The sequence below is a fragment of the Lytechinus variegatus genome, chromosome 13 (assembly GCF_018143015.1).
Source record: "Lytechinus variegatus isolate NC3 chromosome 13, Lvar_3.0, whole genome shotgun sequence".
NCBI lineage: Eukaryota > Metazoa > Echinodermata > Echinoidea > Temnopleuroida > Toxopneustidae > Lytechinus > Lytechinus variegatus.
The window spans coordinates 16,885,872-17,174,229 of record NC_054752.1 but is presented as its reverse complement, the minus strand read 5'-3'; the positions used below and the strand labels follow the sequence as shown (position 1 = coordinate 17,174,229).

The 288,358-nt window shown below is 36.9% G+C and overlaps 4 protein-coding genes and 3 pseudogenes across 6 annotated transcripts in view; 1 reads left to right on the top strand and 6 right to left on the bottom strand.

Annotated features, from left to right (window-relative positions):
• Positions 1-9,975, bottom strand: part of LOC121426751 (probable prolyl 4-hydroxylase 10) — a 10,881-nt gene extending 906 nt beyond the window's left edge. The window contains exons 1-5 of one of the 2 annotated variants that reach the window (XM_041623136.1): positions 9,317-9,975; positions 7,912-8,102; positions 6,386-6,574; positions 4,461-4,574; positions 499-637 (exon numbers count right to left, since the gene is read on the bottom strand). In XM_041623136.1, the coding sequence (XP_041479070.1) occupies positions 499-637; positions 4,461-4,574; positions 6,386-6,574; positions 7,912-8,102; positions 9,317-9,816 (1,133 nt within the window). In that variant the 5' untranslated portion in view covers positions 9,817-9,975. The remainder of the gene's footprint in view (positions 1-498; positions 638-4,460; positions 4,575-6,385; positions 6,575-7,911; positions 8,103-9,316) is intronic. The other variant, XM_041623137.1, reaches the window with a different exon arrangement.
• A 6,300-nt stretch (positions 9,976-16,275) lies between these two features.
• Positions 16,276-17,901, bottom strand: LOC121426798 (histamine H2 receptor-like). The gene has a single exon (XM_041623195.1). The coding sequence runs from the start codon at positions 17,472-17,474 to the stop codon at positions 16,392-16,394; it is 1,083 nt and encodes a 360-aa protein (XP_041479129.1). The 5' UTR covers positions 17,475-17,901; the 3' UTR covers positions 16,276-16,391.
• Positions 17,902-32,094: 14,193 nt separating this feature from the next.
• Positions 32,095-45,483, bottom strand: LOC121426270 (RISC-loading complex subunit tarbp2-like). The gene is made up of 6 exons (XM_041622506.1): positions 45,391-45,483; positions 41,395-41,669; positions 38,339-38,490; positions 36,692-36,804; positions 35,823-35,931; positions 32,095-34,254 (listed from the first exon to the last, which is right to left on the bottom strand). Exons 2-6 carry the CDS (start codon positions 41,640-41,642, stop codon positions 33,977-33,979), a joined length of 900 nt encoding a protein of 299 aa, XP_041478440.1. The 5' UTR covers positions 41,643-41,669; positions 45,391-45,483; the 3' UTR covers positions 32,095-33,976.
• Positions 45,484-49,399: 3,916 nt separating this feature from the next.
• LOC121426726 (beta-2 adrenergic receptor-like) lies at positions 49,400-53,387 on the bottom strand. Of its 2 annotated transcripts, XR_005971621.1 has the most exons (3): positions 53,232-53,387; positions 50,929-52,623; positions 49,400-49,624 (listed from the first exon to the last, which is right to left on the bottom strand). XR_005971621.1 is itself a non-coding variant. In XM_041623103.1 (2 exons), exon 2 carries the CDS (start codon positions 52,429-52,431, stop codon positions 51,226-51,228), a length of 1,206 nt encoding a protein of 401 aa, XP_041479037.1. In that variant the 5' UTR covers positions 52,432-52,623; positions 53,232-53,387; the 3' UTR covers positions 50,544-51,225. The 2 variants fall into 2 exon arrangements, 1 of the variants encoding a protein (XP_041479037.1); XM_041623103.1 differs by lacking the exon at positions 49,400-49,624 and having other exon boundaries at positions 50,544-52,623.
• Positions 53,388-60,123: 6,736 nt separating this feature from the next.
• On the bottom strand, positions 60,124-108,209 carry LOC121426307 (annotated as a pseudogene).
• Positions 108,210-119,392: 11,183 nt separating this feature from the next.
• On the bottom strand, positions 119,393-174,496 carry LOC121426115 (annotated as a pseudogene).
• Positions 174,497-185,435: 10,939 nt separating this feature from the next.
• LOC121426933 lies at positions 185,436-189,989 on the top strand (annotated as a pseudogene).
• Positions 189,990-288,358: the final 98,369 nt, after the last annotated feature.

The following is a 288,358-nucleotide window of genomic DNA, read 5'->3' as shown; positions in this document are numbered from 1 at the left end:
CAGATCTGACAACTTGTCGGACAGAACTGTTGATGAAACGCTCGCAAGATCACCGCCTTTTCAGACACAACTTATGTCTTTCTCTACTACCTGGCGAACATTGCAACATTCTTGATATCAAGAAATAGAATAAAATAAGAAAACAGCTTGCTATACATACAGGTACTTTAGCAAAAGCTGGGTCAATGGCCCAGGTGTAACAGGTGTGACAGCCCTGTTTGGAATCAAAGAAACACCCAAATACTTTCAGAGGTTATTCGTACTGCACATATTACCCTTGCCAGGTGCTCTTGACACTCCTTCATTGCCCCAGCTAAGCTAGTCTACTGATTGTGGTGCTAACAGCTTTTTGAGGAATCACTTCCTGCCAATACAATGTTGATCAATTTTTGACGAAGGAAATTACGTCATGGCTGGGATTCGAGTCAACGACCCTCTCTTTCATAGCCCAAAGACTAATCCACTAGGCCACAACGCTATGTTAATGGTTAAACTTACCATCTCTGAATAATGTATTTATGTCCTTTCATGACCTGGGCTGCCTCATGTACAGAGATGGGTTCACACTCTCCATTGCTGTTCATGTTATTCCAGACGATTGCCTGACCTCTCTTTGGCTTCACACTGATTCCCAACTCTGTGCCAGAAGCAATGAAAACAAGGAGAAAGATGTTGATTTTACAAGCAATGTCTTCTGAAAAGAACTGAGGTAATAACGTCTCTCGAAAAAATTCTGAGATTATCTACACATAAAGGAAACCAAAACGCAAGAAGAGAAGCAATCTTATTGGAAAGAGTAAAATGAGAGGAATAATCTAAAACAAGTTTCATGAAAATTGGTTGTGAAAAAAAGCAAGTTATGGACGTTAAAAAGGTCTTCTTGTAATAATAATAATATAGGGTATTTATATTGCGCACATTTCCACCTAGACCAAAAGCTTCGGTCTCTGTTATGTTGGTTTTTCAGCTGAACTCCGTTGGCTTCACTCACCAAATACAGAGACCGAAGTTCTAGCGCGATCTGTACAGGGGACTCAATGTCCATATGTTTATGTACTTAAGATCGGATAAAACGGGGAAGTAATTTGCGCGACAGCCGAGGTAAGTCACTGTTTTTGTTCCTTTTAACTTGATTTTTCTCCGTTCTTTTGGCAATGAATGCCAAGAGGGAATATCAATTTGCATTTTGGTCGCGTTTATTTTCGAAATTTTCATTTATTAAAGACAAAAATTGAAGAGCCCCGACGGGGGTGGCGATAGCGAGCCATCTGTGTACGAGGAGAATAAAAAAAAATGTTAAAAAACTCCTTGAAACAGAAGGCTGCCAGCTGTCTAATATCCACCTTGTTAGGTGCTCAAGGCGCTTCTATATTATCCGTCTAAGCTAGGCGTTCAGAGCGCACACAGCTTCTTAAGGAATTACTTCCTACCAGTACCCATTTACCTCACCTGGGTTGAGTGCAGCACATTGTGGATCAGTTTCTTGCTGAAGGAAATTACGCCATGGCTGGGATTCGAACCCACGACCCTCTGTTTCAAAGTTCGGAGACTAATGCACTGGGCCACAACTTTCTATGGGGATCCTCAAATTGGGAAACATGCTTCGAAATGGCTGATTTTTGGACAACTCTCCATTTGTTTTTCCCCATTATCTTTCAAATTGCATATTGCCTCTTTTAGGGGGTAATGATGTGAAATATGTAAAATAAAGGGGAAAATCTGAAAATTTGTGTAAAACATAAATGGGTTGTCCACAATATCAGCCATTTTGAAGCATGTTTGCCAATTTGAGGATCCCCATAGAAAGTACAACAAGACTTATTAAACGGCGATAACTTGGCTATTTCATAACCGACTTTGATGGAACTTGTTTGAAATGGTTCCTCTTGTTTTACTCTATCCAATAAGATTGCTTTTCTACTTGGGTTTTGCATTCCCCGAGCTTCCCCAGCTCTATCCCCGATGGCATTGGTCATCGGCACTTTCCTTGTTTTTTTCCTCAGTTTTCAAATTCCATATCATCATGAGTAAGCCCAAAATATTGGGGATCTTATTGTTTGTGTCACAGAGTTGTCCAATTTCCTCTAATCAGAATGATTATTTTTAAATTTACACTGTCTTTTCTCATGTCGTTTCAACATACATGATGGTCAGAAGGTCGCCATCTACTCCAACTTGAAAAGTATCTAATGGAAAAAGTTTGCATCCCAATATCTAAATACCATAAAAGGATTGATGGCAAACCAAATGGATTAAGCCCGTGTAATAATTATTAGTATATCTGAGAAGGAGATCAACTGCTTTTAGCTGGGGGTGTTTCATAAAGCTGTTTGTAAGTTAGCGACTTTAAGAACAACTGGTGATCCTTTGGTGAATGGCATACACCAAAACGTTCATTGACAATGGTTTAGTGCATAAGAAATGATCACTCAGTCGTTCTTAAAGTCGCTCTTAACTTACAAACAGCTTTATAAAACAGGCACCTGTTGAACTAACAAGTGGAATGCCTCTGGCCGTCTCACCTGCATCACGCAGTTCAATATAGCAGCAGTGCTGACTTTGAATACTACTCTAACTCGCACAAGATGTTCAGTGATACATGGTTACTCTTATGTCCACTTTTTATGAACTAGACCATTAAACTTACAGAGATATGATGGTTATTCAACAGATACACCCAATTCGGCCAAAGTTCATTGACCTTTGACCTTGGTCATGTGACCTGAAACGCGCACAGGATGTTCAGTGATACTTGATTACTCTAATGTCCAAGTTTAACGAACTAGACCAATAAACTTTCAAAGTTATGATGGTAATTCAACAGATACCCCGATTCGGCCAAAGTTCATTGGCCCTAAATGACCTTTGACCTTGATCATGTGACCTGAAACTCAAACAGGATGTTCAGTGATACTTGATTACTCTTATGTACGAGTTTCATGAATCAGATCCATAAACTTTCAAAGTTATGATGGTAATTCAACAGATACACCCAATTCGGCCAAAGTTCATTGACCTTTGACCTTGGTCATGTGACCTGAAACGCGCACAGGATGTTCAGTGATACTTGATTACTCTAATGTCCAAGTTTAACGAACTAGACCAATAAACTTTCAAAGTTATGATGGTAATTCAACAGATACCCCGATTCGGCCAAAATTCATTGACCCTAAATGACCTTTGACCTTAATCATGAGACCTGAAACTTGCACAAAATTTTCAGTGATGCTTGATTACTATTATGTCTAAGTTTCATGAATCAGATCCATAAACTTTCAAAGTTATGATGGGAATTCAACAGATATCCCCAATACGGCCAAAGTTCATTGACCCTAAATAACCTTTGACCTTGGTCATGTGACGTGAAACTCAGGCAGGATGTTCAGTGATACTTGATTAACCTTCTGTCCAAGTTTCATGAACTAGGTCCATATATTTTCTAAGTTATGATGACATTTCAAAAACTTAACCTCAGGTTAAGATTTCGATGTTGAATCCTCCAACATGGTCTAAGTTCATTGACCCTAAATGACCTTTGACCTTGGTCATGTGACATGAAACTCTAATAGGATGTTCAGTAATACTTGATTAACCTTATGGCCAAGTTTTATTAACTAGGTCCATGTACTTTCTATGTTATGATGTCATTTCAAAAACTTAACCTCAGGTTAAGATTTGATGCTGACGCCGCCGTCGGCGCATATAGTCTCACTTTGCTTCGCAGGTGAGACAAAAATTCTGTACACCAATTGTCCAATCCTAACATTAAACAAACAATATACAAAAAGGCTAAAGAGCAATGTGCATCGTGCCATTTCATAGCGAGTTTTGCACTGCCATGCAGAACAAATTCTAGAAAACAGTAAATGTATTGAAAATGTCCATCAAATGACAATGACAACAGGGAGGTCTTTGTAAAAAAAATGGTGAACCAGAACAGCAGTTTGTCCTAGGTTTCAGAGCTCAAAAGAATTACAAAGAGTCCTTTATCAACAGTCCTGGTGGGTGTTTCATAAAGCTGTTCGTAAGATTTAAGCACAACTGGTGATCCTTTTTTGTGCTATGTGATATCACTGTGTAATTGATTTATGACATAAGAACAGGTTCCAGTCGTTTGTAAAGTTCTGCGTAACTTTATGAACTGGCGGGTGTTTCATAAAGCTGTTCGCAAGAGCGACTTTAAGAACGACTGGTGAACCTTTCTTGTAGTACATGGTATATACATTGCCGATGGTTTAGCACATAAGATAGGATCCCCAGTCGTTCTTAAAGTCGCTCTTAACTAACGAACAGCTTTATGAAACGGTCCCCAGCTTTATGAAACACCCACCAGGACGAGAAGGTTGTTTTGATTCATCAATTTTTGACAATGACTTCTTGGTTGTTCTTTGTCACGAAAGGAATTTCTATGATCTTGAAAGCGTTCTGCGGCGTGATACGAAAAACTCCCTTTTACTTGCCAGGGAACTTTGTCTCTCCTCCTTCTTCCACATCTTGCAGATAAACCAGTATGGTGGCAAACCTGTCCCTCTTGTCCTGGTTACCAAGAGTACAGTCTGTATGGGTCTTGTATCCTGATCATCAATGATAAAGAAGAAATAGTATACAAATAGCGAATAGGCACCATTGCACGTATAAGAATATTGTGTTGTACAACGCCTTGGACTTTATCGAAAATACCGGGGAAAAGGGAGTTTTTTCTTGCAGTATCTATGAAAAGGGAGCAAAAAATTGAAAATGAAAAGCAAATCCCACAAGCGCACATGACCTCGGGCAGCATTGCACATGGTGCCAGCAAGCTATGTGCATATTTAACCTTCATTTACTGAGCGCAATGAATTGAATCGTATTGTGACGTCACCTCCTAAAGCCGTGCAACGGTACATTTTGGATGGTACGTCTTGTGTGCAACGGTAAGAATGTGTAACATTCAGCCTCCCATACGCTCGCGTACAACAAGCTAAGTAGGCGGTGTACAATATAATAAAACACATGGATCATGTTTTGTGAATACCAGGGTCCCGTAACACAAAGGTTAGCAAATTAATCGTACGCTTCATTTTTACAATTGATTGTACATTGTAGTCGATGGAATAAATTGTAGAAAAATGTTCTACGATCATCGCTAAGCTTTGTGTTACGGGCCCCAGATCTTTCTAAATCTTCTCTTTCAAAATACAAAGTAGACTGCCTTGCAACATTTTTTTTTCCTTCAAATAAATAGGTGCTTGGGCAGTATAGTCTCCCACATACACTACACAGCTTTTCATTGTATTTAATAAACCAACGTTGAATATTGCTCAAGCCCTCTCTAACTTTTAATCTAGAAAAGCACCCGGCACAGGTTATGACCATCATCAAAATTCTTAAAGGTATCTTGGTATTCTAAAAATTTTAACATGGATCGTGAAGTACAGCTAATTGCTTCTTGCACAAAATTTCTGCAATAATTATTACAAAAAGAAACTGGAGCAGTGATACTGTTTTTTTTTTATCCTGGACACTGTCTTTATTTAAGTGTTTTTCAAGAGGGTGTGACTAAAGAAACTATATAAAGGTAAGTATGCCAGTTGTGGAAATGAATTCAAAGCGAGTTTGTAAAGAATCCAATAAAATGAACATGCAAATATCTATTCATATGAATAAAGAATATGTTCCCAAGTGTTCTGGAAGAAATTGTGTAATTGCTGAGAAACGGGTGAAATAAGCATGATATTTCACCAAATTCTAGAGTATTTTCCCTCAGCAAATTATACGTTGTCCCATATATGATTATCTGTGTTAGCTGTCTTCGGTGAGATCATTTTTCAGATTAGATTTCATGATTTCATTGGCCCGTATTCTGAAGTTGGCTTTAACTTTACCATGGTCTAAATCTGTGCTAAAATTATGGGAAGCCAAGCTTTTCAAAATTTTGTTTACAGTGATTGCTTCTCAAGCTAAATGTCATACTTATCCTTCCCAGGCAAATAATAATGTTTTGGGAGTCAAATTAGCTGATACATTGTACCTCTACTGTTAGAGATTTGTGTAACAACTGGCTTTCCATAGTTAAACCACAACTTAAACCAGAGTTAAAATTAAACCTGACTCCAGAGTACGGGCCATAAAGTTCAGTTTAAACTGTACAAGACCTATACCTAGGATAATCTGGGCCCGTTTCATAAAGGACTTACAACTGTTGTAACTTTGCCATTATGGCAAACACCATGGTAACAGGGCTCAGCAGCCAATCAGAATCAGGGTTACCATGGTAGTTGCCATAATGGCAAAGTGACAAATGTTGCAACTCTTTATAAACGGGCCTCTGGTGACAATTAAATTGATTTTGCATACATTCTCATGAAATCAATGTTTACTGCAAGTTCGTTATTCTTAAACTCACCTATTCCTTCTGGATAGGAGGTCACTTGGAATTTCCCGCCATTAGACTGTTCGAGCCCTGTTGCTTGGAAGACCCTATCCTCAAAGACGGTGGAAAACTTGCTCTCTGTCGGGTAGAAGGATGTACTGCGGGACCATGTCAGGGATGAACCAAGCCTCTCGGAGAAACTGGAATTTATGCAGGCCGTTCCTGAAAATCGAAAATAATCCAACTTAAAAATTATTATAAAGATATACAGTTCTTCTACAGAACAAATTCAATGATGATACAATGTTTCCCTGTGATTCCAAAGGGACTTGGATATTATTACCCCAGATGAGCCTGACAGCCTTTTACAGTGCACAAGCACTTGAAGGAATTCCTGCCAGAGATACATTTACCTTACCTGGGTGCAGTGCAGCACAATGTGTATCAAATTCTTGCTGATAAAAATTATGCTATTGCTGGGGATTTGAACCCATGACTCTCTGTTTCAAAGTACGGAGACTAATCTACTAGCCCACACCACATAATAAACAGCTTGGTCTCTTTCATAAATGTTTACAAAATGAGTGTATGCCATTTAAAGTATCAAATTAACATAAATATCCTTATCTAGTAAATGGTATAAAATAGCGAATAGGCATGAGTGCGATGGTGTGAGATTTCGCATGAGGTGAATAGAGCATCTCCTTCTTTCACCAAATGCAAATTCTCGCACCATTGCACTATTAAGAATGTTCGCTTTTTGTGTTGTACAACGCCTCGGAATTTAGAAAAAATATGAAGAAAAAAAAGAGTGTTTCCCTGCAGTAATTTATGAAAAGGGAGCAAAAATTTGAAAGCAAAAGGCAAAATCCCACAAGCACACATGACCTTGGGCAGCATTGCGCTCTTAGTCAGCAGGCTTATTTATTTATTCATTTTATTTATAAGTCTTTTTTTAGTAGGGTGGCTCCATCAGTATTTGATATACTGTTGTCCTTGGAGGCCCTACAACAAAAATACAAACATTTAACAAACATGAGTATAAACAGTGTACAATGTAAGTTGAACAAATAAACTGTATTTAAAGAAAAGAACAACACAAGGGGCCAGTTTATAAATTAAGACTATTATAACGCCAAAATAGAAGACTAAATGAGGATTCCGATTAAGCATTTCTTAAAAAATTAGGTAGATTGTTCCAAATGAATGCACCAGCAAAAGAAAAACTTTGCCCATTTCTGTTCGAACTCTGGGCAAAATCAATCCTGTGCTTTGTGCACTACGAGTATGAATACTTATACTTATAAGTCTACGAGTACTTATATGCGTACTGCACCTTCATTTTACTGAGCGCAATGAATTAAATCATATTGTGACATCACCTCCAAAAGCCATGCAACAGTACATTTTGGATGGTACTTCTTGTGTGGGACGATACAAATGTTTGACATTCAGCCTCTAATTTGCTCGTGTACAACAAGCTAAGTAGGCGTTGTTCAATATAGGTTTAAAATGGTTAATAAGAAGAAGAAATCCTGTCAAATCTACCATCATATTACCTTCTGTGAAATCTTTATAAGACACAGTAACACCTTTCATCCCTGCATCCTGTATGTGTCGTCTTAGTGTGCTCAGGCTGTCAAAGCAAATGATAGGATTCTGAGAGCTGGTCTTGGTGAGGTAATGCTGGTGAACCCGCATCAAGCCGCTGCATTCTCGGTCTGTCAGAAAACCTTCAATCTTGTACACCCTGCAGGAGAGAGCATGACAGAAAGAATACCGAAATATATTTTATTATCATTTTGATGTCACTCATGCCCAGGAAGCAAGTGAACTGAATCACAGTGAAATGCAGGACTCCCCTCCTATGCAATATTATACAAATAATGCATGCATCCGAGTGCGTTAGTGGAAATGCAGAGCATGCAAGGTTTCTTTAGATAGGTGCCGTACTGTGCACGAACCGCTGGCGGCGAATGCCCAGTGTGCATCATCTGAAGAAATTGATCTTTCTCTGCATTTACTTTTAAGCATGACAGAGCAAGTGCATTATTTGTTTTATAAAATAGCAACACAGAAACAAATTCAGAAAAAGCTACAGTACAGTTGGATGTCATGTGACACGTTTTGGCCAATCGTGATGCTTGAAATAATACACCTATTTTATAAAACTTATTGTTGTTGCACAGGTGGACCTCTAACTACACTGGGGTTCCCTGTCCTGGTCCCTAATCTTACACAGACTAGTGAAGTGGGTTCTTTATCAGCAAAGAGGGTGACTGGTCTTTACAGGTGACATCTATTCTAATTCCTATACAATGGATATAGTGTGATTCCACTGTATTACATAGCCTGTGTTATTTTTTTTTCTGGTCACAAGTTGTAGTATCAACATTTGGAATCAGAACCAAAGTTGAGTTTTTGAAATGCTATATCTTCAATAGTATAAGGACCATTTTCACAAAACTGGGGCAAAGGCATTCATTCAATGAACAAGGTTATGATTATAGTTTTTTATAGGGTAATAGTGGATTACTGATCATTTGGCATAACTCATTACAAAAACATGATGTACTATTCCATAAACCTTTTGACAGCATCCAGACCATGGCATTGGACATACATGTAAATGCAATATAGCCTAGGCCTATATCTATGCCTCGGAAAAAATATCTAATTCTATTAAGTATTCTGGGAAATTATTAATTATTAGAAATGGTACAAAGAATATTTACGCATTTACACATTTATGGAGGATATCAGTAATTCAGTAGGCCTCCATATTCCCCCAAGGCCCAAACATAATTATTTTCGTCTAAACATTGGTGGTTACACTGGTTAGATCTAGGCCGATAAAGTTCTATATCATGTATACCGGTATGTAGATCTACTATGTAATTGAAATGTCATTTTCTCAAATTTTAGGTCTGTTCTTAAACTTACATTACAGCCAGCCAAACTTACTTCACTGGAGATGCTAGGTTGTTTTTGGTGAGTTCAACAGGAGTGACAATGTTTCCTTCCACCTTAATCTCCTGCATCCTAAGAGAATCCAGTATAGCTGGCTTGAAGCTTTCCGTCTCTGAGATCCTTTCCTTTGATTTTTTATCTTTCCTTGTTTGTGACTGTGTCTTTTCAACATCCTTTTTTGTTTTGTCTCTTGTTTTGTCATTTCTGCGCTTATTTCCATGGATAATTGGCTCCTTCTTTGTCGAGTTAGATGGGTTGGTGACGTTATTTGTTGATAAATCAAAAGATGGAGGGAAAACAATGAGCCCGAATACACCAAACAGGATGGGTAAAAACATTATGGCCGCTACCCGTACATACTTATTGTGCGCAATACTCTTGCGAGCCTTCGCCTGACCGGCCCCGCTGCGATTCCTCCCACCGCCCGCTGATGAGCCATCGGCCCTATTGGAAGTCGGTGTTCGCTTGTTAAGACGTTTTGTGGGCTTCGTCATGGCAAATATTTATGATTTACTCTGAGAAATAAGCAATATAGAATCTCCTACTTGATAATTACTGTTCCAGTTTAAAATTACATGCTTACACGACTTTTGTTGATGAGAAAACAAAGCTTTCAGACGACATCGTCCTCGCCCCTTTTCGCTAAGGTATCCGAAAATTATAATAACTGAATGAATGAGGAAAAATGTGGGAAATAGTTGGCCAAGCCTGCAGGAATTATTCAACATGGTGAAGTTTATTCCGAGTCAATTGTGATTCTGTATTCCAATATTTTTCACTTGTACTAGATAATAAATATCCACGATTTTGAACTCGATACATATTGTTTTATAAAGTAAAATATGGTTTATAAAGATGAGGGTAAGTGATGTATTAGACCTAATAGGGCATGGTTTTCATCCTTCATGGTTTATTATTATTTCTGTACTTTGTTTCTGTCTTTCAGTTGAAAGCGACTCACATTGACATTTTTAGAGGAAAATAAAACCCCCCAGAAATTTAAGGATATTCAGATATTATAGACAAAAGTTTTAATGTTTTCAGTCTAACATTATGAGATGAGGCGAGGCCAACTCAACAGATGACGAAGGACACCATTATTAAAAAATTTTGATTAAGCTTTCGTCTTTTAATTGAGACTTCGTCAATAGCGTCTGTAATTACAGACTATTGTGATAGTTTTAAGTATGACCGTATCCTATCTCGTTCTTTGAGGAAAGACTTTCCTAAAGAACGGGAGAGGATACGGTCGTGAATATATATTAATATATATATACAGTATATATATATATATATATATATATATATATATATATATATATATATATATATTATATAAAATATATATATATATATATATATATATATATATATATATATATATATATATATATATATATATATATATATATTACGTACGCGACGACCAGATGCTGGTGATTGTACGTCAACGGACAGATACAGATACAGATATATATATTCTTTTCTTACTATCTTAGGACATTATGTCGTATATTACTTGTAAATATTTTTATTATCATTATTTTATTTTTTAGGAGGCTGCACTCTACAAGCTCCGCTTTTTAGCAGCCTCCTCCATTTTCAACCTGATTTGTAATAATCTTGAATATAATTTTCTGTACAGGAATAATTGAAATATGTTTTGTTATTTATGTATGTCAACATGTACAGAAGAAACTGTAATTGTTGAAAATGGAAATAAACGAATGAAATGAAATGAAATGAAATTATTAGAGTAGGGTAATTTTCCGGTGGGAAACTCGTTGTCGAGCTAGTACACACCGTATTTTTTTAACCATCCATACGTTCTTTGATAATATTTTGATATGATATTTCTCATTTCTTGAAGTATATTGTATAATATTATATATTGATATTATACATGTTTTATGTGTATGTTATTATTTCTAATTACGTTCAATTACCACCGGAACGCAATCGGTTCAAGGGAATGAAATTATTATAAAAAGAAATCATTTGAGAATGCAAGCACAACGAAAGAGGAAGGTGGAGAAGGGGAAGAAGAAGAAGAAGAAGAAGAAGAAGAAGAAGAAAAAGAAGAAATGAGGAAACGAAGAAGGAGAAGAAGAAGAACAAAGGAGATGGAGGAGTAGGAAGAAGAAGATAAAGAAGAAAAAGAACAAAAAAAAACATAATAAAAAGTACAAGTTCGACATAGATTTACCTAATATACATTTTACTCAATGTTATTAGGTAATGGTCTTTTTTCTATTTCTTAATAATATTGGTTTTTTCATGTAGGCATGTCAATTCACCTTTACCGACACGACATATCCCTGGTCATTATGGCAAATTGAACGAGTGTATTTTCAGATTGCATTATTAAAATAATAGTATACGTCTAGTTTGGACTGACCGTATACCATTCCCATCATGGGAAATGGTCGAATTTCTGAGAAATGAAACTGACGTTATTATTGTCATTTAGGCCCAATATAAATACAATTAATTGTATACCTCGGCTGTCCATTTCCATTCACCCAGTTTTAAGATGCATTAATGCTGAGAAAGGGGAAATAAATTGAATAAATATAGAGGCTCTGACAAAGAAAGAAGTGCATCAAATATACTAGTACACCACACCATATTATTCTGACCATATTGTTTTCATAATCATGATAATGACAATACACGACCTCAAGAGCCTATTTAGACGCGAAATTGTCCTTTGTGCCATTGGTGTTCTCAATGAAATGAAAACATGCTACCTGGGCGGTTCTTCATAATACATCACGCGACGTTAGACACGCTGTAAAGATGATGTATCTACATGTATTATATTTTCATATACAGATCTGACATTCATATTACGAGCAGAAACTCATTTTCATTCAAACTCTTTTCTCTCAATGAATTTCCGTCATGATTATGTAGAAATATTATTTTGTATTATGAAGGGACTAGTCCGCATACATTCGTAATTCCGAAGCTTCCTTATTCCGAAGGTTCGGTTATTCCGAAGGTTCGTAATTCCGAAGGTACGTTAATCCGAAAACGAAATTAATTCATTTTGGTAACTGAAGAACGGTGCTGTTCTTGCAAGATAATATGATATTATGCAATGATAAACTAACGAACGATGATATATGTTTTTTTTGTGGCCAAAGCATGTATTGATTTAAGAATAGGCGCCCGGATCAAACATACGCTTAATTTCGATTTAATCTGAGCAAATGCTGTCCAAGCAAATGGTTTAAAGATGCAGCTAGGGGATTAAGTGTGTTGGTCGTTTTCGAGTAACCTCCAGAAAATAGGATTTGTATTGGAGGGGATGTCATTTTTAATAAGAGCTTCTCCTGAAAATTAATCTAAAATGTATACTTTAAATAAAGTATTTATTTTGAAAAAAAAAGGAATTCCCCATTTTAGAAAAATAGCATTTCCCTCTTATTTCTTTAGGGGTGACAAGTCCCCCCTGCTACCCCCTCCCCCGGCGGATCCAACTTTCGCCAATGGGGGGGGGGACGATTTTTTTTACCCATAATTTCCCAGATCGGCAGCTTTAAAGATGTTTTTTTTTGTTGGTTTCTTTGAAAGGGTATTCCTAATAGTCAATAATTATTATAAAATAAATTTAATATGTAATAATATCATAAGCCCTTGTTAAATAATGCAAGCGCGAGCTATAGTTTTCGTTGAAAATTGGGGGATGTCATTTTTAATAAGAGCTTCTGCTAGTAATAAAAATAAAAATAATGCATTTTAGTAAATAATACCAATGTTATTATTATTATAGGCCTACATGAAATTTCCAAAAGTTTGAGCTCGTCATTCGCTCGCAACATCTCACAATAATGCCCTTTTAACAGTAATTAAGTCCACAATTGACTAAAAAGCGAGTTTTACAACTTCAGATTTGATTTTTTCAAACCGCTTAATTGCTTGCCACGCTTTCTCGCAAAAAAATAAAACCTAGATATATATGTTATCAATCAGAAATCAATTAAAAAACTTCGCTCAACTTAATTACTACAAAAACACAACTTCTTTACACAGATCATATTGGTGAAAATATCTGTTTGCACCAAAATGCCCTTTTTGGCATGTAAGTGCACTTAAATCAATAAATGCTTGGGCCACAACACACACATATAAATCATCGTTCGTTAGTTTATCATTGCATAACATCCTGTTATCTTGCAAGAACAGCACCGTTCTTGTTCCAAAATAAATTAATTTCATTTTCGGAAATACGAACCTTATTTAATTTTCGGATTAACGAACCCGTTTTCGGATTAACGAACATCGAGGTATAGGCAATTTACGTGTTTCGGAATTACGAACCTTCGGAATAAAGAACCTTCGGAATTACGAAGTGTAATCGGACTAGTCAATCAATCTTTTTTTATGAGATAAGAATGCTCATCTGTAAAATTGTATCCGATTTATATTACTTTGTATTGTGTTTAAACATGTTGAATAGAAATGAAATAAAGATTTGAATTGAATTAAATTTCGATCAATCAATCAATCAATCACTCAATCATTCAATTAATCAATTTTATCAATTAACTAACCACAAATTCATCAATCAAGCAATATGCAAATAGATAAATAAATGAAGGAATAAATAAATAAATGAAAAGATAAAAGAATCAATCAATCAATCAATCATCAATCAATCGTTGAATCGGTCAAACAATCAATCAACCAATAATTAACAATCAAACAATCAAAATGATTTTCACTAATTCACTCACACACTAAAAAGCAGTGGCGGAATAAGCTAAAAAAAACGAGTGGCTAAGTTTAGCGGTTGAAACAAAGGTTAAGAAAAAGATGCGAGGGTGTAAAGCATGTAAGTGCACTTAATTAAATAAATGCTTTGGCCACAACACACACATATATCATCGTTCGTTAGTTTATCATTGCACAATATCCTGTTATCTTGCAAGAACAACACCGTTCTTGTTACCAAAATGTATTTATTTCATTTTCGGAAATACGAAACTTATTTAATTTTCGGATTAACGAACCCTTTTTCGTTTTCGGATTAACGAACATCGAGGTATAGGCAATTTACGTGTTTCGGAATTACGAAGTGTAACCGGACTAGTCAATCAATCTTTTTTTTATGAGATAAGAAAGCTCATCTGTAAAATTGTATCCGATTTGTATTACTTTGTATTGTGTTGAAACATGTTGAATAGAAATGAAATAAAGATTTGAATTGAATTAAATTTCAATCAATCAATCAATCAATTATTCAATTAACTAACCAACCACAAATTCATCAATCAAGCAATATACAAATAGATAAATAAATGAAGGGATAAATAAATAAATGAAAAGATAAAAGAATCAATCAATCAATCAATCAATCGTTGAATCGGTCAAACAATCAATCAACCAATAATTAACAATCAATCAATCAAAATAATTTTCACTAATTCACTCACACACTAAAAAGCAGTGGCGGAATAAGCTAAAAAAATGAGTGGCTAAGTTTAGCGGTTGGAACAAAGGTTAAGAAAAAGATGCGAGGGTGTGAAGCGACCGAACAAAACTTCAACCTTTTTTAAAAAGACCTATTTTTGTATAGATTTTGATATAATATAAAGAATAAAATGTTGTGTTTTCTTCCCTCTCTCCCTTTCCTTTTCTTTCCTTGGTCGTGAAACATTTTTTTTTTTGGGGGGGGGAGGGGAGAGGGAGGGTGCATGGCTCCAATTTAGGCCCCCACGCCAGTGACACTAAAACAAATAAAGTGCTTAATGCAAAATGCACCACCTTTAAGAGTGTGTGAACCAATCGAACATTATTATCAACCAATCATTCTATAAGACAATATCAAGTAATCAAATTGGATGATTTCTTAAATGTAATGTAATTGTACTTTAATGATTAAAAGATAATCAGCATACATTCGTTCTCAACAATCACAACCATTTGGGAAGATTTAATAAAATTTTGCTTTCAATAGCTTCCGTTTTCATCTTTGATTCTTTATACAAAAAACATAACTTTTGAGGATATTGAGCGCTCTTTCTATAAATATCTTAATTTATTCATTTTACAAGTTCTTTGAGAAAAAAAGATTTCTGGAATCATAATGTAACAGTTTATAATCTAAAGAGAATCAGCATAAATATGTACTAAACAATCACGACCATTGAAAATGGAGAAGATTCAATAAATCTTTGATTTCAATGGCTTCTGTTTTCATTTTCTGATTCTTTGTGACAAACATTACTTTTGAGGATATTGAGCGCTCGTTCTATAAATATAAGTTCCTTGATTTAAAAAAAAAAAGATTTCTGGAACCATAATATTACAAGTTATGATTCAGGGTTCGTGGAACCGGGGGCGATGGGGGCTTGAACCCCCATTATTTCAATAAACATATTAAAAGGGTGAACTTGACCATCAAATTGTGAAGAAAATTGACATAACGATCACTTCACTTGTGTAGGATTGAATTGTTACTTCTACATTATCCTTCAAAGGACTAGACCAAACTGAAAATGAAAGATAACACTGAAAACCCACTTCTATAATTTCACATACAAAAGTCATTTGTAACTAACACAGGATAGCCATGCGGATCGCATGTATATAATTCGACTTTTCTATCATTCATTTTTTTCCACCAATCATCAAATAACACATTCATAAGAGATAAGTAAGCCTACTATTGCACAAGAAAGAAAACATCCAATATAATTATTTCCTCAATTATCTAGATCTGCATTTTGCGGGGAATCAGGCAACTCAGAAAGGTATATACATGTATAACAGCATAGGACTCGTGCATTCGCCAGATCCCTCAATCCGTTGCCTATTCTGTGACCAAGAGGTTCGTGTTTTTGCAAAACTCAAGAGAACTACAAAATTGAATTCTTGGCCCAGGGCATCAAAGTTCATTACAGATGAAAAAAATATCGGAATGACAATTGGGGTGGGGTGAATAAACTCAGTTTAACGCAGTTGCCACTAATTATTCCTCGTCAATATTATGTTCTGATTTGCATGACATAGCAATTCGTGTCTCCAATATCACCTGCATTTAGGCCACCGAACTTCATTACTATGATTCTGAAGAGCTTGTCGAATTCGGAGCAATGAATTCAGTATCTCTTTGGGCTGGTCTCCTTATCAAAGGCTGAACACGCAAACCGGCCGAAGCTGTCGAATCCATCAACTGGTTTGACCTCACGGGACATCGCAAGATGCTTCTGAAGGCAACCTTGAAGTCTGGGTGGCGTGTTCCGTAAATGAACGGATTAACACAGGAATTGAACAGGAAGATCATCCCGAAGGCAGGAACCAATCTCTCGCCTCCTGGTATGACCAACTGGATGCTGTAGGGTGATATCAAGATGAGAAAGACAACGATGATGATGAAAAGGTTCTTTGTGACAGACATCTGCCTCTTGCTGAATGTGCTCTTCCTGGCCAGGCCGGCCAACTGCCCAGAGACAGTGACGATCCTGGTGGTGACCCGGGCCATGCGACGAGAATTAGTACGAACATGGCGCCAGATGCGGAAATAGCTAAAGAAGATGATAAAGAGTGGGACGGGGTAGAAGGTAATGGCAAGTATCAAGTTGTAATAGGGCGAGAAGGGATGCGTAGTGTTCCAGATGCACATGCTGTACCGCTCATTGAAGCCGAAGAAGCTGTCTGAAACGATGTACGGAACGATGGATGTCGTCACTGGTATCAACCAGAAAATCATAATGAGGCCAAAGAGAGTTTTGGGGGTCAGGATCTCATGGTACCGATGGTTCGGCAATGTAATCAGGCAAGCCCGGCTTAGCGCGATGCCACCAAGAGTGTACAGACTACAACCGGTGCTGACCATCAGGATCATACCTTCCCACATGCAGATCCAGTCTGGCAAAGGCCACTCGTCCTCACAAAGCAGTGCCAGGGCTGTCCAGGGAAGGTTCAGGCAGCTTATCAAGTCTGCGATGGCGAGGTTGACGACGAAGGTGTTGGTTTTGTTCCGTAGTTTCTTGCTGATGAACACCGCAAGTATGACCAAGGTGTTCCCGAAGGCACCAGAGATGGAGATCAAGCCGGTGACCGTGGCGTAGATGATTCTCTCTGAGTAGTTCTGGTACACTATGGGTTCATCTGCGTCAGTGCAGTTCGCCGTCTCACACATGACGATATCCTCTAGAATATAACTCTCGATCAGAAGATAGCAACTTTCAAATGAAGCCACGAAAATGATTAATCCTGATATCAGATTTCACTTTACTAAAACATTTGGCCCAAATTTTCGTAAAGATTCAAGGCAATTGTTTTCACTCAGCTTACTTTATGAATGTTCCACATTATTCGTCATGTTTTTTATTGCTTATTTAAGTTATTTTATGAATGAATGAACATTCATAATAATACTCAGTAAATTATTCTTGGAAACTCCTTAAAGATTAATTATTTGTTACATCTGTCGAAGTGCATTGGGGAAGCACCGCCTTTTGGGATGATCACATCCACAGACATGCTATATGATAAAACCACCATCAAAATATAGATAATCCAATATTTTGTGCCGCGGATGTGAGGTAAAGACGAGATGCTCTAAACTTTCAGAAGCTGTAGCCAAGCATTCAGTAGAGTAAGTAATTTAACTCCGTTCTATGAAAGAAAATTCAAGAGGTGCATGAAATATCGAATATCTCTGAGAAATATTGTCCGTATAAGAAGGTAATTATTATCTCATTAATTTCATTCTGAGTTGTAGCTCTTTCAAGATGATAGGGCAATATACGAGTGATGTGCCATGATGACAATCGTAATGAGAGTTTGTAATATTGTTGTTATGGTCGATTGGAGAGCTATATCAACACTGTGATATATTCCATACAGCCCATGACGTCATTCATGAAAATTGCATAATGGGTGTCAATCCTGGAAGATGTTATTCACAAAAGTATATCATGAAGTTAATGGTTCAGTTGTTTTTCTTGTTGTTTTCTTCCAGTTCACCTGTCATCATTGCTTTAAAGACGATCATGCATGTAGAGGGAAGCCTGTGGTAAAGATAGAAATAACACATAATTATGAAAGTATTGGACAAGAAGTTAAGAACAACTGTCTAAACCATAATGAAAAGCAGAATAGGAGAGAAATTGATTGTCTGTCTTATTCCGAAATGATGATTGAAGTTGCTCCAATCATCGCACATCTCATTTGTTTATCTTTCATATTCTTGTATTTACATGACATAATTATTTGTTCATCTCTTCGTCAAGTAAGCTGATGCCTTTCAAACATGGCAAATACTGCAGCCTACAGAATGAGGAAATTTCAGTTGAATCGCGGCATTGGCGGCAATAGCCAAACAAATTAGGGGGGGGGGGTCCACCTGGAAATTTGTGATGGACGGAGGTAAAAAAAATTGACAAGCAAAAAAAAAGTTATAAAAAAATTAGGGGGTCCGTCCTCCCATCTCAAATTTAGGGGGACCTGACCCCCCCCCTCCCATGTACCCCGCTTCCGCCGCCTATGAAACGCGGTGCCTGGTATCAATTACTTTGTTATCTCTTTGTCACAGTCAAACTATATATAGAGAAACCGACTCCTTACCGATAAAGACTAATACCTTATTTTCAATAACTTAGCATTCTGTCAGTTCGGAGTCGGTTGGATTGGATGAATTGGCATTAGACGAATTAAAAAAAAACCTTCAGCATAATAGGCCTACAATCATTTTATTTATTTTTATTCAAAGAAATATTCTTTCATTTTGGGTTATTTGATCCGCTTCCAAAATCTCATGTATGGGATTATGTTACAGTTTATTGGTTGCATTGATAAGGCCAATAAATTAATTATGAAAAAACAGATCTGCAATAGCGTATACACTCCTTTTCCCTTTCCCTAGCTCCTTTTCTAAACGTTTATTTTTATCAGATATTCCCAATTTGGGCTGATGGTTTATCATATTCATAGCAGCCATTAGGTACAATTTTAATTTGCATTTCCAAGCTCCTCTTAACCTGTTTTTTAGGCATTGGCTCAATGACTCCTTGAATTATTTAGTGATTCGTAAAAAAATATTGATCGCTTAAATCGATAATGGGCCTTGTGAAATAAATATATAAATTTATCTGGTGCGCGAGAATGGTTATTTATATAACCTCTAAGTATTGGTAATGTGTTGACTGAGTGGCATCGTGTATACTTATAAAAGCAAAACTCGCAAATGCGAATTGCAAAATTGAGCTATCACTTTCCGATTGAATTATGAAATTATATTTATATGAAGCCCAAAACCTAGGCAACGTCAGCACAAACTGAATCAAGCATGAATTTACAATTACTCGTAAGTGCTACATCTATCATTTACAAACCTCAGAATAGAAAATATGAATTGTCAATCGAAATGTTCATGACCAATACAAACAAAAAGCTCATACGTTGAGATGTTAACTGTCTGAAATATCACGAAAACTAATTTGCTGTTTTCGAGTACAATATTCTCAAAATTCATCTTCGTAAAAGGTAGTCATTAAATCCACAAAATGGGATCCGAAGCTGTGACAAGTAATTTGGGATGAATTGGCATTTTGAAATAGGCAAAATTTGTTGATTTCAGATGCGGAATTTATACAAATGGTAAATTGAAACTCGTTTAATTATAAATATCAATATCACTGATTGATAGCTAACACGAATAAATCCTCAATAGTGATCCACCAGCAAAGAAGATGAAATAAATTGAATTGGTGACAGATCGAGCAATGCAAAAGCGGGCTCTATTTATTTGCATTATGGCAAATGTGACCCCACTCCTAGAAAGAAGATATTCAACATCTTATTAATGTTAAATTAAAAATATATATACAATTTCCTCCACACATCTCGCTAATTTTGAAACTTTTCAGTGCGCTGGAATCAGTTACCCACTAACTGAGGAACTGTAAAAAATGGAAAGATCTACTGATAAATAAAGATGATTTATGTTGAAATTTGTGAATTGTGATATTAGCCTTTAATCACAGGCATAAAATGCCCATTCCTTCCAGGTAAAAAATAAATTTGAAAATACTCTATGACCTGTAGAAATACCGGTGTTATATTAACACCAGCTCGAAATTTATACAGTGCGTATCAAAAAGGTTTGCACTTCGAAATATGTCCTGTAATATATTTGTAATATCCTAAAGCTTTTTACACATTTGCATTTTGGTGTATGTCTCTTTCAACAAATGACGATATAATTATAAAAATCCTCCCTCCCGCTTCGGTGAGCACCACTTTCTTTGAAAAAGCTCGTGAAAATGATTTGTGCAGAACTTGAAAATCGTTACATGAAAAAGGGAGACGATAATGATGTAGAGATCATGAACTTGATGCAGGGGCGTCGATCCATATTTCAGATTTGGAGGGGGGGGGGCAAAATTATGAATCAACGTTCCAAAGGCGCTCGATCGCACAAAACGAACAAACTCACCCACAAACACCCTCACAGAAAGACAGACACACACACATAGTATCTCTCTCTCTCTCGCTATGTATATGACTCATGAGAAATAGACACATATATTCTCACCAACAAATTAATGCTAGCGTGAAGCGCGAGCTGATTTTTTTTTTAGTATAATGACATGAAAACAGGGAAAAGGTACATGTTTAGGACTGTTTGTTTTAACTCATGGGGATTCATATATCACTACACAGGTAATGCGAGTGCCGAGAGCGAGCTGAAATTTCTTTATATTCTGACCTGAAAGCTAAATATTCTAAGATTTTTGGTACCAATGATTAAGATGTGTACCTAAAAGAACAATAGATGCGAGACGAAGCGCGACCTGAAAATTTTGATATTTCGATCTGAAAAAAATGACAGTTTAATAGACAGTTTTAATAAAGAACAAGATATATATCCAACAAAAGATTATTGCACATATTGCAAATGATATGTTTCATTTTATGTCCTCATCCATTTGACACAAACAGCCTAAATGTTTTGTTTAACTAAGCCTAAAATGTTTAATCGGGGTTTAATCGCATAGAAACGTTGTTATACAAAGTTACAATGCGATTGTTTTATTCCATTGACCCAAAATGTCTCTCAGAAGTTAAAAATGAACAAAACAATTGCTTCGTTATTTTGTCTTACCCACTGAAATATAGCGCAAATCGTAATTTCTGCGCAAAACCGATTTTTGCAAGCTTTTAAAAGATTGGCAGTTCTCACGCAAGTGTAACATTTTGTCAAAAAAAATACTTGAATCATCTGGTAGATGAGTCGATATCCTAACTGTATTGTGTGAAAAAAATATCCCCATTTTGTATTTTATTCAATTAGGGATAGTTTTTTTTCAAAGTGTAAACTACAGCAGAGGAAACAACACAAGAGAGCGGTGTTGGCTCAGTCGGTAACGCGTCTGCCCGTCGAACCAAAGATCGTGGGTTCGAGTCCACCCGGGCGGATGACTGAAGCCAGTGCGTTGTGTGTAAACGTCTCTCCCATGTTTCATAGATGCAGGCTATGTTACAATGGAAAACACTCCGTCCCTCGGATAGGACGTTAAATGGAGGCCCCGTGTAGAGGAGAGTCGCCACCTTTGCACGTTAAGAACCCATTGCACTATTCGTATAAGAGTAGGGGGAAACCCCGGTGTAGTGGTCCACCTGCATTCCCCCCCCCCCAATCAGTTATATCGGGAGGAGAGACCTGCGGGTCACAGTGATTCAGTTCGCTTTTCGCCTCCCAGGCACAGGTGACACCAAACAAATAATAATAATAATAATAATAATAATAACAACACCATTTTGGCTTTATGCTAATACCACACAGGTACAACAATAAGCGTTAAACCAAATATCGACTAAATTCTTAACTGATGTTGTTTCAACAGTTTCCTGGTGTTTTCTGATATACACTGTTAAAAAAACCTGATTTTGCAGAGAAAAAGAAGATTTTGCAGAAAGCAACAACAGAATCATTCTTTAAATTCATAAAACAGGAATTTTTCTTCAATTTTACAGAACAGGTCTATTCAAAAAGGGAAAGGGCGTTTTCTTAAAGGAAATTTGTAAGGTTCCATACACCAAATACCAACTTCCTGTAAACTTACGTAATCTGGTAAGATTACAGGTGTTCTCGAGACTCTGCTGCAGGAACCTCTTTTATTTCAAGGATAATTTGTCTAATAGTGTAGATACCGGGCTGTTTTTTTTGCAGCGTACTCAAATGTATAAAGAAACTTTACTCGGACAGGACTAGAAAAATAAAATCTTTACTTTAGCAATATCGTATGAAGTTTCGAAAACGAGTATCTTTCATAGCGAATAAAACATCCCTTTCGGTACGAATATGATTTTAAAAATTGTCTTCATTGTCTCTATAAGATTTTTTTTCATGTTCGAATATAGATTAATCTCATAGTAGGCATATATGGGTGAATTTAATACGACAAAATACGACTTTAATTCTCTGAAACAATAAGAGATTGTTTCTTTAAACTGTAAGCCACACGTATGGGCCTAATCATTCTAATTATTAAAAGATGATTATTTGATCATATCAATCAAACAAATGTTAAACGATAGTTAGATACAGAATACATAATTTTATTCTTGGCAATTTTTTTGGGGGGGCCTTCATATTTTCGGTCTTTCGGTATTTCCTCTTTTCGTTCTGTCTTCCTTTTATACGGAAAGCTGAAAATACAACAAAATGTAGCATCCGGCATAATCAATTGAAAATTAATGAATTAACTGAAAATGAACCTTACGTAATGCTCGAATTTCCATGAATCATATCCTGTAGATAAAGATGATATCAACAGACAGTCTTGCTCTCTGTTCGATGCAGCGCAACATTGAGAGAATCCGAACTGGCGCCTTCAAGCTCGAAAGAAAGTTCAAACATTATATTCACAAGAAAGTTGTCGACGAAAAAGTAATAATAATAATCATAAAAGCTCAGTAACTAATGTTTTATCCATGCTTGCTTCCGTAATATAGAGCTCTCTGCAATTAATTGACATGTATCAATCGAGGCGGGTTCGGCAGCGATTGGTTTTGAAGCCAATACAAACGGTCTTTTCAATTAAACTGGATGCTCAGTCTGCAAAATAAAACGTTGGAAATGCACCGACCTACATAGATGAGATGAAAATTGAAGTTTAAAAGTTAAACCAACATTATTTCCATCAAAGCACGAGTTGTAAAACGTGCTCAAGGTGTTGCAAAGTATAACCATTTTGTGTTAACAAAGTGAATTTCTTTGAAGTTTGTAGGCTTGGAACAAAAAAAATATCAAAACGTTTGCTAGAAATATAGGCCTTCAAAACAGGACCCGGATTGAAGGGTTATCACAATACATCAAAAATATTGTCATGCATGCATGCTCCGACATTGGTGTTCAAAGTGTTGAACCCCAACATGCCGAAAGCACACCTTCTCAATGCGAATGGTGTTAAAAGAAAACACATCCTTTGGTAATCAACGTGTGAACACATCGCATTTTTAGGTTGACGTGTGAACATGTTATATCCGTATATGTCACCATGACAACAACCGCGCAAGTCTCATTTTAGCCAATCACGACGGAGACTCAGCAGAAATATCGGTACATTATTATCCCAGCATTTGACTAAACTGTGCTAAAGCGTAGGGGTGGCGGAGTATAGAATCATTCAAGTAGGCCAGGGTGATGGGCGGGGTAGATTTTGCCTCAGAGGCGGCGCGGTTCTAGACTATTTTTAGGGGGCTTTGGGGGGCTCGAAAATTTTTCGACGTTGGTTTATTCAGTACATCTGGGCTGCATATATGTACGTGGGAGACTACACTGATCTGACCAATTAGTAGCTTGTCACCCACCCCGTGCCCAATATGTTTCCAATATTATTGGAGGGAGCGTATCGACCGAGCAAACAAATAATCAAAATGCTAAAAAATGTTTTTCATAACCACTTCATCTACGTATAAGATCCGATTTGTGTAGATGCAGAGCATGTGATTTCAGGGGGGGGGGGGGGTACGTTATTGCGTTAATTTGTACTCTTTCCTGGCGTTTTATACGGGAGTGAGCCAAGTGAACAGGAGAAAAAAATCCTACTTTCAAGAGCGATATTTTCAAATGTTGGAGACCTTTGAACGTAATATAAGGTATAATAAAACATGGCAGGGAATGGAGTTTTAATGTCAACCCCCTTGAATGTGGTGACCGGGATACATATTTCGAAGTGAACCTTAACATTTGGAGCATCATGAACTTCTAAATAGACTCTGCAACATCAATTCCTGAATCGGATATCCATCATGAAGATGGGCTGTCGGAAAAGACAGTCGACCGCGGGTTCGTTGCCTGTTTATCCTGGGGAGGGAGGGGCGTTCGCCCCCATGAAAATATATGGGGGAAATCGTTTTGATTTGCTTTCCCAATATTGTTGACAACGAGAAAATGTTATTGGTTTCAATGCAAAAATAAATAGGATGTCTGAAAAAAAATCGGAAAGCACCATAAAACCTTTACGCGTACAAAATTGTCAAATTTTGGACTCATTGTAGCTAGTGCAAATATTCCCACATGCCAACAATTTTGGAGCCCCCCCCCCAACATCTCAAATATGCGTCGATATCTCTGACTGATACATTTTGATAACTTCAGCCTTGGACAGGGACAGTGTTGCTACCGAACCATTTTTTTGAAAAATATATTTGTATATATATATATTTCAACCTAGATCCAAACTTTCAGGGTTATGATAGCAATTCAACAAATACTCAAATCCTGGTCAAAGTTCATTGACCCTATATGACCTTGGGGATGTGACGAAAAAAAAACACACTCTAGTGAGGATTCAACAAATACCCCAAACTTGGTCAAAGTTAATTGATTTCGATGTTGATTTCCCCGACATGGTCTATGTCCACTGACCCCAAATATTACATTTGGTCATGTGACCTGAAACTCAGGAGGATGTTCAGTAATACTTGATTACCCTTATTTCCAAGTTCATGAACTAGGTCCGTATATTTTCTAATTTATTATGACATTTCAAAAGCTTAACCTTAGTTAAGATTTCATGTTGACGCCGCCGCCGTCGTCGCCCTCTGTAAAGCGGCGCCTATACTATGACTTGCTATATGTAGTCGATTTGACAGTCTCATAGGCTCAATACACCAACCTAGAAATGTTCTTTCCGATGAAGTTTTTTTCTTGATTCGTGTTCCTAAGGGGTCCTAGAACAAATTCAGCTTGGTTGCCAAAAGTTGCCGTTTGGGCAATTTTGCTAATTTGCATAAATCCAAAATGGCCGCCAGATGCCATCTTGAAAACCTAACTTTTGAACCCCTGTCCACAAAATGATGAGTAATGACTCGTTTTAGGGGTTTAGAGATGTGTAGAACTGATTTCTGTAATCATTTTTGCAATATAAGGTCATCTTCAGGTCAAATCCAAGATGGCCGCCATATGCAATCTTGAAAAATTGACTTTTGTTCCCCTTGCCCAAGAATGACGACTAATACCTCTACTTAGGGGTTTTGGGGTGTGTAGAATCCATTTCTGCTTTCTATTTTGCAATATAATGTCTTTAGGTCAAATCCAAGATGGCCGCCATATGACACCATCTTGAAATATCAATTTTTGAACCCTTTGCCCCAGAATCATGCATAATAACTCTATTCATGAGTCATTAGGTATGTTGATTCAATTCATGTAGTTATTTTGCACAAAGGATAATCTTCAGATAAAATCCAAGATAAAATCCTACCCGAGACTACCTCTGGATGTGGTCTCGGGTAGGTTCGCTAAAAGGTGGCCCGAGGTAGGTTTGGGATGTTTACATCTGATTTCTTTCCGACCCGAGGTAGGCCCCGGGCCGGCCCGAGGTAGGGAATCTCTCAGATGTAACAGGGGTCTAAGGCTTATACGTGTTAGAACTAATGTAAAGGGATTTCGGTAAGATACTCATTTCTTTTATTAATTCTCAAGTTTTTGTCCCAGAATCATGAATAATATCCCTCTTTTCGTGTGTTATTTGGTATGTTTATTCAATTTCTGTTCATAATTTTGCAATGTAGGATCATCTCCAGGTCAAAATAATCCAACATGACCACTAAACGCCATATTAAGAAAAAAAAAACTACTTCCGAGACTATTGAACCTTTAAGAAGTGCTGTCCCTAATAAGGTTGTTGTTATGTATTGGAGCTCATGTAAGGGGATTTCAGTGAGAATGATTCATTTCTTTTAATCACTCCGTTTTTAGTTTGAGGTCAAGTCATGTCTAAGATGGTCAGATGGTTGATAGATTTCGTCATTAACCGCTTACTTTAGAATTAAACCATTCAAAGTTTGGGCTATGATTTCGGGAGTTTTGATCCCTTTTTTTATTTCTGTGCAACCATACTTTTCCAGTGAAATGACTTTAAAGTATTATTTGAATTAAAAAGTGATTTCTCCGTATTTTTTTTTCAAAAAATTGATTTAATTATTAACTTCCTTTATAATTATTATTGGACTTTTCCTCCTGACAAGAGCCATTGACTTGGTCAGCAGGAGTGCACTCTTTAGCCTCCTGCAGAAGATAGGCTCCCAAGACTGTTCCAAGGTCAGGATTGTTCTCATTCGTGAAATGTTTTACGGAAACGATGTCGCCCCTGCCTCTCAAGAAGTGGGAGTACAAGACCTAGTCATACATAACATCTGCCTGTCTTTTGCATGTAAGGGGTTTGGACCATCCATCAGACTTTGAGACAGTCAGAAATCCTGATAGACTCAAGACACCGACTGTCCTCCAGATATGTATATCAACAGCACACACTCGTCTGGTTATGGTGGACTCCTCACCTACCTTGGACCGACTATATGTCTCTTGTCCCCTTTCACAGGACAAGCATATAAGCATCAGGATTGTAAAATCTGTCACAGTCATGGCCAAGCTCCTGCACGGAAGTAAGTCATGGAAAACGTACGCCGACCAAGAAAAGTGGCTAAACACCTTCCATGTCAGCTGCCTCGGACGTATCATGCACGTTAAATGGCAGGACAAAGTGAAAAATACAGAGGCCCTTCAGCGTACGTGCTGGCATCAAAAGCTTATTCTCGCTCCTTAGTCAAAGGCACCTCAGGTGGTTGGGGCATGTTTGCCCCATGAAACCTTGGCGAATCCCTTCTTGGATTCGCCAAGGTAAGGTAAGCTGTGTGATTGGTCTCACCCCATCGATAGATCACACCTCCGTTTTAAAGACACATGCAAATATGACATAAAACTTGCCGGCATAGACACTAACACTTATGAAGGTGTAGGTGATAGTCGCCATCCATTCTATGGAGAGCTACTAAGTACAGGGGTCAAGACGTCAGAAAATAATCGGAATGCTAAATTGGCAGACCAAAGGCCTAGGAGGAAGGCTAGGGCAGCATCTCTATATAAACGTGTCTCAGCGCCATCCTACATCTGTAAAAATTTGCTCTAGAGACTGCCACACTAGAGAGTAGTGCTCTATAGTCACTCTCGAAAATGTAAGGCCTAGCGCTACACCATCGTCTTTTAAGGCGAACTGATGCCTACCAATCATTGGACACATTGATTTAGAAAAATAATATTGATAAAACACTTTCAAATTGAAATAAGAACCTAAAAGCCTCTTCAGTACCAAGGTATGAATGGACCTTAAAAAAATACACTCGAAATGGATAGCCCAAACCTAAAGAGGATTCATTCTAAGTTGAGCAATTAATATTGAAATGAACTTGAGAATTAATAAAAGAAATGAGTATTCTTACTGAAATCCCTTTACATTAGTTCTAACACGTATAAGCCTCAGACAGTAATTTTTCAAGATGGCGGTTGGCGGCCATCTTGGATTTGATCTGAAGATTATCTTTTGTGCAAAATAACTACATGAATTGAATCAACATACGTAATGACTCATGAATAGAGTTATTATTCATGATTCTGGGGCAAAGGGTTCAACAATTGATATTTCAAGATGGCGTCATATGGCGGCCATCTTGGATTTGACCTGAAGATGACATTATATTGCAAAATAGAAAGCAGAAATGGATTCTGCACACCCCAAAACCCCTAAGTAGAGGTATTACTCGTCATTCTTGGGCAAGGGGAACACAAGTCAATTTTTCAAGATTGCATATGGCGGCCATCTTGGATTTGACCTAAAGATGACCTTACATTGCAAAAATGATTACAGAAATCAGTTCTACACATCTCTAAACCCCTAAAACGAGTCATTACTCATCATTTTGTGGACAGGGGTTCAAAAGTTAGGTTTTCAAGATGGCATCTGGCGGCCATTTTGGATTTATGCAAATTAGAAAAATTGCCCAAACGGCAACTTTTGGCAACCAAGCTGAATTTGTTCTAGGACCCCATAGGAACACGAATCAAGAAAAAAACTTCATCGGAAAGAACATTTCTAGGTTCGGAAAATGTCAAATCGACTAATGCAGGCGAGACAAAAAACGGTTATAACACAAGCGGCTTTCAATAATATAGACATAATAAATGGGGGGGGTGGAAAATATTTCATGAAACAAGCACCTCTTTGAGGGATGGGGAAATTTGACTAGAACATTCAATTTGGTCGCTGTTGATTGGCAAAATGAAATTCCAATGAGACACCCGAGATAAGACTCCATAACCATGGTCCTATCGGCCACATCATGCATTGCTCCCTCCTCTCACGCCATCTCTGTATATTCCCCTCAGTCTCTCCTGTGCTCACGTTATTCATCCTCTTTCCTCATTTCTTTTCTCTTTATATCACACCCGCATTTCCATCAGAGCAAGGAAAAAAATTACTTGAATGTTGTCGTTATTAATTTACAAGTGCATGTGTGAGTGTGGGAAGAGGGAAAGAGAGGGTGGCTTGGGGGGTCTATCAGCTAATTGCAGAAGTATTACGAAGAGTAAAACGATTGAGATGAAATTGTACATGGAGGGAATGAAGAATGATTAAAATTACAAGATAGGGCAAAGATGGATGAGAAAGAAAGAAGGTGCAAAGAACAAAAGGTACATGGAGACACACACAAAAAGTTTGGGGCAGGCAGAGAAACAAAGTGAGAGGTAAAAATTGAGGGGAAACGGTGACAGAAAAGGCAAGAAAAGGTGGAGAATTGTAGTACGTTTTGAATGAAACAAAATAAATAACTACATCATCTCAAAATGCAGTTCATAAATACCTGCTAGTTCCAAAGCAGTGGTGGTTTTTCAAAATTTTATTCATTTTTTTATTCACTTCCTTTGCCATTCTACAAGTACACATCATTTGGAGTTAAAAAAAAAACAAATAAAGGGAAAAGAAGAAATGCAAATATCTTATTTCATAAAAGAACAGGGGGACAAAATGTAAAAATATGCCAAATATTCCATGACACAATAGGGGATAAATTTACACAAACAATGAAACTCCATTTTCAGTCACATTCTGAGAGCTTAATTTGTGAATGGCCATCAAAAAAAAAAAAGAATATGAATGAAGCCTTAAATTTAATAATTATACTGCAGGGGCCTGTTGCATAAAACTTTTAACCTGAAAAACTCTGGTATTTTTTTACCTGAGTTTTTGCCATAATAATGTCAACGGCAGAAATCAGACTAGTCTTAGTTTAAAGTTTTTACTGGAGTTTTCTCAGGTAAAAAGTTTTATGCAACAGGCTGCAGGTCACCAATGAGTAGTAAGGCTAGTGTTTCAAACTGCATCTAAAACAAATAAGTGTATGATAACTTGACTTTTAAATTGTTCAATGTATTTCGTTGTATTAAGAGAATTACAGCCCATGCCAAATGGGGCAATATCTGATTATTCAAAACAATTATTGTAAATGATACTTGTCCAGTAATTTTCAATCAGCTGACATGTTAGCAAAAATAAAAAAAAATATATGATATTACTACTAGTATATCATATCGAGAGCATTACAACACAGTATGGTAGAACACAACAAATTATTTCACTTTTTTAATATATTTTTGTTAATATTGGATTGTAAAAAAATAAGTAAAATAGTATACATCCTGTAAAAACAAGGAAAAATTGAATTATTTCTAGCATGATCAATTATAGTGAAAAAAGTGTCCAAATTACATGTCAATTTTGAATGAGGTATGAATATGTTTTCAGTCTTTAACAACCTTGTTAAAGTAATATTGTATTCATTGTGTACAATTAGAATGAACTTTATAGAGCAACACAGAGAAAAAACTTGTTTAATTATAAAGGCTTCATGATTTTCATATTTCAAGGGTGCTAGTCATTTGCAATGCTCAGTAAAGTGGTTTAAACAGGACACAATATTCTGTTTAAAGCATTCTGAGCAGAATTTTAACATTTACATGTACAGGTAAAAAAAAAGATGAATACGAGAGTTAAAGTCTTTGGAACTCCCTCTCCATACACCACACAAATACTGACAAGAAACATGTACTGAAATTTCTAAACCAAATACATGCTACTGGGCGGAGACTGTTTCTGCATACAAACGTCTATGAAATTGTACAAAAAACAAACAAAATGGTTAGGTATGCTCTGCTTACTCCAAATTCTCCAAATAAGCTCCAAGTACTGCAAATATACATAAACAATGATGATAATGATGTGTTGCTTTCTTCACTCTCAAGTGTGTGTCCCTTTAAATTTCATTATTCTGATTCACTTGTAAGTATATGACAAGAGGTATTTCTGCTCCTAGAACAAACAAATGATAGACACTGATCTTTTTGTACTGAATATACAATTATTTACATGTCAAATACAAGCAACAGATGCATTGTGGGATTTCAAAAATTCTATGTCCATGACTCTGTTACATAGAGGGGTGCAATCAGGAAGTGTGATGTGTACTTTGTTCAAAACTCTGAACTAGGGACCAGCCTTACAAAGAGTTACAATCGATCCAATCAATCGTAAATATGGAAAGCCAGCACCGTCAACTTATAAAATATTTTCTAGAAATTATGTATACTCATACAATCGCTGATTTCTTGACAATCCAGTATGCTTCTCTCTGTTTTCACAGGACATTGAGCAAATTTTTGGAAGAATAAAAATGACATTTATGGAGTTCCACATACTTGAGACTGATCGAATCAATCATAACTCTTTGTAATAAGTGGCCCAGGAAACCACCAGAGTAGTTCTTTCATATTAAAAATTCATCACAAACCATTACGTTAAAGGGCATCAAAAAACTCTTTGTCCCCCCCCAAAAAAAAAACAGTAAACATACCCATCATCGTGTAAAACAGTTGCTTACAAAATATAATAGAGAACAAATTAACAGAGTTAAATGGTCTGGTTATGGAAACGCAGAATGGGTGTTGATTACCAGAAGGCATTAACGCAAAACATTCATTTTGAGTGATCAAGTTGTTTTGCTTTGCCAGTGATTGGAAGCTGAAATAACACATGGCTTCATGATCTTCAGTATTTGCACAAGTTGCTTAAAAATTTGATTTAAAAATATATCAAAACTTTGTTAAAAAGTGAGTTATATCCTCCAGTTAGTATACCCTCATACAATCAAATGTAAAAAAATAAAATAAAAAACAGAAAAGGAGAAAAATCTTCAAGATCACAAATCAATATTTTGTACTTTGATAAAAAGAAAGGGTACATTAAAAAAAGCAAGAATAGCCAATAAAAAACAGTCTAAAACATTATGATGTTGATTTTTTTTCTATTACATACCTCTTTGAATTTATGATCATTTTCTCTAGAGGTCTAAACAGCAAATATACCCCACCACGTAAGAAAATGTACATTACAAAGCACCCTTTTTTCAATAGAAATACTAATTAATCAGAAAAAAATTATTCCGTCATGAATTTTTGATTTGTCAGTGGAATTCATTTCCTCTCAATGAAGCAATATACATTTATATCAATTTCAATTTCTACAACATTATCAAACCAACATTCAAGGCCCCCAACCGTAAAAAACAAACCAAAATAGATTCAGGCAGACCACCTTTGGGACCTTCTGCCTGGCTAAAAAAGAAAAGACACCAGCTAACATTTTACATCATAATTTCCCGCATTTGACATCCTTATTTCTATACACAAAATGTACAAATAACAATATCTCTAAACAATTCTCCTGCCAGACCAAACTTCTCCAAGGATTTCAAAAAGATGCGTTCACACAACATTTGCTCCTACGACAATTGCTCTCGGCTTAATATAATCTAAGATGTAGGGTAAGGATCGCAATAGGGCTTTATGTAAGGTTCAGGAGAGGGTATAGTATTAAACCCAGGGTTGAAGTTGGTCATTCAATTATTGCGTGAATTCAGAGCGGAGCAATTGTCGCTGGACCAAATGTCATGGAACCGTGCAAAGCCTGCCTCATACTAAGCAATCTGCAGCACAAAGAGTTACAACCAAACTCAACTTGATTTCAGCCGATCAGAAGTGGGTATATTGAATTTGCGATTGATTTTTCATGCTACATTCAAATTCTGCAAATTTGCCTCAACAACATACTGTTGGACAAATCAAAATAGATTTATCCTAACTACAAATATTCATATCAATCATGAACAGATTCTTAACTCTGGTTTGATTCAAACTCTGTTCATAGTTGTGGTTTGAGTACTTTTTTTTGGACATGTTAGGCTTCACATAATCTTTGCACAGACTTAGACCTTGGCCTAAGTTTAACTGTACTTTAGAATACGGGCCACGAAGGTCAACAAAATATGTTTGCTGATGTTCTAAATAGTAATACAAAGAGAATAATAAATAAAACTAGGCATCATGTCATCATAATCATTCTTGAATGAAACAAGTCCTTACTAGTCCGAACCGAAGTGAAGTCTGTGGTGCAGTCATGGAATCGTCTAAGATTTGAAACTAATTTTGCTTTTCATCCTGGATCATGAGCATAATCTTGATAAAAAAATCATATGCAGTGATACAACTCAATCAGGACGTAGCCTACCCACTCGCTGTTGCATATTGTAACTTGGTAGTACTTCCCTCAAAGCAGATTGCATAGTTTGAGGCAGGCTTTGGAAAGCACATATCTGGTGGTCTATCAACAAAAAAAAAATTAAGAATACCATTTGGTAGACCCATTACAGTAAGAGAGAGAGAGAGAGATACTAATGCCATTTCATGGAACTCTAATAACTTACACTGTGGGTTACTGAACACTGCAAAATTTCCCATCACATTAAATTGAAATTCAATTGTTTGAAATATACACTTTTAGGGAAATCCCTAGTCTAATATATAATTAAAATAACAATATATCACTGAAATTGTCAATTACTTGTCAAAATACCAACATTTTCAAAAGCAGAATTAGCATTAATAGCTAATTTTTGTATTTGTAACCTATGTAAAGTTCCATGAAGTGACCTATGCAATGTAGACTCTTTAAATACACTATAGGTGGAACCAATTGGGTTAGGGAACAAAATAAATTGTTGCCTGACTGACTTTGAGGGCCTTAGGATGCATACATGTACGTCAATTCCCAGTTCAGACAGGAGGATTCTAACTTACTCATGCAAAGTACGTTTAGCATTTTGCATAGTGCGCAACGGAGATAATGCTCTCATGCCAGTTGTGCTGGAATCGAAAATCGCCGCACATGCGCATCCTTCCACCCTGACATTCGCCGGGCAACAAAATATCGATATAGCCTCTATCAGCGGGGTTCGGCTTTAATGCGCATCTGTCCATTTGATTCGGCACTCGCCTTGGCCGGCGCAGGCACTTTCGTCGCCATGACCTTCAAGTACTGCAGTGCATTGTGGGATGCCGTTTCCATGGCGTCGTTGCGGGAGAGGCCGTTGGCGAAGCAGACGGTGACGGGTGCGGTGTGGAGCCTGACGAAGCACTGGTAGTGGCCGGCCTTGGTCTGCTCCTCGATGGGGGACGTGCTCCACTTTGAAAGATTGCTCCTGGCCCAGGTCTTGGAGCATGCTAGAGTAGGAGGGATCTAAAGAGGGGTGGAAACATGGAGGTGTTTAATTTGAAAATGTTAACTCTTGTATATTTTGACGTTATAAAAGGAAGTACATTATGTCCAAATCTGACATTCAAAGCTTCCTTTGCCACTTACAATACAACGATTGAATGACCAAGAAAACAAACTGGGCGAGTAAAGAATCAATACAATTGAATAGGTACTATTCCTCATTTCCTATTATTCCTGACATGTAGCGATGTATAAATCAAACTTGAATTTTGATGTACATTTCACAAATTTCTTTCTTATTCCAAGCTGAATTCAGTAACAAAAAAAAATGATTCTGTTCTTAGATATGGCTGATTACCTCTTTTAACTCTTCATGCGTTATGTTCGCATTATTGCACATCTGTAGGTGTGTTTCGTTCGCATTTTTGCACAACCACACATTTCCCATAGACGTCCCCTGTCCCATTGTTTTTCGAACAATAATGCCCCAGAGCATGCCTAGCTACAATGTATAGCCTGGCGTTTGTGTATACTGTACATGTGTACCGATCGAACATGCGACATTAGTTTAGCGTTCGACGGATTATCGCAATTTACAAATTACAGAATCGTTGAGTTTTCCTTTAAAATTAGTACTTACATCGCGTTTATTCCCCCCCCCAAAAAAAAAAAAATCAATACATCCTGATCACAGCCAGGAAGTTCATTGAAAAGGGAGAGGAGAAAATCAATAAAAACCCTCCTCACAAACAATACCATGGCCAGGTTTATTGTTAGGAGTCTGTGACTCATGGCACGAATGTGCATGAGACCCTTTCAATGGAGTACTGTACCTTGACCAGGCAAAAATTTACTCTCCTTTAATTTCCACTATATATGGGCTATTTTTATCAGATTATCATGATTTTGGTATCAACACAAAGCTTATGTAATGAACAGTCCAAGTGGATAAATAAAAATCATGCCACTAACACAAGAACCAAAGTAAAAGGGGGGCTAAATTTTGTTGGAAGTATTAGGAGAAAGCATTTAGAAAATGTTATTTACTATACATTTTTCCATAATTTATCCAATAAATTCATATACGATAAGAAAGCCCAGGAAACACTCTACAAGTTTGCTACACAACATTTTCTTTCAAAATGATAAGATAAACAGTTATGGCACTCTAATTAACAGAGTGTATTATACTGCGTAGAGGGGATCACTGCTAAAATAATGCAACACACAGGGGGTTTACAGGTGAACGCATGAAGAGTTAACAGGAAATTAAAATTTTGCAATTTCCTTCAATTCATCAAATAGGGGAGAATACACATTAAGTAAAATGGATAGCAATTTATGTAATTCAGTGTATTAGTGATGAGCTTGATTTGCCGAATGGTGACACAACATTTGCTCCTGCGACAATTGCTCCAGGCTTAGTTTCATCGAAGATATAGAGTTAGGGTTGCAATATGGGCTTATGTTTTAGGGTAGGGTATAGTGTTAAGCCCAGGGTGGAATTTGTTCATTCGATTAGTGTGTGGAAATTAGAGGAGACCAACAGTCACAGCAGCAAACGTCATGGAACCATGCTGAATACTTGCCTGGGAAATTGAGAGCGTTCATTTTGAGGCTACGGATGAAGTTGCCTTCAGCTTGAGGTAGATTCTTGATGGCTAGTCGATGAGGCCCAGGCATCTTCGGGTGCTTTTGCTTAAAAATAGAAAAGAAAAAGATAAAAACACAGTTATTATCATGACAACATCCTGCTTAGGAATCAAGCTTTGATTGGTTTGTTTGTTTTGCGGAATGTTAACTAGCTCAACAAAGGCAATTTTGATCACCATGTATCACATATCACGTAGGAGATTTCATTTCGCTTGTGGGATTTTGTTTTTCGCTTTCCATATTTTTGCTCCCTTTTCATAAATTAGTGCAGGAAAAACTCTCTGTATTTTGATAAATTCGCTAAACTCCGAGGTGTTGTACAACACAAATAGCGAATATTCTTATTCGTGCAAAGGCGCGAGAATTCGCATTCGGTGAAAGAAAGAAACGCTCTATTCAACTCGGATAACGCCTCGTTGAATAGAGCATCTTTCTTTCACCACATGCAAAATCTTGCACCATCGCACTCATGCCTATTCGCTATTTGTATATTATAGTCTAAATAATGGTTGAACCAAAAAGAATAAGACCAAATTGACATAAAATCAAGTGGATACCGGTTGCAATGTCAGGCAAGGCACAATTGCCTTGTTTTGACATCACCGTGCATATCACATACATTTTGCTCAAATTTCTTAAAAGAAAATGTTCCTTTGTTATTTGCTTCATTCTACATAGTGAAAAACTAAGTATTCTGCTTCCAGATAGAACTTAATACACTGAAGTAGCTTCTTTTAATAAGTCTTGAGAGATATTGTTATCACTTCAACCATTTTAATGAAAAAAAGAGAAAATTCTGCAATACCTTAGGCTTTCTGTTGATGAGGCCAGGGTTGATGTCGGCGGGCAGCTTGTGAAGAACTTCAAGCATGGTGGTAGCAGCCGCTCGTTTTGCAAGGCGTTTACTCTGGTCAACACCTGTATGGAAAAAGATGGAGATTTGTGTAAGAACTGTGGCAAATTTTCATCAAAGAAGAATGTAGAGACAGACCCCGAGGAAGAACAATCAATGTGATATATTTCAAGAGGTAAAAACATTAGTCTTGAACTAGTCTTGGCCCGATTGGTTTATTTTCATTTTGTCCAATGCCAACTTGTCTATCATTTGGTCTACCATCAGTGTGTCCAATATCCAAATGGTCTAACTGCCATTTCGTCCACTCACCACTTTGTCTTATAACCAGTTGGTCCAATAGCCATTTAGTCCATATACCATTTGGTCAAAAATGGGCAAAATGAATATTATAATGAATAGATAAATAAAATGAATAAATAACTAAATAAATGAATAAATATGTAAAAATATTAGACAACTGGTTATGAGATGAAATGGTCATAGATGAACTGGTGATTAGACAAAGTAATTATTGGATGAAATGGCTGTTAGATGAAATGTTGATCGACGAAATGGCATTAGCAGAGCTGCCAACCTGAAAAGGAACATTTCAGTGTTTTAGAAGCTGAAAATCAGTATTTTGGTGAGGAAATCAGTATTTTAAAAAAACCATATGACCACACATACAACTGAAACTTTAGAAATCAGTATTTGACATGAAACTCAGTGTTTTCTCACTTTTCAGTACTAAATACTGAAAATCAGTACTACTTGGCAGCTCTGCATTAGACTTTAATAATGAAGGTAGACCACGTGGTGAGTAGACGAATTGGCAATTAACCGCTCGATTCACCACACAGTGTTACACTCTGAGCAATTACCAGATTGCCTCCTAGTCTCAACTTTACAAGACTCAGGGTATTTTCCATCCTTAGGCAAGCCTCCTACTCTTCTCCACTTACTTCTTCCACTTTTTACAGACAAACATGTATTAACCGGAGAATAGCCGTATCAAAGGAATGTCATATGCAAGAAATATATTTACTACACCGTGGTCAAGAATAGGACGATGTCTTTAATAAAAATAATAATAACAGCATATTTAACCAGGGTAGCCACTTCAGTTCTGAAAAATGTTCTCCCTGCGGGCTCTGCTATTATTATTACCGTGGCTTTAGCACGGCTACCTTGATCGGGCGCTCGAGTATTCGAGGAATTTCTTCCTACCGGTACCCATTCACCTCACCTGGGACGAGTGCAGCACAATGTGGATAAATTTTCTTGCCGAAGGAAATTACACCATGGCTGGTATTCGAACCCACGACCCTCTGTTTCAAAGTCCGGAGACTAATCAACTGGGCCACAACGTCTTCGTCTCTAACAGTTGGATTTTTGGGTATCACACACAAGCCAGCCAGTCAGCCAGCATTTTTTAATTTACATGTACATGCGACATTTGAAGCATGAACAATACCAGGAAGTTTGAGGTTTCTGGACATTACTAAAATCTAAATTGTCTTTTCAGTTCAATTTACGGCCAGTGTGACAGTGACTACTGTAAAATAATGCTGGCTGGGTCTGTACACGTGCAGAATGGAAAGAGTCATCATCACAAACCTTGCTCCTTGTACTTGTCGACAGAAACAGCAATGACAAAGCGTCTGTTGTGTGGTGGTCCGCTCTCCTCCAAGGCCTCATATTCTGGCTTCCTCCATCCCAGAAGTGTCACCAACTCCTGCAGCTCACCCACAGGGTTGTCTTTCAAAGACCTGGGGGTTACATACAGATATAGGATAGATATTTATGATTAAAAGATACGCAAGATAAAATTTATATGCAAGATGAAATTAAAATTTTATCTGAGAGATAAAATGTCATCTCAGAATACCAATTTCATTTTAAGAGATAAAATAAAATATTTTAAAGATAAAATGACCTCAGAATACAGCCCAGGACCTTTAAAGAAAGCTAAAATACATTAATATCTTGTATGTGCTTAATGATAAAAAGCATGTAACGGCCTGAAATAGCAAGATGTCATTGTCTGCAATTGGGTAAAAACCTGAGGTAAAGACATGCATCTCTCAATTAATTTGGCTGAATGTATGTACATGTAACTGTCAATGCAATGTGCTTTTAGTAAGTTTGGATAAATCATCAAACCCATTAATATCTAGGATGACGAAGAGCAATAATTTTGGAAAGTGTAGGAGTTTGCTCCTGCGGCTCTGGTTAGTTCAAGTGTTTATACCTGGCTGCCATTATCTCTTTGCCCAACACATACATATACATACTCCTGTGTGCAACATCAGTCTTACAACGCAAAAACTCCGGTGCTGATTTAACACCAGCCGGGAAATCTATATCTGTCCACACCAGAGAAATATTGAAATAACACCAATTTGAATCAAACCGATGCTGTTTTGATACTAATTGGTGTTGCATAAACACATCTGGTGTTAGACCAAAACCAAACTGGTGTTGTTTAACACTTCTCTGGTGTGGAGATATATAGATTCCGGGCTGGTGTTGAATCAACACCGGAGTTTTTGCAGTGTAGTACGTCACCTTGGGAGGGGTTTTGCACATATACTCTCCTTATTCAACTTGAAATAAGTTTTGATTTTTGTTGTAATTAAAAAGTGTATATATAAAAAAATATTGTGAAATAGTATTATTTTTATGTATGATGTCCTATATTCAACTATATAATCTGCATCCACGTTCTTGTATAAAGTGTATGCTTCTAATATCTATTTTCAAGATAGTTTATTCTTAAGATGTTATTTTAATAGCTTTCATATCGTTATACCAATGTCAAGTCTTTAAGGTGAATACATGTACTGACTGCACAGAAACGTTGTTAGCGCTAACAAAGGCTATTACAACCTGTTATGTGGCAGCGATTCCTTATGTTACAGCAATGCATTGCGGTACACATTGAAATAAATGTTTTGATTTCACAATCTGAAAGATGTGACTGGGCTTACTGTTAGGCTACCGATGGGCACTTTCACACGTGAATCTTGAATTATTATTGTAATGATGATTGCAATTCATCTTTAGAATTATCGGACCTTTTACATGTTAAATTCATAATGTAATTTGAGTGAAACTTAATTGGAATTCACCTCAAGAGTAGAATTTAAATTTGTGATTGTGATTAGCATTTGTGGTTTCACACGTGCTAAAAAATTTGACTGTAGCCTTATTTTTCACTGGAATCAGATATTTTTTTTTACCATGTGAAAGGGCGGTGTGTTTCTTTGCGGCTGGCACTTGCAATTTAGGATTGAATGATGGTTTCAATAAGAGAAGGCAGACAATAGACTTCCTGGTTTTCTCCCTCCGCTGGTTTTCAGAGCCCTATGAAGGCAATAGCATCCAAACTAAACACCTATTCATCTATTCATATTAACTTGCCGCCCTTTCAAACGGTAAAACAAAATCCTAATTTGAATGACTCCAGTGACAAATAAGGCTGATGAGGAATATTCAGCATGTGTGAAACCAAACTAGAACATGATTAGAATCAAGAACACTATTCACAGTCATGATAACAATAGAAATCATCAGTACAATGATGATCCAAGATTCACATGTGAAAAGGCCCTTTATAGTGTTTCTGAATAGACCTCCCTTCTATTCAGAGTACTCTGTGTACTTCTGAATAGACTTCCTGTCTATTCATAACTTTGATGCCTCTTTTGCTGTATGAAAGTATCACCTTGCATCATTCTTTTTTTACAAGCTAAGCTGAACAAGTTATAAGAGTTGAATGAAATGAATAGAAGTTATTGATTTTTTCCAAAATAAATGGCAACTAGATGAGTCATGAACATGATGTATGCCTGTAACAAGTGTACAAAGTTACATTACATGTATGTCTTGAACTTGTAGAAAGCTATTGTAAAATTTTTTCAAAAATTTAAATCCACAAGAACTTGTAGACCTACATTAAAAATAAGAAGTAGGAGCCATCCTAGTTCAACAGAATATTTCCAAAGGCAATTAAAATTACATTTATTTCTTGAATTACTTCTATTTAAACAGCCTCTGTGAAAGCTGCGTAAGGATACAATGTGATGCGCTTGACGCTAGTGCATATAATTAAACATCACCCTGATAAGCTGGTCTTAATAACGCAGAAAAGTTAAGTAAATATTGAAGGGTTGATGAATATCCATAATAGAATAAGAAAAATCATGAATTCTTAAAGTTTTTTTATTATTTATGTCACAGATGAGCAGTTCCTCCTTATGTCATGTGATAAATTCCTGAAAATGCCAATTCCTAAAAAAAAGAAGAAAAAAAAAGATGATTTTATTTGTGCGCGGGATATATCATCTAAGACATCTTTCCATACCCCATTCAAGAAAAAAAATAATTTTACGCATCATTATTGACATTCCATTAAAAAAATGAAATTTTATGGAACTCAACATTGTGTGATCAATGTTGGTAGCTGCTTGCATGTGATGCCCACAATTGTGAAGTGAAAGATCAATCATGTCTCTCCTTCTATATGACGGATTGTCATCAAACGTTCACCATTATCAAAATCAAAATCATCAGGGGGAACTTTCTCTTTAATTGATGATTCTTAAAATGTAGAAGGGTGCGCATTCCTTGAACCAGCCCCCCCCCCCCCCCCCCGGTCCATGCCTTCCTACCTTCCTTCATCTTCCACAGCAGGGACTTCAACATCAAGCTGCTGAAGAACGTCCTCCGCTGCCGACTGCTTGGCAACCTTCTTGCTCGACCCCTGCCCGTTACCAACGACATCCCCCGCAGTGCAGCGAATAGTGAATTTTGGCTGATGGGACGCCCCCTCCTGGCCGATGGTGTCGTAAACCGGTGTCACTCCCTTCTTGGCGCAGAGTTCTTGCAGGATACTCACTGGGGTTTTGCAATTAGCCATTGTGATCAGTCTGGATCATGCAATCACCTGAAATAAAATGAGATACATTACACAAACTTTTACAATACACATGTGATCAGAACAAATAATGGGCTACCATACTGACAATATTGGTGGAATCGCAATGAAAAAAGAGCACTTTAAATGGATAGAAAAAAGGGGGAAAAGGTATAATTTCACTACAAGAAACAGATCAATCACAATATAGAGGTTGGTATAGACTACAGACATTCAACACTGTGCAATTGATTTTCTTCAATATTAGGGTCTACACAGATCTACCGTAAGTAACGGTCTATTAACTGCACCTTTTCCTCAGCAGGATAGAAGCAAAAGTTGGGGGGCGGTTCATAGTCCGTTAACTTAAACCTTTTATTTGTTGATCTAACTTTTTATCTCTAAATTAACTCTTCTAGTAGTCATGCTAATTGTTTGGTTTAATCACCAATCAATAAACTAATTTAAAATAATTGAATGTAAACAATGTCTGGAAAACCATTTCCCACTGATAAATCGTATCAAATACATAAAAATGCATTTTGACCAATGTTTATCGAAATCTAACTTTCATTGCGAATTGCTAAACCAAGAACTTTCAGGAACCGTGCGAAAAATTTGGCAATGCTTATAAATAAATGCCATATTGGCTTTTGTCATGGAAAGCAGTATACAGTCATCATGGTCATATGGGCCATTCTGGGTAAGACTTGCACAAAGGGGTCGAAAATAAAAAGTACTCGCTAGGCCTGATTTTTCATGTGTTTTAGATGGGCTAACACATCTGGAAAACTGGTTCAGATAAGGAAAAGATAAGCTGGCATGTCAATTTCACAATATCACCTGATTTCTATAAATGTTGAGACGTTACTCTTCCCGAGTAAGTCGATCTTAGAAGAAACTCGGAGGTGATTGAAGCACTAGTTTGCGCTACCAAGCTAAGAAAGAAGCTTGTTAAAATGATTTCACATCATTCTTGTCATTAAGGCCATTAATCTGATTTCCGTTGTGCAAAATTGTTACCTTCATAGCTATTATCGTCACCATCATCATCTCATCGAACTTCTAAAAGTTTTTTGTTGTGGGGGGGGGGGGGCGTGGACGGAGTTATTTTAACATTTTAAAGGGTGGTTAAAACGTCCAATAAAATGTTTTTTTTTAAATATCTAAAACCTACCACATTTTGACATCCATAAAATGTTTACACAAAATGTCCCAAAAAACAACTTGGATAGTTTTAGAACATAAATAAAAAAACCATTTTGGGTCATGCGTCTTGAGCTCACCCCCCAAAAAAGGGTGGTGCTGTTACACACTTTGGCTTCGTTCTATAGGAATTAATAAGGCAATAGCCTGGAAAGTTTCATTGCTGTAGACTTTATAGAACTCGAGTTATAGCTCTCAAAAGTCAGGACACCAGAGGTGATGAGGGGTGGTGCCGAAAGTGGCGCCCCCGGAAGCGGCGCCGCCTGTACAAAGTCAATGGAAAACGCAATTTTTGGTGGAATTTTGGGGAAATCATCAATATTATATTGTCAAAACTTGGCCTAAACCTACAAACTTGGTATCAAATTAAAGCTAACGTACATGTACTCTACTTTACTGTCTAATGATTGAAAAGTAGGTTTGGCCATGTCATAGACCTGTGTGATAAGGTTGAAACATAAAAATCTGATAAATTTGCAATGTCTTAATTTTGACATTTCTTCCAGATTGACACATATTTGAATGACAGAATATTGTTAGCACTAAACTTGCATCAATAAAAAAAAAACACTTCCTACAATTCTGAGGGGATGAAAATACTGCTCAGTATTAAGGCAAATCATCCAAATTATTAACTGACAAAGGTCAATGACCTTCAAACATCCAGAAAATGTGTTACGAATTTTAGAAGGTTTAGCATTATTTTCTTAAAAGCACCAAGTTTGTACATCTTCACTGATGTCTCATTACACACATTCATTAATGCATATTTCACTATTAAAATACACACACTGACATTAAACAATAAGTGTCTGTGTGAAATGGTCAAATGGACATAACCTACCTAAAATGCTATCATACCAAAGGACTGCATACTATATTTTGGCTTTGAACTCATCAAAACCCGCCATGGCTTTAAACTATCAAACACAGACTATGTGGATATAATGTGTGCAATTGCACTTTAGAACTTCTTTCATGAAGCTGCAGTAGTCATAAATTTATGTATGTTGGTACATACAGCATCTGCAAACTTGTTTCAGTCTTTACTCCTGAACCCATGGATATTGTCTCTTGCATGTCATCATCACTTGGCAGATCATTGTAATAAGAGCCTCGGTAAGCAAATTATGTAACTTACATATCAATTGTTACTTTTCCTTTGAATTGTTTATGTACCTACATGTACCATCAATTCCTTTTAAAAGGTTAATAACTTGATTCTGATGTACAAGGCAAAGAAAACCCAACAAATGTTGGTATTGCAAGCATTATAACACCTGATATATAGAACACGATTCCTGAAACGCATGATTTTTTGGCTAAAGTCGGGGTCAATTTTCAGATCATTAATTGAACATGAACCCTACACAATTATATATTGTTAGAAAGGTCTGAATGTGTTGTCATAATATAGCATTATTTTTGTCATAGGGGAATACACAAAATTTTATGACAAAAACCATGAGATTAATAAAAATATAAGAATTTCCCTATTCAAGTCCATTTAAAACTGTTGCCTTACACCTAATGCTATTTTTGAGTGCAGATTTGGATTCCTTGCGCAATTTCCTTTCAGAAAATGTATACTTTTGCTATCATAGGGTGTATACTTTGTCAGATAAATGTTTTTAAAGTTGAAAGTGCGTCGTGAAAGCAAAAATCACCATGTAACGCAAAAGGGGGTGACCTCATGACGCATGACCGTTAGTTGGGAAGTCATCAGTTTGAGCCCCTTGTCATATCTGGATCCGCCGCATGGGACATTCAGGAACAAAGTAACGAAACCATATGAAATACGTTTTCAGGTAGTGAACCATTAAAATGTGTTTATTCAATACATTTGTTCCAGAATCCAGCATTTGATTAAACTCAGTTTAAATTAAACTATTAAAGCAACATTATAATTTTATTGTAAAATAGAATTCTGTCACATTCACAATAATTCAAACATTGGCCACACAAAAAACACCTTTTTTTCAATTTGCAGAATTTATGTACTGGGTATATTGAGGGGAATGAGGACAAAATAAATATTTCTTAACGGAAATGTAGGCCCTAAATGCTAATGAACGTTCATAACAAAATTTGAAATTAAACAAATGATTATGATAGCATTATCATGATTATACTTATAGCAGAACAGAACTTCAGAACATGAAGACAATAGTAATAGTAATACTTAATGAAACATCTTTGTATTATACAAGTAACTAATACATTGTGCAGTGTAAGACAGAGTACTACACCTCGCTTACATGCAGTGGTTTAACTTAATTTTATCTTTTTCAGGATAACTGATCCACCAACACCAACAGTAACGTAACTTACCAGCTTACACATTTTGCTACATGTGGGACCCAACGAAAGTGAGGCGAGGTAACGTGGATAGACCACACGGCAATTTAAATCGAAATCAATAATAGAAGCTGTATTATCAATCTACAATGCACGAAATAATAAATTTAGAATATGAAAATTTTAATGCTTCAAATTCAGAACATCACGTTATGGTACTAACGTCTGAGATAGCAAATAATTTTACCTGAATTTAGGAAGGCATGCACAAAGAAAAGAATGAAGTTAGCAGTCAATAAATGGAGCCGCCGATCGATGAATTACCTGTATACTGTAGCCTCGAAGATGAGAATCACCATAGAGATATGGAATCAACATACTGCTTTTAAAAAATATCGACTTGTATGAAAAATTGTTAGAAATTATGGTCAGATTATCTACGTCCTGGCAATCAATAAAGAAGAAGAAAGTGAGAATATATGAAGAGTTCACTTGCAAAAGGGGTTAGGTCCATTTTTCATCAAATTTTATTTTTTTGTCTCAATGTACAGATTTTTAGCAGCTCTATAAAATGATACCAAAAGTAAGATTCCCATTAAAAAGTGATCTAAAATGGCAAATAAAAATCACCTTTTTTCCAAAAGGGGTTAGGTCCACTTCAGTTTGGTTGCAAAGGGGTTAGGTCCACACAGATTTTTTTTAAAAGAATATTTTAAAAAAGTATGAAGACAGATTTATTTATTTATTCCCATTTTTATGTTCTCATGGTAGGGTATCATGAAAATTCGGTTTCGCATATTAATATTGCAATATGGGAGAATTAAAAAAATGATTTTCTTGGAGTGGACCTAACCCTTTTGCAAACAAACTCTTCTGAAGAGCTCATTTTGTCAAAGGGGGTTAGGTACATTGTTCATAAATTTTATTGTTTTCTTCTCAAAACCTGTAAATTTTTAGTCGCTCTGCTCTGATGAAAACAAAGAAAATTTGAAATTCACATTAAAACGTGAAAAAAAGTGGCAAAGAAAAATCACCTTTTTAATCAAAACAGATTGGATTCGTTTCAGTTTGCTTGTAAAAGGGATTAGGCCCACAATGATAATTTTAAAAGAACAAGATAGAAAAAAAAATGAAGACAGGTAAATTTCTTTTATACCCAATTTTATGTTCACATGATAGGGTAGTACATCAGGACAATTTAGTTTCTCTTAAAAATATTGCAATAAGTGAGAGTAAAAAACATGTTTTTTCTCGCAAAGCGGACCTAACCCCTTTTGCAACTAAACTCTTCATATTGACAAACATAATGTATAAATTAGTGAAAGATACCCCATCATCAATAATGGAGACGGTAAGTATCCTTATAATTTTTTCACTTCAATCACAGAATCAGCAGAGACAATTTTCACGGCGCAAGAGCGTCACGTGGGAAGTGACCCTGTCCATAGGCTGATTTTATTTAAGGCATTCCTAAGAAAAGGCACGCGTTCTGTCCCCATTCCCCTTATTATAAAATAATAGGCATTTATATAGCGCAATCTATCTAGAAATATTCTATTCCGAGGCGCGTTTTTTATTATTATTATTACCCCGGCTTTAGCTCGAGCTGCCTCTCAGCGCTCATGCATTCAAGGAATTAATCCTACCGGGTACCCATTCACCTCACCTGGGTCGAGTGCAGCACAGTGTGGATGAATTTCTTGCTGAAGGAAATTACGCCGTGGCTGGGATTCGAACCCACGACCCTCTGTTTCAAAGTCAGAAGACTTATCCACTGGGCCACAACGCTTTTTTAAAACCACTAGCGTACCTACGGGGGGGGTACGATTGAAGAGCTCTTAGATTGAAGACCCCTTTTTTTTTTTTGCTTGTCAATTTTTTTCGGGTACGATTTTTTTTTTGCCCCCCCCCCTGTGGAAAATCCCAGGTACGCCACTGTATAAAACCGTACATGGATCCATCTGTTTTCAATCAAAAATGAAATAAAGTTTTGTTTACTAGCTTGTTCTGACAATGGGCGATTAAACGACCGCGGAGTGGATGGGCATGTGAGCGAAATTTTAAAAGTATTATCCATTATAATATATACATGACTATATGTACTCCTTTGGGGGAGCCGGGGAGGGGGTAAGTTACTAAAGAGGATTTCAATTATTAATTATTCTATTCAGAAATACAAGGTGTCCTCCACTGACTTGACTTAGAAAAAAAAATCAGTTTATGACATTCAAATAATAGGCGTCATCAAGTCAAACGAGATATAAATGGCATTTTTATTACATGAATTAGAATTTTCGACATTAATATAGCAGAAATTTTGATGAAAACCATCTGAAAAAATAAAAAAAAAACATTATTTCATTCAGTTTATACATACAAGTTGGCTAATATGAGTATTATCTATATGCATTAACTCATAGCGATGTCAACATGGTCAAGCAAGCTATAATATTAATTTTTACATACAATCTTTAACATTTTCTCGATTAGCATGTTTTTAATCACGAAAGTGTATTTTATGAGCATAGAGAAAACAATGCGTTTAAAAACAAAATTAAGATGATTATAGTTATTTAACATGGATGTCATATAAAAAATGAATCTTAACACCCCTTCCCTAAATCAAACATAAACAACGAATGTAATGACTATGCGAAACCACTGTTATAGAGTCTTAAAATACTAAAAAATCATAGAAGTTCTTGGCCAAGGGAAATGGATTGCTAGGTAAGATAAGTGTCATAAATTATTATTATTATTTTTTTATGCTGCATGAGTGTGTTACTATGTTTGTGGTTTTGATAATTGTTGATATATATGTTACCCGGTGGCCCCTTTTATAAGCCTTGCTTCTCCGGGGTCACCTTACCATCATTGTAATTTCCCTTCATTGTTGTCAATTTGTTTGTATTGCTTTTATATTTGATGGTTAAACAATAAATTGAATTGAATCTTATTTTGCACCTTATTCACCGTCAAAATATAGCGTTCATCTTCTTACAAAAGGAGAACCGAGTGAATATAAATAGCAATTGATGAAAATGAAAGCAGGGCCAACTCCACAAGAACCATGGAAATACTTACATGTCAATCTTTATATCATCATACATGTCATAGAGGTCAAGTTCGCCCCAAGAATAGCTGACTTGAATGAAAATATTAATAAAATTCTGAAGCCAAAGGAAAGTTTTGACATTTTAAAGTTTCGCTGCATTGCCCCCAAAAGGTGATATACGAATAGGCAAACAAGGAGATGAGAGAGCAGAATGATGTCGAACACTCACTATTTATTTTGCATGTTATGCAACATGAGACGTCAATTATAAGTAAATTATTTTTTTTCTAAGAAACTAAAATATCATTTGATTCATTATGAAAGATGTAAAAGTATTGTAATTTTGTTATGATTTGATAGAGATCCAGTCTTCTATATCATAAAACAAACTTAATAAATCTATATTTCATACAATGAAATTCAAAATAATAGTGAGCGTGTGACATTCTCGGCTCTCTCATTTGTGTACAAATCAGGGTCCAGTCTTCTAACATTACCAATTCTATATAACAAAATGAATCAATCTATAATTCATATGTAATGCAGTTCAAGATAACAGTGAGCATGGTGAGTGTGTGACATTATCGGCTCCCTCATTTGCAAACCAGGATTACCAAATCAAGATAAAAAATAAATAAATCCATTTTTCTTTCATATATATCGGAATTCAAAATAATAGTGTGTGACATAATCGACTCCCTCATTTGCATACAAGCCAGGATGTGCATTGTTGAAATGATTTAAACAGCGCTGTTTACTATATGGGAATCGCACAGTAGTTGTTAAAAAAATCAAACAAGCGTTTTAAAATCTTAAACAACGTTTGAATTCAAATATTATTTTGATTGTCAATACTTTCAGAATGGCTCAATAAGATTTTAAATATTGTTTAAACTGTTTAAACAACTAATGTGCGATTCACATTATCAGCGTTTAAAAGCGTTTGTTTAAAATATTTCTAAGAGTGGTATACGAAAAAAGCACGAAAAGGGACAGAGGTCAAGAACCATGCACCTGGGCATGTACATGTCTTACAAAGATTTACGATTGATACGATCAACCTCAAGTATATGGACTTCCATCAATGACATGATTTTTATTCTGTAGGAAATTTGCACAATGTTCATTTGAAAACAGTGAATGTACGTATGAAAAAAACATCAAATCGAGAAAATATTTTGAACGAACATGTATGTTAGATGTTGACGTTGCTGGCTTCCAATAGTTGTGAGCGATTGGATCAATTGTAACTCTTTGTAAGACGGGGCCCAGTTAATAACCAAGGGCCATAAGGAATTAACAAGCAAAATACAAAATGGTAGGCGGGGTGGAGGTGGGGTGTCTAGTTCCACTCAGCTATCTCTGGAGCCACCCTGGCCTTCGTGCATGGCGACAATCCTCAAACAAAAGTCTTTCGAACGTAGGCCTAAGCAGGAAAAAGCGTAACGACAGAATCACATTTTACTTTTTTTCAAGAGATAAATAGGCCTAAGATTGGCACTATTAACCTATTGATATAGTTAAGTACAGCACTTCTCAAACGGTGGGCCGCGAAGCTCTCCCAAGTGGGCCGCGAAAAGCTGCAGAGGAAGAAAATAAAAATGGAGGGGGGGGGGGGCTATAGTATGTTTCACAGTCCTGGACCTGTCCAACAGCCCGAATGTGTTATGTTTGATTGGTCTACGTGGGTCAAACAAAGCTAAAGCATGCTTTATGCATATTGCAATAGGCATACACATTATGATGGTTTCGATCTAACTTTGATGTGAACCTCATCATGTATGCATATTGTGTAGAATTTAGTTAATTGTTGCCCATTTACCAGACCTATGCGAATGCAGTTATTTCTTGAACTGTTCGTTTCGAACGTGCTTTAGGGCTTTGTGTTCAAAATTCACGAAAACGTATTTTCATCAAAATAGACCTTTTTAAAACGATTTGAAAATTGCTAGGGAAGAAACAAATTGAAAAATCTCTGAATGTAACTGTAAGAAAATATGACCCTGAATACATTAAATTTGGATTCATCATGCCTGGCAGTGATGCAAAGCCATATTAAAGCAATGTGTGTCGAATGTTGAAGGTATTGAGCATTCTTGTTATTAAGTTGTTATGTTGTAATGGTTGTATATGTTTAGAGGGGCTCAAAGGCCGGGCTACTGAAATTCATACGCACTTATATGCTCATTATAATCATTGTCTATCTTTGAGTCGAGACAAGTAGTCATATCGCTTTCTTAAAATTTTGGTTGGTGGGCCTCGAAAAAAATCAGAGAGTCAAAGTGGTCCTCGAGTAAAAAAAGGTTGAGAAGCGCTGGTTTAGTAGACCAACCCAAAAGTAAATATACAGCAGTATTATGTAACTGCTTGATGTGCCAGGCTTAAAAACCTATAACAATTTTGTACATTTTTGCCAAATAAATAGATCTTCGACATGGATTAAAAAAGCTCCTTTTCCACAGTAAAAAATATAGCATGTTGTTTAAGCCTGTCACTCTAGCAAAAAGCTAATTGTTCAGTTTTTTTTGTAATTATTCAAACTTTTTAAAACAACTTGTTAAGAATTCAAACAGTTGTTTAAAAAGTTTAAACAATATAGTGGTTAGAGTGACGTGCTTAAAATTTTAGGCAACGTTTTTGCAGTGCCCACTGTCATTATAACAGTTTTTTGTTCTAGTTCACTAGAATCTCTCCCATAAACATTGACATACTTAAACAAAACATATTTACCTGAGAAAAGTCATATTCTCCAATCCCGTCAACCCTCAGAGGCCCGTTTGAAATAAAAGACTTGTTACGATTTGCGGTATACAACTTTGGCATTCTATTACCTATCATGATGATAAGAGGGTTGCAACAAATTAAAAATTAAGTTTTCCCTGGTAGTAACCATAACGGCAAGGTTGCAATAATTGAAGAATAAAAATGAAACGGGCCAATTGTCATGCTGCTTTAAAGTATAGTAGTCGGCACTCCAGTCGACACACTTGTTGAAATCGACAAATATGGTCAAGAAATGTTTTATTTTTAAACGTTATCGCTGTCTTTCCTTTTATTTTCAGTCATGTCAGGAGAGAATATAGTAGCAGGCATGGCAGGGGGAATGTTGTCCTTTCCCTTGCCATGCTTACCACTGCAGCATGCCAACATTGAAGCAATGGCAGTTCTAAACTTCGGATATCGTGTGGTATAGATTATAGGATTAGCACAAGAATTAACGAAAGCTAGTAGCACGGTGTACGAATATGCCTGGCTTTCGAGATGAGAATGGTCAATTATTCCTAAATTGAAAAGCAACACGAATATCTGTTCAGGAGCCCAGCAAACAAGAAATGTCATAAAGATTATCAAAAGCGATTTCATGTTTCTTTTCTTTGCCACGACCAACTTCTTAGATAGCCCAAAAGTTTCTGATTGGCTGGTCTTTTTCTCGAAACGCAGAAGTTCGCGGTTGAGTGTGCGCGAGGCAAGGACGTGCGTGATCACCATAATGGTAGACGGTGTTATGAATTCGATCATGAAAACGGTCACGCCATAAAACATCTTTCCCGCCAAGTCCCGACGGTGGTATCTAAAGACGCAATGGTGCGATACTTTATCGACATACTCCACAAAAAGTGGGTTGACATTGAGGAGAAAAGCCAGGATCCATACGGTCACTATCAACCCTCTTATTCGTTTGTTCGTCACCGATCGTCTGTGAAAGAAAGGGTGTGATATCGCCAAGTATCTTTCGATCGAAATCGCAGTCAACGTGAGTATCGAGGCGACGACAGATGTCCACATGAAGATGTGAGATGTGACAACCTTGCAGTAGAATTCGCCAAGAATCGTGTTAGGTACGGAGCTGGCGTAAGGGTGAGGTACAATCAGAATGGATGTCAAGAGGTCGGCAACTGCCAGAGCACGCACCAAGGCATCCGTTGTTGACTTCATTTTCGCTTTCCATCTGCTCGTCACTAATAAGACACATGTGTTTCCTACGACTCCCAGGATGGCAGCAATCACCTGGAAGAAGATAAAAGCTGAAATTGCAGGAGGGTCAAATACCCACCCGACACTGTCTCGGTGATTATCATCGTTGCTTGTTACTTCTCCAGTCGAAGTCCTGAAGGTCTTTGTCGGCAAATAAGTAACGTTAGCAGACCAGTCGGTGTAAACGTCGGTGAAAGTTTGCTCGGTACCGATGTTGGTGACTATGTCTGTGACGATATCCATTAGATTCGTTACCATGCATAGGCCTACTATGACAAACTCACTTGACTGTGTCAGGTAAGAGAGATAGTACTGCTTGTCTTCAAATGGCGAACGTACCAAACGTTTTAAGATGGTGATCGCTTCCCGGATCGCTTCTAAAGTTTGGTCTGGTCTGGGTGATCAGGACGATGTGTAATTTTAGCCATATCCTGATATTTTGAAGACCGTCTGTATTGAGAGAGGGAGAAAAGTCAGTTGAGGAGTATAATTAACATCATAGGCCTATCCACGCAGAGTAACCAAATACAGTTACCAAAATTGACAATCCTCTGCCGGGTGTTTGAGAGGTCAATTTTTGTAGCTTCCCTTAAAAAGACAAAATCAAAACGACTCAGTGATAGTGGCATTTAGTGGGTAACTTTCAAAATCCCATTGGTATAGGAGAAAAATCATAATCAATTTCCATCCCTAAATAAAATCAACTTAAGAATCAAATATTTAATTGTCGTGATAGGAAACACGCCCTATAATTATGTCTAATGTGAAGGTCACCCGAGTAGCGAATTGGATTAAAGATAGAACAATGATAAGATTATGATTTCTTGAAATCATAATTTCGCATTTTGTCAAGTCTTTTTTATGTATAATTTGTCAATCACAACAAACTCCATGGTCAGAAGTCTGTATTTCATTTGGATAGATCAATAAAACACTTAAGAAAAAAAGGCCCGATTGGCTGGGGAGGGTGTCCTACTGGATTTTCTGCCTGGGGTACTTAAGGTTTACTGCTTGACCGGGGAAATGCAACTGAAAGCCGATGGCACTCGAAAACTTACCTTTTAGCGACTAATCCGTATGTTCACAGTAATCATGAATGATTTTCAGTTCACTGTCACTATCGAATGCCACCGATGTCTTCACAAGCTAATCTAATACCGGTTCCATGACCCCACATCAAATGTAGTATTGGCGGATCCTCCACCTTGTCACCATTAAGGAAAAGATCGTTGCATGGAGCTAATAATTATATAATACAGAGAAATTCGAATCTTAAATGTTATACAAGTTCTAAATCCAGCCGACTATTAAATTAACTGACATGTCTGGGTGACCTTTTTTCCTACTGTTCTTGTGAAGCAGCAGGAACAAAGAAACCGAACGAGAATAGGACAATGATGAAGATCCAGAAAAAGGGATATGTGGGCTGGGTTATTATTGACCATTCTTTACTTATCTTTATGTGTTTACGGCGCCACTTAACGATGCGTGCATTCTGTTCAATCCTTTTTAAAAGAAAACTATGTGATACAAAGCAAATGCCTAATCTCCCTGTAATTCCAGCCCAGCTAACAGGTCTTTTGATGTGGTAGTGTCGCGAGTTCTTTTCTCCGTCGTGTAATAAGTAGGCCGATTCCTTAATGCGTGACCATGGGGGAGATCATTAAAGCTGAGCCTGATCAATTTGCAATGGAAGGAGTTGATGACACATTTTGAAAGTCGAAGGCCTACAAAATTAACCTAAGCGAGTGTTACGTCCTTGTATATGTTTAAATGTGAAGGCACCACCGTAGGTATCAAATGAGAGTGGATGGTTGCATGGTTACCCGCCCCGACTGCAAGTAAAATCCATTATCCTATAACGGACGGATAGAAATAGATTTCTTTACTTGTAAGTAAATATTTGACATTTGCTGTCAAAACATCCTTGACAAACTTAATCTGCTCATATTAGTATTGTTCAATTTAATTTACTCCATTTTTTAGGGAAACTCTCACTCACAAGCATTCCAGTGTTTTCCATATCCTTTCTAGAATTGTTTTATTTCCATGTTGAAATATATGACTATATATATATATATATATATATATATATATATATATATATATATAATACATATATATAAAATATATATAAATATATATATATAAAATATATATATATATATATATATATATAAATATATATATATATATATAATAATTATATATAATATATATATATATCATATAATATATATATATATATTATATATATATATATAATATATATATGCCTCCTTAAAAAGGACTGGTCAAATTAACCAATTTGTTGGTGAATGTGTGTCGGATCGACCAAATGGTCAAAATAAACAAATTTACTGGAAAACATCTTTCAGAACTTTGGTTAAACGATTTGGTTAGGCAGAAAACAAAGTCTTATTCACCAATAGGTAAGCTACTTTAACCAATACTTTTTGGAAGTGCATTGTATGATTTTTTTCTATCGAAAAGACAGAAATGATAGAAATAGAATGAATAAATGAATTAAGTCTCGAAGCTTCACCGCGATGTCTCTATCAGTTGCCGGGATTTTTTTTTTTCGTTCTGAGACATCCCCGGAAAATTGATAAACATGTGATTTTCCATTGAAAACAGAATCTTTATATTGAAATTGTAGGAAAACTCAGATCTTATTTGTGAGATAACTGAATATTTTGGTTTCTACATCTGAAAACTAGGAAGGAAGTAGGGTCAAATGAAGGGTGCAGCTGACAAAGTAATGTCTTCAAAACATTTTTTTTCCTCACTTAGGAAATTTCATTAAAAAATTCCCCTTCGACCACAAGTTGGCACAGTATATTCCGCATACAGGGGAACGTATTTTAGTTTATTATCTGTGTGATATACTTGTGTGTTTTGTAGAAATTTAGTTGAGCAAAGCCATATTAAAGTGATTTCTGATTGAGAAAATATATATTTAGGCTTTACAATTCAGTGAGCGAGCACTTATTTTTTTCAAATCTAAAGTTGTAAAACTCGCATTTTGTCCAACTGTGGCGCTGATTTCTGTCAAAAGGGCATCCTCGCGAGATGTTGAAGCGTGAATCGCGAGCTAAAACATTTAGACGTTTCATGTTTTTTTATAAGTCATGAAAGTTAAACATTCCAACTTTTTCCGAGCAGTTTTTATTCGGTCTTGGGAAAAGATTTATTTAAGTAAAGAATTAACGCGAGCGCAAATCGCAAGCTGAATTTGTTAATGACTAGAAAAGGAACCTGATAAGGACAGCATTTGTAGTGACTGAAGGATAGGATACATATCTCACTAATTGAATATTAAAAGCGCGAAGCGTGAGCTGATTTTTTTTATATTCGAACCTGAAAACTGGGTATTCTAAGCATTTTTGTTACCATGCAAGGACCGAATGAGTGCTTTACTAAACAATAATTGACGGAGGTCGAAGCGCAAGCCAAAAATCTTGTAATTTTTAAACCTAAAATGTTTTATGTTTTACTTCATTATGGTATTTGAAAAAGGGCAAATTTCATAAAAATAGCACTTTCCATTGTCAAAAAGGGCATTTTATTCTACGGGGAACGGGGGGGGGGTGAGAAGTGTCCCTTCCGGTTCCGCCGCCCCTGTCCACAAAGATTACATTGACCCAATGAGCAAATCAGTCATTAAATTTATTTAACGAGTAAAGGTAAATATTAATACAAAAAAGTCTGTGACATTGATATCGGACAAACTATATAAAATGGTACAACCCAAGCGTTTCTTTGTTCATTGAATATGTTTTAAATTTTGATATACTGCTTGAAATCTACTACTACTACTAGCAGTACTAGTAGTAGTTGTTGTAGTTGTAGTTGTTGTTGTTGTTGTAGTAGTAGTAGTAGTCGTAGTAGTAGTTGTAGTCGTAGTAGTATTGTAGTACTAGTAGTAGTAGTTGTAGTAGTAGTAGAAGTAGCAGTAGTAGTAGTAGTAGTAGTAGTAGTAGTAGTAGTAGTAGTAGTAGTAGTAGTAGTACTAGTTGTAGTAGTAGTACTAGTTGTAGTAGTAGTAGTAGTAGTAGTAGTAGAAGTAGTAGTAGGAGTAGTAGTATTAGTACAGTAGTAGAAATAATAATATAAATATCGTAGGTCATTCGTGAGGTGTGCAAGGGCTAATGAAATATCTTTTCTTAAATTTGCACGTTAGCTTCATACACGACGGCGGTCAAGACATGTACGGATACACATATAGAACAGACTGTGTGATTCCAATAAATGGTGATATAATTTATTTCAAATATACGTTCTAAACAGCGGAAGACGGTATTTTATTGCAAATAACTTATCCTGAACAAAATGTTTGTGAAACACATCATAATTATCTAGTCTCGCAAGGTTAATATATGGTAAGTATTTTGTTTACTGACTCTCTTCCTTTTTCCTTAGAACTGTGCATTTTTTATACGGTGATGAAGAAGTCATAGATTAAGAAAACTGTGAAACATAGTAATGTTATAATCCAAATGACGTTAAAATTAGCTGAGTTAGGTCATCTACCATGCAGGCTTATAAGCTGACAACATATTATGCTTTCATACACACGCACACACACACACAAGCACACACACCCACACGCACACACACACACCCTATCACACACCCTCACCCACACACACCACTCACACACCCATTCTCGCATTACACACAAGCACAAACACACGCACCCCCACACCTATACCCCTACACACAGTACATAACCATCCATGTTAGAAAGAACAACCAGTCCCACAGTGTATTTACAGTGTGAAATACAGCGTTGTCATACTGTAAATTTGAACATCTTAAAGGGATGCTCCGGGCTGAAGATGATACGATTTAAACAGATAGAGAAAAATCAGGCAAACAAAACACTGAAAATTTGATCAAAATCGGAGAACGAATAACAAAGTTATGACATTTTAAAGATTTCCATTTTCCGGTGAACAGTTCTAGGCATGTCTCCATGAACATTTTTTTGATAACTGATTAGTGCGTTTGATATTAATTGCTGCAACTTATTTAATTATAGAGGAGATACATGCATGAACAAAATGAAAACAATTATTATTTCATGTAATAACATAAGAAAAGTGATTATGTGTATATAACTATTGTCGCAAATAATGCTAAACTTTAAAATTCAAGAACTTCATTAATTTGTTATCCGATTCTGATGAAATTTTCAGCATTTTGCTTTTTGAATTTTACATTATTTATTGATATATGAATATATCCAGCATAGACCATCCCTTTAACTCTGTAAATTACATTTATACACAGTCCAATACAATAACAAACTGTGAAAATTCATACTGTAGAGGTGTTCACATTGTGGAATCGTGTTCACACGGTTTAATTTTAGCATTTTAACAGTGTGAATCGCATCTTCCGACATTCCACTGTGTGAACACTATATATTCAACGATGTTTTTTTCTATCAGGGAAACATGATGTACATCGTTTTTAAATACAAATTTAAAGATAAACACTATAAAAGCACATTGGCCCGTATTCTGAACTAGGGTTTAAATTAAACTCTGGTTGTGGTTTAACAAGTTGTGGTTAAACTATGGAGAGCAAATTGTAGCACAAATCTCTAACCGTACACATTAAATTTATCAACTCATGACGTACACACACATTGTTCACAATTGTCCGGTAATGATAACAATATTTTTCTTTATTATAAAATCAAAAGAAAAAAAAATAGAAAACATAAAAAATATGCAATATAAACATATTTTTTTTGCTCCCCATAATTTTAGCACATGCATAGTTAGACTGAGGTCTAAATTAAACCTGACTTCAGAATACGGGCCATTAAATCCAACCTCAAAATATACAATGAATCTTTCGATAAAGTAATGCCATCATAGTCATGACCACGCTATATCAAGTAAAAAAACACATAATAACCTTAATTTAAGATATTTTCTTATCCGTTCTCATTCCCAACTATAGCAGGAAGAATGTTCCGATATAAGTCTTTGGTAATGAATCGGCAAGAGATCAAACCCGCGAATTTTTTCTCCATGAAGCGGGTGACATATGACCACATACATTCCATTCCATGGAATATAAATGCATATCAAGCTCCACTAAGATCAATGTATTGGAAAAAATGATACCACTCATCAGAACTTTAAAAAGTACTGTAAATAGCACTGCATATTATCATTATATAATAACTATGAAAACGTTAATATTGTGTTCAGTCCTGTTACTTCACCAGAAAGCGAGGAGAGCATAATAGTGGAACAATACGAACAAGGGAAAGAACATGAAGAAGGTATATAGCGATGGAAAGTAAAGTATCCACTTTTTAACATACCCGTTACCTTTTTGTCCCAGAAATATGAAGAACATTAAGAAACAGCGCTGGAAACTTATATGCTAAAATGATGCAAATCATATGGGAACCAAATTATGATGAACGCCAGTCCCCTATATTGGCCTACACAAAAGCACACAGCTTCCAACCATTCCCAGTCAGACTGCATGTCACTAGTACGATATTGAGCAAAATAATGAGCAAGAATTATCAAAGTCCTCTCGTAAATGAATTCACCTCATTGTAAAACCTCGTGCATTGTGACACTTTCTTTCTTAACAGAATTTAACCCTTCATCTTCAAGTAATAATTAATCTTTTTGTACCATACGAATAAATAAGTGAATTTCAGGCCTGACCAGATGTATCAAAACGGACTTTCTTCCTCTTGTTTTCTTTTGCAAATTGTGAAAAACTTTTTATTTCGGGCTCAAATAGTATTTATATCACCAGAGGGCTAACACTGTAATTTATCACAATGCCACTCTTGATATATGGCACCTTTAAGATGGGTCAACAGTCAGCTTTTCCCACCAAGATGCTCGATGAGATTACTGACATTTTTATTAGCATAAAATCTGGAGTTCTGATTAGCTGGATAAGCAGATAAGGTTCACAAAACAACACTCGCGGGTAATTTGAAGAGAGTACAACATGTAGAGTGCGACCTTGGAGTGGGAAACCTGTAAACCTTTAGAATGTGCGTGTGGGTGTGTGGTCTCATTGACCAATCAGACTGCAGTTTTCTTGTTTCCAACCTGCTAAGTGTACTTGGCTAAACCATCTAAAATACCTCATCTTATAAAACCTATATAAGCTTATAGATCTTCAGCTTTATCAAATGAAATTATTTGGGCTCAAACAGAAATTAAGCGTAAAACAACAACTTTTGTAAAATGAAAATAGTTATTTTGTATCATGATACAGATGATAGGTTTCGCCTGCATTACTAAAATGTTTTTTTAATCTAGACACATGACCTGAAAGAAAAACTTTTATTCTTTATAAAAATAGCCCCAAAAGAAAATTTGGTTAATGTTTAGAGCAGCAATGGATAAAAAAGGTGTTTTGTCCGCACCAAATACATTAAAATGTACAAAAACCTTGTAGTTATGAATATCCCTCGGATAAAAGAAGCTTCTTTTTTGAGTGAGGACTAGCCGACTTACTACCCCCCCCCCCCCTCCCTGAGATTCATGTGCTCACGTCAATATACTCATAAAATCTTGGACAGCATTTTGTGGCGATGTCATGAAAACCATGAATGCAGAATGGGCCTGTGCCCTATATCCGCAAGATTATTCGATTGGAATGGTAAAATGTTATTTTTTTTAAGGTCCGCTGTTAGGATAGTCCAGATTGGACCTTGGTGTTTGGAAGTTCCCTTTCTCAAAGCTGACATAGAGGGCATAGGACCCCCAATCTCTAATCAGCGCAAATCCACTCATCTAATTCCCCCCTCCATGTCCTCACCAAGGAAGATGAGTGGATTGGCGCTGATTAGAAAGTGGGAGTCATGCATGTGCCCTCAATGTTAGCTTTGGGAAAGAGTTCCAAACACCAATCAAGGTCCAATCTGGACTACTGGTAGGAAGGTTCCCCGCACTATAGGCCTACTGTTTGGTAATGTCACTTATTCACAAAATATTTTGTTAAACATTTTATTATTCTTGAATAAGACCAGCCACAGAACCTTCTCGTTGTAAGGGCGATTCTTCCATACCCAAGGCGTCGTCAGGAGGTGGGGAATCGGGATCGGGCGCGGACATCCTGGACCTTCGGACACTCTTCCGATGTTCTTGCAGAATCTCTCGCTGTTCCTCAGTTATCTGCTTGCGCTTGAAGAACTTCACCTGGATGCGGAACATGGCGGAAAGGGAGGAGAAATGACACACACACTTATTATCTTTAACGATTTAGCAATAATGAAATCAACACAAAGATGCAGAGTAGTGAATAACACGACGACCACAATGTAGAAGAAAGGGAAAAGGGAGATGAAAGAAATAACAAAAGATTAAAAAAAAAGAGGAAAGAAAGAGGGAAAAGAGAAGAAGAGAATGTGTCTGCGAGAGAGTAATCAATCAATTTATCTGAACTAAGCATAAGCATGATGAATGCACGAGAATACGGAAACCTGATATGATAGCGAACAATTATTGATGCGCTAGTAAGTCAATGCACCATGTTTTGTAAATAACATGGATAACGATGTCATAATTGAAGGTAATGAATAGGTAATAGTTGAAGTCAAAAAATATATCCTACATAATGCTGAGATGATGATGTCGCAATGAAATTGATATCAACGGCGAAGATATGTTTCTGATTGTGGAACATGTTTTAGGATAATAGCGATAGATGTTTTGTACATGTGACGGCGAGATAGATCCTTAATTGGTTGCCCTCGTGCATGTGACCGGTCATTTATTTGACCTCGCGCATATATTCACCAATGGCCGAAAATAAACGGTCATAAGTAAAGTATGACCGGTCATTTTTTTAGATGAGGATAGATTATCAATTAACAATAATCCGCACCATTATCTTACTTTGCTCCGACGTTAGAATAATTACCCACACTTGTCATGCTTGTTACCTTCGAAACAGTTCAAATGCCACCGGTTATGCCGGTCAGTTATGCCTATGTGTTAATCAGAACTCAATCAAAGGTACATCGCGCATGTATTTCCTTATTAATCTCATAGATGATAATGTATCAAGTTATTATATTTCCCATTAGTTCTCTTTTACTGCTGCTAAAATCCTTCCTTTCTGTTCTTTGCTTCAATATAGTCATGGAGCAGGTCACATGAGGCAAGGACTAAGCTCGATTATGATTGAGAGAGTCGAAGAAATGAGTAATTCACATCTTGGTAGTTACTGTCTTTCGAGAACCAGACAAGTTCAAATGCGAGCATGGTCTCTAAAAGAAGCTGAATGAAACACCTGCAAATGTCAAAGAATGAAGCTTGTGTATATGATAACATGAGCGTCATTCGGCATGTCATGTATTGATTGCATGGAGAGGCGTAATTGTAATGTGCACTTCATGAATCTACAGTTGTGTAAAAGATAATCTTAAAGTTCAAAGAATGGAGAGTTCTTCTACTTTAATGATCAATAGACTGAGTAATATCAGCATACGAACATGAAAACAACAACAATAACAACAAAAATGATCTTTGAATTATCTACTTTAAAAAATAGTATTTAGCGTTCTATTTTAAATCTTGTTGTTGTTCAATAAAATATTACAAAAGCATTACTATACTGATGGATATGCCTTGATAATAAGTGAGATATAATCATGTTGCATAGTTGAGGCGCCCCCAACGGCAGTGTTGCAAAATGCTTTACTGGAATGAATGAAAAGCTGCCCATGTCCCACCATCCTCTAATAAGGCATGGTTCGGCATCTGATCTACTTAAAGAGCGAATTTCATAAAGATTCTACCTCCATAATTATAGAGAGGGTTTAAAATACGGGAAACGCGGACGGCGTCCTGGTATGTACGCCTGCCATTTCGGACGTCATCCAGCAGCTCCTGGTGCCCATGGTTAATTTCTCACGTTTGAAAAAGTTAATCTAAAAACAATTGAGAAACAATTTCGTAATAATATCACTGATCAGATATGTGAACTTTTTTTCTTCTCCAGAGGACTGACGGCTCAAGGTCAAATTCGAGTAACCTCCGAATGAAGATTAGGTCAGATCACGGAAATAAAAACAACCACGTCATCAAAGAGAACGAAGGTCTGATGAAGCAAGGAAACGCTTGCCAAAACAGGTTAGATTTCTTATGGCATACAAATAACATTGCCCACAGGCTCGGTCCCACTGCACTTACGGATGCAGAGAGGATGTAAAACGCAAAAGAATATTGCTATCCGTTGGAAAACGTTATGTATCTCGAGGAATTTTCTCTACATTGGTATGCTTTTAGTACACCCTTGAGCATTAAATTGCAGAAGATCGAGCTCATACCCAAATTTGGACTACAGTGTTTCAGCATTCTTGAAAGGTCCCACGAGAACCATGCATGCTATCTACCTTTTTGTTAATACGAAAAAACACATTCAAATATAAATGGACCATTTCAAGTTCGTGCTAAAACTCTGAATAAAAGTTCTAAATCTATTTTACTCCAAGCCAAAAGAACATGACCCAATTATGGCTTTTGAAACAACGCAATTCACACATTTTAAAGCTGTAGGGAAAATTAATGTAAGAAGGTAACAACTCCTGGTGGAAGGGTCTAGAGGTGTTAAGGTCTTGTGGTACTGACTCTCGCAATCCAATCCGATTGTCGTGGGTTCGGATCCCCGTCATGGGGTAAATTTCATGCAGCAAGGGAAACCAAGGTAAGGTTTATAGAGAAAGGTCATGATTCATTCATTGAAATGCTCAGTTGGTGTAAAAAGACCGCGGGGCTAATGAAGCCGGTGTTGGTCATTTTGGAAGCTCACAGAGACGTTATAAAAAAAGTGGTAGTAAGCGTTACATAAGAGAACTAGCCATATCATTGTGTAAGATGACAGATTTTGAAATATGCTTTATATAATTACTATAGATAAATTACCTTGTATAGAATTGCGATGACAATGATGAGGATGAGAAGACCACCTATAGAGGAAACGATGTAGATCCATATAGGTGTGGTCTGGATGAAAACCCTTTGTTTCTCATACTGTACCCTGATCTCTGTCTGGATCTAGAGAAAAAAAAATCAAACTTGTTATTATTATTTATTTGTTTGGCGTCACCTGTGCCTGGGAGGCGAAAAGCGAACTGAATCACTATGACCCGCAGGTCTCTCCCGATATAACTGATGGGGGGGGGGGGTGCAGGTGGACATAGCCTGCATCTATGAAACATGGGAGAGACGTTTACATACAACACACAACGCACTGGCTTCAGTCATCCGCCCGGGGTGGACTCGAACCCATGATTTTTTGGTTCGACGGGCAGACGCGTTACCGACTGAGCCAACACCGCTCTCACACTGAGCCAACACCGCTCTGTTGAATTATGTTAGCTTAAATAACCAAATGTTTTCGTTCATAATTATGTGATGTACTATTTCATGTAATTGTACCTGGCGATGAGGTTGATAATTTATCATTCAAATATTAAGTTAAAAACATTATCTTGAAGGTTAATTCATAATCACAACTAGTAAAATATCAATGACCTGTTAAGAATACAGACCAGGAACAAATCAGGAATAATACTAATAATAATAGCTGGATTAATAAAGCGCTTTTTGCTAAATGATACAAAGCGCTGCTATTATTACCAGGGTTTAGCTCGAGCTACCATCACCGGCACTCAGTGCATGCAAGGAATTACTATTGTCGGGTACCCATTCACCTCACCTAGGTCGAGTGCAGCACAGTGTAGACAAATTTATTGCTGAAGGAAAACACGCCATGGCTACGATTCGAACCCACGGCCCTCTGTTTAAAAGGTGGGAGTCAGAACCGCTAGACCACGACGCACCCATATGTTGTGTCATATTTCAAATCCAATGCAAACCTTGGTGAATTTTTATATAAACCTAGCCCCGAAATTCTGTGATGATTGTTGGGAGCATGCTCATGATACACAAAATTAAAACCAGTTCTTACCTCGAGGGGTGAAACAGTGGGGTGTGGGGAATAAGGTATACCAGGGTACACCGTACCATTGACCGTGACGGACGCTGTTGAAACAACCTCTATGTAATGTAGAAAATATTTCTGTAAAATAAAAATGGTATTGGGATTATAATTCATTGTTGAATTCACTGCAAATAATGCTGATAATAATGATGACAATGATGATAATGCTGATAATAATAATGATCAAAACCTCAGCAACAATAATAATGATAGTAATAATATGACTTATAAAGCTGATAATAATCATGATTATAATAATAATAATAGTAATAGTAATAATGTGGATTATAAAGCGCAAAATCTACTCTGGTGAGTGCTCATGGTGCAAAAACAATAATTTTTTTTAAGAAAACAAATTTCAGGAGACTCATAAAAGTCTCAAAAGAGACACACTTTCTTTAAGTCTTCAGGAACGATATTCCACAATGAATTATCCTATGGCCCCAGAGGTTCCAATGCATTCAATTCCAATATATTATAAAATACAGATTATACTTTATTTTGGTTTCCACCTACTATAGTTTTTGAAGTACTCAGCCATAAATGCATTATTGAAGCGATATATTATAATACTGACTCAGTGCCTGGCCTTTGACAACCCACAATTCTTAACTTCCCGAAACAAACAGAGCCTTGCTGGTGCGTTAACTTTATTACATTCTTGCTCAACTTCCGATCTATAGACAACTGTTGTTACAAAATAATCTAGAAGAAGTTGGCCTATGAAATCCGACAAGGAAGTAACTTACTGCGAACACTGTATCACGCAACAGCATCGACTCTACGCTGATAATGACGGCTGCGTCCGCCCCGACGCCAAGGGAAGACAGAGGGCACTGGATCACTAAGCATTCGGGAAGGGAATTGCAATCGGCCCATAACGTGTAGATGGTAGTATTGCTGACGTCGTCTTCATAGGTGGTGATGTTGTTCTGTTGGACAAACGATAACAAATGACAACACAACGGAGAGATGATAATAATGAGTAATGGGGGCACTATACGCAACATACAGCTGCTCATCAAGAATAAGTATAAGTCCATGATCAGGCGAAATTGGGCTTTGCAAGAAATTTGGGTTGCAACTCGGTTTTTGAATCAGAAGTTAAGTTGATGGTTAATTTGGAGGATTTACATTTGATTTGCAACAGAGCATGGTTTTCTTGCAATGCCCCTTAAGTTATGAAAGTGGTCAGCATGTAGAGATGATATTATACATTGATTTACAGTCTTATACCCAATATGTTTTAAAAAGGTACAACAATTGAAATATTGGAACATATCTGTCTAGTCTTCATCCATTCTAGCACATGTTCCTGACGTTCTTGAAAGATAAGGTGCTTTCGAATTGCCCCCATAAAACTACACGACGACGCCATCTAACGCTATCTACATGTAATTTCTGGTAATTCGTCGGATACTGAGTTAACACAGGAAAGTATTCTTTCAGACACTATCTAAAAAATATATTTTTGGATACCTAGACAAATTAAGAAATGTATTAAGCACTATGTACTAATAGAATGAACTTGATAGGTTGCAGGTGCCGTTTAATAATCTTGAGAATCTTACCTCCGTTGAAGCGCCACTGTTTATTTTCAAAGTAGAAGTACATGGCATGCCTGTTTCGGTGGAGGCCTCGGCCACAGTCATTAGGACAGTGCCGTCCTGGAGTCTGATCGGCCATAGTATCTCGATGATGGAGGGGCCGATGAAACTGGGGCCGTTGTTTTGCAACTGAAGATGGATTAAAATTGGCATGTTTAATTTGTTTGCTTGAAATAATTCAGCGTCAGTACAGTGTCGCCAGCAGCGTGTTAATAGGGGGAAATACCCTGTGAAATCTTTGTCCACACTGGCTATATTTAAACACTTTGATTCCAAAATGTGAACACCCTCACTGTAGACTGTGAAATTACCCTGATGCTATTAATTCTGAGCAATAGATAGCAAGGTGCTATGAAAAACAATGACCTACAACGGCACCACAAATAATCCAGTGAGTGAAAAGGGATAGAAGAATTCAACGTGACATTCGGGCACCACGAGTAGTCCAATGGGACTTACACAATGCTAATTGCGGGAGGCAAAGGCGCAATGAAGTAAATCAATTTAATATAAGGGCTGAATCTTATTTCTAAAGGGACGTAAAGGCACCACTCTTAACCCTAAAAAGACTGGGCTATTTTGGAGGCTAGAAAAACTGGGGGGGGGGGGCTATTGGGCCCCCCCCTAAGATCTCGGCTGTTGGTCGTCCGATTGCAACCAAATTTGGCACACACATCCTTTGTCATGTCCTCTAAAAGAAAACATAGTCAAAATACTGATATTCATTGTATTTTTTAATATATGCATAATTAATTATGCGAATATGCAAATTTTTATCAAAAAATTGAATTTTCATACTTAGGTACCTATTGCGGTCCATAAATTCCGTTTCAAGGTTTTCAGCTGTAAGAAGAGGTTGTTTATCATGGAATTGTGTTATTTCGTGCTTGAATTATTAGATATGCTTATGCAAATTAGTAATTACTAAATATGCAAATAAGTACTCTGCACGCGTTATGTAGAAAAATACAACATTTGGCATGTTTTATTGCATTACACTCTCTTGCAATGAGCCAAAGCAATCTTGGAAGATAAACAAGTGATGTGTTACATGTACACTAGCTGGTGAAAACAAAGCATAAGAGATATCACATAATTTATGCAAATTATATTCATAATTAATTATGTGAATATGCAAATTTTTATCAAAAAATTGAATTTGTCATATTTTGGTACTTATTGCGGTCCATAAATTCCTGTTTCAAGGTTTTCAGCTGTAAGAAGAGGTTGTTTATCATGGAATTGTGTTGTTTCATGCTTGAATTATTAGATATGCTTATGCAAATTAGTAATTACCAAATATAGTTGTGCAAGCGATTCTGGTATTTTGCACTACTTTTCTTATGTTTTTCTTTGATTTTAATTTCTTATGTATTTCTTTATTTTGCATTTCTTATGTATTTCTTTATTTTTTTATGCAATGTTTTTCATTATTTTCATATCCTAGAACTGCTACTTGAATTCACAAGTGACATGATATAGAAAGAAACAAATAAAAATGTAGTTAGAAAACAATGTGTATAACATTCATTCAAATACCATACACTCTACACACAAACGAATACAAATTTCAATTTCTTACGTGACATGTGATACGAAAATGTTACGTAACTCCGCAACCGCGGCATGGGGGTATACAAATTTGGTATCAAAAGTTGCGCAAAACTCAAGAGAAAAAAAGTCATGAAATGGCGGCGCGAACGCTTCATGCGCAAAAAGTTATCGCGACTTATGTACGGGGGGGGGGGGCCTAAAAGGCCCCCCCCAGTCTTTTTAGGGTTAATCTAATTCATCGTCAGGACTCTGCCAATATCTAAAGGGAACGTATTCTGTAGGGTACCAAATAAACCGATTCGATGTAGGGCCAAAACATCAGAAACCACAACCTTATACAATGCACACCATTTTTTAGCAGTGGAAGTTAGTATTAAAACATACTACTTACTCGAATCACGTGACTCATGGGAGGCCCAATGCTGTCCGTTTCATTGCTATCCTCGATAATAACCAGGGTGTCTGGAATTGAATTGCTGTCATACGCAAATAAATGACAGATTGACAACAACAAAACTGGTTGAAATTGTAGCAAAGATAGTTGAAGTATAGTTAGGTAGTTGTGATTTACTTAATTAGACACAATTTTCTTAACAAGTGTTTTCATAAACTTTTGAATTTGATAATTGGTAATTAAGCTTTTTAGCTTTAAAAAGTGGCCGGGATTGACACGCTCGGCCTAAGGAACTGCGGCAAAAAATTGTGTCACGTATGTTATAGCCATAATAAGCATGAAACCTGCTGTAAATAGATTTTCATAGCCGCTTCCCGCCGTTAATCCTCATCGTAATGTCCATTGTGAAATATAAAGATTAACGATGATTAGATGCTTAAAAAGAATACTGTTGGAAAGACCCATTTTAATCGTTTTTAATATCTCTTTAGACTTTGACAAAAAAGACGGTTCTCCCTTAGCGAGCAGAGAAGAAGTGCATCTATCAAACAGCGTTGAAAATGAAATGTGAGAACTAAGATTAAAAAAGATGGATACCTACCCAGTGAGCACCAGAGAGGATGATGCAAAGACTGGGATCGAAACACTTGCGAAGTTATCTTCATCTCTTCCTGGCTTTTCAGCATCAGTACTAGTAAAGAAATGAAATCGTTATCTTGCTTCAAATGTTATTATTCTTTTTTTTTAACAAGTAGGATTAATCGTGAAAGAAAGGAGTTTATCTTCATTATAACATGCAGACGCTTGGTCTGAACATGGTGATATGTATCTAATGCTCATATAACTTTATTTTGTCATACTTAAATTCCAGATCATCTTTCAGGAAGATGGAGAAAACTATCAATCGAATCAGGAAACATCCCACTCCGTACCCCCCCCCCCCCCCCACTGTGCACCGATGTGTTGGTTCAGTTAGTTGAGCGACAGTCTCACAACCGGAAGGTCGGAGGTTCAAACCCCGGCCGCGTCAGACCAATAGACGTTAAAAGAAGGGAGTTGCTGCTACCCTGTTTGGCGTTCAATGATTAAAGGGATAGAGCCTCGTCGATCTAACGCTGCACAGCGGCTGCCGGGCCCACAATCAATTGTGCAAAGTAAATTTTCATGTTATTTCTATTTCGAACAATAAAATATTAATTTTCATCATTTCATTTCTATTTTCATTTTTTTTCTTCTCTTACTTAACGAAAATTGTACATAATTAATTCAGCATCATGGCATCATGATATACTTGTTATCAGATGCATTAAATAAAGCTCAAAAGCATTATTTGTTGTTCCCTCTGTCTTTACAAAGTCATATGGTGAGCGTGCTTTTACTTATGCCTCTGCTGTCCTCTGGAATGCTTTACCGAATTCAATGAGATATCAAAGTGATTTATGTACATTCAGGAGATCCCTCAAAACATATCTTTTCAATGCATAAAAACTAACTTTGAACTAATGGTCCAATCTAAATATCTCGATTACTTTATTCTTATATACCTTTCACTATTTCTTCTTTAAGCGCATAGGACATGCTATGCTATGTGTGATGCGCTATACAAGAATTGAGCATTTATTATTATTATTATTAATATATATACCTGCGAGCCGTCAAATTCAAGACAGCAGGACCAGAGAAAGAACTATACGTAGCCGTCTGATACTGTAGTTTTACAGTTATCTGTTGGAAAATAAGATCAAACCATCGTTAAAACTATATATTTCCTGTCCGTATCAATAAATCATCTATGTCTCCTTAATAAGGCTACCATTCGTGCAAATATCGGCTGTCCTCTAATCAAATTATGTACCATAATCATTCTGATAATTATTCATTGCTTTATTTTTTTGTGAAATTCTTTAAAAATACGTATACTATTTTGACTTAAAGGTGAATTTTGAATCAGGCTTCTTAATAGAAATATGAATACTAAAGGTGAATTTTTGAATCAGGCTTCTTAATAGAAATATGAATATTAAAGGTTATCTCGGCCTCTATCTACATTATCAAAATAGATACGGGGATGGAAATTGTAAAGAAATGTATAAGAAGTTCAAGATGAAAAAATAAAAATAATATTGGGGTTGTTTACTATGGGATTTATTATTACTATAGCTCGTTAAACATTTAGTAATATTGATTATATCTCAGTGCGTACCGAGGACTTTTCACAAGGGGGGGGGGGCAAATTCGTCCGCCCAAAAATTTGACAAGCAAAAAAAGGGTCTTTAACCACAAATAAAGGATTTCGTACCAGAAAAAAAAAATTGACAAGCAAATAAAAAGTCTAAGGGTTCACAGGAGGGGGCCACTTGTGTGTCGTCAGGGATCATTTGTGACTCGTCAGGGGGCAGTCTGCCCCCCCCGTAGGTACGCTAGTGGTATATCTAGTCATTCCGATGTTTACTAAGATCATAAATAACATTTATATTGTTTTCATTTCATCTGAAAAATACGATCTCTATTCAATTAACCAAGACAGGGTCAGTGTAATTAAAATTTGATTAATTGATTGACATTTTTTTCTTAAAGATTTATATAAAACGCGACCTCGTCAAACATCTAATGGCTATATCTTACCTCGTCTCCGGCTCCTAAAGGATTGCCAATATTGCATGTTCTTTTGTTTGTAGTTGACGAACTTGAGCATGACACAATGGTACCCTATGGATAAGAAAGGACATAAGTAATGCTCTATCAGTTTACATTTGCGTATAGCTTCACTAAATACACTCTAAAAACAAATCAGTCAAACATGACTAGTTAATAGGGTCAGCTGGGTGCAACTGTTATTCTAGTCACATTTGACTATTTTCTGGTCATATTTTACTAGAAAAGAGTTATTTCTGACTGGAATATATGTCAGAAATGTGAATATCATAAATGGGTACCCGGTAGGAAGGAATTCCTTGAATGCTTGATGCGACCGATCAGGGTAGCCGTGTTAAAGCCGGGGTAATAGTATGCAGCGCTTAGAAACATTTTGTATTAAGCGCTATATAAGAAATTGCATATTATTATTATTTTTATATCAGTGATTGCCATAACAGTTGCTCCCAGCTGACTACTGGTCTAGTCAATTTGACTGATTTGTTTTAAGAGTGTAGGAAAGCATAATTTAGAGCTCGTTAACATGGTGGATTTGCGCTACCGTATGCGTGTAAATCTCCCATAGTCTTAATGATTATTACTACTGTTGTCCGTTTCACAAACCTTTTTGTTATAAAAAAATATGAATAACATATTCTGAAATTATTAAATTTGATTGGCTGCTTACTGTGTTCGATCGTTGGACACTGACGAAAAATAGGCCCGGGGTTTCAAAGATCTCGAGTACAGATAGGAAAGCGTCTTCCCCACTATTCATGACGTCGACCGTAACCAAGAAAGTTTCAGCCTTCCCAATCATCAGCTGCGTGGTCGAACTGGGCGTCGATGACGAAAAAGAAGAGATGATATAGGAGGGGTTTAGATAAAAAAGTTTATAGAAGTTAAAACAAAATAATATACCATTGACTTTAAAAAAATGAAATATAGTTAGATTCGTATAATTGCATTTTGGTTTTCAGCTGCTGCCTCTTTTGTGAAAATTCAACATAAGCCTGTATCATAAATAAAAATGAATATGATATGTAAATTAAAGGGAAATTATGTTGGGCAAGGCATTTAATGGAGTATAGGGAATCTTGATGAAGCATTAGCATTGTTATAAAACCTTATTTTAACTGATTGAGTACTGAAGTCAAGGGTCAAAACTCATTTTGCACATCTTGTTTGTAAGTTGTTTCTAACAGAGACGATTATGGCATAAATATAAGCAAGACGATTCAAAATAGACAACATTTCGAAGGAAGCCGATAAAAGGAGATTGGAGAAGGGACGAAAGATCAACAAGGATGTGGAGCAGAAGAGATAGACTTATAAGGAAAATAAGCCCCAAGACAAGAAGAATACAATGAAAGAGAACACTAAGCAGTAAAAGAGATGGTGATGAAGAAGGAGGATGAGGAGGAGGAGAAGGAGAAGAAGATTCGACAGTTCTTATATAGCGCATAATACATTATGAATAACGTCTCCATGCGCTTCAAAAGGACAAGAAGAAGAAAAAAAAGACGAAAAAGAAGAAAAAGCGAAGGAAGAAAAAAGAAAGAAGAAGTTGTTGTATAAATAATAATAATAATAAGAAGAAGAAGCAAATGAAGAAAAATAGAAAGAAGAAAAATAAGTTGTTGTTGTAAATGATAAATAATACAAAAAGTAATAGAACTGAGGTAGCAGCAGTGACATAATTGCCATTCCCCAATTAATGCAAAAACGAAAATAACAGCAACAAAACGGGAAATGACTACAAAAGAGAAAATATATCAAATTTTACTTAAATAAAAAACTTACACATTGGTGTTAAGACCGAGATCTGGATAACACGTTTCGCCCGCACAATCCCTGGCAAAGACAAGCTACATGTAGAAGTTTAAGATTAAGGGAAAATAGTTAGAATATCAAAGCTCTTGAAAATAACAATATTAATTCGATTTCATGTCTTTAATTGTTTTCATTATAACAAATTGCAAATCACATATCAATTATTTGGCCGACATCTTCACTCCGCTTATCAATAAAACATAAAGAATGATTTCTGAGATTGGCAATGGTTGGATACGCTAAATCAGTTTCCCCCGAAACTGAAACGAACTGATGGTGCATAAATGAGTTAAAATGTAATTGAATAAAGCACACACAAGAATATATTTATTGAAATGCAAATTTCATTAAAACTTGAAGGCGAAAAGAGAGAAAAGAAATCCCTTCATAGCATACCGCGAACATGGAACAAAAATATAATATTAGTAAAAAAGCTAAACCAGAACCATTGGGTCAAACAGGTACACCTTAATAATAGATGAATAAAAAAGGACATAACGAAATTCCCAAAACATATATTGTATTTCAGAAACGCCTTATTTTATTTGGTGGAGCAATGCACCTTACCGAGTTAATAGAGACTGTGGTGGCCCGGTTGGACATGATGGGTTGTACAGTAGAGCTTAATTGAGTTGCCTCAGCTAGCCCATGCGTAAGCTGAAGAGTTATTGGGGTCTGTTTGTCCCTAATTGCAGTCTGTCAAGAAATAAATAAATAATGACATAGCTTAAGAAGTTTGTAACGTTTTACTTTAGCTTTCATACAAGAAATGAACAGGATAAAAATACATCGATAGTAGTCGTATAATAAGACTTGGCAACTATGAGGGCACAATTATTGATACTCATTAATAGGTCGTAGTGACTCGAATAATTCAGGTTCCGTATGTCCCCAGATGTACAACCTGGATATTGCATAGAAGTAGAAGTATGGGGTACTACGATTATAACGTCGCGCAGTAATATACAAGGTCTTATTCTCTACATATATTTCCTAGTAATGATAACTTAACAATATCAAATCGGTCGTACTGTGATTTTTTTTCATACACACTAGCTGGCCACGCTAGAAACACAATGTTGATAACACTTATTTATCAAGAACGTCATTTCTGGCCCAGCAACAATTCAGTAGTAGTAGCAGCAGCAGCAGCAGCTGAAGTAGCCCAGTAGTATACAGTAGTATTTTTATAATTATCCTTATTCATATCATCACCATTATTAACCATCGTCATCACTATCCTCATCATTTAATTGCGATAAGCACATACACACACTCGTGCGCACACCCTCACCCACACACACATCCAAAGGAAAAAAAAAGAAATCACGACTGATGTAATGCCACACTCACACCGACCAAAACTGCCTCCGAACTGACCGATGGTGGCATGTTACTAGAAAAAGCGTAACAAGTTGAGTCGTTCTAGGGTCCATTGCAGAAAGATTTGCGTTTAAAACGCAAGTCAAACTTGTAAGTCCCAATGCGCGCTGTTGATTGGTTGCAAATCAAGTTGCGCTTGATTTTTAGAATTGCGATTGATTGCAACTCTTTCTGCAACGGGCCCCAGGAGTCGGTTCTCCGGTTTGGCTACAGTATATATAATTGGCTTACCCGGATGTATGCATCGTGCATTGCGCATGTCCGACCTTCCAGAGACGCACTTAAAGTCTGGCCATCAAGACTCGCCATGTTATTACTGATGAAGGCGGCTCGACGGTTGATCAGTTGCCTTGACGAGTCCAAGAGGATGTCGTATATGAAATCTGTTGAGGAAAGGATGACACTAAGTAAGTCTCGTAATCTATTGTTACCGTCATTATAGCTTGCTTGCTCGGAAAAGTTTCAGGCAATCACACTTCTGCTACAAGAATCATTGGGGCCCATTTAAAAAAAATCTGAGTATTTGTATCAATCCTGATATCTGCGGACATTTTACTGGATTGTGTTTAATGGTCAAGTCCACCTCAGAAAAATGTTGATTTGAATCAATAGAGAAAAATCAGGCAAGCACAATGCTGAAGATTTCATCAAAATCGAATGTAAAATAAGAAAGTTATGACATTTCAAAGTTTCGCTTCTTTTTAACAAAATGGTTATATGAACGAGCCAGTTTCATCCAAATGAGAGAGTCGATGATGTCAACTATGGCAACTTGCGTCTTATGGCTCTATATTAATGAGCAAAAATATATGTTTGGGCTTCAGAAATCATTCTTCAACAGAAGCGAATCTGAGATATTAACTAATCCTCGACCTTCTGGCGAAGTATAGATTCATAATAATCCAGCCAAAGGTAAGATGCAAACGTAATTTTTGTTGAATATACCATTATTTTCAGACTGTTGAAAGCACATCCAATATATCATTTTTCTCTCCTGCTCGTCCTGTGGATTCGCCACTGCGTCACTCATTCAAATGTTCTTTAATTATTTTCTTGATCGTATTGTTTTTTTCATGTTTTATGCTACTCACTCAAGTTATCAGGTAACCCTTGTCCACTATACTGAATGCAGATAACGACACGGAACCTTTGGAATAAAAAAGGGGTAGAATCTGTAGAGTCAGTTTGTCATATAAACTTATTGAAAAAAATGAAATTAAGAGATGATTAAGTATGGGCCATGCGGATGTGGGGTGAGCGCAATAATACCGTGGATCACTTTTGTATTGACGAGTGGAAAAGCTAGACATGTTCGAATCTGTATATAGTTTCACGTATTAGCTTAAGTGTTAACAAAAAAACCCACAAATTGTATCCAGTTAATGTAAATTAATTAATTGTTTAATAATGCCTCAAAATATCTGGTGCGCCCGACATCCAGACGTCGTGTATCGATATAAAAACTTTCTGTTCTTAATGCAGGTTAAGTTGATTGGCCCCGGGGGGGGGGGCACTTCCATAGACGAGTGGATACCATGCGCGACCATGGGGTCTCGAAAAGCACCTAAACAAGTATTTTCCATATTTTGAAAATGCACCCCCTTAACAAGTATTGGCGTGTGAAACCCCACCCTTAACAAGTGTTGGAAACAAAACGATACACATTGGCAACTATCCCCTGAAATAAACCCCTAAACAAGTATTATACTGCGATATTTTAATTGTTATCTATCACGGACGTCGGTTTTACCTTTACCTAAATCATTTGTACGGCCCCTCGTATCTCCCACACCTCGCGCAAATCGGACTCTAAACACGTAGTGCACGATTGTTGGGGCACAAAGTACATCCTAAAAACATATTAGATTCTAGTCTTTTTTATACCCTCGCAAATTTGACCCTAAACACGTAGCGTTCCTTGCGAAATAGACAACCTTTTTTTTCATTATTTTGGTGTTTTTGACTCCCTTATTACGTTACGTACGAAACGTGCCCTATCTTGAAAAAGACATCCCTTTTACGTGTTTTTTTCTTGGTCGCGCATGGCATCAACTCGTCAATGTAATTAATAATAATAATAATGGTGGCTACTTATATAGCGCACAGGTCCACCTTTCGGTGCTCATGACGCTTTAAACATGTTAAAAAGGCACTGCTATTATTATTACCCCGGCTAAGCTAGGCAACCGATTAAGGCGCACGCAGCTTTTTGAGGAATTACTTCCTGCCGGTACCCATTTACATCACCTGGGTCGAGCGCAGCACACAGTGGATGAATTTCTTGCTGAAGGAAATTACGCCATGGCTGGGATTTGAACCCACGACCCTCTGTTTCAAAGTCTGGAGACTAATCCACTGGGCCACAATGCTCCACGTTGCCCCCCCCCCGTGGTTGTCCATGACTTTAAATAACAAAATATGTGAAAGACAAAGACGAAAATTGGTGAACACAAAATGCAAAGAGTGATTGGAAAATTACAATTTGCGAATACTAATTGATATTCTTATCATTTTGACGTACCCTGCTACGGAGATGCCATTTGAAGTGGTCATGTTCTTGAAGTCCAGATTTATCGGGTTTTCCTCAACATATATATCTGCGCTTGTCGACACCACGGCTCTCGACCTGATTATGATAAAACAATTAAAAGTATCAAAATTATTCGAGTATAAAAAAAAATTAGAGAGGTATGAGCACCACATTCCTGTTTAGATTAGTGTAAAACACACAAAACCAATGGAAACAAAAACATATTTCTGACAATGTTATAACAGTGAGTCAATGGTTCCAGCTTTTAGGGAGGGTTTCATTTCAATTTGTTTGGTGATAAGTTCAAAACATTTCTGCTGAATTTGAATTAAATTGCCTAAGGGGAACCTTTCATTAACCAACGACACATTTTAATGCAAACTACTCATGTAATTTTAGATTATGATTGTAAAACGCTTACCGATATATTAAAGCAGTTTGAGACTCGTGAGCGCCAACGGCAAAATCTAGATAGAGTTGAAGGTGAAAAGAAAAAAAAATAGAAAAAAGAAACACGCACATTTTCAATTCAATTCATTTTATTTCCACAATTCAATAAAAATTACATCAAAATTGCACAAAGTGATTCAAAGAAGAATGAATAGTACAATACATAGACTTACATGGTACAAAAACAAATGGATAAACAAAGTACGGAACATTAACAGGATAATAAAAAGTGGAGAGACAAAATTTTCTGTCATGTTTTATTCTAAATGTTATATTAGATATTTAACATAAAATGAGTAATTGTATGACATGCTATGTCGACCCTACAGTGAGGAATGAAATAATAAATCAGCCCATATACTTACATAATAAATGCTTACTAAATTCAATGCGTCCACCATCTCATCCATACCCACGCCCCCTTAATTCGATACACACATGTAAACCTTGTCATGTACATTTAATCATTATTGTGGCATGTCTATGAAGTTTGCACTCCAAGGTAAATGGATGAAAGTTTACGAAATGATGAAGAGGATACAGATTCGAGCTCTGGTTACGACTTTCGGTGATATTAAAGATAAATTCCAGTTCTAGTAACGATCTCAAAATGACTTTTTACAGAATCTAATATAATGACCACCCAAGTGTCTGTTTGTTAGAATAAAAAATATGTGCCAAAGGATTCTGGAAGAAATCGTGTAATTGCTGAGAAATAAGCATAATAAGCGCGGATTCGGTCACTTCCGTCGGGTCTTTATTCCAGCAATAATAATACACTGTCCCACGTGCGCTTGTCTGTGTTGGTGATCTTCAGAGTGAACATTTGAGTTGATTTTTCAGCGTAGATTTCAAGATTTCACAAAGTTAAGTTTATGTAACCGTACCAGATCTAGATCTTCGACAATATTCTGACAATTAAGCCTGGTTTTACAGACTTTCTCATGAAATCAGTGTTTACTGCAGCTACTGGTATTTCTCTCTAATCGTTGATCCCAAATACGAAAGTGATCATATCTAATTGGCACATTTCTCTAAGAGCTCAAACACACAGTCATTCCATCAACTTAATATCATATTCAAAATTAAGCCACTGACCTGGATAATCATTCTGATCGATGTCATATCCGGCTGATATCACAAATCCAAAGTACTTCAGAGGTGTGCCTTGTTCTGGAGGATTCAAGATCTACAAAGTCGTTAAAATATTAAACCATTTTGACAAGAGAAATGCCTAGATCCAGGCACGTACGCAGGATTTTGAAAGGGGGGGGGGGGTTTTCGAGCTGATTTTTTTTTTAAATCTCCCGCCCAGTCTCTAAAAAGTGATGAGCGGGGGGGGGGGGGGAGGTGATGATTTTTTTTTCTTTTTTTTCAGCGCTGCAAATAAGACAATAACATTTAAGTGGGGATGGGTATGTAACAGTGCGGTCATGACCCGCGAGCGAGCAGAAATGTTCTCGTTTTTGCGTTGAAAACATAACCTTTTTGTCAATAGTTTGTTGGTATCATAGTCGATGCTACATGTCCTTCGGATAGTAGCACTCATGATATGGCCAACCGCGTAGCCAGGATTTCATTTTGGAGGGGGCGGTAAATGCACGCGAAGCGTGCCAACACTTACAGAGCGCGCGAAGCGCGCTCCCTAGGGGGTGGGTGCAGGGAGGGGGAGTTTCCCCCTCCCGCGCGAAGCTTTTAGTGTTTCATAAATTAAAGGAGCCGTTTCTCTTGTCTCTAGTACCTCCAATTCGGTTGACTATATTGCGATTTTGAACCTTGTTTTCAAAAGTGATTGTAAACGCACAAAAGAGGTATACAATGGAGGAAATTAAAGTGATAATAACTCCGCGCGAAGCGCGGAAGCTAAAGTGATTTATCAATTTTTCTTGCCATAAAAAGGTCCCAAGAAAAGGGTATTCTCAAAGATATATTGAGACTTTATTTGGAAAGATCAGATTTGATTACAAACAATTTAGCATCAGTGCATATTTTTACTCGCAAAACAGAGAAGATTGGTAGAGGAAGATATTCCTCCCCGCGATGAGCAATGAAACTCTGAAATTTCAAAGGGCGGACGTTTCATCAAATGTAGATATCTCTAATACCCAATCGTCTCTAATTCAATTGATTTTCTAAGATTATTGAACTTCATTACAAGGAAAATAGTGCGCATAAAGTTGAAACTTCTGTGATTTATTGAAATTATCTATCTATATAATAAAGGATGATTAATTTTTTTGACTTATCCTGAAGCGCTTCATTTTGAATATAAAGAAACTTAAGTGTCATTCAAAATTTCAAACTGAGGGCGCAAAACAGGACAGGAGATGAATGTATACAGGGAAATGACATGAAGTTTAATACAATTTGATAAAAAAAATATTGTATTTTTTTATTTAATACGACACGAATTCCATACCTTCCTCTTTTTAAATTAGGAACCTGTTTGCCCCCAAATTATGGATGTTTATAGTAATGAGCTGAAAAGCGGGAGAAGCTGACTTTATGGAGGTGACGGCAGAAACTGATATAAAGATTTTACCCGCTCGGAGCCGACCAGACCAGAAGTTGCGCGATCAATTGAAAAAAAAAAGATAACTTCATACATTTACTTCGGCCTAACCTTACTCAAATTCATGCCCTAATGTATACAATTTTAACTTTAACTGGCAAGAAGCACATAGCTGAGGTGGAAAAACAGGGTTAGAGAAAAGGTGGGGGAACAATGGAGAACTTCAATATTGTCATTTAACCGCGCGCAGCGCGGAAGCAAAATTCATATATGAATTTAAAGCAAGAAGAGTGAAGGAGTTTCTCTTTTGAGAAAAAAATAAAGAATAAATAGAAAAAACACAAAGCTACCTTTCTTCCCTTTTCCTTTTCTCCTCTCCTTTTTTCCCTTCTTTTTTTTTTCTTTTTGGGGACTTTTTTTTTGGGGGGCGACCGCCCCCCTGGCTACGCGCCTGGATATGGCCTTGATCAGAACACTAGAAACTTGAGAAATGTCATGAATAATTACGAGCGAGCGGAGCAAGCGAGCCGAAATGTTTGCGTTTTTCCGTCAAAACATACAATTCTTCTCAATAGCTTGTTGGTAATGATTACATATTAGTTGATGATACATGTCCTTCTGCTCGTAAGTCTCATGATATGGCCTTGATCAAGAGACTAGAAACTTAAGAAATTTCATAAACGATTACGAGCGAGCGGAGTGAGCGAGCCGAAATTTTCGCGTTTTCCCGTCAAAACATACATTTCTTGTCAATAGTTTGTTAGTAAATCAAGTATTAGTCGATGCTACATGTCCTTCTATTCGTAACACTCATAATACGGCCTTGAACAGGAGACTAGATACTTATGGAATTTCATAAATTATTACGAGCGAGCGGAGCGAGCTAACCGAAATTTTAGCGTTTTCCGTCATTTTGGTTTTCATATTGGTAAAACATATTTTGTAAGAAAACGTACGTCTTTGTCTTGGTTCACTTGTATTCATAAGTATACATCATGATAAGCATGTATGGCCTTGTTAATGGCGATACCGTGATCATGTCGGCGACATGCGGAAATAAAAGATATAATAAAATAATAATGGAGAGAGCGAAGCGAGCGGAAATTTTTCTGTGTTTTTCGTCGGAAACATGAGATTCTGTTCATTATTGCTGTCATATACATTATTGGGTAGGGGAACTGTCCGTAACCAGACCAAGGAGTTATCAGGCTCTTGCCCGATAACTCCTTGACCACACCGACCTGATCTGGGGAGACAAGCAAAAAAAAAAAAAAAAAAAAGGAAACGAAAAGGGGGTTGATCAATACTATACTTTCACTCCTAGCAGTCAGTATATCATCATTATCACGTTTACATCAATACCATTATCCGTTCTACTACTGTAGTAGGTTTCACGGTACACCATGTATCTTTCTTGGGCAAGTGGTGTACCGTGAATCCTACTACACTATTCTTCTTCGCTATGGAAACCTTCAGAAGTTATACCGTTCTACTATTCATATCATATGTGTCATGTTTACAATAATCCTTTTCATCACCACGATCATATTGCCAATACAATATATCGCCCTAACTTGCCTATTAACCTACTCCCCAAACCCAGATTCACGCATCAAAGTGACAATTTCAATTTCATTACAAGTTGCAGATCAAACCCATTTTTTTTCAAATTTGTAGAAACTATGTAGTCGAAATTTATTAGATCTAATATGTGTTTGCTATTAGGAGGTACTTGTGTGCGTGAAAGTGGGTGTGTGTGTGTTGGGGCGTAAAAGTTTCTGAACCCCATTTATTTAATAGTTTACCTGTTGTGGTGAGAGATTGAGGGGCAAGTTTATCCCAGTGCCATGGTAAATGAAAACTTTGCCAACATCACCACCTTCACAGAAGGGCGCCCCCACCGCCAAATCTGAAATGGATCAAAGTTGAGAGTTGCAGTTCATGATAACAAAGCATGTAAATATGTAACATCAAATTAATTCCAGAATTAGATATTATTACCACAGAGAGGGGATAGGGTGCATAGGACATATTATCTAATACATTAATAATGGAAATATAACTGAAATAATCACCAAGCTTTATATTTTCCTTCCCTGTAAAAGGAAATGTATATCCCCTCTGTTGCAAATAATTCATAAAATGATTAATAGTTGTAGTTAATATATTCCCATGTATAATTATTGTGAAGTCAATTCATAATACAAATCTTAATAACAATAACCATATGCAGTGGCGTACCGTGGGTCACGGCATTGGGGGGGGCACCAGCAAAAGTTTCGGGTCACTTAGGGAGCGCGCGAAGCGCGCTCAGTTGTCAGCTATACTGACCTAATAGAGATATTTTAAGGACATGCAGTGCCATCAAACGAATATGTATCTCACTGATTAAATAATGCGAGCGCGAAGCGCGAGCTGAAAATTTTTTATATTGAGGGCTAAAAATTGACATTATAAGCAAATTGTTTTGTAATCATGATACTTAACTGTCTCGTTAAACAAACAATGCGAGCGCGAAGCGCGAGCTAAAATTTTTGTATATACTGACCCTAAACAAGAAAATTTTAAGGATTATATTTTAGAATCCATTAAGAGTATAAATATCTCACCATAGTCATCTAATGCTAGTGCCATCCTTTGCTGATTTTGTTAGAATTACATCTAAACACAGTCATGAAGCACCTTTTGTAGTCATGTAATCATGATTATCATACGTATCTTACTAATCAAATACTGCAAGCGCGAAAGCGCGAGCTGAAAATTTAGGAAATATAGACCTGAAGAGGGGCATTCTAAGGGTTGTTTGTAGGAATTCTCTAAGACCCTATGTATTTGACTAACCAATGATGCGAGCGCGAAGCGCGAGGTGAAAGTTTTGTATATATTGTTTATTGTATATTAGTTACGATTCCATTAAGTCAGAGTATACATATCTCACCATAGTAATCTAATGCGAGTGCCAAGCGCTTGCTGATTTTGTTAGAATTACATCTAAACACATGGAGCACTTTTTGAAGTCATCGTAATCATGATTATCATACGCATCTCACTAATGAAATACTGCGAGCGCCAAGCGCGAGCTAAAATTTTTTGATATTCAGATCAGAAAAATTGACATTTTAAGGACTGATTTTAGGAGTTCATGAAGAACAGAAATCTCACCAATCCACTAATGCGAACGTTAGCACGGACAGGAAATGTTTTATATTAAGACCTTAAAATAGGGCAATAACTTTCAGTAGTCATGAAAAAGAAGAATATAATAACAATAATAACTCTAATTGCGAGGAAATATATTATTTTGTTGTATATTGATTTGAAAACGGGAGGCTTTAGTACAGCAGTTTTATATATCTCGTTAAAAAGTCTATGTGAGCACCAGGAACAATGAAGACACAATTAAGCAAATAAAGTTGTGAAAAATGCTTCTTATGTTATATAACACTATGATAAACAACAATTTCTTCTTTCCCCCACTACGTTTCTCTTCCCTTTCCCTTTTCCCTCTTTTTCTACTTTTCCCCGTTTTTTGGGGGGCCAGCCGATGGGGGGGGGGGGGGGCACGTGCCCTCATGCCCCCCGTAGTTACGCCACTGACCATATGCAACCATTCAATCCAAACATCGTTTGACAAATTTGCAAAATGCTTTACATATTGCATATTATATTTTAATAATTGTAATTTTAAAACTACTAATAAATGAGCTATATTCAATACAATTCAATTTCAATTAAGAAATGGTCTTTATTAATATTAATAATCAAACATATTAACAATCACACATGAAAAAACAGCATGAGCTGGAAAATTCATTTTTACAAGGTGGTGTTGGCACAATTAAATACATAGTAAAAACCATAATAAAATGCATTAAAAATGTTAATTAAAAGTTAATACAATTTAGATAAAGCATAAAAGGCAACGAACGAATGAATGAATGTAACATGATAATGTCAGACTTGAAGGAGAGGAGACTGACACTTACTTAAATGACAAAAATAATTGTAGGCCTATGGTAGAATGGGGACGACCGTTGTCATGGTTGTGCATTGCCTTTCCTAGTCGGCACACACCATCTTTTGCTGAGTATGTCAGCCTTAAAAGGCAATGGACCGTTTTTAGATAAGAAGCAGATAGACTATACACTGTTAAAAAAACAGTGATTTTACAGAAAAAATATTTTGCAGAGAGCAATAACTGAATCATTATTATGTAAAGTCATAAAACAGAATTTCTTCTGCAATTTAGCAGAAGAGGACTGTTTTAAAAGGGGAAAAATTGTGCTTTATTTGAGAAAATTTGTGAGATTCCATACACCAAATACCAATTTCCTGTAAGATTACGCAATCTGGTAAGATTACAGGAACTTCTTTTATTTTGAGGATACATTTTCTAACAGTGTATTTAAATGATTACGTAAGTATTTTAAGCAATCAATATACAAAAAAAAATAATGATAACATGAAATGAATGAATGTACAATATTAAAATATCTTACCATTAAAACCATCTCCATTGATATCACCCAAAGCTGCTAAGGAATAGCCGAAACGACATCCTGCACCGGTCCCAATGATTGTGTCAACATTATCGATAGAAAAACTTCCCTGAAAAAGTAACAGTAATTAGCATGATACGTGTGTTTTGCACAGAGAAGGGTGGTCATGTTTATCAACGATGGCCCGTCATAACTGATAATAGCGAGTTTTCGATTTGAACGTCGACTAGTGGACTGCGACGAAAGTGCGTTATAGTAGTCTGCTTTGTGTTTACGATATACAGAACTGCCGGAGTAAATCGCCACGTGGCTTCAATCAATGGGCAAGGATTTGATTGCTCGTTTACTTCATTTCGAACGAGAGTGATCCGAGTGAAATCCACGGTCGTCATCATAAGGGTGACGTGTCAGGAATGGCTTGCACATGCTCAGTGTCTTCCAATCATGTGCTCGACTGACTTTGTATACCATCAACACAAAGCAGACTATTATGCCGTACTTTTGCCACCGTCCACTAGTCGACGTGCAAATCGAAAACTCCCTAATATTGCTCATGTGTGATCTAAGAGCTGATAGAATAATTTAAAGTCATTGTGCCACCCTCACCTTGAACAGTGCCATCTCTAGACCAAGTCGTCTTCATCTACTCATTTCCATGACAATTTGGCGCATTTCAGGACACACACTACTATTTATCTCTCTATAGGCTCATATAAAAGCAGTTAAAATAAGTGCTAACAATAATTTCAATGGTCCCGTAATCTTTGACCAATAGAGGGCGCACTTGATATTTGTCTCAATCACGACACAGAAAACACAATTGGGCTAAAAGTGCACAAGCTGAGACAATGACAAATGAATGACACGCAGTGAGATTAAAGAAAATAACGTTTATGAATGTTACCTGTTGATCATTATAGTAAATGAAGATTTTGCCAACCTCCCACCCAGCGTCTATTGACCTCTCCTCATCTGTAAACATTGGTGCGCTGACTACCAGATCATCATACCTGCATGAACAAGTTATATATCAGAGAGTTGGAAGTCATGGAAACACGCAAGAAAATTTTCTTCTAATTCTATGCTGGAAATCAACTCTGGAAATGTGCGGTTACTAAGTAGCTCCGGGGGGGGGGGGCACTTACATTGACGAGTGGATACCATGCGCGACCAAAAAAAACACGTAAAAAGGATGTCCTTTTCACGATAGGGCACGTTACGTACGTAACGTGATAAGGGTGTCAAAAACACAAAAATAATGAAAAAAGGGTATCTATTTCGCTAGGAAAATTACGTGTTTAGGGTCGAATTTACGGGAATGATAAAACAAAATTAAAATGTTTTATAAAGGATGTCCTTTTTGCCCCAACACTTCGTGTTTAGAGTCCGATTTGCGCGAGGTGTAGAAGGTGGGGTCGTACTAAACCAAATAAGGTAAGGCCGACGACCGAAGGACACGTAACAATAAAACATTCCTGTACTTGTTTAGGGGTTCATTTCAGGGAATATTTGCCAAGAGTATCGTTTTGTTTCCAATACTTGTTAAGGGTAGGGTTTCACACGCAAATACTTGTTAAGGGGTGCATTTTCAGAATATGGAAATTACGTGTTTAGGGTGCTTTTCGAGACCCCATGGTCGCGCATGGTATCCACTCGTGAATGGAAGTGCCCCCCCCCCCCGGGAGTAGCTCTAATGCACACCTAATTTGATTAGCTTGTATTATTTTGTTATGCCGGTAAACACACAACAGTCTTTCTTCAAGGGGACTTCTTAAATACCTAAACCTCTCTCGCCTCTCATAGTAACAGGTGCCGCCTAGAGTACTTCATTTATTATTTTTTTGTGGGGGGGGGGGGTTGGGGTAAGACGACCGTTGGTCATGTCATATTATTTCCCCTTAAAATTACAAAGGTTCAGTCGATCGAGAACTCACCTTTTTCTTATTTTTTTCTTGCTTTCCTCTCTTTATTCTTAAATTACATGACAATAGAAATCGAACTACTGTCCACTTCCATCAAGTATAGTGCTGCCCCTGAATAACTTCTTTTCATTGTCCACAATTATATTAGGTTTTGTTTTTATTACGACTTCAAAAGTTGTTTGCTTTAGTACTCAGAACCTACCCATCATTATTAAGATCCGAAGCGGCCAAGGCATGCCCAAAGTACGTGGCTAAATCACTGGCGTAAAGTTGATCGTACTCCATCTGAGAATCGTCATACAAGAATACCTAATAGAGGTAGAAAGTACACACGTTTAAAAAGTGTAAAAAAAAAGCCGTGGCGATCCAACCGTCACGGGCCCGTCGCGCTCGAAGGAAAAAATGAACATTGTATAAAAGACAATAAAAAATGTGTTAAAAAATGTGTCCATGGCTTCAAGAGAGAAAGCTTTTCAACGCTATTTAACATTATATTTGGACATGATGCAACATTGGACATTTTTATAGCAAAATTCACAATATATTTATGAGATTGTTATGGAATAACTGTGCTTTAAAGTCTCATATAAGTATGATAAACGAGAGAAATTGTAATGTGTGTGGGAAATATTGCCTCTGTGTACATTTCAAGGCATTGGTTTGATCAATATACCTTTAGGTATAGGGTATGCCTATGTTTTGGGGCCCATTGCCCTCGGAGGAATAATTTGAACTTTTTTTAAAAAGACAATAAAAGGTATACTAAAAAATATTGTTCCCATGGCTTCAAGAAAGAGGGTTGTGATTATAACGACAACTTTATTCCTTGTCTGGAAACTGTCGATCGAGTGTCCCATCCACCTCCGTTGGCCCGCCCTCTTCTGGTTAACTAGGGACATCGACTAAAGTACTTGATAATCATTTGGGGGAACCACTTATTGCTCAAAAATTCAGGGCACTTACCATGTTTGCTGAACATTTTATAGACCCATTACTGTTGCGAGCTCTCAGAGCGACCCATAGAGCCATAACAATATACGCATGTTTATTAATTGGCCTTCGGGAGTTAACCCGACTTAAACAAGTAAGAGCTATTGTCAGTCTGAGTCCCGTGGCATAAAAATTTCTATTACGGTATTTTTGCCTTCCAAGTTTCCCCAGTGGGTCTGACCATAGCTCCTATTTTGATATGCGAATGATATTCACACAATGACGTCATACAAAATCATCAGGATACGAGCGATTTCATTCATCTCATAATAGATCCAAAAGCTCTTCAATATACTCTCTTGATACTCTTTTATGACTCGTTATTCTTTAAACTACTTTTAAAACTGGGCCCCGTCTTACAAAGAGTTACGATTGATCCAGTCAATCGTAACTTTATTGAAATCCACCAGGGTCATAGTTTTTTCTACAGGAAATTTGCACAATGTCTTTTGTAACCAAAAAGAAGCACAGTGAATTTTCAAGAGAACCATGAATGCATGAATATACATTTCTAGAAAATATTTTGAACAAAGATTTATTTTAGATGTTGACGTCGCCGCATACATTCGTAATTCCGAAGCTTCGTAATTCCGAAGGTTCGGTTATTCCGAAGGTTCGTATTTCCGAAGGTTCGTAATTCCGAAGGTTCGTCAATCCGAAAACGAAATAAGGTTCGTAATTCCGAAGGTTCGTTAATCCGAAAACGAAATAAGGTTCGTAATTCCGAAGGTTCGTTAATCCGAAAACAAAATAAGGTTCGTAATTCCGAAGGTTCGTTAATCCGAAAACGAAATAAAGTTCGTAATTCCGAAGGTTCGTTAATCCGAAAACGAAATAAGGTTCGTTAATCCGAAAACGAAATAAGGTTCGTTAATCCGAAAATTAAATAAGGTTCGTATTTCCGAAAATGAAAATAATTCATTTTGGTAACAAAAACGATTTTGTCATTACAAGATTACACGATATTATGCAATGATAGTAATAACGATCGATGATGTGTGTTCGGGCCAAAGCATGTATTTCATTAAGAATGGCGCCCTGATCAAGCATAGGCTAATTTCGATTTTATCTGAGCAATTGCTGCCTATAAGCAAATGGTTTAATGAAAGATGCAGGGGATCAAGTGTGTTGGAAGCGTGCGAGCAACCTCTAGATAATAGGATTTGTATTGGAGGGGATGTCATTTTTAATAACAGCTTCTTCTGGTAATAAAAATAATACTAATAATGATCCTTGTGAGATGTTGAAAGCGCGAATCGCAAGCTGAAACTAGTAGACATTTCATGTAACAAGACGTGAAGTGAGCATTCGGAGCATTTTTTGTAATCGTGAGAAAGATGTGTATCTTTCTAAAGAATTAATGCGAGGGCGAGTTGTAATTTGTTTATATACTGACCTGGGGCCCGTTGCATGAAACTTTTTACCTGAGAAAACTCAGGTTGTTTTTACAGGAGTTTTTGCCCTGTGCTAAAGTAATTGGCGGAAATCAGACTAACCTTAGTTTTTAGTTTTTACCAGAGTTTTCTCAGGTAAAAAGTTTTATGCAACAGGCTTCAGAAAGTAATCTTTTAAGGACTGCATTTAGTGACTCATGAATAGAATATATATCTCACGAACTATATAATGAGAGCGCGAACCGCAAGCTTAAAATTTGTGATATTCCAACCTGAAAACTGGACATTTCATACTTCTTTTTTGTAACCAGGAATAGAATGAGTTCCTCAATAAACAATACTTGATGCGAGCGAGAAACGTGAGCCAAATTTTTCCGATTTTCCAACCTGAAAACTGGACATTCTATAGCATTCTTGTAAAAAAAAATAATAGCTGGGAGAATAGTTTTCAGAACTGAAGTGGCTTCCCTGGGTAAATGATATCTATATCAATATCATCATTCTAGGCCCACATGAAATTTCCAAAAGTTTGAGCACGTGATTCGCTCGCAACATCTCACAAGGATGCCCTTTTCACAGTATTGACCAAAAAGGTGAATTTTACATCTTCAGATTTGACTTTTTCCCCCAAACCGCTTGCTCTCTACGCTCGCAGAAATGAAACGTAAATATATAACTTTAGCATGTTTAGTGATCACTTAAAAAATTGTGCTCAATTTAGTTACTACAAAAACACACAACCTCTTTACACAGATGATAATCTAATGGTGAAAATATCCGTTTGCACCAATTGCCCCTATTGGCCCCTTTTTTTTTACTTTGCCCCCCCCAAAAAAAAAAAAAAACGTTCCGCCGCCATTGGCTAAAACACGCATCGTCTTCATGGCTAACTGCAAAAAGTTCTTAAAATGTCCCCTTTAGATCAGATCAGAGCTTATATATTTAAAAATTCTGTTCGCGCTTCTTGCTAGCAGTTATTATCTAAATTTAGTTACATAGGCATCTCGCTTTGAAGATCACAAACATATTGCCCATATGAACAAAAATATAGTTCGCGCTCGCATTATTTAGAAAGGGTTTATCATGTTATTACATATTTACTTTATTTTATAAGGATAAAGCTAATTATTGACTGTTAGGACTACCCTTTCAAAGAAACAAACAAAAATCAACTTTAAACTGCCGATCAAGGAATATATGGCTAAAAAAAAAATCCCCCCCCCCTCTATTTGACCAAAGTTGGATCCGCCGGGAGGGAAGCAGGGGGCATCAAAAATGGAATAAAAAACAGGGGAATTAATATTTTCCAAAATGGGAAAGTTCCTTTTTCAAAAATAAATATGCCGTTTTTATCAAAATAAATATGCCGTTTTTCATGTTTTTTCGAAATTATCTTTTTAAAGTAAACAAGTTAAGTTAAGTTTTCAGGCTGGAATATTGAAAAATTTCAGCTTGCGCTTCGCACTCTCATTCGATTGGTGAAATATGCATCCTAAAGAGGTCACTAAATGCTTTCTTTAACAGGTTCCTTTTCTGGTCAGTATGTTTAAGCTCGCGTTTTGCGCTCGTGTTAATTCTTTAGTTAGATGCACATCTTTTTAATGACAGCAGAAATCTGCTCGGATTTTTTAAAACTAATTTTATTTTTTTATTGAAATAACCTAAAGTTTAGCTTGTGATTCACGCTCGCAACACCTCGCAATAATGCCATTTTAAGAATAACTGACTACAAAAAACGTTATACAACTTCACCTTTGAATTTGTTTTACAAAGCCGCTCGCTCATTATACTCTCTCCCGAAAAATAAAGCCTAAATATACATTTTGCCATAATAAGAAGTCACTTCAAAAAAGTTATTCTCTACTTAATCACTATCAAACAGACAATGACTTCAAGCAGATGATAATCTTAAGGTGAAAATATCACCACAGTCCCAATTTTGACGTATGAGTTTCATTTTTTGGCTTTACCCCCAACGAAAATTCGTTCGGCCGCCCTTGCCTTCCCATCCTCATATGATAATTGAACGGCAACAGTGTCCCCCGCCCCCCTCCCCTTGCCTCTGCCTCTGCTTTCCCGGTTTTCATTTTTCGGATTAACGAACCTTATTTTGTTTTCGGATTAACGAACCTTATTTTGTTTTCGGATTAACGAACCTTATTTCGTTTTCGGATTAACGAACCTTCGGAAAAACGAACCTTATTTTGTTTTCGGATTAACGAACCTTATTTCGTTTTCGGATTAACGAACCTTCGGAAAAACGAACCTTATTTCGTTTTCGGATCAACGAACCTTTTTTCGTTTTCGGATTAACGAACCTTCGGAACAACGAACCTTATTTCGTTTTCGGATTAACGAACCTTCGGAACAACGAACCTTATTTCGTTTTCGGATTATCGAACCTTCGGAATAACGAATCGTCGGAATTACGCCACAAATTTTCGGATTAACGAACCCTTTTTCGTTTTCGGATTAACGAACATCGAGGTATAGGCAATTTACGTGTTTCGGAATTACGAACCTTCGGAATAAAGAACCTTCGGAATTACGAAGCTTCGGAATTACGAAGTGTAACCGACGTCGCTGGCTTTCCATAGTTGCGATTGATCGGATCATCACAACTCTTTGTAAGACGGGGCCCTGTTCTACTTACCCGCGCGAATCCGTGCTTCCAACGTGGTGCGCCAACTGCAACCTCGAAAGCAGAGGAGGGACCGTCTCGGAAATTTCCAAACGCAAGAGCATGACCTGCGCAAAGAGGTTATACTATTACCATAGAGGTATTACATTCTAAATTTACTTATACAGGGAAATATTTACATGTACTAGTAATCCCATCGATACTGAAATTAAATGTAACAAAAAGCGGTACATGTTTCCAAATGAAATATGTTACACCTTTGAAAAATGCCCTGAAATCAGCAAATATTTCAGAATGAATTTAATATCATACATGCATAGAAAGTTCGTGATCTATTTACATTTACAGTATAAAGGTATTTTTCAACCCTGTATAGGAGGGTTACATTTCTCGAGTCCATTATTATTATTATCATTATTTTAATTTATGTTTTTATTGATAAATCATCAACATACAAAACATTATATTCTTTTTGTTTACAAACGCACACTGAGATACCAAGAATGCGAATAGCATTTCCATTTATCTATCTGATGGATAAAAGAACACGGTTATTTCATAGCTCATGGGGTATAAGTATATGTGGAGCGTTGTGGCCCAGTGGATCAGTCTCCGGACTTTGAAAGAAAGGGTCGTGGGTTCGAATCCCGGCCATGGCGTAATTTCCTTCAGCAAGAAATTCATCCACATTGTGCTGCACTCAATCCAGGTGAGGTGAATGAGTACTGGCAAGAATGTATTACTTAATGCGTGTGCGCTGCAATCTTAGTAATTACGGCTGCCAAGCAACAGCTGGGGTAATAGTATCCAAGTCCTTTGGAAGCGCATAGAGACATTATTCATAATTGTGATATGCGCTATACAAGAACCGTTTATTTTTATTATTATTATAAGTGCCGCGGCCGGGATTCGAACCCCGGACATTGTGTTTAATCAGGTCCTACACTACTGGGCCACGTCAATTTCACTACGCACGGGGCCCTCTGTGCGATGAGACTGCCCCTCCCCCCCCCTTTCCCGAGTTCAGCATCGATATATATCTTTAAGCTACAAAATTACAAATGTACCTGTGTAAGGAGTTGAGACCTAGACAATGTCTTACAAAGAGTAACGATTTATCAAATCAATCAAAACTATGGAAAGCCAGCAATTTTTTCAACATCTAAAATGCAAGTTTGTTTAATTTTCTTAAAGACAGTAGTATGCTTATATACATACATCCTTTCCTTGAAAATTCAGAGTGCTTCTCATTTTTTTTTACAAAGGATATTTTGTACTTTTCTTTTTTTAAGAATAAAAAAAAATATAACGATGATTCATTTTCATTTGATCGGATCAATCACAATTCTTTGTAAGACGGGACCTAGGTTTTAGCAAGGTTCAAAAACTCACCAAAGTAATATTCAAAATCAAGCTTAAAGGCACAAGCTCCCTGCGGATAGGAGTACTGAGGAGAACTGTCATCTATTGTTCCCGCTGTGTACCAAAATCGACCTAAAGGCAAATGATAGAATGGAATTTATTTTTTGATCAATATTGTCAAGTATGTACGCGATATATGACGGTTGTTACATGTATGTATAAATCTGTCTTCTAACAGTCACCATCCATTTCATTTTAATGAGAAAATATGTAGCAATATTGTGAATGTTACTATCATTGATGAAAACTAGTACAGATTCAGTGTAAATGTAATGACATCATCACTATGTTTTTATTCTAATGCACTCGTTTCTTCTTTATGGTTTATTACAACTACGGTATGTCCTATAACAATAATCGTTTAAAATGTAACATTGGATTGATGCATTTGACAAGGAAGAGAAATATTTTAAGAACGTCTATACCTACCCTTCCATAAACAGGCCCCCGGAGCACCGTAAACGATACGAGCCTATTTTGATATTAAAAAAAAGTCAGAATTATTCTAGAAATAGGCGTATTTATGAAATTTTGATGATTATAAAAATACAATATGATCCAACTCCTTGTATTGAGGCATTCTCATTTGTATGTTGCCTCTATATCTATGAACCTAATCCAATGGAATATTGACAAGCGGGTTTCATAAAGCTGTTCGTAAGTTACGAGCGGCTTTAAGAACGACTGGTGATTCTTTCTTGTGGCAAATGGTGTATTCATTAGCGATTGTTTTGCGCGCAAGAAAGGATCACCAGTCGCTCTTAACTTACGAACAGCTTTATGAAACGCACCCCCCCCCGATCTCGGGAGATGGGGAAGGGGGTAAGAAATAGAAGTTGTCTTGTGTACCAAACCAGTCACGTGACACAAGGGACATGATAGACATTTTTTTGTTCATTTGGTAAAAAATCGAGAAAAAGCAAAAACATGAAATAGTAAAATGTGTAGATTCACTAGGCGTTTTATGCCTTTATGTAGATGTGCTGTTTTGTTTCCTTGCTTATTGTGATATATTGAATGTATTGTAGATCTATTGTATTGCATATATATACAGTGCGTCGCAGAAAAAACAAAACGAACCCGAGATTAAGCGATGATTTTATCATAACTTAATCATAAATACAATAGACAAATGACCTACCAATGTAAAGCATATAATCTCCTCATTCATCTGATATTACTGAGATTATTCTCCAATACCGCATGAGTGAGCAAAAAGAAATTGAATAAAGGGTACCAAAACTCATTTGGCGGGGGTATACAAATTTCAAAAAGAAAATCACATGCCTAAAAAGTTCAATATCTGCTCTTTTATTCGATACCTTAATCACAAAAAATGGACAAAAAGTAAAAAAAATATGTTCCCTCGAAACAATGCTTGTATTTCCATAATTTCATTAAATAAACATGTTTTCACCGGTTTCCCACAGAAACTATCGCAAGGTTAACAAAATACTTGATGCATGGCTGATCGTCAACAAAATTGAGTGTCAAGTGAGTTTGAACGCCAGCCTGTAGCACCTCTTAATTTTATGAAATTATTGAAATTCAAGCCTCATTTCAAATAACCAGAGCTTTGTTATTTCTTAACCATTTTCCGTAATTGAGGTATCAAATTAAAGAGCAGATAATGAACTTTTTGAAAATGTGGTTTTCCTTTTTAAAACCAGATACAGCCCTCCAAATGACTTTTAGTATCCCCTCATCAAATTGTTTTAGCTCGCTCATACGTGCACTTTGATAAGAAATAATCTTAGTAGTTTCAGATGAAAGAGGAAATTCTAAGCTTTACCATGGTAGGTCTTTGTCTATTGTATTTGTGATTAAGCTATGATAAATCATCGATAAATTTCGGTTTCGTTTTTTTGTGGGACGCACCGTATAGGCTTATACTTACATCTCTTACTGCAGCGCTACCACCAAACTCACATCGGTATCTTTTCCGATATCCAACTACGTCATCCTCTAGAAAGAATATAAATAATGCTTCAAAATTGTGTTTTGTGAACCATTATCATTATTGTTCTAAGCTAAAATACGAGTGAACAAAGCGAGTGAGCAACATTTCAAATGCATTGTACTCGTAAAAACCAGATTTGATTAAAACAGAAGTATCAATATTATTGTTGTTTTTTCATAATCAATATCGTTTAAGACTTTGTTTTTACGAGTGGGCAAAGCGAGCAAGATTATAAATGCATTGTTCTAGATATGATTTAAAAGGATAATCAAGGAGGAATACTTACTTGCTGCGCATGGATTGTAATTCTCGACTGTGTCCAGCAGCCCCAAATTCGGTGACGTCAGACCCCCATTGATGACGAAACAACCACCTTCTAAGAATCGGTCAATCTTCTCGCTGTTGTCTAACGCTTGATACTGATACAGCGGTCTGCATACCTGGATTGTCATTAAGGCATGAATAAAATTTGATTGATACTAAGTAATTAGGTTAAGGATATAAATTGTGTCAGAAGTAGACACTTCTTGTTGCAATTATGTTTTAAAAAAACTCATTGGAAGTGAATGATGAATAAAACTAATCAGAAATGAAATTTTGTTTTAATCACCCTAACATCTGATCCTATAGAGTTTGATAACATGTTACCATTCAGCCATATAATGTCGATATAATTTTGATGGTTAAGAATGGGAAAATAGAAATATTCCTCGAATTGGTCAATATTGACCCAAAATAGTGTAATACACCTAAGATCATTAAAAAAAGAACTATCCAAAATTGATGTGATCATTATCTGGAAATGTACACTGTAATCCAAGGTAATATCATACCAATAATGTCACATACCACAACTGACCCGTCCGAGCCTCCACTTTGTACAACACTTCCTAACCATTGACCAGTAGCATTCGTTGACTGGAAGTTAGGATCCTCAGTAAGATATTCATTTCCTGAAGAAGGCAATGAAGAAATGGATGTTTGAACTTGTTTGCAGTGAAATGAATATGGGACATTAAAACATTTTCAGGAAACATCCGCCCGTATGTTGATGATAGCTCGGCTCGTGTAAATAGTGTATACCCTAGCTTTTCATAATGTACACGCTTAGGCCCATCGCTAGGGGGGGGGGGGGGGCGCACGAGAGGAGTGGTTTTATCAAGTTTGTTAAAGTGTGTCACTGATGCATCACCCCCCCCCCCATCTAAATGGGATTTCATTGAATTTTTATCGCTAGGTATATGGGGGAATGCACCTCGCACATGACGTCACAAATAAAAAAAATACATTCTTTCTTATTGTTAGATGGATTTCGTCAAATGCCAACCAATATTTTCTTTAAATTTTCTGTTTACATTTCACCTTACTTTTTTCGAATGAACTTCCCCTTTAATAGACTTAAATTGAAAGTGTGTAATGCAATATGACACCGATATCAACCTCTCAAACATGCAGACGAGATGGTATTTTTTCGCAGAAAGCAAACCTCTAGCCGTTTAGTATACTAAGCAATATTTGCAAAAGTTGAAAACGACACCCATAGCTCTAAGCTCAAACATTTCTTTCGATTTTCGTCACACCGTATTGTTCCGACTGCAGCTATAGAAAAAAGTCTTAGAAGGTTTTATCTTTTTTAATCAACCATTACTCCACTTCAATAGAGACGATTACTTCATTCTGAAGAACCGTGTCATTATTTTGAAGTACGTGTACTGTAAGTTTTGAAATAACATATTTGAATAAATGAAATGAATATTGATTGAGCATAATTAAAATTCTCCGACATTTCTCATTTTCGATTTTCATTTACAGACTAATAACAATGGCTAGCATGCCTACCCTTTTTTTTCATTATCTATAAACATAATGAAAAGACAAGGAATTAAGCATTTTACATATTTTGAAACACATCAAGAAACTACATGGTTCATAATGAAAATGCTTGTACAAACCAATAACATATTGTTCCACAATATCTTTCTTCATAATTATCATGTCATGATATAAATAGCCCATGAAAATATATCGACAATGGAACTGACACTGGAAATAATTTAAAATGATGATACTGATGGCGATGATGATTATATTAATAATGATACAACTACCAGGGGCGTCGATCCATTTTTCAGATGGGGGGGGGGGCAAAATCATGAATCAACGTTCCACACAAAACAAACAACCAAACACACACACACGCACACAGGCCTATACATACACACACACACATATATATGTCATGAGAAAGAAAACACATATCTCACAAACAAATTATTGCGAGCGCGAAGCGCGAGCTGAATTTTTTTAGTATACTGTCCTGAAAACATGAAAAAGGCACCTCTTTATAGGACTTTTTGTAGTAGAGGAGGATATATATCTCACTACACAGATACTGCGAGTGCAGAGAGCGAGCATAAATTTCTTTATATTCTGACCTGAAAGCTTGATATTCTAAGCATTTTTGTACCAATAAATAAGACAGGTATCTAAATGAACAATAGATGCGAGGGCGAAGCGCGAGCTGAAGTTTTCGATATTTCGATATGAAAAAAAGGAGTTTCAAATCAAATAAAAGATTATTGCAAATCGAAGTGGGAGTTCTTTTGAGGTTTAAACCTGCAAACGGGACATTCTATTCACCTATTTAATCATGGGTATGTATTTATTTAAGTATGGGTTTTTGCTCAAGAAATCATGCGAGCGTGAAGCGCGAGCTGAAAATGTTTACATTACAATTGGAAAAGCTGACATTTTGAGCACGATTTTAAATAAAGAACGAGTTGTGTATCTCAACCTCGCTTGCTGATTTCTTTGTAACATTACAATCTCATTTTATTTTTGCACTTATACGGAATTATTGGGGGGGGGGGGCAAAACGATATGTTTGCCCCCCCAATATTTTCATTGGTGGGGCTATCGCCCCCCTGCCCCCCCCCCCAGGATTGACGTCTCTGACAACTACTACTGCTAGTGATAATGATGATAATAATGAAAATACCAATGACAACAAAAACAATAATGATAATTATAATAATGATAATAATATAATATTAATAATGAAAATAGTAAAAATAATAATACATAATGATTTAAAAAAGATTATAAAAGACAAATTTCCGTTTGGAAAAAAAACAATGCTATTCTTCACTTGAATCAGCACGTTTTTGTTTCTGTATGTTACCACACATAGGATTGAGTCTAAAAGAGTTTCCTCGATTATTTTTTTTCTCTGGCTGGAATCTAAGTATACCTATAGGCCTAAGTAAGTGCATCAGCTCTTCAACAATGAAGTAAAATATTCTTTGCTTCATTTTTGGTTTTGTTTGATATGGCACATTTTCAATTAATGGGACTATCAATTCTAATTATAACCAATTAGCAATTCAGCATACTTCCTCATCGGCAATTAGCTCAGCTCCATTTCACTTTCAATGTATTTCATCCAAAAAGTGCGAAAGCATAATCAGATAAATGATACTGAAATGACTCTTAAAGGTATTGTTTAACTTTGGGAGCAGCCGATTTAAAAAAAATTCTCAAACCAAGATGAAACATGTGTACAACTGCACGAATTAGAACTAATAGACCCTAAAAACAACCATTATCGACAATGAAAAGCTAAAACTACAAGGCAAACCCCGATTATGTAAATATGAATATTATAGACGCCTAAATAGTGCACATAAGTGTATGGGATGAAATTAAGATGGTATTTCCGGTCACTTTATATTTCAATTTTTGAAGCACTAAATAATGATTTTCGAATGCAATTTTTTCTGGGCTTCATTTTTGTAACATCTCACAGACACAGGTGAGAAGTGTGACCTTCTCGCTCAGATTTTTTAAAAGTCAAACCAATGTTAACCAATCACTTTAACGATCAACGCAAACTCAATAGACCCGATACCTTTATATTTCTTCGGTGTGTAATTTGATCAAGATATCGCTTCAAGATAAATGCCAGATATCTTGTTTGTGAAATCTAAAATGATTTCGACTAAAATCTAGTAATTGGTGGGGGGGGGGGGTGAGCATGGCCTTTTAGCCAGGTGTTGGGTATTTTTCTTCGAAGCAATAACAGTGTATTGTCCCACCTGCGCTTGTCTTTGTCGGTGGTCTTCAGAATGATCATTTGCAGTTTAATATTTTCACAGCCTTATAGCATGGTTAGATTTTATGCAAATGAATAACTTGATCACTAATGATTTGGTGACTAGTAAAATTGGTCTTAGAGACTTTTTCATGAAGTATTTTTTAATAGCAGAATTACTTAGCTTTTTAAATCCAATGAACTCATCTCATGCAAATTTGAATATTATCTGAAACATATAAGGATTCAATCTTCTCGATTGGTAATAACTTCAAACCCAAGGGCATTTTTGAAACACTATTAACGTTTGGCGTCTACTCTAAATTCCTGGTATTTTGAAAAGGGCCTAAATGAATATTTGTTGCGATTACTGACAGGTTAAACTTTAGAATTAATATTTTTCGCTCAAAAAAATAACTTCAAATCTCAAATGACATGAGTGATTTGAATCTTTTAACGGAAATAATATGGCAGGTTACTAAAATCACACTCAGTCATACATTTTTTTTTCAAATCCATGAAACTGAAAGATCGGACCAAAATATGCCAACTGAAAAGTTAAACTTCAATATTAGACAAGTGGAGCGTCTCTGGCAGTCTCAGCTGAATTATGCGATTTAATACATGTATATATAGCAGCAGTGCTGATTTTGAAAAATACTATGGAATAATTCACACACAAAAAACACCATTCATATAATGATACAATACTACGTTTATTGACCCTAAATGACACTGGACATTGATACCTAAGATTTGTCAGTGATACGTGATTACCCCTATGTCCACATTTCATGAAATATATACCTAAACTTTGAAAGTTGTGAGAGCAATTTAACAATGACCTCCAACATGGCCAAAGTTCACTGACCTGAAATGACCTTTGACTTTGGACATGTGACCTGAAACTTGATTACTCTTAATATGTCCAAATCTTAGATTCGTACACTTTCAGAGTTATGATGGTTAATCAACAAATACCCCCTACATGGCCAAAGTTCATTGGCCTTAAATGACGTTTGGTCTTGGTCATGTTTATTTAAAACAGTGATTTGCACAACTAGGTGAGTCAGTCGATGATGTCCATCCCTTACCTTTTCTTTTACTTTTCTTTCGTTGTATCACTTGACAATGAGGAGAAAATTAGGATATTTCATATAATAAAATACAGAAGAAAAGGTGAGTGGATGACGTCATATTCTCCTCATTTGCATACCAGCCAGGATGTTCATAATAACTGGGGTATTTTCTCGAAACTAACCGAAACTTTAAAATGTCATAACTTTCTTATTTTACATCCGATTTTGATGATATTTTCAGTGTTATGCTTTTTGATTTTTTTTTCTATTCAAATCAATTTTTTGTTGGGGTGGACTTGTCTTTTTATTATTTTCATCAGCTAGGTCTATATACTTTCTAAGTTATGATGACATTTCAAAAACTTAACCTTAGGTTAAGATTTCAATGTTGATTCCCCCCCAACATGGCCTAAGTTCAATGATCCTAAATGACATATGACCTTGGTCATATAGCCTGAAACTCAAGCAGGATATTTAGTAATACTTGATTAACCTAATGTGTAAGTTTCATGAACTATAGGTCCATATACTTTCTAAGTTTTGCTGTCATTTCAAAAACTTAACCTTCGGTTAAATATTGTTGTGTGATGTGATATGAATTTTGATTATGTAAAAACTTGTATCTGTTCAAATTTTATGGACAATAAAGTACCTCAATTGAGAATAAATAAATACAAAAAACCTTCGATTAAGATTTGATGTTGACATCACCAACGTTGGAAAAGCGGCGCCCATAGTCTGACACGTGCACGATTTTGTGTCACGCATTGGCACGACTCAAGTCATGTCAGTGCGCAATCTAGTCGTGAACTGGCGTGAAGTGTGCGTAAACACGTCGTTACATGTCGTGACTGCGTGCCATGTCGGGACGAGAATTTTGAAATGTTCAAAATTTTTGTCACGAAAAAATTTAGCGACCGGGTCGTGAACTATGCGCAAACTGTTCATGAACTTTATGCCAGGCTGACACTTGCACGACTTTTGGTCACGATTTTGTCGTGGCAAGTCGTGCCATTTTGGGGCACGAATTGGGAGGCTCCCGCACTGTTTTACGACTTGTTCACGCATAGTTCACGTCAAGTTCACGACGAGTTTACTAATAGTTCACGAATGCGTGCCCGTCAGTGTCCACATTGACACGAACTGGCACGACGAGTTCACGCATACTTTGCGCATAGTTTACGCACTTCCCGCATTGGCACGACCAGTTTGCGCAATTCGGACGGTGTCGTGCTGAACTATTCGTGAACACGACGTGAGCGGTTCGTGAACCATTCGTGACAGTCGTGGCATGGCGCGCACTGGCACGCATCCTCCCGCATCGTCCCGACGAGTTCACGACGAGTTCATGAACAATTTGCGCATAGTTCACGACCCGGTGGCTAAATTTTTTCGTGACCAAAATTTTGAACATTCCAAAATTCTCGTCCCGACATGGCACGCAGTCACGACATGTCACGACGTGTTTACGCACACTTCACGCCAGTTCACGACTAGTTTGTGCACTGGCACGACTTGAGTCGTGCCAATGCGTGACACAAAATCGTGCAAGTGTCAGGCTGGCAATACTCTGCCAAGGAGGTGAGACAAAAAGGAGAGTGGAACCCTTGGAACAGTTGGGCTTGTGTTTTGTGAGAACACAAACTGATCTCATTTAGTTTGCATGTTTTCCATCATAAAAAGGAGTTTGCATATTGATGTTTGAATAAATCTTTCAATGATATTCACAAAGCAGCGACACCTTGGTTTATTGGTAATATGGCAAGCAGAAGTTTTATCAACGACTAATTTGAATAATGCCCCAAATCTGCCATGGGATAACAATCTGCCTGTATTCACTGTTTATTAAGAATACGTGATCTTGTTAATCTTATATAATTAATTTATATGATTATATAATTTATAAATATAATTTATATAATTCTTTTTTTTTCTCTGTACATAAGCCCCCAAATAACGATCATGTGTTGAGTTTATCATGATCGAATTTCATAAAATACTCCGATCTCTCGATTCAGACTTGAACGCAGTAGCGTCAGATATGGCTAATGGGGGGGGGGGGGGGGGCATGGCTTCAAGCGCCTTCGTCTGTATGCCAGTGTGTTCAAGGTAAAGAGACTCACCGGTAGTATCGACTACAATCTCCTGGCATTCGGAGTCAGCGTCGGTAACACTGGTAGATGTATCGATCGGGCACTTGAAGAGGGCGCCACTCCGTCCTATGCCCATGTCCGGAGAATACCCCGATGAGACAGCCCGAGGAGCCCCCACCAACAGCCTGCATGAATGGAATAAAAAAAGATAAAGAATATAGGGCTGCAAAATGGGAGGGGGCACATTGAAATATTCATCCAAATATTCATTAAAATAAGATCATCACTTCAAAAACTTTCACCTATTCTCATGCCCCAAAATTGACAATCAAGAAAAGTTTTCAGATCAAATAAGAAAAATGTTGATTAAATGGTCTACAGGGCATCTGTTCCTAGGCCTTGCCTCTACCCCTTTCCGATAGGCCATTGACCAGGAAAGGGGGAAGGGGGGGGGGGTTATTAGGACAATTTATGCTTGTCACTTGTTTTATTGAGTGGACCTCCCTTTCAGTGCGTCATGGATTGGGTGTCTGGAAAACGAAGAGTGTGATACGTGTCCCCGGTCTTCGGTCTTCGTTTTCCAGACACCCGTCATGGATTCGCCCTTGTCAAAGAAAGACTGAAAGACTTATTGGCCACATTGTTTAGCTTAATTACAATACTCGTACATAAAATGTGCATAATACCATGGCATGTAATTCTATCTTTAAAACTAGAATGACCCATTTCTTACAAGGTCTTATAAGAAGTTTTTACATTGTGGCATATAACCACAAATTAATGTCGGACTTGTCTAGATACTTAGGATTGTAAATGTATGTTTCACTTTCACTGCAGTGCGACCATGACATATGCAATTAAAAAAGTTAATAGCAAACATATTTTGTAACTTGATGATCACAGCCATTGGACGGAGCAAGTAAAATGAGGAAATTCCAGAAAATGGTATGGCGAATTATCGTAATTCGGGAAATGGGTGGGTTAATCACATTAAAGTCATGAACACTCAAAAGTGCCATTTTTACTCTTCTTTCATTTTATCCCTGCTGGATGCCATTGAAATCTGATCTGTGTAAACTACAACGCAAAACCGTTGCTAAATACATGAAATATGGACGCATAATCATGTATCTTGTGCCAGAAATGCAGTCGGGGGGGGGGGGCAGGCGACGACCTGCCAACAATTTGTTACTTCAGTGTTTGCCCCATTGGTCCCCAATGCTGCAATCTGCATAACAGATGACTCGAATAAGGAGATGATTGATGTTTAAAAAATAAATTAATAGTTGTTACATTTATCAGAACCCGACTCTTATTATTTTTTTTTCTTGTTTTCTGTCAGCAGTGTACATACAAGGTTCAGGGTAGAAATCTGAGCTTGGTAGACATTTTAGAAGGGTTATTTATCTTGCTGGTACCCTAACCGGGCAATTTTCATGAGCAAAAAAAAATGACTAAGAAGAAATGTCGTCTTGGTTGACTTGGTGACGACATGATATCATGTTCCTTTTTTCAAGTTTGAGTGGCAGCCACCATCGGAATAGTTCAGAAAATCAAGAGATGCAAATAAAATCGTCGAAATCTAGCAGGATCACATTCCTGAACTCAAGCTTTAGAGAAAATATTTGAATCGATTTTTCAGAATTTTTTTTACATCAATAGATGATGGACGGGTTATATTTTGTATTTTGATATTTTCAAAATCGGTTTTCAATTTCCGTCCACCTTCGTACGAAATACTTGTCAGCAATTTTCTTCATTACTTATTTATTATTTCTTTTATATATGTATCAATCATTTTTCCATCAATTTAGTTACCCATAGTCCATTGCTCTTACCCGGGCTTGTTTGGCTGATTTTGTTCACTATACTGTACTATAAGTTCAGTTCTTTTATAATTTTTTTTGCAGCTAAAAAAAAAGGTTAAAACGTACAGGAATTAAAAAGAAATACAGTTTATCAGGAAACCACAGAAAGAAAAAGTGAAAATGAAATATTTGATTTCCTTTCTAAACCAAATAAACGTTTATTGCTTCAGCAGAATTTATTTTTATTTCCGTTTAGAAAACACTTTAAAATTACCATATTACAACAACAAAAAAAGATTTCATGAAACGTGAAATGACCTTTACCGAGCGTTTCCAATCAAGCGTAATATTTGTATCACACAGGGTGATCTATTATAAAAAAACCATTTTCCTAGTTATCCATGCAAACATCCTTTAATAATTGAGGCTAATCTGAACAAAATAATATAGCACAACAATTTAGAGCAAATATGTTTTTGATCAGTGGTGAAAGGAATTCGGATGGCACTGCAGTTTGATTTGTTTGTATTGTTTCACTCTAGTGGTTCTCAAATATAGTCTGTTTCCCCCAAACCGGTGATTATAAATATTTCTCGTCCATTGCTTTAGGAAATATATAATGTAAGAATCAACCACTAACGTAGATTCTCGCTTTTGAAATAGTTTGCGGGCAGCTTTAGTAAGAAATTAAAACTTGCATTTACAAAATGCTAGCGCCAAATGAGTTTTAGATTAAATCTTATGTATTCAATGCCTGGGTGGGGGGGGGCATAGGAAGAAAAAAAAACACATATCCAACATGGTTGACCTCTTTAATACAAAATTCTATTTTTCAGATACATTTCAAAATCCTATTCGGAAAATTAATATTTCACCCTTTCTATTACATTTTCTTCGTTTTCTATCTCTCCTTTTTTCTGTTTTCTTTTTCCTTTGTCATGAAACCTGGAGAGGGTGGCCCTTTATCGCTTTTTATCTTGGATTTGACAGTGATAGGAATTAAAATTTTAGAAGCAGGTATGATAGCAAATTGTATGATAACAAATGTGTTACTCTCGGTTATAATACATATAAGTGCATACTGTAACGTATTGTTTTTTTCATGTCTATTTTCTTGCGGAATTATAATATAACTAAATTGAAATTGAACTGAAAATCAAATTGAAAATAGAACATTTCCAAGATTTACTTAATTGAAATTCGATGTCTTGGCATTGAGTATCGTAGGGTAATTTACACTCTGAAAATAAAAATAAAGCCTTTTCATAGTACGTAGACATGGTATTCATATTGATACACAACAAAAATATAGACATAGAGGACCACACCAGTTATTTTACACCGGTGTTAAATTGGTGGTGTTAGTTTTACACCTATAGGTGTTATTACAACACCTTTGGTTGTTACATTTACACTCTTTGGTTTTATGTTCAATCTCTAGAGTGTAATTTTAACACCTCAGTGTGTGGTCCTCTATTAACACAAATTGGTGTCAGTTTTACACCACAGTTGTTTTTATAGTGTGAGTAAGCCTAACTAGCATGACTTGTGTCCAGGGTTTGTTTTTTTTTAAAGAAAAATTTCCCGTTCAGGAATAAGTGATTGGAAGTAATGTTTACTACAAATATTGAACAAACATTTCCTGCCTAGACGTTATTAAGGGGAATCCAACCCAAATGAAAAAATGTTTTTATAAGGAAAAAAAAAAAAATCAGACAAGTTGATAGGTGAAAGTTTGAACAATGTTGGACAAACAACAAGAGAGTTATGAATTTTTAAAAGTTGTAAATACTGGTAATCACTATACCCCATGGAGACTTCAAATTGGCCACACATGGGATGTCATAGTGATGTAAGGCAAGGACCATAGAGCTATTATTCCTCCATGTACTCCAATACATATTTTGGCTAAAATGTCATTTTTTTCCAAAGTTTTATTTCAAATTATATTTTTCTTTCATGAGGACATAAAACAATATACTACCTGGGTTATATTTAGATTACTGCCCCAGGGGAATGGGTACTTTGGAGAAAACCACAAATCCCTGATAATAAAGTACATGGCCTATGAGAATGTTGTCCTTGCCCCATGTCATAATTTACTTACTGAGTTGCCAATTTGAAATCTACATAGTATCAGTGATCTCAATTTTAAAGCAGCTATAACTTTCTTATTTTTTGTCCAATTTCTTTCAAACTTTCACCATTCTGTTTAATTTATTTTTCTCCTTCCCAACACAACATTTTATGGCCAAGGCTGGATTCCCCTTTAAAGGTCAACTCCAACCATATAACCGGGCGTTGTGGCGTGCGCCTGTAGTCCAAGCTGTGGGGAAGTTATTGATGCAGAGGTTCGAGGTTCGAGCCCTAGTCACGTCTTTCGGTTGGTGACGTTAAAGGTCGGTCCCAGACGTAAATAATCATATGTGATTGATACACGTCTGACAAAACTCAAATACACACACACACACCATGTTCCTGACCCATAATGCTAGTGTAGTCTACTAATATAGACACACTTTAATAATAACACGTTAATCAACTACACAATATACCGCTGGAATTATGTAACCAAATAGCAAAACATTTACTTTTCCTCTCAACACATTTCAGTCTCTCTATACATAAACAATTATAGGTCAATTTATTATCTGTAGTAGATATCTTAAAACGTATATTTTAAAGACTACGTATTTATAACACATGGTCAATAATATACCACACACAGTTCACTCGCCTTTAATAAAAAGAGAAAAAACAAACAAACAAGCAGAACACTGAGTCGGATATAACAAAAGAAAGCAATGACATTTTAAAGTTTCCCTTATTTTTATAGAACAGTTACATGCACAACTCAGTGTTATGCAAATCAGAGTCGATGATGTCCCTCATTCACTATTTCTTTTTACAATTTTGACAGTAAGGAACATCTTGTTTAAACCACACGAATGTTAAACAATCATGTTAATCACACGTATTCAGAATGGAATAAAACTTTGTTTTACATGACAATGGGGAGAAAATGTCATAACTTTCTTATTTTACATCGGAGTCCGATTTTGATGTATTTTTCAGTGCTACATGTATGCTTGTTGGATTTTTCTCATTTTATTCAAACCAACTCTTCGTTGGGGGTGGACATGTCCTTTAATAGGGTTAGTTGTTTATAGGACATGACTTAAATCAGTTTTGTATATTAGTTTACCCGACCAGGAATGTATTGGTTGTCGAAGTAACTCAGAATTCAGCCATTTATTACAACACCCAAACGCTTTGATTTCGATTGTAACTGTAATGTAATCAGATAATGGGGAAATATGGTCACTGGCATTTAAACATACTTTTTAGAGTATGCCTTGGCCTAACTGGCTTAAGGAGTATTAAGCATACATAAAACGTTTGGATATACATTCCGGCAGTGTGGTAATAAGCAAAAAAAAAATTGAGAGGGTCATAAGGCATGTCGGGTAAAATTAAAACAATTTGTGAGTGAGCGAAGTGAACGAGCAAAAATTTTGAGTTTTTTTTTTTTTAAACAAGAATCCAAGTTTATGACACATTTTGACATAATATCAAGAAATTATAGGATATTTCATCTACTCTCTTTCCTTTCCTTTTCCTTTCTTTTTTTATGGTGAAAATTCGGGGGGGGGGCATCAAGCGTACGCGAGTGCATGTAGGGGAAAAGCAACGAATAATCCGCATACGTTCATTTTGCGCATTATACTCAAGATAATGCCAATTTTCGTTGTATAAATCAATACAAATCTAGAAAACCACTTGTGAGTAATTAACAAATTAAGCACGTGGTTCAAACTTCAACAACCAGAGAGCATTTTATAATACTGCCTTTGAGTACCCTAAACTGCTATATTTATTGTACCATTCACACAATTTATGACATGTAGAGAAGCGAGTTTGTATTGAATTTATGGTAAATGGAGAAAGTGGCAGGTTGGTTGATAACGATTTCGGCTAAGCCGTCAAGTTTTGCCAATATAAGCCCCCTTTTTATATAATAATCAAAAACAGTTTTCGCAGAGATTTAAAAAAATCGCTCATTCGCACAAAAAAAGAGATTCATCTGTGAGGACTTTGAATACACCACTCATATATTTCAGGATGAGAAGGTATGAAATAGCAGATTTCTGCCGGTTAATGAAGAGTAAATACCCCAAACTCCGATTATTATCGTGGTTATAGCAATATTTTCAATATTGGCGTGATTTTTTGTTATTTGCATCAGCAGAAGAACTGTTGTTTCATGGAAGTTATTATCGTTTATTCATAACTGTTACTGTCAATATCAGGAATGTGATTAGAATTATTTTGCGGATATGAATAAGGGCTTTTATAAAGTTTTTAGTTCTGCATCACATTGAATGTATTGCTTCTGATCAACAATACATTGAATGCATTGTTTCTGAAAACAACTCCACTTTGAAGTTGATTTTTTTTTTCAAAACTCCAGTTAATCATATATTCAATGCTTACATTGGAATGTCAAATTTCCTGTGATCCACATCCAAGAGGTTTCTTTGAAAGGAATACCAGTAAAAAAAATCATTACATGTACTTACATATTCTGGCCACTTTCCCGGTGAAGCGTTAGCGCGAGGCCAAACTGACTGCCTGTATCGCTGTGTTGAAAAATCAAAGGGGTTCGATGTATCGACGTTGAAGGCGTCAACGACCACGGCCCATCTCGAACAGACTGCCACGCACAACGATGCCACGGCGAAGACATACCCCCTGGTCGATGAACTCGGCGATGAGCTGGACATCTTGTGAAATGTAAATCCGATTGGACCGGAGAAAAAAAACAGCAAAGCTGGTTGCGATTAACGAAAGCGATAAGCTGCCTATAATACAATGAGATTCATTAGTCTTGTTTAACTTTATGTGAAGGCAGAGCGTAACGAGATTTACTTTGGCAAGTTGGGGTTCACTCAAAAGCCAGCAAATGCCCACTGAAAAGTCACTGATCTATTTAATCGCGCAGGAACCGACCACAACTTATATTACTTCCTCATTTGATCCTCATCCACTGGTGTCCATGATGCATCTGTTCTGCATGTATATGCTGACTCTCACATAGGCCTAAAAACAAATGAGCATTCGATCATTCATATGCAATGCGAAATGGCAATGGACAGGCGCACGGCGCTTCGTGCGCGACTTCGGAAGATGACCATCGATGATGATCGAAGAAGCAATCTTTTCCTAACATTGACATGATAACAAGGCAACACAATTAATATATGAATCGTTGATATTTCTGGTAAATCCCTCCTCATCGAAATGAGGTGGGGAAATAAAGGGCAAATTCTTTGAAGTCGCGAACAAAATCTAATAGAGATCTTCATCTTGTGATATATTTTGACAAAATACCTAAGAAAATAACATGACATTTCACCGTTTTGCATTTTAATTCATTTCACTTTCTTCTAGTTTCCTAATTCCTGCACTGATGTATGAAATGGGTTGGAAGGGGGGGGGGGGGCAGGCCCGGCAACGCCCCTAATTTATACTTCATTGATATCATATATCAAACCATTAACTAATATAATAAAAAGAGGGGAATTAATATAGGATCGAATATAAGGCCTCATGCATGATAGTGTGTAATAATCTTAGGGAGAAATCTAACTTGGCACTTGATTCATTTGTTTTGTGATGCATAAACTTTTTTTCGTCTGTTTTCTAAGTAACATGCACACATACGTAGTTGAGGCGTCTCAGTGTTACATATCGGGTATGTCTTAGGGTCTTAGGCCATAAAAAACACCACCACGTGTATAATATGGGCCAAGGATTTATTTTTTGCTGGTACCGGTTTGGGTTACCAGCTAACATGGTCACGGAAGGAATATATACAGGCTAACAAACATTAACTGTATAGAGATTGATCACTTATCATCTTGGGAGGTATCGGGGTATATTGATGAGAAGCAGACGCCTTTTTATTGTCAAAATATGCATTTCATCCGTTTCTCTTTTTTATTAATATTTTTAATTGAAACAAGAAAGAGAACAAATCTCCTTCAGTTAGACCCCCCAACAAAAAAAAATCTACAGTAAAAAGAGTATAATTCCCTTAGCTCACAACACTCTCTCAATACCTTTTTTTTTTTGTGGGGGGGTTCATGAGCCCAGTAATATTCATTGTATATCGTACTAAAATTAATTTGTGTCGCCTCGCTTGCTTCACTACACGTATGGTCATGTCGGGGGGGGGGGTGTAGAACAGGTGGGGGGGGGGTGCAATGAATCAAGAATAGTGACTTGATAAACCTACTTCAAATCTCTCTGATTCCATATACTAAAATAAAACTTAATGTGTTAACAACAAAAACAAATGAAAACCCAAAAAACAGTGAACTAGAATTAACTTATGTTAAATAATACGCTCCATTTGAATTGCACGATCCACAAGCTGATATGAAAGTGACAGTGTGTTGCCCAACATTGTGTCTAATGTGGTCAGATCAGTGCTGGTCTTGTGGATTGGCTCTGGAGAGAGATTCCATAATTGATTTAAATAGCATACATTACCTTTTTCGATTTTCACCCATTGTTCACTCTGGAAAAATATATTGATTCAAAGAGTAATTATGCCAATTGAAGGGGAAATCACAATTACTGGTTAATTTCAGTGACTTTTTGAATCCCCCATACCACAATATACTAAATATTTACTGAAAATAAATCATAATGGCCGCCCACGATGCTAATAATGACTCACCACCTTTCTAATTATGATGAGTAATTATTAATACCATAGATAATTACATTTTCATCACAGTAGAAATTAATATCTATTTGTTTAATACTCCTCTCTATACCGGAAAAGGGAAATAGATTGCGGTCAAACTCACCGTCATGGTTGTCGCTTTTGTTATGTCAACATACACTGGCATGAGCCTAAAACAATAATGATTTTGTGAGAGCAACATGAAGTACTTCCCTGATTTATCTACCTTCTGTATGGCCTTAAAGATTAATTCTAGTTTTGGTAACGATCTCAAATTGACTTTTTACAGAATCTAATATAATGACCACCCAAGTGTCTGTTTGTATGAATAAAAAATATGTGCCAAAGGATTCTGGGAGAAATTGTTTAATTGCTGAGAAATAAGCAAAATAAGCGCGGATTCGGTCACTTTCGCCGGTCTTTATTCCAGCAATAATAATACACTGCCCCACATGTGCCTATCTGTGTTGGTGATCTTCAGTGTGAACGTTTTTCAGCGTAGATTTCAAGATTTCACAAAGTTCAGTTTATGTAACTGTACCAGATCTAGATCCTCGATGATATTCTGACAATTAAGCCTGGTTTTGCAGACTTTCTCGTGAAATCAGTGTTTACTGCAACTACTGGAATTTCTCTTTTAAATACATACAAAATATGGAGTGTTCGATGTTCTATTAAGACACTAAAAATTGCATGGAACATTCCTACATCCTCCCCCGAAAAAAGCTTTTAGGGTGGGGGTTGCTGGTTGGGGACGTAAGATGGGCAACGCGTTAAAGGCGTCATCCACCCCCCCCCAAAAAAAAAGTACACGGTTTTGGACATTAGAGCAAAAACACTTGCAAAAACAATGGATCCTAGATTTTTCCCCTTCATATCGCACCCCCCCCCCAAAAAAGGGGGGTAGACGATTTCGGTGCGACTCCCCCAAACTGTTGAGTGATAAGCTAGATTTCATTAGGGGTTTTATTCGTTTAGCAGTTTTATTTCCGTATTTGGACAAATGAAACTAACAAAGATAAGATATATGAAGTAGCAAAGGGGGAAAAACAAAAGTAAATAACATATGGGCATAAGTCCATAATCAACTGTAATCATATTCCTGGTCTTTCATAGGGCCAGATTGTGCCCCTAAATATGATCATTATATCGTAATTGTAAATCTTGGCACTGTAAACCTGTTATCTTATTAAGAGGCACACATTATACAGTATGACATAGCAGTAGCAGTGATGGAGGATGGACCATAATGTCTTCATAGTCTTAATAGTTTGAAACACATTTTACCACTGAGGATTTTAATCAAATTATACAATTCCTTGATTTTGTCACATCTCATGTTTTCCAATATTGGATGGAACAGGAAATAAATATAATATATATATAATATATTAGAAAAAAATATATAAATTGTATTAACTTAAGTCTGAATAATTTAATGTTTGATTGTTTACCTTTCATGTGTTTAGATTTGTTATGTCACTAGCTTTATGTTTGCAATGTGTTATTTTGTATGAGTTTTTAAAGTGGGGTAAATTTGGGGATTTACATTGACAGGACAATGGCATTTTGTTTACCCCCCCCACATCATCATCACTTTCTCTTTACCATTTCTTTTATAACTTTATGTATAATGTATGTTGTATGTCATATTGATTTGTAAACTTGTTCTTTTGATGTTTTGAAAGAGATGTGGATAAAATTGAATTGAATTTTATTGAATAAAAAAATATAATATATTATATTTTTCAAGAATATAACCATGAAAGCATGCACGTGTAGGACCCGAGATGACTAATGTTTTCTGTATGCTTTATATCATTTTAATGCAATAAATAATGCAACGTAACTATTTTGACTTCCTTGTTTGTCAGTTCATATACCTGAAGGGGGAAATGATTATGCACGTATTACCAAGAAACATGACTCTTTCTAACCCTTTCATCCTACACTTTAAACAAATATGTGAATTTAGTATAAGTAGAACTAATTAGTTTCAATTTATTTATCGATTTTTTTTTTCAGAAGATTTCACTTGTCTTTCAATTCAATTGATTTACATTATTTATTTATATTCAACATACACTTATGAAAATTCACGTATTGATAGCTTGCTTCAATTAAGTAAATCTAACTCCAATTAGGCAAATACCCGATTATTCATAAAGAGCAATAACTGTCATATCTATTTGTGTTTGAAATTGTTTTGGATTTTGGTGTGCAATTCAACCTTTGTTGAATCAAAGAGCAACATTAAATCATCACTCATGAGAAATTTCAGATTTCTTTTTAGGTTTTCGGAAAATGTATTTCGGTTTTTTTTGCCTCATTTTTATTGAATAATTTTAAATAATTTTGTTACAGTGTATATCCTAAGCAGGCAAAATAAGTGCGCTTAATATTCATTTTGAATCATTAATTTTCGCCTCTGAAAACATGATTTCGTTAATGGCTGAAGATAAAAAGTGAGATTACCTGAAATGTAAATACATGTAGATGAAATATCGGATCAAATATTTGTCATTTTCCCCACAAGCCCCCTCCCATTCTACCATCATGATTAAGAACGAGTAAATGAGAGGCGAAAGTACTCTTAGTGTATCAATCATAATTATGATTGCTCTTTCTTTCGCCATTATACACATAAAAGGAAGTAATCCCGGGCGTATGGCAAGCCGTTTTAACGTTTAAGCCTAATTTCTTGATATGAAGAATTACCATTGCTTAACTACACAAAACCATTTCTTGATACCATTTCTTGATATCAAGAAATCGAATTCTTAAACTCAAGAAATAGGCTTAAATGTCAAAACGGCTTGCCATACGGACGGCTGTGTGTGTGCATTTTGCTGAAAAGCCTTATGCGACACCTATACCGGCACAACAAGTGCTACGATATCGAATAGCGGAAGGCAAGTGAAAAAATAATTTTGCTCAGGTCATGAGTGACTGATTAAACTTGCACTGTTTAATGAAAAAAAAAAGTATTATTTCACAGGAAATCATTTACTCGAATATCAGGTTACCTGATTGATGCATCTGTATACACTGCAAAATCTCCGGTGTTGATTAAACACTAGCCCCGAATTATGTCCACCTCAGAGAACACCAGTTTGGAATCGAACCGATACTGTTTTTATACTAATTGATGTTGTATAAACACCTATCTGGTGATAGACCAAAATGATACTGATGATGTTTAAGGCCCCCTCACCCCTAATAATCGCTTTCAATGGTAACTGATAGTGAATCATACTTAATCTTCGTGTTTGGGTTCGTGCACCTTCTGAACTAACAACTGCAATTATTCAAATGTGCGCGGAAATTTTGAACATGTTTAAAATTTCCCGACGAATTGAAAAATCGTTGGTCATCTGTTTGAATTCGCATCTCTTATTTAGTTGCGGTAATCGTTAGTTTATCGTACGTGTTTTATTGTCGCGCATAGTCCCTCATCGCGCTCTTGCCTAAGTGGACAGATCTCGAAAGAACCCGTAACGAAGCAACACGATGACACAAACATACAAGAACGCCCGATATTTTCCCTCGTCTTCGTTTCTAATCGCATACCATATCAAACTATTGTTTACCATGTTCACTGTTCGTTCGTCTTACTGGGTTATATCAACCCTGCGCTCGCCTTCGGCCGCAATTTTCTCAAGGAGGTGAACCATAAAATCGATATCCTTCGCTTACCGTTCGTTGATAAAAATTTGACAGTAGTTACTGATCGCATTATTTGACGGAAATTTAATTTGAATTCGTTGAATTCGCGTGCATTTCTTTCATTTTTCCCATTCGTCACCCTTCGTCCGCCTTAATTCGGTCAGGAGTGAGGGGGCTTTTAACACTTATCTGGTGTGGACATATATAGTTTCCGGGTTGGTGTTAAAATCAATATACCAGAATTTTTGCAGTGTATTTCTGGAGAGGGGGGTTGTGTATTTCTGGAGAGGGGCGATTGCTATATAGAATGCATGATGTTTGCATAAGTCCACATGACCAACGGATTTGGAACTTTCCCTTGAGATTAGGCAATGATACATGGACTACCATGACAGATACAGCGTTACATCCCAATTATCGATCTTCACATCGTATACGAGCACACATGATTTGCATGAAATAAACAACTGTATCTGAACGGTGTGAAATAAAGTCAACAAATTTAGAAGCCAAAATCTCAGTTATTACTGTAACAAATGGCGTGAAAGCTAACGAAACGAATAAATTAATAAATTAATAAACCTATAAATCAGCCTGAGGCCAATGTTGTAAAAATAAATGACGTCCGGAAAAAAAAAAAATCGAAGTAAGAAAACTCACCTGCATTTTTTTCTTGACCGCCAAGAAAATGAATGCTGGGGGTACGTGCTCAAAACATCAATCATATCTGAGACCGGCCCTTAGGTAAATTATCCCATACATGGAATGAATGTGTATTTATTATTTTTACACGTGTAGCATTTGCGTGTGGGTTGTGCTTACCAATATAATAGGCCTGTTTTCGACAAGTCTCATTTAAAAACATAATAAAATCTCAAGTTTTACCTCATGAAATTGATTTTTTCATATACATCGAGCTTGCAAAGCGACGCTAGTCTACAAATGTAGACCCACATCTGCAGTGTGTGCACCTCAGCTGATTCAACGACTCTGCATAGCAGACTATGTCTACTGAGGCTGCAGAAGTGGCTCGCTTCGCTCGCCCTTTCAGGCTGGTTTGCGAAGCAAACCAGTAGCAGATCCCACCACACGAACCATTCAGAGTCTGCATAGTAGACTAAAGCGACGCTAATAAATTGACCAAGATTTTCGATCGCCCGTTAAAATCCGTTAGAAAAGGGTCGTTAATGACATACAAATCCGGGTCTCGCGCTAAGCCTAACCATAAGGCAGTATGTGGTTTCGAACCCATTCACCGAATTGGGAGACTGCCACTTAACCCTATCTAGGCCGGGAGGGGGGCCTTCGAGCCCCCCCCCCCCCTCTCAACGAATCACGCGATATTTTCGCCGTGCGAAATTTTTTGACCGCGCCGCTCGCTGAGTTTTTACTTTCAAGTCTTGCGCAACTTTTGAGACCAATTTTGCGTCACCCGGGTATGTGGTTCCGAAATTACGCAACATTATGTAAGTGCATGTCAGACCGAAAATTGCTCAAAAACGTGATTTCGTTTGTGTTTTCAACCAAATTTCATAAATGTATGATTATTTTTAGTTTTGCTGGTCTAAATGTATTCATTTTATGCTTTTTATGATCACAGAAAAGTCCCCAACAAATTTCATTGAAAAAACAATGAAAAACAAAAGGTCAAAAAACAAAGAAATACATAAGAAATTGCAAAAAACAATATAATACATAAGAAAATGATTTGATATCACAATTTTTTTCATGTACTCTTGCTTAGGACACCACAAAGAGTTTCTATACCAAAAATTAGTACATTTGGAGTTTTATTTAGGGAGTTAGAGGAAAAAGTATGATTTCGCATACTAATTACGCATAAATTAGCATAATCACTTAATAGCGATTCGCATGAAATAAATTACTATACAATCTTGTAGATTATGTCCCAGGCAACCCGTGTGCCAATTTTCGGCGCGATCGCGCGGTCGACGGCCGAGATCTTGGGGGGGGGGCCTGGGAGGCCCCCCCCCCCGGCAATAGGAACTCCCAAAATACCCCGGCCTAGATAGGGTTAAACAACTAAGCTATCAGGATTTCTTTATTGAAAGTAGGGCCATTTTTCAATATGTTATTCAAATGATGGGTGAAAAACAACATGTAGGCCTATTTGATAAGTTTTACAGCATATTTTAATGTAGATTTTAGGATGTTTCATGTAAACAAAGCAAATCCAGGCAACATCAGAACGAAATGTCATTGGGGAGGGCGAGACAGGAATTATTTATTTATTTATTTATTTATTTATTCATCTATTTATTTATTCATTCATTTATTTGTTTATTAATTTATTTAATCATTTTATTTTTTTATTTATTCATGTATTGATATATCTTTTTATACGTTTTGTAGTATTTTATGGAGGGGAGGGTACTTTGACCAATTTTTACCAGTCCATGGATAATTTTTCACTCAAACATCCCGTGTATATCAATCTCCAAAAGCTAACTCCTCCTCCCGGAATTCACTCCCGGAATTCCCTGCTTTTCCACAATGACCATTTCCTTTTTAAAGGGGTGGTCCAGGCTGTAGGTATTCATATCTCAATAAATAGAGTCAAATTAAGCAACATGCTGAAAAATTTGATCCAAATCGAGAAAATAATTAACGAAGTTATGGAATTTTAAAGATTTGCATTATTATGGTGGAAAAGTTCTAGACATGGATTGTGAATATTCATTAGGTGGGCTGATGACGTAATATCCCCTCTTGTTTATTTTGTACTTATTACATGAAATTATATTTATTCAAAGTTTTTCTAGCAAGAACTAACACAATTGGATTGACAAGTAATAATATGCATTGGTTATTTATTGCTGAAACCTATTTCGTCATAATGGAGACACATCATTTTACACATGTTTAAAATAATGAAACATTTATGATTTCATGTAATAACCTACAGAAAAGTAAAGTGGGGATGTGACATCATCAGTTCACCTAATGAATAAATTAATGACGATGTGCATATATCACAAAATGTTGATAAACTTTGAAATTCAATTACTTTGTTAATTTGTTATCAGATTTTGATGAAATTTTCAGCATTTTGCTCTGCGAATCTTACTATATTTATTTAGATATAAATATTTTAAGCCCGGACTATCCCTTAGCAATCGATAGGGTGGGCTGTACTATTTCCTATCATCGGATCCCGGGTCATTGACCATCTTCACCAAATGGATATAGTTGGAAGAGGATACGACTGTTCCGGTCAGAGATAATGAATAATCTGACCAGGGGCCGTTTCATAAAGCTGGTCGTATGTTAAGAGCGACTTTAAAGGTCAAGTCCACCTCAGAAAAAATGTTGATTTGAATCAATAGAGAAAAATCAGACAAGCACATTGCTGAAAATTCATCAAAATCGGATGTAAAATAAGAAAGTTATGACATTTCAAAGTTTCGCTTATTTTCAACAAAATAGTTATATGAACGAACCAGTTACATCCAAATTAGATAGTCGATGATGTCAATCACTCACTATTTCTTTTGTTTTTTATTGTTTGAATTATACAATATTTCAATTTTTACGAATTTGACGATTAGGACCTCCTTGCCTGAAGCACAAAATGTTAAAATAATGGAATTCCACGTGTTCAGGGAGGAATGAAACTTCATTTCACATGACAATGATGAGAAAATAAAAATATTTCATATTTCATATAATAAAATACAAAAGAAATAGTGAGTGAGTGATGTCATCAACTCTCTCATTTGGATGTAACTGGCTCGTTCATATAACTATTTTGTTGAAAATAAGCGAAACTTTAAAATGCCATAACTTTCTTATTTTACATCCGATTTTGATGAAATTTTCAGTGTTATGCTTGTTGAATTTTTCTCTTTTTATTCAAATCAAGTTTTTGTTGGGGTGGACTTGTCCTTTAAGAACGGCTAGTGATCCTTTCTTACGTGATAAGCCATCGCCAATGTATTTACCACAAATTCACCACAAGAAAGGATCACCAATCGTCGCTCTTAACTTACGAACAGCTTTATGAAACACCCACCAGGGGCCGTTTCATAAAGCAATTAGTATAGGTTATGGATGACTTTACACACACACTTTCATGTGTTTGATAGGGGGATCCAAATCTTACAGTTTTCAACGTAATTGGGTTTATTTACAGGAGCCCTGACTTTTAATATAATATTGAATTTTTAATTTAAATGCTTGTTGAATAGGAGTGCTCCGGGTTGAAATCGAAATTTTATATCAAATAGCGAAGTTATTGAATTTTTAAGTTTAGCAATATATTTTTAAACAATTATATGCATAGGCGGCGGAAGCGGGGGGGGGGGGTGGGTTCCTGTCCCCCTTCCCTAAATATGCTAAATTTGAGGTGGGGGATGGACCCCCTTAAATTTAGGTGGTTCCCCTTTTTTTGCTTGTCAATTTTTTTTACCTGTCTCCATCCCTAAATTTCAGTTGAACTCCCCATTTTTTTTTGCCGTCGCCAATGGTTATATGCATAGTCATGAATATTCATTATGTGGGCTGATGATGCCACATTCCCTCTTTCACTTTTCTTACGTTATTACATGAAACCATAATTGTTTCATTTTTTCATACATTGCGTGAATGATAATTATGTATCCATTGTAAGAAATAAGATGCAGCAATAAATATTCAATGCACTATATTAGTTGTCAATCCATTTTTTGGATATTGAAGGAAAAATTGAATAAACCTAGTTTAATGTAATAAAATACAAGATTAAGTGGGGATATGACATCATCATTTTGCTCGCTGAATCGAAGAAAAGACCAGAACTGTTTTTACCGGAAGAAATGCAAATCTTTTTAATGACATAGCTTTGTTATACCTTGTCCGATTTTGATCACTTTTTGTTTAATTGTCTGATTTGGTTTGTTTGATTTGTCAGTGTTTTGTTCAATTGTCTGATATGCTCAAATTATATTATTTTCATCCTGGAGTACCCTTTTAAAAGAAAATATCGGATTTCATCCGGCCATATAGAACATTATATTTGAAAATTCGTTTTCAGCACCCAATCACGGAGCAACTTTACTCAAGAATGCTAAAAAAGGGGGTTCCTGGTCAATTGTTAGTTTCTGTTTGCAACATAATAATATTACGATAAGAACACAATAATTTATAAAGAATCACTCATACCCCCCCCCCCTCTCTCTCTTTCTCTTACATTTTTTTTAAACTCATACATCCGATTTTAAGAATAATTATGATCAAAGATCTATACTAAAAATGATAACTGATCAGAATAAGGAAACTCAGGGGTCCTAACTCTCCATGATCAAATGTTTTCGTGTAAAGTATTTGAATAACAAATGCTGACTATTTTCCATTTGCATCACACGTAATTAAACTTTGGAATCAACTTTACAATTATATGAATTTATATATTTAATAGTCTTACTAATTTACTGTATATACACATGGGTTTGGTCTTATCACATTTCACATCTATATACACCATGAATATGTACAACTTTTTGAAATATGATAAGAACTAGAAAAAATGCTAAAATCAAATCAAAATAAGAATAACTAAGCCATCACAAAAATATTTGGAATGACTCGTCACTATGATACATGGAAAGGTAGGCCTACTTTTTTAAATTCATAGACTGCAAAACCGCGCTCTTAATTTGATACCAGTCTGGTGTCAGTGTAAAGATGAAGTGCTATATATTCACTTCTCTTAGGATTTCGTATAATTATAATTGTATTGATTGCGTACTTAGGGTGGTGAATTGCTACACTTACAGTGCTACAAACAGTACGGACGTGATGTGCTATACAATAAAGCACCCAAAGTGCTGAAAACAGCACCCGAAGTGCAGTCATTGTATACGAGCTCTGAAAGGTGTTGGTATAATACTTTATTAACCTGATTAATGTGGATAATTGTTGAAACAGCGCCTGTTTTAGAAAAAAAAATAACATTGATTGGTCTTCTGATAACCCAAGTTTGCGCCATTTTCTCCCATTTTAGGCCACAAGGCAACGTACAGTATATTACACAACAATAATTGTCCAAACATTAAATAAGACGCACAAAAGCAAGCCTCAAGCAGAACACGTTATTGCTTTAATAGAAGAGTACTGCAAAGAGTCAATTCAGCCAAGTAGACATAATGATTCCTATACATCTAAAAAAGAGCCTATCCAAATGAACAGTGACATGCCAATATTGCCAATGTGTTGCAAATGCAGGAATGTTATCATCTATATTTCCACCCTTTTTCAAGAATATTCCATTCTATTCCTTCAGGGCAACAGATCATTTTATGAAATGATATTGCATGACTTCCTTTGTATTCTCTCAATGTCGTTTCTTCTTGGTTTCACAAATCGAATTGCAAGTTATCATGCTAAAAGACAAATGTATACATATGTAAATGATTCGCCATCTAACAACACTGATTCTGGGGATTGCAATCACTGAACCCCCTTCCCAAAATGGGGAAGGAATATCACTTCACTTTTGGAAGTATTTGATTTGCGGAAGAATAAGGGCTCTTTGTTTCAGGTGTTGAATGAAATCTCGTCACGAGATGGTTCTAAAATGTCTTGATTATTTTTGGGGAAAATGAGTGGTTCGATATACCTTTGAGGGTCAGATGTAAAATATCAAATACATTTCCTGTCTATTGGTAGTAATTATAATCCCTTTAATTCATTCCATACTTTACAAATGTTTGTGTTTACTGGTAGATCAATACGAGTGTTTGTGGGGACGTCTTTACAGGTGTGAAACCACCAGAAACCTGACATAAGATGGCCCTCTCCCAATTTTGTATAACTTTGTGAATTTTACGCATTTTCTCCTCATAAGTGCTTATCAATGTGCAATGTAAATTGTATATTCTAATTTTTGTCACAGATCGCTATTACAATCTTAGCTTTATTCATTTTCAGAATGAATATATTTGATATAAGATTAATTTTAAAATGCCGAGATGGACCTAACAAATGTAATTTGTGTGGACACATGAAGGAACATAGCTTGCTACTAGTACTAACATTAACGTTTGTATCAAACTAATATTTTTGAGTTAACCTGTGCATCGAAATCCCCTTGCTGAATAAAAAGGTTGTCAATTCGAACAATTTACATCATAATAGGTCAAACTCATTTATCCATCTCCACAATATCCTTTAAAACATTCATTATCCGTTTTATTAAATTCAATTAATAACGACTAATTATAAACGGAAGCATCGTAATTTAGCAGCATTATGTTAATGGCATAATGCAGTAATCACTTGTTCGAAGATTCGCCATTCGAAAGAGAAACACACCTAACAATATAACAAAAACAAATGAATAAACATAAAAAAGTGAAATACATTGTTTGGCAAGTACAAATCCATATAATAAAAAAATAATGACTTATCAGAAGTCGTAAATATTCGATTTCAGAAATATTGTGTACCATAAAAAAAGGAATGATATCCATTACAAACGAAGTTATCTAAAATGGTATTGGCAACATTATAAAATGCAGTTACTATTTGGTGAATATATTACATGCATGACAAGATTAAATAACGGCAATCCACACTCGCCACGCTCACTCACCGAAGATTGCACGAATAAATATTAAAGCTCCTATATCAATGTTTATGCTTATTACAACAGACAGGTCAAAATTCTCTCAGTCGAAAACTTCCGCCCATTCGCCAAATGCATTAATAAAGGCTCAACAATGATTTAACATCTTCCATGTCTGGTGTAGTATGGGGTCTTGATCAAACATGGAGTTATTTTTCGATTGTTGATCATACGGCCCTTAATTCTGTGGTCTTGGGTGTTCTTGATCGTGGAGGTTTGGCCTCTAATACCTTTTGGCTCATGACCTTTCAAGTTTCTTTTAAATCTGAACTAATTTCTTCAAACTGCATGAACTGCGGGTCGGATTTTCTCTTTCTATCTTCGATAACCCCATCTGATTCATAGTACATTCCAGTCACTTTGGTCTAACTTTTCATCCTTCGGAAATGTTTGAATTTCGTTGTCGTAATCTTCCACTATGGATTTATCCTACAAACAAATGCTAAAAGTCAACTCGAGATAATTGATCAGATTCTGACGATACCGTTTAATGGTTGATACTCAGCGAGCGTATAATTTCTCGACGTGAAATGTGTTTTGAAAATAAGAACGTCAACTGAAAAGTTATACTTCCCAATGTACATCGAATCGGAAGACAGAGTCGCCATCAACCCGAAGCAGAAATGACGGGGTTTTGGCTCAATGGCTAACATGGCTAAAGAGGGGGGCGGGGGGGGGGGGGAGAAACATCAAGGGGCGTTATATGAAAAGACTTGTTGGATGTTTAATTTCATCCGACTGTTACAGTCGAATAACTGTGCTTCTCTACCACGGGCTCTACCGATCAAAATCAAGATTTAGGTCTAACAACGAGTAAGACGACTCAGACCACTAATGGCGATAAAACGCTCTCCAGTTGCGCTCGTCCAAATTCGAATCTATATCCCCGGCCTCTTCGATCGTGCGTATACTTGTAGTACATAGAAATGTGCATTTTTTGTATTAGAAGTTTTTAATACCGTTCAGAAGAGCGCATTTGACTATCTTGTAGAGTCGGGGACTGACCAGACTTTCTTCTAATTCGGGCTTCGAGGAAAGACGGATAGTCTAGCCAGCATACAACCTCTGTCATTCAGTTTACAGGACTAATCGAGAAAATGTTCCTTTCATGGGTGCATCAAAAACCATATTCTAAACGGGTGGAAGAATCCAATGGAAATGTTCGGAAGACATTTAATCTTATTGATTCATTTTTGTTTTTGCATAGAAGTACTTTGGTCATTCAGTATTGTCCACTCCGTCATTGTCGACTCCATTTCGACTTTCGAGCATCTTTCGTTGGTCCGATGTAAGCTTCTTTCTTCTTTTGAAGAATCCAATCTGTCAAACAAAATAAAGACGATAATGTTAATGAAAACATTTTTACTTTCTATCCACTTATATTTTTGTATTTCCAAATATTACATCTCTACCTACACTGACCATATAACCATAATGTCACAATTGTCATCATTATCACCATCGTCGTTATCATCATCATCCTCATCATCATCACCATCATCGGCAGCACCCTCATCATCACCATCATCGTCATCATCATCACCATTATCATCATCATCATCAATTCGTCATCATCATTGTCATCATCGTCACCACATCATCTTCGTCACTACCATCATCACCATCATTGTAATAACCATTGTGGCCACAACTGAATCTCATCGTCATCATCATTATTTCTATATTTGAGTTTCATCGTTTTTTCCTTTTTTCCATTCCTGCGTCTAATCAATGTTCTGAATTATGTACCTTCCCTTTTACTAAATAGTCAACGCAAACATGATTTTGTTTAGTCTACCTCTTCATCCTTCTTTGTTCCTCCACCTGTTTCTAATCGTTTTTCCTCTTCTTTGTTGTCTTCCTTCCTCATCTTTGTTTTCCTCGTTGCCCTTTTCTTTTTATTTCTTCCCCTCCTCTTCAAACATCCTCATACTTCTCCTTTCTTCCTTTCTCACTTCTCCTTCCTCCTATCAGATACCCCTCCCTCAAATCCATTCTCTTCTTCGCCGACCATCCCTGCCAATAATTCTTCATAAGAAAAACAAACACATATATAGGACCCACACAAGCACCCAACGCCTTTCTCGGAAAAAAAAATGACTATCGTTGATTGCTTACCTTCCACAAGATTAATATGAGCAAGATCAGGATGAAACAACCCCCTAATATTGAGGCGAGATATACCCAGAGTGGGACTTTCTGAGGCTCAATCTCTGGTATAATAAATTGAGGTACAATTTTCGTTGAAACCTGAATGATGAGAACATAAAAATGAAGGGAAATGAGGATCTGGACGGAGTTCGATGCATATGCCATAAACATAAGTATGTGACAAGGTGCTTCTATGCCCTTTTAAAAGTCGTGACTACAATTTTTTTCTGAAACTTCTTTTGAAAGCCGTAGAACATTTGCCTCTCTTACTGCCCTCTCTTTTGGCACAGATAAGTTAGATATGCATTATTAACGACCATTCCCTCGGTTTATTTTACGAGAATTAGTTATGACACGGGGCAGAATTATTCCAAATCAAACAGACTTCTCTTGATAGTATTTTCGATCTAATACACACAATCTTCTTGGTATTTATTTTAAGAAACCTTAGACAATGCAGTAAAATATTGAACAATGTAATCAGTTGCGCGGCGAAATTAAATTTTTCGTATCTGTTTATCATATATCTGTAAGCATGGTTAGAGGAAAAATTACAATTTCGCAATGTTGTTCATGATGACAGTCCAGCGATTACAATTGGCAACCTACGGTCATCGATTTTCGATAGATATACCGATAAAGGGCACAGCTAGGACGTCGGTAGAAACAAGTTTGTTTGTTGCGTAAAAACATACTATAGTTTCACACAAAGTCCTTTTAAAAATATGAAACGAGGCAATCGAGGACTTAATTATGCATAAAATATTAATTAATCCTCATTGACTAAAATAGATTAATACCCTCACCTTATTCGATGATATTTCTATAGAATCAGTAAACTGTGTTTCGTACGGCACATCCAACACTCTGGCATTAAGCATCGACAAAGACCGTTAACTCCAGAGAATTCTAGGGGAGAAATAGCAAACAAAACGACAACCATTAGTGATACAGCTTTCTAGTTTTTCATAATGAAACCAGCCCTTAAATGACTCATTTACATCCATGCATAGTTATAACGAGAGATCATAACCATTCGGGGTTACAGTATACAAACTCTGGATCTCACAAAGCAGAAACTTCCTCCTCATCTCCTACGACATGTGTGATATTTTATATATTACCATCACTTCCCTTCACTGCCTCTAATACCACGTTGGAAGAATTGGCATTTTTCATAATTGAATTAGTTGTGCAATATTTGCAACATTAATTTCACTCCTTCTTTCGTAGTATGATCGATTTCATCTTGCCAACTGTTTTCGAAAATATATGTAACCTTGCTCTGTAAAATAAGTAGTCATAATCCATGCCAACTGAATTGGGTGGATTGTAAAAGCAACATACAAACAGATAATTTAACTCCTATCCATCTGTCCATTTAATATATAAAAAAATAACATGCAGGGACGATTGGATTAGGAGCTAGATAATCTCACAGGGACGACTCATATTGTATTAGTTGGCCAATGCAATTATTCTGCTATTCCTATCAATTGTGGTGTACCACATGACAGCCAACCCGTCCTCTTTCTCTTCATCACCCACAGGCAACCATCGAAGCAAATCGTATATCAATCATATTACATATCAATTAATACGTTATGCAATATATGTGAGTTTGGAACCGCGACGGCTAATGCCACACCCCGATCCTAATAAATAATGACAAGGAATACCGATGGATCAAACCATTTGGAGGTAGTACCTGACTGTTTCTGTGTCACATTGTACCTTAATATCCTGGGCCACTCTGAGTGTAACTCTAAGTGGCGTACTAATTTTGTTAACTTGATCATATCCTGCACAACTTTCTAGTAGTTATTTTCAGATATCGTAATGTCTCTATCGCATATTGCAATGTGCATTATTTATGGCAACCGCAGGAAGGAGATCTCAAAATCATATGCTCCCCACCAAACACATAAATGATTTGCACGTAGCCCTCTTACCATTGTTAAGGTATTGGTCCACACCCGCGACCGCAATGTCACTACGATATTGTTCCTTGCCGCGTTGCTGCCTGCGCCAAGCGAATCGACGGCACACGTGATGGCGTAGCAGAATCGAGTTTGTGATCCACTGCATTCGATGTCCTGGACTTCCTGCCTCAGGTGACGTCGGTGGTCGACATCGGAATGTCCGTGGTTCCGACCGGAGGAGCTTCAGTGCCTGTTGCTCGTCGTCGTCTCCGTCTGCTGCTGACGACGTCAGGGGTGACGGTACTATTGTCGTCCGACTTTAGGAAATACATAAAAATGTAATATTCGCAGTCACATATATATTATAATTATCCTAATAACAAAAATAAAAAAGAATGATGATGATGAAAAGAATATATTCAAATAATAGGCACAATTATAATAATAATAATGATGATAATAAAGATTTTATTACTACTACTACTACTACTACTACTACTGCTGCTGCTGCTACAACTAGGCCTACTACTACTCCTGATGCTACTACTACGAATTAAAAACATGTTCGGCACCTAAAATCAATTCACGAAACGGAATACTCACCGCGAGTTCCTCGGGGTTCAGTGGCCCATCTATCGTACATTCGTCCCCTGTGTCCATGGTGGCACTCAGAAGATAAAGAAGATAGTTCTTATTCTGGCGACTGTTGTACCACATTGGCCAAAGGATGGTGATCTCTGTCTGAGCTACTGAACTAGGACCATTGTTGTAGAGCTGGTTTGGTTAAAGAAAACGACAACACATGAATCGCACGTGAAAGTATCGCATCTTGTCCGTCTCCTTTTCACAATAGCTAAATTCTGACAATGTTTTAAAATGTCAATATTCACGGAACTTTTCATTGCCAAGAGAGTAGTTGAGAAGAAAATATAATTGTCGGCATACGTGTATGATATTATCTACACGTCTTTACGCAACCTTGGATTTTTTTAATGTGGGTATGGCTCGCGAAAATCTACAACAAACTCTTTTCCCAGTTACCTGTTGCTACAGATATTGGAACCCAAGCAATGTGGAAGATAACTGACAATTCCCATTATTGTAGTAAATGAAATATCTGAGAACAAATTGGTTTATGGACATGTACCTACCAGATATCGTTTTGCGTCTGGTCACGAAATAAATGAATAAAGTTTCCATGTCGAAAGAGTGTACAGTTTTGTTTTCATATCAATTCGGCTCGATATGCCATCAGGATATCTGATGATAAATAGCAATTAGCAGATACATGGAGGTTTTAAACAGTTACTGTTACTTTGAAATCTTCCACTCTCATTAGGGGAGTTTAGGGGGTTTTCGCAGTGGCGACGGGGGCAGATTCTAGGAAAATCTATTGTCAAGAATCCTTCATGACAAGGCAGTCTTTGTCGAGAATGAGTGAATCACAACAGTAATTTCGACCTGGGGGCCGTTTCATAAAGCTGTTCGTAAGTTAAGAACGACTTTAAGAACGACTGGTGATCCTTTCTTCTGGTAAATGGTATACACCATAGGCAATGGTTTAGCGCGTAAGAAGGGATCACCAGTCCTTCTTAAAGTCGCTCTTAACTTACGAACAGCTTTATGAAACACCCACCTGGACTATTTTGGACTAGACGATATATGTGCATTTTTTCCCTTCAGCTCAGAATATTGGACGATCAGCTTTCCTGGTTCATCAACTCCAACAAAGACCTCTGACGGGCATTTTCAAGAGATTTTCAACGTTGTAGAATCCGTCCCAGTCGCGAGGGCAAAAACTCTCTTTTATCAAATCATGGAGGAATAGGCCTATATTCGAGTCATCTTACCGAAAATACATGGGTGATTTCGGGTCCAACATGCTTCTGCAGTTTGATTGGTCTGGTCAATAGGTACTCTTCTTCATCATATATTATTGTCTCGGGTATTACGTTCCTGTAGATGACAAACCATTAGAGAAGGAAGTGATTATAGCCCACGGAATCGGGAGGGAATGTCATGCACTTACATGCTGTGAATCGTCCCTCATTTCAAGCTTCTTACTTTTATGAGGAAATTGATCACACTTTACGATCTATGTATTTACTCATGCGACCCCCCTTAATGAATAAGTTGACAGTCAACTGAAAGTACACCTTATAGCTGGATCCGATTATTAGTTTTCAATGTTTAAGTCGCTGACAAGGACTATCTAGGATTCTTGAGGTTTTGAAAATCAGTACTGATAGGAAAATTATACCTTAGTGATGGCACATATGATATGTGATCTGCTTGTCCCTTAGTGAGTTATAAACAAAGGCAACTTATCAATTAGACTTAACTGTATAACCAACTCCCAAAATCGGAAACGTACTTGTACCGACTTGGGATTATTCTATTCATTAATATGTGATGGTCCAGGCTGGAGATATTTATATATCAATAAAGAGAGTAAAATTCACAATGCAAAATGCTGAAAATTTTATAAAAATTGGATAACAAATAACGAAGTTATTGAATTTTCAAGATTTACAATATTCCGGTGAAACACTGGCCATGTCTTTATGAATATTCATTACGTGGGCTGATGATGTCATATCCCCCACTTGTTCTTTTGTATTTTATTATGTGAAGTTAGATTTATTCAAAAAAAAATCTACCAAGAACTAAACAATTGGATTGACAACTGAACAAGTGCATTAGTTATTTACTACCGCAACTTATTTCATCATAATGGAGACACGACATAATACATGTATGAAAAAGTGTAACATTTATGATTTCATGTAATAACATGAGAAAAAGGAAAGTGGGTATGTGACATCATCAGCCCACCTAATGAATATTCATTGCGATGTGCATATAACTATTTTCACAGAATATTGATAAACTTTTGAATCAAATAACTTCGTTATTTGTTATCTGATTTTGATGATATTTTCATTATTTTTCTTTGTGAATTGTACTCTATTTATTTAGATAGATCTTTAAAGGAATCTCTTCCCGTCACAAGATGGGCAGTTACGTACCCATGGAATGATAGTTCTGCTTTGATTTCCAACGGTACTGATATGTTGAATTCATTATCAGATGTCATTTGTTCAGACTCTACGCTGTTGGGATGAATAAAAAAATGAAACAAAGAAAATGCTAATGATTATATCAATGACAGAAAAAAACATTGCGTCGAAACTCAAAGCTGTAAAAATGATATATTTCATTGACGATAGTCAGTTGCAAACTAAAATGGACTGTGGAAGAGTCTGGAGCTTGAAAAGAGAAGAATGATAAGACGAGAGCGAGAGATGGATAGATAGAAAAGAACGGAGGGGGGGTCATCGGCCTTCACTTTGAATTCCATACCACTCAAAGTATACTTCTGCATCCGAGACAATCAAATAACGAATTGAAAACAATGGTAAGCGAGAATAAGTCATTTTCTACTTCAATTCCGTACCTGCCAACCCTGAATGTAAAGTCTAAGTTATCTCCGTTTCCGGGTAGATTCTCACTGCTGAATTGCAACTGTAGAATAACCTGGAGATAAGCAAAAAAAAAGGGAAATTATTGACAAGTTCAGCCGTTTTCTAAATCAAAGTTAACCTTATGTATATTTCAAATTGTAGACAAATAAATCCTATATACAGAGATTTTTTATACTTGTAAATGGCTTTTTATCCACTAAACTGTTGAACATATTATATGATTTAATTGGTAGGAATTCCTGCTTATTAATTCATTTAATTATCTTTGATTTTCTGAAGAATCATTGGCTTAAATGTTTGATACATGAAATCATTCACCAAACCTTATTCATTTCTTATGATTCGTTGATTGTTTGGTTGATATTTTGTGTTAAATATTTCGATACCTTTCGGAATTCGGATAATTGGACACAAACAACTGAGGCATATATCGAATGCAGCATGGTTGCATATACAAAACACAATGATGTCGTGGTTGTGCTAAGTCCCTATATAATTTAAAAAAAATGGTAGCTTCATACCGTAGTCCCTGCGGATAATGGATTCCCAACATCACAGCTTATCTCAGATGATTGGACGTTGTTACTACAGGTCAAGATGTTGTCCTATGAAAACAAAAGAAATATTGATGAGTAGTATTTCATGTCTTTTATATGCTTATTGTAAAGTGTAGTGCCACAAAACAGCTACAGTACGGGGGGGGGGGCATTCTCCCCCCTCCGATGAAATTTTGATGACAGCTTTTGGGGGCTTGTCAGATTTAAAATGCTTCTGTAAAAGCACCTATTTATTCAGGTAATCTATGTTCACCACTGGAACATGTCCATTTAGACATTAGCATAATCGTTGCTATTGCCTGATTGTCAACGACTTCATACTTATGTTGGTCAGATTATTTACACTAAAAATACCCCAGGCTCTAGCTATGCCATCGTCAACTATTATTCTCGAAATACAATTTTCTTTCGCTGGCAAAATGTCTCGCTCGAAAAATACAAATAGAGGAACACTGACTTGGAATGGAATCAAACATAAATGCAAGGGCATCAAGTGGCTATGACGGAAGAATCAAATGGATATCAAATTACATCTAACTGTCCTGATATATATTAAACAAATATATCAGACTTTCAAGAAAGTATAGTGGAATTATTTATCCGAGGTTGGTTTTGCACCCGAGGGGCCACTTACATTGACGAGTGGATACCATGCGCGACCAAAAAAACACGTAAAAAGGATGTCTTTTTCACGATAGGGCACGTTACGTACGTAACGTGATAAGGGTGTCAAAAAACACAAAAATAATGAAAAAAGGGTATCTATTTCGCTAGGAAAATTACGTGTTTAGGGTCGAATTTGTGGGGATGATAAAACAAAATTAAAATGTTTTATAAAGGATGTCCTTTTTGCCCCAACACTTCGTGTTTAGAGTCCGATTTGCGCGAGGTGTAGAAGGTGGGGTCGTACTAAACCAAATAAGGTAAAGCCGAAGACCGAAGGACCCGTAACAATAAAACATTCCTGTACTTGTTTAGGGGTTCATTTTAGGGAATATTTGCCAAGAGTATCGTTTTGTTTCCAATACTTGTTAAGGGTAGGGTTTCACACGCCAATACTTGTTAAGGGGTGCATTTTCAGAATATGGAAATTACGTGTTTAGGGTGCTTTTCGAGACCCCATGGTCGCGCATGGTATCCACTTGTGAATGGAAGTGGCCCCCCGGGGTTTTGCACTATTTTTCCCCGAGGGGCGAAACCCGAGGGAAATATAGTAGTTTTGCCAGTCCAACCCACTATGCTCTCGAATGAAACGCCTGATATACTTGTTTTATATCCTATTTTGAATAATTCATGATCAAAATCTATGCGCTGAGCTTGCGAAGTCCGGTTACTTGCCTTGAATTACCTACTTTTCTCCGAGCCAACGCGCTCAGCGGAACGCAGATGAGTGCCTGCGCCGACGCATCGCGGGACTTGCCCGGGTGAAAGAGCTCGCTGGCCGGTGCGCCCGAGAGTTTAGCTAAATATCCAGTTTTCTGAATTAGTGACGTCAGAATATTGGTATAGCGAAAAATATATCGAGGTCTGACGTCATGCAACATCATAGTTGAAATATATTCAGTCACATGATGCTATTTGAACCGATCAATACAGGATTCAATCTATGTAAGATATAGAATTTAATATTTAACTGTCATTCTATCATGGAATTCCTTTATTTTTCATTATTTTTTTGTAAGGCGAAGGGGGATTTAACTTGCAACTAAATTGGTAATGTGTTAATGTGGTAAAACGGTAGAAACGATATTCTTTCAAATTAAGAACTTACCGTTTGTACACGAGTGAAGCCAGTATATTGTAGTTCAGGTGGGACCTCTACGGTGAGTGTTGAAAGATATGCATCTTCTCCATTGTTTGCTATTGTGACGTCAATCGCCATAGATTCACTTGCTCCGACGATCAAACGATCTGTTCCGCTTTAAGTGTAAACGTGGACACAATGATAAAATGTATGTTATTGAACAAACACACCAAACATGCCAAATGTTTAATGAAATGAGAGAAAGGATATTGGACTAACATGCTATTCATTAAATGCAATAAGTACCGAATCATGTCAATTGAAATTTTATCTTTATTCACTTGTTTAAGGCCGATTCGTAGATAATAGTCCATAAATGTAATGGTAAAGACTTGGGGAGGGGGCGACATAGGGATAAGTATTATTTTAATTTTCATGTTGTCTTCGTTGTCTGAACCTGTTTTAGTCTCAGTTCAAACATATTGTAAATAGAACCTCGTAATATGTATATGGTATTCCTTTTCACATCAATAATCCTTTTTTCATTAATGAAATTCGTAGGTTGGTGGCTCTTATTTCTAAAATTCATATTCTTTGCTTATCTCATTTTCTTGCTATATTGCTTTTATAAACCAGTATTAAATTTGATGGTACTTTCATTTAATTTTTAAAAAAATGAACGATTTTTTTTTGTATTTGATAGCAGCTCAAGTTAAGTGTTGATATACTTACGTCGTTGCCCGAACACTTAAATTTGGTACACACGTTTGATTCATGCAATCTCGTTCAATAGGTACCTGTATGGGAATAAAAGAAATAAGAAAGATGGTGACATTGTACTGTGAATTGTCACTTTATCAATTCTCTGTGGAATTTTTGCTTATTTCGGCAGAAAGTTATCCAACATAACTTGCGTCTTGGGTGGAATTTTAGAAATAATTATTATGTTTGCTTGTATAGTGCTTTGAACTTACTTCAGGGGGCCGTTTGATAAAAAAAGTTAAAGCTTTGTCATTATTGCAGCTTCCAGGACTATGAAAGTCATTGCCTATTCAACTCATTAGTAGTTGCCATAATGGCAGAGGTACCATCGTAATCCTTTATAAAATAGGCTCCAGAAGCTTTAAGCTCTCTACAACAATGCATTATTATGATCCAGGCTTTTGATCAACTTACTGAAATCGCATTCGAATCATCACTCGCCAAGTCGCGAATTGGCAGGATTTCACCAGGAGAGGGTGTAGTTTCAGTAAGCCCGAATGCAACAGATGCCGGGATAGGGGACAGTTTATCCACAATTGAAGGCTGTAAGAAAAGTAATAACAAAAAAAAAAACAAATTGATAAACAACAAAATCAGTTCCGTTTTCATTTTTTTAATTTTTGTTGTCTCGATTACAGTGCATACTTTTGACTCGAAATAATTTCTACGATTCCTGCGGTTTCATATACTTCATAAAATCAAGACAATTAAAAAAAATGAAGAGTTACAAATGGCGATGCTGACATTTTATAAATTCTTTAAGAGGTATAGAATCATATAACGCATCTGTTCTCAATTATTATTATTATTATTATTATTATTTGTTTTGGCGTCACCTGTGCCTGGGAGGCGAAAAGCGAACTGAATCACTGTGACCCGCAGGTCTCTCCTCCCGATATAACTGAATGGGGGGAATTGATCTTCCTTTTTCATTTTATGGTCACACCCATTCTTTTTTTTTTTAGTACATACTCCTACATTGGATGAACTTATCATGCATCCTTGAATAGGCAACTGGGCAATCGGCGCCTCATCATTATATAATAATAATGGAGTTCGAATAGCTCATATCACAGTATGTCATAACGTCCCTATGCTCTTCCAAAGGACTTATTATTTCCCTGGCTTTAGCCCCGCAGCCTTTTACAGCGCGGTGACATTTCAAGGAATAAATTCCTGCCAGGTGCCCATTCACCTCACCTGGGTTGAGTGTATCATAGTGTGGATAAATTTCTTGAAGGAAATTACACCATGGCTGGGATTCGAACCCACGACCCTCTGTTTCAAAGTCAGGGTCACAACGCTCCACATAAGTGCTCATAAATGTTATCAACAGATGCAAAACATGCGTCTTAAGAGCAGGGTATGGGTGGATAAGATATATTTTGTGCGCTTCAAAGTTATCACTTCATGTAAAATCCTCGCTTCATACCTTGACGTATGCAGTGAAATTGTTGCAGTATTCTTCGTTGGCTGTCAATGTGACTGTTCGGCTCAAAGTTGATGCGTCACTTCCACCCAGGTCAAAGTTCGCCCTTCTCGTTGTCTGCCGATTGTAGTCAAGTGATATTGTATAATCGAAGTCTTGGAGAGAGAAAAACAACACTGAAACGTAAGCCTCGCCCCTAAGATGACATGTGTCCTGATCATGTTTGAAAAGTGTATGAAATCATTCTACAAAGGGTTCTGTGGCCTTACCAGTTTACCAGGTTGGACCAACAACTATATAAAACTAGAGGTGTTTCACAAAAACGTAAATGTGGGTTAGATATACAGGGTCTAAATTCGCAGTTGCGTGTTTTATAAAGTTCTTTGTTCTGTTGACGGCATAATCGTAAAGAAAACTGTTGAAACAAGATTTAAAGACGAAGAGATATACGTGAATAGTGAAATTAAGATTGGACAATTTAGTACGTTTTAAAATAAAACTTTGATTATCAATATTGTACAATATATTAAGCACCAAATGAATAACGCAAATATTACGCTTACCAATGTTTGCAGGTGCGTTCGTTCCGGAATATCTAATGCAAACTTTGACATCAAAGCTGTAAAAGCATACAGATATTTAAAAAAAGATAGAAAGAAGGTCAATATATGATTTATAATATAATCTAAAATTGTAACATTATGATGCCAACTAGTATGTGGGAAGAAAAAGGCTTGTGAAATTTGGATTTTCGTCTGCCATCGTTGCAAAAATAAAATAAACTAAAGAAAACGCTTACATTTTGGATTTCTACTTCAGCTGGATAGGGGAAAATGACTTGATTTCCGATTTAATCACTATTTTAGCAAACGAAAAGCCACGCGTATTATGAATTCCGTCATCCATTGGTTCTATAATTAAAACATTGCATTAGCACAACTAAAATTCATAAGGATTTGTTCATTATTGGTACCAAATAGAAAGCTATATAAATTGTGAATTTCACCACTATTCTGAAAAGCCGCAAAACTTCTAATAATTTCGACAGCGTTCTGGACAGAAGGAGAATCCGGAAAGATTTTGTTATTTCTATACAGTACCAACATAAATCCGCAAAGATCAATAATTTCGTCGCCCATTGAAACTATACCTAATGCTACTTAACAAGCAACACAGATTATTGCTTTCGTCATCCATTGCTACTCAAAAAACGAAACCAGATTCTTGACTTTGTCACCCATTTCTACTAAAAGCGACACAGATTGAGGATTTTGTCATCCATTGTTACTCATAAAAAGTACAGATTCCAGATTTCGTCACCCAATGCTACGTGAAGAAGCTAAGCAGATTCCAGATTTCGTCACCCGTTGCTTCTAAATAAGCGAACCAGAATCCGGATTTCGTCACCCATTGCTTCTAAAATGTGCGAACCAGATTCCGAATTTCGTCTCCCATTGCTTCTAAAGATATACGAACCAGATTCCGGATTTCGTCACCCATTGCTTCTAAAATAAGCGAACCAGATTCCGGATTTCGTCACCCATTGCTTCTAAAATAAGCGAACCAGATTTCCGTATTTCGTCACTCATTGCTTCTAAAGAACCGAATCAATTTCCGGATTTCGTCACCCGTTGCTTCTAAAATAAGCGAACCAGATTCTAGATTTCGTCACTCATTGCTACTAAAAGGAGCGAACCAGAATGCGGATTTCGTCATCCATTGCTACAAAAAAAAATCCAGATTTCGTCACACATTGCTTCTAAATAAAGCGAACCAGATTCCGGATTTCGTCACCCATTGCTTCTAAAATAAGCGAACCAGATTCTGGATTTCGTCACCCATTGCTTCTAAAAGGAGCGAACCAGATTCCAGATTTCGTCACCCATTGCTTCTAAAAGAAGCGAACCAGATTCCGGATTTCGTCACCCATTGCTTCTAAAAAAAGCGATCCAGATTCCGTATTTCGTCATCCATTGCTACTAAAAGAAGCGAACCAGATTTTGGATTTCGTCAACCATTGCTTCTAAAAGAAGCGACCAAGATTCCAGATTTCGTCACCTATTGCTTCTAAAATAAGCGAACCAGATTCCTGATTTCGTCACCCATTGTTTCTAAAAGAAGCAATCCAGATTCCGGGTTTCGTCACCCATTGCTTCTAAAATAAGCGAACCAGATTCCTGATTTCGTCACCCATTGCTTCTAAAAGAAGCGAACCAGATTCTGGATTTTGTCAACCATTGCTTCTAAAAGAAGCGAACCAGATTCCGGATTTCGTCACCCATTGCTTCTAAAAGAAGCGAACCAGATTCTGGATTTTGTCAACCATTGCTTCTAAAAGAAGCGAACCAGATTCCTGATTTCGTCACCCATTGCTTCTAAAAGAAGCGAACCAGATTCTGGATTTTGTCAACCATTGCTTCTAAAAGAAGCGAACCAGATTCTAGATTTCGTCACCCATTGCTTCTAAAAGAAGCGAACCAGTTTCTGGATTTTGTCACCCATTGCTTCTAAAATAAGCAAACCAGATTCCAGATGTTGTCACCCATTGCTTCTAAAAGAAGCAAACCAGATTCCAGGTTTCGTCACCCATTGCTTCTAAAAGAAGCGAACCAGTTTCCAGATTTCGTCACCCAGTGAAGGGATGGTGGGAATGTCAGTTGTGTGAGAGAGAGAGAGAGAGGGGGGGGGGGGGTTGAACAGACATGCTTCAATAAGATATGATTATTTACATCCGGAACTGACATACAACTTGATGCTAGAGGACCAATCTGTAAGACGTGACCAGGGCTCGAACCCCGACCCTCGGAATAAATCTGTAACTTCCCCCAAGTAGCTTGGATTACAGGTGCACGCCACCACACCCCCAGTCTTCGGATATGGATTCAAACCTAGCACGCTTACTTCCTAATAAAGAAGAAAGAATAATCCCCCATAGGCAATCACATCAGATTTGCTGTTAATGTAGGCAGACTTTCATGGCAACATAGGGACAACCCCATTACTTACCTTGTCACTGCTGTTCCGTCGGGCAGGGTGTGGCTTTTAACTTTCAGATCAAGTGATCCTGGGGTCGAGACTAGTGATCCTGTCACGTGAACGATTGGTCTAGATCTGGACGGAATACGATATTAAATATATCTATGCTAATGACGGACTGATTTGTCTTTTCTGTTAGTATCGAGACTCTCATGGACCTAGTGAACCGCTTTTCCGTCTCATCTTTAAAAAAAAATCTCCCCAAAATCAAGATATTCATGAAATGCAAGTTGACAATAATATGACATTGAAATTACATGTCAGTTTAAAATAAATATGGAAATTACTGTAAATGAACGCCAAAGCAGTAGTTTTTTTTCAAAAGAAATATGCAATTTTATATCTGAATAGGGATTTCACTATTTTTGCCAATACGCCATTAAAACCGATTATCTTTCAAGTTACTACAAAGTTATCATATTTTTCGTTCTTTGTTGTTTTGTTTGCCCCCCCCCCCCCCCATTCACCTATGCGCCTGGAGCATCTCTTATTGATTGATATTGCGCCTAATAAATTAGCATTTATTATTTATATTATTTATCTTTATATTACTGCATACTGCACTAATATGTTCAGTCCTTGTAGTTGTTTTTTTTTTCAAACATAATGGAACTCGGAATGCAAGTGTTCAGAAGAGAGGGATGTGACAGAAGTTTCTACACTGTTAGAAAATTTATCCTTAAACTAAAAGAAGTTCCTGCAGCAGAGTCTCGAGAACACCTGTAATCTTACCAGATTGCGTAATCTTACAGGAAATTGGTATTTGGTGTGTGTACTCTTACAAATTTCCTTAAATAAAACACTCTTTTCCCTTTTTTTCTAACAGACCTGTTCTGTTAAATTGCAGAAAAATTCTTGTTTCATGAATTTAAAGAATGATTCTAGTATTGCTTTCTGCAAAATCTTCTTTTATTTTTCTGTAAAATCAGGTTTTTTTAACAGTGTAGTTTATGCTAAAATATACTAAATATATTCCTTCAGGAGCAAGCCTAACACATATGCCAAGCATTGCAGCATAACAATGTCGACTGCATGAGTTAAACCATGCAATGATACATGAAAAGCGAGAAGTTTTCCTCACCATATTAAAAAAACACTGTCTATGTGTGGATGCGGAGGTGCGTGTGTGTATGAAGGTATGAGAGAGAGAGAAAAGAAAAATCGTGCTTACCTAACAAGTACTACTGTTGCTGACTTGTAGGCCCCAATAACCAAATCTATGATTTGACGAAAAGGGAAAAGGGTGTTAAGGAACTGAAAATTAAGGTATTCCAAAACACCTTTTATGATTTTAATGTCAATTATTTAGCTCGAAAGAAACACATAGCAACATGATATAACGAACCAATAGCAACACTAGAAAGGAAAGTATACGCTTGCAAACGCGTTGAAATATCCTGTCATAGACCACGTGGGAGCTATACACTTATATGATGATAAGATGGTATTTTAAATTGATTAATATCGACATACCTGGATATCTGTTATTATCCATGTCCATTCCTGCCGATAGCGATGATCCAAAAGATTGCAGACTTAGTCCGAAGTCCGACGGTTCAAGGGACTGAAAAGTGAATAACCACATCGCCAAATTATCGAGCAATATATACACAAATATTCTATAGTATATAAAAAAAAACGTTAGCACGCTGATAATAATACAATGCAATAGCAGAGCATCTACATACCTATTTTTTGGCAAAAGGTCACGAGGCGTGGAATTCATGATTATCAATACCCATTCATCACGTTCATAGTGTCCAAAAGAAGCAGGCGTTATATTATATACTATTTTGATAATCTGGACACATATCTCTCCGTTTAATTTTGGAAGATTATATGTCATTATAACAAGACATAACCTCTTTGTTCAACGAATGCATACATCATTACAAATCTTTTGCTCTAGCTAGATCGTGTATTCTTTAAACAAAGCCCTGATTTTTTTGCGTTTTCACTACTCGAAAAGTGATGGGGCAACCATACCCCCTCCCTCCCGATAGCGCCCTGAGCTAAAAGGTTCTAAGAAAATCTGGTAAAGAGTTTGTAAACAGTGATTAAAAACTTAACTTACTTGCGCGAATATAGTTGAAAGACCAAGGCGACCTTTGCTGTGGTATATGTAGACTATTCCTTCACCCGATTGACCTCCGGTAGGGGCGCTCACAGCTAAATCTGCAAGAAAAAAATGCGGATGCTGAATTGCTCAATATCCAGCATAAATATAATAACATTTAAATGTTTTATGCATTAGTTGTAGTGAAATAACTTTTCAATATACAAACGCAGCAATATACCAACCAGAATGCCGTCTCTTTTTCAAAGGGCAAAGGGAATGGTATCAACTCGTGGCTTGTACTGAACAGAATGAAACCAACAATTAACAAAATACAATTACAATTTTAATGAAGAAAAAGGAAATGTAATTATTATGTTTTTCCCCCCAATCTGAACAATTCCCGCTTTGCCAACAAACCAGACATTAAAGGGGGAAGTTAACCACGACAAAAGGGGTATTGTAAAAATGGCGTTAAAATAATTTTAAAATATTGGCAAAGGTTTGGGGGAAACCCACCACAAAATACAAAATATATTAGAATTTTAGTCATTTAATTTGTCACGTCGTATGCGAACAGCATTTCTACAAATCGTATGGGGGTTCAATGAATGGTAATTTTCTCAGATTTTTATTGTACTATCATTATATCAATACACAACTGATCTCACACCCGCTCCTAAGAAGAAAATAGGAAGTAAGTCATAGCATTATTCTATGAATATCGGATAATATTACCATTATATCCATCTTGGTTGACATCGTTGAGGGCAGCCATGCTGTATCCAAATCGAGAACTCACTTTGTAACCCTGGATAGTCGTCCCTTCGGAGAAACCAGCCTGGATAGGGGTATAACGGCAATAGGAGATTTGAGACGAAAAAGAACAGAAAATTACACAAATCCCCCCCCCCCCGACATTTGTAATCTTTAATCATATTTCAGTTATTTCTATGACTCTCAAGGAACAATTACTCAGCGTAACTTTGGACAAAGTAGTAACGAATTTTTTTAGAATCATCACAAAACCTGATGGAAAAGTGAAAATTCATCCCCCCTTCTACTCCGTCTTCCCGACGTAAATCATATATTTCATATACCGAACAATCAGTGCATATCAAAATGTGAAATACAAAAGTTGAAGAGTTTCAAGTTATAATGCACAGGCGTAGTGCACGATTCTTCTGTTAAAGAAATAGTTATATTTTCGCTCTCTTAATTCGTTTTTCATTTCCTGTCTATATTTTTGAAATGTTAGACCGCATTCATCCCTCTTCCCTCACATTTGAGGTATCCTGTCAAAAGTCCGAGCAGCATCTTTCACGCGGGATTGCCCCACGCAGCTTGCGGCCTTTCATTATCCTTCATCATAGACAAACCATTGAGGAATATTATATGAAAGCTGGTATGAAAAGACGCGCATTGCTTCTTTCTAGCGAAATTCCTGCTAAAAGCAGCGGCGCAGACAATGTAACTTACATACGGACTTTTCGCATTTCCTAAGAGGAATCTCTCAAACAGCGCCCCAATTCCTTTTAAAAATGCGGCAAGTCAAATCACAATGGAGAGCTGAGAGGCTTTTGTCGAAAGTTGATTGACCGGGACAGCATCAGAATCTCTTGACTCTGGACAACGACATATTTGCAATTGTCAGTGGCGTACCTAGGATTTTCCACAGGGAGGGGGGGGGGCAAAAACGTCCGCCCAAAAATTTGACAAGCCAAAAAAAAAGGTCTTCAATCAGAAATAAAAGATTTTGTACCAAAAAAAGGTCTTCAAGCTCGTCAGGGGGGGGGGCAATAAAGTTCTTCACGCTCATCAGGGGGCAAAAAGATCTTTCAAGCTCGTTGGGGGGGGCAGGGATACGTCCTTTGCATGGGTTGTGGCTCGTCGGGGGGGGCAGACTGCCACCCCCTGCCCCCGTAGGTACGATAGTGGCAGTTGTTCTTCCGCGGCAAATCTTCGCACGATCTGCTGTCCCAGCCCACCAACTTTCGACAAAAGCCTCTCAGTTCTCCATTGTGACCTTAATTCCATTTTCAATTACCGTGTCATAAAAGCGAAAAGTCCCTATTCCAACTAGAGTGAGAAACGTACGTGATAATATATAAATCAACATGCTTACATTTCCATCGTTGTAGAATATCCTCACTCGGCCGATATCCCATCCATTGGTGGTCTTTTCCTCGTCGATGAAGAACGGCGCACTGACAACGAGGTCCACCAAGCCGTCATCATTGAAATCGGAGACGACCAGGGTATGACCGAAGTAGGCACCGACCTGGCTTCCTGTAATGTTCAAGTAGGCGTTCATTGACGAGTCGAAGATGGATACCTATAAGTAAAAGTTAAATAACCCGGTATTATGTTTACCTTAATTTTTTTTTAATTCTGAAAATTTCTCGCATTTCTCTGTTTAGGAGAACACAGTGTCCCACAGTTTGTTCCACAGTTCGCCCCCACAGTGTGTTTGAAGTGTGGGACACAATGTAAATTATGTGAAAAACTGAAACACCTTTACATTGTTAAATCCGAATGGTGTTTCATAAAGCTGTAGGTAAGTTTCGAGCGACATCGATAACGACTGTTTTAAACCTTTCTCATGCGCTAAACCATCGTCAATGACCATTTTTTGTATACCATTTATTGTACAAGAAAGGTTCACCAGTCGCTCTTAAGTAACGAACAGCTTAATGCAACACCCACCCGAACGTTTCAACAATGTGAACCACATATCTTAATATCCTCTGCTTTTTAAACACATTGAGATCACACACAGAGTAGAGGTGTACATAACATGAAATCATCTTCACACTGTAACATTTGAGCACTTTAACAGTATGAATCACACCCTCACAAGCAGTGGCGTACCTAGGATTTTTCACGGGGGGGGGGGGCAAAATCGTACGCCAAAAAAAAAAAAAGGTCTTCAACCACAGATAAAGGATTTCGTACCAGAAAAAAAGGTCTAAACCGGATATAAAGGACATTTCACACAGCAGAAAAAAAATGACAAGCAAAAAAAAAAAGGTCTTCAACTTCTCGTCAGTGGGGGGGGGGGGGGCAGGGATAGGTACCTTCAATGGGTTGCGACTCGTCAGGGGAGGCAGTCTGCCCCCTGCCCCCCGTAGGTACGCTAGTGCTCACAAGTCATAGTTCACACTATGTGCAGTGTGGAAGGATGTGAGAGTGTTTTGGAAGTATATGATTCGTTATCTTTATCTTCACACTACGAAAGTATGAAGTTCTAAAAAAGACAGACTGCTTTATTTGACAAAATAAAACCAAACTAGTTACCATCCCGAAAGCGCCTCTTGCACGAGGTATTCCAACAGCATACTCGGGTCTAGGATCGCCTTTGAAATCTCCGAAAGCTACTGCATATCCTGATTAGAGAAGATTATGACAAATCAAAATTGATAAGAGGGAGTTGATATTTACAGTACACAGTGGAGTAATCTGTCTCTTTTGATTTTGTCCTTGGCTCCATCCGCAGTCAAGAAGGATCCCATCCGAAATCGTAAAGTCCCTTATGTTCCCATAATCGCAAAGCTGCATAGGGGTCAGGGGCGATCCATGATTTTCAAAGGGGGGGGGGGTATTTTGGTGTAAGAAAAAAAATTGACGAGCAAAAAAAACCCCAAGGTTTTTACTCACAAATCAAAGCAATGTTATTCCAGGAAAAAAATGGCATGCAAGAATTAAAAGGTCCTCACTTGCGTATCCATGGCATATATTTCATCAAAAAAAAAATATTGCGCCTCTCAAAGGGGGGGGGGGGCGGTCCGGATGTGCTCCTCTCCGGATCCGCCAATGGTAGGGATCATCACTGTCCTTATTATACTCTTGTCAATTTCTCATACAAATGAAGTGAAATTTACACGATCATAGTAATCATTCTGTTCTGAATCATCGAAATTTCACAAATTTTTTCTGTATTGAAAGCCTATTCAAATTCATCATGTATCACGCTGGGGTTTGTACTTTGACGCTGGGGTTTGTACTTTGACAGTAGGTTATAGTCCACTTGCCCCAATTTACAAGGCAATATCCTGCATGACTCAGCTCTCCTACATTCTTCCTAGCCTCTAACCATCACCCTTCCATTCCTTGATAGCTCGAAAAATGCTAGATTTAGCACTTTAGGAGCTTAATAATGACTGCAATTATGTAGCTGATTTTCAGCATTTGAGGTGTTAAAACAATGGAAAGTACAGTCATTTTTAAACCTGAAGAGCTGAAAATCAGCACCCCAAAGACAGTCACTTTTAAGTGCTGGTTGAAGAACCTTACTTTGTAGAATGTACATTGAATTTGTTATCTAGCACGTGTTTAAACGTAGAAAATATACGAACACCCTTGCTCCATGGCAGAACAACGCAAAAAAAAGAACAAACCTCGGTAGCTGTCGTCAAAAAACGTTGGTCCTTCATTCGTTCGCCTCTCGCCTTGAAGATCTGTATTTGCCACCCATATTTGTCCTTGATGGAAAGAAGAGGAGAGAATGTTTAAAAAATCTGAATAAGCATGAGATGAATTAGAATGCAAGAATTTTCATGATATCAATCTAAATTCATACTTATCCCCCCCTCTCCCCCCCTCTCACTACCCTACCCCCCCCCCCCCCTCTCATACACACACACACACACACACGCCCACGCTCTGTCTTTCGTTTCTTCTTTCTTTTTTGTTATTTCAATTATATTCACAAGATTTCATTTCCTATTTTTTTCCTCGAATTGTTTGTTTAATTGACTCTAACTCGCATTCGTTTAACCGTACATTGATTTAATCAATCACGCGGAGTTAAAAATTGATTCATCGATTAATACACATTGTTAAATCCTCTTGATTCTTTTTTACCCCTCTCCTGTCTCTCCGTCCTCCGTTTCTCTACTAGTCTGCAGGCACAGACCCTGATTGAAACTTTGATCAGCAAGTGTGTCTCCACGCAAAGACTAGCACATACAAAACTTGCTGAGAGGGCCTTCCGTACACATGACATGAGTGGGCTGCACATTCAGACCCTTAACTCGAGTGAAGGGTTTGCACAGCAGACTATTTCTCTACCCCTTGTCTATATACCCTAGTCTGCATGCACAGACCCTTGGCGTCGCAATTCGCATAGTAAGCAATACAGAGTCTGAAATAGTGAGACTATATTCACTGTGTACTGTGGTTGGCTCTCTGATTTGACAGACAGAGCTTTTGGATTTTAGTCTTTACTCTAGACCTGTTATTGGTTAGAGCGTCAAATACGAGTCTGTACTTGCAGACTATGTCTTCCATTTGCTACCCTCTATTCGTTAACAACGTTAACATACTACTCTCAGCAACTACTCGCACCGACCATCCCACTTCCCCCATCTCCTTTTAATGATAAAGGTAATCCCGAAAACATGCCACCTGTGTTTCAGGCAAACATTTCCACCGAGAATTTTCAACATATTTATCTGCCTGGGAATATCATTAAAAACACAGCAACATTACATTTATCTTGCTTACCTTGCCAAAAGAAACTTCCGGGGGCGCCGATTAATATCTCATCCTGTTCGGGAGGTAATCGAAAAAAAAACCACATTCGATCGCATTCATTGAAACATGACATTTTGTCCATGATATTTCTTAAAAGAAAAAAAGAGGTTGAATCGGGAATACAATGTATATTTTGCTTTGATCAGTGGCACGGTGCCTGGACAATAAAGTTGTTATAAATATGTATCAAAAAAAGCCAAAAGGTCCTATATTCAGCTCATCATTTTAAACATAAAAACTGTTAAGGCCCTAGCAGAAAATTAATTGCTTTTACTAACAGTTCGGCCCTTTCATTAGGATTTCAGTTTCTTTTAACATTAATAGGCAATGATTTCCCGGTTCAGGGAGCCCCAATTATATACATTGAAATAGTGAACATGTCTTCAGACAACCCAGGAAAATGTGATGCGCGAAATCGTTCAATTCAAATGCTGTAACTGCCATGCCCCCCCCCCCCGGCAGCTTCTCTCGCTCTCAAGCATGGCCATAAGTAGATTTTTTTTGTTTCCTGGGGGAGGGACAAGACGCATAATATTTTTTCGAAAAAAAAGTCAAAAGCGAGAGAGCGAAGCGACCAATCTTGACATGGGCGCGCTTTGCATTTTTTAAAGTAAAATTGAAAAAGGTGTATTAATGCACACTTTTATCACACAGAGGTATTTACCTGCTTTTGATCGACCTATTGATTGTACAGATACCATCAATATTCCCTAGTGGAATGTATGATATCAGGAATTTTAAAATGTCATGCCGAAATTTATTATATGCCCACTACAAGATCATTCCTGGTGGGTGTTTCATAAAGCTGTTCGTAAGATACGAATGACTTTACGCACGACTGTGTGAACCTTTCTTTCGCGCGTAACCATCTCCAATGAATATACCATTTACCACAAGAAAGGATCACCAGTCGTTCTTAAAGTCGCTCTTAACTTACGAACAGCTTTATGAAACGGTCACCTGGAACCTTTCCCCCCTTTTACATCATATAAGTATTGCCACAATAATTGTAAAGCAAACAATGTGAATTTCACTCTATTCAGTTCGCAACTTGACAATATAGGTAAGAATGCAATAATTCAGACTATGAACCCGTGACGTCACCGTCAATGGAATAGAGGGATCTCACCGAAGAAATATCAGCTGAAATCCCTGCCTCACAATGCGTTACACCGAAAGTACTTTGCTCGGACTCTGAAAAATAATACGAATCGATTATGGAATCATTATGAAAGATAACCTGACTATTGCAAGCCATTTTTACAAGATCTTTTTTTTCCAATTCAGTATTTTATTTGTCATGTTTATTGAATCTTTTAGAAAAAATGTCGACTTTTACAAAAACGCATGTATACATGGCTACATGCGGTATCTTGTCAAGTCGACTTTCAAAGATTATGTCGACCTCACGACAGTAACATTTGATAGAATGTCGACATGATGAGATTGTCGCACGCCATGAATGCAGTCGACACCATACCAACAAGTTCTTGACCAAATACATAATTACAATACACGTCAACAAAACTTCATCCACCGACCTTATGTAAGAACTAATGTTTCCTTGAATTCTTAACCGGTTGCCTGCTGATATTAGGAACTGCACAACTCTTTATCCATGTTATCGGTTTAAAGTAAATTGTAAATGATATCGCTTTGATAATCTGGGTTTAAATCTAGTATAGGAAATGTTCTTCTATAAAACTAGTACGAGTTATCATGTAGCTGGTCAGCCTAGTCGTGTGTGGGTGTGTGTGTGTGTGTGTATGCGTTGCACATTTGTTTTTGCTCATCTCTGTTTTTATCTGTACATATCAGTATTCTATTCTTATTATGAACAGTATATGTTCCTTCAATTTTTACATCTCATTTATTGTAGGGCCCCACTCACAAACTTTGCTATTAAGGGGTCCTCGAAAACCTCTCATACATGTTATACATTTATCCTTTTGTATTATCTGTTTATTGATTTTTAGACTTATATGTCTGGGGTTTTTTGTACAAATTAAACTTGAACTTGAACCATGTACTTACGTTGAGTGCTTCTGCATGGCTCATACAGCTCTATATTGGAGAAGTCTGAGGTGGCGATAAAACACCCCCCTATCGGCTCCCGTTTAGATTTGGTACCCCCCTCTGGTTGAATGAACCACGTGTAGAGCGGACGGCATGCCTGTATGGCAACAAACACACAAACGAAAAGTAAGGAAACATGTTTTAGATAAAGATAAACGGCATCAATAATAATAATTAACACTTTGACTTTGACGAACAGAACGACAAAAAAGTATATGTACGACAATTCTAATTTGAATTTGAAATTTGAAGGGTTTCTGTTATTGTTGTTCACATCTAACTCATTGAAGGGATGAAAACGAATTGACATTCCCCACGCGCGGCTGTGAACGGTAAAAAAATCTTGACAAGGTAAACAAAAAGTGTGATTGTCAGGAAGGGGCATGGTCTTCTGCGTTCCTAGCCAATCCGATTTTTGAAAATAATTTTAGAATTTATAAATTGTGAATTTGAAATCAAACGATGGATAGGGTACAGTGTCGGGTAAAGTGTAAAGCTCAGAAATGCAAATGACAAATACTTGTAAAATCCACACCTGTCACCCGTGTTAACAAGGGATCACAAGCACAGTAAGCATATAACACCGTGAACAATTTGATATATTGGTGCTAATGCATTTTGTTTCAAGATTATTTGGTGCAATTCTCAAATTCCAACGTGTATAAATCTTTAAGATAGTTTCCCTTTCAAAACACATCTTGTCTATATCTTAGAGGTATCACTTTACATTCATTTACACATACTTTACATATTATTTTTTTTACATTTGATACTAAATTAATTTCCAGAAATCAAAATTTGCATATGCATATAATACACTCACCAAAATTTTTCCATTTTCACCAGCACTTTTTACACTAGCACCAAACCACTGACCCGATTTGTTGGCAATGCGGTTACCCTCTTCGTTGAATTCATTGCCTGTGTGGAAAATAAATAAATCAACAATAATACATGATGAAAACGTTTTATTTACCCAGGGAAGCCACTTTAGCAACTTAGGAAACTGGTCTACCATCTGGCCCTGCATAACATAATAGGTTGGTATAACCCTTCTCCAATTTAAATGATAAGCGCCTAGCAAGAAGGCCGACGGTCCTAATTAAAAAAAAGTCTTTAGTATGACTCGGCCAGGGATTGAACCCACGACCTCCCGTCCACGAGGCAGGCGCTCTACCACTGAGCCACCATGCCAAGTATTTTGTTCTTTCAAATTAACTTGAATTTTGGAGTTATAACATGATAAATAGCGCCATACAATAATATGATAATTATATATTACATGTGTATATATATATATTGGGAGTTTTTAAATCGAAAATATGTGTTATAATTTCGGCAATCAACCATCAAATGTGTTTGATAAACCTTTCTTCCTCCTATTCATTTTTTTCGTTCTTCTCCCTTCTTCCTTCTTCTTATTCTTCTTCTTTTGTCCTCCCTTCTTCCATTTTCCTCTTCTCTTTCTCTTCTTCTTCTCTTTCTTCTTCTTCTTCTTCTCTTCCTCTTCTTCTTCTTCTTCTCTTCTTCTTATCCTTCGTATTCTTCTTCTTCCGTCCTCGTCTGCATCTTTTTCGTCGTCGTCTTACTCTTCATCGTATTCTTGCCCTTCAATTTTCACGATTCTTTCTTCTTTTCCCTTCTTTAAATCCTCCTCAATCTTCTATCCTTATTCTTTTTTTCTGATTTTTTTTGCCTCTCCGTCTTCTTCTCCCCTTTTCTCCTTCCAGCTTCTTTTCATCTCCTTTTTCTTCCCTAACGCCTACACAGCAATCCTTCCGTCATCTTGAGTATTAGATTTGATTCTGTATATTTAGTTTTGTTTTCACTTTTGTGGTCTTACCTAGCGAGTTAAAAGCTGATAGTTCCTCACACTCCCCTGGATTGGTTAATGACATCAGAGGACATCTGAATAGGGCGCCCCCTCGTGTTACATCCAATTCCTCTGTTTGATATCTCGGCGCACCAACAATAACCCTGAAATAAACAAATAAAATAAAAAATAGAATAACATTTTTACATGGAGACAATTTAATAAAGCACATAGTCTAGTTTTGAATCATGTATTATCAAATAGCAGCTTCAACATCATAATGTTGTAGTTGCTTTTATTCATTTACTTTCCGTTGTTACGTTCGCATTTTAACTAATCCGAGGGACCGTACCTATATGATTGACGGATTATTTAGATTTTTACTGGTGGCACATTCCTTCTCATTTCATTGCGTACTTTGTTTGTCTGTAAGCACAGCCTTGAGCAGAAACAGCGCTCCAAGGGGAGCAAGGTCATCCCAATGGTTCTTAAACATGTTAAAAGCAATGAAAATTACAGCATACACAGACAGGAGAAACAAAGAAAGAAAAAGAATGAAAAGAATGAAAGAAAAATACAAGTAGAAAGAAAAATACCTGTGGAAAGAAAATGACAAGTGAAAAGAAAATGTATCGTACATATACGCGGTGTATTAAACAGCTTGTTAAAAAAGTTTAAACAATATGTGTTAGAGTGAAGGGCTTCAACGTGCTTGAAATTCCAAACAGCGTTTACACAGCGATAGCTATTGTACACAGCACACTTTTAACATGACTCATTAGAGAGGGGTTGTTGTCAACAAGACAGAACACAACAAAATAAACTTGTGAAAAAATAATTTTTCAATTTCGACTTTTAAGTGTGGGTCATATCTGTACTCCATCCTGTTCATTGTACTTTATTTCTTAATTTTCTTCTTTTTATTAAAACTTCATAGGGACATGGTTAGCTTTCTGCAATGCGCTATCAAAGAACTGCCAATATTCTTAAAGAACTCGCAATAAGCTTTATGTTTTTTGTCGTTAACCCCCCCCCCCCCCCCCCTACCTTACGAAATACTCGGTGTGGTACAGCCACCCCCGTATGGCTCCAATATTGTTACGATTACTGCATTCAATCGAATATTCATTTTTACATATCGAGATCATCATGATCACCGTTGATCCAGGTGCAACTCTTATTCATGCCGGGTCATATTTGACCCAATCAGAGTCAAATTTGACCAAGGAACTGGGCTTGCTGGGCTAAGTCCCTGACGGGGCCAAAACGACCCGGACTTCCGAGATGAGTGACACGGATTCCGAATCGAGTTAAATGACCCAATGTACTGTCAAAATTGGCTCGAATCAGGGTAACAACTAAAAGGTAGCCCTTGGTCAAATCTGAGAGTAAGAGACAAAAGTAGCGCGCCAAAAAGCTTTCTAGGTTGCATAACTCTTAACTTAAAATAAAAAATCGATCATATGTTTGACGGACAAGTCCACCCCAACAAAAAGTTGTTTTGAATAAAAAGAGAAAAATCCGATGATAATAACACTGAAAATTTCATCAAAATCGGATGTAATATAAGAAAGTTATGACATTTTAAAGTTTTGCTTCATTTCACAAAACAGTTATATGAACATGATGAACGAGCCAGTTACATCCAAATGAGAGAGTCGATGATGTCACTCACTCACTATTTCTATTGTTTTTTATTGTTTGAAATATGAAATATTTTTATTTTCTCGTCATTGTCATGTGAAATGAAGTTTCATTCCTCCCTGAACACGTGGAATTCCATTATTTTAACATTTTGTGCTTCAGGCAAGGAGGTCCTAATCTTCAAATTCGTAAAAATTGAAATATTGTATAATTCAAACAATAAAAAACAAAAGAAATAGTGAGTGAGTGACATCATCGACTCTCTCATTTGGATGTAACTGGCTCGTTCATATAAATATTTTTTAAAAATAAGCGAAACTTTGAAATGTCATAACTTTCTTATTTTACATCCGATTTTGATGAAATCTTCAGCATTGTGCTTGTCTGATTTTTCTCTATTGATTCAAATCAACATTTTTCTGAGGTGGACTTGACCTTTAAATACTAACATGAGTAGGCCTGATGTTGGAAGTATATCGCGTTACTCAATCTCGGAAACCATTTTTCACCTTTCTCCCTGTTATAACATTGACCTACTCCGTAATAGGTCCATGGTTATACCAATTGCCTACATTTCTTCCCTTTTCAAAAAGGGGCGATCGCCCCTGCTCCTAATAGCGCAGTCCTTCTTTGAGTCATGATTAATCCATTTGTAATCAAACGTGACTAATCAGTGGAAGTTTGTATGTCCATCAGGCATAAAATAACAAACACAATATTCAAACAATATCAATTATGGAATGAATAAAATAAATTTAGTTTGCCCTTGACTTAGTTATTTATTTGAGAGCACACACTTAGCAATGAAAAAGTGGTGGACCATTTCCCAATGGTAAATGATAATAACTTATATAATTGATTCCGTGGCCGTTTCTGGATAAAAAAAAAACCGCGAACATACACACGCAAACATAAAATCAAAGTATTTGACGGATATAAATTCCGCAAGCGTGAAAATGTAAACAATTACAAATGGAAATAGTTTGGTAACGATCATGAACGGTGTCGGGTTAGTACACAGTATAATGCGGAAGAAGATCGTATGGCCATGAACATGTTGTTGCTTGGACATTTTGTTAACAGGGCTATTAATGAATCTTATAAACACATGTTGATACATAATATCTAATATCTTTGTTTTCTTTCTCGACTGCTGAACCAGGTTTAAATCTATCGTATTCTGAGGTTCGATTCCCGGTTCGGTGCATAATGTTCTTCATAGCAGCATATTTCATATACATGATCTAATCAAGCCTAAAAAAATGGTACATGTGAAATCGCCCCCCACCCACGAAAATAGCACGTTGCCAGCTTTTTTTTCTTTTTCTCAATTTTCTGAAGGTCGAAAATGTCCATCCGTTCTATTTCCATGGCAGACGAGAACCCATTACTTAAAGTTAAAATGATACCCCTGTGGGCCCTGTCCCCATCACGCACACGCACACAAAAATATAAAGAATGACAAACAAAAAAAAACAGATAAAGAAATAAAACAATATTAAAAATGAAGTAAAAGTAAAAAAAAAATCTAAGTTGAAATAAAATTTTGAAAAATAATGAATCGATGAATATGACAACATTAAATAAAAAACAGGCTTGCTTGACCTGCTTTTCGTGCGAACGTGTTGAATGAAATATGGCAAAAAAATAATCAATGTTAATCAATAATATTGTTTTAGTTTTCATGTGTCATACTCATACGTAACCGCAATTAAAGTCATCAAGTCTAGTTCTAGCGAGGCTAACATTTATTTTCTTACTGTTCAGTATAAAGACGTGATATTCGAGTACAGTCACGATAATCACCACATTTAATTTGCTCACCATTACGTGATTGAGCAAGGTTACTTGATTACACAACAAATATAAGGGGGGGGGGGGTGAACATTTGGCATATTTCGCAAATGAAATAAAAATACAAAGAAATACAAATCAAATGCGAGTAGATACAAAATGAATTGTGTGGCTTTCCACAAAATCTCCTTTTAGTAATAGATTCAATGTAGGAAAAGAAAAGATGAAAAAGAAGAAAAAGAAAAACAAACATTTAAAGTGCAAAAAATTACACACGTTGAAGTGAAGGGTAAATATGGCACAAGTAATGGATTGATTCGCCATCAACTGTGAAAATTCCTAATCATTAACAAGACATTTTTTTCTAAAGGAAGACATATACTGTGAATTATTTGGAGAATCATATTCCATTGTTTGGGACCTACAATAAACACGATAAACTCAATGATTTAGCTTCGTGACAGGATATGATAGACCACAAATAAAGAATGTGAATTATGGTCATGAACTTGACTTTGAAAAGGGAGTGGGTAACAAACTCTTTTTATACTTATACATAAATATTGCGAGTTCTTGCTTATCAATTACATATCTTTTAATTTCTTGCTTATTAATATCACATTGATAAATAAAAAAAAAATCTGCTAGGGAGAATGCGAGCAGGCCAAAACAAAATTACCTCTTTTATACACTGATCTCATCCTCGGGATAGATGTCTACATAATATACTACTAATGTAATGCTATATAATTTCCTTTAATACCCTTTATTCGATATTTTTTTAGATCCATGGTCCCCCCCAACACACACACCTGTTTGTTTGATTAATAAAACTATGGAGGTTCTACCTCCATGATCAAACATATGAACTAAATTGTTAAGTATTATTGGGGGAAAACACTATTCAGTTTAACTTCTAACACAAATACACATGTTTTTGTTTGATAATGATCGACGTTTTGTCTTGCTTTGCCTGTGTTATTTTTATTGCCTGCATAGACCCCTACAGCCCCCCTTTAATCGAAGAATACAATTAAAAAGCAAATACACAAAAAGGGATTGCCCTAATACATGTCATATTAGCATCAATAGATGAGTAAAGACTTTCATCTTTTTTTTAAACTGATCACGAGTTACTTCACGGATGATTGATAAATCATCAATATCAATTTCATGTTGATTTTATTATGCCATCCTATCGATGACTGCAAACATCGATAAAAGGTATATTACGTTTCTCTTTATCTTTTTATAAAGGATCCATATCAAGTTTATTGATAATATTCTTGGGTTCCCGCAAAGTTTATAGTACCTTTCGATATAATCTTTATTATCTTCCTCTTCTTAGAATGTAAAGCCGCGTTTGATTTCTTCCTGTCCCTATTATTTCATGTTTAATGCTCATAATAAAAAAACCCGTTCATACATCAGGTGGTTTTTCTGTATCAAGGGGGGGGGTCAGATACTGTCCTTTTATTGCCGTGTGCCACGGTCTGATATCTGTTTAAAAATAATCAGGAAAAACACAACAGTAATTTGCATTTTCAGCCAGTAAGAAACCTGCATTCATATAGATACCCGGCGTGTGGGTGAGAGGAGGGGGGGGGGGCGTGGGGCTGGTGGCCCTAAAAGTAAAGAAAAAAGAAGAAGAATGAATGACTGTCATGCTTTTCCGGATGTTATGGTTTGAAAAATGTAGTTTAGGACAACTTATTTTTTCCTTTTAAAAGTTCAAAAGATAATAGTTGAATTTTTTTTCCTATTTCAAAATTTTCAACTAATTTTTGTGGGGGAGGAGGTTCTAAAAGTCATGTCCTACGACATGACCATAAAAATGGGCGAAAATATAACTGTAACCCCCAATCACCCCGTCATTAATAAATAAAAATCACGTGATTTCGTGGCTATGAAAAACACCATATTTGGAGTGAACATTAAATCATCACAGGCATGACAGGGAAGGAAGGAGTCTTTTTTTTGTAAAGAAGGAGGAGACAATTAATAGGCCCTATAATATGGGGAGATCGAGATGCTACTCAACCACGGACTTAAAACCTTCGATGATCTTTCTCTTTTCAATTAAGGTTGGTAATTTTAGTTTTGGTAAAATTTTTCAAAACTCTAATTTCCCGACACTCGAGTTGCAAGGTTTCGAGTGTTTAAAGTGAAAATTGATTTAAAAATGTATTGCCAATTACTTCATCAAATGTGCTTAAAAATATCATATTCAGATATTGAATTATACAAAGGCAATCTAATCTGCGACATCAAACATTCATTTAATTGGTAGACTTGTTTTGACGATGATGAAAAATCGAAGTTTTTTATTCATTCGCAGGGAATGATTTTGCATAAATATTTTATTTGTTTGACAAATCACGTTATTTGTTTATATCTTTAAAGTAAGCTGTGTTGAATGTTCATGTATGTATACGTAGACAGCACTTTATCAAGATAAGTCACCGCCTCGCCCTCAACCCCCATTACCAATTGAAAAAAGAAATTATTTATTAAAATACAGTTTTCGCTTTGCACATATATAGTTTGAAATGAATAATAATAATGAAAAACACCATTAGTTTTAAATCAGGTGATTTATGCAAACTTCTTTTCAATTTCAATTCTTTCAAATCAATTCTTTTTATTTCATTTCCATTTGTATAACATCAGAAAAAAAACACATCAGAAGTCTTATAATGTTCAAAATTGCATTGAATATTTTTTTTTTCTGGAAACTACCTTGACAACTTTAAATTCCCGCGACCCGGATTTCAAGCACCGTCAAGTATTGAAACCCGAGCACCACTCATCTCTTTTGAGTGATGACTCTGTCTAACTTTGAAGCAGTCTGCATTGTGAAAGTAATGGATTCCGAGGTTGCCAAAAATATCGAACTTTAAGTTGTGCTTTCGTAGGCGTCAAAGGATGACGGATCAGAAAAAAACACGGATAATAATACTACGAAACTGAAGGTGTCATTTTTGACAGTTCAATTTTCGTGGTTTAGTATATTCGTTTAAAGTACAAATTACAATGTTTGCATTGGTAGCGATACCACAGACGGGTTCAGAGGCGTCGATCCTGGGGGGCAGGCCTGGGGGCGATCGCCCCACCAATGAAAATATTCGGGGGGGGGCAAACATATCGTTTTGCCCCCAATAATTCCGGATGTGCAAAAATAAAATAAGATTGTAATGTTCAGCAAGTGAGACTGAGATACAAAAATAGTTCTTTATTTCAAATCGTGCTCAATTATGTCATCTTTTCCGATTGGAATATAAGAGATTTCAGCTCGCGCTTCGCGCTCGCATCATTTCTGTAGCAAAAACCCATACTTTTCATGATTGAATAGGCGAATAGAATGTCCCGTTTTCAGTTCTAAACCTCAAAAGACCTCCCACTTCGATTTGCAATAATCTTTGTTGGATATATCTCGTTTTTTTATCAATAACATCCATTAAACTGTCATTTTTGTCAGATCGAAATATCAAAATTTCAGCTCGCGCTTCGCGCTCGCATCTATTGTTTTTTAGATACCAATCTTAATCATTGGTACCAAAAATGCTGACAGAATCAAGCTTTCAGGTCAGAATATAAAGAAATTTCAGCTCGCTCTCGGCACTCGCATTATATATCTGTTTTGTAAGATATGTATCCTCCTCATGAGTTACTACAAAATAGTCCTTTAACAGGTACGCTTTTCCTGTTTTAAGGTCAGTATATGGTATACTAAAAAAAAATTCGGCTCGCGCTTCGCGCTCGCATTAATCTTTCTATCTATCTCTCTATATATATGATATATATGTATGCCTGTGTGTGGGGGTGGTGTTTTGTACGATCGAGCGCCTTCGGGAACGTTGTTCATGATTTTGCCCCCCCCCCCCCATCTGAAAAATGGATCGACGCCCCTGGACGGGCTTTCTTGTAAGACTTACGATTATGATTGGCATTTTTATCTTCACATCTAAAACATGTAAAAGGAGAATGTGAAGGTTCCGCATTGGTTTATAGATGATTCGGATTATAGGGAGAAGCATGCATTCAACCGTTTGTTGATCGGGTTTAAGAGAGCCATCCAAAACTTTTATCCTGACCCGTTATTTGATATAAATATGGCGGCATCAAGAACATAAGCATTCGTAAATATTCAGAAAATGCTGTCATAAGAACTACATTCAAGTAGTAATGTACTCTGAAACGATCGTTTTCACTCCACAAAACATGAAGACGAAAGAGACGGTCGCTGACTAACGTTAACTTCGCGCTGAAAAAATATGTTCGGTACATGTGAATCGTACTTGTCCCCAAGGAATAACATTTTATTTTGCCATCCAAATGCATTTCCCTACTTTAAATGTATTGGGGCCCGCGATGAATTTGTATACAGAATAGTAGCCCCACTCTCTCTTATCGGGTTGCGTGGTAATGTACTCTTTGTCGAAGACATTCGAAACGGCCCTCGATCAAACCGGGGCCAGACATCGTTATAAGCTACATGTAAGTACCAATGTCGCCATCATCTACCACTACCTCCGTCATCAATAATCGTGTCATCAGAACATCCTCAGGAGAATTAATTCTGTCCCTTAATGCATGCATTCAAATCCTGTCTTGATGCAGGAACAGTGGAAAGATATATAACCAAGGGAACAACAGTAATTCGGTCTTGATGGAAAAAAAATAAAAAAGGAAAAACAATAGATTAAGAAGAAGAAGCCTTGTTTGTGAAATTTTGTGAAATTCAATCGAGATCGTAAGCAGAAGGAGGGGGGGGGGGGGGGGGTAATCAGTGAAAAAAAGAAAATGCCATTACATGAAAGTGCAATTTACTACTTAATGTGATTTGTCTCATAAAATCTGTGCAATATTTCAATTGTTTTGATTTTCGTAGACGTTATTAAACAAATTATGACAAATATTATCAATAACCATTTGTTTTCCTTTTCCGCATCATTTTTCTATTGAAATTATTTGGATTTGTTTACGAACTGTGTTTTGAAGTTCATAATACATAATTTCGGTTAAATGTTTCATTCATTTACTTTGAATTTTTCGTTTGAAAAGCTTGTTCTTGAATCATTATCGTTAGGTAACCTCTAACGCGTTAGGCGAGGTCACATCACCCGCAAAAAAAACAGGAAATAAGTGACGAAAAGAAAATAAGTTGAATTATCCGCCATCCTGTTGAATTATCATGTTTATTTAGGTTTTCCGAATTGAATTATGATGTAAAACATTGTGGTATGTTATTACTGGATTGAGGCAAGAGGGGTAGAAGAGCATTTATGATCACGGTTGTCATCATTGTTATCCCATTTTTGTCCTCGTAATTATTCATGTTTACTATAATACTACCGCAATTATCACTATTCGGAAACTATTTTAGTCATTATTAATCATTATTATTATTATTATTATTATTGTTGTCATTATTATAATCATCATTAGCAACAGCATTAAAGTAGTATACATGTAAGTAATATATCAATATAGGAGCAGAAGATCTGTAAAAAAAAACCAGGGGGTCAAAATATTTGATTTTCCGGAAAGGTTTTCTGACCTAATGTAATCCCATATCCTTACCATCATGCTCAACTGTTTGACAAAGATCTATATTAACGTTATCTCATTAACCGTTCCCACCCAGTGACCCCGGATGTGTTTAGCATTGAGGAACTTCCGGTAAGGAAGTTCGACCATGACAGGTAGCATTATTGTATGCACTGATCTAAATGCTAGAACGGTAATTATTTGGTGGTAAATAATAAATGGTACGCGTAATCATGGTAATAATTTACAAGAACACAATTGTGAATTCAACAAAATTAAAAGAATCCAATCTAATCATTCGCAAAGTCGGGGGGGGGGCAAGTTCTTCAGATGATCATCGGTAGAATGGATGCGTATGATCTAATGGTATAGAGACCTGAGAGCGAGGGGGTGAAAGGTAGATAGGGGAAAGAGAAGGACAGACGCATGGGTGCGTTGATATTTTATTGTTTTAATTATTAAAACTTTATATTAATCATGTTTCTTATGTTAACTTTTACAACCAAATGCAGCATATATGTCAACATGGAATTTGGGAAATTATTATTATCATAAATAAACCATTTGGCTGTCTCTTAATCTATCCATCTTTCTATCACGCTATCGCATTAATCACACGGCAATCTGCACGGAATCTCCATTGCAACAGAATTACCGTCTGAATTATTAAACACCAAGCACCTAGATTATTACACTAACACCTCTTCATGACGTGCGTGTATGATATTACAACAAAATATGACATGATTAACGAGCTGGGGGAGATGAAATTCAAAGGAACATGAAATGAATAAGAGATTGATTTTTTGAGATCCCGTGGGATGGGACGAAGGGGAGATGTTTCCGAGCTAGTGAAGGGAAAAGGGGTATCCCGAGTAGGGAATCTCCATGGTATGAGTCATCGAGTGGCTGGAAGCGTCGTCGATGTTGATTACACCTAATGACCCACATCTGATCACTACCGAGGAGCTCTTGTTAGAGACATCTTGAGATTAATGGACGGAAAAGGATGGAACATGTAGAGTGGACGAAGACAGTAAAACGTGCACATGACAACATATCTGATACATATCGGGCAGAGGCAAATCATATGCATGGGCTATTTGATGAAGAGAGAGAGAGAGGGGTGGGGAGAGAAAGGCAGGGGCTGATTAATGTGTAGGGGAAGGGATAGAGAGAGGGAGAGAGAGAAAGGGGGAGGGGGAGGAGTGACATGAAGAGATGTAAGGAGTATGAAAACACAATTACAATTTGTTGTTTCATTCGACAATGAGGAGAAAATGTTTTTTTTAATAAATAAAATCAAAATAGTGTGTGGATGACGTCACAAGTCTCCTCATTTGCATACCGACCACGATGTGCATTCTGTCTTATGAAATTAAACGAAAATTAAAAATGTCATAACTTTCTAATTTTACATCCGATTTTGATGACATTTTCAGCGCTGTGCTTGTTGGATTTTCCTCCTTTTAGTCAAATCGTCTTTTTGATGGGTGGACTTTTCCTTTAAGAAAACCTTGAACTTGACTACCTATATATGCACATTAGTAGGAAATATTGAGGATGGGGGCAAAAGCACGATTCTCTCTGTCACAGATTTAAGTCCCGAACAGTTTAACATAATGTTGTATTTCATTGTCTCTATTTAGTCTAGTCTTTATTTATGACATGTTGGCTACTCAACAGCTCAACTCTGGAACTCTCTGTCAGGGAATAGGAAGCATAAAAACAGCGTCAGGCAATCCAGGATCCAACGACTAAGGATATATTATTTATGAATTGATGACTTCGCCAAGAGATGGATGAGGAGGATAGAAGGCCGCTGAAATGGTTTGAGCGTGGATAATCCCGCATGGGTTCATGGTTTGAGAAACATGTGGATAATCTTCATTGTAAAAACACTGTTAAGCCCGTCACTCTAACAACTACTGTTTAAACTTTATGAATAAATATTTAGACTTGTTAAACAACTGTTTAAACCTTTTAAACAAGTTGTTTAAAAAGTTTAAACAATTGCAAAACATTTTAAACAACCTGTTGTCAGAGTGTCAGGCTTGAACAACGTACTTTTTTTTACTGTGTTGTTTCGCTGTTATGATGTATCTTCATCCGAAAATAAAAAATCAAATTTTGCCTAACTCGCAATTTATCAACATCATGCGAGAATGGCAAGGGTTAGCACGCAGGGGCGAAGCTAAAACACGGAAGGTTGGAGCTTTCTACTTTTCAGGACCAAAACACCTGTTCTTGGGGATTGTTTGACAGAGTTCAAAAGTTAGGGGGCTTCCCTCGGTGTCACCCATACCTGAAATAAGTCACAGATCAAGTGTGTTATAAACCTCAACTTGAACGTGAAAATAATATACAGCTGAAAATTTTTGGATCACGTCACTCAAACCCAACTACACTGTAGGTCCCTGATTTAAGGGAATAATTGATTTCGCTCAATTGTTACTTTCTGCAGAATTAGTTTGTATAATCATCACTTCACATCGTATGTGCATATTCGTTTCCTGTCCCTATTCTGGGATGTTTCCCTTTCTGCTGTTTTTTTTTCATTATTCATTGTAAAATTATTTACATTTAGCAATTTCACAGTGCCAGAATTGTTAGCATGATCATTTTATATGAAACGATAATATATCAAAATTGTATTGCAATAATAATTGTAATAATTGTAATAATAGCAGGGCCCGCTGTGAGAACAGTTTTCGGAACTGAAGTAACTACCCTTGGTAAATATACCGTTATCATTATTAAAGTTATTATTATTGCATATTATACTCCCTTTACATGTGCCTAATTAAATGTCGCCGTGCTTTGATATTTTTCTTTTACTTTACTTCAGTCGGTAAAGCCCCCCCCCTCCAGCTAAGTATAAAATCCACACACAATAATTTGTTTCGGGTGATCAAATAGTAAAACTAAACTCCAATGGCGGATGTAATTGGAAGACAACCAGGACCAATGATTCTAGAAATGACCAAAGTTAAGCCAGAATGGAGAGGTGTCCGAAACGGGGCTCTTGTTTTTACCGCTAAATTGCAAAGGGTGAACGAAATCATGAAATCGTGTTTTTCTCATGAATGATTGTATATGGTTCATTTCCCATCCAATTCCCTACCTTTCACAAACGTCATTTTTCAATGTCTTTCCGTTGCATTGATTTGGGACACTTTTGAGAATCGATCCAGTATCTGGAAAAGTGGATGCATCAGAGATTTTAATCATGAAATTGAGATGGTCGGCAAAATTTCGGCAAGTTCGTACGTTCCAAGGATAAGATAGATGTCGAATTGCCCTCCCTGACATTCATTTGGCGCATTAATAGCAATTGAGCCAATTTAGTTATTACGCCCCTCTCATTTCTAGTCCTGTATTTTATCGTAGACCCCCCCCCCCATTCTCTCTTTACTCTTCTCTCTTTTTCCTTCTCTCTCTCTCTTTGTTTCTATCCCTCCCATCTGCTTCTCTCCTACCAACAGAATTTCGTCCCTGAATTAATGACTGCGTTCCCAGTCAAGCCCAGTCGCACCGAAAACCAGATTCCAAATGGGATCTCTTTCGTGACAAATGAAATCACACAAGCGGTCTCTGATCGGCTGCTGATATGTCGGGTCGATGTGACTGGCGCCAATGATGCGGGTCCCAGATGATCATATTGGAAACGCATACATTTTCAATATGATTCACCTTCTTTGTCTGGGTGATACTCAGAATTTCCTTTGCTTGTCGAAGACGATAACGCTCAAACTGCCATCTGTCTTATCGATAATCATCATTAGAATGGGAATAGAGGTCTCGCAGTCATCAAACCAAGCAAGGATCCGACAACCCCTGGATCCGTAATTATGCCGAATGTACGTGCTTGAAACCTGTAGGATGTATTTGTCATGTTCTCGTAGAGAGTAAAGGTGCGACCAGAATGCAGCCAATATGGAGAGTAGCATGCACTTGGTGTTGCTTTATTCGTTTCCTGGCGTATTGATGGGGACTTGGGGCAACACCTCAAAAAATATAAATAAATAAATACCCCAAAAAATCAACCAAAGAAGGAAAGAAAAGGGAGAAAAGGGGAAGGGTAAAATGTGATATTATTTTCTCAATACATTGTCAAAAATCTATGGCCGAATTAGCATTTCGTATAAAAACCTTGTATTTGCTCGCTCGCGACTTTTTTTATTCGAAATAATGTCCCATACACTGTGTTTTGCCTCCTCCAATATTTGGCTCATTACACACTGCAGAAACTCCGGTGTTAATTTAATTTAACACCAGCCCGGAATCTATATTATGTCCACACCAGAGAAGTGTTAAACAACACCAGTTTGGTTTGGTCTAACACCAGATAGGTGTTAACACCAATTAGTATTAAAACAGCATCGGTTTGATTCCTAACTGGTGTTGTTTCAATACTTCTCTAGTGTGGACATAATTATATAGATTCTGGGCTGGTGTTAAATTAACACCGGAGTTTTTGCAGTGTACCCCTCTGTTTTGTGTGTGAAATATAGCCATGAAATTACATTTTGCGCAAATTCATTACGAAAAACATCATAGTCTTATGATTTGATTTGGGCCGTTTAAGATCACTAATGAGTATTGTCTTAATCCATAATCTGTTTTATTTGTTTGTTCGTTTTGGATGCCTACGTGAATTGCAGTATGTAGGGCCTATTCAATCCAATGGCATATACGGGTGGTCAGGCTTACATACCCATGTTTAAGAGTAACGTTGGATTATTAATAAATACCATGGATATATGTGTATAATTCTTACGTTGTCAAACATACTCCACGGTTAATTAATATTTGCTCGTAAACCTTTCTCATAGTAAGGTTGGTTCATTTTTATTTGGTCTAATGCCAATTCGTCCAATGGCCAACTCGTCAACTATCATTTGGTCTACCATCAGTTCATACTCAGTATCCGCATGATCCAATTGCCATTTCGTCCACTCACCATTTCGTCTAATAACCAGTTGGTCCAACAGCCATTTATTCCATATACCATTTGGTCTAATCACACTAAGTGTTAATTGGGCAAAATGAATGAAAACAAAACTGATATTAGGCCAACTACTGTTATGAGACGAAATGGTCATAGACGAGCTGGCGATTAGACGAAGTGATGACTGGACCAAATGGTTATTGGAACAAATAGTTGTTAGACGAAATGTTGATGGACAGAATGGCATTAGACTAAATGAAGGTAGACCATGTGGTGAGTGGACGAGTTGGCAGTAAACGAATTGGCAATTTACCATTACGATTTTGTATGCATGTAGACTAAGTTTAGCTCTGCTCCAAGAATAGTCTGTACTGTTGTACTTATGTGTGTGAAGAAATGATTCTTTGGGCAAAATAATTCATCTTGTTTAGTCAGCCTATCTATTGTGTTACCAGCTAGTGCTAAACTATATTCAAATGCTTCCATGATCATACTCATTTATGAATACAAAACAAAAATGAGTTGGAATGCAGAACGGATATTTAAAGCATTCAGACAATACACATTCATGTTGCTGTGTCAGCTTGGGTGCTCAGTGACAACAAGAAAAAAAGAAGACATGGTTGATATTGAACAATCCTGTACCTGAGGCAAATACACCAAACGTATCATTTATGACAACGAACCGTGTTCTTCATGCATTTTAAAAACTGTGGTGTTAAAACTGACACCAGCTGGTGTTGATATAGGACCGCACCTTGAGGTGTTAAGATTGCACCCTAGAGACTGAACATAACATCAAAGAGTGTAAATGTCACAACCAAAGGTGTTATAATAATTCCTATAATATTATGTGTTAAAGTAACACTGTCAATTTAACACCGGTGTAAAACAATTGGTGTGGTCATCTATGTACACCGATTAACACCAGTAATAGCTCATCAGCTTCGATAGAATTCCTACGGTGCGACAAAGTGGTTACAAGATTTAGCTTAGCATATTATGTTAAATGCTCTACAAATCTGATATTGCAGTAGTTCAAAGTCAATATAAAACCAACATCACACTGGAAAAAAAAACATTTGTGTTAAAACTACCCTAAATAATTGATGTGAGAGGACCAAGCAGAGTATATTAAACCAATGTCAAACCTATAATAGTTTTTCGAACATTTGTGTTCGTCCAAAGTCGTTCCAATGGTGTATTCTGTTTGAGTTTTCGATGCTATATTGAAACACACGAGGGTCTTGCTGTTGTTGTTTAGCATCGTACTTTTTTTTACAGTGCACGACTGCAATTGGTGCAGTTATTATAGGCCTACAACATTTGGAAAGAAGCAATAGGAGTTGCAAGACCCCCCCCCCCGTCCCTCATCAGGCCCATAGAATCTATCGTATCACATATAAATGACATCATTGTTTAGACATTCATATTGGATTAATTTATATTGGTCATCTTTTTAATTTTATCCTATATCGTACTGGTTTTCATCATCATATTTCATGTAAACATTCATATCGCTCAAGAATATCATTAGTCGTAGTATATCATTATTTGCTATCTTCTACTGCAAAGTACAAAGCGGGGTACACTGTGAAGAATACAGTGAACATTGAATTACATTTTGCTAACTATGCATGCGTTTCACTGTAGAGCACCACTACGTAGGCCTATATGACAACGGAAATTCAGAAATAATATTAGTATGTTTTTGCTTCAACAGTTGAAACCGGGTTATTTATAAAATCACTTCTACTGTGCAGATACTCCTCGTGTGGCTTTGAACAAAGGTATACTGGGCCAAACCTAGTAAATAAAAATGACAATGGATTTGTGTTTGAAGTATTGTGTTTATAATATGTCGCAAAAGCATTCAGCCATGATATTTCAAATGAAACAGAACAGTATGCCACTATACCGTCCTTGTATCAACCATTGGTCTTTATAGTATTGGCCTACGCCTACTGTTCTGACCTAAAATACTTACCCCTTTTGGGGCAGATCAAGTTGTGTTTCTTTCTTTTTGGTGACCCTTTTATATTAGCTTGTCGATTTGTTTTAAGGGAATAAAACTACTTGCTATGAGTAGTAATGAGCGGGGTTTTTTTTGCTGTTTTTGTTGCTGTTTTGTTTTAATTGTTTGTGTTCATTCCCAAATGGTAATTTTTTGCCTATTAACGCACACAAACAATGAGTGATGCCCCACTAGGAATTGTGAATAATGTTGTTAAACAATTAAGGATACATATATATTTATTTTTTTCAATTCATTGTTTTAACGAAAGTATAATTCATGTTCATTTTTTCCGATGTCATACTGATGATAGCCAGTGATTTACAATAATTTTGTCAATGCACTCGATATGAAAAAAAATATATATTTTATAAATAATTAACAGTAATTATACTTGTTTATTATTTATATCGCATTTGAAATTTACCATATCAGATTATCAGAAGTCTTTAAGCGTTCTACATTACTGCAGCATATTATAATACACTCTAAAAACAGTTTTCCCAATTTTGAGTAAAATTTGAACATGTATGCTTGCTGGGTAAAATGATAATACTTTGTAAGTTTTAGTTACGCAATGTTGCGTTGCATATACCCAATATGAGGGAAAAATAAGCAGCAAACGTGCTTGTTCCCTTTCTACCCATATTGGGTAATTTTTAACTCAAGGATATATCCTTGCTTTAACAGATCAGCTGTTACGCGCAAAGCGTATCATGGAATAAATTCATGCTACATGTAGGTTCCCATTTACCTCACCTGGGTTAAGTGCAACACAATACGGATAAATTTCTTGCTAAAAGAAATTGAGTCCCGGATTTGAACCAACAACCTTCTCATTAAGAGACGAAAGTCAGAACCACTAATTCATGTCGCCTGCATTTCAATTTGAGGAAATTTCAATATTGGCACGTCAGTTAATTCATTGCAGGTCCATGGTTATTCTTAGTTATAATGTAGTTTAGTGTTTAGTTTAGATCTGTTTTATTTCAATTCTTTCTTATAAAATACCGCTGATCAGTAACAGCAACTTACCTTTAATTCACACGGACGTACGTCCTTCATGGAGTTTTGAAGAGCATTTTCCAGAAATTGGTTAACACCATTTGTAGATTTATGGTTTTACAAGTCTTTAAGCATGTTTAATAATAGTACTAACGGAGATCACAACGATTTGGCAGGGGAGGAGTGGAAAAATAAACAATCATGATAAATGCGTTTTGAAGTGACGTTGACTTCTTTTGGGCTCTATCTTCTAGGCGTTGTCTTTTAGATTCATAATTATCTAAAAAGCCATTGATTTATATCAATCTTTCTAATTGTTCACTCAATCATTTATTCTGTTATTTTTGATGTATCCATTCATTTAATAATCAGTTACTGCATGTTTCAATAGGCCTACTGACTAAACGATGTTATATCATTATACGATAGTATCTTTATTCATTATTTTACTTCATTTCCTCATCTGTCTTCTGACTTTCTTTTCAACATAATTCTTTTCATTTTGATTTATTTAATTCATTTAATTGTTATTTTATGTCATCATCTCAATTAAGAGACGGTGTTATTATTACACTGGGTTGTATCATGTTTAGCCTGCCGGGGTGTGGTAGCAATTAAATAAAATTCGAAGGGAAACATTATATCACGCCACCGAAAGTGCTATTATGAGTGGTTGGAGTTGTGGTTATCGCCCTTTCTCCATATTATGAGAGCGTGGCAATATATGAATATAGGCCTACATATAATCTACAATAGATATTATTAAGGGGGAATTTGTAGACATACGCCATGTACATAAACACGACTGAGGGGGGGGGGGGGCTTACAGGGGCATAATTTGTCAATTTACCGACTGGGACATTATGGCACATCGGTTAATATTAAAAAAAAAAACATTGCGAGCGAGCGATAATTTTGACCTTAAGTTGTTTAACAGTGAAATCTATTACACATTCCACAAATTTGTGTTTGCCTTTCCATCCCTTTTTCTTATTTTTATTGTATCTTGTATCCATGGTGGTTCTCGTGCATAGGCGGCTGAAGCGGGGGGCCCCTAAATTTGAGGTGGGGGACGGCCCCCTAAATTGTTTCTTGATAACCCTTTTTTTGCTTGTCAATTTTGTTTCCTACACCCCCCCCCCCCCTTAATTCTGGTGGACCCCACCCCCAAAAAAAAAAATATTTATATATTTCTGGTGCCCCTAAAATTCATGTTGATAATCTTTTTTTTTGCTTGTCAGATCTTTTTTGGTGTTTCCCCCCTAAAAATTAGGTAATTTTTTTTTGGCTTGTCACAATTTTACCTGTGTCAATCCCAAAATTCCAGGTGGACCCCCCCCCCGAAATTTTTTGGCTTCTGCCGCCAATGTTCTCGTGTCCCCAAGCTCATCCCATTTGATGGTGCTGGCAGATGAAAGAGGAAGTCATCAAGGTGATACTGCATGTGTGGAGTGTGTTGAGTCTATTAATAACCCGGCTAGACCTATGCATGTCTATTGCATTGACTCTTCATGGATTTAAAGTATGCGGGATCGATCATTAACTAACATGTATGCTCTGCCTGACATAACTTGTGCATGTTACATGCATGGTGGTACCATGGAGCTAATAGCTCTATGGTGGTACATAGGGACAACATGGTATGAAGATGTTTCATCTAACGCTATACACTGTAAAAACTGTGGTGTTAAAACTGACACCAATTGGTGTTAATAGAGGACCACACCCTGAGGTGTTAAAATACCACCCTATAGAGATTGAACATAACACAAAAGAGTGTAAATGTAACAACCATAGGTGTTGTTATAACACCTATAGGTGTAAAACTAACACCACCAATTTAACACCGGTGTAAAATAGCTGGTGTGGTCCTCTATGTACACCGGTTAACACCAAAATTTTTGTTGTGAAGGACTGGAATGCTAAATAACTGCATGTACCTTAAATGACAAGGCCACCCCAAAAAAAGTTGATTCGATAAGAAGAGAAAAAAAAAAAATCAAGCATAGCACTGAAAATTTCATAAAAATCGGATGTAAAATAAAAAAATTATGACTTTTTAACATTTTGCTTAATTTCACAAAACAGTTATATGCACATCCAGGTGGGTATGCAAATGAAGAGATTCAGATGACGTCATCCACTCACTTTTTCCTTTTGTTATATGAAATATGATATTTTCTATTTTTCTCCTCATTGTCAAGTGAAACAACGATTAACCCCCCCCCCCTCCTTAACATGTGGAATTAGCATCGTTTAATACTATATTATTCAATCAAGTTGGTCCTTGTCAAATCTATTAAAAAAAAAAAAAAATATGTATAATTCAAACAATAAAAAAATAAAGAAATAGTGAGAGAGAGACATCATCGACTGTGTCATTTGAGTTGTGCATATCAGTGTTTGTGAAAAAAAAGCAAAAGTTTAAAATATCATAACTTTCTTATTTTACATCTGATTTTGATGAAATTTTTAGTGTTTTGCTATTTTGATTTTTCTATAATTCATATTAAAAAAAGCATTTTTGGGGATGGATTTGACCTTTAAAATTAAGATTGAAGAACAGTGGACAAAATTCAGTGGGAGACCACGAGGTTATTCTACACATTATGGTTATCGTTTATATTAATTGAGTACTCACCCCCACCCCCGTCCCTCCTCTCTAGAAATAATTAAAGAAAAAAGAATTTCCACCCACTGGTCATAAATAAGAGTTTAGTCTAAAAAAAACCTATAACTAAATGGAGGTGCCTACCAGCTTATTTCCACGCGCCAACGAGCTTTTTTAAACGTTCATTCATCAAGTTCTGCTCTAATACTTCACTACCTCTCAGTATACCCGCATAGTTAATCAAAGAAGAATTATAGAAAGACATCTTTCACTATATCCATTTCTTCAGTTTATTTCGGAGATGTTTCATTTTTCATTTTCAGGATGATTTATATGGATTTTGGTTTTTTTTTTCAAGTAATAGAGCTTTTAGTTGTAGCCTTCTCAGTGTCTGTAAATCGGTTCGGTTTGCTCAAGTTTTTCAAACAATACAACTACCGTAAATCATCAATCCATATTAATCACAATTCTCATTGTTTATTTATTTATTGTTTATTATTATCATTATTATTGTTATTATTATTACTACTAGTAGTAGTAGTAGAAGTAGTAGTAGTAGTAGTAGTAGTAGTAGTAGTAGTAGTAGTAGTGGTGGTAGTAGTAGTAGTAGTAGTAGTAGTAGTAGTAGTAGTAGTAACAGTAGTAGTAGTAGTAGTAGTAGTAGTAGTAGTAGTAGTAGTAGCAGTAGTAGCAGTAGTAGTAGTAGTAGTAGTAGTAGTAGTAGTAGGTAGCAGCAGTAGTAGTAGTAGTAGTAGTAGTAGCAGTAGTAGTAGTAGTAGTAGTAGTAGTAGTAGTAGTAGTAGTTGTAGTAGTAGTAGTAGTAGTAGTAGTAGTAGTAGTAGTAGTAGTAGTAGTAGTAGTAGTAGTAGTAGTAGTAGTAGTAGTAGTAGTAGTAGTAGTAGTAGTAGTATTGGGGGTTACTGGGGTGTAGATTACCGACTTGACAGTATTCCAATGTTTGATATTCGGGGCATTCCTCTCTGAGAGGGGATACTGTAACTGGCCTAAGGAAACCCGCCCACACTTAGCCAATATGACACCCTGAACAGCAGTTCAGCTCGCCAGCATTATTACCCAATAAGTATAGCATGAAGAGCTTACCATGCCTCCATCCATGATCGTCAGAGCTCCCATCTTGATTTCCACGAGGGATTGCCCTACAAATTTACCTCCAGCCAAGCAGCCACCTCAATTTTGACCCCTCCTCCACCCCCCCTCCCCCACAACACCCAACCGGATACACATGGCCTCCCGCCGATCGCCCCTGTGACCCCATTCCCTCCGAATATGACACCCTTCGTATTATTGTAAAGTCCCAATCTGCAGATCTGGAGAAGGGGAATCCCCTTAAATAGAGACGTATAACGTTTTGGGGCTTGGTTCTGACCGGGATTTTTTTCCCCAATCTAATGAGGTGAATTCGAATCTCACTGAGGCTCTCACAACCTTTGGCAAGAGGTAGTCTACACTCTGCCACTCTCAACCCAGGGTGTAAACTTATACCAAGTAGGATGCGAACGCCAATGTTGTAGTCAAAGCAATGGAGTGACTTCGTAGCCGAGGCCAAATTAAGCCGTCCGACTGACTTATAATTTTGCTATTCAAGGCCCTCCAGCCCTTATTTTCCAATATGATTTTCACGTTTGTGTGAAGAAGCCAAGTCTTGCAATTTAAATTCAACTCAGAAATAATTTCAAGACGAATAATACACTATCAGTAAACAGATAACAGCAATAAAAATGAATATCCATTAAATTCGACGTATTATAACGCATAATAGTCGATTAAGTAAAGAAATAGATTCATCTTCCTTTATTCTGAAAATTTTGAATTTTTACTTGCCACATATTAATAATATTAGATTGCCTTTCACATATACAACAGAAACATAGAACAAAAAAAGAAGGAAAAATTGGAAAAGGAAAGAACAATGGAGAAGGAACGACGGAAGAACTAAATTAACAGGTCAGGTGAATGAAACAAAATGAATGGCAAGAAAAGAATGACAGAAAGTAAGGAATTTAGAAGTATATACAAAGAAACACGAAAATGACTAAAGACGTTAAGGAAAAGGATCCCAAGGGGATAAGTGCGATAAAGGGGAGAATTTGAAATTGATTTATCTGCTGGTAACATTCAATACCGCATGACCATCTCAATCACGGAATTAAAAACCGTTTGTCTTCTCGTATTCTTACTTTTAAAATTTTCATTTTTTTTAATCGTATCATATTTCCCTGTCAATGCCAGTATGAAAGAATATCGATTGTCAATAGGTATAATCATGATAATGCCTACACTCTAATAAATATCAGGTAAAAGTGCTCCATGAAGGTAAATATGTGTCCAACCAACATTGGGCATTTCATTTTGGCATTTTTTTTATTTATCTAGTGTGCTTTATGGAAAATTTTGCCCATTCTAAAGCAATTGCTGCCTGTTTTTTAACCTTAATGGACAATATGTTTCCGCATTGGGTAAAAAAAATGCCCAAAATTGGATGGACACATAATTACCCTCGTGGTGTGTTAAAAATGTTACCCGATTTTTTTACAGTGTAGAAAAAATTAAGAAGAATACATTAATGTGGAACATTGCAATGACCTCAATATTTCCGTAGATTTGGATAAACCAGGATATCTCTTGAACATGAAGCAGTAATTTGAAAGGAATAAAAATCACTTTAAAATATTCTTAAAGTGTTGTTAAAATCTCCATGAAATAAACACTTGAAATCTGGCCTAAGATTTGCTGAAGAATTATTAAAATTGTGAACTACATCGGATTATAATGGTTATATATCAATAATCATATAACTCTTTAATATTTTTCACAACTAATTGTTCAATAATATGAATTTGAATTAGGTCGACAACAGTGCCATATATTGTCTTCTTTCGTTAATGATATCACCGTTGTTTCAATCATTCAGATGTTCATTTTTCATACCATGACACTAAAGTTTTGTATTATGAAATTGTCGACCACGCTATGCTTGAGACGCGATTTTAGATTAAAGAAAATATATTTTTTTAGAGGTCTGTACATACACCATGGTTTTTTCATTTTGATATTTTGATCGAAAAAAAAAATGATGAAGGAAAGGTTTTCGTGCATACTGTCATCAAAGACTGATTCCAATGTGTATTTTTGGACACTGTAATCAAACTCACGCCTAACCTGAACGTGATTAATTAGTACTTTACTTTTTTTGGTTCAAATCAAATTATCATTGAAAACAAAGTTGTTTGCAATAGAACCTGATTAATGTATGGTTGAGATTATTTTTTTTTGAGGTTCGAGTGGCATTTTCGTTTCGAGGAATATACATCAATATATACATTAAAAATAATATTTTATAAGTGGCTTGCAGTATCATACAAGGGCGTGTGGGCGCTGCACGAGAAGCCTTGGATGGGTTCTCACACCCGAGATATAGCCGACTGCGTTTGTAGTCTTTCAAAGATAGGCCTATATGTAATTATTCCAGTGCCAGAGCAAAACTTGATTTATGAAATAGTGATGTGCATCCCCGGTTACAGTTTGATCAACCATCCTCATTTCAAATCCATGACCGTTCAATATAACTAGTCATTAGTACCAGTCGTAAACAAAGTTTCCTATCAAATAAAAACAAATGACCGGTCACGTGATAGATATCAGCCAATCATGATTATGATTAACATCCAGTATACTATTTTATAACCAATTATGAATGATCAGGCTATTTTTTCTTCAAAATTTGTGTGGTGGAATATACAACATTGAAAGTTTTCCTTCTGGGTGCTGCTTATATTATTCTTCATAGGCAGCACCTCCAGGTGTGCTGGAAGAAATGTAATAAAGGAATAAGGTAACCAAAATAACCTTAATTTTGTGGTGAAACTTTTTTTCCTTTTTTTCAACAGCAACCCCCCCCCCCCCCGCTAAAAATATCGTTCCCAAGACCCCGAAACAACGCATGATCTGCTATTAAATGGAATATGAATAGGACATTGGCATCTACGTAAATGGCGTTCACACGTTGCGTTTGCTACTTCTTTCATTTTTGTTTCCTGTCTATGCAAATAGGTTTGTTCCTTCTTATTCTCAGTATCCTTTTGTATCACTTTGAAGTTTCAATCTCGATTTCATTATGACATAACATAAAGGACATATACAATAGCACACTGTGGTACTTAGCCACTTAATGAATTGTAAAATGAGCAATAAGTAGAAAGTTCTAATATACATATACATGCAGTGATTATTAATGTATCATTCGCTCTTTAATGTAATTATTAATAAAGTATAACACAAGGAAATCAAACAATATCATATATAATGAATATAACAATACGAGGCATCCCTGTCTATATTACGCGTTACACGCAGAATACTGTTGACCTCGCTAAATACACGCATTATACATGTTATACACATAAGAAAACAAAAACCAACATAGTATCCAGGAAGCCGTCATCCATTTGTAACCATCTTGAATTAACGAGGAAGTAAAAAATCAACAGAAAACGCATTCTTACAAGTGCCCATGTTAATTTCCGTGGGAAGTAATTCAACGTCCACCATGTAGCTCTTATGTATATCATTCGTTTTAACATGTTCAACTTTAAACGCGACAGATCGCAAAAAAAAACTAAATAAGAAGATGCTAATATCAACAACGTATGCAAGTGCAGTGCACATTTTAAGCTCGAATTCCCTCAAATGTGTGTGCATATATATATATATACAAGACAAGAGGTCCCACGACCAAGAAAGAAAAACGTGGGGAAAAAATAATGAAATATGACATGTTTTTTAAACATTGTGTCAAAATCTGTCACAAAACACACTGTCATTTTCAAAAGGCAAACATTTCTCCTACAACCTTTAATTTTTGTTTTCCGTATGTTGTGCACCATTAGACCGCTGGAGAAAGAAAGGAATATGGGAAAGACTTATAGGCCTACAAAAAGGGAAAGAGGTAAGTTAGGAGTCATTATACTTAGTGATCACTCAACTGCAATTTGTCAACTGTGTGACGAAGGCTATTAAAAAACGAAGAACAAAAAACAAATGTGTGGGTTCTTTCTATTCATTACCGCCTTTGAAATCTAGATTATTTTTTGGTTGTATTTGCTCCCTACAATTTAAATATGTGTATTGATACCTACATGTATACATACGGTATATTCCTGACAGAAAAATAAACATCGTAAGTTTCTGGAATTTGTACACAAGGAAAATACTCGACATGCGAAGCAGGTATGTAGGCCTATGCATGGAGCACGACATGAACAAGTGCTTACAGGTTTTTCTCATATCCACTCTGTGGTAAGCTCCTAAAATCATTGCATCTGATTGGCGCAGAGCTTATTTATAAATGAAAATCAATGGCTACTATCTTTCATGAAATGCTCTCTTGACCTATAAGGTTTTCGTTTCTACTATAGGAACTTTTTGACTCGTGTTTTCTTTTTTTTTTTTTTTAAATTATATTTTCGGATTAGCGGATCTGCACCCAATGGGTTAAACATGATTACTCTTACTCGATGTTTTATTATCAATTGTTCTATGAGTTGTTTTCATTATTCATGCACAGTCATGGTTTGTGCGTGCAAATGTCTTCCATCTCTTTCAAAACAATTGTTGCCAAGCAAAACATATGAAGGGCTATCAATTTTAGAAAACGGAATCGCGGCCAGTGGATATTGACAAAGAGATGATGTGTTGCCAAAAAGCAAGTAATTGCCATCAACAATAATTAGGAATAAAACACTAAAATGAGTAGTGTCTATCAGAATTTGACACCCCCGCCGTTTATACTATATGCTCTATACTATTAAATAAATGAACAAACACATGGGAAGGTATCTCTGACCAGGGTCCCCCCCCCTCCCTTCCCCTATTCCGAATTTCATTCAAATCAGCTGAGATTGTCTTGGTTAGCTGCATCTATACATGGAAATGCATTTCACAATTCCAAAATATATGTAACATGCATGCTGTCCAGATGCGTTTTTTTTTACCCTTTGAAATAGATATGCACCGAGAAGCCCATCGAGTTCGGAGCAGGACTAAAAAAAATGAAAAATATAATCATCTCCCTTTCTCTGTCTTTTTCTCTCTCCGAACTGATCCAAGATGATAATGCACGGCTACAGTAATATAAATACTCAATGAAACTGTTACTAATTATGCACTGGCCGCCGTATCGACGCCCAGCTATTTCATGCCAACATTCCAGTTTCTACAAGCTTGCCATTTACGAAAGACAACCATTCAATCTGACCATGGAATTGAACTTATTTATCCTTTTCGCTATCAAAATGTGATATTAACTTACATATTGTCTCCGCTGTGCCGATGCATAGCCACCGAGAAGCCGAACTGCGATTCGGTATCGTCGATAGAATGTACAACTGGAGCATTTAAGTCCATATTAAAACCTTGGACCGCGGTCAAGACTGACCAAAGTGACAGAAAGAAAGTAAAGGGGGATATCTCCGCCATGGCTCTCCTTTGATTCCAGAAGTTCTGACTTCTGAGGATCTTGGAGAAAACTGTTCCGCGTTAGGAGCTGTCCTCTTGACCCCGATGTGCTTCTCGGGACACCTTCTAAGCACTACCAGCAGAAGATTTGTTTTGAGCAGACAAAGTTTTATCTTTCATCGGCTAAGTGGATTCAGGTACGGAGTCGACTCATATTTCCTTTTAGTATAAGTGAATCTGCAATGATTCCAAAGCCTTTAGTGGATAGGCGAAGTCCTGATTTGGAACTTCCACGGACTTTGAAAACCTTGGTTGACTACTCCCCAACGAGAGAATCTGGTCGTGAACCGAGTACCTCCCACTCCGCAGCTCTGCTCGCAAGTTTCGTTGGGTCAGTGATCATGACGAATTAATATGAAACCACTGAACAGCACGTTCGCAAACTTACAATAATGTTGTACGCCGAAAAGAAGTACTTGGCACTTATTCCACTATTTGATTCATGAAGATTGGGCTCACACTGCGTGTCAAGAGCAGCTACACAATGCGCCTCAAATAATTGTTTACCAATCATGCCTCCAGACATGCAAAAGCACGAAACAACAAATTCCACTGTCAAGTTTTTTTCTCCAATTTTGACAACTAAACGAAAAAGGTCAGGTATTGAACGTCGACAATAGAATTGGAATTCATTATGAAAATGTCGATATGAGCTCAAGCTTTCGAAGCGGGGTGTAGGCTATAGCTTTTAAATTGGCAAAGGTTGTTTCCCTAGGTCGGTTCATTGAGGAAAACAAGTGCGAATGAAGCAAAGCAAAGACCCCCAAAATAAGACACTGAGCGTTATAGGATCCTATCAGTACATTATCTAGCTAGTTCATGCTCTGAACGGCCAGCAGTAATAAATGCTGGAACATGATCAGGATGAAGACAAGACGTTTTCATTTGGAGAGTCCGACCAGCAGAAATGAATTTTACGGCATAATTATGAATGAATATAGGACTCAAATACAGCATCGGGGATTCCTCTATTGCCCCGGGCTCAAAATCCAGTCGAGGTGCATAAATCCAATCTCGATATTGCTCAGATATGACAAAGGACTTGCGAATTCTTATGAGTCGGTGCACGTTCAGGGATATCGTCTACAATGTACTGTCCCTCTGAGCGTTTACCGTTATTGACTCGAAGTAAATTTGAACGCAGGGCCGAATAAGATGAAAACACGAGGAAGACCTAAGCTCCAGGATTAAATCATGAAGACACGCTACATTCGGACATTTGATATAGGGGAAGTTTCAATAATTGTATTATACATAATTAGCAGGTTATCGACGATTAGGTTAGTCTATTATTCAGACCTTAAGATTTCTAATAACGCATCACATGATTTTCATCAAGGCGGGTCAGTTTACCTCTAGCTCTCCGAACCATTCAAACTCCACATGAGTTAAATTTTCATTTCATTTCATTTATTTCATTTTCAACAAAATATAAATCAAATGAATACAATCATTAAAAGTCAACATCATAAAAAATATACCAATGCCATAAAATCAACTTGAGAAAGGCATGTTATAAGAAAGTTACATACAAAATAATCATGTGTAAAGGATTTGCGATTTATAATTTGTGAGAATGGAGGATCCCACTAAAAAGCTAAGCTTGTATATTGTGGGTTCCTCAAAATATGACAAACGAGAAATGAATTTTATAAATACATGTTATTTCTTTTTATTTGATTTCTATGCAGTGCAAATAATTCATTTGAATAATAAATAACCTTCGTCATTTACTTAAGGCCCCTCATAAGAATAAGAAAAAAACGAAAAAAAAAAGATTGGTATGCATGGCTGTGCACATTGAAATATGTTATACATGTTTAAAGACCTATACAAAAAAAATGTTGAAATGTTCTGATAAATCACTGTCATTGATTATTAGCCTGATCAAATCAAGGACAAGTTGACCTTGTACTCACCATAAGCGAGTTTGACTTAATCAACAAAATTATCAATATCCTTATTTGAATAATCATTCGCCACAAACCAAGTGGCGGGGGGGGGGCTGGTAAATTTGAGTGAAAGACTGGGTCTGGGGATTAAGACTGTCTCACCCCATCATTCGGAAAATCAGGCGTTCATCCCAAAGGAAAGAAAAAGGGAATATAATATCAAACGGAAGCGTCCACTTTTTGAGCGTGAAGTCGAAGGAATATTTTATAACGAATTGTATTTGAATTGAACTGGAGAAGAAACCCGAATAATTCATGCGATAATGAACCCTGATAGTTGGTCACAGTAGGACCAGAAAGGCATGTTTACTGCAATGCTGAATGTATTCGAACCCTAATTTTAAGACATAAAGCAGGCAGAAGAAACCCGGAAAATATATCATTGGGGATTAGAAAGTGAAGAGAGCATAAATTCTAAAAAAAGGGTCAAACTTTTCTGCTAGCTTGCTTCCTTTTATACATCTTAAATTTGCCACATATCAATACCTTATTTTGCCAACCCCCCTCAAATGTTCTCACGTAGGCCTGTATGTAAATTGTTTGTATGAATTAAGTTCCGACGAGAAATAACCCTGAAAGTATTGCTGGTTAATCTTATGGTTTTGTCTAACATGGTTTTATGTTTGTTTAGTTTTGATATATCAAGTACATTGCATGCCCATTGCTATGAATACAAGGAACTAACTATTTGGTTTGCGGTGCCCTATCCTGCTTAAGATTAACAAAGATCCTGAAACCAATTTCAAACCGTTAAAATTATAATTTTTTTTTAGGGGGGGGGGGTCTTAATACATTTTTATTGTAGAGGAAGATGGAGCTTACTTAAGATTAACTATGCAGGATGATCCTGTTTTTATGGGGGAAGAAGTAATTCCTTTTAACGGAATGTTATAAACATCCTTAACGCCTCCATAAATATATGGTTACCTAGAAATGTAATTTCAAATCACCTTTTTCATTTACACAATAAACCACCACCATGATGGTCAGGACGATTTTATTTGCAAAATCATCATCGGCTTGGTTAGAGTAGTCCCTCTTGTCGTGCCCATGATCATTTTTCGTTCAGAAAATGCTGTGAGATACCAAACGTATAGGACTAGGTGAATTTTTGATCCCCAAATGGGGCGAGCAATGAACATTGCAATATAATTGAAATTGTAATGATTATATGAAATACCATTTAACATACATGTACTTTTAGACTTGTCTTCCCAGTTCTCTTATATTCATTTCAGTAGTACAATACTGTTAATGAAGAAAGTTAGTATTTTTTCGAAGAATTGTAAACTGACACTCACTAACTAACACTAACCCTCACGCACACACGCACACACAGAGAAATGTTCTTGATTCCTGAATGACAAAACAATACCGGAGACCGACTTCCCCTTGAATCTCCTTAAACAATCTTAAGTTTTCAGATATCCGGCAAAATCGAGCATTGCTTCCTCATTGTCTGTTTGCCTTCATTTTTGAACGTTACGATGAAAAACAGTTACGAGAATACAGAATATATATCGAAATAATCGGGTTAGAACCATTGCAGCTAAACTGTTTTCTGGCATAGTTTTACCATGTTCAATTCTTACACAGAAAAATTACAGAACTTCCCATTTTCGAGTTACTTAAAGGTCAAGTCCACCTCAGAAAAATGTTGATTTGAATCAATAAAGAAAAATCAGACAGGCACAATGCTGAAAATTTAATCAAAATCGGATGTAAAATATTAAAGAAAGCTATGACATTTCAAAGTTTCGCTTATTTTAAACAAAATAGTTATATGAACGAGCCAGTTACATCCAAATGAGAGAGTCGATGATGTCACTCACTCACTATTTCTTTTGTTTTTTATTGTTTGAATTATACAATATTTCAATTTTTACGAATTTGACGATTAGGACCTCCTTGCCTGAAGCACAAAATGTTAAAATAATGGAATTCCACGTGTTCAGGGAGGAATGAAACTTCATTTCACATGACAATGACGAGAAAAGAAAATATTTCATATTTCATATAATAAAATAAAAAAGAAATAGTGAGTGAGTGATGTCATCAGTTCCTCATTTGTATACCGACCAAGATGTGCATATAACTGTTTTGTGAAATGAAGCGAAATTTAAAATGCCATAACTTTCTTATTTTACATCCGATTTTGATGAAATTTTCAGTGTTATGCTTGTTGATTTTTGCTCTTTTATTCAAATCAAGTTTTTGTTGGGGTGGACTTGTCCTTTAAGTATGATTCGCGTTCGAACCCATGATCCTCTTTATATTGAAGAGGTCCGTGCTTTTCCACTGCACAGTTATTTCACCAGTTTGGGGTAATAGTCATATTTGCCAGCGTTATTGATACCCATTACGTAATGTAATCCTGTTTTATTTTAAATTTATCGAGAATCGTCACACTCGGGCCTTGGAACGGGTTTTTTTTTGGGGGGGGGGGGGTGGCGGCTGAGCCGAAAGTGGAGGTGGCAACCATGCTAACAATCAAAATCAGACGGTATTACGCTTTTGTGCAGTTTTAATGGAAAATGGGGACTGCATGAATCCCCCAACCAAAAGCCCCCTGGTTCCGCGGCCCCTGACACTGTCCACACTGAAGGCCTTATTAAAGTCATGCCTTTGTATAGCATATATAATTTAACATAAGAGTACAGGGACGTTGAAATAATTCAAAACATACACAGGCATTGCAGCTTATTTCAGTATTTTCTCCGTGTGTCTTTCACTCCACAGATTCTGAACCACCGGATGCCATAATGATGGTTGGAACAGGGCTCCTTGCAATTGTCATGATTGTTGTTTCCGACTCCTTTTCTATGCTTCCGGAGCAACCGCTTTAACACATTACAGGCAATGCCATAGTCCCACCGACGGAGCCAACCTCAAGCCGATCAAGACTGTAACGTTATTGTCAATGACATCCCATCTGTCGGTTAGCAGTGGGTCGTACTGGTATGACTAATTCGAGAAGTTTCGTTAAATGTGGCAAAGCCGACTGAAAAAAAAATAATGTTGGAGCTCCAACAATCTGTTTTTGCTATTCACATGGAACTTCTTAGTTAGAGTGAATTGGAAGGAATTATTTTCAAATCGCTCGAATTGCCTTATCGGAAGAAGAGGGGGGGGGGGGGGGGGGTATCAGAATAGCTAGATATGAATATTCGTATATAGGTCCTTGATTAAAGCGATATATGTACTTGCTTTGTTTCGAATACAACTACCCAGGAAGAAAGGAAGTGTTTTATAATCTTTCTGGTCATCGGGTGAATGCATTTTGCCCGAATTCGGCCTAAATGCGATGACCTTACGATGCCGGTAAAGTAATCGTAACTCATCGGTCTCATGAACTTCATAGGGAGACGCAGACCCCGAGTGTACGATCGTCCTACGATTTAATGTACTCCCTAAAGCCCCTTTCACAATTGGTGGTACGACTGCTTACAACCGTTGCGATTGTGTGCAACATACATTCTGACCAAATGATCGCAAACGATCGCAAGTTCCCACTTTAGCGAATCGCACCACGATTGGAAAGTGATCTTAATCGGGTAAAAATCGCAGTGATCGTATCGGTTCGTATCATATCGCATTGATCAATTTTTTTTTTTTTTTTTTATTTATTTTTTCTTTCTTATTCCTGTCTACTATTTCTCATGTTTGTTGTTGGTGTGTTAGTTTGTTTAGCTTGGGGTCTAAGGGGGGCTCATGGGATGGGAGAACCTCATATATATATATATATATTATATATATATACATATATTTATATATATATATATTTTTTTTTTTAATTCGCGTAGTTTCGTCTTTGTTTTATTACTTGCTTTAGCTGCATGTATACATAACTTGTTAAAATGTTATATTTTATATGAGTTCGGATTATGTCTCTGTTCTGAAACAATTTGCCTGTTATGTTTATTACACTGATATTTAATTTGTCTACTGCACTGCTGCAATTATTATCCTGTTCTATATTTTCTTGATTATGTATGTACGAGAACCTCATATATATATATATATATATATATATATATTATATATATATATATATATATATATTTATATATTTATATATATTCATTCTTTTAATTCGCGTAGTTTCGTCTTTGTTTTATTACTTGCTTTAGCTGCATGTATACATAACTTGTTAAAATGTTATATTTTATATGAGTTCGGATTATGTCTCTGTTCTGAAACAATTTGCCTGTTATGTTTATTACACTGATATTTAATTTGTCTACTGCACTGCTGCAATTATTATCCTGTTCTATATTTTCTTGATTATGTATGTACGAAATTTATTTTGAATGAATAATAAAGATCACTACAAAACAAAAAAAAGAAAAAAAAATGAATGGTTAAAAATTCTCGCGATCAGTTACGGAATATCAATCGTGGCGATCGCAGCGGATCGTACGGGAGTGGGAAAGAGGTATCAGGGAAATTGAATTCTCGTATCTCTACGATCTGTTGACAAGTCTTTTTACAAATCATAAGACCGTATGTGATCGTCACCCAAATAGAACGTATGCTTGACACGAGCGATTATCACTAAACTATCTACTTAAATGAGTGTCCAAATTGAGCTATGAACATAACGAATAAACAAAATTCCATGGTAGTCCTTTTCAGTAAATCAGGAAATCATGTTTGTGAGTCTATCAATTTTGTATTTTTAAAAATATATATTTCAGGCATTTCTAGGCGGAATTTCAGGATATAAATTACAGACATTTTAATGCGTTTGCAAAAATAAAGATTTGAATTTTCTCAACTGTATAAAGGAATAGCTTTCTCTGGCATATCGAAAGCGTTCTTTTTTCTGGAATTCAACTACATGAATGGAATTTCACCCGTCTTCCAGAATAATGCCTTTCACATCCCTCTACCATATATGTCTACAATAACAGCCATAAGGAAAATACAAAGGAAATACATATGGCATGTACGGGGACGCTTGGAGACGGTCCCATGGCGAAGAGAGAGATCTGTTAGGGAATGCCCCTGTCTTGGCCATGTCCTACGATTCAATTATTTAATGTTTAAAGAAACACGAGACATCCGAAAGTTTCATTTTGAAATACAACAGAAAGAGTCCAGAGCAAGCCAAGAAATCGTCCGTCACACTCCGAATTAACCTGACATGCCCGAAGAGAAGGCTGAGATAATGCGTGTCCTTTGGGTAAATGTATATATCAAGTGAAATCTTGAATCACGCAAGAAAATATGAACAGAGTAGGATATTTTATTTAAAAAGAAATTAAAAGATAATCGCAGCCATTGATGGGTGTAACTTGCAATATGAAAAGACACAGAGTTTCCACGATGAACGGATCCAGGGGTGCGCAAAGCGAACACGAGCCCCATTTTTTTTTTTTGCATGTCGTCCCTTTTAAAAAGAACTCCTCCCCAATTATGTTGGCAAATCCTGCATTCCGCCCCCTGAGTCCCGTAAAGCATTGCACTGTAGAATGTCCAGGAAGAGTCAAGCCCCAGTTGGCGGAATCGAAATGCAAGTCGCCCCTGCCCCCTTTAAAATAATGGTTATCAACTCTATCATTCTTCTTACCATTGGTATCGTAAAACTTTTTAAAACATAATTTCATGACCGAGTGGGAGAGGTTTTGTTTATGATGTCTCTCGTTCGTCGTATTTTTCCAGTCTCTCGGCAGATTGGACCCGCATTAGAGGACCATCCACCTTAGCTGAAGAGGGCATATCCAGCCCATACTTGTATTGAATTGATAAATGCAAATTGATACATGTGAAGCACGCATACATGATTTAGTATTAATAGTAATAGTCATAATACATGTGACTTACACAGCGCCAAATCCAAAATGCAGCATGCTCAATGCTCATAAATAAATTAAGGAGTAAAAAGAAAGGTTTTGAGAACATTGTTGAAAGACTGAACATAGATTCGATTTTTTATGTCCTGAGGAAGTCTGTTCCATTTATGGTGGCACGCATGAGCAAATGATCTACCCCATACGTTTCTAACTTTCTCAAACTTTAATATTTCGGCATTCTCATGTTTGGATTTAAAACAAATGTCAAGCGGATTTGACAAATGAATCCTGATGCTACTATCAAATTCATTATACAAAAGTCCGTTTGTGAGTTGTAAAAAAAACAGGTGAATTTTCCATGAAATGTCAACCATAGGTCGTAGCAGGCTGCAAGAGGTTAGAAGACCTTCAAGGGGCGATTTGAACACAAAAAAGAAATTCTTGTTTCTTTAGTCGTTTCAAATACGATTATAGACCAGGCAATTCATACAAGACCCACAACAATTGAAGCTCTGGTGCGACAAAGGCAGGTGTCAGATTAAAGTAACACCAAAAATCAGGACTTTCGATCAATCGGCTTCGAGAAAATGGCTGACTTTTGACAACTTAACAAGGTTTTCAGTGACCTAAGCTATAAAATAATATCCTTCTGTAAACAAGCAAGATGGAATTTCCATTAAGCATTTTGAGTGACCAGAATTTTTTTTTTAAATTTGCAGAATGTAAGAATGTTAAAAATTATTTAACAAGAAACTGTTTTATTGAGCGATAATATCTTTCGAACTTTGTTAACATATTTGAGATTAAGGTATGGGTTTTCCATCTCTTGTTAAGTTCATTTTGAAAAAAGAAAACTGTGACATAGAATACGATTAAAAAATCAAATTTCAAATAAATATTTGAAACATTCTTAAAAGAAATAAAATGGAGAGCAAACAATATAAAATAAAGTATATTTTGGGGGAAAAATTGCAAGAAGAAGATTGAAAAGTCAAATTAGACACCATGTTTGCTTATTATTGAACATGTATCTAAAATTCTTTCTTGCTATACTTATATAATGTTGTCAAATTTTTTATGTTGAATTTTGAGGTATATCATGCTGGGTTTTTGTGGGGTTTTTTTTTGGGGGGGGGGGGTTCAATGTACAGTGACGATGTAAATGAGAACATACAAATAAAAAAAATAAAAAATTAAGACACAAACAAAAAGATATAAACACACACACGCAAATTGATATATGAAAATGGTGCAGGAGTGTGACTGTGTGTATTAATGGGTAAGAGAGAGAGGGGGGTAAAGAGAGAGTTGTATTGAATACCTTATATGAGACGGGGGTGCCGTTGGAACTTGTACAATGTAAATGATTGAGGAAGTAAAAATTAAACCCTATTCTATTGAGAAAAAAAATGAAATATGAAATGAGGTGATGTCTGTAGGTAACTGAATATCAAAGTACTTGAGGTGGGTAGTTTCACAGGTAGATTACCTTCAGCAAACAAGGAAATAAAAAGGGAATTTACTTCCTGAAACCTGACACCGGTCAAACATTCATTTTATTTCGAAAACAAGACAAAAACGCTGTAGCGGGTCTATCGCGTTATACGACAGTCAAATTGACGTATCCGATCTCAAACTCGCCGATAGTATGTAATTGTTAATACTTTAATTGATTTGTGTTCTGTTTCGTCGTTGTGACTGTGCCATCATTTATAACTATATATTTTTAATATCAAATCCTGTGATCCGAAAGTTAAGCCTGAATCAGAAACAATAATAACCATGAACAAGAAGAAGGAAAAATATCAAATTTCTATTTTCTCTCGGAATTCCATTACGTAGTTTGGTTTGTATTAACTGAAAATATTCTCAACCGACCCCAGCACCTCATGATTATTCTCGATGAAAAGCTTCATTTAGTACAAGTAAAACGTTCCCAACCAAAATTGAGATATGCAAGAAATGGGGGTTAATTTGGTCCACGTTTTTCGAACTCAATTTTGCAGCCAGTCACACCCATCATACCAGCTGCAGACTGGTCAACTTCGAATCAGGCGGTTTGGAGATACTTCCGCTGGCATGAGTGTGATGTAAGATATTTCTCTTCATGAACAAGCTTTTTTTCCACAATGATAGAGTTATTCGTATTATATATTTGCATTGTCTTTCCGCTCATCATCAAAACTGCAACTTGCACCCAGCCCTCTAGGTGATCTCTGCTTTCTCGGTGTGCGCCACTGCTGTCTGGAATAATCTCCCTGCCCGCATTAAAACTCTCCTACTGCCGATGTATTCCAATCAAAACACACCTTTTTAATCAACAAAACAAGTAAGCTGTTGCAATAACCAGTTATCCGTTTTCTTGATTTTGATTTGTTGTTATTATGCTTCATATTTCATTACCTTTTAATGTTTTACACTAATAATTACCAGTTATCCATTATTATCTGGCTATTTCATTTATTGATTTGTTATTATATGGTTAAAATTTAATTACCTCTTAAGGTTGTACACTTATAATTCATACTTTGTTTCTATTCAAAGTCATGATGTTGTATTTGTTTTATTTACGTTCTGTTTAAATTGTAAAGCGCTAAGAAACTGTTCTGTATCAAGCGCTATGTAAAAGCTAAATATTATTATTCATTATCATTATTATTAATATCATTATTTTTCATTATTATTATTGTAAAATTGTCATTATGCCAATCTTTAAACTGCACCCTTTTTTCTGGCAGGGCCGGTAAGAGGGGGATTGGGATATTTAGCTTTATCGCTTTATGATAACATATAAAGTCAGCACAAAGTCACAACTAAGGAAGTATATATTATATAGAAAGAAAGTACGAACGGCATGGTTCACTGAAACTATAGCTGGCGCTATGCACTATTGATAAGCATAACCATTGATCAACTAGTTGGGTCCCTCGGCTCAACTCTGTTAATACAGCAGACACACACACCCTTACACACACACACACCACTCATATAATTATATTTACCTCTAATATTCCTGTTGACGTTTCAAATTTTGTAAAAATTGTTATGTTCATCTATCTATTCTTTACATGAACCCTGTGGAAAAATAAGTTCTTCTAAAGAGGGCCACTCCAATGGAGCCATATGAAACGCCTCTGTTAATTTTGCCTCCGTCTATTTTGCCGCTGTCATTTTTGCCCCTTTCACTTTTACGCCTAGTCACTCCAATGATATATATTTTTTGCCAATTTAGTATTAGGTGTATAATATATGCATACTCGTTGTCGTATAGAAATATTGTCCAACGGTTCTTTGTTTACATAATTTGTCAACATTTTATAATAATAATGATGATAATGATATAATAATAATAATAATAATAAACAGAAGCACGAAACAATGCGCCATATTTTCTTCATAAGTAGCTGGCTCGATCTTTATAGGGGGGGGGGGTAATAATAACATCTTCGAACAATAACAATTTTCCTCCCTTCGTAATTCTTACACTTTTTAATTTGAAAACTCTCATGATTAACTGGTAATATATGCCCTCGTCATGGTAACCAATGCCGGATGTGCAGTCTGTCATAGGGTTTCCCGCTATTGTGGCTATCAAACTTTTACAATCCACCTTCATCGATGCACGTTGAAAATAAACTTTGGAGATTTTTTTTCCGTTAAACTGTTTCAAACCAACTTCGTTTAACTATTCCAGAGATATCGATGTAATTCTCACAATTCGCTATTCCTATGTCAAAGGAGACTGAAGCACTTTGCAGGGATTGTGGAACGAATTAAATATATCAAGGTTTGGTGATAGAACGATCAATTCTGTAGTCAGAGTAGTGAAGGATCATGGGGGGTGTGATGATATCGGAAAATTACAATCAATTAAATCGGACCAAAAAAAGGGCAATCTTCCATGTTCTCTGGCAGACACCGTAGAGAACCGGAAATATTTTCAGACTATAATTCTCTTCCGGAAAATCCCACTTTCACTGTCTGTGGTGCATCTGCTCCACAAATCTTCAGAGAAATAAACCTTTTCGATACCGCAGACGGAAACATCAACGAGAGAATCAATTGAACCAGAAAGGTATAGTGGCAGATGAGGTAACTCAAACCTCCCACCAGGTAGGCTCTTTACTGCCATTTCGGATCGACTTTTCGTCATGTTGGTGCGGAGGTGCGCCTTCTCATGGTATATATCTTGACTTCCGCGTGGTAAACAAAGTGAGGCAGTATGGCCATGGGGCCAGGTAAACGTCTGGTCGTTTATTGCACCTGATGATAATGTGTAAAGCACCACACATCAATTGTACCTGAAATGCAGAGGTGGATGTGTTACCTTTATCGACGCTCAATATGTTGTGATCTACGTCCACAGCGATACTCTGGTCAGTACTGCACGCGAGTTTTTTCAATACCTAAAATTACAATACAAGTATTGGTCTTCATCATGCTCATTTGTGAAGGGCACATTCCGATACGATCGTGATTAGCAGATTGTCGACGACAATGGCACAATGCATGATTAGGAGGTAATTTCATTCGCACAAGTTGAGTTTTGCATCGCCGGACATTGGGTTTTTACTAACGTATAATCATATGGATTTTTTACCATCTTCATAGAAGACACCAACCGTGACACAGGACCAACTACCAACAAATACTAACGGTCACCTTACGATTTCGTTTTCGTGTACATGGTGTATGTAGACCTAATCTACATGACCTATCAGTTAAAGAGCCTTTTCTACTAGAATTTCATTTTAATCAGGCCAAACTGTCTATACAAAATGACGCAACGCGATCGTTCACCATGTTCGCTTAGGAATTGGACAATGGGTGTTATGTATCACAACTTCTATCCCATCCTCATCAGCGTAATTCTGTTTATTTCGGCGACATCGTCATCGCCTGCAAGTTTTAGTTCGTCATCAGATTCCGAACCAATGCTGGATGGCATCGAAGAATTAAACATCAACCAACGATTGAACCACCCGACGAGGTCCGGCATCGATTTGGTGCCATCGACGACAATGATGTCGAACACCGACGTCGAGTGCGGGTGTGACGCCCTGCAGAAGATCATCAAGGAGGTGAAAGAGACAAAAGGGGTGTGCATCGACACCGCTTTGGCTGTCGATCTCCATGTTAAGACGGTTGGCGAGCTTCAGTTAGCCGTCGACGGACTCTCGAGTGTGCGGGAGACCAATCATGCTGATACGTATGGTGAGCATGGTGTGAAAACATACCTAACTACCATGATTACTGCATGGTGCAGCCCTGGAAGGGGCAGGAAATGTCCCCTATACTCTTTCAAGTAGGGGAGAAAAAAAACAGAAAAATACATTAAATACACGTATGCACGTTGGATTTGGTGCAAAAAAAGAAAAATAAACAATTATCATAATATTATAAGGAATATTGAATTAGAATGATAGAATAGTGTTAAAGTATAGGTCTACATGTAAATCAGTTAATCGTCATTTCTCTAACTTTATTTCCGTTATTACTCGTTACGGACCAACGTACTTTGACACGTTAACCCCCCCCCCCCGGGCACTTCCATTGACGAGTTGACCATTTGGTTTCGAAAAGCACCCTAAACAAGTATTTTCCATGTTCTGAAAATGCACAACTTAAGTATTGGCGTGTGTAACCCTACCCTTAACAAGTATTGCCACACAAAGCGGTACCCTTGACAAGTATTCCCTGAATCGACACCCTAAACAAGTACAACGATATCTTAATCGTTATGTCACGGACGTCGGCTTTACCTTTACTTGCATTGGGTTTAGTACCACCCAACACACCTCGCTCAAATCGGACCCTACACACGTAGTGTTCTGTGTTGGGGCAAAAAGGTACATCCTTTATAAAGTATTTTACTCTTCCCTCGCAAATTGTACCGTAAACACGTAGTTTATTATTCATTATTGTAGTGTGTCTGACACCCCTACGTTACAACTTGCCCTATCTTGAAAAGGGGGTCCTCTGAACGTTTTTTCCACTCGTCCATGGAAGTGCCCCCCCCCCCGGCGTTATCCCTATTCAATCTAAACAATGAAATTAATTTATTTATTACTATTAATCAGAAGCGCCTACGTCACCCAACACCATGAACACAGAAACTGTGTCGTCATCATCATCATCAGACGATGAACCGTTAACTCCATCGTCGTCCTCATCATCCATCGAAGATGTCGTCCTCGCTTCAACAGGCGAGGAGGACGAGCATGGCGATGACGAGCCGGGTATCGAGACACCCCCCGTCAATCCTGGAAGGGGTCCAGCTAGTTATCATGGAACCACCTGATGTGATCCCGCGAGATTGTCTTGAAGTGCAGCAACAAGTGGGTAACGTCTCTGGGGTCTATACCATACTGCCAGACGGATGCGGACAGCCTTTCCAGGTGTTCTGTGACATGGCTACTGCTGGGGGAGGTTGGACGGTAAGATCTTTCTCTCTCTTTGTCCACTTGTTTCAAAACTCAACTGGTTAGATATTTGAATGTTCAGAACGCTCATATTCAGAAGAGGGAATGTATATAATACAAAAATAAAACAAATAAGACAAGTTGCCCAGATAATATCACCAGGGGACAATGCGCAACGCAGAATTAATTCAAAGGGAAACACTGTCCCCAATCCGGGATGTCGAAGAAATTTCTCAACGAAAATCTAATATCACCTTGTGAAATGGGATAAGAAATCCTACAGGTCCTAAAGAAGTTGTCTCGAAAGTTCTGCTTATTTTATTGATTTAGTTTTAAATCCTCTTTGTCATACTTTCCTTATATAGGTCATCCAGCGTCGATTGAACGGTGAGACCAGTTTTGCTCGCCTGTGGGGTGCATACCGAAGAGGATTCGGTAATCTCCTTAAAGAGTTCTGGATGGGACTAGACAAAATGAGTCGACTGACATCACAGGACGACTACGAACTCCGGATCGATCTCCAAGACTTTAACGGGACAAAGGCTACAGCGGAGTATGAGAGTTTTGTGATCAGTGATTACAGAAGTAACTATCGGCTGCTTGTTGGCTCATTCAAGGCGAACGGCTCCGCAGGTATTTAGTGAAATAATTTTGTTTTAAACCGAAAGTTACCAGCAGTTGTGTACATGAAAAATCACTTTCAGGGAGACTCTTTTTGACAACTAAATTCAAAAGAAAAGTCTGCGTGTGGGAGGGGGGGGGGGGCGACTCTGCCCCCTCCCCGTCCACTTATGTACGCTAGAGATTACCACACATTTTAATTTGATTGACATTAGGGAGGGCCCTGCAAGAAAATTCTGAATTGAAGGATTGAAGGTTGTCTATAATTAGATCCAATACTTTTATTAGAATAATGGCAGTCTGGCAATTACTTTGGAAAAAAATGTCAAGTTTTACCTCGAAATATTTTGCGAATCATAAAACATGCTCTAGCTTCAATTCTTTTATACCACTTCTTCCCTCTTCAGGCGATTCGTTGAGCTACCACAATCACATGCCTTTTACGACGACCGATCGGGACAACGATCTTGCCAAGAAGAACTGTGCCGAACTCTACTCCGAAGGCGGCTGGTGGTACAACGGCTGTCTCTACTGCAACCTCAACGGGATATACCTCGGACCTGACGATGACGATTTTGCCACTGGGATTACGTGGTACGAGTTCGCTGGCTTCAGGAACTCTTTGAAATTCTCAGAGATGAAAGTTAGACCGGTTCCGTAAAGAGGTGCGTGTCCTGCATGGAATTATATAACATGTGGCCAATCACACAACCGGCGTTTCGTGATGCGACTTCGCTGGCTTCAGACACTCTTTGAAGTTCGTTGAGGTGGTAGTTAGGCCTGTTTCAAAAACATGGTAAGGCAAAGCTTTTCCTGCATTAAGTGGCACCTGAACATTATCATCAGATGAAGCTTTCGGATGTTAGACAACAGTTCACACAAATTAACCCTCTGTAAGGTTTTTGAAGTATTTATATAGTTATTACGTTCATGTGCTACTTTCTACGTGGAGGGATTCATCGATCGATTGAGATCATTGGAAATCAAGGAGCAGGACATCAACCTTTTTTTATTAGTGGACTCGTTGTAGTTGCCATCGTGGACTGCCTGTGCGCGGATAAATGCGACTTCATAAACAATTTTCACGTCGAGAAACTTGAACATAGTACGTGGCTGTAACCACATCGTAACGTTGCCCTTTCATCATGTTCAACATGATAGCACAGACTTTGCAGGTGGCCTTTTAAACTTAATTAATTGAATGCTATCTCATGAATTTTGTATGAATGATTTTGATAAGAATAATAGCGTTATATTTCGAGTTCGTATTGCAGCTTGTGCTGAATTATAAAATCTTTTTATAGATGAAATTCAATATTAGATTATACTACAAACATGACTTTTGCCAATGTCATCACCGATGAACCTGCATTTAGATATTGACGGCTCGATAGATGTAAATGATCCGAATGCTGTGTCAAGTGTGACCGATTTGAAAATGAAGTAAAAACAAAAACAGGCAATCAGAAAACAGGTTTGGTAAGCCCAGCAAAGCTGTGAATTATTGATATGTACACTGTTAAAAAAAACTGATTTTACAGAAAAATAAAAGAAGATTTTGCAGAAAGCAATACCAGAATCATTCTTTAAATTCATGAAACAGGAATTTTTCTGCAATTTAACAGAACAAGTCTGTTAGAAAAAGGGGAAAAGAGTGTTTTATTTAAGGAAATTTGTAAGATTACACACACCAAATACCAATTTCCTGTAAGATTACGCAATCTGGTAAGATTACAGGTGTTCTCGAGACTCTGCTGCAGGAACTTCTTTTAGTTTAAGGATAAATTTTCTAACAGTGTACTTTTCTTGTTCTAATCGAATATGGGCCAACAGATGGGTTTCAATCTAAACGCATTTTCATCTGGCCTTTCAAGGATATTTTACGTAGGCGTCCGTCTGTCACATGTGTAATGAGACTCGCAGGTGTAAAAAAAAACCACTTGGTCTAATCACAATATTTCTTTCTTTTTCGAATTTTTTCATTCAACCTTGCCGTAATTACATTTCAAACACCAGTTGATCCATATCTAGTTAGTGATATTAACTTCCAATAAAGACATCATTATGATGATCCCTTTTTTCCATTTTTACCTGTACTTGGTCATTATCAAGTCCGAGACCACCTGTATCTAACCATGTCATGTACAGTATATCCATGATCATGATCAAAATGACCTGTCTTTTTTTTCTCGATGATTATGAGTCCATTTCCTACTATAGTCTGGTCGTTCCCCTACTAAGTCTATGGATGTCAGATTACTGAAGTTTATTTGGAAAATTTAAGAAACTGATTTAACAACAATGTCTTTTAATGTATAAATTTACAATTGACTTGTTCCTTACAAACCAAGCGATCAAAATGAAATATTCATTCATGTTCGAATTCGTCGTCGTCACAGCATACTTTAATCAGAGCGAAGCTTCCCTTTTGGCAGCGTGGTACAACCGTCTGTTTTGAGACATTCTAGTTGCTTTCTCCATGGTACCAAATGCCTCCCTCGCTGTTTTGTCCCATTTACATCTTGGTCTTCCTCTACTACGTTTACCAGGAATGTGTGCCTCAAGGACCCTCTTCTTCAGACCATTATGTCTCATAATGTTCGACTAAAAACAATAAAATTGATTTAAATAAGATTAACATAAGATTAATGAATTTACAATTGACCTGTTACTAACAAACCAAGCGATCAAAATAAAATATTCATTCATGTTCGACTTCGTCGTCGTCACAGCATACTTTAATCAGAGCGTAGCTTAATGGCGCGTGGAACAACCGTCTGTTTTGAGTCATTCTAGTTGCTTTCTCCATGGTACCAAATGCCTCCCTCGCTGTTTTGTCCCATTTACATCTTGGTCTTCCTCTACTACGTTTACCAGGAATGTGTGCCTCAAGGACCCTCTTCTTCAGACCATTATGTCTCATAATGTTCGACTTAAAAACAATAAAATTGATTTAAATAAGATTAAATTGTCAAATGCTTTCGTTATTAAAATTAAGTTTGCTTCCAGTGGATTGACTTCAAGCAATCAAATGAAAATTGCTTTAAGGCCCCCTCACACCTGACCGAATGTAGGCAGACGAAGGGTGACGAATGGGAAAAATGCACGAAATGCACGCGAATTCAACGAATTCAAAAAAAATTCCGTCAAATCATGCAATCAGTGACTATTGTCAAATTTTATCAACGAACGGTAAGCGAATGATAAATATGACATGCGAAGGATATCGATTTTTCGGTTCACCTCTTTGAGTAAATTGTAGCCAGAGTCGAGCGAAGTGTTGATATTACCCAATAAGACGAACGAACAGTGAGCAATGGTTTGATATGGCTTGCGATTAGAAACGAAGACGAGGGAATAGATCGGGCGTTCTTGTATGTTTGTGTCATCGTGTTGCTTCGTTAAGGGTTCTTTCGAGATCGGTCCACTTAGGCAAAAGCGCGATGAGGGACTATGCGCGACAATAACACACGAACGACAAACGAAGAATACCGCAGACTAAATAAGAGATGCGAATTCAAACAGATGACCAACGATTTTTCAATTCGTTGGGAAATTTTAAACATGTTCAAAAATTCCGCGCGAATTTGAATAATCGCAGCTGTTAGTTCAGAAGGTGTACGAACCCAAACACGAAGGGTAAATATGATTTACTATCAGTTACCATTGAAGACGATTTAAAAAAAAACTGCGTTTCGCCAGCCATCGCAAGGCATATTTCAGGCAATTCGGTTAGGTGTGAGGGGGCCTTTAATGAGCACTGGACCTACTGGAGCTGGACTATATAAGTCGCAATAAAGCATAACAGTTAATAAAATTCAGCTGGATGCGTGTGATGTGGTAAAACAACCATGGTGATCGGATATACTGGTGTTTAAAGGAGACACAGTCATGACGCATATCCGGTCTTATCGGATATTGGAGAAGCTATTCGGAAGGTATTTGAATCAACGAAGGTTGATGGACTTTAAGAAATTGATATTGCTGATCATTGAGTTTCATATGAAATATCAAGACGTTGCCTTTGCGCATGGGGGGGGGGGTGTGCGTGCATCTAGTATTCGTCGATATGTTGGTCTGTGGGGATGGGTGGTAGGATACAGTTTAAACATGTTTCATAGAGCAAACACCCTGTTGGGATTCGAGTACAAGTAGTACGTTGGAGATTTCAGAAACTATAAATGACAAAAAGACTAGGACATTGTGACGAATATTAAAGTTTTTGTCAGGGATAGTAATCACTCATCTGATTCTTATCATAATGGTAACGTTGAATATATTACCTTAACTCTGGACTTAGCAGTTTGAGTTAAACTACATGTACATGTAGATCGAACCTCGACTAAAGGCGCTGTCACACCTTGGCGTTTTAGACAGCGTATGCCCGACGTATGAGGAATTTGGCGAATACGCTGGCGTACGTCGAATACGTTACGGGTAAGTTTTGCATACGTTAAGAGTACGCTAAAACACGCTGGTATACGTTGTCATACGGCGAGGTCGTCGAAAAATTTTGTGCAAGCACAAAATTTTTCGACGTATGCCAGCGTATGGCTCATACGTCCCGCATACGCGGACCATAAGTTGGAGGCAAGTTACGCGATCGTTGATACACGTTGACACACGTTACTCGTAAGTTACTCATAAGTCGATGTACGTCGAGATAATGTCCAGCGTACCCTAAAACTTCTAACCTATGAGTAACGTGCTTTGAACGTATGTGTAACTTAACTCTAACGTATATTGACGTATGAAGACGTGCTCCGGACGACCACAAAACTTACTGAACGTGTTTATAACTTACAGCTACCGTATAATGGCGTATTGACAAGTTTATAGGAATTGGTATATAAAGGTGGGGTTCACAGGAGTTTTCTTCGGCATGGCGGTGGTGTTGATACGGTGATGTATCGTGCGGTTATGATTTGAATAGTCGAGCGGCAGCCTTTTTATATGCTACGACACGTGTTCGTCAGCGATACGCTGCCGCGCGTAAGTTGTGTACGCCAGCAAAACGCTAAGCATTCGTTGGAATACGTTACTTATAAGTTAACGAAGCGTTCGATATAAGTTACTAATACGTTATGTATACGTCCAACTCGTTATGAATACGCTAAGTATACGCCCAGAGTTGAAAAAAAAATATCAAAGTTCAGCGTATGCCGACGTTTTAGAGAAATTTTGATACGTCGGGCATACGCTGTCTAAAACGCCAAGGTGTGACACCACCTTAAGCGCAATCGGAACGTATGCACTTTTACATGTGCATGTATTACTACATAACTTTTTAACAGTTCTCTTTATTCTCAACATCCGTACATCAATATCTCATTCGAAACGCCATGTTATTGTATGCAAATTGTTCACATTAGGAACCGTGATAACTTATATTATTAAAAAGGTAAGCAAGTGTGTGACCGAAGCAGTAACCATGGTAACGCGAGCAGAAAGAAGTTTCAGAAGCGTGTACCCTTCCTCATAAAAAGGAGTTAAGTGCCCAAAATCAAGCTTTGAAAATTATTTTTCCCCTAATGATTACTCCATATCTAGCGATGTAAAAAGCGAGATAGATGCCACCAAAGGGACATTTCCAAGAAAACTAAAAGCCTCCAACCTTTTAACATGTTTTACCCGCCAAGTAACGCATCTTCTGAGTATACGGACGGTGGATCAGTTTCGCTCTTGAGGTTTCGGTGTTCTCCGCGTTGAAGCGCGATAACGCCGGCGGTTTTTATTGAATAGCGACACAAATGGGACCCTTTTAAAGATCGCATCGGAGTTGGGTTGAATATGGCCATTTCCAGCCGAATAAAAAAAGAGTGCATGAAGAACGTCCGCCCCATCAAAATGTAAATGTATACTATGCGACTCGGTTAAAAGGACGACGAACTACTATCATTATCCATGTTATTGGTTTGTCTCGAGAAGGGGGGGGGGGTATTGGCATTTAGAGGTAATGTAGGACTTCTATCCATCTTAACCCTATGGCAGCCGGTATTGACCCGTGTAGGTAATTGACAAAATAACTTCTGGAGATATGCAGGGGGGTGCTTTTGAAAATAAAGAGATAATTTGACAAGAAAAATAATCGGTCCATGGTTGATGATTGATATTGGGAAACTAACTCATGTAAGACTAATTTTGTTGTACCTGGAATTGTTGATTTTTCATGAAAAAAATTGTCATAAAACCAATGTTTGTGAAAAAAAATAATACATATAAAAATAACAAGGAAAATTAGAATAAAATATAGGCCTACCTTACATTCCTGTGAAAATTCGATTCGATTTGAATTAATTTTTTTCACCGTTTTCATTTACAATACATGATAATTTCATTTTATACGTTGTTGCATATTTATCATGTCTGTGTATTTCATGATAACACTAGCATTACAAATTACACATGATCGTAAAGAAGAATAATCATACTTTCTAATGATACCACTTTTACATATGATGATGACACACTAAGAAATTTATTAGCACTCAAACTTGAGTTGCAGAACTTTTTTTGAGGGGATTATGTAGCATATGTACATTTTTATTTAACTATTTGTGAAATAAAAGATTCATAAGACACATTACTTCAAAAAGACAATTTTGAAACAAATATACTCCATTTGGATATCTATATAAATAAAACAACATTTTATTTGACCTATAAGAGAAGCTTCTCACGTGAGCTGTGCGTACAGTGAAAATACAATTTGATTTTCGGACACATCAGTGCAATTTTCGGACAAAGACTTTTAACGATGGATATTTATCAAAGTTGACGGGTGATGCAGGACGCTGGAGGTTGTATGGGTAGTAAACTAAAATGGTTTTGCCGCTAGAGCGCGCTACGCATGTCATGACAAAAGTTATCGCATCCAGGGTAGTGTTTACCGGTGGTTGTGGACCATCGTCTGCTTCTGCTTTCAATCGCCACTCGCATCTTTAGCACTGCAAAGATAAAGCCCTTGCTTTGTGTCTTTCAAGAAAGTTACTCGACTGTTCTCTTGTTCTATTGTCTTCTCTGACTACATTCATTCAAAGACTGTTGAATACCAAACCAATCTTCCCATTATCGCCCGCGTTGAGAAGGGGTGGAAACAGAACTGCCAAAGACGAGGAAAGTTGCTGAGAAAATCTGTCGTACGGCCTCAGGGTTTCAAACGACACATTCGGTAAGCCTGGAGGCGATACAGACGACGTGATTAATTCGTTCCGCCGTCTCTAGTATTAGCTTCGGAGCGGAAAACCACAGGATTCCCATCCCACGCGTCCCGGGGCAATTTCGGAGCAGCATCTCGCTCCGTCTCCAGGTAAGCTAGTTGGATTTTAACCTCATCAATCTTTGATAGGGCTGCCGGTAAAAATAGAATAATTTTCTGCTCGAAATAGATTTTTGTCGAGACTTCGACATGTCGGGGAAGATGGACTTCTGACATACCGACGGTGTACGTATCTATTTCGATCTATATAGTGTCTTGATTGCGAGTGTATCAATTTACTGGAGAGGGTGGGAGCTTGGAACTTACATTGAAGAAGGGTTCTTGAATATAGTGAAATAGTAGCCTGATACAATAGGTTGAAATGAAGTGATAAAACGTTGTTTAAAAGAGGGCAGCATTGCAAGCGAAACATAGTATACTGAACAAGTGGAGGGGGAAAGCGCAGAGAGCATTGGTGGAAAGATTGGGGGCATGGTCCCCTTGAACCCCCCCCCCCCCCCTCTCCCCCCCCCAAAAAAAAAAATCTCACTTCAGAGAAAAAAAAGAGGAAAAGACAGAAAAGAAAAAAAAGTGAAATAATGATACTATTGGCATGATTGGTATGAATGGTATGTCCAAATCTCTCAGAATATTAAATTTTTTGTATGGAAAAGGGTGTCAACTTCTCTTCGTCCAATGCGCCGTGTTAGGTAGATTTTCATGTGTCTCTATTGCTTATCGAATAAGAATTAAAACCTTATCAGATATTGTAAGGAAGAAAAGTGAAGTCGTGAGATTATTATAATGGCAGAATTTCAAACATCTTAAAGCCATGTTCGTTGTGAACTGAGCCATGTGAACTTATCACAATCGCATTCTATACATGCCTTTTATACACATCGCTATCACCATGCATAGTCTGAGGGATGTCAGATATTTCAGCGAGAAATTTATGGAAACAATTTATATTAAATAAACACCCTGCTGCTCGCCCCTTCAAAAACATATTCTTCTCGCCGTATATGGATTCCCCCTTTTGTTGTCTTCCTGCATGTCCAGAAAGAAAGAAATTCAACTAAGCACTACAAGCACTAATTGGGTGGCAAGCGGACTAACATCGTAGATGGCAGTGCAACATCGTCGCGTGGATGTTGCCACATAACATGCAAATACGGTTTACTGATCGGCCGATTTGGTCGAGTCTTTTGCGGAGGTTTACGGAAACCGTAAGAAGATCGCAAAGCCACTCCATGATCTCCCTTAAGGTTCAGAAAATCAAATCGTAAGACCTCTGTACGACGTCGTGTGATTTGTGCACTCCCGATACACTCTCGGGAGTACTTCCGACCGACCTATATGTAAACCCCTAGGTCCTTAATAAATCTTATGATACAGCGAAACGCATTATCTTATGTATTAATACACTACTTATTCAATTGTTGCTGCTGATGCATGCTACTACTACTACTTCTACTTCTACTACCCCCAACTTATACCTCTCCCCCTACTACTGCTACTTCTACTATAATACTACTGTACTACCACTACCACTACTACTACTACTACTCACTACTACATTACATTTTTCTCGATCTGAAATGGAAAAATGAATATATTAGTAAGATTATAGATGCATAATTAAGTAGATGGATGGAGTAAGGAATGGATGTAAACATAATTCAATGAATGCATAAGTAAATCCTTTTTTAAATCCATCCCGGCCCCCTTCCTCGACAATTTCTCACGGCCATTGTATAGTTTTCTCTCTCTATTTTATTCCCACCGTTGCAGCACCATATTCAAACCCAGTTGTAAAAATAGACAGTATTTTTAGATCTGACCCTTGCCCCATATTTCAACAGCCATGACAAATCTTCATTTCCCAGCAGTATTGAAAACATCAAAGAGGTTATAGCTTTTTATTGAGGCGCTGTTCACTCGTACTGAATTTTATCTTCGATTCATTCATTGGTACATGGTGCGACAAGAAAGGGGGTTTTATTTATCAACTTCATTATCACATCCATTTGCCACTATCAACTTTGTCAGAACTGCACATGATGTGGCTTTTGTGTTTCATTGAAGATCGTCACGACGTCAAGATTGTCTTTAAAAAATGTACAATCAACGATTATGGCCTACTTAAAAAAAAGTTACGTGAACAAAGCAAAAACGTGATGAGAAAATTATAAGAACCTATACTAATTTTATGAATTTGTTTAGGGCGTCACATAGTAACTACATTATTATTGTAAAATGAAAGATGCTGCCTTGGTCACATTCATCTGTAGTCCTTATCATACTTTATGTTACCTGTGATTATCGCATAAATGATACGAGCTTGGACCTACTTTGATTCGGGTTCATTCGTTGAAAAACACCATTATCATGACTATGAAATTGCCTGTCGACGACTTTTTCCAAGAGCCCTTCTCCATAAAAATTCCTATTTGGCAAATTGCGAAGCCATTGATTTTAATTTTCTGCATAAACGGTAACCACTGGGACGATTTTCTTTCATCTTCTTATATCCCGACGGATTAAAACTGTGCAACGTCTGCCGGGAATGAAAATATTCCGAAAATTATTCTGAGAAATGCCAGTAAACAAAGTCATCGAACTCCAGAACTATGAGTATACAAAAAGTAATTTTTCTATGAGGTTTTGGGAATGATGAATGGTGCCCCCCCCCCCATTTCTCCTCCTCTGTCCTCATCCGCCCTTTCTTGCTTTGTCATATCAAAATGTGAAAGTAAACTTAATATGTTTCTTCTAACACGCACCAAACCCCAAAATCACATATACGCACACTTCAAAATATTGCACACACACGACAGTCGTACAAGTGCCAATACCACCAGTGTTATTTCCAGCAATGTTGCACTATTTCTTGAAATATGATTTGAAAGGTGATTCGACTGGTCGTATGTCGCAGTGGCCGCAATTGTGACGTGTATCATCACAATCAAATCTATTCCAACAATCTAATCTTAAATTTTCGGAATGTGAAAAATGTGTGGAAATTTATTGAATGTTCATTTTAAAATTATTCGACAAACTGTGCGATGTATACCAACTGATATTGCACTGAACAATGCAGAAGCGGGCCTATTGTTGAAGAAATCAATCATTTTTATTGAAGAAACTAGTTATTTTGGCGTACTTAGAATGTTATGAAACAACATTATTAACGCAATATAGCAAAGTATAGCTTTCTGCAAAATAGCGTTGCTGTTGTCATCGCTGAATATAGGGCAACCCGCAGATCATATTATCACTGTACACTGTAAAAACAGTCTTACCCAAAATTATACCAAATATTTTGTAAATTTTACGCAATGTTGCGTTGAAATTTACCCTTGAAACATGCATTTTGCCCAATAATGGGGGAAAAATTCACCTAGCAACATGCATGGTCCCTTTCTTCCCAGTACTACTATTAGGTAAATTTTTACTCTGTTTTTTTTAGTGTAGAGGAGTGTCGTTTTGTTTAGTGTTTCTTTTTAAAATCATGCAAAATATCTCAAATAGTGCAAAAGGCTTTGGTAATTTTTTATCTTAACTAAATAATCTTTAGCGACACAATAGACATGTCGAACAGTAATATTTGCTTTGGGCTTTCTATAAGTGAGAGACGCATCGATCAAGTGAGAATAAAATTGCATTTTGAATATTGGAAATTTGCATTTGAGGGCACCAAACGGCCTGAAATGAATGCATCATCATACCATCATAAATTACAACTTGTCATGCTGTATCATTTTATAATGGAAATGGACAGGCAAGTAAATTAATTTGTAACGAATCAATGTCATTACTCGGCATTAACCAAACTATAGGCCTACACATATTAGCATGTATATAATTCAACGTAGACCAAGATCAAGGACCTAGCAATACCGAGATTATACTGTGCAAGTGAAAATGATGTTGGGAAGAGTAAAAGACGGATTGTTTCCGTCATGGTCTAGCTCATAAATCAAAACTCGGGTCACTATACGGTAGATGGTTAGAAAATAAAACCCGAGTGAGTGTGATGATTGGGGGGCACTTTAGAGAGGGCAAACATACGAATTCTCAAAATAAAAAAAATAAGAGAATGATGATATGGATCATGTACATAGTAGCCATTTGAGAAATTTGAGAAAATGTATTGGTGTTTGTAAGAGAGACAGAGAGGGGGGAGGGTGCGTAGAGACATAGATTGGAGGATGGATAAAAATAAGAGAATGATGATATGGATCATGTAGAAAGTATCCATTTGAGAAATGATGAGGCGATTCCATACGTTCCGTACGGGACATTTTGTCATCTATTTCTGGTCTCTTAGCCGATTGCTTGAGCAACGATAAATTATTTTTGGTCAATAATAAACTTATAGTGGGTAGTCGTGTGAAAAACATTACTGATTACGAACAAAAAAATATTTGATTGCGGTTGAATTAAGGGCGAAAAAGCTGTGTGTCATACGGGACTCAGAAATGTCACGTGCGACACGTAAGATTTTTACCTCTAATTCACCCATGGACAGAATTTTTTGGTGGTTGTCAATTTTTCATATGTCTACCCAGCAGTACTCTATTATTTCCACAAAACAAATTGAAGTTATTTGTTTGTTTGGACAATAGGTTGAAAAATGTTGCGAAAATAGCTGATTTTTCTAGCATGGAATCGCCCGTTGAGAAGAGAGAGAGAAGGGGGGGGGGTGGGGGTGCGTAGAGGCAGAAAAATTTGGAGGATGCACAGACTTGTAAATGAGGGATTAAGATAGGAGAAGTAGGGGATAAAATACCAGAGAAGTGCATAAATATAAATGAAGCAATGATAATGAGTGCCTGGAATAGATGAGGACAAGATTATAGAGGGAAGGAGGCGACATTTGCACTCATTGCCCCCCCCCCCCTTCCCCGCGTTTCATCATCTTCGTTTTATCATATGCCATTTACCACCACAACCACCGCAAGAAGCATTATCATCACTCATGCCATGAAAATGAAAAAAAGAATGATAATAATAACAACAAGGCAAAGAGGGAAAATGAGAAAACAAGGAAGGGAAATAGGGATGTCCGGAGTAGGCACACGCCTTTACATGAAAGAAAGACAGATAGATATGACTGAAACATCACAGACAGAAATAGATGTATAAAGCTGCGATGACAGTTGGCATAGCTGCGTGGTATTAATAGCATCTCAGAAATCCTCGGGTCATGACCTGTAATGATGATGACGAAATGGATAAAAAAAAAATCCCGCTCCCTTCAAGCATCAATTTCACTGATTGAAAAATCCCTTTGTAATAGACTCTCAGGGGACCCATCGTTATTTTTGCACTTGACGCTCCATCACGATCGCAAGATTGGGAGGGAGTTTATTACTATTTGGAGGGAAGGGAGGAGGGATGTGATCGATTGGTGGTATTTTTAGGGGACTGCAACCCCTCCTACCTTTTTTTTTTTTATTAAAATGCATTGTCAGTTTATGGTTTTTTCACTTTCATGAGTGATCATATTTTGCATTGGATTTCTTTTAAATTTAGCCAAGATATGATCTCTTGATTTTTGTCAAATTCGTGACAGAATATGAATAAAAATTTGAAAAAAAATTAGGCTCACTCCCTTTGCTCCCTTGCAATTTTTCAATAAATGTTGCATAATGACCGCTTTCCGCCCCAAAAAATTCTTTTTCTCATTACCGCAGTTTTGATTTATTCTCTTTAATGGCCATTCTACCTTTTCTTTACCGAAGCATCCATCTTTGTGTATGTTGGAAGGTTTTCGAATGGGGGGGGGGGGCGGTAAACACAATTTACAACCATTTGCTTGTAAAATTTAAAAACATGAGTAGCGTATGAATCAGTGAAAAGTAGGCGGAAACTTTGTTTTCGTGCATTTCCAATAATACTTTTAAATGGGGAGGGGCGTATTGTTGTTCTGTATATACATGTAAATATATATATGTATTTTTTAAGGAGATGCATTTAAAGGTATTTTTTAACTTTGTGAGCAGCCGATTTAAAAAATTCTCAAACCAAGATGAAACATGTGTACAAGTGCATGTATTAGAACAAATAAACCATGAAAACAACCATTATTGACAATGAAAAGCTAAAACTACAAGGCAAACCCCAATTTTGTAAATATGCGTCTTATAGACGCCTAAATAGTACACATAAGTGTATGGGATGAAATTAAGATGGTGTTTCCGGTCACTTTATGTTTCAATTTGTGCAGCAATAAATAATTATTTTCGAACGCAATTATTTCTGCGCTTAATTTTTGTAACATATCACAGACACAGGTGACAAGTGTGACCTTCTAGCTCAATTTTTTTAAAAGTCAAACCAATATTAACCAATCACTTTAAACGAATATGTATTTATGAATTCCGAATAAAACTGTATTTTAACAAAAATAGAAGGAATTTAAGAACAAGACGTAGAAATGTTCGTTTTAAAATCCCCATAGAGGGTTTTTCATGGATACTTTATATTCTTTCCTGGTCTGTAACATTCTGTTACATTATAATTGTACTCGCTGTTATGCTACTTCTTAATGTTTCATATAATTATGTTAATAAATATTTGATTATATTTTGAATGACATTTTTTTTCGTTCAGATAAAAAATACTTTACGAATTTGACCTGCTTTCTAATTGCAATACTGTTTTGTTTTCATGCAATGACTTAAACAAAAAAAAAGATAGATTTACGAAATCAATTTCATCCTACTAAATTTGTTTTATCAAGATTATAAGAATCTGTCCTGATAATGAACGCTGTTTATACAGAGAAATTTTAAAAAAATAAACACATCTATATTTCAGGAGGTCGTACAAAAACAAGTATTTTTAATTGACAGTAGACTGATTTTTTATTCATATTTTACTGCATAGTTGATTGTATAGTTAATTCTGTATCATGTTGTTCCACTCTTTCTCTCTACGTCTGCCATATACTTAACCACACTATCTCTATCTTACCTCTCTCTATCTCCCTGCTCTATTTTTTGTGCAACTTTTATTGTAAATTAAGCATACCCAGTATTTTAACTTAATTAAGTTTGTATGCATTTTTAGTGTTGTTTGATATTTTTTATATAACAGGACCGTGTTGAAAAACAGTGTATTTTATCTGAACATGTTATCCTGTATAGAGATGTTTTAATAAATAATAAAATAAATAAATCCAACATCATATATTCCCTATAATATTCATTTACATAATATGTACATGAATATCAAGTCAAATTTGTGTGTGAACTTCTGCAATTACTAAACTTGCTTTTTAGGTTCATATTTCGTAGTTTTTTTATTGTTTTAGTTTTGTGTGTATCCTAAACGATGTTGTTGAAAGAGGGAGAGAGGGGAAGAGAGAGAGAGGTGTTGGGGTAGGGAAAGATGACACACAAACATGTGCGCGCCCACCCATACACACACCAACCTTCTCACACACACACCCTCACACAGTGGCGTACCGTGGGTCACGGCATTTGGGGGCACCATCAAAAATTTTGAATCACCGTGAGAGCGCGCGAAGCGCTCTCAGTTGCCAGGTATACTGACCTAACAGAGACATTTTAAGGACAGTGCCATTAAACGGATATGTATCTCACTGATCAAATAATGCGAGCGTGAAGCGCGAGCTGAACATTTTTGACATTCAGACCTAGAAAGGGACAGTATTAGCAATTTTTTTAATCACGAGACATACCTGTCTCGCTAAACAAACAATACGAGCGCGAAGCACAGGCTTTTTTTTATATATTGACCCCAAACAGGGACATTTTAAGGACTATATTTTAGGAATCAATTTAGAGTAAACATATCTCACCATATTCATCTAATGCGAGTGCCAAGCGCTTGCTTATTTGGTTAGAATTACATCTTAACACATGAAGCACTTTTTGTAGTCATTGTAATCATGATTATGATACTCATCTCACTAATGAAATATTGCGAGCGCGAAGCGCGAGCTGAAAATATAGGAAATTCAGACCTGAAGAGGGGCATTCTAAGGCTTGTTTATAGGAATTCACTAAGAAATTACGCATTTCACTAACCAAATAATGTGAGCGCGAAGCGCGAGCTGAAAATTTTTGACATTCAGACCTAGAAAGAGACATTATAAGCAATTTTTAAAATCATTTTTTAATCACGAGACATACCTGTCTCGCTAAACAAACAATACCTGCGCGAAGCAAAAGCTAATTTTGTTTGTACATATTGACCCTAAACAGGGACATTTTAAGGAATATATTTTAGGAATCAATTAAGAGTAAACACATCTTATCATTTTCATCTAATGCGAGTGCCAAGCGCTTGCTGATTTTGTTAGAATTATATCTAAACACAGGAAGCACTTGTAGTCATTGTAATCATGATTAACATATACGCATCTCACTAATCAAATATTGCAAGTGCGGAGTGCGAGCTGAAATTTAGAAAATTCAGACCTGAAGAGAGGCATTCTAAGGCTTGTTTGTAGGAATTCACTAAGACCATACGTATTTCACTAACCGAATGATGCGAGCGCGAGCTGAAAACATTTGATATTCAGATTAGAAAAAGGGATATTTTGAGGACTATTTTTTAAGGAATCCATTAAGAGTATACATATCTCACCATAGTCATCTAATGCGAGTACCAAGCGCTTGCTTATTTGGTTAGAATTACATCTTAACACATGAAGCACTTTTTGTAGTAATTGTAATCATGATTATCATTCGCATCTCACTAATGAAATATTGCGAGCGCGAATTGCGAGCTGAAAATATAGGAAATTCAGACCTGAAGAGGGGCATTCTAAGGCTTGTTTATAGGAATTCACTAAGACCTTACGCATTTCACTAACCAAATGATGTGAGCGCGAAGCGCGAGCTGAAAATTTTTGCTATTCACGTGCCCCCCTAATTACGCCACTGCCCTCACACACACGCACACCCCTAACTCCCAATCCACCTACCACCCCTAGACACACAACAAAAATAAAATCATAGGCCTAAATTGTCATGTATTTATCTTAATGTTATTGTAATACAATGCCTGACATATCATTCATGTCGAGTTCGAGAACCATCTCGCCACCCAACTGCTCGCGCATTGTCCTCATCTCAATCCTGCAGTAATCAAGGGTCCTGCATAGGCTCCTCTTACCGACGATAGGGGCAACGCCCTATCAACATACGATTGTAACATCAAATCTCTACAGCAATTAAACTGTCCTGGCCAAATTAAAACCATCAACGTGTATTCGACTTGATTCGTCTTGCGGAGGGAACTCCGATAGAGGACGGTGAGAGTAGTAACCGCATGCAGCATTGACCTACAGAGATGGTACACGTTGATATTAGGATAATACCCCCTCCACCCTAATGTTTTGAGGGCAACATTAGCAGCGAATTATGGTACGGCAATACATGTTCTCATCGCCAGGCTTTTAATCGTGTACCAAAGTACAGCATGCTCCTTTTGATAAAAGCATTTCTTATGATAACAACGTTTTAATGAACGTATTTGTCCTCAAGTGAATAGGAAGGCTCATTAAAATTTGTAGATGGGTGGGTGTGTGTGTTAAAGAGACACAGAAAGGAACAAAGAAAGAAAGAAAGAAAGATAGAAGTAGAGAGAGGATGAGAGAGATGTAATGGCGGAACCCGATACATGTACATATCAATTTGGCCTACATGAATACTGTAATGAAGAACATGCGAAATAAGGCGGTATCACATATATACAGATTATGCAGTAGTAGGAAATATTGATTAAAACGCGAGAGGCCTTGCTGTGGTAAATGATTTTGTCTCAATCGCGAAACATCTAAATCATTTTAACAAGCAGACACAATTAAAGTGAAAGAGACAAGTTCGACGTTGTGGCGCCTAGAAAAGCGCCACCTCGCTCAAGCAACGTAGTATTAGGACCATTGCCGATCTCTATTTTGATGCAGATTGTTCGCCTGGATTCCAAACCACATCAGCAGATGTAGACAGTCGCGAAAACACAAAGTCTCAACATTGCTCCACATTTATTTAATTGTCTCTCCGGCTTGTCACATTTTCTCGTTTATATTATTTCCATCAACGCTAATGACAAGTTCCAACCCCGGGCAAAGCCTTAATGAAGCCTTTAAAAGTGGGTTAAATTCCGGGTAGGAATTCCCTTGCCGGTTCGCCGAGTGCACAGGGGCATGGGCGACAGGTGCCAGGGATGTAGGAAATGAGAGCGCGCTTCTTGGCGACCCGTCTCGCGTCTAATTTTCGATTTCTTGCCCTATCTTTTCCCTTCCTTTCGATTCATTTTACCCCTGCTGCTGAACGAGAATGAGATAAAAAAAAATCGTTTCCTCCATGTAGGATGTTCTTGGCCTATTTCTGTGACTGATAGATGAGGAGAAAGTTCGACTCAAGCCCTGCAGTTGTCGCGGATGTCCTGGGTCGCAAGGGACTTGCATTGAATGGAACGAGTAGTGGGTTAGACGCCAAACAAGAATCCGCGTATTGACATTATAATCATTCAAGAATTTAACTATCCGCCCTTTTACACGGTTAAAAAAATCGTAATTCGAATGATGATTGCAGTGAAAATGAGGCTAATGACGAATTTTTAGCACGTGTGAAACCAAACTAGAATCACTAACGCTAATCACAATCACGAATACAAATTCTACTCCGGAGGTGAATTCCAGTTAAGCTTCGCTCAAATTAAGGTACGAATTTTACATTTGAAAGGCTTGACATCCAAAACATCTTCTGGGGGCGGATCTTACGTGTCCTTTCAAGCACGTCCGTAGATAATACAGTTGACATGTACTCATCGTATCGATGAAGTGCTTTGATTGACAAGTCGCCAAGGACACAAACCGTCTTTGGTCGGGAATTCCAATTCAAATCACCGTTTTCGAGTGAGCGTGTGAAAGGTCCGATGATTCTAAAGACGAATTGCAATCATCAATACCATTATGATTGTATATTCAAGTGTGAAAAGGCCCTTTGTGTACTTTTGGCTAGTGGCTAATAATTTAATTTTACATTGGCGACGGAAGCCCCAAAAAATTAGAAGGGGCCTACCTGAAATTTTGTGATGGACACATGTAAAATAATTTGACAAGCCCCCCCCCCAAAAAAAAGGGTCAAATTTGAAGAAAAAAGAAGATTAATTGAGTTCCAATAGTTTGATATCTTGGTTAGATATGGAATTCACATAAAGAACTTACCCACTGGATATAATTCATGTACACATGTACGTGGAATGACTTTTATCCTCGTTGCATGGAATATCATACGGTTAAAATATATCCCCTCCCCCTCCCTTAAAAAAGATAAATTAAAACAATAATTTTGATAATAATAATATGCATCCAACAGTTAATAATAGTATTCCGCAGTTATATAGCGCTTAATGAATCGGAACGACGTCTCTAAGCCTTTTTCCGTTACTATTACCCCGGTCATCGGATCCTCGCATGCCTGCATTCGATGTATGCACCTTCTCCACTCCCTGGGGAGCATTCCAACAAGAGTTCCAAGAATCCATTGCTAGGCTTAACCGCACACATTCGTAATTCCGAAGCTTCGTTATTCCGAAGGTTCGGATATACCGAAGGTTCGTTATTCCAAAGGTTCGTTTTTCCGAAGGTTCGTAAGTCCGAAAACGAAATGAGGTTCGTAATTCCGAAGGTTCGTTAGTCCGAAAACAAAGTGAGGTTCGTAATTCCGAAGGTTCGTCAATCCGAAAACGAAATGAGGTTCGTTAGTCCGAAAACGTAATGATTTACGAACCTTATTTCATTTTCGGACTAACGAACCTTCGGAACATCGAACCTTATTTTGTTTTCGGATTATCGAACCTTCGGAATAACGCCACAAATGTTCGGATTAAAGAACCCATTTACGTTTTCGGATTAACAAACATCGAGGTATAGGCAATTTACGTGTTTCGGAATTACGAACCTTCGCAATAAAGAACCTCCGGAATTACGAAGTGTAACTGGCATCAACAGTTATCTTGGTTTGATATGAATTCAACTCCGAATTGGTACCAAGAGGGTGTTTGACTATCAAAATGTAAATACGATGCCATTCAATTACATGAAATGCCTGTGATCATATCAGATGGAATATCGAACTCAAGGAGGCATATGATATGCTTTCGAATTATGAATCAGCTTCGCATACACGGAGAGAAACCACTCCTTTGTTAATTCCTTTTTAATTTCATAGAGGACGCTACAATTATTTACGCGTTGAAAAAAAAAAATCGTCATTTTTGTATTGGGTTGGTTAAGAACAAGGAGGCAGGGAAGGCCATGCCAATGATGACGATTGTATGATCTATCAAACAGCAACACGCATTAAACACGAAAAAGTTTTGTTTGAGGTTTTAACCCAAATTTTCAATTATTATACAATAATAACGCGTAATTGCACATTGGAAGATTTGCTATTTAATGAAATTCTATCCTGTTCTAAAAAAATGAATAAAATAAAAGAAAGAATGAGAATGTGCGTAAGTTAGATAGCAGAATCAAGATAGACGGAATGAGAAGGGCCGGAAAGAGATAAATAGGTGACATTTTCAGGTGTTTTGGGCGTGTGAAGGGCATAGAAGCCCTTCGGAGTTCAGGTGCATGGAGGGATGTGTCTCTAGGACATAGAGGCGATGGTCCCTGTGGTACTACCGTCATGATCAAGGTGATTGAATTATGCAAAAGAAACCTCGATTTAGCGTATGTCTTCCATGCAGAACTAGCCAGGGGAAGAAGAGGGCGGGGAAAACGGTTTCACCCATTCAAGCTTCTGCCGACAGATCTAGGTCTGGAAATCTAAGTCCCTGGTGTGTTTCTACTACTGTTGCTTTCGGCGGAAGTCATTCATTCCATATTTTTTACCTATCTTGAAATTCTAATTTGTGTGCTTTTTTTTTGGGGGGGGGAGGGGTGGGAATGTGAGAGTGTGCATGTGGTGACTGTGGGGATTTTTGTAGGAGGCGGGTTTGATAGTATTTGTTCTGCTTTTAGCAACATGGACACAACCTGAAAACAAAAATGCAAACCATGCATGATTTGTTTATGATTTCTTCATCCTAGAAGCTTTCAGGTCATGGAATCCTACTCTGAATGATGAACTTACCATGCTAATTGCCTAACTTGACATCTTTTTAGATAACATTTCCAGTGTTGTGCTTTTTATATTTGTTAAAACTCATGTTAACGGTATTTTGAGTTGACTTGGCTTTAAAATACAGTTTTTTTTCTCCGTTCGGAATCACCGATGTGTTTAGGTGGTTTGAACTTTGTAAGAACTCGCAGAAGAGTGGTCGGGGAATCCATGCCAAAAGGCTCACCATATCACTTTTCCTAGATTTAAAAACATTTAAAGAAATCAGGGGAATTTAGGTCCAGAAATAAACTGTACTACTGTTTTATGGGTTCTTCGGGGTTAACGGTGGTGTTTACTGGCTAAATTGGTTTACCATTAAGCTGATGGTGCGTGCAAGGACACATTTATAATGGGGAGGCGCATATGGCCATAGTTGTGGAGTTGCATGTCATGTACGAAATGTTGGCTCGCAAACGTGGCAACTGGGTGGTTGCATAGTAAGTTCCATGGCTGTAAACGTGTTTAGTTAAATAATTGTATAATTGTATAGTTGTAAAGTTCCCTTCCCCAACAGCGCTGTGTATCGTCTGCAAAAAAAGCGTTATATGAATCCACTTAATTATTGTTCTGATTGGTTACAATAAAATATTTCTAAAACTGTGCATCAATACATCTACTTGAAGGCCGTACAGTTGTACAATAATGGCGCCAACGGCTGGTACATTTCTGCAGTGGTGTCCCACTAACTGTTCGACACTCGAGGCGATATGTAGACAGCATTGATTAATCGAATGAAACACCTGTGATACTCCTTTCGATATCCTTGCCCTTGGCAAGGCCGTTTAGGGGCGGTCGACCATGCTTAAGTTAGCACCTTTTTATCGACATACAAAATGTTGCCGAATTAATAGTCACGAACAGATTGAATTTCCCTTGTTCTATTTTCATCAAGGTTTGTTTGCATGAATTAAAACAGTCACGATATTAATGTCCCCAACTCCTTTACCGGCTCTCCGGGGCATGCGTTAGTTTGACTTTATTTCCCCAGTTTAACGCGTTTCCTTTACAAATAAAGAAAGAAAGAGAAAGATTGAATAACAGTAAAAGGAGTTAGGGAGAGAGGTGGATGGATTTACGGGAAGAGAAGAAAGCAGAATTTAGGAAGGAAAGGGGAGAAAAGATGATAGGGGACAAGAGATATATAGAGAGCGGGATAGAAATAACAACAGAGGATGTTTGATCCCCCCCCCGAATGATCATTTTGATTCTGAAGTTCATTCAATCTACGCCTTAGGGAGACATTGACACTAACACATTCTTACATTCTTATAGATGGGTCTATTGCTCCCTATAGCACCATGTTAGTCATCCCATCGCACAGCTTTCCTCCCCTTACCCGTCCTTCTATCCCTGACTCGGTAAAGGGTCTGTTACACCCGAACGTCATCGCCAGCGTATGTCGACGTACCTAGACTACAACAAGTCATTTTCTTAGTCCAAATTCTTGAAATTAAGATTTCCCCCTTATGTTAACAGCTCAAATCATTCTTCCAAAAAATATTTTCAAACATTGATATTTTATGTTTTTAAAGACATCCAATTTTGGAAATAAGTAAAGGAAATGGTCGATGTGAAGACGGGATTAAGTGAGAAAACGACTGGCCACGCGTATGTGCGCAGGTATACGCTGGCTTATACATCTAAGTGTGGCAGTCTCGTATGTCTTGGGCCAGAGAGTGTATTTGACATGAAGCACGATAAGGTGCGTAATTTTTAAGAGTCTCTACAGATCTCGCCCCGGGGCCGGACGAACTCGCGAACCAGCGATATTGAAATCGACTTCGGTGTTTTATCCCGGTGATGCTGCAATGTGTCGTCGCGCAGGTGAACGCATAACATTTTCGCTGGTGATCCCGTATCGGTCACCTAAACGAAACCGTTCACTATTAATCTAGAGTAGTGCCGGAGCAGCAAAATTGGCCTGCGGCTCGTAGCCGACTCCTACATATCAGGTGATCGGGCCGAAAGAAGGGCATAATATTTTTTTGAATACTGACTTGCCATGGTCCTGATGTGCCTATATAGTTTTGGGGTAATTTGTCATAGCTTATGTAATCATATAGTAATTTGTTTTTTATGTTCTTTTTTATTGAAAAAAGTGCAATCTTCTACTCCATTTAAAATATGCGCCAATTGGTTTGCATTATTTCAACTTTGACACGAGGGAATTTTATAAAGATTTGTTTTATCAATCACCATCATAAGAAGCAAACAAACATCCCCCCCAAAAAACATCAACACACAAACAAAACAAAACAAAAGCAAATGCTGGACAAGTTTAAGGTTTGATCAGAACAGAGCTTGCCGCAAACATTCACTCATCATTCTCATTGTCATCTTTTCAAGAACATATAATGGTTCTTCATTTATCTTTGAATAACTGCATCATTCCCATTAAAAGCGTCTCCTTTTCTCCCTTCTTCGCCCTCTTTTCGGGTTTCATCAATTTTATTCCACCTTCTTCCAGTTCACTGTCTCATATATTGCCGCTAAATTCAATGATCCCTGTTAGGTCGAGTATTGCCCTGTCGTGAATTCCTCCCACACACATTCGACTACCATTACACATGTAATGATACTGCGAACTCAACAGGTTCGGATGTGCCGGTCAACCACTCAGGGACTGCCCTCGATTCTGCCTGCTGATACCCGATTTCGGAAGGACAAAACCAACAGGTCTGGCTTGAGCAAAAGTTTGGAGGTTTATTCAGGGCATGGTACTCATTCCTCTTGCTTGGACTCTTAAAAACAACTGATTTTTATCCGATTTAACATATCGGATTCTCAAATTGCGAGGCGATCGTATTTCTCTCACTGTCCTTGTTGTGTGATCTTACTTAAAAGATTCCGTTTAATGTTACTTTCCTCGGGGTTATACCTGCTTAGAATTTCTAAATTATAGGTCTAGAAAAATCTGGAACACATGGTCTCCTTGTCTTTTTGTCTTAAGATGGACTGGCGAATATTTTTACCTGACCTATGACACAGTTACGCTTCGCACAATATTACACATAGAAGAGGGGTTGTTTGTTGTTGTTGTTTCTGTTATTTTGTTTATGTTTTACTCCACTTTCATATTAAGTTTTAGTATCCACATGAAGCAATAAGAGATCATGACCAGTCACTGTGTCAAACTGTAATTTAGTAATATCTAAAATATTTCTTTGAATTATATTTTTTTCCGACGGCGATGGCGTCGTCAAATTTTAAATCTTAACCAATGTTAAGTTTTAAAAGTAATAACTTATAAGGTATATAAACCTGGTTAATGAAACCTGAACAAACGAGTTATCAACTATCACCAATTATCTTTGAAGAGTTAATAAGTCACTTGAATGAGGTCAAAGGTCATTTAGGGTCAATTAACTTAGACCATGTTCGGGGAATCAATATTAAAAACCGAAATCTTAACCAAGGTTAAGTTTTTGAAATGTCATCACATCATGAAACTTTGACAAAGAGGTCATGGTGCATCACTGAAGAGTTTCAGGTCGCATAAGGCCAAAGGTCATTTCAGGTCGACAAAATTTGACCATGTTGCGGATATTTGTGGAATTGTCATAACTTTAAAGGTTTATATACCTAGTTGATTAAACTTGGACATACGAGCAATCAAGTACCCCTGATCATCATGTGCACATTTCAGGTCAAAGGCCATTCAAGTTTCTGAATTTCGGCAGTGTTAGGGGTATTTGTTGAATTGGCATCATAACTTACAAAGTTTATGGATCTAGTTCATGAAATATAGAGATAAGTGTAATCAAATATGAATGATTGTTATGAAAAAGTCTTGAGTTATGATCAAGGTCAAATGTTATTTTGCATCAATGGACAAAGTGTTTTATTATTATATGAATGTTTTCTTTTGTGAATAATTATTCAGTAGCTGTTTTCAAAGTCCACACAGCTCCTATATCAATATGTATAATACAGGCAAGACTGTCATTGGCGTTCCACTTGTTAATATGTTTGTCAGCTTGTCTTCTCACATCGAGGTACTATAAATATTATTGTCCAAACGGCGGCGAGCGATCCCGGGAGCGGCAGTATGAGGGACGTGCCCTTTCGATTTTTTCCTTCGAAATTACCCCTCAAATTTTAAATCTTAATATAAATGTATATGTAGATTTAAAAAAATACCAAATTTTGACCAATTATCTGAAAACATGAAGGTCTAAGAGTCTATTTGCATGGTTAAAATGAAATACGTTTCTTTAAATGATTTTTTTTTTATTAATTTGGAGCTCGCTCACTTCTTTTCGCTAACATCAATATTACCACCTTTGCCATCTCATAACAGATTGGATCGGAAACCTCTGTGCTTTAACCTCTCTCTATGATTTACACAAAATCGTCTTCAATGCTCAACACTATTACGTCGCATAGTGATCTAATGTAGATGTTAAATTGTTTATAAGGCAAAAATCATCAACGGTACATAATAATAATAATAATAATAATTAAAGATTTGTATAGCGCACATATCTGTCGATGACACACTCAAGACGCACAATTAACTTATATAAAACAGAAATGAAATAAATAAATACAAAAAAAAATGAACAAACTGACAAGAAAAATACAAAATCAGTTAAAGTTGGTAGTCAAAATAACAATTCGGGCTTATCTCACAACAGTTAAGGAAATGCTTCCCTCATGAGGAAAGTCTTTAATTTTTTGTGGAATAGCTCTCTTGACTGGCACAACTTAATGTCCGATGGGATTGAATTCCACAAACGGGGACCAGCAACGGAAAAAGATCTGTCACCCCAAGACCTTTTCACTCTAACTTGTTGGAGCTGGTGAACATTCCCTGAACGAAGACCGGGTCTACATGATCTCTTTACCTCCAGAAGATCTGATAGGTACACTGGTGAATGGTTGGTTTTAAGTTTAAAGACCAAGGAAAGAACTTTATATGAAAGTCTTTGCCTAACAGGCAGCCAGTGTAATTCCTTGAGGACTGGGGTGATATGATCCGACAACTTTGAACGCTTTACAAGTCGTGCAGCAGAATTCTGGACCTTCTGTAGTCGTTTTATGTGAGTATCAGGCAGTCCAACCAAAGTACTGTTGTACATATCCAAACGTGATGTGACAAGAGCATGAACTGCCTGCTTCGTTGCATGGGGATTCAGGTAATCCCGGATCCGACGAATCTGCCTAATGTGATAAAATGATGATCTGATGCAGCTAGAGATTTGTGGTTCCATAGACATAGTACTATCAAGTGTCAAGCCTAGCGAGCGAACTTTAGAAACCGGCTCAACATGTACATCACCAATGGATATCAATAATGTAAACTAAAGGGAGATATGGAAAGTTTTTACTTTCGCTGCTGTTGTTATATCGCTATCTGTGGTTAACCAACTTATAATAAAAGGGGAAGTGAAGGTATCGGGCAAAGAAATAAGGGGAAGGGGGTCAAGATGTATTTCTTTTGAACAAGATGTTGAATGCCTTGTCAAAGTAACACCATTGGTGTGATTAAGATATATGTTTTTTTTTTTTTCAAATCGATGATTTAATTACAATCGTAATTCATCCAGCCAAAAACAGATCGTGATATAGTACACAGTGTGCAGCAGCAAACGGATATACAGCCCTTTCAAACCAAGATCAAGACTGAACTTCATATAGGCCTGCAACACTCAGTTTATTAAAATTTCACTCACAAAGAGTGAACCACATTAGTGAGAGAGATAAGACCGATGAACGCGAATCGATTCGAAATTTGAAGTGATAATTCGACCTTGATTCTAAAGTGTTCGTCGACATATCCGCTACACCAACGCGAACATTGGGCACGGGTATAGTTTTTCATATTGGATGCAATAGCGCCTGATAAATCGGATTGATCCCGCGCAATGCACACTTTCATACATCTTCCACGTTGCCGTGCATTGGGCATTTATATCATTAAAACGATTCAGCTTCGTCGTGCATGTTATAGTCATGTTCTGATTATGTAGGCATAACCTTGTTCAATTATTTACTGTCTTGTATCATATTTTGTAACATTATACATGTTATATTTCAGTGAGGCTTTTGATACAGATTTAGTTCGTCTTTTATGTTCTTATCGGTTTGATTGTTGCTGCTTTTATCTGCTTTTTCTAATCATTCCCTATTATCATGTATATGTTTTACAATCCCTTCTAATATTTTCTAATCCCTTCTCTTTGTACAGTTTATGGGGGACAATGGATCTTCGAAAATGGGTTTCAATGTTAATGATCAAACGCTTTGCTTACTGGTGACTTTTCTGTATGTATTCTGCCCCATTCGTCGCGCGTTGTGCCCCCTCAATATCATCCGCGCATTAGGCAAATAAATGGATTTCTTTTATCTTGTTTTTCTTAATATCTAGATCAGTCTACATCTTGTCTATGGCTATTCTCTCGTGTCTGCCATCTACCCCCCCCCTTCGTTCTCCCCTCCGTCATGCTCTTCATGTTTTTGTTTTTTATCCACATTTCGCCTCTACCCCCTTCACGTTCTGCGCTCACCTCTACCCGTGCATTAACTAACCCAATACCGTCACTCATTTCACTTTTCTGCCATCGATTGGATTAGCATTTATTAGCAATGTAAGACATTCACCCGTGAATTTGTCAATTTATTGCCGACATTCACCTCCAAGGTCATCATATTTTCTTTCGTTCGCTGTTCGCATTATATCGCCTTGCCCATACTCGCATGGGAAGTGTATTCCGAACTCAACGTCTGTTTATTTATCGATTAAACGTCCCGAGAACCCTTCTAATTTTAGCCATGTCGAACCTTGTGTGGCCGTGCAGCTGTATGGTCGAGTTGTATCGCTTACCTATATTGAGGCGATTTAGATTTCGTTTGATCATGTTTACTGTTTTGACTGGTAGTTAATGTCTCATTTCATCATGTGAACCGTCTCTGAACTCTTTTCTTTTTGGCTGGGTATACATACAAGTGTGTATATATGTATACATTTGCTTATTATACTTGAAATAATTTATAAGACAGTTCTACACCCTTGTATATCTTATAAGCCAACCCACAGTTTGCTAAGAATATGAACCGTACAAATGTTGAAAATGACTCACACACATAGGCGGCGGAAGCGGGGGGGGGGACAGGGGGGACGTGTCCCCCCCTAAATTTGAGGAGGGGGGGACGGTCCCCCCCTAAATTTGTTGATGACCTTTTTTTTTTTTTTTTTTTTTTTTGCTTGTCAATTTATTTTCCTACGTCCCCCCTAAAATTTTTGTGTTGAAAACCTTTTTTTTTTTTTTTTTTGCTTGTCAAAATTTTTTGGGTTGTCCCCTCCTAAAATTTGTGGCTTCCGCCGCCAATGCTCACACATCAGCAAAAATCCGTATATTTCATCAAGTATTTATTGATTTTATATCTTAAGCATGGATTAGGCAATGTTAGATAGGAAATTTTGATCGAGAGTCTAATATATTTTTTCCATTTGTTCCAATCTTCTTAATTCACAGTTAAAACATTTTAAGCAAGAACTCAATAAAATAAAAATATTGATTACTTGGTGCTGGCAACAAGACAGCCTCCTTTTCTATTTTTTATGGTTTGATAATTCATTCAATTTTAAGCACACCTTTCCAAAATTATTTTTTACGGCCTCGCAAAGTGCGACGGAATAATCGAAAACATAACTTCCTATTATCTATCTTGTTTCTCAATCTTTCGTTCGATGAGTTTCATCTCAGTATAAAAATAACAGAGACCCAGAAATTACAGACGGTATCCACCGTATTCATTCCCTCTAATTACAGCGTCTTCAAAACAAAAGTGACCAACGAAAAAACAAACACCCGAAAGCGAAACCAGTCTGATTGATCTGTACGCGAGCACTGTGGACATGGTGCGGTTTGGCGAATTTGAATTTCTTTGCCATCTCGAGTACGTAATATTTTCAAACTTGTTTTTCGGCTTTGCATTTTCACCGGATAAAGCAACCTTAAAAGAAACATTTGGGAAAATAAATTTTGTAGCTTTATTCTTTGTGTCGAATGTTATGATTGTTTTGAGTCAGTTTTTTTCTCAATCAGTTGAACTCAAAATCTGATAGGGTTTTTGTTTTTAATAGGTACATTTCTTCGTAGTTTAGTATTCAGATTAAGATAATTTTTTTTTAATACTAACCTCGTCAAATGTTCCCACTTGGGGGCCAAAAATGCTGTGTCACACATGAGGTGTTAATTCAATGTTATCAGTGTGGAACACAATATACTATCATATTCTACACAGCAAAAACTGTGTTGTTAACCGGTGTACATGTGTACACTGTGTGTGTTGTTAACCGGTGTAAGAACCACAACATTTATTTTACACCGGTGTTAAATTGGTGGTGTTAGTTTTACACCTATAGGTGTTATTACAACATCTTTTGTTGTTACATTTACACTATCTGGTGTTATGTTTAATCTCTAGGGTGTAATTTTAACACCTCAGGGTGTGGTCCTCTATTAACACCAACTGGTGTCAATTTTAACACCGCAGTTTTTAGAGTGTAGCAGCGTGAATCAAAAGATCATGTAATCAACGGACTAAACATGCTGTGAAAAGTTACTAGCGCCTTAGGCAAACAGAGGTGTCGAAAAAAAAGTGAAATTATTCTCATGTAGTTCGCAATGTGAACAAACTGCCACACATTGTGCGACACTATTTGCTTTCCAACATTGGTGCTAATCGAATATTGAATCATTTTCAGAGTCCATTTAGGATTAAAAAAATTGCAATAAACAATTGCACGTTTCTTTTCTTTTTTTCTTTTTATTATTCATTTATTTATTTTATTAATTCATTTATTTATTCATTTGATTTTTTTTTTGGGGGGGCTATCGTATTATATTGGATGACTCAGTATGGAATACCAGAAATATTCCAAGAGTTCGGGAAAACATTCTACAAATCGGAAATGAGTGGAATATTTCTGGTATTGAAATAAAGCAATCCGATATAATTGTCACCATCTTTCCCACCCCACTCCCGAATAAAGAAGACGGAACAATTTGATTTAACAAGTCATATCACTTATCACATTATGCCATTATCACTTCATATGTTCAATGACGTATTCATGGCGATGATGCAACCTTGTCATTGTTCAATCTCTGTATATAGACAGACCTATAATTTTCACTTTTGTTACGTTTTCTTTGATGTTATCTTAATCTGTATATACATTTATGAAGAAGTCACATCAGTATGCACTGTAACTCTATGTGCGCCATCGGCTGATATGTGCCAAGTTTGCTACTGATAGTTAATAGTTCTAGCCATTAGAAAATTGATACATGTACACTGTCGCAAAATGACAGCCCTCGAGGATATTTTTATTTCTATCGTCATGGATGAAGTTGTCGGTTAAAATATATTATTAGCCTGCGTTTACTGTGCCGTCATTTAGTAAGCCTGAACATAAATAAATCTTAAACCCGTTGTTTTTAAATCGATTTTTAATCAAACTTTCACCAATATTATCATTTTTCTGTTTTCGATGTTCTAAAACCAATTTATCGTCGGGGTGAAAACTTCTCGTAATTCATCACTTTCCCTTTTTCTCTGTGTTTGGGGGTAATGCATGAAGATGGAAAGGAAACATAAATATAATTTTTCTACGCTGATGGAATGGGGACACCAGTTGGAATGGGAATAGGGGAAGAAACGGCCAATGTATCCAACTGCAATCGCCGCAGTGGAGAAAAGAAATACAGTATTTATAGAACTTAAGATTCTTGGAAGACAGGGATTAGGTGAAACAAGTATAAGATTGAAAGAGATTCACCAAAGTAGGAAACAAATTATCTGGGGAGATTTCATGGTGAAGCATATTCTTCATCAATCTCCTTCAAATAAATCTCTCAGTCTGGACATCCGGTATAGATTGGACAGCGCGCATGTGTAGTTGGAACATCGGCAGTTCGTAACTATACAATCTAAAGCCTTTTGGGGACCAGATATCATCTATCATGTATATTGTATGATTATTTCCCTATTATTTGAAGGTTAGGGTTTAGGGTAAAAGGTATTAGTTATATGACTTTAGAATGCAATTTATCAGTGGATACTATAAACCCATCAATGATATTTTGATATCAGCCATAATGTTGTCTAGCAATTAAAATGTGAAATGAGCAATGTCACTTGTACTTAATTTTAATCCTATACCCAACCTTTCACTATAGGAGACGATGGATGGAGCTGTTTGGTTGTTAAAATATGAACATTGCTGTCAACAAAAGTGAACAAACAAAAATGAATGAAGAAAAACTGTGAGAAAAAGAAGAAGAGGAAGAAGAAAACAGGAGAAGAAAAAGAAGGAGGAGGACGAGGAGGAGAAAGAGAAGAAGAGAAAGAGGAGGGGAAGAAGAAGAAGAAGAAGGAGAAGAAGAAGACGAAGAAGAAGAAAGCAAAACGGGAGAAGAGAAAAAGCAAAAAAGACGAGTAAGAAGAAGAGGGAGAGAAAAAAAAAAGAATGGGAAAGGCTGAGGAATGGATCATTCTTGTATATAGATTAAATATTGCTGTGTTGAGTTTAAAGAGCAGCCTTGATTAAGCTTGTCCATGATTTATTTCGACAGTAATCGACATTAATGTTTGATAGTGTGATAAAGTGCACTATACTTTCCATATTCCTCAGATGTTTTGCAAACATTCCCTAATGTAGCTCTTAGCTATCAGGAAGCTGTCCGATCGATTTAACGCATATGTGCCAAGCAATCTTTTCACATGAAAGCACCCATTCGTCATCGATAAGCAGGTCTGGGTATCATTTTTCGTAGAGTTTTTTTTTTTTGCTTTTTTTCAAACGGTTGTTGAAGAGCAGAAAATATCAGTCGGGTAAGAATACAGTCCTCCAAGCCATTTTTTTATATTCCCAGATACATTAAATTTAATGGGTTGTTATATATACTAACATACTAATTTCACAAACATAAATCATATCCATACATAAATAATAATTATTGCATATTTATTGTTAGGTGATTGGTAGTATACATGTACATCATAGTCATGCATTATCTTCCTTATACGAAATATTGCTGCACTATCAGGAAGAGGTATAATGTTGTTTTATTTTTTGTTGTAAATAAACCAAATGTATTAAGTGTCTAATAAATCACCGAAATGATCGTAATCACGCTTAAAATGCAATTCGGTTTGGGTGTTAACTTTATGGCAATTTCTAATTCGCGGGTTTCAAGTTCTCCTAACAAAATGAATAAAATATTGAACCTGTTTTTTGTTTTTCGTTGACCCCCCCCCCCTCCCTTGCCTTATGTCTTAATAAACTTTTTTATTCATTTTAGACAACGCTCAATATTATAATACAAATCTGCAAAAGACGGGTTTATTTACCCCCGCCACATAGCCGGCTCCAATATGGCAAATGACAACGTGCTGAACACTTAAAAATATATACTACATTCAGGAACCTGGTTGAATTAAATAAATAAAGATACACTGCAAAAACTCCGGTTTGATTTAACACCAGCCCGGAATCTACATGTATATATGTCCACACCAGAGAAGTGTTAAACAACACCAGTTTCCTTTTGGTCTAACACCAGAAAGGTGTTTATACAACGCCAAGTAGTATACAGCAGCATCGGTTTGATTCAAAACCGGTGTTGTTGGTGTGGACATATATTGATTCGGGATTGGTGTTAAATCAAGTGTAAAGTTAAAGCAAAACAAGCATGATAAAGGTGTATACATTTTGCCCTAATAATTTATCAAGGGCGTAAGGCTGGTTTGAGGAGGGGCACATCTTGGGAGGTGGAACTAAAGTGGTATGGTTGGAGGTGCACATCTTTGGGAGGTGGAGCATAGGTTTTGAAGATCAGCTGTTGTAAGCAGAAGTAGGTGTTCAAATTTAGTCCTGCTTATCAGTGTCGGAACTCCTCTGCCTCAGCGGGAGGGTGCACATGCACACTGTGCACACCCGGGCTACACCTTTATGCATAAGTATATTCAGGATTGACAAGTTTTCAATCAACTTTTTTTTAACGGTATTGTTCCTAACTCCCGACTAAAGATGAACAGTGGAATACCCACCCCCCCCCCAAAAAAAAAAAAAAACACCCTCAGCCTTTTCTCAAAATTACTTCACTGTTCAACTGTCAGTCTAGACTCTAGAAAAATATTGTTTACAGGTAAAACAAAAATAATAAATAAAAATACAAATTCAGTCAACTTCTGCAAGTATCGATATTCTTTTAACTAAAAAAAAGCAGCTAAAGATTACAATCACGTTTGTTGTAATGCATTCCCACGGCCGAGTCAAATCTCAATTCAGTTGTTTTGGTGAAACATTAGGAGGAAACACTCAACGTTCTAATTGGAAGCAATCTGTTTCGTCCTAGATCAGAAAAAACACACAATTGAAGGCCCAAGTCACGTCCTATCCAAGGTGGTTCCATTGCATTGCCTTCATGATAAACGTGATCGAGAGATCTGAAACAAACGATGATATTTTCCAAGACACAAAGGTTTTCTAAAACGAATTGTGTGGAGGCATTCAAACTGATGTACACGTGGAATAATTAGAAAATGCATAAAAAGTATTGTATGTGCATGTCTATATCCGAAGAATGACTTTAGTTCGTTTTGCTACATAATTATTTCTCCTCAAGCATTTGACAGTATTTCCGTGAGGCCATGGCCCTGGCAATTGTATTTCCCCGTTTGATGCGATGAATATAAGATCCGTGTAGACAGGGGCCGCGGATCCGGGGAAGAGGGGGAGGGGGCTTAACCCCCCCCCCCATTTTTTTTTCAAAACCGGGTACAAAAGCGCAAAAATGACCATGAGATTGTGATTTTTGAATTGTCAGCCCCCCCCCCCACTTTGAAAACCGTTCCGCGGCCCCTGGATATATATCTAATTTCTAGCAATAATTCAAACAATGTGGAAAATGCAATTTCACCTATAATATACTCGTTTTTCCCCACCATAATCATCGCACTTGGTTGTTGTTGTTGTTGTTTTTCATTACTATTATTATCATAGTGGTATAGTATGTGATGGATTACCGCTGACATGGTTAAGTTTAATACAGTCGTAGAAGGACTTTGAAGGGCAAATTAAATTCATTCTGTTACTTTACAACCGGAAGCTTGGTCCGGTCTAATGATGGATGTGGACCTTTATTTCAATCAGTCCGTAGGAACGGTCGGATGCAAAGGCTGGTGGGGGGGGGGTGCTGCTGGATAAGATTTTTCATTTCAAGTAGGCATCGAGGAGCTGGGGGTGGGGATAGGGTGCGGGTTGGAGTGATGAGAAGACAACTTCTGAAAGACATGTACCTTGATTGGTGTCGGGAAGGGTGGAATTCCTTTCTTTTTTGGGGGGGTGGGGGAATGGATGGGGCTTGTCGTGTCGGCCCTATTTAAGTGTTTTATGTCATGAGGCGTGGTGAGGTTGGGCGAGCTTCTGCGATGGATACGCACATTTTATATTTAAATCAGTCGGGTATGGGCGGGAGCCAGGTCGGGAAGGGAAGGGTTATCTCACAATATCGTGATATTGCAATTGGCATAACAAAATACTGCATTATGACACTGAAAGTCGTTATTACTTGGAGCTTTTATTAATAATACTTAACGTATGAAGCGTTCTACCAAAAAATAAAAAACCGTAAAAAAGAAGAAATAGGAGGATGAAGACACAAATGTTATTAAATTATTATCTTTTCAGCCGAGTCGAGGTTCGTGAATTCTGGTTACATTCATATCACGCTTTTATGATTATGGGATGTTCATCAATTAGTTTATCTTTTATGTTTATGGTGGTAGAGTTATAGATTTCGACCTCCTTATGCAGCGGTCACATCAACGAAACCGGCTCCAACGCGGACCGATGACAAACCATTAGAAACAACGTTAAAACTGTGATCGGTCTGGAGTCGGTATTGCCGGCGGTATTGTTGGTGTGACGGAGCATTGCTTGGACTGCCAGGAAAGGACGCCCGTCCCTCAATTTGTTGATTACCATTTATGATAACACGTAACTATCTTCGCCGAGATCTACGCATCAACGTAGTAATCTAGCGTACATCTGCGCTAAATGGTGCGTGAGTGCAATTCGAGGAGGAGATCTTTGAGGACGGATTTGAGATTTAGGATTGTCACAGCAAATCGAAAATTGATAGCTCAGGAGTTGGAATAGGTCGTCCAGAGGTGCAGGGGAGGATTGTGAAACATGGTAGGGTCCATGGTGAAACAGAGGGCAATGAAGGGAGTAAGCTACCGCGTACATTGTTTTGTTTGTATATAGAGGGGGCGTAAAATAAAGAAAGAGGGTAAAAAACGCTGATAATGTAGAAGGGTCAAAAGAAGAAAAAAAGGAGGAGGAGGAGAAAGAAGGGAGGATGGGGAGATGGGGAACAGGAAAAAATAGAAGAAGTAGAAGAAGAATAAGCGAAGCAGATGAAGGTTCATTTGACTCATTTGAATAATAAGGCAATCACTATGGATAGGACTGTTATTAATAGGCATGCGCGTCGTTTCTATCGAAAATTAAGTTCAACAAACAAAACCATCTGGTCTTAATACTTATGCGCATTTTTTTATTAGAATTCCCAACAATTATATATGTGACAGGATAGATAATGCCCATTGTTTGCCTCGCTAAGAAGTAGTTAAAAATGTTTTGATCCATTGGACATCGTAAACAATGTATTAAACTGCTTAAATTTAATTAAAAAAAAAACAATTTTGAGGTAGAGATTCAAATGTTTACCTCCTCGCTTGATACTATGGATTCATGTATTATTCGGCTGGCTAATTGATAGTATAGAGTAGTTCCATTAACAGTGTTTTTTGAAAAAAGTAAAAAAAAATGCCCGACCTTGAACCTGAAATGTAAATGGAAATTTTCACACTAAAGAACAAAGAAATAATAATTGGCAGATATTGGTATGTTCCTCAGTCTCCTCTCATGACAAGCTCCGACCCACTTTGTCATCTTGGTCATAGAAGGGCACCATACGCTTCAGGGTCGAAACTTTATAGCTTCCTTTTATTACATTAACTACACCCTAAACAAATTACAGAGTACTACTTATGATTTTTGAGGCATTTGTGTTAATTGTTAATGTGATCCTGATATCGATACATCCGTAGAGTGTTCAGTATCGATGCCCGGGGGACTCGCGTGTCATGAATGTAATAAAAAAAGGGTCGTCCCAAGAGGACGATCATACTGATAATGATATCGGAGTGCATCGGTTGACGATGATCAAATGACGATATCCAGTCGGCTGTTCGATCCGGGACGAGTCTTTGTATTAGCATGCCTTCAATGGCGGGTTTGCGGCATCGCGGAAAATAAGAAAAAGTGTGTCATCGTTCTGTGAAACCATTTTATCACCAACTCTTGAATTCTGATTTGAAGAATGATCTTGAAGGTAGAATTCCAAGGTTGAGAATAGTTTGAAAATGCTCATAAAACAGACAAATGTAATGCACCCGACCGCATAAAAGCGATTGATCATTGACCCGAAGCACCGATTTTTTTTTTTTTTTTTTTTGGATAAATTTCATACATTCAGGAAAATCAGGATATGATAGCCGTATTGGCATTGTAGCAGGTCTTTTCTGTTTAGCGTAGCAAAATTGTACAACCTGTTTTATGATTGTTAGTCATTCATTTTCCGATGTGTAAAGCAAACAAAAATTATAGGTCAATAATCTTTAACAAATCCTACCGATTTTGATAAGATTATCGACAGTCATGGATGGATTGATATCAATTTTTTAAAATCTCAAATAAATGATTTAATATCATTTAAACTTCATCATGAGGAATTGTTTGTGTCTACTAAAAAAAAAAACAGGTGTACAAAAGATTGCACCGATAATCAATTAATAATTTGCACGCATTTGAAACAATATCTGAATCCATTTATAAAATTGCAATGGGGAAAAAATGTCGTAAATAATAACTCAGTTTTCGGATACTTGATTTTCAGGCCTATGCTATCAGGACTAATGATTCGTTGTGTGTCATTCCACATGAATGATTTAAGTAATTCTACATCGAATGCTGAAAAAATCCAAGCTGATAGTTTCCAGCGGTTTGTCCTATAGGGCACATGCGAGTAATCACTCCGCGCACAAAGCATGTCGGACAGGCGTACGTAAAGATCACTTGGCTTTATTGCTTAAGTTGAATCATTGAAAATAGACGAAATGTTTGTATACGAGAATAAACATTAACAAAAATAATTGTAAGTTCGTACCCTTTCATCAGGGAAGTACACTTCCCTGCTTTCATAATGTGTAGAAGCTATACTGTATTTTGTTTAAATTATTATTATCGGCAATGCAGTTCCGTTTTTTCTCGCCGTGAACTGACCGAGATTATGGTTAGTCTTCTATCAGGCCATTTAACGTTTGTTTGAGCGGGAAAAGTACCCGATTAATGTATCTAGTTTTGTTTTGTTTTGTATTGTTTATTTTGATTAATGTCAAGGAATAAAAAGTAAAACGAAATCTATCGAGGGATTGATATTGATGATTTTTTTGTTGAGCCATGATTTAACAAGGTTTTGAATTAGAGTTGGAATACTCATGTGTGCCCTGTAAAGAGTGTCCAATTGAGGATGCCATTTCGGGCAGCAAGATTCCCCTTTTTTATTCTTTGATTTTTTTTGGTTGGGGGCATATACAAAAACTACATTTTCTTTCTGTCCCTCCCTCCCTCCTCTGTCTTGCATTCTGAGAATTTGTCAGTAAAGAGTTCGAAAATAGCTGCGAATCTAGTGATTATTTTGCCTCATCATAATTAAATATGGGGCCGATACTTTTCTGCTGATTCTGAATTAATTCTTTCGTCATAGCCTTCAACTAAAACATTTCAACTATAGTTGCGATTTCGTTTTTTTTCCCTAGTTCGATTTAACGAGAGCAATTTCGAAATCAACTGAGGGTAATGATCACCTTTGTCGACATACGACACTTCCAATCATTGTATATTGTGCTAGAGTCACAAGTAACTCTCCAAGCTTTCAGTTTGTCTGGATAATCTTTCGTTTTCCCATTGCATTCTAAACTCTTGTTATTTGACAAATTTAGAGTGGTCTTAACGAAAGAAAATAGAAATGGGACAGTCCCTGTATTCATGCACCTCCACGTTGATACTTAACATTGCTAGTGAATCAAATAATTAAAGGTCAATTATTGTTGATTTGAATAAATATAATAAAAAATCTACCTAGCATTTCGATCAAAATTTCATCAAAATCATCTAGTGAAAAATAAAAAAGTTATGACGTTTTCAAGTTTTGTTATTTTTCACAAACAGTAATATGCATATTAATTGACACGCAAATGAGACAGTCGTTGATGTCCCTCACCCACTAATTCTCTTGTGTTCTATTGTTTCAATTATACAATATTTCATTTCTAATAGACTTGACAATAAGGACCAACTCGTCTAAACTATAATACACAATGCTAATTCCACATGTTTAGGGAGGAATTAATCGTTGTCTCACTTGACAAAAAGGAGAAGATTAGAATATTTCATATGATAAAATACAAGAGAAATAGTGAAAGGACAATAATCCGCTTTTATGTTTTATTGCGCTTTTTGTGCTTTTTATTGTGCTATTTTCTAAGCGCTTTACAGATATATTATTACCCCGGTCATCGGATTCAATCAGTAATTCCCGCACGTAATGTGTGCACATCCTCCACTCCCTGGGGAGTATTCTAGAGAGTCTCCGATGAGGCGCACACATAGGCGCATACTGAACAAGCGACAATGACTTTCACATCCTACCGGGTACCCATTTATCACCTGGGTCGAGAGTGGCAAAGTGTGAATTAACTAACGCCTTGACAAATGACGTCAGACTACGGTGGGATTCGAACACACCACCCTCTGTTTACAAGGCGAGAGTCCGAACCACTTCACCACGGCTCCTCCGTGGCGATGTGATGTCTGATGATGGATGACGTCATCAGTCTCCTCCTTTGCATACCGAGCAGGATGTGCATATAACTGTTTTGTGGAAATAAGCAAAACTTTAAAATGTCATAACTTTATAATTTTGCATCCGATGTTAATGAAATTGTCAGTGTTATGTTTGTTGGATTATTCTCCTTTTATTCAAATAAACGTTTTGCTGGGTTGGACTTGACCTTTGCTATGTCTCATGTACTAGGTAGCATGGCTTGCATGGTCTAGCTCCTGTCATGTGCGATGGGTGAGATGGTCCAGGGGTAGGGGGTGAGGGCGTTACGGGTTATAGCTGGAAGGTAGAAAAGAAGAGCTTGGGGGAGACCAGAGTTAGAAAAATACACTGTGAGGTGGAAATAAAGATGGATTGATAACATATAGTAACTAGGTTTCCAATATCGATAATGGAAAAAAAAGGTGAACCGTTCCTGTGCACGAAGTTTTCCTTCGAGCCCCATATCGACAATGTACGAGAAGATACTGGAGAGTAGGGGAGTCGAATTTGAAAAATGTATAGATAGATAGATAGACAGACAGATAGATAAATGGATAGATAGATAGATAGATAATGAGATAGACTCCTGCGTAACATACGAACTACTTTATGAATCACCAACATATATATTCCATATTATTTCTCATGTAACTTTGTTTGGACCTAACAGAGCCATTACATCGTTGCCTCTGAAAAGAGTGATCCATCCGTTTGAATATTTATATATTTTGATCTTCATATTTTGTGCAATATATTTCGTTGTGATTTTTATGCGGTAAATAAAACCAAACCAAATCAGAACAAAATAATATAAGAAATAGATAAAAACGCAGCAATACTATTACAAGTATATGCTTTTATTTTTCATATTCTATATTAAATTCCTAACCTCCAGCCTTTCTCGCACAATGGGGTTTTCGGCTGGATGAAAAAGTACATGCCACAGTTTACCACATTCGCTTTTGTTCTATTTCCATAACCTCAATATAATCCAATGAAATGCCATTTTCAAGATTTGTCTCCTTTACATTATTCCAGGGTGGGGCATATTACACAATTGGCCCTGTTAGATGCATGTCGGAGAACAAGGTCAATATCAAAGTTTGCAAAAGCAATAGACAAACGACATAGATTGACAAGAAATGCATAGATTATACGCTGTTTCAATCTGGCATTTTAAGGAATGGGTTATCATAAAAGGTTTCTTGTATATATCTCGTCGCATCTATCCATTAGCACTAACTCGATGGAATATATCCCCGCACAGGCACTTCCTCACAATTTTCTCCCTCTCTCGCTCCCCCCCCCCCCATGCCCTCTCTCTCTCCTAATATATATAAATATATCCTCAGTGAAAGAGCATCATCATAATGTTCAATATAGAATGAATATTGTCTTTATCTTTTTCCGTGATTTCTCCAAATCATACATGATGTTCGTTTATCTGTTTATGATAATGTCAAAACAAAATTGGTGACATTTTGCGCCCTGTAATAATTGGTTTATATAACATTTTTTAATCCAGTCATTGTTTCCGTTGATGCATTTCCGGTTTTCGCGCTTTGGTATGGCTGAAATGATTTTGTTTCATGAACGTAGATGTATTTTAGCTGACATAGTATACCAATTAAGGTATCTTATTTTGACACTAATGAGCGGAACAATTATACATGTACATGTAGGTCATTGATATAACAGGAATCCGTTGTTGTACTGAATGAATCTTTTATTATAACCGTGTTTTAGCCGTTAACTGATTTATATACATATTTTCTGATTAAATTTTAATGATTTAGATATATATTTTCTGTTTTCTATTCCCCTCGAACTATTTATAATTTTCACGACACATTCCAATGGGCTCCTCCTGTGGCGTGCGCATGTAATCCCAGCTGTGGGGAAGTTACAGATTGATGAAGAGATTCGAGCCCTTATCGCGCCTTTCGGATGGTGACGTTAAAGGTCGGTCCCAGACATAAATAATCATACCTGATTGATACACGTCTGACAAAACTCAAACACACACACACTCATGTTTGGTTTGTATAGCTTTTTTGTGTGCATGTTTGCTTCCTTAATTAGCCCCAAAACCCGAACTTCCTAAACACAGAGGGAGATGGAGCCCTGCCTCCACCCCTCCCCCGAAATAGATCACCATTACAATTAACACCCCAAAACAAATCTTTTTAAACTGTAAAAGTTAAAAAGTAAGCGCAACATCTTGTAATTTTAAACGAGAAGTTTTAACATAATCAGCTTATTCGTTTTTACTCTCTTGCTTATATGTATTACTTTTCAGCATATTTATGTCCAAAGGGAAACCGCAATTCATTTAAAAGCATTGAAGGTACTATTGGTTTATATTAACCGCTTGATTTTTTTTCTTTCGAAAGTTGTCTTAACATTTTTATTTGATTGTGGTATTTCAGAGCGGCAGTGGTTTAAACATTCTTCGGCTGCTATTTTCAGTCTCAATTGAAATTTTCAGAATACGATCGATGTCCTAAGTTGCCCCCGTTGTAGTCCTATGGTTATGTCGGTATATTACACGCGGATGGTGAATAAAACATGAAAAGAAAACAAAGACGATATCAACATGCCGTTTTCCCCAACTTCAAATAACTAGATTCTTTGGACTTGAAGGATGCTATATGTGTACGGAGAATTATGGTGACAGTGGGAATATTAAGGTTAGAAATAACTGTATTATACAAAAATAACCGTTCTGATGTTTCGTTAAAATCACTGAGAAAAAAAGTGGCTCATGGAATGGAGATAATAATCCCAATCGAATGATTGGATGAATTCTTTCAGGTGATTTATTTTACAATGTACACCAGGGAAGTTTGCCATTTATTTCAGCTGAGTGAAAGTTTGCCATTTACTGGTACTTATACAGTTGTATTGACCGGCCCTGGTTTTAAGATGATGATTTATCAGATAACAACATGAACAAGGATGACTGTCACTTTCTTATGACACACTACTGCTTGAGCGTTATACGCAAACTATTCCCTTCGAAATAGTACCAGCTCTTCCAAAGGGACCTCAAATTTTCCTACTGATTCATTAAATAGCTACTAAAGCATGAAATACATGGATATGCTTTAATCGATCTCTTTCTCACAGATTGAAAACCTTCGTTGATAAGGGGTGACCGTTTTATATTGTCTGGTTGTTCGATTTGGCGGGAGTGCGCCGAGGGGACACGCCGTCACTCTGTAATTTGAGGTATATCTTATCTAGGGGTAGCAATTTACATTCATCTCGGTATAAGTTGAGGGACGCCATCCTTGCTTAGAGATGCAGTTTGGTTCAAATTGAGTGGAATCATCCAGAAGGACATTGCTGCTTTCTTGATATAAAAGGTCTACATCTATCTGATATGATGTGGGTTAATTTCGGAAGGTAATAGATGAAATAAAATGACGAAGTGGTGTATGTTCTCTGTTCACAGAAGCGTGCCAGGCAAGCCTCACCCCCTACCCTTATGTAAATATAATGCATATCATCTATCTTATAATGCACGATAATGCTCCACATGAGGAAAATCTAAAAAGAAAAATAGGCATAGAGTTATAAAATGTTTAAGGTAGGTCTTCCAAGGCAAGAGGAAAGGTCTTCGATTTTATGTGCCACTTGAGTCACTGTAAACATCGTCATGACCATAGAGAAAAATAAGTAATTGGAATACACAATCCGATTAAAAAAAAAGATAATAAAAAAATAGCATATAAAGAGATTTTTATTAATTAATACACCGTAAACAGCCATTATGGAGTACTCTGGAAAAAGAAAGAATTTGTGTTCTCTTGAACATTCTCCATACTTAATCAGAAAACTCCATCCTTGATCTGTTCCATCATGTCCATTGGCCGATTGTCTATCCTCGATCTCTCATTACTTGACAAAGATGAATTGGATGCAGTGATGGATTTGTGATGAAGTTAGCAATAATGGACAAATTTGACCATGGATAGGATGGAAGGATTGGGGAATAATTCATTGATCGATAGGATGGGCAAATGAATGATTGTTCATTCATTTAACATAAGTTCCCTGAGAAAAACATTCTAAATAAAAAACCTGCCAATGTCACTGATAGAAACTGATAGAATACAAGTACATGTATCTTGATCCGAATCTTCATGTAGTTATATTATCGTGTTCGTAACAAGAGCATGACATATCAATATATAAAATAATGAAACTAGTGATATATACAGTGCGTCCCAGAAAAAAAACGAAACCAAGATTAAGCGATGATTTATCATAACTTAATGACAAATACAATAGACAAATGACCTACCAATGTAATGCTTAGAATCTCCTCTTTCATCTGATAATACTTAGATTATTCCCCATTCACGCATGAGTGAGCAAAAACAATTTGAAGAAAGGATACCAAAAACTCATTTGGCGGGGGTATCTGAATTAAGAAAGAAAATCACATGCCTAAAAAGTTCCATATCTGCTCTTTTATTTGATACCTTAATCACAAAAAATGGTAAAGAAGTAAAAAACTTATGCTCCCTCGAAACAATGCTTGTATTTCCATAATTTCATATAATAAACGTGTTTTCACCATGTTCACCGGTTTCCAACAGACTATCGCATGGTTAACAAAAGACTTAATGCGTGGCTAATCGTCAACAAAACGGAGTGTCAAGTGAGTTTGAACGCTAGCCTGTAGAACCTCTTAATTTTATGAAATTATTGTAATTCAAGCCTTATTTCAAATACCAGAACTTTGTTATTTCTTGACAATTTTCTGTAATTGAGGTATCAACTTAAAAAGCAGATATTGAACTTTTTAAAAATGTGGCTTTCGTTTTGAAACCCAGATACAGTCCGCCAAATGACTTTGGTATCCCCTCTTCAAATTGTTTTTGCTCACTCATGCGTGAATGAGAAATAATCTAATTTCAAATGAAAGAGGAGATTCTAAGCTCTACAATGGTAGGGCATTTGTCTATTGTATTTGTGATTAAGTTATGATAAATCATCGATAAATCTCGGTTTCGTTTTTTTTTTTTTTTTTTTTTTTAATTATGTGTTTTATTGGTATTCAAAATCACATATAATCACAATATTTACAGGTAATTGGAATGATTCGAAACAGTTCAAACGCAGTAAAATCACAAAAAAAAGATGAAATAAAAAAATAAATGGAAAAAAAAAAATAAAAAGGGTGACATAAATCAAAATAAAACATTGGACGATACAGGTTACTCTAAAGGGAATACACATCGAGATAAATTTACATGTATAATCAATTGTAGCATATTACTCTGTGCATTATACAAGTCTCAATTTAAAATACAAAAACAAATAGAATAGAAAAGGGGGAACTACCTGTATCTAAAATAAAAATCATATATCAAATCGCCACTTCTTAAAGTGTACAGTGAGTTTGTTTCTTTTCTTGGCTAGGTGATGCTCAATTTCCTTTTGTTTCTTCACAAAACTTTTAAATAAATCCACATTTGGTAAGGTGTTCTTGAATTTACAAATATAAATATAATATTTGGCCAATAGTAAAAGGTAAGTAACAAATCTATCCGTTGATACACCAAACAATTTTTGAAAATTAGTGAGATTGAAATCTGAAATATGTTTTTTTATCGTAGTCAATAGAAGATTCCAAATTGGGGTAACCTTATCACAGTCACAGAACAGATGAATTATTGATTCCTCTTCATTATCACAAAATGTACAGTTTGGTAAATCTTTCCTTTTGATTTTATACAGAAATGCATTTAGAGCTATAGTATTATGAAAAATCTTAAAGTAAAAGGAACGGAGTTTAGTATCGATAGTACAAAAGAAATTGGCTTTATGTACCTTTTCCCACAAAGTGGGAACAGGGATTGATAGGCATTCATTCCAGTAGTTGTACCGTCTATCTGGAAGATATTGCACATTCAAAATTTTATAGGCATAACATGGTACTTTTTTCGCAGTAATCAGTTTAGTAATCAAAATATCATGAACGTGTACATTAGTCAAAACTCTTCTATTAAACCACTCCATTGGAATATTTTTCATTAAAAAATTGTATTTTCTCCTATCAGACACAGGAATATCAAAATCTAAAATAAGTTCTTCAAACAGTTTATGTCCAGGATGAGGTGGATTCAATAAGTCTGAAATTACAACAACATTCTTCTCATGCCAAGATTCATAATAGAAGTATTTTTTGGATTTTGATCGAATTAATCTATTAAACCATAAGAATTGGCAATGCCCCATCTCAGAAAATTTACAATGAAATGATTCTATAGAAGCATATTCTCTGAAATAATACCATGAACGAAGCGAATCTGCAATTTGGGAATTACCTAAAGATTGTAAAACGGTTTCTGGGGCATATGATTTCCACAGAATATTAGGATCACTATGAAATTTTTCTAGAGCTGAGATTTCAATTGATTTCCAAACAGACTCAAAATTATCATCAAGTAGGTGTTTGACCCATGTCATTTTTTGGGATAGAGCAAATGAATAAGGATCAATCATCTTTAGTCCACACTGAGTATAATCATTACACATAAATGATCTCTTAACCCTATCATTACCACCACTCCAAATAAATTTAAAGAACAAACTATTAAGTTCCTTAAAAAATGACTGTGGTATCTTTATACTGAGAACAGAAAAAAGATATAACAATTGAGGGAGGATAAGAGATTTGATTACACATATCTTACCAATCAGCGAAAGATTTCTCATTCGCCAGCAATTTATTGATTGGGTCATTCTTTTTAATTTTTCTTTGTAGTTCAAATCAAATATCAACCCCAAATTCATAGAAAAGTTGACACCTAAAGATTTAAAACTTGTTGATTTCCATGTAATTCCATGATTACTTAACGGAAAATCTTGACAACCTCTCTTGGAACCAATCCAAATTGCTTCTGTTTTAGTTAAATTCAATTTACAACCAGAAATTTTACCAAACTTATTCAAAATATCCAACAAAATGTTAAATGAATCTCTAGCCCCGTCTACAAAACAAACCGAATCATCTGCAAATAATGATATTTTTACCTCTTGATTCTTGACCTTAATACCTTTAACCTGATTATTCTGTCGAATAGAAATAGCCAATATCTCAATAACTAGTAGGAACAGGTAAGGAGAGATAGGGCACCCCTGAAATATACCTCTTTGCATTGAGATGCGATCAGTCAAAGAACCATTATTCAAAACGTATGTCTGTCTGTTTGAATACAGAGTTTTTATCCAGTCAATAAACTTAGGGCCAAAATTAAAATGTTTTAAAGTTCGGAAAAGGAAGTTATGATTAACACTATCAAAAGCTTTTTCAATATCAAGTAATATTACTGCTCCAGGAATGTCATTTGTCTGTGTATATTCAATGATATCAAAAATTAAACGCACATTGTTGCTAATATTTCTGCCCTTTAAAAAACCAGACTGATCTGGATGAATGAGATCATGCATAAAACAAGTAATGCGATTGGCAAAACATTTGGCTAGTATCTTATAATCAGCAGTCAAAAGAGTTATAGGTCGATAATTTTTAACAAACAGAGGGTCTTTATCTTTCTTTGGGAGAAGTGTTAGAATTCCATTCCTCTGAGAAATTGATAACACACCATTTTGAAGGGAATAATTGTATGAATCCAATAGTAAATCACTAATATCAGCCCAAAATACTATGTAAAATTCAATAGGAAGGCCATCAAATCCTGGGGTTTTATTCATCTTCATAGATTTAATAACATCAAAAATTTCATTTTTGGTTAAAGGATTTTCTAAGTTATGTTTTGCATTATCAGAAAGCTTGGGGATATCTAAATTATCAAAAAAGGCTTCATTTAGGTCATCATTTTCTGTTTCTCTGTCATGGTTAGAATACAGGTTTGAATAGAATGCACAAATTTCTTCAAGAATATTATCAGGGTCTGAAACAATATTGCCTTGGGCGTTCTGAACTCTAGTAATAGTTTTTTTTCGCCAAGATCTATTTTCTAAATTACAAAAATATTTTGAACTTTTTTCCCCTTCCTCTAACCATCTAACCCTTGACCTTGTGATAAGACCTTTAGTTTCAAATTCATAGATTTTATTCAACTTGTCTTCCAAGTTTTCAAGTTTTAATAATTCAGAATTGTTAGATGAAGTATTATTACCTAATTGTGACCTTAATTTATCAATCTCATCTAATACATGAATCTTTTCTTTCTTTCTCTCCTTTTTCTTCCTGGCACAGTACTCAATACAGTTACCTGTTAAAGTACATTTGAGGGAGTCCCATAGTGTGTTTGGATTGCATTCTGAATCGTTATGAATGTGTTTAAAATCCCGGATACTATCCTTTATCAAATTAATAAAGTCAGAATCATTGTGTAAGTAAGAACAGTTAAGCTTCCAGTAGCCTCTTCCTCTGATTGGTTGATTATCAGTAAACTGGATAAAAACAACAGAATGGTCTGACTGAATTCCTGGAAGAATTTTGGATTTAACACAATTTTGCAAAAAATTACTAGAAACTAGAATATAATCAAGCCTTGATAGAACCTGGGGTGTTTTTTGATGTCTTGTGTACTGTCTCAATGCTGGATGATAATGTCTCCAAACATCAACTAAATCATATTCATCAATAATAATAGATAGCATTTCACTTGCCCTAGTATTAGAATGTTTTTGTCTTGTACCTTGGTAGTCAAGGGGGCCAATCACTGCATTAAAATCTCCACCAATAATCAGAGAGGAGTTGTCAAATTTATCTAATTCTGCAAAAACTTTTAGTACAAAATCAGGATCATCATTATTTGGGGCATATATATTCACCAAAGTGACTGGAACATCATTTAATTTACAATTTAAGATCAAAAATCTACCATCAGGGTCGTAAAAAACAGAAAATACTTTGACTGAAATAGATTTTCTTATAAGAATGGCCACACCTCTACTATTAGAGGAAAAACTAGTAAACCATGCAGATTCACCCCATTGGGATTTCCAAAAAACTTCATCCTCTTTGTTAGAATGTGTTTCTTGTAAAAATATAATATCATTGTTAAGGTTTCTCATGTAGTGGAAAATTTTCTTTCGTTTTGTATAATCCTGCATTCCCCGACAATTAAAGGAGCTAAGTTTGATCAACATATTAGGTTTTGTTCTAAACTTTGATTGAATAGATGCTTGCAAATTAGACTAAGAAAACTATGCAGAGATCGGTTTCGTTTTTTGTGGGACGCACTGTATAGTCGTTGTTTAGAATGAAAGTTATTATTTTACTCGAAACTCGCTTTATAGTCTACTTTTTATTTACTTATAAACTACTACGTAGGATACAAAACAAATATACCAGGCCTTTATTTCGAAAGTATAGAGGGAATTTTTCATCCTCGGTTGTACTGGTATAATCACTATTTTTTCACTCGGGGCTTCGCCCCTCGGGAAAATTAGTAATGCCAGTCCAACCTCGGATGAATGATTCCCGCTATACTTACTCAAAGCCTGCATAAATTGCTGGCATATTCTACGATCGTGGCCATATACCGGATTACGTAATTGCATAAAAGAGGGCAATTGACCAATCAAAAGTATTTTCTCATACAATCCATCTTTTATAACAAAATGTAGAATACCTAGTGACACATAATTCGTGTTTGTGTAAAGTCACCGCGCACCCAGGTGTCCTGTTTTTAATAAAAGAAGAACTACTTCTTATTATGATGCTAAACATTGTTTTGAAAAAAAAAACGTGACTCCGATTTAATATATTTTCACGCATGTGGTTACTTTGGAAGAACGTCGTGGAATACTAATTGGAACCAAATATCAAAACGAAACTGCTGGCGATAATTCTGTGAGAGAAAATGAGAAAATCCATCCATTTGCTGTTTTGAAATTCGCGGTTATTATTGAAGGAGTATTAAATCGATAAAGCGCCCCTTAAAAAAAGCTGGGTAACTGGATGTATTTGGAATACTTGACATCTGAGAAGATGAAACGTGAATATTACCCCATTCGTTGTAGACATCTCGAGGCCGTGGAATTTATTTTGGTACAGCAATATAGGGAACATATACTTCAAAAGCGGAAATGAATGCCCAGTCCTGCTTCGAGGAAACTCCTAATATTTTCTACTGTTTTTAGCGGGATCCCGTTTCTGAAATGTTTGAAGGAGGAGCAATTAACACATGGGATGATCGTGATTTCTGCATCGTAGGTAGTTAAATATACTAAGTGTTAAAAAGCAGGGTCCCCTGTCAATGTGCTCGCTTGTCATCGAAGTCCCCAGTTGGTGTGTACACTGAAAATATAGAAGGCGTTGTTGATGAACTTTTCGAGTTGGACAATTGCTAGTGGACTGTGATACGAAAGTAGAAGCCTTTTTGAGTGTGTGTTCAAGTTTTGTAATACAACAATGTCGATTGAGGTAACGCAGGCTATTGCGCATGCCCAAATTCGACTACTGGTGCCTGACATATCAACACTGGCATAAATCATTGCGTCACACCTATTGCTCAGATTGGATGATCTACTGTTCCATCCCACTGAACTGCTCGTGACAGCAACTTGAATCCCCTCCCCTCCATTTTATACCAAGATAACATAGGGCACACATGAGTATTACAGACCCCCATTCACTCACGTGTTATATCATAGCTCATCAAAAAATCATTAAAAATCAATCCCTCGATAGATTTTGCTTTAATTCACTGACATTAGTCACAATTAACAGTACATTAAGACTTGATATGTTAATCAGGTACTTGACCAGCTCAATCAAAAGTTAAATGGCCTGAAATAAGACTAACCATAATTTCGGCCAGTTCATCGCCAGAAAAACCAGAACTGCATTGTGGGTAATAATGATTAAAATGAAATACAAAAATGCAGTCTAGCCTTCCCAAACGCCTTGATTATGAAAGAGTATGAACATAGCATTATGTCTATCGTTTTTCTTTTGATATACAAACATTTGATCTATTTTTAATGAATTATTTTAATCAATAAAGTCATGTGATCTTTACTTACGCCTGTCCGGCATGCTTTGCGCGCGGTTGAATTACTCTCATGTGCCCTAACAGACGGACAAATTGTGCTTGCGTATGCTCAGTGTTAGTATCGCGGGGCTTCATCAATTTTGTATGCAGTGGAAACAGTAAAATATCTTATCGTACTTCGTTTAGTCCACTGCTAAACATGAAAGTCGACAAGTCCCTTATGATACGGGTTGCATGGCGAGATGTAGTATTAGGTTATACAGTAACATAGACAGATAAAGGACAAGTTTAAAATCTTCACTTAATCACAATAAAAGCATTAATGTGTTCGGTGATATGACGTACTAGTTTTACGAGTTTGTTTGTCTCTGTTTCCATGACATTACGTCAGGTCGCGCTTGATGTGTATCTGTAACAAAATGATTACGAATAGTTCGCAGGAAAAATGTATTCGTTTCACATATTGTCTTTCCATGTATTGTCACAATATTGAAATATTACCGGCACAAATGCATTGACTCTCATCGGCTTTCTAATGTTGTTTTGGGAAATTGCGCTCAATGCATATAATGTGCACTTTCCTTATGTTACACACATGCATAATTACATATCTGTATTATGCTCGCACTTTTTAGTTTAACAGACTAAAACAAGAATCGAATCAAAACATACCCATGACAAATATCTTTCATGACATGACTAAAAAGAAATTGAATAAATGGTAATCACTTTTATCGTTGTCTTACGATGATGGTTGTGTATGTGCGTGAGTATGTAGAGAGTGTGTTTAGGGCTGTGTTTGCAAGGGAAAAGGTGGTGAATAACTACCCAATTATTTTTTAAATGTGTTTATAGTGTGATAAAATTGCAAACGACTTATATCTTCTGAGTAAATTTCCGCACCAGGGTCGATTGAGGGGTTGACTAAACCTCATCCTTCCCCCACCCCACCCCAAAAGAATTAGATTAACGGAACGTGATTTTCAACACAGTAATGTCCATCGAATTTCCATTATCTTGACATCTATGGCACCCTAAATTTGGTCGAAAAGTAGTAATCAATTAATATTTTAAAAATACTTTCCTTCTTAAACTTTCCAAGACCTATAATAGCCAGGGGGGCGTATTCTGAAAACTGTTTTAAGATAAATATTCTTCTATCTTCAGAGGTACAATAACAATCCGTAATATGAAATTTCTTGCATCTTTTTTCATGTGTTTTTTGTAAATTTTCTTGTAACTTTCGCTGAGCGCGTTTGATGTCAGAGCTAGAATTATGCGTAAGTTAAAAACGGCGCATAAATATTTATGTGCGCAAGATAACATATCGAGATAAAAGGTATTCTGAAAATTATCTTATCTTTGCGTTCTGTTAATTCCTTGGAAAGTACAAGAAAATTTACAAGAGGTAGGGGACTGTAATTGTAACTTAATGTTGCATGCGATATTTGTCCGTCTGCAATAATAATTTCTTACTGCATCCCGCAAGAACATCATGTTTTACAAAAGGAGACATTCCAAAGACATAACGACGGATGGGAAGACTTTTCAATAATTACAAATTGGTATTCGATATCATGAAACTCTTCAGAGAAAACATATATTTGAGAACAGCCACGAGGATTTTTAGCACAGAATTTGCAAGCGCACTGGCATAAGCGTCGGGGTGCAAGGAAATTACGCGTCATATCAACGATGCGCTCAATTATTTTTAATTTATAGACGCTTCTATTGGTTGACTTAAGCATATAAACAATTTATTGATTGGTTGATGATAAAATATTGGGCTTGTCAGAGATAAAATAGGGGACGTCCTTACAGAGATAAGACAATTTTCAGAATACCGATTTGAGACAATTTTAGCGAGCTGTTATCTTACTGAGTTACAAGAAAAATTTACAAGAATATTTAAGACAATTTTCAGAATACCACCCTAGGCCTGCCATGGCTACCATGTCCCATATGCCCTCCCTATTACTGGACCATCCATGATGTTGACCATAAATAGAGACGGAAAATAAAACAGTTGGATCATCCTCTCCACCAAAGTTCAACAACATTCACTTGTTAACACAAAGACATTAGCAAACATTTGCGTTCTCGCTCCGGGAATAGCACCACGTGTAAATGATATGGGGCAAATGCGGCAAAATCCACCCCAGGAAATCGATTTCGATCAATATAGATCGCGGGCCATAACGCCACACCACGCCTCTGAAGCGTATTCCTTGCTCCAGGATCTTCGAGACATTAATGCTGCAGTCACACCGATGTCTAATCCATGCCGGTCAAAGCTATGCGACATTGGTTTCAATGACATATCAGTGGTCGGTTTGGAAGGGGATTTCGTTGGTGTGACTGTACGAAATGCTACAGTCATACCCGCAGAAGCAAGTTCAGACCGGCAAAATCTTTTTTAACGTTATTTCCAGTAACAGAATCGGTCGGTTTGGAGTCGGTTTGACTTTGGCTCCCGCGCTTGCCTGACCTGTGTGCGGGAACTCCTCAATACCCACGTCCCTTACGCCTTTTGCACCCTTAAGAATCTATTGAAAATAGATTAGAGGTATATGGACAAATTAGAGGTAAATGTCGAATGTTGGTGGACCGGGACAGTACGTCATCCAGAGATTCGGACCAGACGAAAAATTGCAAAATATGTTTTCTGTTCATGACGACACTGCTATTTTGATTCACCGTATTTCGACAAAAGCTGTTTTGTTATGAAGGGCTTCTGACAAGAGATTATCAGCGTTATAGAAAGCGTCTGCGAAATGATTGCTAAAATGCCCTTATGTGCTGAATGACCACGTGGGTGACCTCCATGGTATAATCTACTCGATAGGGTTTACAACGTCTGACGAGACTTTCAGCCACTTCAGTATGTGCGGTCTGCACTAAATTCTATCCACCCGAAGCGGTAAATTTAGAAATCTGATATTGACCGGAATTCAAATAAGACAGATCCAATTGCAAGTACACCATAAGCGAGGGAATGCATGGCAATACATACTTCAGAGATTGTTGGGCGCCATAAAATGGAGCATTTGAACATTGATTTTGGACTTCATATCTATTCTTGAACATGATTAATTTACTGCGAATTTCATGGGGAGTTTTCGTCGTTAAACATAATACATAATTGCACTCCATATCGGGTTTTTTTTAATCAAAAAATTGAAAGGTCTTTAAATTGATCATCTGTCGGAGATAGAATTACACACATTACGGATTGCTCGGATATTGATTTCTATTTCATCAATTTAAAAAATACACACCAATCAATAGACGCCGTATGACCTCAGAACCAGATCTTCCATCAGATGTGCCTTCCCTGTACGACCAAAATGGGGTCAGTGCACGCACTCTTCTTTTCGTGGTGACATCCACAAAGTTCTCCTGACTTGTGATGCTTGGGTTGTCTGGGGACTAAGTATTTTGGATTGATTAGCTTAAACAAGAGACAATTGCTTCGAGGGTTGTCCTCTTCCAGAAGTTTACACTTATTTACAGTGACACTCCCCCTCCCACTTCTAACTCTGAATGCAGACTATACATCATTATAATTCTCCAAACTCCTCGATTTTATCTAAAAGCCAGTGCGAAAGATATACTTAGCAAGGCTGTTCTTGGATCAAGTATCGAGAACACATTAAAATAACACATTAAGTACCCGAGGAAAACTAATCGAGAAATAGCCTACGAACCAATTGATTTACATGAAATTTTAAAAGGATATTCACCCTCTTTAACAAAAAAAAAAGATCGTTATAGAAATAAGCTCATTGTACTCAACATAACTTTGGTGCTTTCCTTGGTTCCGATTAAGAAAACATAATTTTCTAGTAAACGGCTTTTTCGTTTAAAATTTGGGGAATAGAAATTTCAAAAATAATTTCATCAAGTCAAACAATACTGAAGGTAATTCAATAACTAAAAGCTTTCGAAATACTCCCGTACTTTTGAGCTCCGTCTACTTTTCTCTAATTTATAAACCATTGATAATTATACTTGCTTAACACTTACTTTATCAGAAGTCTTAAAGCGCTCTACAGCAATGGAGCATAATTACCCTGGCTTTGGCTGAACAGCTGTTACGCGCGCAGGTACCCTTTTGCCTCACCTGGGTTGAGTGGAGCATAAAGTGGGTAAATTTCTTGTTGAAGGAAGAAACGCCATGGCTTGAAATTGAACCTACTTCCCTCAGATTGACCATGACGCCCTCGGTCTCATGGCCCTTCTCTTGGGCTTATCATTAATCGATCCCAGATAAAAACCCGGCCACCGTAGCCATGGTAAATTGATCGCGAAGGAATATTTTTTTTCATCCATGGATTGATTGTCATTTCAGATTGCTTTAAGCAGATCTTGTGATTGCGGGATATGGTTTTGTCCGCAAATGATGCATGTTGAAATCTTAATGGAATTTACATATTTTCTATTCTTTTTTCGGAGGGAAAAAAATAACATACTATATTAAACAAATCTTTCAGATCTTATAATTCAACCAAGGAAATCTCCAAGAATGACAAAGTATTTTAGTCGCACTTTAAATCTCTCGTATAGTGCAAACTTTCGGCAAAGTGCTTTAAGTAATATTTTTTGGTTGGTCGGAGCAATTTTACATCTCTTTAACACGCACAATTTCGCAATCAGATTTGGGTTGTGCGGTAATCGTTTTACTGTTGCAACCTGCAAGACGTTTTTCGGATAATCAAATCGATTTGTTAAATCACTTGGACGATCGCTCCCACAAAAATCAATACCCGTATATCTATTCACGCCAGGTTAGATCAGGGAGAATGGAAAATCTGTCTCCCTGGTTAAATGACGGTAAAAGGAGAAAGACTAGTCTAAATTGAGCGCATGCCGGTCTTTGGAAATGTAATAAAAGTGCTGACATGAAATGTGATTAATGGGACTGAAGTAAGTGAATAAAAAGGAAAGCTAAAGGCGCATGCTTGTCAAATGTCCAACGAACAGTCAAATGAACGTCGACACGGCGCGACAAGACTGGCAATCGGTTTGTTTTAATCTCTCAAAGACAACATGTCTTTAAACAAACAATTCTGCCTGTTATCACCATTTTATTTCATTTTTGGACCATTTTTGTTTGCTGTGCTGAGGGAACACCAATCATTTTAAGGATGACCCTCTTAGCATGACCCAGCACGAAGATATATTTTGGTTAAGGAAGGATTTGCAAATGCTTCTTGAAACTCCCCGACTATCGATATTGTGATCAATATTTATACCCTCCCCGGCTCTTTCCTTGCCCCCAAGAGCTAGTCAAGAGGTCCCGCGATTAAATCTTAATGCACATAAACGAAACCAGTGAATAAATCACCCATGAACTCCGTATGTGATGCTAATTAATCCGCAATCCCGGCCAGTGCATTTTCTCTTAAATTATTTCGCATCCGTAGGAACGCAGGAGACAAGACGGACATGACGGATGGGAAGATTCGCCGTTATGACAGAAACTTGTTGAACGAGCACGCACACTCTCTCACGCACACTCTCACGCTCGCACCCATCCCTCGCGCACACACAGAGCGGTGCCTTCGTCATGTTCGTCGGTAGTGAGTGTACTTGTATCAATGCATCAGTTCGCGCTGTACTCTCAGGTGACACACGGCAGATGGAGTCACCCTCGCTCATTCGCTGCTGATGGATGGTAATTAAAGCTATCTGTGGACGACATTTGATTCGTTAGTGGTCCTCATACTTGTTTATGTCCTCTTTTACTTCCTGCTCAGATATTTCAAACTTACTTGCACCAAGAAGACTAATTATTTCGGTGATTGCGTTCCACGGATTCTTGTTCCGGTCCGCAGGCCCCTGGAAGAATTACGGTAAGAGAAACCAATTTCACTCTTCTAATTAGAGCTTGTCATCAATATATTCAATTCACGATTGTGAAATATGACCAAAATTGTAATAGGAAGTAGGAAGAGTGTGCAATGCACCATGGGTTCATTTTCTTTCTTGTTTTATGCATACAGATTATCAATAGCTGATGATTAAAGACATGCATCAGCATGCGCGCCTACATTCTATTTTTATTATATTGCTGCATATTGTTCGTGGTAACCTTAATCTTGTAAAAATGTCATTAAAATATTTATTGCATTTTAAATAGTATTTTCTGCGCCAGGATACGTCAACGACTAATTTCTAAGTACGCTTGCATAGTACAATTTTCAAATGCCACTCGAAGCTTTTCATCCACGTTTAACGTTTATTCTCAATCTCTTTCCTTTGGGGATAAAATGTTACGCATCTGATTTTATCAATTTTGCGATTGGAAATTTTCGAGGTTTGTCGGCAGCTGACAGTCATAGAGGATGAGAGAGTATATATAGTTGTATTTTCCGGATTAACGTATTTCACTTTGGGCAAAATACAGCTATAAAAAAAAAATATATTCAGTATAATTGTAAGACAAATCCTACATGGAATAATTGCAATTAAGTTTTTAGATCACATATGAATAATGGTTTAGTTGTCTGCAGAAATTGGCGCGGGAGATAATTATTTATGACCCATATTCTAGTCGACATGCTTGTATTTACACTTGTGTATCATTTTAATGAAGAAAGTCACTGTGACAACTTATCTACCATTGAAGCGAGCGTGGACATACATCGATAATAATTATTGTACAAGTTGTCTTGTACACACAAACATTATTAAATCAAGTAATTTCAAACGATGCGTAAACACCAAATCCGGAGTAGACTTTTGGACAGAAATGGCTCCTCATTTGGGATTATAGTCATGGCCTGGGAAGCGAGGGTGCTAAAGCACCCAAACATTTTCCCAGGGGATGCTGCGTGTGTAGGCAGCATTCCAGAAAATCTGACAGTTTTGGCAAATTGTGAAAAATATAGGGAAAATTACCAACAGTTAGTGGTGAAACCTTTCTTTCTTCGCTTTTCGAATTTCTTAGCACAAAAGGCCTTCACTTTGTAATGCTAGTGAATCTTCTTTTGTGTTGCTTGTCAAATTTACCTCAACACCCACGGCAAAAGAAAAAAAATGTTCCCGGGGCCCTAGTTGTGGTCATTTTTTTTTACAAATATCAATTAGCTCTGGGGGCTTTGTTTTTTTAATAATTGCATTTAAAATTTTAAATATTCGACTCTGATTGATATTTCTAATTATAAAGGTGCTGGGACATGAAATAGTAAAAAAGATAAAATATACAGTAATTTGGCCCGTAAATGCCAAATATGGGTATTTTGAAAAAAAAAGTAAAATCCCATGAGGAAGATACATACACACACACACCCTCACACACATACATAATGTTTTTTAAGGGTGCGTTAGCTACAATGTGAATGATGAGTTGTGCTGATGTCGACCCTTAAAGAAATGTCCGTGTTTACATTATTTGAATGCTAACAGTTAATCCTTAAATGTGCCAACTTTCCCATTTTCAAGATTGGTGCCTTTTTCGAGTTATATAATATGAATATAATTATACTTGCTTATATAGCGCTTAATACTTTGTCAGAAGTATCTAAGCGCTCTACAGTATATGCAGCATAATTACCCTGGCTTTAGCAGTGCAGCTGTTACGCGCGTTGCGTTTCAAGGAATAAATTCCTACCAGGTACCCATTTACTTCACCTGGGTGAAGTGCAGCACATTATGGATCAATTTCTTGCTGAAGGAAATTACGCCATGGTTGGGATTCGAACCCACGACCCTCTGTTTCAGAGTCCGGAGACTAATCCACTGGGCCACAACCGCTCCACTGTATAATATGCTCACATCCTGTCAGATATGCACACTTTGAGAACCTGGATGGAGAGTTTTGAATCTGATATTTTTTTTCAAAATTATTTTATTTTGATTCACAGCCCCAACCTTCACTGAATCAATAAGTCATTATACGTCCACTGTTGTAACTTACAAGTCATGAAGGGTAACCGAATGTTGATCTATACTATCAGTTGATCAGCGTAACGGACGTCAGTGATGCAAACCTTATTCAACATGAAATATTGGAAACTATCCACTTGATCCCCATATTTAGATTCTCCTCAGGACTCGTTTCGACAAGTGTCTTGTCCGCTGGGATAATTTAGGTAATCCCGAGAGTGTAAACTTTAAAGCCCAGTATACGCTTCACTTCAAAATATGATTTGCTGTATTTAGGCTAATTGCTTATTTCGGCAATTCTTTCTTGCAAGTTTTAGAACCCCCCCCCCCCCAGCTTACAGTATGTAAATTAACATGCGAACTGCACTGTTCCTAGTTTATTGTCGCATCAAAGCGATGTAAAATGCATGTTTCGGTGGGTTTTTCTTTCATGCCAAATACACGTTGTCCCTTTTCGACGTCATGAACTAGCACGATATTAAGCTTAAAATCATCCGTCGTCTATGAATAGCAATTAAGTGAAAACTATTCGTATACTGGATTTCACTTTATCAATTGTATCGTGCTTCTGGTTAATTAAAACCGATATCTATGTGTAGATTTTTCCTTTAAGCCGTACTGACCACTTCGCAAAAGCAGTAGCCGTCGGCCATTCACACGTTCGAAGTGCTTTGAGAGAGGTGAAATTCTCTCCGTCGAGTCCGTCTGCTTGTCCACCCCTTCCCCCCCCCCCCCCCTCTCTTTACGTTCTCTTTCTAAGAGGCGTTGTATACTCGCTTTAACAATTTCTGAAATGAAATATGACTTTAACTTCCTAATCGTTCTTTTAATACAATTGAGAAAGGAAATTGTGTTCTCAGCTATTACACAACATGACATTCTGAGATCTTTTTGAAGTGAATGATGTGGCTTCTTATCATAACTATAACATTCTATTGTGTGTTTATGAAAACAATTAATATATATATACATCAGAAATGCGAAACAAATTCACGAGTAATGTAATTCTTGCAATGCCAACAAGTTCTTTTATTCACTTTCCAAATCTTCGGTAGACATCTACCTTCTTCATGTTCTTCAGGGAAGATTCGTGAATCTTTCTCAAACAATACCGACATCTATATTCAAAGGGTCTATGCATTGAAGAAACGACATGAACTTACCGAGAAAGGTTAAAAACTGTCACATCCAAAGTTTTCAAAACAATTTTACGTTATTTATAATACCGTAAAACATGAAAAATTTACACCCCAAAATAAATCCATAACTTTGAATCGAAACCAAACCTCGGTAGTTGAACAAAAATGATAATAATAAAACTGTGATGATCAGCGTATGAATGAAAATAAATAGATGAAAATAATTGAAAACGTTTAAGCTTAAATATCCCCTTTTCAGCATTCTATTATTTTGAGATTTAGGCCTATCCGAGATACGTGACAGATGTACAGAACGATCGTTTGCCATTGAATTGATGGTAATGGGGGCACGGCATTGTGGGTGTTGAGTGGGATAAGCATCATTGCAAGAGACAAGGGGGCACACTTGACTCAAACCAATAACCGTACTCCAGGCACATTGGTGAAGCTGAACCCAAACTGAGAGAGGTAATACGTTATCATCAATGACAGAATATCGGTCGGTTCGTACAGGCATGGTGGGTGTGACTGTTATGACTAGAGAATAGATTGATTTTATACGCTTGAATTTGGGGAAACTGGAATAATAGTCCTACAACCGGTCTACAGGGAGTTGAAATTCTACTTTTTTTTTTTGGGGGGGGGGATGAAGAAATCGTCTTCAAGTTCAATATCTGATGGTTACTTACATTGGGAACCCTAAACGTTTTTTGACGGAAAAATTGGAGGGGATGATTTAAAAAATAGAAAGTCATTTTTGGAATAATTTATGTCAAAATAATATATCACAAGATTAGATTTACATTTATTAAATATACCAACATTCTGCGCGCTCGCTACATATAACACTTTTCTTTCTTCCCCTTCATTCAGACAGCAAAAACTGTGGTGTTAGCCGGTGTACATAGAGGACCACACCAGTTATTTTACACCGTGTTAAATTGGTGGTTTTACTTTTGCACCTATAGGTGTTATTACACACCTTTTGTTGTTACATTTACACTCTTTGGTGTTACGTGTAATCTCTAGGGTGTAATTATAACACCTCAGGGTGTGGTCCTCTATTAACACCAATTGGTGTCAGTTTTAACACCGCAGTTTTTACAGTGCATCTTTCTGTCCCTTTCCTGCTATTTTACTATCATAGGTGGTTACAGGGTAGTCCATATAGTATAGATAGATGGATAGATTAGGAGAGAGTAAGATGGACAAGGTATAAGCTCAAGAATCCCTGATAGGAAAACAAGGGAGACCGGACATCAACTGTCGTCTGTAAAGAGAATATGAAAAGAGGGTGATACATTTGTGTGTGTGTGAGAGAGAGAGAGATAAAGAGAGACACAAACAGAGAGAGGGGCATTTATAATGAGAAAGAAGCCCCCCCAAAAAAAAAAAAAAAAAATATATATATATATATATATATATATAAAAATAAAATAAATAAAAAAATAACAAAATAAAATAAAACGAAAAAATATATAAAAATAAAAATGAAATCCGTAATACGAAATACAGAAGGCTCGGATGGCAAATTAATGGATCAATGAAAGATATGATGATTAGAAAAAATGAATGTCTGTAATAACGTCGATAAAAATTACACGGTTAACATCTATACAATATATAAACAAAACAAGAAAGGGTAAATGATACTGACACAGGCGGGATAGATAGACGAGAAGAACGTTGTTATGAGATGAGAATATATATTGAACATCAATGAGATTATAAGAAATCCAAGGACTGAATTCTTTCCTCGCAGTATTTTTTTTCCTAAACACGTTTTCTCGCAAGGCCATCGATAATGTTTCATGAAATTGTACACATAAGGTCATTTCTAATCAATAGTTATTTCCTTGTTTTTCCCACTCTTTTTCCTACAAGGTTTTGTAAACCCAATCGATTGTAATTTGGCATCCTTCACGTACAAAAACAGAAGATAGCAAGGAAAAAAACACACGTTAAACATTCTCATTCGTCTACAGTTTTTTTTCAATGTTTTATTCCTATATCAAGTTAATTTTTTTTCATGATATTCACATGGAAAAAACCGCACACACACACACACACGCCAGTTTGCATGTTCCATGGCCCTGGGAAGCTGGGGTGCCCCCCCCCAGATTTTCCTCGGGTGTGCTGCGTGTATTATTCTCCATAGACATCTGGAATTCTTGTAGGTATTAAAAAATTGAGAAATGTAGTCAAAATGAACTACAATATTTTGAAGCGAAACCTTTTTGGTTGGCTTGTAAAGTTTCTCTTGTCCTGAATAACCTTCATTTTGTAATGAAACCTCTTCCTTTTTGTGTTTTTTGTTTATTTGTTTTTGTTTTTTTTTGCTTGTCAAATTTCTCAGGACCGGAATAATCTTCGTTTTGTAGTGAAACCCACTCCCTCCTTTTTTTGTCTTTGTTTTTGCTTGTCAAATTTACATCGGCACCCACGGTAAAAAAAATGTTCTCAGGGCCCTGGCATGTTCTATCTCCCGTCAGAAGCATAGTGACTGATCTTGAACAATACTCGGTTGAATCAATCATAAAGATTTGTTCTACAATTGATTGTTAAGCTTGTGTAATGAGGGCCCTGTGGAAAGTTCGGATCTTTCAAAATGATATAAATCACGCTTTACAAACCAGAAAACAGGATTGATTGCGGAGTGAGCGAGGTTAATGTGGATCAGGTATAAATCACTCCAATTTCTACTAATGATTAGAAATGAGAAAGAATGGAAGGAAGCAAATGAATGATTACCTTTATTTGATGATGAAATATTTCTGATACTGACCGAAAACATCAACTGATAAAAGCGAAAAAAATATATATTTTCTGGTGAATATATGCACGTACATCTATGAATATATTTTAAATTATTTTACACTGAAAGAGAGATGTCATATACCACCGTATGTTTTATGTTGCCAAACACATTATGGGGTTATTACGACTGGACACATGTTGCAAGTTTTTTTTTGCGTTATACCATTGTTTCTTGATTTCAATAATCAAGAAATGATTTGTCTATTTCAAGAACTGGACATTTGCTAGATCAAAAAATATGATTAACGTCTTGCGAGAGATACATTGCGTCGGGATGCGCTGTCTAAAACGTCCAGGGTTCCGGTTTCATAAAGACGTGTTATGAAATAGTTTCAGCCAATCACATTTAAAGATTTCCGTAGCTTTAAACTGTTATTGCAAATTTGTTATCATAACAAGTTTTATTATGTGACAGCGCCATGTCAATGGGAGCTTTCGAAAACAAAATGAAAGGAAGAGAGATGGAAGATTTAAACGAAATTCGTTTCGCGTATGCCCAGGCCTCAGTAAACTTCAACTGAGCTTGAGCAGATGAATTATGATTTTCTATTATATTTTCAATTCTTAGTGTTTTCGAAAGATATATATATTTATTTTCGTCGAATCAAATATTTTACTGTTGTTTTGATTCTTAATAGATTGAAGGGAGATCTGAACTTGGTGTTATATTAATCAGGTCTATTTAATTCTTGCTCAACTGTTCTCAATATCTGAGGTGAAATTCCATCCTTCTTGGAGAAAAAAATATACAAATAGGTCAAGATGATTCCTTGTTGGCCTGAAGCTAAAATAAGTCCCCCCCCCACACACATACACACAAAAATAAAACTATGGCACGGAATCAAATAAAATCCAATCAATGTAGATATAATACTTATCAAAAATTTATAAAAGATTTCCTTTTCAAGGTTCATCTACAAACTTTCGTAACTGTTGATGTAGGCTAGGCTTATATGATTGTGCTGCTCTTAACACATTCAAATCATGTGTTGCACTATAATAATTCTGACAGAACGATTTATCAAAGGCACCTATTGTGTGATTCATGATACAAATAATGATAATAATAAAGATAAGTTATTATATTGTGGAAGCAATCAGATTTACTCGAATCCATTCTTTAAAAGTGACGTGAGAGAAGGGACTACATTATAGAAAGCGTGGCAATATATATTTAACAATGGAGGTTATGCCGACAAAGCTTTGTCCCTTAAAACCCCGTGTAAAGTACTTCTTTTGAAGTGTGTTAATTATTACCGCGTTTTCGTAATTAGCAAAGCATGTATAGCATTTACCATTTTATTGTTCAGACGAGATTTTCTTTGGTCGATTCGTAAAAAGGTTTCCGCTCGCAAGAGGTCATGCCAAATTAGCCGAAGTCTTTGGGGACCGGTAGTTAGCACCATAAATCAGGATAAAACGCAGTATTAAATTTGTGTAATCATTTGAATTTGTATCTTATACAAAACGCTGTACAACAGACAATAGGATGCAGTCAATGGGGAAATCGATGCAACCTCGTCCGGCTTTTCGGTTTTCTCTAAATACAACAAGCCACTTTTTTTATTCAATCCCGTTGTGCATAATTATGTAAATATTCTACTTAATTGTTTATTTTTTCATAAATATTAAAGCCTCCGTTGTATGTAATCATATAATTATTGTATTTATTTAATCATTCTCAGGCACAGGCATCAAAGAGAAAACACTGCCATCATGACCATGATGCACTTCTGACAGAATGAATAAAATAAAACGATTAAGTGATATGGAATTAAGAAGGACACTCATAATAACTGTATCTTTGAGCAAACACACCAAAGGTATTGCAACAGATTCCGGAAACAATCAAATAACAATTAGATGTTTGATTTGTATGTTTAACTGAATTATACATCTTTTTAATGGAAAACAAAAATTCTCGTCACATAAAGTTCCATTGTATCAAACTTCGATAAGAGGAGGCGAAACTGTTATCTCGAAGATAAACAAATTAAGTAAATGTTTAGTGAATGAATATGTATAGACCTGCTAAAGATTATTTCATCTATAATGGAGATGTCTTGTTGGTAAAATAAAAAAAAGTACATGTACATCTCGCGATTGAATACAGGCGTTGTACTGCAGCTGCATGCTCTGCTTCTTTTCCACATCTCGAGTTAATTATTGTTGCTTCGGCGGATTTGGGGTCCCTCGCCCCACCCACAAACCTGTCCAAATCGGCCAAAATTGAGCAAAATTTGTTCGTTTTTTCCCCTCCAAAATTGCCCCAAAACAGTCCGCATACGTGCACTACATTAACATTTCTAAAGAGGAGTGTCTATAGCGAGATTCGACTTTGACTATTCCTTTACCAGTTAACAATAAGTTTAGAAACGAGTACTATGCCTATTTGAATTCTAATATCTCTGGGAAGTTGGCTTTTTTAAGTTGATAGAAGAGAAAAACACTTTGAAAAGTTAGACCACTCTGATCCCTTTTCTACATTTTCTCTTAATATGCTGGAGATTTTTTTCAAACTTTTACCACTATTCTCCATATTTTTTTTATATTTTTACATAAAACTTTTCGTCTGGGTGATAATTTTCATTAATTTATTTATAAAGCATATCACTACGATTCCACGTGCTTAATTGTTAAGCAATGGGGCTGGTACACACTTGAACATTTTAGCCATCATCCATCCATGCCTTTCTTTTTATTTGGAAGTTAGTAATGAGTGACTATTTTTTTTCACAGGCTGGATGCTAGCTTTTGCCGACGTACGTGCACTGTTGCGAGCCATTTTCTTGATCCCATTTATTTGCATCCAGAAGTGCATTTTTGTTTATTACGCTTATTATTCTTCATTATAAAGAATGTGAGTTCTTGATATTTTGTCCTATTGCAGTCGTACCTAATGCAGTTCGCGATATCAGGAATTGAATGCTAGATATCAAGAAGCTTAGAGTAGAAAACAACTAGACACGCGTACGGTTTGTCGTCAACCGCTCAAAGAAACCATTATTTTCTAAAATGTGTGAAAATAGTAGTCAATTCTGACTTGTTTCCATCAAGACCAAGAAAAGAAGAAGACGCAAATAAGGAAATCGAAGAGGAAGATTAATGAAGAAGAAGAGGGAGAAGAAAAAGGAGAAAAAAGAAAAAAAAGGAAAAGGGTAAAACGTTCAGGTGTGACATTCTCTTCAAATTACATCTAGGCGGTATGGTATCGAGCGTTATATCCAAGTATTCTCTTATAATAGGTATCCTCGCTCGGTTGTCAACACAATTAACGGATCCACACGAATCCTTCGTTCGGGAAAAAGTTCTTGTCATGAATAGAAATTTCATCCTTCCACGATAAATCATGATCGCTGAAGTATTAAAAGAACTAATCACATTGGCTCTCCTGTTTTCGCAGCAAGACGATGCCCCTCACCGATCGTCTTTCCGTAATTTGCTGCCGAAATTGGGTCATTCCTTTACCGACGATGTTGCTGTCATCTTTCTTTACCCCACCCCTTTCACGTTCTCTCTCGTTCCCTACCCCCCCCCCCCCTCCTCTCTCTCTCCTGGCCTAAGCATATGTTTATTTTTCGTTATCTCTCTTTTCTCACATCCCTTCCTTCCCTTTCAACCTCTCCTCGTCTTCCCTTCTTATAGCATTAGTAACATTTTGTTTTATTTCTCTTTTCAATTGACCCCCCTCTCAAATTTTCACACTCTTTTCTCTCGCTCCATCACCATTATCACTCTCTCCTCTCTCTTATACACACCCACACACGCACCCACACCGACCCCCACACACTCATACGTACGCATATTATGTGCACTCCATCAACTCCCCTCTCTCCCCCTCTGACAATCACCCCTCCTCCCTCTCTCCATCTTTCTCTCTCACACATTCACACACTCTTTCTTACTCTCAACAGGCTTTCCGGCCCGCAGGTTCTGATATTTAAAAATCACTTTATGATCACGGGCGTGATATATTTCAGAATATCAGCAGTCGCTTAAGGCGATATCTTTCAATGGCTATTCTCATTGTAGGGTTCCAAATCATTTTTTTTTTCAATTTTTGTATAGACAGGGTAAGATAAGAAAGTACACGATATCTAGGTGTTGGCCTGGATATTAATTGTATTTTTTTTTGCAATAGCATGATGAAAATTAATGCTCAATAATAAAAACAACTTTTGCCTATCACCAAATATTGTGTTCATTCGCATGACATTAGACGGTTTGAATATGTTGCGCCCATTTGCGTAAAGAGCCATTTTTTGGGGGGGTGGGGATACAGCATGGCGATTATGGAGAATTTTTTTTTAAAACAATCACGAGTGAGTGAAAATGTTTCCCTTTGAAGATATGAAATTCTAATTTAGTTTTATATTTTTACATTATATTCAACAAGTAACATGAATTCCTATTCGTTTCCTTTTACCTCTCTTTATTATTATCCGTATTGTCTTCTTTTTTTGTTATTAAACTTGTATTGGGGGTAAGCCCACTGCCAACTTTACCGTTTACGCCATTAGTTGCGTCACTGCATAGTGTAAAAAATCAGTGCTATTGACAACCCTTCAGATTTGTTATTGATATTTTAGTGATGTTTGTGTTACAAGTACATTACTTTTAGCACAAAGTATCAGTATGGTTATGATGAAATTAATTAGTTCCAGTTCAGTTCATTTATTTCGCAATCAAAATAAATACATTAAAAAAAATCATGAATAAGAATCGGAAGGACCCCAAGAAAAAAATAGCTTGCGAGGATGGGGCTTGCTTAAAATCAGCGCTTGCTCAAGTCTTAGTTCTGAAGTTGACAGTTGATAGTGCTCATGCGATGTCCCAATAACATGAAACACATGGAATGTCATAACGAACTTTAGACAAAGTTAACTATGCGCTATCTAAACTACACTCTAATTTATCAATATCGGACACTGCGTAATACATTTCTTGATTTGTTTAGCTGTAGATTATGTTTAATTCTGCACTCCAATGATTTCAGGCGGTTATTTATGGAGCGATATAACCCTTCATCTTTACAAAACATTCACTGCATTTGGAACGGTATATAGACTGGAATAAGCGTAGGCTACATAGCACGGAATTGGGGGATATTTCCTTTTATCGACGCAGCCTTGGCGATTACTGAGTACAATCAAATGGTCATCAATTGGCGCTTCCTCCCTTTCCTCTGGTTCCGCTGCACTTTCAGCCGCCTCCAAAGGACAACATCATCTGACTTCTCATCTCACTCTTCTTCTTAATCCATCTCAATTGTGCCCCCTTGGTTTACACAACGATCTGTTATCCAGTGTGGGTGATATGGAGAAGAGGAAGGTACGTAGGGGGTAGAGGCGGACTGTGCGAAGAGACTCTTAATGGGGCACTTTAGGCTGCATGAGAGGAGGGAGTCGTAGACGTAGGGGATGGGAGGGGGAGGGGTGTCTCGTGTAATTTAATGTACCTGTAGCTGGTACTTAGCTTATAAATATCGTTTTACAAAGAGTTTAGCATTATCGATTTTGGAATGTGGCTTACAATTTTATTGTAAAGTGGAATGTGGCTTACAATTTTATTGTAAAAGCCCCGCCTCCAAAACATCAGTAAAGTAAAAGATAATTTTGTTTTGAAGACTCACCTTCCGAAAAAAATAATGGGAATTCGATCTCAACTGCCCCACAAAATTTCCTCATCGGCTTTCCTTTTCAATATACATGCACTGATCTCCCTGTTTTGCACTTTTGAATATTTTCTGTATATTTTTTTGATTTATTGGTAGGCTCTGTATTTAGTTTTCTTCTAAATTTTCAACATAACAATCCAGAAATCCAAATTAATAATAAAACAATCAAACAACAAAACAATGAAATTATAGGTGTAGATGGGTAGTATCGATACATCGGAAATAAAAAATCTGATATCATTATTTCTGAAAATAAAGCATTTGACGAACGGAAGGGGCGGCCTCCATTGCATTTCCTTGTCTACGCCACCGATTTGGTCTGAGTCAATATCACACGGGAGTTTTGCCATGCTACGGGGATTTGCTTGTTGATTGCCCGGTGTCTTCTTCACTAATGTAGACAGGGGTAATAATCGCAGTAATACCCCCAGATTCCTCGCAGCTTACTGTATTTCAATTTTAATCTCAAGTCAACGATACCCCCTCGATTGGCTTAGTTCATCTTCTTTTTGTTTATCTTTGTTTTTCTTGGTCATCTAAAGTTTTATTTCTCCCAACGGTTTGCTACTTTCTTTTCTTTCTCCCTTCTTCGTTCCCCTTTTATGCTACTTCTATTCGTACTCCTTCTCCACTTCTTCCCTTTCATCTTATGCTCCTCCTCATCTCCTTTTACTTCTTCTTCTCCTCCTCCTTCTTTTACTACTATTACTATTACCACTTCTTCTTCCTGTTCCTATTTATTTATTTCCCTTTTTCCTCCTTTCTCCCTTTCTTCATTTCTTCCTCCTTTCTACCTTTCCTCTTTATGTGTGTGTGCCCTTTAGATTTCGACAAAAGCTTTCACTCTATGCATGTTTTTTCTTCTATATCTGCAGCTATCTGTACGTCTGTCCTTCTTTGATTCTATTCATACCATTTTATATCTTTGTATTTTACTTTCATATCCGTGACCTTCGCTTTTCCTTCTCATCTAAGCATAAAAAGACAGACATGAGGAGCATTTCATGAAAGAAATATTCAGCGATTTCCACTGAACACTGTACCTTCAGCCAATCAGACGCAAACATTTGCAGTAGCCTTTAACCTCTATCTGTGAAAATACCCGACAAAACGATTCCTGAAACTCTCCCTTGAAGGTAAGGGTGACCGTGCCCTTTTCATCCAAGTAAACCGCGAAAGGAATTGGCGCCGCCAATCGACATCTTAAGACTATCGAACTACACATTATCGGTGCTAGTAGTTGTGATAGCCATGGTCATTTGTTATCGCAGTTTCAACTCGGCTCGAAGTTTCTTTCGGACTATAAAGAGTCTCATCCACGCAAAGCTTCCAGTTTGAGGCAAGGGAGTAGTATAGCGATGAGTTTTATTCCTAACGTATTCCAGTTTATATGTTGTAATGAACACTGATGAAGTAATCATTTCGATTTCGATATTGTCAAATATTCACGCAGATTTTTGTATGATATTAAAGTAATTCTTATTGAACGCAGTGTTCACATGCAGTTGCAAAATATAGTTTTAAGCACTAGCGTACCTCCGGGGGGGGGGGCAGTGTGCCCCCCTGACGAGTCACTACCCATGCAAAGGACGTATCCCCCCCCATGACGAGCTTGAAAACCTTTTTTTCTGCTTGTCACTTTTTTCCTGGTACGTAATCCTTATTTATGATTGAAGGCCTTTTTTTTTGCTTGTCAAATTTTCGGCGGACGGTTTTACTCCCCTAGGTACGCTACTGGATTTACGTGAATTGAATCTTGCATTTTTTTTAAACGCACAACGTACTTAAAAACATTACGATCGAAGCGTTAAAATGTGTGCAGGATTACAAAAAAAATCATAACGACGCTTTCCCTCTGTTCTAAACTTTTATAATAAAAAAAGCAAATTATACAAATCACACATTTACAAAACAATACATCATTCAAATCATCATTCTCATCTTTACATAACTACCATTCCAAAATCGCAGAAAACTTTGATTGGTGTTTTCTTTTTATTTAAATATAATTTAGTTTTTTCGAACTCCCAAAAATGCACTGGCAGTTGAATATTCGTGCTATCCGTGAACTAGCGTAACACCCCCATAACACCGTGAACACGACAGTCCAACAGAAATCGTAGAAGACATACCATACATAACCAAGCTCACCATCCTTGACATTGACGAACAAAATATATTCTCTTTTTTTTTCATTATCTTGTCGAATACTTGACGATGTCTTCGTCAGTCATCGCCTAAATAACGAGGAACCTTGTCGTTATCCCTGTCATCATCCCAGTCAACACCAAACTTGTCATCATCTACAGGCGCGATCGAAAAGTCATTGACAATCAGACAACGAAGCCGAGTTATGAGAACTATGCTTGACATTGACATTGGCACACCAAACTTCACAAGTGAAGACCCTGAGCTCATTTTCTTTTCAGTAGTGACGCTGAATGTATATTTCGCTCATACTCCATTTATCAGTTTTGTTAGATTTGTATCATATTTTATCAGACAACGCGATAGCGCGTTTTGACAACTTGCCTGACTTTGAAAGCAGCAAAAACAAGACAGAGAACAGCACATTTTTTTCTAGCATGATTTGGTTGATTTAATATAATATATAACATTTACGGGGCGCCAATTAATCTAGTTTCCTATTCCTATCTATTCCTGCCGGGTACCGATTCACCTCACCTGGGTTGAGTGCAGCGCAATGTGGATAAATTTCGTGCTGAAGGAAAACACGCCGTGGCTAAGATTCGAGCCCACGTCCCTCTCATTGAAAGATGAGATTCGTAACCAGTAGACCACAACGCCCCCATTTTAGCCTTTAATGCATTTGTTAGTGTTTGTGTGTGTTTTTGTGGACGTGTATTATAAGAGAATTTCCACAAAAGTGTCCTACACTAAAAAAAAACAATAAAATAGGAGATTTTGCAAAAAGTAATAACAGAATCATTCTGTAAATTCATAAAGCAGGAATTTTTCTACAATTTAGCAGAACAGGTCTGTTTGAAAAAGGGGAAAATGGTGGTATATTTAAGGAAATTTGTAAGGTTCCATACACAAAATACAAATTTCCTGCAATTTTACATGATATAAGGTAAGATTACGCAATCTGGTAAGATTACAGGTGTTCTCGAGACTCTGCTGCAGAAAATTCTTTTATTTTAAGGATAAATTTTCTGACAGTGTACACGTCAAATGATCCTCATATATCGAAAAAGGGATCATTTCAAACCACCCTTTCCACACTTTCACAACTTTCAAAGGGCATCATGAGTGCCCGTTTGTGACGGAGAAGGGCCGGACGAGCAGTATCAAGCATGGAGACCTACTTCTGAAGTCCAAGGCGTGGGTAAACATGGTCGGAATCCTCGGGGCCTTATTATCTGTCCATCTCATCTCTCACCTGTAATGAAGAAAAAGCGAAATGAACTGCAACCTGAACCCACACAACACCAGAAAATAATCAAAGCTACATACTTCAACGCAGAACCTACTCTGTTTACACATTTTACGTGTTCGGCGTGGTTTTGTTTTTGTATTTTTGACACCAAAAACTATCAAGGCCATCGTGAGTGGTGCAACAGTCACACAAACATGAGACGTGAAACCGACTCCAAATCCAACCGATGATTTGCCATTGAAAGTAACGTAACAGCTTTGAACGGTTTGGGCCAAGTTTCAACATGATCAACGGGATAACTAGTTGCCTGATGATAATGCTCATCGCGCGATCCCTTGACGAACCTTCAAAGCTCCTTGATCCCAACAAGTGTTTTCTTTTTCTTCTTCCTTGCCCTCGACCATGAAGCCCTGAACTTTGATTAGACTTGGGTTTAATCAGGAGTAGGCCGTCGATGCTCCCCGGGGGTTCACGGTCGATCTCGTTTCAAAAGATGATCATGGATTTCCGATTTTGGTCATAACGCCACCAGCCGAAGTTGGGATAGCGTGTCACCAGGATGGCCGAGGGATTTATTACATAGATGACCCCGGCGTTTAATAACCGTCATCAAACTCTTCATTAACTAAGTCATAAAACATCTCATTCATTATATGCCTGTAAGTTTGAAGATGGCAGAAATTCGTTGTGATCAAGTCACAATAATATAGGATTTGTTTAGCACACATATCTTCTTAGTTAAGGGGAAGTTCACCCTGAAGAAAACTTTGTTGTAAAAATAGCAGAAAAAATAGTAAAAACTATTGGTGAAGGTTTGAGGAAAATCCGTTAAATAGTAAGAAAGTTATTAGAGTTCAAAATTTTGGATTTGTGACGTCATAAACGAGCAGCTGCCCCATGTGTTATGTAATATAAAATTATGAATTTCTAATTTTGTATGGTTCCTGATGACTTAATTTTGTTTTCTTTTCATGATGGGGTGTGAAATGATTTGTCTATTGATATACAAAAGTTGCAGTGAAAACCATTTTCAATTTTCTGAGAAAATGACATTTCATTGATTTTTTACCATTCGCTATGTAGGAATGCTGCTCGCATATGACGTCACAAATCAAATAATTGAAATTCTAATAACTTTTTAATTATTTGATGAATTTTTCTCAAACCTTCGGCAATTTTTTTTATTTTTTTTCTGCTATTTTTACAATAAACTTTTTGTCAGGGTGAACTTCCCTTTAAGTGCACAAGGCGCTCATGTATTATCACGGCTAAGCTAGTCTGCCGATTTCGGTGATCACAGCTTTTCAAGGAATTTATTTCTGCCGGTACCATTTACCTCACCTGCGTTGAGTGCAGCACAATGTGGGTAAATTTCTCATGTCTTGGCTGGGTATCGAACCCACGTCCATCACATTGAAAGACGATAGTCTTTAACCACAATTCCTGACGTCTCCACACATTACCCTTGTAGCAAAAAAATGACTTCATATTAATAATTTGCTTCAAGCCTTTTTTTCCACATAAAAAATGTTTACCGTTAAAAACTTTATTTCTTTATTCATATTTTTGTCTGTGGAAGGGGGGGGGGGGTGGCTACCGTTATTGTTAATTTGATTCCCATCCTTAATTGGATGGAATATCATTTAAAAGTTTGAAGAATTTTCTGAGATTTGACATGCGGAAAGCTCGCCCGGATCCATCCGGAAGAGCTAAACGGGTACAAAACAAAACAAACAAATGATATGTAAAAAAAAAGAAAACAAATAACCAAAGCAATACCCCCAAAAAATAAACAAACGAAAGTAAACATTTTCGGATGAAAAATATCAAAGAAACGGTCACCGAGCAAATGTATGAAGAAAATAAATATAACATGGTAACTATGGAAACATAGAGAAATCGTATACGGACATATAATGATACTGCTATCAACGTCAAAGAAGTTGATAATCGCTTATGGATACAGGCAACATCAGTTTGACATCTTGATCTCAAGATTTGAACAGAGCATGCACTAACCTTCCCTCTCCTGTATTTTCCTCTTACCATCGGCATAAAAGATACATTTATGGGAAAAGAAAATATAATGGATGTTTTGGGACATTATGGTCATTAGATAATGGCTACGACCTTCCCACATAAACATTTACGTCCACAGCGGAAGAGCGTACTTGAATATTACTAAATTCAGAATAATTATGACCCTCGTCATTATCCATTTACCTTGTTTCTACATCTGTCTTTACTGTTATTTCTCATCCCATTTACTATTAGAATTATAAACCTCGCATCGTCTTACAGAATATCCAGAGGTTAAAGGCTATTTCAGGTTTGTTTGTATCTATTATCAAGCTGTGCTTATGGATTTGTATATTATCCTTTGATAACTCATGCCCATCATGTTGTTATTCTGAAGAAAAAAAAATGTACACACAATGATAATAAAAATTCGAATGTTAAATCAACATTTGAAAGGATGGAGGAGTGACAACCTTTTCCAAAGGTTACATCCAACCTTGTATAAAGCTAAATCCAACATTTTAAGTGTTGGGTAGAACAGTTTAAAGTGGCAAATGCTACATTTCAAATGTTTAGTTAACATTTCTTTTTGTAGAGTGTAATAATAATAACACTAATGATAATAATATTAATAATGATGATGATAATCATAACAATGATAACAGTTACAATGACAATAATAATGATAATGATAACAAGAAAGAACTAATCAACGAATAAATTTGTTATCCCGCACTGGGTATCCTTTATGATCATTGTCCCACTAAGAACCATTTGAAAATATTCATTTCGACCGAAATCAACTAAAACGAATGAGGTGATGATGACAAATTATATCCTTTTTTCCCCCTTCATTCCCCCTTTCTGCGTGAGAAGAATAATGACATGGCTTAAAAAGGCAGGTGCTTAGCTTTAGGATGGCGTCATTTCTGGAATTCTTTGGCTTATTTCGGATATTTCCTGTGACAATGTTTAGCAATTATCATTATGTTGCTATGTTTGACTATGCTTTTCTCATAATCGTGGAATCGGTAAATGGGGCATAATCGTTATTAGGACATCTCTCCCTTGTGCCCACTTTACACTAACGGATGTTCTATTTTTACATTACCTAATGGTTACGGGTATTGGAATACACATTTGATGTGATCCAATAGTTGCATGCCTTATCTATGGATATTTCAGATAATGGATCAGTTTGAAATAGTGTATTGCTGATTGCACGAACAAAATGCCACTTTCGTTGCATTGTGACATGCAATCCTGTTGATCACGTGATTAAACTAATTTATAAACGTGACATGTGGTGTGAAGGAAATAATGTACGCGACAATTTGATGTGAATTACTGATTTCTAATGACGCAGAAAAGTAAATAAAGCATATTATTTCGGACGGATAATAAACAAATCGGCTCTCAGTGCCAAACATTTTTACATATTTTTGCATTCTTATTTACGATTTATTTCTTTAAAGGTGACGCTAAATATTAATTTTATATAATAATCATTGGCGCAAATCGGCTCTCAGTGCCAAACATTTTTACATCTTTTTGCATTCTTATTTACGATTTATTTCTTTAAAGGTGACGCTAAATATTAATTTTATATAATAATTATTGGCGCCTAATCTAGAATGATACCCAACATTATATTTGTACTATATATTTCAACAATTTATAATGAAAATATAACTTAACATAATTTGAACATTGAACGGCGCAGTTGTTAATGTAGGCAAACACAATATCAACGCTGGTGGTGTCAAACTACAAATACGCCAAAGCTACGTAAACTTTGTTGCTGTTAATATGGTTATGGTGATATTTTTTTGGCTCATTGTTAAGCATGAAAGCATGAATGCTTGTAAGTAATATGAGGACCGAAAGCTTAAAGTTTCCTCCAAACCTCCTAGCAATTTCGTAATGAGGTAAATGCATTAATACCAAAGGGGAGAAACGCGACAAGATAGAATCGAACCCGGATCACTGCGGTCCAAAATCACTGTATCTCATCTGATGCCGTCGCAATCAGTCTCACAGCAACTCATGCACGTTGTGCGTTTCCTCCCAGAGGGCCAATCTTACAATTTTAGAATGGCCTGAAACATATCTGATATTATGAAAGTGTGTCTTATTTAGTATTCAGAATATGTACAATTCAAGGGGGGCACTTTTTGGGAGCTGTCTGATAGCGTCCTGTTCTGAACCCCTTGGATCACTGTGATTCTAAAAGTTATTTCTTATTTTTAGTGAGCCTCAGTTTCATGTTCTGTGTGTTATATATTTGAAAGAATATAAAATCTTTAGGCATACTTTATTATTATCTTAAGGGGCGAATAGTGGGGTGTAACTTCTTAATTAACTTTAAAAGAATAAGAAGATAATATGACCTTGGTATCCATAAATAGAATAAGCCATAATATTTTCAATATTCGTTCTTTCACAAAGACCTTCAGATAAACTATCAGACTCAGTTGGTCTTTCTTCTTTCTCCAGCCCGCTATAGGGGGGGGGGGGGTGGACGTGCGAGGGTTGTACGATCGATGTAATTGCCGAACGTCCCCAGCTTGGTTGATGCAATATAACGATGCACACAATGAACTTGGGTGGTTTGGGTCAATCTTTCAACGTCCTCACTAAAGTTTGATATATATTTACTGATCCACGGAGAGAGATGTCAAACCTACACGAAGGGTGAAAATCGAGAGAAACTTCTTATCCATGTACGGCGGCAGTTCCTGATACAACTTGAGAGAGTTGTCCTCCACGTCCAAGATGCTCAGCTACCATGATTACAAAATACATCACTTGATACAGTCTTCAGTATGATCTTGATAGCGTTTAATAAAATAAATGATGTTCGCTATTTGATCCTTGGTAAAACCTTGTTTTGAAGGATGTTATGTCGGAACCGTTAACTTCTCTTTACTGTTCGGTGTTGTATTTCACCACCTACCTCTTCATTCTATGTGTGTCCTCTTACCACCTCTGCAACACCTCATTTTAGTAAAACGTTAATTCCAGGGCAAGGAGCTCGTTATCAACATCACAGCTGGGGTTCATTTCTCCCCCGCTAATGAGAGATGGATACCTAGCAGAGCAAAAAAGATAATTTTCAAAGCCAAATATCCTTTGATTGGGAATGTTACTTGATCCATGGACTTTTTTTTTGTTTTGTGTGTGTTTTTTGTAGAAAACGACTTGACAATGATAATGACTTCACACACGTGTCACCCCGCGTGGCAATGGGCGACCGATAGACATATAAGAAAAGATAATGAAAATGGGTAAAAATAATGCGGAGTTTTCTAACAAAATCTACCAGAGAAATCGATGTTCATAAAAAGATGATAAATTTTCGCTAGCTAACTTTGCCCGCTCGCGCCTTTTTTTTCTGCATACGTTTCGTCGTGCCTCTCATTTTCTTTGTTTTCGGCTCATTGCGCCACCATTGATTAGACATGCCTTGTACAGCTAAAGCTTCTATGTGACTTTATTTGCAGCTGATTTTAACAGTTTTATTTGAGTCGTTATGAAGAATATACATGTACATAGGAATTTCAATTTGTAGTGTTATTTTCTATTCATTCACATCTTTACCAAATTACCTGTAATTGCATGTATGTATTTTAAAACTTGCAATGCAATCCATTAACAAAACAAGTGGAATGCCTCTAGCCGTCTCACCTGCATCACGCGGTTCAATATAGCAGCAGTGCTGACTTTGTAAACTACTCTAACTCGCACAAGATATTCAGTGATACATGGTTACTCTTACGTCCACTTTTTATGAACTAGACCAATAAACTTACAGAGATATGATGGTTATACAACAACAAAACCAAACATGGCCAAAGTTCATTGACCTTACATGACCTTTGACCTTGATCATGTGACCTGAAACTCGCGCAGGATGTTTAGTGATACTTGATTACCCTTATGTCCAAGTTTCATGAATCAGGTCCATAAACTTTCAAAGTTATGATGATAATTCAACAGATACACCCAAATCGGCCAAAGTTCATTGACCTTTGACCTTGGTCATGTGACCTGAAATGTGCACAGGATGTTCAGTGATACTTGATTACTCTAATGTCCAAGTTTAACGAACTACACCAATAAATTTTCAAACTTATGATGGTAATTCAACAGATACCCCCCATTCGGCCAAAGTTCATTGACCCTATTGACCTTTGACCTTGGTCATGTGACATAAAAAATCATGCAGGATGTTCAGTGATACTTGATTAACCTTATGTCCAAGTTCCATAAACTAGGTCCATATATTTTCTAAGTTATGATGACATTTCAAAAACTTAACCTCAGGTTAAGATTTTGATGTTGATTCCTCCAACATGGTCTAAGTTCATTGACCCTAAATGACCTTTGACCTTGGTCATGTGACATGAAACTCTAATAGGATGTTCAGTAATACTTGATTAACCTTATGGCCAAGTTTCATGAACTACGTTCATATACTTTCTAAGTTATGATGTCATTTCAAAAACTTAACCTCATGTTAAGATTTGATGTTGACGCCGCCGCCGCCGTCGGAAAAGCGGCGCCTATAGTCTCACTCTGCTATGCAGGTGAGACAAAAATCATTCATGTGGATAATTTGGTTGCCGTCTTGTTGTTCCAAGACACCATTTTGGTGTGTTAAGCTGGAATATTGCTGGTAAAACAAACTGCTTATTATTTTAGAAGTCATCTTTGTTGCTAAGCTCCACAATATGTCACTTCACTTCTTGGATAACCATGATTGTCATTTGTATGCTAAATATAATATGGTTGGTCACAGGTCATCATTCCCCTTCTAAATTTTTAGGTTATGTTGAATGAAATATAGCCTATTGTAATTTCACATAATTGTTTGGTTCAGCGACACACAACCTACATTCCTGGATGGCATTGTTTTTTAAATTTTAGGAGGATTCCCAAAGGAGTTGCTCTGTCAACGCGCCATATGTGTCTGACTTCATCTCTAGAATGTCAAAGAATTAGTAGGTCCATGGTTGAAGACGGTTAATCTAAAGGGAAAATGAGGGTGTGTGTTTTTGTGTGTTTTCGTGTGTCGGGGGGGGGGGGGGGGGATTGATTAAAAGAATCAGAGTTGGAATTTTAAACATTTTCCGTGTCGTGGCGGATTGATTAACTGAGAAATACTATCCGACAAGAGAGGACCAACTGGCATTTTCTCATCTGGATGTGAGCCCCTTCTTTTTGATAAAATACCATTTTACAACATTAATATAGGGTATTTATATTGTGCACATATCCACCTTGTTAGGTGCTCAAGGCGCTCCTATATTACCCGGCTAAGCTAGGCGTTCATAGCACACACATCTTTTTAAGGAATTACTTCCTACCAGTACCCATTTACCTCACCTGGGTTGAGTGCAGCACAATGTGGATCAATTTCTTGCTGAAGGAAATTACACCATGGCTGGGATTCCAACCCACGGCCATCTGTTTCATAGTCCACAGACTAATCCACTGGGCCACAACGCTCCACATTACGTGTAGCGTGACCAGTATCCTCGTTTCAAACGGAATCACATAAATCAATTCTGAGCAAATAATAATGCCGCAAATGATCCTTTCTCCGTTTTATCATATGATTTGTTCATATGAGTGAAGATGTGATTTTCAACGGCGATGGAGTTAAACAGTGTTCACATCTAGCAAACAAACAGCAATTTCGTTTTCCAGTTTTGATGGTTGTTCTCGCAGACAAAAAATGTGATTGCAGTGACATATTCCGGTCTTGAAAATTACGGATGTATGTCTTCAAATCCCATTATTGAGTGGGATAGTTAGAATTGGATAGGCATAGGTTTCAAACTGATAATGAAAAAATGTCAAGCATGGAATATGGACTGACTTGTTATTATTCATTGAGTGAAAGCCTTCTTATCCATCTATTTTACTATAAAGATTACTGATTGGGTGTGTCTTCTCCAGCACCTTGCTTTGGTTCTAATACAATGACAAGAAAGAAGTGGAATTAATCTGCTTCTCTTAGCTGTGAAAAGGTCAACGATAATGGTACTAACGATGATGATGGTGAAGACGATGATGAGAATGATGATGGTGATGAAAATTACAAGGTTGTTGATGATGATGAGATGATAAAGGATGATGATTATTTTGATGATTATGATGATGATAACGATGATGGTGACACGATAATGATGCTGAGGATGATGATTACTAAGATAATGCAGCTCTTACTTAAATGAAAAGTAGTAATAATAATGATAAAATCAGCCAGGTTTTCTTGATGATCTTTAAAACTATCATGCACTTGTTTTAAGTAAAGAGGATCCATAGCTTTCGGCAAACATTCAACCCTGCCCCAAAACTGCCATGATGTTACATCTAAGCATGATGTGTCGACTATAAATCAGCATCATCCTACCCCCACCCCAATGTCAATGCATAACGATTCAATCGAAGCATGCGAATCGCGAAATGGGACCTACTCGATGAATATCAACCTAGATAGACTTCCAAACTGACAGAACATTAAGACATTCTTTGTCTGGTAACTTTGGTCTTGATGAGGCCAGTGAACCACTATTTTGTCCAATAATTCGCGTGTGTATTTTAGTTTGGATACACAATGACGTTGTAGGGTTGGAATATAACTCTAAAACAGATCAGATAAAGTGAGAACTAGCATCGTTCTGTTTGCATGTCCATTGAAGTAGTGCAAGTGTACAACCACATGTATTATGCCTGGATAGGGGATGCCCCCCCCCCTCCAACAAAAAAGTTCTACCGCCAATAAGATGAGACAAAGAAAAGAACATAAAAAATGGTGACATGAAAATACATTCTGAATGTATTATCAAAATTTCTTATGCTCTCTCATCTCCTCCTCTCTCTCTTAATCGTATCAAAAAGGGTCACTTTTGCTGCTCGTTTTTGTCGGTCATCAGTGGCGGACCGTGACACCGAGGAGACAAAGCATTGGGGGCACGGCATTGTTCACAATCAATGCAGTGCCCCCCCCCATGCTTTGTCTCCTCAAGGTCACGGTCCGCTAATGTCGGTCACGACTATCATGACTATTATTTTGTTCCATAATGCCCCTGAATTTTTGGGCTCACTGTGTCAATGAAAACAACATCCATGTAAATACTCTGCAATTTTTGTCCCGTAAGACAACCCCAGAACCCCCCCCCCCCAAAAAAAAAAAAAAAAAACACACATACACACATACACAAACACACCATTACTTGCATACACACACACACAAGTGTTCACGGATATCAAATAGTAAACAGATGCATGCATCTAATAGATAAATGAAGTAAATGAAAATATATAAATAATTTTAAACACAGTCAAACAGTCACGTATTTTCCAAAAATACAGTCGTTCTGACACTGATCGTTGAGTAGCTGCGTTTTCTATTCACACTCCCCAATGATAATGAACTGCCTTCGGTGCTAGTGTATATTTACAGCGTTATCCGGGATAAGATGTAAAACTATCGTGTAATCGTATAATGGCTTCGTCTGATTAACAATTTTAAATCTAAGAATTTCGGCGGGTTCTATTTCCCGCCATTTATCTGTCTGCGATCGAGCGACCAGTAATCGATATCGAGAGATTAAAAGCTTCTGCTTTTTAAGCTTAAACGTAGGGTAAGAGCCGTCTTTGGTCTGCTGCGCTATATTTTGTTTCTCTGTATGTGATAAAGATTGCCTATCAGTATCACACGAACATTGATGCAACGTTTATATCACTGTGAACGAATGTTACTCTTATTTCTCCTATTTCAAAAGAGATGCCTCATTTAATGTACATTAAAATGTACGATCATCGATTTGTGTTTTTTTTTGTTACAAATGATTTTCTGTCGATGTAGAATAAATATAAAAAATTGTTGTCGAATGATCTGTATCTCATTTTGTTTTTTAGTGACTGATTTTTGTTTGTTTTTAAAGCCACGGTGACGAAGAAAATAATTAGGTGATTTGGGACGCACCATTAGATATCCAAGGGTTGGAAGCCCCCCCCCCCCAAAAAAAAAGAAGATAATTGCTAACTTGCTATATGAGCACAAAATAAAAATTGACTCACCATCAGAGTAAAAAAAAAAATGGTCCACTGACAAATCATCTGAAAGGCGAAAAAAGACTTGTCTCTATGGAGTAAGGAACAAAAAATGCTCAAAGGAGGAAGGAAAAAAATCTGCATCCACCCAAACCTCCAACCCCCCCCCCCCCCACCTGGTTATCTAATGGTGCGTCCCTTGTGTTGAAATAATTGATAATTCTGCTTGCGTATGTTGGTCCAGTGGTATAGCACCTGCTTCATGAACGGCAGGTCGTTGGCTCGAACCCCAACTGCCTTCTAGCTAGGCGCACAGTATATGCATTATCTATGCAGGGCCCATTGGTATATACAACAGTTTTACCCAGGGTATAGAAAACGTCATTATTTTTTTCTGAAAGTATAATACTTTGAAGCTTCATGAAAAGGCGTACCTCCTAAAAGATTTCAATTCCTGATAAGATAACTTCCACTTAAACCCAGGCATAAGGTATAGTGATTGCATATAGGTACCAGGTCAACGCATATAAGAAAAAAAGGTGTGGATTGTGAGCCATAATCATCATGTACATCTAATTTCCGCTGGCCCGTCATTTTTCTTTGTATTTCTAATTCTTATCAACGTCATTTGCGGGATGCATGATAAGACGGATTTAGAGAATTCAGTTAAAACTCTTTCCCACCGATCGATCTCCTGGACGAGGCAGCGCATACAAATGAAGATTGTTAACCCACAGAATAAAGATGTATATAAATAAAATCATATATATATATATATATATCAATGAATAACAGTGACCACTGAAATCACTAGCAAATCCTGTAATCTATTTGAATTGTCGAATATGATGTATTAGAGTGTGGATAGAATCATGAATATTTCATTATACTTCTAAGCCTTCTTACTTGATGGTGAAGTTGTATGGAAATTGGAGTGTTTTGCATTAAAGGATATTCTTCCTCCCGGGAACCCAATTACTAAACCTGAGTGGAGAAAAGCAAATGTAGATTAAGCCTTGCCAAATGACAGAAGTGCTGTGGTGGATATTGAACCCTTGATCGTGTGGTTAAAAAAGTCCGAAGACTTATCCTCTGAGCCACAACACCTTTCCAGCAATAGTGATTACCACATGAAAATAAAGGTTGTGTGTGTTTTTGTTTTTTTAGACAATAATTTGAGTACGTCTCAGTACCATATTTTCCAAACCCACTGCCACCCTGCAACACGTATTACAGGTTCTGCGAAGAACAATGTAAATATTTCTTCGGTTTTTCCAAGCTGTTCGATTGTTGTTTTATTTACTCTTTCTTTTCATGATTACTAGTTTGACGGCTGTTTTCTTTTTTGCAGCCTTTTTGCACCAGACGGAAAATACAAAATGGTGAATATGGCGAGGCACCATAGGCTTTTAGGGCCTTTTCACACGTGAATCTTGAATCATCATTGTAATCATGATGATGATTGCAGGCATTCGTGATTCTCATCATTCTCTAGGTTAGTTTCACACGTGATAAAGACTAATCATTAGCCTAATTTTTTCACTGGAATCGTCATTCAAACTACGATTTATTTTGTTTACCGTGTGAAAGGACTGATAATGATTTATCTACATTATCTAGGCTACGAAACGCATGGCAGCATTAACTTTCAGTAGGTTGACAGGGTAAACATAGTGTTTTGTATTCTTTTTAGGGTCCATGGTATTTTTAATCTTTGGGGTGTGGACACTATAGTTATCTTAGAATAAAACAAAAAAAAAATGCCTGTGTCTTTGTTTTTACTGATTTGTGATTCTAATCATGTTCAAGTTTGATTTCACACGTGCTAGAAATCATTAGTCTCTTTTTACTGGAATCATCATTCAAATTATGATATTGTTTACCGTGTGAAAGGGCAGTTATAATTTTTTTTATCGTTGGTTTTGATTGTATTTCCGAAATGAAATCCGGAGAAAGTTTTCACATCCCAGTCGTTATACAACATATTGAACTCCTATGAACGTCCAATGTAGCGAGCAATTCTATTGAACATTAATGTTCCTTGGTGTCTTTTCAAGCACAACACGCACTTTTTTTTCTACTTCAAATGCCTTCAAGCTACCTTCGTCTCTTTTTCAATAAGAAATGCATCACAACATATCGAATGTGTTCTTAGCATAATTCCATATTATTACCCTCTGGGGAAAGATAGCAGGCCTACATATCGGAATGTAGGCCAATCATGACACTGCATTGTTTATGAACCGATGATTTTCGGATTCGAGCCATCGGGCTTACATGTATGAGCCCAGTCACATTGAATGTGCTTTTTAAGTCAGAAACGTCATCACGCACCAATTACCATGCATTAAACATTATGAATGTCAATCGATTTTCGTTCGATGCGACCAGGGTGCAGAGAAATCCTGAATTGACTAACACAGAGGCTGCTCTGAAGTGGTTTGAATGCAGACGGTTAAACATGTAAGCCGGTTACTTATCATGCTTATAGTCCTATTTAGTGGAGTGATTCGAAGCAATTAATAATAAGTGCTCCATTACCCATGCTTCTACATGTACTCTATTTCGGTACCTTGTTCGAGTCAAAGGCAAAAATGATCACGTGAATTTATACTTGTACTATGGAGAAATCATAATAACACCTATTTATTTACATATTTACTTTTGCTTTTTATTCTGTTTACTGTAAGACAGCGCTATCCTCACGAGAGTTAAGGCTCTGTTCAATCTATTGTATGAAGCCGTGAGGCTGAGTGCAAAGGCGTGAACACAGCCTCAACGAGAGTGGGTATGTCGCATAATGGACGAATGAAGACATGCATCTTTTGTTTATACAACTATCTTTTGTTTATACAACTAACTTTTTAGATTTTGTTATTTGACAATAGAGAAGAACAATAAAACGCAACAAAAGCAGATTGAATTAAGACATATTTTGCCTTCGTCCGGCAATTCATTTTTCTCTGAAAATATCATTTTTTCCGTTTATCAAAGCAGTTAATTGATTTATTCTTTTGTGATCATGATGTTGAAGCACGATGAATAACAAAAGTTACCGTAACGAGTTGCAATGTCTGTGCAGACGATGTTGATGATGACAAACAGTCAACTCCCGCAATCCATGGGTTGAACAGCGTTAATTAAAACAGGTTGATGATCTCGACGAGAACTGAAAATTTGCTTTCAAAGTAACTGCAAACAGTTCATTGATCGCGTGCAAATAATTCCACAGGATATAAATGTTGTATGCCAGTTAGAAATAAACTATGCCCTGGCATCAAGTCTGGTGTGAAACTCCGAGTTCTGATCTGATATGATGATCTCCTTGAAGAAACTGCCAGCGTACATACATAAATATTCACTATTCTGGAAGCTTCTAGTATTGTCTTTAAAAAGAAATTTACCCTTCGTTCTAGAATAGTCCACTTCTAGAGGATTCTTGAACGACCTCAGTGAAATTAACAATGTAAAAAACATAGCTAATCATATTGTCCTTTTCCACTACCACTAGGAGTTTATTGTGCAGCAATCTATTGTTTAGCAGTCTGTATTGTCTCTCTTTGTACATTCCATAAATATTCAAAATTACTCCCATCACTCTCATTGAATAGGTATATGCATGCCTAACAAAGCTTTACTGAGACATTCTGGAATATTTCTTAATCATTATATGCTATGAATATCATTAAAGAGGAAATAACTGAATAAATGAATGTAATTGCTCTTACAATTCTACTTATGTATACCAAATAGAAATTGATAACTCAAACACTGTGTACAATTCACCATAATTATAAGAGAAAACACAACACAATGCTTTTTCTCCTGATTTTTTTTTAATCAAAGGAAGGTGAGGGTGCTACCTGCATTTCACCTCTGGTATTTCTTTTATCCCCTCTTAATTGTATTCTTGCCTGGGAAGTATCTAGACCCCTTGCATTTATTATCCCATCATCCGTTATTTGAATTTATATTTTTATTTGTACAAATCAATATCCCTACGTCTTATCTCGAGAATATTACCCCTGGTTATGGATCACTTTTATATTGCGTGGAATTCTGAACAGGTATGCGCACAAATATCATATCCTCTAACATTTTTGTTCACCTGTCATTTCATGATCTAGTACCCAGTTTTTTGGTCTTCGTTATTTTTTTAATATACACCGAACATACCGAACGCATCCCCCATCACGGAATATGCATGTCGCCGCGTTTACAATTTCATCGTGTACCTTGGGCGGAAATCACTTCCTTTTTATTCATGTAATTAATTACATTTTCAATCAATATAACATGAATTCAGTTCGCTTTCGTTTGTCAACTTCACAATATTTTTTTCCATAGGAAAATCGTGCCCCTCTCCCAATACCGTTTAGGTTCATATATCTTTTAAGGCATCTAAACCTGTAGCGTTGAATTATCTTGACGTTCTCTCTCATGAGGGCAGAACACTTGGTAAGAGAGGGAGGACGTGACAATTTCCCCCAACTCGAATGTTATTCTGGCGTAAAATGTTTAGGGGACCGGTGGGAAAATTGCGCTAAAAAATTATTTGAATAGAAATAGAATGGATCGCTCCCCCATCGTCGCTTCGCCCGCGGCAAGAATGGTAATATCAAAAGAAAATTTATCATACACGAGATGCATAATTTCTCAGCGGTATACGTTCCCGATACGATAAAGGGATGTACATGTATATCGTAGGAAGAGGTGGTTTGTCTTGTTTTGCCCAAACCTTTATTTCATGATGCCATTATTGAGATGAATTTCTACGTTAACATTCGTCTCTTGTCAAAGTAAGTACATCCCACACTTCCGAAAGAGAAAGCCGCTACGATAAGTACGTTTATATTAATCATTCCTTTATTGCAGTGTGCTTATCTTATTGATGTACAAGTCCGCTTACATCAGGGTCAAACTGCACTTCCGAAGAACTTTGGATAAGGATAGCCATATCATCATACAGTGCAATTATTTAATTGTTGCCTTATAAGCGTTTCTTGAAATATCTACAATTTTTTAGCCATATATAATATAAAAGTTATATTAATGAATAAATCGATTATTTGAAAAACAATGTATATTTACTTCATGTCATACCCAAATTATGTTTGAAAACGATTTAAGTATGAAAACTGCTGTGTTCGGGGAGGAATATTGGGCTCAGAGTATCTTACCCCCCCCCCACAATAAGAAAAAAATACCAACAAACAAACTCAAACACACACGCACAAATTAAAATAAACAAATGAATGAAAAATGAAATAAAATCAATCGTAAATTGCCTTAGAAACGGACATAATAATTATGCTTTTCGACATGACACTAGAACAAAACACTACAATCATAGAACCGAAGGAAAACATTATGGAAACTGAACTGCGAGTTCAGTGATTGGTTGTCGAGGTAAACAAATCAGGCTTAGTAACAGCAGTTGATTAAAGCAAAACAACTAAAACAAGACAAGGGTTCTCATGAACTCCTTCTGGTGGTACAGAATGGGATCTCTAAACTAAAGTTTATGCTCATCGAGCATGCTCAGGTCAGTAAACATGGTAAAACTTCTCGACTGAGTCCAAAACCAATGTGAACAATGTTGTTCATTATGAAACAAAATACATAAATAAATGTATATGAATAAGTAGATAAATAATCAAATAAAATGAATGAGAAAAATGGAACAGGAAGAAAGGAGGTGAAGGTGGTGAAAAGTCATGACTATAGTATCTAATTGTTTTCTGATATCATGTGAATATCTTTGACATTACTATAAATCCATATTCATAATACCAACCATAATCATTGTTCCCTCGCTTCACTTGAGCGCAAATCGATCTGTTAAAATCTTCATAAATTGTTTTCCGCTTAAAGTGTTGGACTCCTAAAGTGACTAATAAAACACAACAAAATAAAGAGTAATGGTTTAGTCACGCCTAACTGATGCTTTATTTTCGCAAAATTGTTCTTCCAGATGTCTGAACGAAAATTATTTTATGCGAATTCTATGGAAGTCATTACAAAATATTTACCCGGTCTGACTAGCTAAATGCGCTTCGGAACAATAGCGATCATGACTCTGACGACTGTCTCTTACGCATGTCGGTGCTTAAAAAAAAGCCGTCGTTGTCGTTTCTTCCCAATAGAGCCTTTCGCAATCCGAGGACGGCAACATTAGATATGCGATTCGTGCGCAAAATCCTTGTTAGTACTACATCTGTGTTATACAGCGACTTGTCGAGATCAACGCATGCGACACCATGCATGCCATTCGCAAGTTGGGAGATGAAAAAATCCTGTGCTTTCACATACTTACGACTGCTCATCACAACATGCCCGCCTGATCATGCTGATCCCGGGACTCCCGCCGCTTGGCTGGAGATATGAGAAACTATAGTGAGTGGTTCCTCAAACAAATCGAGTACATATTCAGTGAGAGAAAAAAATACAAAATTAAGGCTTAGGTGTATATCAAGACAGTCCATTGAATCGATATTGCATCTAAATGGGACTATTGGTGAATCGCGTGCAATTCAATCCATTGGTAGTAAATAATAATGATAATAAACGGTACATGCATATTTACCAATACCTATTTGGTGCGCACAGCTTTTTAGAGAAATTACTCCTGCCGGTACCCCGTTACCTCATCTGGGTCGAGTGCCGCACAATGTGGATAAATTTCTTGCTGAAGGTAATTACGCCATGGCTGGGATTCGAAACCACGACCCTCTGTTTCAAAGTCAGAAGACTTATCCACTGGGCCACAATTCTCCATCTAAACCATTTCGGATGCGTTGATATTTGCACAGCAAAGTCTGCCGGAAAACGAACCGGATTTGTTTTCTTTATCTCTCTCTTTTGCTGGCTCCTCCTACACAAACGGCAAGCAATCGCGTACACAATGTGAAGGACATACTGTATGCCCCGTGGGCATTATTTTATTTTCTCGCGAAATGGGGGATTATATTTCAACACTGATTCTACCGCCATGATTTCAAATTCGACTTGGGCGAATTCCATTGACGAGTGGACACCAGGCCCGACCCTGGGGTTTCGAAAAGCACGTAACCTCAACAAGTATTTTCCATATTCTGAAAATGCACCCCTTAACAAGTATCGGCGTGTGAAACCCTACCCTTAACAAGTATTAGAAACAAAATGGTACCCTTGAAAATTATTCCCTGAATTGCCCCCCTAAACAAGTAAAGCGATATTGATCACGTACGTAGGCTTTACCGTCTACACTTCGTAATTCCGAAGGTTCGCAATTCCGAAGCACGTTAATTCCTTATACCTCGATGTTCGTTAATCCGAAAACGAAAAAGGGTTCGTTTATCCGAACATTTGTGGCGTTATTCCGAAGGTTCGATAATCCGAAAACGAAATACGGTTCGTTGTTCCGAAGTTTCAATAATCCGGAAACGAAATAAGGTTCGTTGTTCCGAAGGTTCGTTAATCCGAAAACGAAATAAGGTTCGTTCCGAAGGTCCGTCAATCCGAAAACGAAATAAGGTTCGTTGTTCCGAAGATTCGTTAATCCGAAAAATGAAAACCGGAAGAGCAGGGGCAAGGGGGGGGGGACACCGTTGCTGTTCAGTTATTGTTAGGAGGATGGGAAGGCAAGGGCGGCCGCACGAATTTTCATTGGGGGGGGCAAAGCCAAAAATGAAACTCATAGGTCAACATGGGCCTTGGTGATATTTTCACCTTGAGATTATCACCTGCGTGAAGTCATTTTTGTGTTTTAAAGTAGCTAAGTAGAGAAAAGCTTTTTTTCAAGTGACTTCTGATCATGAAAAGATGTATACTTAGGCTTTATTTTTCGCGAGCGAGGATAATGAGTGAGTGGCCTGAAAAAAAATGTCAAAGCTGAACTTGTAAAACTCGTTTTGGGGGGTCACTGACCAGAAAAGGAACCTTTAAAGAATGCATTTTGAGACCTCTTTAGGATACATATTTCACCAATCGAATAATTGAGGGTGCGAAGCGCCAGCTGATAATTTGTAATATTCCTGCCCGAAAACTAATCTAAAATTTAAACTTAAAAAAAAATGTTTTTCGTAAAACGGCACATTTTTTAAAGGGAATTCCGATTTTGGAAAAATAGCATTTCCCTGTTCTTGTTTTCAGTTTCAAGTGCAAGTGCCCAAGCTTTCGCCTATGGGGGGGGGGGGGAGGAATTTTTCACCCGTATTTTCCCCGATCGGCAGCTCAAAGTTGATTTTTGTTAGTTTCGTTGAAAGGATAGTCTTAACAGTCAATAATTAGCTTTATTCTTATAAAATAAAGTAAATATGTAATACATCATAAGCCCTTTTTAAATAATGCAAGCTCGAAGCGCAAGCTATTACCAGAGAAGCATGCACACAAACCGTAGATTGAATGTTTCTGTTGTTGAGGTACAAGGTAACCACATTCTCATGTCACAAAACTTGCATTGCAAGACAGCCTTTTTACGACGGGTCCAAACACCTCTTCCAAGATCAACTACCGTCTTATTCTGTTTCCGTCGTCCTGCGAAAAGTCCGGTATATTTAATGGCGTAGACGGAGCTTCAAAAACCTTACGCTTTTCGCAGAATTGCCCTTGAAGGATGGTTATTTTTTATGTAAATCGAATTCAGTCTGGAATTAAGTGTGTTTCCTACCCTAAGGAACTAATACTATTTACCGAGATCATGCATCATCACGAAACTGGGTTTCACGCAGAAAGAAAAAAAAGCATTACCCAGTCACACCAATGTAACATATTCCAAGCCGATCAATAATGTGACGTAGGAAATAACGTAATAACTTTTGTTGGCATTGGGTCGGTTTGTGCTTATGTGACTGTGGTATATGGGAGACAAGAAAGTGACGGACTGTAATGTATACCATGATGGGCTAACAATACCACTGGGTTCTGTTTACACAAAACATAGCAATCAATTGTTGAAAATATATATTACCATTCATTATCATATGCAATCTATCACAAGTTTACGAATGAATCGATTAGAAAGATGTTGAAAAGGAAAAAGAGTAATAAGAAGAGTACAAGTGAAACACCAGATGAAGGAAACATTGGAATTTAGGCATGTTAGAGAAATGAAAATAATAAAGAAGGCAAGAAGAAAGAAATGCTGAATGCAGGAGATGGAATAAAGGAAATTCGACGTTAAATATACACTGCAAATGATTTCAAGATGATTAAATATTAAAACCTGCCCATTATCTAAATGATAATGATCACACTAGGAAAGTGTCCAACAACACGAGATGGTTTCCACCTAACACCACATTGGTGCTTAAATAGCAGCAGTTGATGTTCGTGTACATCGGTTTTATTCCTTCAGCAAGAAATTTATCCACACTGTGCTGCACTCAACCCAGGTGAGATGAATGGGTACCGGCAGGCAGGAATAAATTCCTTGAATGCTTTGAGCGCCTAGGCAGCCCAGCTAAAGCCGGGGTAATAATAATAGCAGGGCCCGCTGGGAGAACAGTTTCGGAACTGAAGCGTCTTCCCTGGGTAAATTATACCTATAATTATTATTATTATTATTATTATTTTCTCTATGTATTGTTTTATACCACTTCTCTCACAGCATAAAAACGTGATTTTTTCCAGTGTCGGGGCATTCACACCTATATTTTGTTCCCGTTCAGATTTCAGTGATTATCACTGCATAATTAATATTGGCTCGTCTGATCGAGCTCTTTGATGTTCGCTGCCAATAGGCCTGCCTGTTCTCTGTGGCTTTGGTTGTTTATTGTGTTGTCTACACTGTTAGAAAATTTATCCTTAAACTAAAAGAAGTTCCTGCAGCAGAGTCTCGAGAACACCTGTAATCTTACCAGATTGCGTAATCTTAGGAAATTGTATTTGGTGTGTGTAATCTTACAAATTTCCTTAATTAAAACACTCTTTTCCCCTTTTTCTAACAGACCTGTTCTGTTAAATTGCAGAAAAATTCCTGTTTCATGAATTTAAAGAATGATTCTGGTATTGCTTTCCGCAAAATCTTCTTTTATTTTTCTGTAAAATCAGGGGTTTTTTAACAGTGTACATGGTTAATAGTTTAGTGTTTGGTATTACAACTGGAACGGATTCTACATCATCATGTAACTAATGAAAATCCCCGTCAAATCACAATTAACATCCTAAAGACCTTTTGTCAAAAATTGGTTGAATCCTTACCGGGACGCGAAATCGCTGATGGTCGTAAAATTGTGAGCTGAAGAAAAAATGCGCAAAGTCACGAACGACACTTCTGTTTTGATTCACCGATTTTTTACTTACGCTGCTTTATCATAAAGTGCTCTGACAATAGATTGTCTACGATCCAGAAAACCGTCTGCATAATGGTCGCTAAAACTCCCTAAGAGTAACATTGTTGGTCTATTTGATATGGAATTTCAGGCATATTTTCTCGATTTTTCCACAATTTTTGAACACGCATTAATAAAATTCAAATGATGCACTGGAAATGGCATGTCGTTCAAGAGCGTATAGGCTGGGGGTGCACCCTCCCGCGGAAGCAGAGGAGTCCCGTCCCACACTGGGGAGCAAAACGAAATGTGTACCCTTTTTCTGCTTTCAACAGCTGATTTTCCAAACTTTAGTCACCCCCCACTATGTGCACCTCCCCATGCTCAAACCGGCTAGCCTATTTTTTTTCTTTTCTTTTTCCAGTTATTCGCGACTTTCGCGCACAATGCACCGCCAAACCGATGTGTTGGCTCAGTTGGTAGAGCGTCCGTCTCACAACCGGGAGGTCGGGAGTTCAAAACCCAGGCCGCGTCAGACCAAAATACGTTAAAAGATGGGAGTTGCTGCTACCCTGTTTGGCGTTCAACAATAAAGGGATAGAGCCTCGTCGATCTGGCGCTGCACAGCGGCTGCCGGGCCCACGATCAATTGGGCAGAAAAAATTTTCGGAGTATTTCATTTCTGGTGTCTATTTCGAACAATAAAAGATGGATTTAAGATTTTTAAAGACTTTTTTCGACCATTTTGACTTGTCTGCAAATCCTTCAGTCACACGCATCAAATAAACTGAGTAAAACCAACCGATAGAACGACATTAGAAATGATCTTTTGTGAGTCTAGAGTCTGTTTCGTCGGTGTTACTGCTCACTGCGTGGCATCAAAATGTTCTAGCGCGTCATACCGTCGGCGGTCATCCAAACCGTCATATCACACATGCGACGGTGCAAACCCATTTGAGAGAAAAATCGACTTCAAAGTTTATTATAAAATTCCCCAGCCTTACAAAATATTCATTGCTAGAAAAAAAGGCTGGAAAGACCAAGACAGTGACTTGACATTGGTACCTTTTTTAACAAAACCAAGGATCAGAGATGATATCGCAAAAAAACACAAGCTTGTATTGTCGGTTTGAGCGGTTTACATTTTCCCTGTAAAAAAATGCCATAGGGCATTCGACAACCCTGACCGCAATTCGCATGCGCGCAGCTAGTCAAAACGTCGTATCGCTTTTTTCACGTTCAAAGTCAATGTAGTGCCGATACGACAAATTGGCTGACTGCTCATTTGCATATTAAGTGCGCGCAACTTTTGTTTGCGTCGCTACTGTACAGCACACGTTTCTAATGGGATTTGCGCATTTTATAAATCGCCTCATATCTCAGAAACTAAAATGATTTGCTGCCTAGAAATTTAGTTATGAACAGACTAAGACTTGTGTATTCCATTTTCTGCAAAAGTCCCAAAATCGATTTTTTTTTTTTAAACAAAAAATTGACCGATACGATGGTTCGCATGAACGCCGACAATACTTGAAAGGAAGAATGCCGGTGCGGTTCATGGATACAAGTCAATCTGAAGACCAATTTACGGCTCAGATTCCTGGCTGCTAATGGTATCGCCTAAAACAGTGGGTTAAATGATCAGTAAAAGGGAACACGACCATCTTTCACTGTCAGAATAAATGGAATTCAATCCCTTCTCCAGTTAGCTCTTTCTGACCTTGCAAAATTCTGAGAAAAGTGGTAATTTGTGAGTTTTGTGTCCCCTGTAGCATTTTTTTTTATTTTACTCGAAGAAAGGCAACCCCTTGATGGGTAATTGCTCTTTCATCATGTCCAGACCTATAGTCAATAATATAAATGTAGTGCGTTGTAACATGCTGATATAATCAAGAAAAAAGAAATTAACCTTCGTGGTCTTTGTCTCGCCCACAAGAGGGAAGGCGAGACTAAGGGATTTAAATCGTCCGTCCATCCGTCACAAACATTAGGACACATAACATTGAAACAGTAAGTCTTTTTTACCCGAACTTGAAATGTAGATGTACCTAGGGGACCTATAATACAAAATGCAGTCGGTGGTCACATGGTAAGGTGATTTTATTTTAACGTTAAAGTTTACGTGCAAGACTCTCTTAGGACATACAACTCCGCATCCGTAAGTCCTTTTTAAACCAAATCCGGGTTTTAGAGGGTTTTAGGAGACCTGTAGACCTGCAAGTTATGCCGCAGTCGAAGGTCACATGGTAAGGTCAAAGGTAATTTTGAGGTCAACGTTCAAGCTTAGGCGTACGAATCTCTTTTGACAAATTTTATTTCATCCCAGCTATTTCACAAAAAAAAACTTTTTATACAATTCTGTTGCGTGCCGTTGCAAACGTGATATTTCTGATTATACCACATGTGGGCGAGACGCAACAATGCTTATACCTTGTTTATTGTAGAAATTATCATTTTTTAACCAATTTCAAGAACAGTAGTAGGTTTTTTTCAGTATAATACATACAGGTCCGTCTCTACCATAATTGTATGGTACTTTTACGTGACCTACAACGAACTACACGACGTACTGGATTCCATCCCTTTATACAGTAGAACCCCAAATACAAAGGTTGTTTGTGAATTGAAACATTTAACGTTAATTCAATCGCATTTGGTTGGGTAGTTTATTGAAGTTTTGACATTGTGGACGCCATTTATTAGAATCTCAAACTTGCTTGAGAACATGTTTACAAGATTTACATTTTTATTTCATGAGGATTAGTTGCAGAAAGCGGGGCAGAAAGACGGTCATTAGTCTTGATCTTTCTGAAAACATATGAGCATTGTCTTTAAGTTGCTCCGTCAATTGTTCACGGATTGTTTTCACAGTAAGTATCGTCCAGACAACTCACGCAGCGATAAGTTTTCCCCGAAAGCATCAGCAAAATGCATCAGATTCGCAATGCCATCAAAGAAATCGTTTTCTGCCTCCAGACAGAAAAGAAATGTTATTTCTAGCATGGACTCCTTGTTTCCAGTAACATACCATCGATCAATGTTTAGTAGGCTTTGACGTCGTGTCTGGGCATTATTACGAATAGCTCTATCCCTGCTTTAATCATCGATCTGAAATCGGTTTCATTGGTGTGACTGTTGGATGTTAAGCCCCCATCACACTTATTCGGAATCAGCAGGAATCAAGCGGAAGCTGGAACGAAACAAATATTCAAAAAATCTAGAAATTTTTTAGAAGAACTTATTCATTCACCAAACTGGACTTGAAATTCAGTAATTTGACCAGGTGAATCATCATACACTAGTCAAAATGAACCGCAATGGAGTAAGATTGATAATTCGTGCTACATTCTTGGACATTCTCGGCGCATTATAAATATTCTGACTGCATTCGAAATATTTTTTGCCATTTCTTTTGGCCGTCCCGAAGGTTTTGGTCATGTTCAAAAACATTCGAGGGGTAATTTCGAACGGTGTTCGAAGTAGATTTAAATGACCAACTGGTGGTCAAACAATAGACATTTCATTCTGGCCAATTCTGCTTGATTCGGAATAAGTGTGATGGGGCTTTAAGGGATTTGCGCTCAACGGCACACGGCGGATTCATGGAGATAAACAATCAAGAAGTCTTCGTAGAAATTTGGTAAATTAAAACAACAGTTTTGTCCTGGATTCTGGACAAACGACATGATGTTTTCAATTGTTCATCAACTCCGAAGCTTTTGACGGATGGCTGTTTTGGTCCACCAATTCTCGACAAAGACCTCCTAGCTGTTCATTGTCATTCGACGGGCAATTCGTACACGACACATACTGGTATCGTAAACCAATGGATGTACAAAATTAAACCTGTCTGTGGCGAACGGATTAATACGTGCTTCATTTTTCATGTTATCCCTTTTCTAGGAGATAACCATCTACCTCTCTAGAAAAGCATGAATAGGGTCAGTGTTACGTCAGTGGGCATTTTTTTTAGTATATTACTGACATTAAAAGTATTATGCTAATCAACTATTTCATCCCTTCGATATACATTTAAGACCAATCAAGAAAACATCCCAAAGCAAGTTTTATTGGCATCTGTCATCGTCATGATCGTGGTTTTATCTTCTTATTTTATTTTCGCTTGCACTATTTCGTTGTTTCAATGCATTTTCATTTCGGTTTGTGGAATGAAGTAACAAAGGGAAGCCAATAATGCATTAATGTGCAATTTGCGTCATTACTAAGAATAAGTTTTAATTCTAATCCGTCAGATAGTATCATGATCAATAATACTTGATGAATGTTAACAAACTCATCAAATTTCTTTTTAAAAGGTTTCTGTTTTTTCAAACACCTCCATTTTAATTCATGGCGCCTTTTTCTCGATCCACTTGCAGTTTCTATTATTACGAGTCTGCTAACGTGTGAATATTCGTGTACATGCATTCTGGCTTTCCTTTTTGTTTAAAGTCGCTCTCATTCACCAAGTGGAGCTCGTCTTTTGGGTATATTTACTTGTGTCTCGCCCAAATATTTACACCTTCCTCCCGTGCCCTAAATAAAGTAGTATCGTCTCTGCCATGTGCGGGGAAGGAGACGGGCGTACTTGATGAAATGTGTTCCGTATTTACATGTTCTACTGTTTATACTGTCGTTTGATCTGTTATCAACATTTGTTTTACCCTCTTTACACTAATCATTGTCGCAGCGGCCACCCCTCTCTCTTTTTCCCGTCGTCTTCTTACCCCCTCCCTCCTCCTTCAACGCCGTTCAAAAATTACATTTGCCTTTTAACGTTATTCTCTTCCTCATCCTCATCGACCATGACGACCCATCTTTCCACCCCCTCCCTCTCTCTACCTCTCCCACCTCCATCTCACCCCCCCCCCATATCTCTCATTTTCATTTCTTTTATTTTACACTTGTCATCTAGAAGGTGTCTCGACATGACTGTCAAAATTTTGAGGATATTGTCAGGAAGCTTTCCTTGGTTTGCTTGATCTGGTGTTCTTTCTATGTATTTGAATAAGCATATTGAAAAAAATAAAATCGGCACACATTCTTTTTCTCTTACCTTATTCTAAGCTTGATAAATATGCTTATGTCCGATTTATGGATATTATTATGATGGTAGACATGCAATATTATTTTACTGTCCCGTATTTTTTTTATCTGTGTATGAAATGTTTCTTTGTTCACAATAACACAATCTACACCGATAAAACGAATATTGAAACTGATCCAAGAATAAACTGATTAATAAATCAGGCTTCATTTGTTAGCTTGAATCAATACTCGTTTTGGTACGTCACCGGTGTATCATTTTTCGGCGTGTTATTTCAAACGCTAAACTCTGTCAGGTAGACCGAAAACAAAATCCGCAAATATGAGTAAATTGCATGATTTATTGGACTGACTTCGACCATTTTCGCCCCCATTTCTATCACCCTTTCAGGAGACCGAATATTTTGACAAAATGTCAGCGGGTCAAAACGGAGACAGAGTAGAACAAGGGGCATATCGGACAAGATATTTCATTATGAATCATGCACCAAATCGCGATGTTTTATTGATTTTGTTTCCAAAATAATGTCAGAATCAATTTGATTCATAAATCAGCATAGCAGTAAATATTGTACGTGACATGGGACCGCATTGTTCTTCTATTATTTGCGTTGGAATGACATTGTATATGGGATATTGAGAGAATGTACATTAAGATAAAAACATAAGGTCATGCATGCAGGAGAGGAAAACAAATATTATATAGGCCTTTATGATGTTTCTTCTGGGACCGAAATTGAGCTCTTGAAAACTTTGAGGCAGAGAAGGGACTTGCTGTTGATATTATTTCACTCTTCGCGTTTTTTTAATCTTTCTGTTTGCTCTTGTAAAGTTTTTCATGGGCGTTCAATAGAATCAAAATAAGTTTTTTTTATATATTTTATTATTTTTAACTGATTCCTTGATATTCAACACGGTTATTTTCCAGGAAAGAATTAAGATTTTTCATGGAATTTTAATTACAAACATCTCCTTGACTTTCGATGCCATTTTTATTTTTGACATTGGTGCGTGCATTGCAGTCGTAAGATGTACCACAAAATAAACATGGTACAGATGGTAAAAGTATTGTGTTAGCATATACATGTACTTATTTCCTGTTGAAAAATGATAATTAATTTTAGCGAAAATTTTTCTTTTCTGTAATAATTTTACACGTAAAGTATCACGTTTTTGTGCTGAACAAGAAAGAAAATTGTTCTTGATCCAAAGATAAAGCAAAATAATTTAAAATGAATCGGTATGTGTAGAGTGTAACTAAAACAATATCAAACACAACTAAAGTTACTAAAACAATATCGTTTCAAATATTTCTTGTTATCAATTCCTTTGACTATTATTATTCAGAATATAGATAAAAGATTTAGTTTTGTTGAAAAATCCCTTTTCAACATGCAATGCTATTATATTCACAACAATCAAATTAATATATCGTTAATAACTCGATTTGAGCTTTATTTATAATTTCGATCGGGTATTATACCTCGTTTGTTTGGTGAAAATAAAGAATATATTGGCGTTTTGTAGTGGGCGTAGTGATTTGTTTTAATAATTTCATTCACTCCTCATTCAATTTACAGAGGTTAGCTCTCGGAAAAACAGATATCAATATCTATCAGATTACAAATACTTTCCATACATGTTATTTAGAGATCGTGGATACATGATAGTCTTTAAATATGCCTTGCAAATATTCTTGTTTTCTTGCTTTTTATAGTCACAAATGTGCCAACATTTTGCATGTTTAGATACATTAAATAAGCAGGACATATATGAAACTGATAATTTTGTCCTTGTTTGCATTTCGCACATACGTTTTCTAGTATAGCCTTGGGTAATTTCTTATTTCAAACATATAATTCATGAGTCGTATTGTTTGACGTTCTTTTTTTTTCTTTTCCCTTTCTTTTAGTTTCATAATCATGGCGATACCAGAAATCACGTCTTCGAAAAAGAAAGTAGTTATAGTTTAAAGAATGTTTTCACAATAAAGGAACATTTTAAATTTTCCATTTTTTTCTAGAATCTATTTATATGGTCGATGTATCCATTTAGATTTGGTCAATAGCCCTGATGTACATAATGACCTTCCGAATCTATTTTTCATTGTCTTTTAAAGCAATTTTGCCATGTGTATGACGTATATGCATGTTCTGAAACGCTTATAGGACTCGCGTATTAAAGCCAAGCACACCTTACGACTGGTCCACCATGTCCACGATCCGGTTTGGAGCAAATCGCCTTTAGCTCATTTTCTGAAAATGTGAATGAAAAATATTTTTATTTCAGGTTCAAATTAACCGAAAGATTACTAATATAACAATCCTAAATGATTACAAGCTTTTATTTTGGGTAAACATGGTAAAAGCCTAAATTAGTTTCAACTCGCAGCCAATCGTATGACTGCTATGACGTCATCACGACTATATATTAATTTGTTTTTATTCTAATAAGGATGATAGCAGTGTCACAGATCTGAAAGTGTGTATTCGTACGATTATTTCGAACATTGCACAGTAAGATATTCCATGTCTCAATATTAGCATCAGAGTCTACTATGTTTTATTCCAAGATCGAATAGCATGTTAATCGTATTGTATGCAGAGTCCTTCAGCGAGCAACCGCCCCCTCCCCTCACATTGGAAAGTGCGACATTGCTCTCACTGGCGCCACAGTCATACCAGGGGTCTGTTTCATAGAACTTTTTCCCTGTGAAAATTGGTAAAAACTGAAAACTAAGGTTGTCTAATTAAAGGACAAGTCCACCCAAACAAAAACTTAATTTAAATAAAAAGAGAAAAATTCAACAAGCATAATACTGAAAATTTCATCAAAATCGGATGTAAAATAAGAAAGTTATGTCATTTCAAAGTTTCGCTTATTTTTAACAAAATAGTTGTATGAACGAGCCAGTTACATCCAAATGAGAGAGTCGATGATGCCACTCACTCACTATTTCTTTTCTTTTTATTGTTTGAATTATGAAATATTTTGATTTTCTTGTCATTGTCATGTGAAATGAGGTTTCATTTCTTCCTGAACACGTGGAATTCCATTATTTTAACATTTTGTGCTTCAGGCAAGGAGGTCCTAATTGTCAAATTCGTAAAAATTGAAATATTGTATAATTCAAACAATAAAAAACAAAAGAAATAGTGAGTGACATCATCGACTCTCTCATTTGGATGTAACTGGCTCGTTCATATAACTATTTTGTTAAAAATAAGCGAAACTTTGAAATGTCATAACTTTCTTATTTTACATCCGATTTTGATGAAATTTTCAGTATTATGCTTGTTGAATTTTTCTCTTTTTATTCAAATTAAGTTTTTGTTGGGGTGGACTTGACCTTTAAACAACCTGAGTTTTCTCAAGTAAAAAGTTTTGCAACAGGCCCAATGAAAGCTTTTTGCCAAATCTAACGATGGTCATGGCGATATGTCATTGGTAATAACCTAATAACTTTCGTCGGCCTGGAGTTGGTTTCTTCGGTGTGCCGGTAGCCTATTGACAACGCCCCGTGTCAGATATAACGTGTATTTCAGAAACTGAGCGACTAGTAAGATTAGACTAATTGCTCAAACCCGGGTGAAAGACCCATCCGATCTGTCGTTCGATCTCGCATTCATTCGGGTTTCCTCACCTCTCTTCTTCGACCGCTAGTCTCGTTTCAGCTCCTACGTGACGAATATCATAGCCGGGTTACGAGGCCTTGTGAAAAGGCTAGTGTGACTGTAGCATCGTAGTCATTACGCAAAGAATCGGGCACCCTGGTCAAGTTTAACAGCTGGGCTTCCCAATTAGATGAACTGGGGAAATGAGATCTCAGCAGCACGCGTCAGAGCGATGGAGTTTGTTTTCCCGCCCATGCCGGCACAGGTGGGCTATATACGTCTCCATAATGAACACAATTACACTTACATGTATGGTGGATGAAGTAGCGTATCTAGGATTTTGCTAAGAGGGGACTGGACCCATATACACTGTAAAAAATGAAGTGCTATTTAAGCGCTTAAAGTGCTTGAAAAGTGACTGCACCACGAGTGCTGATTTTCTAGTTCAAATTTAAACTAAAAAATCAGCACTCGCAGTGCAGTCTCTATACAAGCATCGTAATTGCTAAATTAGCACTTTATTTTTACAGTGTATTTTTTGAAAAACGGAAATGCAAACAAACACACGAAAAAGAAGCAAACCAACAAAGTCCATCACTCCCATGCAAATGAAGACATTTGTAGTTTAATACTTAGCTGGCTGG

Excerpts from the sequence above, each read along its gene's own strand:
- LOC121426798 (XM_041623195.1), bottom strand. The coding sequence starts at position 17,474 with ATGTGTGAGACGGCGAACTGCACTGACGCAGATGAACCCATAGTGTAC.
- LOC121426726 (XM_041623103.1), bottom strand. The coding sequence starts at position 52,431 with ATGGTAACGAATCTAATGGATATCGTCACAGACATAGTCACCAACATC.
- LOC121426270 (XM_041622506.1), bottom strand. The coding sequence starts at position 41,642 with ATGGCTAATTGCAAAACCCCAGTGAGTATCCTGCAAGAACTCTGCGCC. Across the intron at positions 35,932-36,691 it reads TCATCAACAGAAAGCCTAAG|CAAAAGCACCCGAAGATGCC; the intron begins GTATTGCAGAAT and ends TCTATTTTTAAG. Across the intron at positions 34,255-35,822 it reads GAACGCTCTCAATTTCCCAG|ATCCCTCCTACTCTAGCATG; the intron begins GCAAGTATTCAG and ends ACCCCTCTTTAG.